Below are 288,358 nucleotides of genomic sequence, written 5' to 3'. Positions count from 1 at the left end.
TGGCTAACTAGGTAATTGGTCAAGAATTCACTTATGTGTATTGATATATGAGATAATGATCTAGTCTCAGTATATACGGACGGTCTTGACTCTGTGTAGCAGGACAAGATCTCCCTGGAACGTAAGAAACATTCAATTACCTTTTACGTAAATGTGGGCGCTTTTACACAAGAAGGTGGCGCCACATGTGCGACCATGTTCGAATCGAATCAGAGCTTTCGGCGTGATGTGGGAACGTTATGAACACTAGGCTAACCCATGACATAACCTTGAACAGAGCTTTTGGTATGAGTAGGATAAGTGGCCTACAACTGATACACGAGTGAACCTGATGAATCAATATCTGATGGTCCTAAGTATAACCTGTTCGTTACAGTTCACCTGGGGCATGAGGCCTTCATTATATTTGATCATGGTTTCTTTTCACCGTCAGTAAAATGTGTCTTGTCCAGAAGTTTATCTGATCTTCAGTAGAGGTCCACATTTGTTATGTGCAGCTCGTTAAAATTTGCAGCACACATTACATCATTCTATATTGAGTGGGGCGTTAGACTGCATTACAAAATGACTAAAGAATGTATCGATTTCATGTCATGCTTTAGTTCTCAGATCATTAGCTGGCATTATTAGAAAACTATACAGTGCAAACACCAGTATGCCCTACGTGAGGAACTCTCGATGATTCCCCTCAACGCGAAGGAAAATCACGTACAATAACGTTACATGGTCACACAAGACATTTAGACCGTTTTTCGTCATGACAATGCTTTTTCATTACATATATTTTTAATGATTCATGTTTTTTTATGATTTTTTGTAAATGTAGAATGGCTTGTGGGCACTCGAATCCGGATCTATTTGGGGGACTTGACCCAGAGAGTTGGGGTTTCACTGCATATCCATCTCGAGGGTTATTCTGGCCCTGATTCATCCAGGAATCACCGCAGAGACCCCAGTGCAGGTGTATATGGGGAAGGAGGGGGACATTAAGATGTGGCGGATAGGTTATTGACGACAAAAGGTCTGATAAATAACAATTTTCTGTTAAAAGACTTTGGAATTTTGAAAAAGTTTAGATTGAAAAATAGTATTTTGGTGCATTTCGCGGCATGTCAACATGATATAGGAAGAAAGCCAAGGTGATGAAGGCGGTAAAAGTTTAGTTATTACGTCTGGCAAACACAATTACCCGCACGGAGATGACAAATGTGATTAGAGTTCACTTTTGAAAACTATGAGAAAGTTTATGATACTCTTTGTGATAAGGGGTTTATTCATAGCTGAAAGTTAGGGAGCTTGATTGATTGATGGAAAAGTTCAGAGCCTTTTATAGAAGGAAGTTGTAAAAAGTGGGCGTTGCATTACATCACAGAGGCATGTCCTTAATGAAGTGGGCAAACCTTGTGACCAGTCAAGTAGGTGTCCATGGTCTCTGTAAAACAAGCAGACTTGAAGAATGTGCAGTGATGAATTAATTGCTGAAAAGGGGTTCCTCTGCTACTCAAATGTGTTGGACAGCAGCATGAAGGCGTGGAAGGGAGATCCTTAACGACGACCCTCGTACTGATCCAGAGACTCAGAATATATGACCGGCCCGCGATATTGCTAGTTCAGTGGGCATCTATCAGGGAAATTTGGCGGTGAAGGAAGTATTAGCACTTATAAAGCTTCAAGCATGTGATACGTGAATAAGACCCATATCTCGCGAGAATCCAATTCTGTTTCGAGCCCAACCAAAATGGTCTTTCCAACGACTTTCAGTGAAACCAACTATGAATTAACCCAAACAAGCTTCGAAACAGAGGAAGAATTTGACATTCTCACCGCCCCAAGAGGAATATAATGTCTGACATGTAGTACTATGTAGCCTCCTTGTTCTCGTATGCCCGGGATGTAAGGATGGTGCTGTTATCCTATCCTCCGAAAGAACAACAGTGAATATTTAGCTGAGTGTACATGATGCAATTATGAGGCTACGAAACGTGAGACACTGAGATAGGATTTTTTCTTTCACGATCCTCCACTGCAGAGGTTCCATTGATTTACCTAAATGAAATCGATATTGCGAAGACAAGTGAGATTGCCAATACTGTGTGTTATCTATGCACAGAAAACTCTCCACAGAGCTGTATGACAAAGGCAATGATTTCAACTTTGAAAGAGTTTACCTTACTTTCATGTCGAGGAATATTCAAACAACTCCAGCGTTTGGTATTTATATTTTACAATGCTTGAGGTACAATCGACCGTGCCGTTTTCACCAATGAATCAAAGAACTCCATACGACACTTGCATAGAAGGCGCACTATATATGATCAGGTTCAAGTTCACGAACTCAGTAAAGCTTCAGGACATCATATAATGATAGAACTAATGTCCGATATATAGCTGACCAGAAATGTTTGAGAATTCTAGGCATATGTTTAAATGGATTTCTAGTACAAACATCCTTGACAAGGCATCAAGTGGTTTCTTTCATTCAAGAGAGACAACTCCCTTAATTCCTTTTTCATTAGTTTGTGAAGAGTTATCCCCCATTGTTTACTTGCTAGGAGAGGACATTTTCGGCAATCCTCAGTATGTTTTGATTTAGAGAAAAGGAAATTGATTTTAGATTTTAGATTTTAGATTTTAGATTGATTATAACAAGGACGCCAGATCAGCTAAAGTGAACAGATAGAACAGACATCCGTTTCTCAACTGTTTATCGTGTCTTGAAAATTATTGCAAATGGATATGGCACTGAGCACCAGAGAGGCGGCTTGGTATTCTTCTTTCTAAAAAAATCGTAAGGATGGATGTGGTTGATAGAGGTTGTCAGTAAGAAGACAGTTAGAACTGAGCTGAATGCTGTGGGTTGGCAGAAAAGTCGAGGAATTCCATCGCCAATCATGAAAGCTGAACAAAAGGAGCGAAGACTGACCCGGTGCTTACAGCCCAGAAATTATAACTGGGAGAATATGATTTTCTCAGATGATAGTTCTGTGTGGCTGTTTCCTAATACACTGAAATACGGGACCCAAAAAATTTGAAAAATCTTTATATCAGGGCCACTCCGAAATTTATCGTGTGGGGTGGTATATCTGTGTCAGGGGCAACGCCACTACGTGTATTTGAAGGGTATCCAATAGAAAACGTTTGGTGACTTATAAAGGAATTCGCCGTTTCCATAGAGCTGGTATATTGCTGAGTGCTGCATCAAGCAACCAATCTACCTACCAACCAACCCACTAACCCACCGGTGTGATAACTAAACATACTCATCATGTTTTCAGAAAAGTGGCATCGACTCAGCTTTAAGCAAACATTTCTTACGGATGTGGAAAGAGCTTTATCGTTCCTATTTGGTAATAAGTCATCACATCCTGGTGTCATTGATCATTCTATCACTAACCGCTCTATTTGTCGATGCTTTGATGATTTTCGTAGTGGAGCTGTCATTTTTCAGATGTGTAGCAACAAGCACTTCACGTCTTGTGCGTGAAATTAGGAATCCTAATAATTATCTCGTTGACGTAACAACAAGCGTGAATGACACAATTCCGATCGAACGAGATGCCCTTTCCTGAGAGACATGCCATCCACAGACGCTCCGTTGAACGCCTTCTGAACATTTAGCCCAGTAGTGAAAAATTCACTCGTCGGGGTTTGATTCTACACATGGGTGCAATTTTGTAATCCTATTGTGTCCTTCGCCCTAAAATTGATGTAATACTGCTGAAAACAGCGTAAACATACCCTCAAAGCGTATTATATTTATTTACTCCATTTGGATATGAACGAGGTGCTCTGTACATAGAGAAATAATCAGATTTAATTCTTGTTACAAGGTGAGCGTGTATGTATATGTCCTTGCGTGCATGCGTTCGCGTGGTTGTGTGTTTGTCATATAACTGACCAAGACTCCACAGAATGTTACCTGGTATATAATCAATCTGGAGTAGATTATCAGATCATCAATAATATGGACAAGACGCACAATCTCGAAGCCATCACGTCACTCTTACGACTAGCATATACGGGATTTGGAATTTATCGTGGGAGTATTCCAATTAACCACATCTAAATGTAGAGATATTACGGAACTGACAACAGGTCGACGTTAACTAGAACTCCAATTTAGTAATCTATGTCCGGCTACATCGACCCAACTTCCCCATTCCACGTCAACACAACATACCTCTTTGAGGACTGTGTAAGGTCGGAGCTGTTGACGGTATGATTAACCTTCACACAAGACAGAGATGTGTCCAGTATTGTGTACCGATTACTTTGGATTCCTTGCCTCTTTCCTACTGCTTTGTCCAGTATCAATCAGTCTATAATTAAATCACAATTGGCAGTAAACATACAATATACAAACCCACACAAATCAATAGATTTGCGTCTGTGTTAAAAACAACACATCGTAGAATGAAACTGAAGATACTAGAAAAGACTTACTACTTTCCGATCGCTTGTAAGCGTTTGTAAGTCCATGTACACATTTCACAGTCCTCTCGGATGCGAGCATGTTAGTGTAATTGACCTGCTCAAAGCAGTGTCACCATATAAAATGTTCAGAACAAAAGTCGATGAAACAACTGACTGTTCCCTTTTTGAAAACTTATTGCTCTTTGACCATTGTTTGAAAAACTTGTTCTTCCAGTTTTTCATTTGGAGGAATCTGTTTCCTCACATACTCCATTTTCTGGATATACATTTAAATAGATTCAGTATAAAATAAAACCTAAAAGAAGGCTACTTTTACTTCGAGCTACTTTGAAACATAGGTCCATTGAAAAAATCATTTGAAGGAGTTCCATGACATAGTAAAGAAAAACTTAACACTGATAAACTAACGGAGCAAGAACGAGTATAATCAATAACAGAGTCCCTCGTCCGGTTGTTAAGCGAATGCCAATACATGATCATATAGTTGCCTGAATCTCAGAGAGACTGTTACTCCTGATACTGAATGTCAGTAGGATTCAGCGGGCGTCAACCAAACCATTATGCATCCCCTTCCAAACTGGTTAACCTCACGAACACAACACTATGTGTGATGTTACCTTCAAAATATCTGTGTGCTAGTGGAGGCTGTTGTCACAGATCTGTTGGAGAGATGACGTAACCTGATTTGCATGCCATCTTTGTGTGACATGCGACGCCCCAGGTCTTCGGTGATCTGCAACACTTATTACACCTGATTGTCTGACATTATGCCTATCCATTGCACGTTGTCGAGCTTACTTATTAATCATGCATTTTCATGCATGTTCCTTATTAGTAACGTCCGTGTGTTTGAATTCCAAAACGCACGTGCGACGACTCATGTGATCACACGATACATTACACGTAACGGGTGTGTTTCCAGCGTTTTTCAAGGTTGTCGGTAGTCAACACCATGTTTAAACAGGATACAAACGAGAGTGTCAGGACGTCAATTAGCTGACGGTATAAAATGACGTTGAGATAAAAGGGTTCAGCTGTGAAGACGGAAATTGCTATTATAATGTTTCTGTTAAAAAAAACAGGATTGTTTCTAAGTTTTAAGTGAATTAGACTTCGTGAGCGACCTTAAAAGTTTACACGAAAATAATACGTTAATCACCATTTAATGGAGCCGTTTTCTACACTGAAGATCAAAGCTCCTCCCGTTCAGTCTTGACATCCAATAACAGATTACCTGTCAATGTAATAACCTGATAATTGGAGATCAAATCCCAAGACGTGATTTGCATGCCAGACCATTATGTAACATTGCATTCCGAGTTGGCGCTCCGGCCAGACTGTCAGAGAAAGTGCACCCATTTCTGCTCTGACAGGAATCAGATTGGATAAAGTTCGTCTTATGATGGCATGAAATGGATAATTGACTGTTCTTTTCTGAACGAACTTTGAAAAAACCCTTCTCTGCGTTGAGGATAGTCCTTTGTTCGATTTAGACAATATCACAAGAATGCGTGTATGAAACACCAAGAAGTGAGTATACTACACACTGAATGAGTACTTTTACCCAGATTCTCTTTGAAATACTACTAGCCTCCACTATTTATTAGTTGTATGTTAAAACAAGGTACAGTATGTGGTGTCGAGATGGAGTGCACTGCTGTACCGTTTATATAAGAGACAGGGACATCTCCATTCGTCGTAAACCTCATCCTCTGGAACCACGAACCTGAAACTTTAGATGACAACACCTCATTTGGTGACAATCTCAGTGACTGGTAACGATATCTGAAGATCCACTTGATCTGATGAACGTCTCAGGTTTCTGGTGTTACCGTTAAAAATTTGCCAGATCATTTGTGGATCAGGCGTTGACGGAGATTGGCAGATATGTACTCCAGTTAATCATTATCCGTGTATTTCCGTGTCGACAACACGGCAACCAGCCATATATATATATATGATTCTGGAATGTTCGAGTTCATACGACCATCGCCATCAACGTAGACTTCTCTAGGCCAGCCTCGTGTTTACCTCATAAAATAATCAAAGGGAGGTAACTCTAATGAAGTACCCGAAACGTCTGCCGATAAAATACTAATACCACTGAACATTTATGATATGAAATGTGACCCATAATAGTTATCACAGAAAACACTAAACGCTGTGACCCAATAATAATGAATACTTAATTAATAATACAATGTACAGAAAACACTCTCTCGTAACACTAGAAGCAACTGATATTTGAAATAACAAAGTATTTTGTTAACTAGATCCATGTCTCTAAAACATGTTAACATTTCAGTTAATTAATTTCTGAAATTAAGCATAACTTTGACTTTTGAATGCGATCCGTCATAAATGGTATTTCGTTGAAAAACTTTGTTCATCTGGATTTCTTTCCGTAAATATCTTTGATATTTCATTACATGAGTTCTTGTTTTGATAATCATATTTTGATTTGGTAAAATGTATGGCATGATATTTACAAACCGTGATATTTATAGTCACCAGGATCGGCCCAATCGCCTGGTTCAGTTATTATGTATGCCGTCATATACTGTATCATGCACGGTATAGTCCAGAACAAGCACAAAGAGAAAAACATTAGTGCTGTGTACCATTCCTTGTAGACTCGTGACGCTTTATACTTCCGAGGTCGCTTTACGGTAGATAGACTGGACCATTGGACAATTTTGGATAGTTCTATATTGTGTCATTCTTATTGAATGCATGACCTGGCAAATAAAAAAAAAACGCCGTCTGAATGTGTAGTTTCATTGTTACATACATAGTTTAACCTTACACAACTGTACAATTTAACTATGATGCCGGAATGCCGAATCATACATTCTGTCTGATGAAAATTGTTGTGTAACCCAGATAGAGACATTTTAAAAAGAATTCCTTTGAAAATGGCCTTCCCATATTTATCCTTTACCTATTTATGAGCATGTTTTGAAAAAGGGTTACAGAAACCTCATTCTCTGATGTGAATATCAGTTATAATAGCCAAACATGATAAACGGTATGGTTCATTACAAACTGATTCCAAGTAATCAGATACTAATTAGTTTGTCAGAGTTATGGAAGCAATATGTTTCCATATTTATATCCCAAACTCTGACATGTTTAAATCAATCTAGATTTTCAATTTACACCAGAGGAAAACATGCACAAGAATGTACGCACGTTTTGCCCTAAACACAACACAGACATCAGGCTAGTAGTTTACCCCTGAAGCAGGCACTGAGATCCATTACTTGAAAGGACAGTCAGGATAACGTCGTAACTATAACATATAACCGATCATTGTGCAAAAAGAAGAGCTTTCCTCCTGTGCTGTCATAAAATATATGTCGTAAGGAGTGCCCCAGTGACTTTCAAGACATGTTATTGATCGTACTAGGATTATATTATAAACCATCAAAATCACACAATATACACACTTGAGACAACCCGGAGACACCTAAGTTTTTCTCCTAGAATATTTCTGCTATATTATATGTGAAACACTGTGACATGTTGCAATCATTGTTCGAGATATCTGTGATCACCATGGCAACACGTGCACCTCAGGGTTAGAATTGGTTTTCAGGAAGGTATGCTTGTCGTAAGAGGCAACTAACGCGATCAGGTGTAAACTCTCCGATTTCGTTGACACATGACATGGTATGTGTTTAAGATGATGTTCATGATGTCAGTCAATGGAATGGCTCTTTCAGCCACCATTAGCTACAGACCTTAGGCTACAGACCGAATCCTGAGTATGGCCTTAGAGAACAAACAAAAAAGTCTTGTATATTCTGCGAATGTATCCGTTCTCAGCTTCACTGCCTACTCACTTTGCATGACAGAATGTTGATTATAATAAACGTTTACCATGACCATATACATTTCCTGTTACCCTATTTAGTTTATATAATCTTCTTTACATAATGTTTCATAATGAAAATAAAAAAAATAAAACAGTCTTCTGGATTGGTCCGTGCTGTTTTAGAGAATTCGAGATGACCCAGGACTCCTTAAGATGTACCAACAGTGCACTGGTTCCTGCTGAATACTGACAGAAGTAATGTAATAGGTTAAACACTGATCGCTTAATGACTGGCCATGAGAGTACGTTTTCATTCCTAAATACTACGATGCATGAGAAGCGAAGTTTTAATGACAGTTCCAGTCCCTGTGTGATGAAACGGAGGGTTGCCTGATGGAAATGTTTCCTCGTCAATACAAGCATACAGAGCATACCAGGATGTAGAATCTGGAGTTTGGTTGACAGCAATAGATATAGAAACAACAATTAGTATATTTATCTAGATGAAGCTGGTCAAACCACGGACAGTCAGTGATCTATTCAAATATCTTTCACAGTTCGTTTGCCCTAAACGCCCAACTGAAATCTGTGTGTGGTTTAATCGAGGCCGGTTATTCTCCTTCATTGACGTTTTACATTTACTAGAATAGAAGGTAAGGACTGGGTCATCTCGATGGGGCTTCATCTAACAGTACTCTATCAAAAGTAGGTCGTCGCTATCCTGTGTGAAAGACTCTAACTAATGAAGCAATCTTCCAGATGCCACAAACAATTTCTTTAAATGGAAATGTTTCAGGTAAGGAATAAACTGGAACGGAATGAAAGCGATGTTAGACGTTTCTGTCCTTGCCATTTCTCTGTTTCGACCTCATTGATTCTATAAGGGGTTACACGCACAGACACCTACGACTTATCGTGGCTTACACCAACCCATAATATAAGTAGTTTGAGTAGTTATAAATGGAAATTGACTCAACAGAGCCTCGTGTTTTGATTGAGTTAGATCTAGCAGGACATCAAAGTCTGCTACATAATGTCATCCCGAACAGCCTTGCGTCATTAATTACCATATCCAACACATCAAAGTGCCCCTGTTCTATTTTCACAAAAGAGAAGAGTGTTTTGTCCTTAACATGTGGATAATTACAGACGAAAGAAAGCAGGGTGAAGGAGTTTCAAAAGTGACCCTGGAACTCCCAGTCTATAAGATGAAATCTTAATTACGTGATTCAGGACTGTTGTCTCCAGCAACTCCGTTGATATTGTGGTTGGATGTTGTGGAGGAGGCGAGCCTCTTCAACGTATCTTTTTATCTGCAAGCGTAGCGTTTGGAACTGCAGATATTGATATCCGATTGGATAATGAGAATGATATACATCAAGTGGTGCCTAATTAGATTATTGGTTAAGAATTCAGACAAGTGTATTGACGTATGAGATGATGAATTGGTCTCAGTATTTACGGACATGTAGCAAAACGAGATCTCCCAGTCAGCTACCTTTTACGTAATTGTGGGCGCTTTTACACTAGAAATCGGTGTCACTCGTTCTACCATGTACGAATCGTAACAGAGCTTTTGGCGTGATGTGGGAACGCTATGACCGTTAGTTTACCCCATGACCCCAAACTTGAGCAGATCTTTTGGTGTGAGTACGATATGTGGCCCACAACTGATACAGGAGTGAACCTGATGAATCAATATCTGATGACCCTAAGGTTAAGCTGTCCATTACAGTTGACCCGAGGCATGAGGCCTTCCTAATATTTGATCTTAGTGTCTTCCCACCATTTACAGGATGTGTTTTGTCCAGGAGTTGATCTGATCTTCAGTATTGGTGGGCGAGAACTTTACAATTGTCACTGCATGCACGCTGGTTATGTGCAGCTCGTTAAATTTGCAGCACACACTATGCCAGTCTATACTGAGTGGGGCGTTAGATTGCATTACAAAATGACTGAAGTACACATCGATTTCATGCCATGCTTTGGTTCTCAGATCATTAGCTGTCATTATTTGAAAACAATACAGTACGAGCACCAGCATGCTCTGCGTGGCGAACTCTCGCTGATTCTCCTAACGGGAAGAAAAATCAGATACACTGACGCTACAAGACATGTAGACAGTTTTTTGTGTCGACAAAAATTACTGATGCATTTGTCCACACATGAACATGAAGACCTATCGAGTAACCATTATTGCTTTTTCTTTGTGCGACTACTTCACACTTTATATCTCATAATTAATACATTCTTAGTAACAGTTAATTGCCCAGTCTGCCGAAGACCATTCACGGTGCTGACGGGCAAGTGGTCTAGAACTTCTCCCAAATTGGGAGTCGTGACAATGCTTCTCGAGCTACTGGTGCCTTCATTGCATATATTTTTAATGATTCATGGTTTTTTTTTTTGTTTTTTATGAGTTTTTATGAGTGGAGAATGGCTTGTGGGCAATCAAACCCGGATCTATTTGGGGGACTTGGGGAATACTTATACTGACCTAGCGAGTTGGGGTTTCACTGCCGTAGGAGTTATTATGTAACAAACCAAGACCAGATCGTCGGGTCCAAAGCCATCTTGTCAGCCAGGTCACACATCATTACGCTGGATAATGCCAGTAAACAGGCATGTGACAGTCGGAACAGATTTTGCATTGAATTTGGGGCAACAGCGTCTGGCTGCCCTAAATTATTTTCCTATGAAAATGCTCAGGGAGACATGCATTGGTATGAGTTTGAAGCTGTTCTGGCCCTGCTTCACCCAGGAATCACCGCAGAGACCGCAGTGTAGGTGTGTATGAGGAGGAGGGAGTAATCAAGATGTGGCGGATAGGTTATTGACGACTTAAAGTCTGATAAATAGCGTTCTGTTAAAAGATTTTGGAATTTTGAAAAACGTTTCGACTGAAAACGGTATACTGGTGCATTTTCACGGCATGTCAACATGATATATGAAGAAAGCCAAGGTGATGAATGCAGTAAAAGTTCAGGTATTATGTCTGGAAAATACAATTACGAGTACAGAGCTGACAAATGTGATGAGACTGAACTCACTTTTCAAAACTTCGCGAAAGTTTGTAATAGTCTTTGTGAGTATTTATAGCTGAAAGTTAGGGAGCTTGAGTGACTGAATGAAAAGATCCGAGCCTTTCATAGAAGGAAGTGGGTACACGAGGGCGTTACATGACGTCACAGAAGCTTATGTTTAATGACCGTCAAGTAGGTGTCCATGATCCTTGTAAAACAGGCAAACGTTAAGGTGGTGCAAAGATAAAATAGTTGCTGAAAAGGGGTTCCTCTCCTACTCGAATGGACAGCTGCATTAAGGCCTGGAATAGAGAACCTTCACGACGACTGTTACCATAACGTCAGCCTTACCGACAAAGATCCAGAGAAAATATGATGTAATAATGACCAGTTAGCGATGTATGAGAGTCATATTGTTAGTTCAGTAGGCAGGGATTAAGGAAATTGTGCTGTAAAGAAAGTATTAGCACTTGTAAAGCTTCAGGCATATGATCCGTGAATGAGCCATGTATCTCGTGAGAATCCAGTTCTGTTTGGAGCCTGAGGAAAAAGGTCTTTCTAACGATTTGAGAATTTCAGTGAAACCAACTATGAATTAATCCTAACAAACAGAGGAAACGTTTGGTATCCTAACCCCTCTAAAGAGTAAAGACTGGACGTCGTAAGGCAAACATACGGAGAAACTCCATCCAAGGGACATTTATAAATATGCGTAGTGATGAACGCAATCTGTTTTCTGGACAGCTTATCAAAAAATGGAATCAAATATCAGTTGACAGTAAGTGAGAAAACAACATGTAAAATGCGGAACCTTCTCATGAAGAACGTCTTCTTAAATAGTTCAGAGTAAAACATGAAGGAAGGAAGTAGGTTTCTCCATGGGCACCAGTTGTTGTGGATGTTTCTTTATTCATTTCAATAAATCGGGCAGGGTACGCCGTCCTTTTTGTGATGACTAGATGCCAAACAAACACATACGCATACGTTTTCAGAACTGTAGCATCGAATCAGCTTTAAGCCAAGAATTCTTATGGATGTTGAAAGGGCTGTGTGTCGTTAGATCCTGGTAATATTGATGATTCTATCAGTAACGGCTTTATTGAAGATCTCCACAGTGGAGCTGTCATTTTGCAGACTGATGTTTCAATCAAAAGGCACTTTAAGTCTTGTGTGTGAAATCAGGAATCTTAATATTGTTTTTCATTGACAAAACAACGAGCGTGAGTGACATATTTCTGACCAGAACGTGAAGCACATTCCTGAGAGACATGCTATGCAGAGAAGCTCGGAGAACATTTAACCTGGTGGTAACAATATATGCACGGGTTCGAATCCACATTTATGTACAGCTGTGTAATCCTATTCATTATGTCTCTTGTCCTGATATTCCTGGACTACTGCTGAAAATGTCGTAAACACATACTCACTCTCTACCATATTTCCCTTTCGAGCTGTGCAGAGCCCTTTAGTGTAATCAAAGCACATTCATACAGGCTTGACCGTTCCATTCGAGATGTCATGTTCATAGAGAACTAATCAGACTTTATTTCTGTTACAAAGATAGCTTCTATGTGTCCATGCGTGCGTCCGTCTGTTTGCATGTTGGTTATTTAACAGACCAATGCTCTAGTGTGTTAACTGGTATATGATCCAGTCTGGAGTAGATTACCAAATCATTAATACTGTGAACAGCGGTGCACAATCTCGGAGCCATCACGTCGCTCTTACGACTAGCATTTACGGGACTTGGAATTTATCGTGGGAGTATTTCAATTACATCCCCGCTATATGTAGGCATATTACGGAACTGACAACAGGTCGACGTTATCTAGAACTCCAATTTAGTAATCTATGTCCGACCACGTCGACCCAACTTCCCCCTCCCACGTCAACACAACATACTTCAGAAACAAGAGGTCAGAACTGCTGACGGTATGAGTTACCCTTCACACGAGACAGAGATGAGGTCAGTATTGTGTACCGATTACTTTGAATTCCTTGCCTTTTTCCTACTGTTTTTTCCATTATCAATCAGTCTGTAATTATATCACAGTAAACATACAATATACAAACCCACACAAATCAATAGATTTGCGTCTGTGTTAAAAACAACACATCTTAGAATGAAACTGAAGATACTAGAAAAGACTTACTACTTTCCGATCGCTTGTAAGCGTTTGTAAGTCCATGTACACATTTCACACCCCTCTGTTAGTGTAATTGACCTGATCAAAGCAATGTGACCATATAAAATTTTCAAAACAAAAGTCGATGAAACAACTGACTATTCCATTCTTGAAAACCATTCTTTGAAAAACGTGTTCTTCCATTTTTTTTCACTTGTGAAAAACTTGTTCTTCCAGTTTGTTGTTCCAGTTTTTTCACTTGTTGGAACCTGTTTCCTCACATACTCGGGCTACTTTTACTTCGAGCTACTTTGAAACACAGGTCCATTGAAAAAATCATTTGAAGGAGTTCCATGACATAGTAAAGAAAAATTCATCATTATCCGTGCATTTCCGTGTCGACAACACGGCAACCAGCCCTATATCTATTCAGTCACTGATTCATGAATGTTCGAGCTCACACGACCATAATCATCAACGTAGAATTATCCAGGCCAGCCCCTTGTTTACCTCATAAAATAATCAAAGGGAGGTAACTCTAATGAACTACCTGAAACGCCTGCCGATAAAATACTAATACCCCTGAGCATTTATGACACGAAATGTGACCCATAATAATTATCACTAAAAACACTAAACGTTGTGACCCAATAATAATAGTTCAGTATTGGGTACCAATTACTTTGAATTCCTTGCCTCTTTCCTACTGTTTCTGTACTGTATCCATCAGTCTATAATTACATCACGTCTGACGAGTTCCTGCATGGGCACCGAACAAGTACAACCGAACATGTTCCAGACATTTTTGCCAGGTGGTGACTGCCCGACACTGTTTCTATATAACAACTTTAAAAATGCCCTAGAGTCTAAGGTAACGACTGCTGACACATATGCTATTTTTCTCACTGACTTTTGAAAGTCTTTTTAACCTTTTCTGTTACAGTTTAGTGAGTTTGTCCACGGATCTATAAATAGATCCTTTCTTTGTTATGGCGGAGGACCTTACTCTTTATTATTAACGATTCGAATAGTCGGCTGTATCAATATCTATTTATTTCAAAAGTATTGCCAGAGTGTGCCACTTTTACTCTATATAAATGTACAAATTATGATTAATAGAATCTATCTATTTTAGATGTTTGTTCTACTGTGCCCCTGAAAATCATCAACACTATTTTTTAATAGATCCACTCAAAACTGATTGCTTGACCTGATGTTGGATGAGAAGTAACCCACCGAAGAGCTCACAACTGTACATACAGTGCCTGATTCAGCAGGAAGCACACATTTGCCTCCATGCCATGCATGTACAGTTGGATAGATCAGAGTCCTTCAACCAACAAGGAAAATAAGCTTTTCAAAAGTTCTGCTTATGCTTAATTCTTAACTATACATGATGGGACTTTTATGGTAAATATATTTTGAATAGTCGCAATAAAGCATAAAAATCTTCTGTTGATTAGGTAATTATTTTCATAGAAAGAGCTAAATGATCTTTTGACTCATTTAAGGTATTTTATTTATTTTCCCCCAGGTGCAATTGAATCATACACACCAATCACCAGTGACGATGATGGCTATGTCATGACGGAGACAGAGAAGGGCTGGATGTGCGAGGCTGGAACTCAGACAGATCTGACAATGTCAGACATTCGTGACATAAATTAGCAGGTCCTTGAAAGTAAAACTGAAAGGCTAGATTACAATCAAACTCTATTTAGGGTCTTGTCTCTGGAAACTATTGTTAAGCATGATGAACATATATGGTTTTATACACGGTCTCCATCTTGTACTGTCTTATTGAGTTTCTTTAACATACTCATATCTTTCGAACTAATGGAATGGCAATGTTGCCGCATGTGACATAACAACTAAACCTGAAGGTTAGGAAATATATGCCATGGTCTTTCAAGCAGGTATATCTTAGAACACGAACCATAATTGACTGTACAGAGTTCTTTTTCTCAAAACCTAGATCACCTTCAGCCCAAGCTGCTTTCCACTGTTCATACAAATCTAGAAATACTTTGAAACGCTTACAACTGGTACTCTCACGTTTGTGTCTGACGTGCATGGCAGTGATGGTTCTGCTTTTAGGCTTAATTGAAGCTGGATATGATATCATAGCAGATAGAGGTTTCAGTATTCGTGATTTATTGACTAGAAAGCGAGTTACCCAAAATATACCACCGTTTGCTCCAAAATGCACTTTGATGTGAGTGAATTTAAAAAGACAAGAAACATTATTGATTGATGTGCATCACAGCGCTCTCTATCAGTGAGTGATCTTAGTGTTACGTCTGTCGTAAGTGTTAGCATAGGTCCAAGATGGATAAAATAGGACTAAAATGTTTTCATCTTTTAAGTGAAACCACTTTTTAACAAAATGGTGTAAGCTCATGCCTCGTGCTCGTGCATTTTTGTAAGCACATGCCAAAACTGGTCAGAAAGTAACTCAATTCAAATACGTGTTGTTAAGCAACTAATTAGTTATTTTGACATTATTGTTTTTGTATTTTGATTTGGAAAGGTAGATGCAGTCAGTCGACCATATCGATACTTACACCAGTTTTGCCCCCCAGAAAGTGAATTAAGTTCTTCACAATCACTGTTTGTCATGTTAAACGTAGCATAGACAATGAAACTGTCAAAATGTTATATTCAAGGCCACTTTCAAGCGTAGTCTTTGGAAGTGGAAAGCTAACCTGACTATGATCGTTATCAAAGACTTCATTTGACAATCTTTGTCCTCAAATAATTCATGCAATGTATTCTGGACATCAAAACAACATTCATTATTTGGACGATAATTACTGATTCTATCTGTGTGGAGTAGTGAAGAAAAGTATTGATGTCGGCTAGTTTAAGTGATTAAGACTCCTTCCCAGCATTGTCCCAAGCACACTTGGCATCAGGGCAGGCCACTGAGCTGAAGACTAGGGCTTGCTAACAAGCACCATCATCCTTGAAACGTACGGAATTTTTTTAGTCTCGTTATCTCCTACGTAGGACTTACTACTTAGTATCTCGTATGTAGGACTTAGTATCTGCTACGTAGGACTTAGTAACGAGTACGTAGAAGATATAGAGATGAAGCCGTATCATCGGGAGTCGTTAGCACTGGTAAACCAAGTTCAACTGCCCTTTTCTCAAACTCACACAGTTGTGCCATAGTGTAATTTGACACAGTCATGCCCATTGCTATTAGAAGCGATCATAATTCAAGTTTCAATATCGAATTGATTCATTTTGAAATACCCGCCATTGCGACACTAACAATTGCCCCACCTTCCGGTTTGTTTCGCAACCTAATTGCGCCTCCCCTCGCAGAAGAGTGACATCTCGAAACTTCCGCATTAGGAATAAGCGCAACACAATAACCCACATAAATCAACACATTTCCATCCGTAACAATGGGACAAAGACAACACATGGTATTGGGGTGATAAGATTTATTGTCACGGTCTAAGATTGGTGAATAAACAACCAAGCAATCCACTGTGTTTTCGCATAATCGAACATAATCAAATCAATTTAGGAACACTTATTTATATTAACAATATTTTTCACAAGGTTGATTTTGTCTGTGTAATTTACATATAATAAACACTACAAGCTCACATTTATTTTAATACACATTAGTAATCCTTTAAAGATGTGAAATTTGCAAATTTCTTTTTGTGCATTTCGCTGGTGTTATTACGCTGTGAACGTGTCTCGATTATCAGTCGTTCTTTGCTTCCTGTTTAAATCTAATGAAAATGATTTGCAAACAGCTAGTAAATAAGAAATGCCATAAAGAAATGTAGCTGAAGTGCAATTGTAGTTTAGTTATATTTTCACAATCGTACAAAATGAAGTCTACAGGTAAACAGAATTTGTTGAGATGATTTTACACACAAGCAGGACCAAGGCGGAACTGATTAACGCCATGGTATCCACTCTCCTACCCAGAGTTCCATGCAGCAATCCAGCATAGTATCTCTGCCACAGGCCAGATATTCGTCACATCTTTTACTGAGTTCAGTCAATATAATGTACACATTTCATAACAATTATATTTTTGTTGAGTCTACACATCCAATTAAACATCTTTGTTAACATGGTTCAGTTTTACTGAGAAATTGTCCTGAAACGTGTAACACTGTTTCGATTTGCGTAGCGACCCTTTGTTTACATGGTTCAGTTTTACTGAGAAATTTCCTAAAACGTGTAACACTGTTTCGATTTGCGTAGCGACCCTTTGTTTACATGGTTCAGTTTTACTGAGAAATTGTCCTAAAACGTGTAACACTGTTTCGATTTGCGTAGCGACCCTTTGTTTACATGGTTCAGTTTTACTGAGAAATTGTCCTAAAACGTGTAACACTGTTTCGATTTCCGTAGCGACCCTTTGTTTACATAGTTCAGTTTTACTGAGAAATTGTCCTAAAACGTGTAACACTGTTTCGATTTGCGTAGCGACCCTTTGTTTACATGGTTCAGTTTTACTGAGAAACTTCCTAAAACGTGTAACACTGTTTCGATTTGCGTAGCGACCCTTTGTTTACATGGTTCAGTTTTACTGAGAAATTGTCCTAAAACGTGTAACACTGTTTCGATTTGCGTAGCGACCCTTTGTTTACATGGTTCAGTTTTACTGAGAAATTGTCCTAAAACGTGTAACACTGTTTCGATTTGCGTAGCGACCCTTTGTTTACATGGTTCAGTTTTACTGAGAAATTGTCCTAAAACGTGTAACACTGTTTCGATTTGCGTAGCGACCCTTTGTTTACATGGTCCAGTTTTACTGAGAAATTGTCCTAAAACGTGTAACACTGTTTCGATTTGCGTAGCGACCCTTTGTTTACATGGTTCAGTTTTACTGAGAAATTGTCCTAAAACGTGTAACACTGTTTCGATTTGCGTAGCGACCCTTTGTTTACATGGTCCAGTTTTACTGAGAAATTGTCCTAAAACGTGTAACACTGTTTCGATTTGCGTAGCGACCCTTTGTTTACATGGTTCAGTTTTACTGAGAAATTGTCCTAAAACGTGTAACACTGTTTCAATTTGCGTAGCGACCCTTTGTTTACATGGTTCAGTTTTACTGAGAAATTGTCCTAAAACGTGTAACACTGTTTCGATTTGCGTAGCGACCCTTTGTTTACATGGTTCAGTTTTACGGAGAAATTGTCCTAAAACGTGTAACACTGTTTCGATTTGCGTAGCGACCCTTTGTTTACATGGTTCAGTTTTACTGAGAAATTGTCCTAAAACGTGTAACACTGTTTCGATTTGCGTAGCGACCCTTTGTTTACATGGTTCAGTTTTACTGAGAATTTGTCCTAAAACGTGTAACACTGTTTCAATTTGCGTAGCGACCCTTTGTTTACATGGTTCAGTTTTACTGAGAAATTGTCCTAAAACGTGTAACACTGTTTCGATTTGCGTAGCGACCCTTTGTTTACATGGTTCAGTTTTACTGAGAAATTGTCCTAAAACGTGTAACACTGTTTCGATTTGCGTAGCGACCCTTTGTTTACATGGTTCAGTTTTACTGAGAAATTGTCCTAAAACGTGTAACACTGTTTCGATTTGCGTAGCGACCCTTTGTTTACATGGTCCAGTTTTACTGAGAAATTGTCCTAAAACGTGTAACACTGTTTCGATTTGCGTAGCGACCCTTTGTTTACATGGTTCAGTTTTACTGAGAAATTGTCCTAAAACGTGTAACACTGTTTCGATTTGCAAGCGAAGTCATCGCTGCGCTGGAGTGGGCATGGTATCTTGACACTGAAACCAGATTAGATGCACAGGTAGTCTTTGTCGTGCCTAATGAGCCAGTGATCTGGTCGTCCTGAATCTTGCTGACATAAATTACAGGTTGACAGCATGACGTATGACTTTTTATGGACTGATGATAATTAACTAAGTAAATTCACAAGAAACCCCAATTCATGATGATTGAACACGCTTCCACTACCCATTACCACATACCAGTATTCTCTAAACAACAAAGTAAGGGATCGTGGTATTTTGGTGATGTTTTCTTATGAAACTGTGTGTCCAGTCTTCACTAGAAAAGATATTACGAAAATTAATGATGATCTTTAACTTTTTTTCCCGCATGCAATCCTACCATCAACGATAGATTTGGATCCTCGTGGGAGTGCTGTAGTTAACGCCTGATGCTGACATACCCACTGTCCGCAACTGTCAGGCCCTGGCCTGTTTATTTGCTGGTAACTGCAATAGAGGAGGCGTGCTATAATACGTGGCTTTTCTTATGCTCCCTCTTATACTCTTACATAGATGTCCGATATGGAAAGCCCTTGAGATCTGCTCTTTGATTTTCAATGTTGACGGAGAAATCGTGACGTACTAGGAATCCGAATGAACCTTAGGAGTCTCTGTTAATTCTCAGATGGTTTTTAATTTATTTCTTCTTCCCGTTGACACATGCAACACCCATTGCGTGTTGGTATCTTGTTAACGCTTATCTGTATTTAGCACTGAAATAGATTTCGTTTCGGATGTTTTTCAAACATGAAATTATTATTATCACGTTTGTTAATTTTTTTGTCTTAATTCGACTGTGAGGGTTATTTGGTATTTGTTAAACCAAATGCGAGGTCATGCACTTTTAGTTAAGTTAATAAAAATGCGAATAGTTATTTACCTGTGCTAGTTTCCATTCAGCTAACTCCAGTGTGTGATTGTTTAGTTTTAGTTTCATTGACATTCCATTTAAGGTTGTTCCCATGTGTAAGGTGTGCTGGTTTTATTTAGCTTGTGGCCTTATGCATGGTTACGAGTGTGTATTTCCTATATATTTTTGTTATTAATTCAGTAATAATTATTATTGGGACACAATGTTTAGTGTTTTTGAATATTAAATATTATGGGTCACTTTTCGTTTTAATATCTGATCAACACTTTTAGCATTCTGGTATTCCGGAATTTATCTGTTCCTAGATTTCGATGCTCAGTTCTGGGATACTGTTTCGAGACCATTCTATAGTGCTGACGACGTTCGTTTGTGCCCGATCTTTCGGGAAATGACTTTGTAAACATATATACACTGACATTCATTCATATTTGCTGCCAACACGCTTGAAATCCTGTCAACGCCTGATTCTACATTATCTGCTGTCTTTACATTTTGTCATAGCTGTTCCCTCTCACACCAAGACTTTGGTGAGTTGGCTATATTGTATTTTGTGACCCACTGACTTAGATTTTGTCTCTCTTGAATTGTACCTGAAATCTGCATTCATTTGTTATATTGACTTGTGACTTTGTATACCTTGCTCTCGTGGTATAATAATAACAGAATTTAAACGTAAACACCTTGTCGTTGTTCTGTTTTGCTGGTTCACAGGGGATTTCTTACATCGTTTGTCACGGTAAATTCTTAACCGTAACAGCGTATGTCCAACTCGATGTAGTGACGTTTCAGATTGTTATCTATTTCTCAGTTTAGATGGGTAATTAACAACTCTCCATTCCCGTATCCGTCTGTCTCTAATTTCCTGACTTCTCAACTAGTTTGATAGCATTTACATACACTTGTTACAGTTGAAAATTTGCCGTGACAAAAGGTGTAAGAAGTCCCCTCAGAACCGGCAAAATATATAACACTGAGAAGTTTGAAAATTTCAAAATTTTTATATTCAGCAAACAAAGACATAAATATACAGATTTCACAGGAGAGCTTTCATATACAATGCAAATGAGTCAATTTTATAATGTCAACTCACCGAAGTCTTGATATGAGAGTGAGAAACAGTTGTGCAGAATGTAACACGGCGAGCGGCCAGGCAGCGATTATGAAGATCAAGCGTTGACGAAGGCAGGAAGATATATACTCCACTTGTCTGTGTATATTTCCGTGTATTTGCTGTCGACAACTAGCCTTTATATATCCATTCAGTCATGTCCTAAAATGTCAGCACATACGACCATCGTCACTAACGCGGAATGCCCGAGAAGTCTCCCGGAAGTATGCACGTAATCGAAACATAAAATCAAGAGGAAGTAACTCTGCATTTCCGGAAAGCCTGCTGCCAAAAAACGAATACCGCTGAACATTTATGATACGAAATTTGACCCATAATAATTATTATTCTAAACAGTACACATTGTGACCTAAATAATAATTATTACTTAATTATTAACACGATTCACTCTCGTAACACAATAGACACGAAAGGATTGTTTGCAGCGGAAATGTTAGTAGACAGTTGTAAGTATTCAGAATGGATATTTGCCAAAAGGGTAAGCACGTGATACCCTTCCAGAGGCGCCTGCCATTCACAAATTGTGCCTAGATATGACTGCTCGTGATATTGTCGGAACCGTAGTCTGGAGATTGTTGTTGTGAACTTGGAAAGGGTTTTCTCCTTCCAGTTACATTATGTATGAGAACTGACGATACTATTGTCTTAGTTGATCAACACACGTACAACCCGTATTATAGATTTTCTCTAAATATTCCTCAGGGAACAACACAGTATGTGCATCGCTTGCAATTGTTTTTCATCCATAAACGCAAACATATTTCTATTCTTTCTACGCATATGTATGTGTACGTCTCTCACGCTCGTTCCACAGAGATCTCTCTCATGCATTATGGGTCAAATGGACTTCTATAAATGTTCAAATGTGTAGTTATGGTAAGGGCATCTGCAATGCCACTTGTAAATATACTGACGCCTGAATGATAATGCTGCTGTTTAATGCACATCAATTGAGATAATCGTATTATTGGTGGTGAAGTTTGAATTAAAGTATCTATAATTCCGTGTCGGGTGATGTACATTTATGAGATCACCCCACGGGGACACCGTACCTTGGAAGACAGTGAAGGAAGTTTTACGACGTTGGCAGAAATACAACGTTCACACAGTCAGTTTGAAATTTTTCTACAAACAATATTTTTAGACGTTTTCACATTGTCAATATTTTGACAATCTGTGCAGATTGTAATATGTATTTTGTTTAACGTCTATTATGCGCCCAAACCGTCCAGTTCATCGAGTTATTTTATTGATAGTGAGCAATTACCACAGAAATAGTTCACTGTACTTGTAATTGAGTCATTCAGTTAATTTAAGACACTTGTGAAACCACAGTTGCCATGTCATGTCCGATCCTCTACAAACCACCCGATCCTCTCTAGGCCCTATGGACATATATAGGCCACCTTATCATATTTAGGCTATGGAATCCTCTTTAGATCACACGGGCATAATTAGACCACCCGATCCTCTTTATGTCATCCGATCCTCTTTGAGTCAATCTCTCGCTCGTCGAAGGGGCTACATTTATGCGTGATATTGTTTCAATTTAGCTGAAAGCGGCATGAAACTTAACTCACTTACTCTCTCATTTTTGGCGATCAGTTGCTCTTTTGACCCATCAAACATGATATTGTTCAAGCCAATAACTGACCTTTGGTCCACACGAACGTCAGAACGTGTCATACGGTCTGCGATATGATATATCAGACCTAGTCTTTTCGAAATGCCATACGGAAACGTTGTGTTAGACATGTTGGATCCCTCCAACACTTAGACACAGGAGGAGTGGTTTGAGACAGCTGTTTTCAATGAGAGCTCTCGTGACAATCCGTCATGAACTTCAATCCGGTTACAACACATTCATGTGAAACTGTTCTTTGAATGGTCGTAAAAGGGAAAGTCCATTAGGTCCTTACATTATCCTCGCATTATCATGGTTTACGTGTTCTAGGTAAAACAAATTAAGTCATTAATCGCCATGGATTACCTGCAACTTAGTACAGACGATTATACTTTCCAGACAATATAACGGTAGTGTACAGTTGTAGTCAGTTGACTTATCTTTGACAGAGTAAATCATCGCTATTTCATTTTATATTATGAACAATAACGTACCACGTACAGACCGCATTTATCAAACACTTGGAGATACTGGGAGATTCTCCGTCATATCGACGCCGACAGAACACCAGTGAAACTAGCGAGAAGCTTTAAGTTTAAAGATAGATTGCCACAAAGCCTGTTCACGCACGCAACATCGCCGATTGAGGGCATTGCTTGAACCCTAGAGTACGTCATCAGTGAGGTATTACCAGACGTGGCCGCAGTCATTTAATCGCATTAATATCCGAGCTGGTGTTGGGTCAAAACATCCTCAGACTTGTTATCAGTTTATACGTTAGAATGCTGACGCCCCACCGGTCTCAGTGTCCAAACACTGAGCCTGGCTCCACCGGTTTTGGACGTACCTGAAGTAGTGATTGGAAAGGTTACTGTTTATGGGACTTTCATCACTGGCAATACATACTACAACTCCCACGTATGTCTTTATTACTTGGTATGTCTAACTTCTCAAGGATTAGGTTCACGGATTCCCCAGTTCCCCAGTTTATATCATTTCATGGTGAGATAATCTTGAATTGGTCTTGGCTTGAGTAAACTCATTCCAGCAAACCAATTATGTTCGGAGTAATGTTGGGAACAGCATGTTCATATTTTCCCCTGAATGTAGTTTAAACTGTAGCTACCTAATATGATGGTATAATTGTGCTTTAATGCTTTTAATGCAAAGCCTAACCCAGATACATTTCTCTGCTATTTCATTCCATTGTGATTGTTAATGTTAAGCTGTGTGTAGGATGTTCTTGAAAATTGTTTGTTAAAAGACAGATGTCCTTAAGTAGACACATTCAAGTCACCTTTGGAATACAGCATCACAAACTTTAAAGGCACGTCATAATACTATTTTACGTAATTGCAGGAGATTTTGTTTTTTAAAAGCGCGTTCTTGAAACCATGCCCTATGACGCCGGCATAGCAGCAAGGTCGTCAAGCTCAGCGAGTGCGGATAAGTTTCGCTCACTGATGTTTCATCTCTACCAGCCAAGTCATTGCAGACGCTGGTCACATTTTTCCATATTCTATAATTCGTAATATTGGTCAATTTAAATGTTCGAAATATATTTTATTTTTCGGTTTCAAAAGTAACTATTTGGATCAAATGAATTATAAATGTAAACTAATATACATATACATCTTTGTCATTCAGTAATTTGCACCATTACACTGAAATGGAGTTTATTCGTATTTATTTTTCGAAACGGTTAGAATGAATTACACTGGACGCGTCAGCCATGTTCGTGCCAGTTCGGTCAACGTATTTTATTCATCAGAATTATTTCAAGGGTTTAGAGTTTAGGAGTTAGGGTAAGGGACCTAATCCAGTATAGCAGGTAGATGCATTTGTTTTCCTTTTGCATTTTAATACGTTGTCCACAGAAAAAACGGGAGACCAAAAACGTCAAAAGTTAAATATACGATGAAATGTTTTAATGTAGAAATGTTGAGCTGATGGAACTCGGCCTCGAACTTGCGTTCCAGCCACTTTCACCTCTAGATATTTTCAGAAACGATTCGAAGTCTAACTCACCCTCATGCCGTCACCAGACTGCAAGACATGCCCATGTTTCACTTATTCCTTAGCGCGATCCACATTATCCTTACTGTGTTCCCTACAACACTTTTCTGTCACGAAAGCACCCAATGATTTTTTTATACAAGCACACCATTCATGCATGCACCGAGAAACCGACGTCTGACGCCTGACGTCAACAAGCGTGTTCAGGTCGAACCATATCGGGTCATTCCACACAACGTGGTATCTTGTAGATTACGGAATAGGACGATTGTGCCAAATGGTATCGGGGCCATTCGGTTAGCTGTCGGGTTAACAATCCTAAGGGCGCGGGTTAGCGCCCGACGGGTTCTCACAAACTGGTTGCCTGTCTGTGTGACATGTGACCTACGGCTGAGAACGTCTCCACGAGAGAATGTAGTGCTGAATTCTACAGATGCTCCTGATGATGATGTATTGGTGGCAATAACGTCGAAGCATACAGGTGGTACTTTGTTGTTGCCTTGTCTGTCATGTATTATTAAGAGGATAAAGAGGGCTCATTGGCCTCGGAGACAGTGCACTGTGTTCGAGCCTGAAGTCCATGTTAAACTCCAGCACTTTGTGTCTGATACAATAAAACCAACGTTATTCCGGGTAAGGGTCCAGACATGCACGTACATAGACACAGACACATGTACACGCATGCATGTCACTATATAAGTGCAGTGAATGATCTGCAACTTCATGTTCAAACCATTTCGTCACAGTACTGTTACAGACATTGTTACGTGGTCAATCCTTGAAGACGAATACTAGGTCTCTTTAACAGAAAGCACCATTACTATGTGTTCATCAGGTCTACAGAGTACGTGAGCGTCATTGGGACTGTGTAATCGCCTAGCGCTAAAAGCATCAGTGTATGATTTCCTTGTACAAGAAACAGCCATGAGGCAGTTTGCTTTACCTTGGTCGATATATTTCCTTATGTTCTGTAATTGTGTGAAGAGATATTTAAAGGAAAGTTGACATTTGGCCAAATACCCAATGGTTACTGAATTATTACCTTAAATTCAAATAAACGTCCGTAGTGTGTGACATCAATAAACATTGCTCTCTCGCAATTAGGTTCGTGTGCCAAATAATGCTGGTAAATACCCTGAGACAAAGTGAGGGAGAGAGTTTTGTTTTACGCCGCACTCAACAATCTTCCAGCTATATGGTGGCGGTTTGTAAATAATCGGGGCTGGACCAGACAACTCAGTGATCAACAGCATGGGCATCGATCTGCGCAACTGAGAATTGATGACATGTATCAACCAAGTCAGCTAGCCTAACCGCCCAATCCTGTTAGTCGCCTCTTACCACAAGCATAGTCACCTTTGATGGCAAGCATGGATTGCCGAAGGCTTACTCTACCCAGTACCTTTACGGGTCACGGGACAAAGAGAAAATACTTGATTGATTTCTAATCGTTCCTGGTTTTGTGGCTCTCCGAAAAGAACGGTATTAATCGTTCAGAAAGTAGCAGGCAAAATAGCATACAGTTGGAAGTTAACACTTCACTCTGTTCACAGTAGGGTCAAATTATGAGTCTGTATTTCTTGAGACGACAAATGCTGTAATATAATCATTGATATGATGCATGCAGTATCGCCCCATATCGCTCACCATCGAATAATCATGTCTTGTATGTTTCAGCTTTCGACACACGACACGTTTGTCTACCTTCGTATGCCCTGCAGACCCAACATAAAATGATTCTTACATAAAAACAGCGCAGCTTCGTCTTAATAATAAAAATGATCCACGGCCAGCCTTGTCATGTCATTAAGTATGGAACTGAGAATCAGTAAACTTTTGTGTGAGATTTATAAGAACATAAACAGCAGATAGTCAGGAATTGTAATGACTGTGATGAAGTAGAAGCGAGAACTGCCACTTTGTCCGAGTCCAGCCTCCAGGAAAATTGTTCCATGTGACCAAACAATGGACCAAGAGGATGATATGCGCTATTGCCATCGACGTCTTGTCTGAGTGTGTCCACTAATATATACCCATTAGGATTTCCAGAAATGCTGTCAGAATGTTGTTTACAAACATTAGCAACTCTATAGCACCAGGGCTTGTCAGTCTTGTGATTCCGAATGCAATTATTATAAATTCAACTATTCCATCTCGAAACGTAACCGTGTTATTGCTCTAAACATCCAATTTTGACTACAGACGCTGACCAGTATAGGTAAAATCTTAATAACTAATAGCACAACAAACCATATGTTAAAGAGACACAGACATACCACTATGCAACAATTTGAACCCTGAGCACTGCGTGAGTTACTGCAAACAGATTATCTTTCAATGGAACCATTTGTCCGACACTTAAAAGCGCATTCGCTGATTATTGTCATTACTGAAAGAAACATTGCATTCCATAATAGCTACGTTCAGTGCGATTATTCAGAAGAATGTAGAGCTGTTGCCTCTGTCACTGACAAACATTTGACTACGGCAAGAGCATATCATCAAATGATTGATTTTAGTCAAATTATCAAAGTGATAACATTAGGCGTTATAGTGTTCTTGAAATTAGGTTAATATATGTATACGAGTTCAAAATGCATGTTGGGATTGTGCTAGTTTGGGGAGATATTTTATGTTTTCATCCCTTATATTTTTTATTTCAATTATTCATTTAAAAGCTTTTCCCGTTGAGTGTTTTTCAATAGTGCGTGAGGTCAAAAGTGTATTAGCCCTCGTTTCCTGAAATATTTTGCTTTTATTCATATCAAATCATCCGTTGTACTAAACGGCGCCGTTCTATCCTCCGTGGCACCAGGTTTATAGGATTTCCAATGAGGAGTAATTGCTTCAGTTGGATGGTTTAATAACATTTCCGGGAACATCAGCCAGCGTGTCAGTGATTCCAGTGTTACAGGTGCATTTGATAATCTATTGTTCGAATCATCATATTCTACGTTAGAGTACACAGTGTCATGGGCCGTCTTAACTAACCTGTACAAGAAAATAGAAGGTCTAGTTTGATGTCATTTACGAAAGGACATGCGTGTTACGTTTTGTTCTTACTGTCCTTTATATGGACAATAATGAAGGACACAATGTGTTGACGCATTCCATCACACGTTCATACTCAGCTTGTACACAACTTTTGTGATGTCATTCCTGGAAGGCTATAATATATTTTGGATGTCCCTTTTAGGGCTAATTTTCCAGGAGCGGGGGTGTTCATAATCAACACAAGATATTTCTATACCTCATCAGAACCTATCAGTGTATATCCAAGAGTATTAGAATGACAATAATAATTGCAAAATAACTTTAGGAACGTAGATCAGGAGCTTTTGATTTGCCTTCATGAACGAATGTTTAAGGTCGCAGTTGAATAATTAATATGTGCAGCTTAATATCACCGAAGCTAGATACACAACAGTAGAACAACGTGAACCATCCCTAAGTCTGATAAGGCTGTCAGGTTGTGTGTCATTTAAGTCCTTTTTCATCCACGCAATACATGCACTTGCTGAAAGTCAGCGAGGAAGGCGCGTCATTTAAGACAGCTGACAGCTTGGAAATCACTTGGTAAAGTACTCCACGTATTTGCACCCAACCCCCGTTGACTTACAGGTTGCACCCTCTGACATATTTGACTATTGAATGGACCTCGATCTTAACCCTTTGGAGCATATTTGGGACATGACTGGTTGTCGTATGCCGCAAAGAGATCCTTCTGTACAGCTGCAGAACCTGGTCCAACTAGAAGATGTATTATTCGAGGATTGCCCCTTCAGAGGACCAGGGGCTTGACAGGGGGTGCTAGCTATCATACAGACACATGGAGGTAAAAAACTCGGTATCGACCTTGAATCATGTAAGACGCGCAAAATGACAGTTTGAATGTTAACATTCACCAGCACCCTCAAGGGGGTTAAAGTAACATAAAATCATTGTTCCCCTGAGAGGGTAAGTAAGTCCCAAAACTTTCAATGTGAAGTTTAAACTGACCAATTGTTTAAACGTAGTATTTTTGTCATTTTAAATTTCGGCTACCTTTTCCTACAATCACCAGCGGCTGAGGGGATGGTGTAAATCCAGCTAGGGTCCATGCAGGTAGCAAAAGTAATGTAAATCCCCTTGGTCCCTAGTATGGTGATCTACCTTCGGTTGTTGGTGATCTATAGCCTATTTTTATATTATGTATAGTCCAAATAATGCAGTTAGTTTTAACTTCATATACTAGTTTTAAATTCGAATTGTGATACTCTGGTCATTTTACCGTACTTTGACGACGGGTATTATAACATATACATATTCTTGATACTCATGATTGTTCTCGTCACGATATGGCTGAAATATTGCCGATGTGACGTTAAATTATCACTCACGAACTCACATTCACCAATAAATTTAACATAAAACATTTCAGGGCCATACATGTAGAGATATGGTTTTGATCAAAATCAGCTTTGTTGTTTTACTTCTGAGCAATTATCACCATAAAATGAACATGGATTCAAATAAGTTTTAGGAGTCGAAGGATCATACAGGTCAGAAAAGCTCATGTTTGTCCATGGTGGCCACCACGACAAGTTTTATGCTCGTGTTGAAATGATTGCGGAAAAATAGGGATGTTTAATTATGTTCTCTGTGTATATGTTCACTAATTAACAATATATTTCAAAATACATAAAGTTGGCCTTTTGAACGAATGTTAAGGATCGAGAGGGTTTCTGAATGCTTTTAAGCAAGTTAGATATCAGTCAATTGCAAATTGACACAATTCGCACGAAGGACATGCTACTTCAACATATTTATGGGTACATATTCTTGCACATATAGTTATTGAATGTGTAGGGATATTTTCATGGGGACACACCTTCATTTCATAGCGAAAGCAAAAAATATATTGCCTTTGCACAAACTCTTTAATTTTCACTTGGGTACCTTCAGTATTACGTACATTCTTTATTATTTCAACCTATAAGAAATATAATCTTTAAGAGTATTGTAGTTTGCCAGATATAGGTACTAATAACTTTTTATCCACGTAATACGTTCCGCTGTTAAATTTCAGCGCGGAGGAGTGTCCAGTAAACTTACAGCTAGTTTGGAATTTTGGTTGGTAATTTAGTCCAGAAAGTATATCCAACACCTGTTGAGTTACTGGTTGTAAGATACCTTCATTAATGGTAATATATGTTCAATAATTAACAAAGCACAATTGTTGACTATACAATCCAGAATTGTTTACCTTTGGATGTGAGTTGCAAATATGTGTTTTGAAATTTGTTCATTCTAGTTTGAAGTTTTACTCAAACACTTTCACCAAAAACAGTCAAACGGTGGCACCCATCACTCATCATTTATCACCGGTCTATCAATATCAATCGACTAAATGCACAAATCGAAACAAGGTATTGTGTGCAAAACTGAATGTTCCAATAACTATTGTCTGAGAAACAAGGTTCTGTGTGCTAGAGTGTGGGTGATAGTCATCGTTCAGGTAACTTTAAGGTTGAATCATTGTTCTATACGTGTTCCATCTTCCGTTCTATACTTCTGGATTGAAATGCGTATCTTTTGATGCCTTGATTGGATATTGTATATGATTGACATGACACCCAAATGTGTTTCTTTGAAGTGAGGTTCTTGCAAGAAGCATGCTTTTCATTAACACGCATGCGTAGGTTTAATTGTTATTTTAATGAAAATCCTAACGTGACACGCATTTACAGAACGCTGTCGTGGGATTTGTTTATTCGTGTTTTACAATACTTCAGGGGTTCTTTGATGTTTTCCTTCACAGATTTCCAATCGTCTGTTCATTCATTTCCCCTCGAGGTTGTTTTCATCAATGCGTCACTTCGATTGTTTCATATTCATATTATACGATTTCTCATTTGAAGTATGATCGTGAATTCAGAACCACTGAACAGTACTATCAAACTGCACCAAGGAAACCCATCAGAGCTCTGCATGGAGTCTGAAGGCTTTTCAGTCTAGCAGTAATCCCTTCTGTACTATTATCAATGACACGTGTGAAAGGTTCATCAGATCACGTGTTAGTCCCTCCTGTGTGGGTGAGTGCCTGACACAACCTAGTAACAAACGACATTGGTATAATTCATTATATCAAATCAGTAAGCTCAAAACTATCATTAGTGTGTTAGTTCGATCATTCCATATTCACGTAGAGACTCACATTCCCTGAAGGATTATCTTTAGTTCAGAACCATTGACCACTCCTATCAAACGGCACGAAAGCAAATCAGAGCTTGGGATCGAGTTTGTAGGTTTTTCAGTTTAGCAGTGAATCGTTAGAAGGATTTTGCAAGACGGTTTTGGTAGGTTAATCAGATCGTCCTATGCCAACATTACGTATTACTACACAGTAAAGAAGTTTCTCAACTACAACATACATCAGACCATTCTACTATACACTCACCAACAGGTGAGGGATCAAAGTATATATTTGGAGGATATTTCTCTATGAAATTGTGTATGAAGTCTTCACTACAATGATATATCCCGAATAATGTTGAAGATCCTTAAATTGTTGTTTTCAGTAAACAATCGGTTATTGTGAACGGCTATTTTCACGCCTTGATTTAAGACGCCGTTTTGAAGCGGATCCTCCTTGGAGTGCTGTAGTTAATGCCTTATGCTGACATACCCACAGCACGCAACTCTCACGCCCTGGCCAGTTGATAGCTGGAATTGCAGCAGAGGAGATGTACTATAACACGTGGCATTTCCTATACTCCCTCTTATATTCTTACATAGATTTCCGATATGGAAAGCATTTGAGATCTGCTCTTTGATGTTCAGTGTTGACGGATAAAGGAGAAATTCGAATGAACCTGAGAAATGTCCGGCAGTTCTCAGAAGGAAGTTTAAATAATTTCGTCCTCCCGTTGACACATGCAACACACATAGCGTGTTGATATCTTGTTAAGAATCATCCCTATTTAGCATTTTGAAAAAGTTAACAAATGGATAATTTTGAAACACGAAATAACCACGTGTGCTTGTTTCATTTCTTAAAATTCAGCTGTGATGTTATTTACATGTGTTAATTTGTGTAAATGTAAATGGGAGGCTGCTTACATCATACATCAGTTTATTTTGTACATGTAATTCCTTTCGCTTGTGCCCTTCTGCATACTTCAAATTGTTTTACATATCGTTATACTTTTCCTAATTCAATCGAGTAATTTGCACTTGCCGATTAAGTATCTGTTTCAGGCTGTCCAGCCTCTGAATCCATACAACTCGTGATGATCCGGGTTAGAATTTATCTTCAGTAACCCATGTTTGTCGTAAGAGGCAATCGTACGGCAAGGATCGGATGGTCACGCTGCCTAACTTGCTCACATACTTTGTATGACGTATTATTACGTATGCACATACTCACGAGGAGAAGGTTTGTTTGTGTCGGAACTGCCAGCTGAGTCAGTTGTTAGTATTCAGAATGGATCACAGAAACCTGTGATGACCCCAGGTGTTTGCGAAAAGACTACCATCCGAGTAGTGCCTGCCATTCACCAACTGCGCCTAAATATGACTACACGTGATATTCTCATAATCGTCCTCTAGAGATATGTTGTTGTGAACGGTTTTCTCCCTCCAACACCTTTATGCATGGGAACTGAGGGTGATAATGTGTTAACTGGACTGTAGAAATATAACCTAGAATACCGATATTCTGTAAATATTCCACATGGAACATCAGAGTAAGTATATTGCTCCTAATGTTTATTCATCCATTAACGTTGTCATGTTTCTATTCAGTCTACATACGTGTATGTGTACGTCCGTCATGCTAATGCTGAAACGAATACCATAGACACTTCTCTCATGCTTTATGGGCCACACGTGAACTATATAGGTATGGTAAGGGCACACACACAATGCCCCTTGTAGATATATACGGCAGATTGAAGAGGGTTTGGTGCTGTTTTTGAATGCATGTCAACTGACATAATCGTATTATGGGTAGTGGATTGTGAATTAAGATAACTATTTCGGATAGGGACCATGCACATATGTAATAAGACCCCACGTGGACACTGTTACCTGGAAGACAACTCAGTTAGATTTATCCAAAGGTGGCACAGTGAGTTTGAAATTTAAAGAAAACATCTTAAGAAAGTAGCTTTAGGTGACAAAGGCGTTTTCACTATTCTGACAAGCATTGTAGAATGTAAAAAATAATTTGGATATCGTATTTTGCGTCCAAACCATACCAAACATAATCACTGGTATGTGCTTGCCATGGAAACATTCAACACACAATTGATTGATTCAGACCATTTTAACTAAACCCACTTACTCATTCAAGACAAAGGCAATGTGGACATATTTCGATCTCCTGATCTTATTTAGGTTATGAGATCTTCTACAGAACATCCAATAAGTTCAGGTTATCGGATGCTCTATAGGTCAACCCTTCGCTCGTCGTGTTGACGATCCAGATTCCATTCCCTTGTCGGTATATTTCTGGTGTCCCCGACCGTGGTGTTGCTTGACTATTGCTAAAAGCGGCTGATAACTAAACTCACTTACACACTCAATGTAAGCTATCGATTCGTCTTTAGACGATTCAAGCATATTCATGCCAATAACTCATCTTTGGACAACACGAACATCTGAAGACGAGTCGTATGACATGCATGAAGTACCAAGTCTTTTCGAATTGCACATGTGTACACAGATACGTTATGCGAGATAGAAAAAAACACGATAGTAATATTACTTCTTTTGGATACACTTGCAGTGGTTAGTCACAAAGCTATTTTCAGTGAGAGCTCTCGTGATAATCCATCATGAACATCAATCCGGTTACAACACATTCATGTAGAACTATTGATTGAATGGGTGTGAAGGGGAAAGTCCACTATGTCCTAACATTATCCTTACATTATCGTCTTTTAAGTGAACAAGGTCGAACAACTGAGTCCTTAAGCTCAAGGGATTACACGCAAACGAAATCAGACGATTGAACTTACCAGACACAATATATCGGTAGTGTGCGATTGCATCAAATCGTCAGTGGACCTGTCTGCCTGGTGTATTTGAACGAGTACATTGTTGTCATTTCATTTTATATTATGAACAATAACGTTCCACATACAGACCACGCATACAGACACCAACACATGCACTCGCATGCACGTCGCTATATAAGTGCGATTAATTATCTGCAACTTAATGGTCAAACCATTTCGTCACACTGTTACAGATATTTACAGATATTGTGTTTGAGCCTGAAGTCCATGTTAAACTCCAGCACCTTGTGTCTGACATAATGAAACCAACGTTATTCCGGGTAAGGGTCCAGACATGCACGTACACAGACACAGACACATGCACACGCATGCATGTCACTATATAAGCGCAGTGAATGATCTGCAACTTCATGTTCAAACCATTTCGTCACACTGTTACAGATGTTGTTACGTGGTCAATCCTTGAAGACGAATACTTTGTTGCTTTAACACAAAGCAACATTACTAAGCGTTCATCAGGTCTGCTGAGTACGTGAGCGTCATGTGGATTGTGTAATGGTCTGGCACTAAAAACTACACAGTATGATTTCCTTACACAAGAAAGAGTCAAGAGGCAGTTTGTTTTACCTTGGTTGATTTCCTGTATTTTCTGTAACTGTGTGAAAAGATATTTAAAGGAAAGTTGACATTTGGCCAAATATCCACGGTTTTCTATTTATTACCTTAAATTCAAATAAACGTACGTATTTTGTGACATCAGTAACCCTTACTCTATCGCAATTAGGTTCGTGTATCAAATAGTGTTACAATACTGCTGAATCCCCCGAGACAAAGTGAATGAGTGAGTTTTGTTTTACGCCACACTCAGCAATATTCCAGCTATATGATAGCGGTTTGTAAATAATCGAGTCTTGACCAGACAATCCAGTGATCAACAACATGGGTATCGATTTGTGCAATTGGGAATCAATGACATGTGTGAACCAAGTAAGCGAGTCTGATCCCGTTAGTCGCCTCTTACAGGAAGCATAGTCACCTTTGATGGCAACCATGGGTTGCCGTAGGCCTATTCTATTCTATTCTAAAAACGGTGCAGTGTATCTATGTGTTATTAGTGAAAATGATCCACGACCGCTTTTGTTATGCCATAAACTATGGAAACAGTCACTCAGTGGTAGTCATTAAATGTTTGTGTGACATTTATAAGAACATAAACAACAGACAAACAAGGAGGGATTTCAATAACTGTGATTACAAACTTGCTGCAGCTGTCCGAGTCCAGCCTCCAGGTAAACTGTTTTATGTGTTCAAACAAATTCAGGAGTATCAAATGAGTTATTGCCATCGACGTCTTGTCTGAGTGTGTCCACTAATACATAGCCATTAGGATTTCCAGAAATCATCTGGTAAAGTGACACAGACATACCACTATGTAACAATTTGAACCTTGAGCACCAAGGTAATTACTACAAACAGACAGGTAATATGTTTGATGATCTTTTAATGGGACACTTAAAAACGCATTCGTTGACTATGGTCATTACTGAACAAAACATTTCCTTTCCATAATAGCTATGTTCAGTGCGATTATTGAGAAGAATGTCGAGCTGTTGCCTATGCTACTGACATACATTTGACTACGACAGGAACATATTATCAAGTGATTGATTTCAACCAAATCATCAAAGTGCTAACATGAAGGGTTATAGTGTTCTTTAGGTTAGGTTTATACACGTATATACGTGTTCAAAATGCATGTTAGGAAGGTGCTAGTTTGGGGAGATATTTTATGTTTTCATTCCTTTGTTATTTATTTAAAAGCTTTTCCCGTTGAGTGTTTTTCAACAGTGCGTGAGTTCAAAAGTGCATTAGCCCTCATTTCCTGAAATATTTTACTTTTATTGATATGAGATCATCCGTTCCACTAAACGGCGCCGTTCCCGGCTCCGTGGCAGCGGGGGTGTTAATCCTGTTCTCCTTGTAATTTGTACGAGCCGGGCTCTGTTCGTTTAGCCATAACATTGCATTACAACTACTGCCAAGCGGGAATCGTCGCGACTTCGGGCTTCCCGGCCAAACCCTTAATGCACAGTGACATAATGTAGCTATATGATGACACTATAGATGACTCTTACATCTCTAAGACCTGGTGCTGTCACTGCAGAAAGAGGGAAGAGGCTGTTTAATTAGTCAAACCAAAAGACGTCAAGAAGGTATGACAGAGAAGAAAGTTTGATCTCTCCACGTTTCAATGGACAAGCACTATACTCGTACATACGTCCGGGTGGGTATGTGCAGTTTGCCGTAACTTGGAACGGTAAGCTAGCACAGGACTTCGAGTAACTGCTAGTTTAAACGTGGTCGACCTGCTAGTGTTTGTCTTCTGGTGATAGTTCCTGGAAACCTGGATGTAGATAGTGAAAGAAATCAATCTTCTGTACTGGTGGTCTATTTGCTTCTCTAACAGTTCCCTAATATAAGCAATATAACAATAAAATCTTTGACTTTAGTCTTCATGTTAACGACCCAGTCGGCTGCGGTTTTCTGCAGATGTGATGATGCGAATTGTCTACCTGTAGTCATAGGGTGATGGATATTGTACTTTTAAATAGACTGCAAATGTAGTTAGAATAATGAGCTTGACCAAATAGTTTTCGGTAGAAATGGGAATCCATCTTCGATCGGGTTCACCGACCATTGTTGGGTGAGTATAGCCCAGTCATGACACTTTCGACTCCACGATTCCTACACTGGTAATAGTAGATACGATCAAATAAATGCCCTCTAAAGTAAGCACTCAGCCTTTCTGTTTTCAATGAATAACGGAGGCAAATTCATGATCAACACAAGATATTTCTATATCTCATCAGAACCTATCAGTGAATTTCTGAGAGTATTAGATTCACAATAATAATTTCAAAATAGCTTTAGGAATATAGATCAGGATTTTTAGATTTGCCTTCATGAACGAATGTTTAAGGTCGCAGTTGAATAATTAATATGTGCAGCTTAATATCACCGAAGCTAGATAAACAACAGTAGAACAACGTGAACCATCCCTAAGTCTGATAAGGCTGTCAGGTTGTGTGTCATTTAAGGCCTTTTTCATCCACGCAATACATGTACTTGCTGAAAGTCAGCGAGGAAGGCGCGTCATTTAAGACAGCTGATAGCTTGAAAATTCATTTGGTAAAATCCTCCCAAACCCCGTTGACATACAGATTGCAGACTACGTTCATTTGTGAAAATATATAACCTTAATTAAGCTCCCTCTGACATATTTCACCATTGAATGGACTTCGATCTTAACCCTTAAGACGCACAAAGTGACTATTTTAAATGTTCACATTCACCAATAAATTTAACATAAAACATTCCAGGGCCATGTACAGATATGGTTTTGATCAAAATCAGCTCTGTTGTTTTACAATTGAACAATTATCATTATAAAGTCAGCATATATTCAAATTATCGTTAGGAGTCGAAGGATCATACAGGCCAGAAAAACTCATGTTTGCCACCACGACAAGTTTTATGCTCGTATTGAAATGATTGCGGAACAATAGGGATGCTTAATTAGGTTCTCTGTGTATATGTTCATTTTCTAACAATGCGCACTTACCTTTAACAATATATGTTAAAATATATAACGTTGGTCTTTTGAACGAATGTTAAAGATCGAGAGGGTCTCTGAATGCTTTTAAGCAAGTTAGACATCAGTGATCAGTCTTTTTATCCACGTAATACGTGCTGCTGTTAAATGTCAACGCAGAGGAGGTGTCCAGTAAGCCTACAGCTAGTTTGGAATTTTGGTTGGTAATTTAGTCCAGAAAGTGTATCCAACACCTGTTGAGTTACTGGTTGTAAGATACCTTCATAAATGGAAATATATGTTCAATAATTAACAAAGCACAATTGTTGACTATACAATCCAGAATTGTTTACTTTTGGATGTGAGTTGGAAATATGTGTTTTGAAATTTGTTCATTCTAGTTTGAAGTTTTACTCAATCACTTTCAAACAAGCAGGTTAAACTCTATTCTGGCCAAACGGTGGCACCCATCACTCATCATTTATCACATGTCTATCAATATCAATCGACTAAATGCACAAATCGAAACAAGGTATTGTGTGCAAAACTGAATGTTCCAATAACTATTATTGTCTAAGAAACAAGGTTCTGTGTGTTAGTGTGTGGGTTATAGTCATTGCTCAGGTAACTTTAAGGTTGAATCATTGTTCTATACGTGTTCCATCTTCCGTTCTATACTTCTGGATTGAAATCTATTGATGCCTTGATTGGATATTGTATCTGACTGACATGACACCCAAATGTGTTTCTTTGAAGTGAGGTTCTTGCAAGAAGCATGCTTTTCATCAACACGCATGCGTAGGTTTAATTGCCATTTTAATAAAAATCCTAACGTGACACGCATTTATAGAACGCTGTCGTGGGATTTGTTTATTCGTGTTTTACAATACTTCAGGGGTTCTTTGATGTTTTCCTTCACAGATTTCCAATCGTCTGTTCATTCATTTCCCCTCGAGGTTGTTTTCATCAATGCGTCACTTCGATTGTTTCATATTCATATTATACGATTTCTCATTTGAAGTATGATCGTGAATTCAGAACCACTGAACAGTGCTATTAAAACTGCACCAAGGAAACCCGTCAGAGCTCTGCATGGAGTCTGAAGGCTTTTCAGTCGAGCAGTAATCCCTTCTGTACTATTATCAATGACACGTGTGAAAGGTTCATCAGATCACGTGTTAGTCCCTCCTGTGTGGGTGAGTGCACGACACAACCTAGTAACAAACGACATTGGCGTAACGCATTCTATCAAATCACTAAGTTCAAAACTATCATTAGTGTGTTAGTTCGATCATTCCATATTCACATTCCCTGAAGGATTATCTTTAGTTCAGAACCACTGACCACTCCTATCAAACGACACGAGAGGTAATCCGAGATTGGGATCGAGTTTGCAGGTTTTTCAGTTTAGCAGTGAATCGTTAGTAGGATTTTACAAGACGGTTTTGGTAGGTTAATCAGATGACATTTTAGTTCGTCTTATGCTAACACTACGTATTACTACACAGGAAAGGAAAGTTTCTCAACAACAACATACATCACAACATTCTACTATACACTCACCAACAGGCAAGAGATTAAATTATATATTTGGAGGATATTTCTCCTTGACATTGTGCATGAAGTTTTCACTACAATAATATGTCCCGAATAATGCTGAAAATCCTTAAATTATTGCTTTCACTACACAATCCTACCATTAATGATTGACCAGGACTGCACGGCTATTTTCACGCCTTGATTTAAGACGCCATTTTGAAGGCGATCCTCCTGGGAGTGCTGTAGTTAATGTACCTGATGCTGGGCTACCCACAGCACGCAACTCTCACGCCCTGGCCAGTAGGTTCCTGAAATTGCAGTAGAGGAGATGTATACTATAACACGTGTCGTTTCCTTTACTCCCTATTATACTCTAAGAGATGAATTAGGATATGGAAAGCATTTGAGATCTGCTCTTTGATGTTCAGTGTAGACGGGTAAAGGAGAAATGCGAACGAACCTGAGAAATCTCTGGCAGTTCTCAGAAGGAAGTTTAAATTATTTCGTCTTCCCGTTGACACATGCAACATACATTGCGTGTTGACATCTTGTTGTGATTTATCCCTATTTAGCATTTTGAAAAAGTTAACTGATGGATTATTTCGAAACACGAGATAACCACGTGTGCTAGTTTCATTTTTTAAAATTCAGCTGTGATGTTATTTACATGTGTTAATTTGTGTAAATGTAAATGGGAGGCTACTTACATCATACATCAGTTTATTTTGTACATGTAATTCATTTCGCTTGTGCCCTTCTGCATACTTCAAATTATGTTTTTACATATCGTTATACTTTTCCTAATTCAATCGAGTAATTTGCACTTGTCCATTATGCATCTGTTTCAGGCTGTCCAACCTCTGAATCCATACAACCCGTGATGATCCAGGATAGAATTTATCTTCAGTAACCCATTTTCTTCGTAAGATTCAATCGTACGGCAAGGATCGGATGGTCACGCTGCCTAACTTGCTCACATACTTTGTATGACGTATTATTACGTATGCACATACTGAAGGAGAGAAGGTTTGTTTGTGTCGGAACTGCCAGCTGAGTCAGTTGTTAGTAGCGCCTGCCATTCACCAACTGTGCCTAAATATGACTGCTCGTGATATTCTCATACTTGTCCTCTAGAGATATGTTTTGACGAATATAGAAACGGTTTTCTCCTTCCAACGACTTCATGTATGGGAACTGACGATGTTATTGTGTTAAATGGGCTGTAGAAATAAAACCCAGGATACCGATACTCTGTAAGTATTCAACTGGGAACAACACAGTAAGCATATTGCTTCTAATATATTTATCCATTAACGTTATCATGTTTCTATTCACTCTACATACATGCATGTGTACGTCCGTCATGCTAATGCTGAAACGAATACCATAGACACTTCTCTCATGCTTTATGGGCCACACGTGAACTATATAGGTATGGTAAGGGCACACACAATGCCCCTTGTAGATATACCGACGGCAGATTGAAGAGGGTTTGGCGCTGTTGTTTAATGCATATCAATTATCGTATTACGGGTAGTGGATTGTGAATTAAGATAATTATTTCGGAGTAGGACCATGTACATATGTAATAAGACCCCACGTGGACACTATATCCTGGAAGACAACGCAGGAACAGTTATCCAAAGGTGGCACAGTGAGTTTGAAATTTAAAGAAAAAATCTTAAGAAAATAGCTTCAAGTGACAAAGACGTTTTAACTATTCTGACAAGCATTGTAGAATGTAAAAGTATTTTGGTCCAAACCATACCAAACATAATCATTGGTACTGAGTCATGTGCTTGCCATGGAAACATTTAACACACAATTGATTGATTCAGGCCATTTAAACTAAACCCACTCACTCACTCAAGACAAAGGTGTCTAAGAGTGTGAACCTCAGTTGAGCCGGGTCTGACCATTCGATCCTCTATAGGCCACGCGATTTGTTTTCGGCAGTGTGGTCATATTTCGGTCTCCCGATACTATATAGGTTGTGAGATCCTCTACAGAACATCCAATACGTTTAGGCTATCGGACACTCTATAGGTCAACCCTTCGCTCGTCACGTTGAATATCCAGGTTCCACTCCCATTTGGCTACATGTCTGGTTTCCCCGACAGTGGCGTTGCTTGAATATTGCTAAAAGAGGCTTAAAACTAAATTCACTCACTCAGTTTATGCTATCGATTCGTCTGTAGATCATTGAACAATATTCAAGCCATTAACTCATCTTTGGACAACACGAACATCTGAAGGTAAGTCGTATGACATGCATGAGGTACCACGTCTTTTCGAATTGAACATGGATACGTTATGGCAGATAGAAAAACACAAGATAGTAATATTACTTATTTGACTACAGGTGTAGTGGTTAGGGAGAGAGATATTTTCAGTAAAAGCTCTCGTGATAATCCATCACGAAAATTAGTCCTGTTACACATTCATGTAGAACTATTGATTGAATGGGTGTGAAAGGGAAGGTTCATTATGTCCTTACATTATCCTTGCATTATCGTCTTTTAAGTGTACAAGGTCGAACAACTGAGTCCTTAAGGTCAAGGGACTACATGAAACGAAATCAGACGATTGAACTTACCATACACAATATATCGGTAGTGTGCGATTGCATCAAATCGTCAGTAGATTTGTCTGCCTGGTATATTTGAAATAGTAAATCGTTGTCATTTCATTTTATGTAATGAACAATGACGTACCACGTACAGACCACACTTATCAAATATTAGGAGATTCGCCGTCATATCGACGCCGACAGAACACCAGTGAAACTACGAGAAGCTTTAAGTTTCAAGATAGATTGCCACAAAGCCTGTTCACGCACGCAGCACCGCAGATTGAGGGCATTGCTTGAACCCTAGAGTACGTCATTATTGAGGCATTACGAGACTTGGCCGCAGTCATTTAATAGCATTAATATCCGAGCTGGTCATGATGTTGTTACTGGGTCAAAACATCCTACTGACTTGTTCTCAATTTATAAGTTTGAAAGCTGACGCCTCACCGATGTGAGTGTCTAAACACCGGTTTTGGACCTTCTTGAAGTAGTGATTGGAAAGGTTACTGTTTATGGAACTTTCATCATTGGCAATGCCATACTACAACTCCCATGTATGTCTATATTACTTGGTATATTTAACTTATCAAGGAACATGTTCTCGTAATCCCCGGTTCATGGAAAATTTCATTCACTTGGATAAGATAATCTGGAATTGGTCCTGGCTTGAGTAAACTCATTCCAACAAACCAATTAAGTTCAGAATAATATTGGCAACGTCTTGTAGATATTTTCAAGCCAGTTTAAACTGTAGCTTACTAATATGATGGTTTAATTATGCTTCATAAAAAGCCAGATACATTTCATTGCTATTTCATTCCATTGTGATTGTTAGTGTTCAGCCGTGTTCTTAAAATTTGTTAAAAGACAAATATCCGTAAGTAACACATTCAAGTCATGATGTTGACTTACTGGCGGCAATAACGTCGACGCATACAGGTGGTACTTTGTCGTTGCCTTGCGTGTCATGTATTATTAAGACGATGAAGAGGGCTCGTTGGCCTCGGAGACAGTGCACTGTGTTCGAGCCTGAAGTCCATGTTAAACTGCAGCACCTTGTGTCTGATACAGTAAAACCAACGTTATTCCGGGTAAGGGTCCAGACATGCACGCACATAGACACAGACACATGTACACGCATGCACGTCGCTATATAGCTGCGATTACTTATCTGCAACTTAATGTTCAAACCCTTTCCTCTCACTGTTACAGGTATTGTTACGTGGTCAATCCGTGAAGACAAATACTAGGTTTCTTTAACAGAAAGCACCATTACTATGTGTTCATCAGGTCTACAGAGTACGTGAGCGTCATTGGGACTGTGTAATCGCCGAGCGCTAAAAGCATCACTGTATGATTTCCTTGTTCTCTCGCAACTAGGTTCGTGTAATGTTACAATGCTGTTAAATACCCTGAGACAAGGTGAGTGAATGAGTTCAGTTTTACGCCAAACTCAGCAGTATTCCAGCTATATGGTGGAATATTTGAAAATATTCGAGGCTGAACCAGACAATCCAGTTATCAAGAGCAAGGGTATAGATCTGCTATATTAATCTTTCAGAACGTGACAGACACAAGAAAAATAATATACACTTGGAAATTAACACTTCACTCTATTTATGGTATGGTGAAATTATGAGTCTGTATTTCGTAAGACATCAAATGCTGTAATATAACCATTGATATGATACAAGCAATATCGCTCCATATCGCTCACCATCGAATACCCATTTCTTGTATGTTTCAGCTTTCGACACACGACACGTTTGTCTACCTTCGTATGCCCTGCAGATTCAAAGTTCATATGAAATATTCCAACATAAAAACAGCACAGCGCATCTATGTGCTATTAGTGAAAATGATCCACGAACGCTCTTGGTACGTCATAAACTATGGAATCAGTCTTCGAGCGGCTCTCATTAAATGTTTGTGTGACATTTATAAGAACATAAACAACAGACAAACAAGAAGGGATTTCAATGACTGTGATGAAACTTGCTACAACTGCCACTTCGTCCGAGTCCAGCCTCCGGGTAAATTGTTTTATTAGACCAAACAAAGGCAAGAGGATCAAATGAACTAACGCCATGAGCTAACGTCGACGTGTTGTCTGAGTGTGTGGGCTTATATTAGATTATTGGAATGTCCAGAAATGCACTCAGAATCTCGTTCACAAAACATTAACGTCTATGACACATTTTTGGCCTTTTCAAATGTCACGGGTGAGGCTAAAAACAGCAATATGAAAAGTTGGGGGAAATCTCCTGTTTAAGGTTGAGAAATGAATGTAAATGTCGAACAGCACTGAACAATGCCATTCTAACATTCCATATCCTAATGTTGACGGATTATTGTTGTGACAATAGTTGCTGCCTCGTTGAGATAACATTTTACTGAATATTAGCACAAGAAAACATCTGCTAAAATGACACACAGGCATCTCGTTTTCTGATTGGCTGAGCGCTCTTCTATTTTTACAGCATACCCTGCTTACAAGCGAGCAACATTTCGCATGTGCTCAGTTGGCAATGTCGAACTCGTTTGGTACTTTGTTGTACTAATTCTTACTCTCGAATATCATTGAATCATTGAATACGACTGAGAAGAATGTTGAGTTATTGCCTGTGTCATTGTTATACATTTCACGACGACGAATGCATATCATCAAACAACAGGTTCCTGTCAAGATGAAAATACTGGGCTCCTTGGCACCAAGTTTGTAATTGCTCCAGATGGATGGACCGTGGCACTTCCGAGAGCAACATCAGACATTGTATTGACGATTCCAGTGTACAGGTGCATTTGATAACCTTAACGAGTTAACTTGAAAGCAACAGGGCCAAATCCGCATCTCCTTGTAATGACCAGAAACTGACCAGGAAGGTTTCTCGTTTGAAATGAAACATGATGAAACACGAGTCGAAGAATATGGTCATGAAGTTTTATACCGTGGCGGGCCGTTGTCTCACCTTTTGGAAGGTAATCAATATACACGACCCAAGATGATGCCTGGTGCGTTGACAGGGATTAACAGGAAATGACAGATGACATCATTAACATTTCATACTTGTACGAACACCCCCATGTGTATATAATGCTCACAGGGGTACGTGCGTACACCTGAACGTGGCTTAAATCGTTAATTGTCATTTCTCCTAACCTTTCTTGTAACATGTCTGGATTGATATCGGCGATTCGATCATCCGAATTTATAGATTCCATTGAGTATAAACTGCAGAAGTGGTAAAGACAATAGGAACTGACCACTGACAAACGATGTTATATTCTGCTCAATTACTGAGATTGACTGATACCCAGGCTCAAAAAGACGAACGCCACTTCAAAGCGCCTTGCAGCATTAAAACACTGCTACATTGTAGAGAATAGGTCCTAAATGTGATTTGTTTAGATACGGATTGTGCTAAATAGATGAAAGTATTAAGGGTCTAAGATTATTCAACAACTACATGTACGTGTGTACAAGCCTGCAGCCAAGAATAATCCAGGGTACATAGCACACAGCACGCTCGGCTGAATACACAGCACACTTCAATAGCGTTGTGTTACGGTTAAGAATTTACTGTGACAAACAATGTAAGAAAAACCCATGTGAACCATCAAAACAGAACAAAGACAAGTCATAAACGTTCAAATTGCACTGTACTGCTCTCATTCTGAGGATACTGAATAGTGGTATGTTCTGCGTGAGGCCTGGCATTATCTTGCCGGAACAACTCTCTCTGGTGATCAATGACAGGAACCATGTGAATCTCTAAGATTTCGTCTGTGTGCTGAATTGATAAGCACAGAGAGCAAGGTATAGAAAGTCATAAGTCAATATAACAATACCGACTTCAAATACAATACAAGTGAGACAATATGTAAGGCAATGGGTCACAAAATATATAGTAAAGCAAACTCACCAAAGTCTTAGTGTGAGAGAGAAACAGTCATGCAGAATGTAACACGGCGAGCGGTCTGACAGCAGTAGATGAAGCGTTGGCAGAGGCAGAATGATAAGCTCCAGCGAATAAATATGAATGTGAACGTCCCTCTCTCGCTCACAACACGGCCACTTGCCTTTATATATACTTGCAGTCGTTTCCCGAAAGTACGAGCACTTACTGCCATCACCAACACTGTAGAATGCACTCGAAAACAGTCTCCCGGAAGTAAACAAACAGGAAGTCAAGGGCAGATGATTCCCGGACAAGCCTGCTGCCAAAATCCTAAAAATGAAGATCGTCTATCATACGAAATGCGACCCACCATATTTATTGAACACTAAACCAAATAATGTGAGTGAGTGAGTTTTAGTTTTACGCCGCACTCAGCAATATTCCAGCTATATGGCGGCGGTCTGTAAATAATCGAGTCTGGACCAGACAATCCAGTGATCAACAACATGAGCATCGATCTGCGTACTTGGGAACCGATGACATGTGTCAACCAAGTCAGCTAGCCTGACCACCCGATCCCGTTAGTCGCCTCTTACGACAAGCATAGTCGCCTTTAATAGGAAGCATGGGTTGCTGAAGGCCTATTCTACCCCGGAACCTTCACGGGTCCTAAACCAAATAATAATTATTACTGAATTGATAACAAAATATACAGAAAATACACACTCGTAACAGGCCCTGCACATACGGTGGCATATGCCTGAGCATAAGAACAAGTGGGTGAGTATTGTCCTCCTCCCTTTTCAGTGGTGTTCCTGTCATATCACAACGAACGACACTAGAAATGGACTTCACACATTATACCTAGGCGGGGATTTCAAGCCTCAGGTGACGAATATAGAGGTTTTGTATTGTTTACAACAAATGTGTTGTTTACAGCAAATGTTTTCACAATACTGTGTCAAAACAATTACCAGTATAAACTGGAAACCAAATGTAATATTGACAACAACTTGAAATAAATGTAACCGTCAAACCTTTGATGAGGTACACCTATCATTATTGTATGATCATGAGAATTGTGACAGTCCACAATTTATCTTTGTATTCTTCATATTTGAATATTTTTGCATTTATGTATTTGTATGTATTTGCCACATATATATTTTTCTGTATGTATGTATGTATGTATGTATGTATGTATGTATGTATGTATGTATGTATGTATGTATGTATGTATGTATGTATGTATGTATGTATGTATGTATGTATGTTGTATATATTTGCCTGAAAGTTCACATTCATTTTGAAGAGTTGCTAATATTGAAATGTCACTTTAATTAGCCTTCACGTCATGGCTCAAACTGATGTAACGCACCTGGCAAGGATAATTAACACAGGTCATATACCACTGAACATGTCAAGTTAAAACTCAAGCTATTGTTTATTACACAAGCAACTGTCTTTATGACCACTGTATAGACATCGCAACGACTTAACCTTCCAATCCATTTCTCCATGATGCCAATACTTTATCCTATTAGACGTTTTTAACACAGCCAATTCATGAACAAAACAACATATTTTTATGTCTCAGTCGACCATCCAAAAGTATATTTATTACAAAAAATATTAAAATTGTTAAAATAGCTTTAGGCTAAAACGTCATATAAACTTGTATTTTGAACGAATATTTTAGGTCGAGAGTTTGTTTTCTACAATGTACTTAGACATTAGGAGTGTTTCACAATTGGCACTTGAATCACCAGTTTGCTTTAAAAATCCTTCCCGTCGAGCCTTTCTCACAGTTGTCGCCATTGATATCAAGACAACTGACATGAAACTATAATACTGTCATCTGCAAATAACGTCATTAAAACATCAGTCGTGAAGTACATGCTCACATCACTAGTGTTCATCTGAAAGATTGTACATTCTTGTACACCTAGGTATCAAATCATGCATTCATTTACATGGGGATACTAACTCCAGTCACGCTGAAAGCTACTTTGATATTTGATGTGCAAAAATACCTTAATGACTCAATGACCGTTCATGTGGGCGCATTGAACAGTTAGTTTCAATGAAAACAGAAAACATTCTGAGGCGACAATAACAGCAAAAAACATTCTGAAATTTACTGATAATAACTCGCTGGGTAATATCACTGAAGCGACATGTACATTCTCCAGACTTGATTCTGTCAACCGGATATATAACATCATCAGTAGAGGCCATATGGAACTTCTTTAAGTCTAATATTAGATGTCAGACATTGTTCGACCGGTACCTTTTGGTTACTAATACATGTAATTGTTACAATTTAGTGAGGAAGAGTTGTCCTGTAAGCCTACTTTCAGTTTGGACATTCCACAAAATTGTAACTAACCTCTGTTGAATTCCTACTTGTGAGATGCGTGCATTTACAAGAATATATGTAAGTTCACTAACTGATAACGCACAATTGTTCACGATACAATCAGTAACCTCCTATAGTGTCACTCACTGTTATAACTTTCCCTTTGACTTAAAGTGGATATCCTACTATTTGAAGTTTAGTCATTTTGGCTTCACTATGAAACATTGAGGATCAGCCGAGTTTGCGATAGGTGGCGCGTATTCTGACAATCGGCGACACCCATCACGTCACTGGTCCAGCAAACCTAATTGACACCATTTGATGATACATTTTGTACAAAACCGAACTTTCAAATAACCATCGTTCGACACAAGGGTTTGTGTGCACACGTGTGCCCAACGATAGTTACTGTGCACGTTACTGCCAGGTTGACTCATTGTTATGTATGAGCTCATTATATAGATAAACATCTTTAGTTTCAAGGATTTCTCTCTTGTAGTTTTATTCCCCTGATTGGGACACGTATTTTTCATGTACTAATTGGATATCGTTATCTGAGAAAAAGATACATGTCATCCAAATGTGTTTCTTTAATGTGATCTTTTCGTATTTTAATGGTATTTTAAAAATAAGAAACAGACAAACAAAACCCACGCATTTATAGAACGCTGTCTTGAGATTTGTTTATTGTGTTTCATGTTACATAAGGGGCCTTGGATTCTTTTTGCTTTGAAGATTTCCTGTCAGTTAAAAGTTGAAAAGTTGCCCCGCGGGGTTGTTTTCGTCAGTGCGTCAGATCGATCGTTCTATATTCATCTACACACTCACATTTAATTAAGCAATTTCATTAATATCGAACCACTCGATTGTGCTATCGAACGGCACTGGGTCAACACAAAGAGTATAAACTTTGCTCCCCGACATAGCAGTAATCCCTTGGGAGGGATTCTCAATGACACTTCCGGTAGATATAGGACTTCCTGTGTGGGTAGGTACACGACATCACCCAGCAAGAGACAATATTGCTGTAGTTGCATTTCACCGCTCCAAACATGTGGTGGTTTTCGCTGGTTACACAGTGTTTGAGCTATCACACGTTGCGTTTCCCGCTTGAGCTACCTGAGGGAAGTTGACCTGTATCATAAATGATGAAAAACTAAAGTCAGAAGATCCTTGGCACAGATATAATTTATATCTGTTAATATCTTCATGCTCATTATTTGCACATGATGCTCATTAACACAGATATTACATCCCCAGCACCCTACCGATACCATATGAGCGACCAGATATACTGTGACCAGATATAATGTGACCACATATATTGACTGCTCTTCAGTCTTTGGTCTGAAACCAATCACAGGTTTGTCGGAGCGAGACAAGTAGAATTCGTGACAACAGGATTCCACGCTAGAACATTGCACGTAATCATTTCGACTCGCATGCCATCATGTTCCATATCAAACAAAAAAGGCTCATGGTTAGTCTTCATTAATCCTTGCAAGAAAATGGGGCGCCCAATGTGATGGCACCCGTGGCAAGCCACCTCGTCGTGGTGGGTGCTGGGTAACGCTAAGTGCTTGCCAATCCCCCGTTGTGGACCCGGAGGAATATTTGGTCCACCAACCTGTTGGCCGTGGGTTGCGCCCCTGTTTCGGTGGAGGAAGGGATCCTGGTGATTGAGGACACTTGGACTAGGACCCTATGTTCCTGGTGCCTAACACACCACTTTGACCCTTACTTCACCTAGACGGGTGGTAGAACTGGCCCGGTTCTATCAATCGGCTGGTCACGCCATGCCCTGTGCGTAGCATAATTTTTGCACTTATATTGATGGGTATTGGTCCTTTTGATATTTAGCAAACAAATTTGATACATTTAATTGCCTATAGTCTTATGCCAGAAAGCGGTGGCTCATGGGCCAATCTGGATATATAGACCTCTTTTAACTGTGTCACAGGCAGAACCAGCTTGCCACATTTTCTTTAAGATACCGTGGCTTTTCAAGTCTGTATTTTCTGGAGTATAACAACCCTGTAGCCCTGGTACTGCAGTCTGGTTTCCACTGTATTACCGTCTTTGTTGACACTCGATGACGGGTGGGGGGCAGAGTTGCCGAATTATATTTATCTACCATGGCTACTAACACTCCATCTGGTTCCGTCAAAACATCAAAACGCAGACATATGTCTTCTTCGTCTGATGAAGAGATATCTTCATTTGCCAAGGATTCCTCGCCAAAGTTTTTAGTGATAGAAAGTGCTGATAGGAGTCCTTTAAACATCAACTCTTTTGTCATCTCCAAGGGTATTCAAGGTATCTGCGGAGAGGGTAAAATGTCACACGTCTCAGGAGTGGTTCTCTCTTGATAGAATGTGTACGGAGGCAGCAATCAGTCAATCTGCTGGGACTAAAACATTGTGTGAACAAACAGGTTGTTGTCTCGAAAACCCTGAACTCTTGCAGAGGAATTGTTAGAGACAGGGCCCGCTGTCTCTCAGATATGACTGCAGAAGAAATTGTGGATGAATTGAAAGAGCAAGGAGTTACTGCTGTAAAACGTTTTATCAAGAAACAGGAATCAAATATTATATAAAAACCAACACATATCTGTTTTCGTTTGGTCTGACTAATCTCCCAAAGTTCATTAAAGCCGGTTATTGCAATATCGGAGTGGAGATATATGTTCCAAATCCACTCCGGTGTTACAACTGCCAGAAGTTTGGACATGGTGAGAGGTCCTGCACTGGTAAGTCAGTGTGCTCACGCTGTAGTGGTACTCATGAGAGTACCGAATGTACCAATGCCATAAAATGTACAAACTGCAGTGGTGAGCATCTGGCGTCGCCCGAGTCCTGCCCAAAATTCGAGTATGAAAGTAAAATCCTCAAACTGAAATGTACCCATAATATTTCATACTTTGAAGCTAAGAAATTAGTTCCTGTTCCAACAAGACCAAATACCAGCATAACGTTTTCAGCAACAGTTTCTTCTCCTACACCAACTTCTGTTGTTAAAAACACTTCTTCGGTTTCTTGTCAGACTGTGATATCTTGGGTCAGTGAAGCTCAGATAATGTTGGATGGCACAACTCAGACGTCACAAACATGTCAGCGCTCCTCAGCATCCCAGACTGAAGAGATACAGTCAGAAAAACTACCCGCGACTGTGTCAACTCCAGCTATTCAGGGTGTTGCTCAACTAACGAGTAAAGAAAAGAAAACGTTAAAAAAGAAGACTAGGTCTCTTCAACAGATAGAAGAGCCAGTGTCGGTTCAAAATGTATTTGAATCGCTTGCCATGGAGATCATTCCTTCACACACAGGGTGTAGGAGTAGTGCTTCCGCGCACTCACTTTCTACTGTTGAACATCCATAAATAATTTTATGAACATAATACAATGGAATTGCAGGGGTCTTAGGAACAGTTTTAATGATCTTTAATTACTGTCACAGGATTTCAAACAATCAGCCTTTTCGTTACAAGAGACATATCTCAGAAATGAGGATAAATTGGATATACGTCAGTACAACTTACATCACTCGTTTTCACCTCCGGGAAACAAAGCTACAGGTGGCGCATCCATTTCGGTGAGACAGGGTGTCATTCATAGCCCTGTGCCTCTAAAATGCAACCTGCAAGCCGTCGCAGTTAGTCTTTCTTTACATATAACTTTCACTCTTTGCTCCTTGTACATCTCCCAATCTTCTCTCGCACAACAGTCCGATCTTCAAAATTTGTTTGACCAGCTCCCGAGACCCTGTATCCATCATGGGGGATCTAAATGGGCATAACCCTCTATGGGGAAGTAATACTGTCAATGCCAGGGGGAAAATCCTAGAAGACTTTATTGCAGATAATAATTTATGCATATTTAATGATGGATCAGCCACATATTTGCATCCTGGTACAGGAACGTATTCTGAACTTGATTTGTCGCTCCGTGACCCAAATATTTATACTGAATTTGAATGGTCGGTCCATGACGATCTTTGTGGAAGTGCCCATTTCCCCACAGTTCTCCCTGCTATAAATCCGACTGATGATCCACCGGCAACTAGGTAGAATTTTGCGAAGGCTAACTGGAATTTATTTAAGACACTTTGTACTGACGAATTAAAATCTGATTGATAATGACCCTATTCAGTTGTTCTCTGATAAACTGAATCAAATAGTTGATGAAACTATTCCTAAGTCCTCTGCGACACCACACATTCGTAAACCATGGTTTACCGACAATTGGAAACAGGCCAGGAAGTGTAGGCAGTGAAATACTTTCCTACCCTTCACAATTTAAATAATGTAAAAATAAATAGTGCCAAGGCTAGACGTACGTTTAAGCAAAATAGGCGACAGTCTTGGAAGAACTTTGTTTCAAAGGTCAATTCATGTACGCCTATGACGAGGGTGTGGAACATGATACAGAAAATTAAGGGTAAAGGTTCCAAATCTAGTGTTCATCATCTGAAAGATGGCTCCAATATAATAACCAATAAATCTGACATTGCAAATAAGTTGGGCGAACTTGAGCTGCCCATTCTTCATCATCTAATTATAATCCTCAATTTAAAAAATGTAAAAATCAACAAGAAAAATTGAAACTTAATTTTGATTCTGACAATGGTGAAGATTATAATGGAGTATTTTCACTACATGAGTTTGATACTGCTTTAGCACAAGCTCATGATACAGCAACAGGAGCTGATAATATCCACTGTCAGCTTTTAAAACATTTACCCAACTCATGTCTTGAAACACTTTTAAATATTTGTGATAATATTTGGACAGCTGGACTGTTTCCTCCATCGTGGCGTAATGCCATTGTTCTTCCCATACCTACGTCTGCCCGGGATCATACTGATCCATCAAACTATAGGCCTATTTCATTGATGAGTTGCGTTTGTAAAACCATGGAACGCATGGTCAATAATCGACTTTAGAAACGAATAATCTTATCACGAACATTCAGTGTGGTTTTCGAAAAAATAGAAGTACTATTGATCATTTGTTTCGGTTGGAATCATTCGTTAAAAATTCCGTTGCAAATAACCAATATGCTGCATCAATCTTTTTTGACCTGGAAAAGACTTACGATACAACATGGAAACACGGTATTTTAAAAGATTTGCATGACTTTGGGTTGAGGGGCCATTTACATAATTATATATTTCAGTTTTTAGCAGACAGGCAATTTCAGGTTCGAGTGGGTTCTACCCTGTCTGATCTTTACAATCAGGACCAGGGTGTTCCATAAGGCAGTATTTTGTCTGTCACTCTTTTTAGCATCAAGATCAACAGTTTATCTAAAGTTTTAAACAATTGATGGATCGTTATTTGTGGATGATTTTAATATTTCTTACTTTAGTATATCTTATTCTTATCGTCTAAGACTTTGTCTCGGGTCGTTCAGAACTTCACCTATTGACAGTCTTTACGTTGAGGCCGATGAAGCATCTCTTGCACAACGCCGTATCAAATTATCGTTACAATATATCACAAAACTATACTCTAACGAATCTAACCCTGCATATAACTGTGTCTTCAATCCTCTTTATGAGGATTTATATATCAAAAAGTCTTCTCTTGTTCCACCTCTTGGGCTCAGAATAAAGCTGTTTATTGCTGCTGCTGGTATTGAGCTGGACAGTATAGCTCCCTTCAGTCTTCTTTCCTCTCCCCCTTGGCAGTTGGTTAGACCACAGGTTGACCTAACATTAACTACATTTAAAAAATCAGAAACGAATTAATTACAGTATAAACAAGAATATAATCTATTGAAACATAAATATAACAATTATAAATCCTTATTTACAGATGAGTCCAAGGACGGTGGCGCAGTTGCTTGTGCTACTGTCATTGGATCCAGAACAATATCTTCTAGATTACCAGATAATAGTTCTATTTTTACAGCAGACGCTAACGCCATATTAACAGTTCTTATATATATTCAAAGACACCCTAAACGTAAACAATATATAATCTATTCAGACTCTCTTTCTTGTCTTCAGGCAATTAAGAATTTATCATTGTAAACATCCACTTTTAATTGGCATTATTGAATTGTATACTAATCTTGCTACTGGCCAATACGACATCGTCTTCTGTTGGTTACCCAGCCATGTAGGCACTTCAGGGAACACACTGGCCGATCTTGCTGCCAAGGCAGCACTCAACAAATCTGTGACACCACTTCTTATTCCATACTCAGATTACAGATCGAACATTAGAACTTATATCCGTGATCTGATGCAAAAGAAGTGGGACACCCAAGTAGGTGTAAATAAATTACATGAAATAAATCCGTATATTGGTTACACCTACTTGGGCTGTCAGACCAGATTTGAAGAGGTCATTATGCGGCGATGTCGTATTGGTCACACCAGATATACGCATAAATACCTTTTGAAAGGTGAGGATCCTCCATTTTGTATCCCTTGTGATGAAAGAATCACGGGACCCGTGAAGGTCCCGGGGTAGAACAGGCCTTCAGCAACCCATGCTTGCCATAAAAGGTGACTATGCTTGTCGTAAGAGGCGACTAACGGGATCGGGTGGGTCAGACTAGCTGACTTGGTTGACACATGTCATCGGTTCCCCATTGCGCAGATCGATGCTCATGTTGTTGATCACTGGATTGTCTGGTCCAGACTCGATTATTTACAGACCGTCGCCATATAGCTGGAATATTGCTAAGTGCGACGTAAAACTAAACTCACTCACTCACTCAAAGAATCACGGTCAAGCATGTCTTGCTTGACTGCGTGGAATATTCCATCACAAGGGATACCTATTTTAAATCACGTAGTATGAAGGACCTTTTTACTAATATCAGTTCTCATTTAATTATTGGATTTTTAAAAGAATTAGATTTATTAAATGAATTGTAAATAGATATTTTTTTATTATCAGAAGTTTAAATTGGTAACTGTGCTTGTTTGTGACTGTATCCTCAAAGGGGGTTGAAGTACTGTAAAACTATTGTCCTCCTGAGAGAGTACGTAAGTCCACAAACATTCTAAGTAAATTCAAACTTTCCCTGTTTTAATCGTAGAATAAGTGTCTTTTTACTGAATGGCTAGATTTCCCGAATTGCTGACGCCTGAGGGGATGATGTAAATCCAGCTAGGGTCCATGCAGGTAGCAAAGGTACTGTAAGTCCCCATGGTCCCTAATATGGTGATCTACCTTCAGTTGTTAGCAATCTTTAGCCCATTTTTATATTGTATTGTCCTCTATAGATAAATTGTTTTAGGTATAGTTACTAGTTTTATATTCTACTCTGTGATATTCTAGCTGTTTTACTGTCCTTCGTTAACAGGTTTTATAATAGGCGTATATTTCATTTCAGTATTAAATGTTCTCGTCACGATATGGCTGAGATACTGCCGATGTGACGTTAAATGTTAACTCACTCACTCACTCACTCACTCACTCACTCTTCTCATCCTTGGCAGTTGGTTAGACCAGAAGTTGATCTAACACTGGCAAAATTTAAAACATCAGAAACAAATGACTTACAATATAAACAGAATTATAATCAACTAAAAAGTAAACAAAGCAATTACAAATCCTTATTTACAAATGGGTCCAAGGACGGTGGCATATTAGCTTGTGCCACTGTCATTGGATCAAGAACTTTTAGATTACCAGGCAACAGCATTATTTTTACAGCTGACGCTAACGCCATATTAACAGCTCTTAAATATATTGAAAGACACCCGAAACGTAAACAGTATATAATCTATTCAGATTCTCTTTCTTGCCTTCAGGCTATTAAAAGTATTTCTTGCAAACATATACTTTTGATTGAAATCAATAAATTGTATAATGACCTTGCTACTGGCCAGTACGACATCGTCTTCTGTTGGTTACCCAGCCATGTCGGAATTTCAGGTAACACGATGGCCGATCTTGCTGCCAAGGCAGCACTCAACGAATATGTGACACCACTTCTTATTCCATACTCAGATTATAAAATCCCTATTGGGTCTTTTATCCGTGATCTGATGCAGAAGAAGTGGGACACCCAAATTGGCATAAATAAATTACATGCAATTAAACCTTAAGTTGGTTATACCTACTTGGGTTGTCAGTCCAGATTTGAGGAGGTCATCAAGCGACGATGTCGCATTGGCCCCACAAGGTATACTCATGAATACCTATTGAAAAAGGTGAGGATCCTCCGTTTTGTATCCCTTGTGATGAAAGAATTACAGTCAAGCATATTTTGCTTGACTGTGTTGAATATTCCATAACAAGGGATAACTATTTTAAATCACGAACTATTGTTAAGTGATTTGTAATTTTATGATTGGAAGTTTGAATTAGTAACTAAGATTGTTAGTGGCTGTGTCCTCAAGGGGTGGTGTGTGTGTGTGTGTGTGTGTGTGTGTGTGTGTGTGTTAAAGTACTGTAAAAGTAAATTTGAACTTACTAGGATAATTAGACGTAGTATTCCTGTATTTTAATTGTGGCTAGCGTTTCTTACAATCGCCAACAGCTGAAGGGATGGTGTAAGTCCAACTATGGTCCATGTAGGTAGCAGAAGTACTGTAAGTCCACATGGTCCCTAGTTTGGTGATCTACCTTAGGTTGTTGGTGATCTTTAGCCTGTTTATATATATATTAGTTTTATAGCTATTAGTTTTAACGTTCCACGCTAGTTTTATTTCAAATTGTGATAATCTAGTTGTTTTACTGTCCTTCGTTGACAGGTTTTTATAATATACATATAGTCCTGTTCATTGTTAACTGTTCACGTCACGATATGGCTGCAATATTGCCAAGGTGACCTTAAATACTCACTCACTCACTCACTCACTCACTCACCGACTCACTCACTCACCCAGTGTGATGCCATTTGCGAACGGGGATGCGGATTAGGCTCCATTGTTACTGTCCTCTATTTCGACAATAGGTAAGGACACAATGCATTTAGACAGTACCAGACATCATGTATTTGTCTACATCAAAGAGCAATGCGCTTGAAGGAAATGCCAAGAGGTGTCTGTCTGAGAGACGAATTGTTAAATATTTTGAATGCTTCTTGAACATTATGTACCTAGTTCCAAAAGAAACGCGACATTCATGTTTGTTTTTGAAATTTGATAATGGCACAGACAGCAGATGTAAAATCCCAGAAAATACAAGAGTGAGTGAGTTAATATTTAACGCCCCATCGGCAATATTGCAGCCATATCGTGACGAGAACATCCTTGAAAAAAGGAATTTATGTATATGGTGAAAAACCTGTCGATGAAGGACAGTAAAACAACTAGAGTATCACAATAAGAATTAAAGCTAGCGTGAAAAGTCACTATTCAGACAATGCAATACTAAAAATAATTGTTGAAATAATTGTCCCTTGTGATGGAATATTCAACACAGTCAAGCAAGACATGCTTCACCGTGATTATTTCATCACAAGGGATGCAGAACGGAGGATGCCCGCCTTTCAAAAGATATTCATGCTTATACCTGGTGTGGCCAATACGACATCGTCGCATAATGCCTTAGAAGCAAGGTCAGCCATAGTGTTACCAGAGATTCCAACATGGCTGGGTAACCAACAGAAGACGATGTCGTATTGGCCAGTCATCACAAGATCATTATAAAGTTCAATAATTTTTGTTAAAAGTGGATATTTACATGACAGGTTTTTATGTATTGTTTATTGGAATATATTTAAGAGCCGTAAATATGGCGTTTGCGTCTGCAGTAAAAATAGAGCTGTTGTCCGGTATTCTAGGACAGATATTTTTGCGCCACCATCCATCCATGGACCCATCTGCAAATAAGAATTTGTATGCATTATATTTGTGATTTAATTGAATAAATTCTTGTTTATATTGTAATTCATTAGTGTCTGATTTTTTTAAACTCCGTCAGTATCAGGTCAACTTGTGGCCTCACCACTTGGCAAGGAGGAGAAGGAAAGAGCCGTGAAGGAGAAATATTTTTCAGCTCAATGTCAACAGCAGAAATGAATTGTTGGATTCTTATCCCAAGAGGTAGAACAAGTGAAGTTCTTTTATTATACACATCCTCTTAAAGAGGATTAAAAACGCAGTTATGAGCAGGATTGGATAAATTAAAATATAACTTTGTGATATATTATAAAGACAATTTGATACGGCGAAGTTTTAAAGATGGCTCATCGGCCTCAACATAGATACTGTCAATGGGAGATGTTCTGAAAGATCCAAGGCAAAATCTCAGATCTTGGTGGTGAATCGAATCGAATAGTTCTAGGTTGCTTTTGCAGGCCTCACCATATACTATGGAGCCACAATCCGGTTTGGACCGGATGAGAGATCTGTATAAATGAAGGAGTGTAGTTTGATCACTTTGAACTGGACACAACTTTTCATAGATCTAATGGCTGCAGGCATTTAGTCGATAGATACTTAATATGAGGTAAAAAAGTCAAATGTTTGTCGAAAATCAGTCCCAGAAACTTGGCTTCCTTTACAACGTAGAGAGCCATCCAAGAACAGTTCGTGATCTTTATGTGGCTTATATTTCCGACAAAAATGTATACATTTGGTCTCTGTCTGTAAAAATTTAAAGTCATTCTCAAGTGACCTTTTATGAATTTTATTTAAACACACCTGTAATTGCCTTTAAGTAGATATCTCTTCATCGGATGAAGAAGACATATGACGACGTTTGCTCGTTTTAGATGAACCAGCGTTTTTAGCCATCGTGTATTAGTGTAATTCAACAACCCTGCCCCCCACTCGCCATGGAGTGACAACAACGATACCGCATTCTAAACCAGACTGCAACACCAGGGTTACAGGGATGTTATAATCCAGAAAATACAGACTTGAAAAGCCATGGTATCTTAAAGAATACGTGTCAGACTGGATCGGCCCATGTCACTGTTCTTATATTTAAGAACACGGAATTCAGAGGTCTATATAACCAGATTGACCTATGAGCCACCTCCTTCTGGCATAGGACTCTAGGTAAATAGGCAAATAAATGTATCTTTTTAAAATGACCAATACACAAAAATGTACGTGCAAAATGTAAGCCATTTCTATGCACAGGGGGCATGGCGTGACCAGCCGATTGGTTGAATCGGGCCTATTCAACCTCCCGTCTAGGTGAAGTCAAGGCCAAAGTGGTGTGTTGAGCAACAGGAACACGGTCACAGAGCCCTGTTACCCTTAACCACCAGGATCTCTTCCTCCACCGACACAGGGCCGCAACCCACGGCTAACGGGTTGTTGGACCAAATTTGCCCCTTACAGCGACGCTTGCAGGATTAGGACGGGTTAGTGCGACTGTTTTCCTAGTGTTCAAAGGCTAAAAGAATTCATTGATGAATGGGTACAATTGACACTTGATGACAACAGATTGTAAGAGTTTGGAACATTGATTTTGCAGATCTACCATGCCAGAATGCGGTCAAAGAAACCAAACTGAATGGTCAAGACTATGCTAGACGAAGGTATTATAGGAGAAGTTCTTCCTACAAAGGAACGTTATGAGAGGACTGTGTTTCTAGTGCCAAATTCAGATGGCACTTATGAACCCATCCTGAATTTGATGAACAGATGTAACACATTTAAATCACCCCTTTGTCTCATTTCCCCTGTCTGTTTTATAGGCTCTATTGAGCCTATTATGGTGTCACTATTGCAGGGGAGGGTAGGAACTATTTGTGTTTTATTTGGAGAGGTACAGCCTATCAGTATCAGTGTCTTCCCTTTGGATTGACATCAGCTCATCACATATTCGCCAAAGGTTTGAAACTTATATTCAGTACTTTGAGGGACACGGGTTACTTACCTATCAGTTATCTACATTGATGACACTTATCTACAGGGAGAAACACTGGCATTATGCAAGGGGAATACGAAATATCATAAAATGGCTGAGCGGGCTAGGCGGCTGACTTTGTGTGCTGGCGATTAGGTGCCTGACTCAGAGGGTGCGGGTTCGAATCCCGGATGGGACTCAACCGAAAAAAGTACTAGAATTTGTACTTTACTAAGAAAGTGAAATCTCAAATATGGCATATGTTGCATTTGACCACTTTCTAAATGGCATCGTGTAATCAGAGACTGATATGTTTACAGGACAGCACACGGGCGTCTTTTACCAGTGCAGCTCACAGTGCGTGTTTGTCTATGCAGACTATTACGATGAGTGCAGCGGGCTGGCCTATTGCGGGTGTGTACAAGCCTGTGGACACTCAGCTGTCTTTTGTCGAAGCATCACTCACATCCACTGAGTGACATTTGCTCCCTATGTAGAACACTACTCCTGATATTAAACCCCAAAGTTACATATTTCATGACAGGTTTTGCACTGATGTTTCTTTTTTTCTCTCGATCGTGATTATTATACATGGAAACCATACATATTACATCATTTGTATTACTGAGCCAATTGATTTAATTTAGAAGTCAGTATACCTTGTGTGTATTTCTTTGCTCAGAAGAACTGCTTTGAATTCTCATGGGAGGTCACGTGACCTGATGCTGAAGGCGAATTGAAAAATTACCTGTAAGTTGAAGTTTCATAGAGATTCTCCGGGGCATCAGGGAATAAGTGAGTTCACATACCGCTCCCACTCTCCCTGTATATACTGCATGGTTTCTAGTTTCCCTGCATATGCTGTGTGGCTTCTAGTTTCCCTGTATATACAGGTTGGTTTCTAGTTTCCCTGTATACACTTTGTGGTTTCTAGTGTCCCTGTATATGCTGTGTGGTTTCTAGTTTCCCTGTATATACTGTTTATTTTCTAGTTTCCCTGTGTATACTGTGGGGTTTCTAGTTTCCCTGTAAACAATGTAAACGCTAACCTTGGAAAAATTGTGGTTAAAAAAATATTTCACGTACACCATTGTCAGAGTATGGAAAATGATCCAAAAATGTCAAAGGAAAGGGACCAAAATCATGCACTCGGCATCTTAGAGACGGGAACCAGATTTGACAAATGAATCTGACAATGCTAACAAACATTTTTTTGAAACTTTCGGGAAACACTCTTCCTGATCTAATTTTGTGCCTAAATTCCAAAAGTACAAAAAAGCAAGTCAGAAATGCTATTAATTTCAATTCAGATAATGCAGAAGATTATAACAAGCTTAAGCTATTTCTATTCATGAGATCCATACCACTCTTGACCAAGCAACGATACCACCATAGGAGCTGACAAAATATATTATCAACTCTTGAAGCACATAGCACAATCTTGTTATATCTTTTTGATTATATTTGGACATCTGGTACATTCCCATCTTCATGGTGTGAAGCCATAAATATCCCTATTCCTAAACATGGACGTGATCATACTGATCAATCCATTAGTATCTGCCTTTGCAAAACCATGGAACACATAATCAATAAACGTCTTGTTTGGTACTTGAAGACTAGCAATCTTCTCACTAATATCCAACGTGGATTCCGTATAAACCGCAGCACCATTGATCATTTGGTACATTTAGAATACTTTGTTAAAAATACCGTAATCAATAAGCAAATGCAGTGTCGACCTTTTCGATCTGGAAAGAGGTTATGATGCTATATGGAAACATCGTATCTCAGTTTGAAAATGAAAGACAATTCCAAGACCACGTGTGATCTATTTTCAGGCTTTGGCGATTTATAGCCCGTGTTTTGTATTCTTTAATTGCAGTGTTTAAGTTTTACATGGCTAGTTTTATGGGCATATCTGTGATACTCTTGTATGTTTACTGTCCATCGTCAACAGGTTTATATCTTTACAATGTTTTCCTTTTTGTATTGTATGAATTGTTTTCGTAACGGTATGGCTGATGTGATGTTAGATATTTAACTCACTCACTTCAAGAAAAACGAGAGAGCCCTTTGAAGATGTACGGTTTCTGTTCTGAATGATTTTGAGAACAATATGCCACGTGTGAGCAATGGAGCACGCCAGCATGCTCTTCGGATGATTGATGCTGGTTCCAGTGTTGTCAACGTCGCACAGAATATGGGGGTGCATCTAACGACGATTTACCGACTGACTGACCTAGAAATGGAAGGCCACGAGTGACGGCACGCAGGCAAGACGATTATATCGTAACGTCACATCTTGGCGACCGTTTTCTGAGAGCTACCGTTACAGCCCGTCAGACAATTGGGATTCACAACAGACCAGTTTCAGGACACAGTGTGCACGCCGGCTACATTATAGATCCTGTATTGGACCTATTCTGACCGCACGACACCGTCCTCTGCGCCTAGCATTGGCTCGCCAACATCACCATTGGAGATGTGCAAAGTGGCAGAACGTTGTTTTCCGTGTCCAGTTTGCAGATGGGAGAGTGAGAGTATGGCGTCGACGAGAACGTTTCAGAACTTTTCCCTGGGGAAGGCATGTGCCACCAGCAATTTTCTAAAACAACTATCAAGGTCGTGGTAGGGGTGTAACTGCACGACGCTACATCGACGAAGTCTTAAGGCCTCCTGTTGTCACGTTCTTAAGACCCAGACCACAGCTGCAGTTACCGCGTTCATACCACCAGGACAATTCCAGGTCAATCTTCACATCCAGACAATGGTTTCACCACCCCACAGTCCCCATTTAAAGCCAGTGGAACATCTCTGGGACGAGTTGGACCGATGCCTTCTTCAAAGACCGATTCCTCCACAAAATCGGCGCAGTGTTGGCTGAGTACAATAACACTCCCCGTGCTTTCAGTTGACATATGTTTGTTGGTGCACTCCCTATGCTTTCAGTCGGCGTATGTTTATGTTTGTTCGTGGTCATACCAGCTACCGATAACATCGGTTATCAGCACAATACACATTTCATCAGATCTTAAATTCACTGTCGTTGCTGTTGTGTGTCTTTCTTTTGTACGTTTTGCATAAAGCATATGGTGGCTGAAACGTGTATGTGGGATAACAGTTCTTATTTCACATGGTCATGTCGCGTTTCTTTTAGGACTAAGCATATTTAATCCCATAATTTTCGAGCTGGTTCAGTACTGATTTAGATCAAACAAACTGTTTGCAGATGTAACAACAAGTATTCCTGTTCCCTTTGATTAGTAGAATGTTATGTACATCGGTGGTTCAATAGGTTGAAGAGACCTGAGGCGTCTGACTGACCGACAAATTTTGACATGCCTTGTTTATGTGATGTCTTTCCTTAAAATATAATCTTGGCACAATCAATTAATTAAGCACCTATGGGCATTCGGTGATATATGAGACGGAGCCCAGTTGGGAATTCCAGAAGAGTGCAATCAACGTTATGACAGTTTTATATCAAATGGAGGCAAAAAGGTAAACCCAATTACTGCGTTTCATTTCCCTAGCATTTAATGCTTGATCATGAGAGTTGGAGAATAATGTGTTAATCTCAAGGGATTGCTTGAGACTTAAAAACGAGCCTCACACTTGACACTCTCGAAGCGATCGTACGACCTCCTGTCAGTATTCGATAGCCTGTTACCGTTTGACAATTACCTTTGACATTAATCTACTTTCGTTTGGTGTTCATTCAATAGCATAAACAATCGTGTTACCAATCTGTCACCAAATGTATGCTTAAATGAATTGTATCGCTAAGTTCTGGAGTATATTTGTCAGTAATGTTCAGCTCTGTATCGGTGGATGACATCATGCATACCGTACAAAGTATTTTCTAATAGGTATTGTCTAATACTCGGAGAGTAATCTTTTTAATGCGTTGTGTTCGGGGTTTTAACGTAGAACAGAAGAACCTAAATGGCTTTAACACTGCAATCCTAATCAATAGACGTAGACACAGTAACGGAAGTCTATCTCGGATCTGCCAAATACATCACCTTCACTTCCTTAATACGATAAATAGTTTACTTCATACAAACGGTGTGCGTTTTCACATGATCTACTTCGCTGCATCCTGAAGTTGTATTTCAGAGTTAGCTTAAGGTTAAAATGATCAAAAGGTGTCAATGCCATCATACACACCATAGCTGTGGAAGTGTAAATAAAAGTGTTTATGCTTTTACCTGTCACGTTAAAACTGTTGATATATTGTGGAAACGATTACTTGAGCTAACCGCCGTCTAACCAAAGGGACTAGATGTTGTCAAAAGAGGACAGCAGACACGAGAAGTACGTCTGTCCGCTCTAGTAACAAAAGCTGCATGTAATTTGAGAAAGTTGTTTACTTTAATTCGTAAAGGGAAAAGACATATTTCTGCTGAATGTCAATATTCTCTGCCCCAACATGGTTTGTTTAAACCTGATAATTTAGGTGTTCCAGAAAAATAGATTTTCAAAAATTCCAAATGAAAAAGGTTCTTTTAGTTACTGAAAAAAATCAAGTCATCTGGACAGCCGTTGTAGAAACCCATACCCGATGTTAATGCATGGGATCCATACTGAATCGAATGTGGTTATAAGGCACCTACCCACCGGAAACTGTGGTAAATGATATATGACAGTGCTTTCCTTTCGTTCTGTGTTTACATTAACTTAGGAGTTTTCATAATGAAAACGCTCACTGTATGTGTTATTACGCTCCAACACTGCTTCTATGGGAAAATAGCGCCATGATTCACAGAGATACTGGATGACATTGCAGGGGTAAGTCAACAACTTTGCTGCAACATCCTTGAAACAGTGTTTCATTTATGTCACGACGTGTCAACTTCATGTAGAGGATAGGTCCAAGTTCGCACGTGCCTCAGATGTGTAATTCTTTACCGATAGTACTAATATTCCATAGTGTAAAATGTGTTGAGATGAGCTGAAAATTGACATGGATTACCGGAGAAACATCACATGGGTGCAGTGAAAATATGTCATTAGGGACGCAACCTTGCACCGTGTCCCTAACAGTGGTAAAGGTTTGGAGTAGTTTCATGTGTTCCAAGAGGATGAGTACAAAGATCGTTTTTGAATTGGAAATAATTATAAGAAAATCAGGTTTGGAAACAAATGCGTTTTTCAAAGAACCGTAGAGGTTTACAAGGTGTTGATGTCAGCTCTAATAACGCGATATGTATTGGACCGACCACTTATGACAACAAGCGCATGGGAGTGTTGAGAAAAACAGAATGTTCCCAAATTAAACATCTGTGGAGAAAGAAATTACTGAAAAGACAACAAAGGCGACGGGCTTGAATTTGTAAGATTGTGGGACAATTTATGCCCAGGACACTTGTAGTGAAAGTCAGTAACGCAGTAAACGGGAAATAATTAATCTCATTATTGCATTCGGGCAATTTCCGTCTTTACGGAGAAGGTAAAATGGAATGATATTAGGTCGTTTTTAGGTAGCAAAGAACACAGTCATTGACAACAAGTACTGAAAATCTATAATTACTCTGATTTTATTCAATGTCAAAAGAGTTGTTTCTCTCGTCGTGCGTATTCTGTTTGAATAACACTCGCGGAAGAAATGCTTCCACTCAGATTGGTTTTGAATTTCCTTCAACTAGTTGAGATGTTTACTTTTGTAACCCATCAATGATGCACCAATGCATCATGTGAATCCTCACTAATGCTGCCCGACAGGCTTGCAGATATTACCTTGGTGGTCAAAATACCAAGCAATTATTTTAAAGACACCTTAACACAAGTTGCAATCGTGGGCCTTTGCACAGTTCTGGATCAAGTGATGTCCACTCTGAATGATTTGTTTGTTTCCCACACGCAGCTATGTGTAAGCTATATGTTCCAGTTGCTAGTGTATAAATACATTATCTACCAGATACATGTCAGTACTGGCGGATTAAAGTATGTTAACAATCATAATTATGATTATAATGTTTGGATTATGCGTGTTTTGTGTTTTAAATTCAAAGTCAAGCTATATGACTAGATTGAAATGATGCATTTCATATCTGGACGAGGAAGATAAGAAGAACATCTTAGCAAAGAAAACATTATACAAACCTATGTTGTGAACGTGGATAAAACAGAAATGGGTTTTGGTGGGTGTGTATTTGATACAGGAATCCAAGGCAACATTACATGCGGTATATTACCGAGTGCGTAACATGTCAACTGAGGAAGAGTTTGATACATTTCAAAATGTGTTGGTCAAATCATTTATTAGTGCATCTTTTACCTTCCTCAGTAGTTCCCAGCAGTTCTCAGGAGTTCTCAAACCTGTTCTTGACTAGGAGGAATGTGCTGACTATTTGGTTCTGGAAATATCAGTAGTTAGGGTATCCACATGTAGACGTTTCCAATAATTTGTAACATTATTATAGATAAATGTTCCCGTCTCCCATTATTATAGATAAATGTTCCCGTCTCCATCTGGTAAAGTATTCATGGACAATAGCTATAATACTATTGAAAATGACTGTATCTGAGAACATTCACATTTTGAAGTTGGGTCGGTGTGAATCAGGATTTATCGTTTCTTCTATCCCATTCATTCGGGGGAGGACACCTGGTGTTCGGGCCTATTCTCGCCGATTGGTACCACCCGTCAGACATATAGCGAACCGAGTATGTCGTGAAATGCGACATCATATTTCGACTGGTAATACCTGGGTAAATCACTGTCGTTTGACATTCATAGTTTTGTATAGCAATGTGGAGGAGGACGTCAAAGCAACGTAACTGTAAGGGTTCTTCCAATAATGTACACGTTCATCAACAGTTTCAGTTTCCAGCTGTTTTCTTTCTTTTAATACTATGCCACTGATTGCAACACGAATTTACAGTGTTCTATTCAGCCTGCTTTCCCTATACAAACATGCATAGTTTCTTGAATATTGTGGGTTTATCATATAAGAGAACATAAATTGTGCATCACTGGTGTGGGATTTGTTTATTCGTGCTTCAAAGCGCATGAAAGGACCTTTGTTTTTCTTCTTCTTCTTTTTTTTTTGATTTCCGGCGGTCTGTCAGTCCATTTGAAAGGTTTCTCTTCCAGATTGTTTTCCACAATGCTTGATCAAACTCTCACTTCCCTAACAATTTCCTTTAATGCGGAACCGCTCACAATTACCATCAAACAGTCTGATCTTTGCAGCATTAATTTTGTAGGCTTTCCAATGTACCAGTAATCAGTTTAGTAGGATGAGACAAGACACTTCCGGCATTCCCAGCTGATAATGTGTTAGTGTTTCCTGTGTGTTTTGGTACGTTACCTACTTACAAACTTATTGATAACATTGATTTTGTCGAATCGATAACGCAAAACTACTGATGTTTTTCCATACTAAAGTGTTTTAGTTATGTCGTGCTATTGTGAAAATCTGTTGCTGTTTTCTTATTTATTTTGTTGGATCAAATTTGTATATTTTGATAGATATCCTATAATATTGACAAATATAGGATATATACTGTTGAAAAACAGGGATGATAGTCATCGCTAATTAGAATCAACGACTATCAGATCATCGTACTGCTTTAGGTATCACTGTTTTACATTATACGTGTGTTGTAAAGTAAAACTAATTGTTACCTCCCTTCTATGTAAGACGACCCAAGCATTTATAGAACATGTTACCTTACGCGATCGCCCACCTAATATACATATTTCGGTTCCATTACAAAGACTGAAATATTAATACGTATAAAATATCACAGTGTTCCAGCTCTCCTCTAACAAAATGATGTCTTTCATGTGAAATAATTAGAACATATGATATATAACAAAGAAGCGATAGTAACCTTTACTGCTGAATATCGAAGAAAACCTGACACAACAACATTGTTCTCGTAGAACAGTAGTCATATTGAAGCAGTAAAACTGTTTGTGAATATTAGTTGCACATGAATGCCTAAAATTCAGTCCATTAGAATACAAAACTCAAAATTCACCCAATGCAACTCAAATATGAAAACATGTTTGGTACATGATCTGTAACCTTGTTGTCATGTAGATATCTATATGTAGAATAGACTTCAACTCTTCCATGCTTCAAAGAAAGGCTGTATCATATGTCGCTATATATTTCCTCAAAGGGATTCGGTATTGGCTCACAAGCATCCCACTGTCGCCACACCACAGAGCTAAGGCATATGGTTAGGTGGCTTGGTTGACTTCCTGCCAGACATTGGTTCATAAAACCAATCACTGATTTGTCCGAGCTAGACAACTGTGATTTTATGTCTTGACAACAGATGCTCGCAGCATAACAATGAGTTTATATAGTCATTTATCCACTCATGTATTGTCTTATCATATATCCAACAAGAAATAGTCTTAACGAACATATAACTGAAACCAAATGGGCCTCGATTTCGTTTGCATAAGAGGATAGTGAACTAATTTCTCCTGTTGTTTTTCTTCAGTTTACTGACAAAATCAATGGATACGTCTGGGCAGTGCCAGGAGTAACAAATCAGATGGTCCTGTTCGATTTTGTACCTAAACAGACTCCACTGGTAATGGAAGGTCAAATAATTGTGGAAAACATATGACTGAATCACTTCAAATGCGTGATGACACATGAACTTGATGCAAAGGGTTGACATTTCCTGCTTTGAAGAGCAGGGCGCTTTAATAAAATCTCAGAATGCAATTTCAGTTATTATTTCATCATAAACAGTCTCATCATTGTTTGTTCTTCAACAATAAAACATGTGTGCCAGTGAGTATCGCTTGACGTTACTTTGAACTGTATATATTATTGCTCTGAAAGGACGACCCATTACCATACACGCTTCAATCATGTACCACAATCGAGCGTTTGTTCATCACATAGCAATTGCTTCACTTATGTAATTTGTAATAAGTATGGACCAGCTAACTCGGTGACTAACGCCATGAGCATTGATCTAGGCAATTGGTAATCCATAACATATGGAACAGTTAAGTCAGAGAACCTGACCACCCGGACGCTATGGTTGTCCGTCGCCTCTTGGTTGCTGAAGACTCACTCAGATCTTCAGGGTCTGAGCATATATCGACGCTATGGGGTTAGACCCAGTAACTGTGAAGACTCATGTAATACCTCCATGACCATGAACTTATTACCATAAACGTTAACGAGTTCCTTTCAAGCATGTTTAGACGAAACACTTGGAGTTCACACACTTTCTCCAGTAATGAGCCACAGAACACGTTTGGTCAGTTGTTTTACTGGATGAAAAATAGAAGCAGATAAAAAAAGGCTTCTTGAAAAGCATTTGTGTCTGCTTCTACAAGTGTTGGATCATACTATTGTCAGCTTTAATGCGCCCATTGACAAAGCTTACATTAGTTTAACAAGGATAACCCACTCAGGCAGAATAAGATTTCATTCCCTTAATGTTCGGGAAGGTCCGAGAAGGTCCAAAACATTTGAATTGAATTTGAATTTCGTTTACACTGCTTTTGAATTGCTAATATGTGAGGGATTAGTTGAGTTATGTTCTTTCATTTGAACTGCCTAGTAAAGAAATATCAAATGCACCTGTTTTTATGCTGGAAATGTTCCTTTTATAGTGATATGTTTGATTCAGGTTTCCGAGGCGACCTAACATGCGTTATATTATTTGTGTTCCGTATATGCCAGCTGACGAACAATGTGTTGGTCAAATCAGCTGTTCATGTGTATACTTGACCTTCCACAACAGTTTATAAAACAAGAAAGTAAACAACAACCTACACCTCCACACATGACATCACAACTAAAGTCTGTGCTGGCACATGGCATCTTTTCCCATTCGTGCGGGAATACATCCTAATTAAAGTTATCGTTTTAGGATTGTAACCTTTCAAATGAACCGTCGATGGTTTCCTGATATGGCATAGTTATCAATTTGTGGCGTCCCAACAATGCCACAATGTACGCATGCCACGCCCCTCATACAGCCAGACTGTATCGCATGATTAACAACCTACATGCTGAGCATGCAATACATGTTGAGACAGACCATGTATTGATGTTACAAGTAATAACGTAAGGCATGAGTGTACAACTAGGTTCAGAATCATATAGAATGTTTGTCTTCATCAAAGGACAAAAGGTTTGAAGGTGTTCCTGTTGCCTAATACACCACTTTGGCCCTGACTTCACTTAGACGGGTGGTTGAATGGGCCCGGTTCAAACAATCGGCTGGTCATGCCAAGCCCTGAGCATTCTCATTGCTTTTGCTCAATTTGACTATTTCAAATGTTTGTAAATGGGCCTTTGTCCTGTATAGCTTGTAGACCAGTAATACATATTGATATATTGATGCCACATTAACCAAACTGTCATTACATAGAGTCCAATGCCCAGAAGGCGATGGCTCATGGGTCAATCTGGTGGATTTATTGACCTTGAATTGATACTTCTGCTGGAGTATATCATCCCAGTATCCTTGGTGCTGTCAGCATTGTCTTTATGATACTCCTCGGTGGGTGGGGAGCTGGGATGATGAAGTTCTATGACTTTACCATGATACCCCCAAAACAACTCAAACGTACCTTAGAGGATAGTTCATCTTCTGATGATGACACCGTCCCCAAAGGCAAATCTGACCATTGGTCTCGTTATTTAGTGATTTCTTCTTCGGATGATGGTCCGATGAAACTGAATCCGTTTGCTCTGTTAAAAGGCATTGCGATTTATGGCATTGCTGGTGTTGTGTCAATCGAAAAGATGCGGTCTGGTCTTATATTACTTGAATGCAAATCAGCATTTCGATTATCTACACTCTTAGCTGTTAAGCATTTCGTGACCGTACCTGTTACCGTGTCCCCACACAAAACTCTCAACAGTTCTAAGCGCATTGTCAGAGACAGAGAACGTTGTCTGTTAGACATGTCTGAAGATGAGATAGCGTTTGAACTAAAAGACCAGGGTGTAACAGGTGTAAAACGTTTTACAAGTCGGCAAAATGGTCAGGTTGTAAAGTTAAACACGTATCTGCTCAACATTTCTGTTTCTGTTCCACCGTCATCCATCAAAGCAGGCTACTGCAATATCAATGTTGATAAGTCCATACCGAACCCGCTTTGGTGTTACTCATGTCAAAAGTTTGGTCATGGTGCTAAATCTTGTACCAGCAGCATATAAATGTCATCGCTGTGGAGAACTTGCTCATGACACGTTAGATTGTCCAAACAACCCTAAATGCGTTAGTTGCTCTGGCGATCATGCTGCCTCATCTAAATCTTGCCCTGTCTGGCAACAGCAACATCAGATTGTGAAACTTCAACATGAAAAAAATATTACTTTTGCAGAGGCTAAACGTTTGGTTGCACATGATAACACTCCAACTGCATCTGTGTCATACACTGCAGCAGTTACCCGTCAACCTACTAAGACCGTTAAATCAGTTGAATGCCAGACTGAAATCACTTGGGTGAATACTGAGACTTATTCTACGTGTGAAATGCAAACTGTTGCTTCCACGCAAACAGCATCGCAATCCCGTCCACAATCTCGTTCACCATAACCTGTTATAGTGAATGCTAGCAAGACAGTGAACTATTAACAAAAGTTAGATCGGGTTCCAAAGAGTCAACGGAATCAGGTACAAATATTTAAGAAATATCAATTTCGGTGTGCGCCAGAATGTCATTCGCCACGGTCTAGGAACAGATCGCCTGTGATACCAGTGGAGTTGCAGAGGCCTTAGGACCAACTGAAATGAAATACAATTATTAGTACAAGATTTTCAGCCATCAGTTTTCTGTCTCCAGGAAACATATCTTAAGCAGACGGATAAATTTGACTTATGTCAGTACAGCTCTCACCATTCCCTTTCACCTTTGGGTGACAAAGCCACCGGAGGCTCCTCTATCTTGGTGAGGCAGGGTATAATACACAGCCCTGTTGATCTTACTAATAACCTTCAAGCTGTTGCAGTTCGGGTGTCGTTACACATTGCGTGTACGTTATGCTCTGTGTATATCAAACCTCCAGAAATCTGACCTTCAAGCTCTGTATGATCAGCTTCCTCATCCCTGCATACTCATGGGGGATTTGAATGGACATAATCCTTTATGGGGAAGTAATTTTATCAATACCAAGGGAAAAATAATAGAAGATTTTATTTCTGACAACAGTCTCTGCATATTTAATGATGGTACACACACATATTTACACCCTGCTACAGGTAGCTATTCTGCCTTGGACGTTACACTCACAGATGCAGATCTTCTGAATGAATTTTCATGGTCAGTTCATGATGATTTATGTGGAAGTGACCATTTCTCAACACTTCTCTCAGTCAATAACCCGTCTGATGTTCCACCCTCATCAAGGTGGAATTTTTCAAAGGCTAACTGGTCTAAATTCACATCATTGTGTACTGAGAAACTCAAACATGAAACGTTCCAAAATATTGCTGACCCCATTCAATTGTTTTCAGATGCACTGCATACTATAGTTACCGAAACAATTCCTAAGTCCTCTGTAAATCCACACATTCGTAAGCCATGGTGTGATGGCGATTGCAAACAGGTTAGGAAAAACAGGAAGAAGGCGGAAAAATATTTTCGCAAACATCCAACTGTACATAATTTGAATAATGTTAAAGTAACCAGAGCTAAAGCTCGACGTACATTCAAGCAAAATAAACGTAAGTCATGGAGAACCTATGTCTCCAAGATTAACCCCCGCATACCTATATCAAAGGTGTGGAATGTGGTACAAAGGATCAGGGGCAAGGGTTCCAAAACAAGCGTTAAACACCTTAAAGACGGAGATCACATTTTGGACGATGCTTCAGATATTGCAAACAAACTCGGTGAAATATTAGCTAAACATTCGTCTTGCATCAAACTATCTTCCTGAATTCCAGAGGTACCAGACGTTAGAAGAAAAGAAAATCATTAATTTCAACTCTGACAATGGTGAAGACTACAACGAAGTATTTTCCCTACATGAACTTCAAACTGCTCTCGTGCAAGCTCATGATACAGCAACAGGGGCTGATAATATTCACTATCAGCTCTTGAAGCATTTGCCTGATTAATGTCTTGAGGAACTTTTAGACATATTTGATGAAATTTGGACTTCAGGAACACTCCCTCCCTCTTGGCGGAATGCTATTGTGGTTCCTATACCTAAGCCTGGTAAACACCTATACCATTAACTAGCTGCGTTTGCAAAACTATGGAACGAATGGTAAATAATCGTTTAGTGTGGTAGTTGGAGACCAATAATCTGATTTCTAACATTCAGTGTGGTTTCCGTAAAAATAGAAGCACTATTGACCATTTGGTTCGATTGGAATCTTTCATTAAGAATTCTATTGTTAATAACCAGCATGCTGTATCTATATTTTTCGACCTTGAAAAGGCTTAAGATGCCACATGGAAACATGGTATTTTAAAAGATTTACATGAATATGGTTTAAGAGGTCGTTTGCCTCATTTCATGTCACAGTTTTTAACGGGTAGACAATGTCAAGTCCGAGTGGGGTCTACCCTCTCTGATCATTACCAACAGGACCAGGGTGTTCCACAAGGCAGTATTTTGTCTGTGACTTTATTTAGTATTAAAATAAATAGTCTTTCAAACGTTTTAACAGATTCAATCAATGGTTCTGTTTTCGTGGATGACTTTAATATATCTTGTCGTGGCAAAAACATGCGAACCATGGAGGGACAGTTACAAATCTGTGTCAACAAAATTCATAAATGGTGCCTTGAGAACTGGTTTAATTTTTCTCAATCTAAAACAAACTGCGTTCACTTCTGCCGAAAATACAAACCTCATAAAGACCCTGACTTATTTTTAAATGATGCACCCATCAAAGTTATCAAGGAAGCTAAGTTCCTTGGTCTCATCTTTGACTCACACTTAAGCTTTCTGCCACATATTAAATACCTAAAAACCAAATGCCAGAAGGCGCTCGATTTGTTGAAAGTCGTTTCAAATACAAAGTGGGGAGGCGACCAAACAACCCTCCTACATTTATGCAGGTCACTCATCAGATCTAAACTGGATTACGGCTCCATTGTCTGTGGTGGAGCCTGTAAAAGTAACCTCAAAATACTTGATTCTATCCATCACCAAGGTCTTAGACTTTGTCTTGGATCATTCCGAACTTCTTCTGTTGACAGTCTATACGTTGAAGCAGACGAACCTTCTCTTGACCACCGTCGTATTAAATTATCTTTACAGTATCTCACTAAACTGTATTCAAATAAGTCCAACCCTGCATATAACTGTGTCTTCAATCCCCCGTATGGGGATTTGTAGAATAAGAAGTCTTCTCTTGTTCCGACTCTTGGACTAAGAGTAAAACCTTTTCTTTCTGCTGCTGGCATTGAGCTAGATAATATAGCTCCTTCTCGCTTGTTTTCTTCTCCTCCTTGGCAACTGGTTAGACGTTCCATTTTTACAGCAGAAGCATATGCCATATTAACAAACCTAAACTATATTATTAAAAAACACTCTAGATATAAACAATATATCATTTATTCAGACTCTCTTTCATGCCTCCAGGCTATTAAATATGTATCTTCTCAACATCCACTTTTAGCTGATATTGTTGAATTGTATAATGATCTTGCTACTGGCCAATTTGACATCGTCTTTTGCTGGTTACCCAGCCATGTTGGAATCTCTGGTAACACAATGGCCGATCATGCTGCCAAGACGGCACTCAACAAATCTGTGACACCACTTCTCATCCCCTATTCTGATTATAATGCCGTCATAAGATCATATATCCGAGATCTAATGCAAAAGAAGTGGGACACCCAAGTAGGTATCAATAAAGTATATGGAATAAAGCCCTATATCGGTTATACCCACTTGGGTTTTCAGTCCAGATTTGAAGAGGTTGTTATACGACGATGTCGCATTGGCCATACGCGATATACTCACGAACACTTGCTAAAAGGTGAGGATCCTCCGTTTTGATTACACGATGCCATTTAGAAAGTGGTCAAATGCAACATATGTCATATTTGGGATTTCACTTTCTTAGTAAAGTACAAATTCTAGTACTTATTTCGGTTGAGTCCCATCCGGGATTCGAACCCGCACCCTCAGAGTCAGGCACCTAATCGCCAGCACACAAAGTCTGTCGCCTAGCCCGCTCTGGGGCTGAGCGGGCTAGGCGACTGTGGAAGTCGCGGTGGCTGAGCGGGCTAGGCGGCTGACTTTGTGTGCTGGCGATTAGGTGCCTGACTCTGAGGGTGCGGGTTCGAATCCCGGATGGGACTCAACCGAAATAAGTACTAGAATTTGTACTTTACTAAGAAAGTGAAATCCCAAATATGACACATGTTGCATCCTCCGTTTTGTATCCCTTGTGATGAGAGAATCACTGTTAAGCATGTCCTGTTTGATTGTGTTGATTTTGCCATCACAAGGGATAACTATTTCAATGTGAAAACTGTAAAGGATCTTTTTTATAACGTTGATCATCATTTAATACTTGAATTTTTAAAGGAAATAGAATTGCTACATAAATTCTGAATATGTTTTGTACATAGATAATGTATCTTTTAAGCATGGTATTGTAAATCAGCAACTGCGATCGTTAGTGGCTGTGCCCTCGAGGGAGGTTGAAGTAGCGTAAAATTAGTGTCCTCCCAAGAGGGTACGTAAGTCCCAAAAACTTTCAAAGTCAATTTTGCTGAACCATACTTTTTAGTCGTAGTGTGTTTGTTGTTTTAAATTCTGGCTAAATCTTCCTATCATCACCAGTGTCTGAAGCTATGGTGTAAATCCAGCCAGGGTCCATGCAGGTAGCAAAGGTACTGTAAGTCCCTATAGACCCTGGCATGGTGATCTACCTTCAGCTGCTGGTGATGTATATAGCCCGTGTTTTATCTTGTCTTGTCCAAATAGTTCTATCAGTTTTACTTTTCCACATTAGTTTTATCCGTAACTGTGATATTCTAGTTGTTTTACTGTCCTTTGACGACAGTTTTTTTATAGTATGCACATTTCCCATTTCAATTTCCAATCTGTTCTCGTCACGATATGGCTGAAATATTGCCGATGTGACGTGAAATATTAACTCACTCACTCACTCATTGAAGGAAATGCCTGGATGAGCCTGTCTGACCAACAAATTCTTACATTCCTTTTTGGGTTCTTCAGCATAATCTTTTGGAAATATTCTGCGCACACTCATTTTGTTAAAACACCAATAGGCACCCATGAACGTTTCTGCAAATGGCATTCGATGTCAAACGAAAATCTTTTACAGTGTCATTTATGTACCGTAGTAAAAGGTTATTCAATACACATATTAGGGGCGGTGATATTTCATACTGGCGCCGCAGTCGTGTTTTCACGTACACTTGTATATTTGCAGGCGGGTTAGAGGGAAAAAGGGGAGAAGCCATTACCGCATTACATTTCCCTTCCATTACTGTTAAATCATCAGTGTTTCTAGAATAATATGTTAATCTCAGGAGATTGCTTGACTAAAACCAGCCCCAGACTTGAAGCGACCGTACGGTCAATAGTCAATAGCCTGTTACTGGATCGCAATTACCATCTGACGTGTTACCAATGTACGACATGTATGGTGCAATCAACTGAATCACTATACCTGTGGGTATGTTTGTCAGTATGGTTGCCAGTTATTTGTTCAGATTCTGTGTGAATATAGCGCAATGACTCATGAAGAGACTGGGTGGTATATTTTGTACTGAGCACTGACAAAATTTAAATAACGATAAGAAAATGACTCTGAGTGATGTTTCATATATATCACAGCAAGCCATCTCTATGAGGAATATAAGCCCCAACTGTCACAGGAGTGACATTTGCCTTATGATTCCATGGTGTAAAAGGTGCTAAGGTGGGCTGGAAAATGACATTGATCATCGAAAAGTTATAGAATCATGATACGGACGCAATGAAGTAATAGAATTTCATGACTCTTTAAGGTGGTAACTCTGTACCATGCACACAACAATTTTGCATTACTTCCATCTGTTCCAAGACGATGAATACAGAGATCGGTATTCATTTGGAAATAATTATAAGAAAATCAAGTTTCGGAACAAATGTGTTTGTGAAAGACCCATAAAGGCTGACAAGGTGTTGATGTCAACTCTAGTAACGCAATATGTATTGGGTCGTCCACTTATGACGACAAGAGCACAAGTGCGTTGAGAAAGGAATTATTGTTCCCAAATTAAACTTGTGTGGTGAAAGAGATGACTGAAAAGACAACAAAGGCGTCTAGAGTTGGAGGGTGGTGCGGTAATTTATCCTCAGGACACATTTATTGAAAGCCAGTAACGCAGTAAACGGGAAAACATCCATCTCACTGTTGCCGTCGGGACACAATTTGTCTTTCCTGAACAAGTGAAATCGAATGATATTAGCTTGTTCTGAGACAGCAAAGAACACAGACACTGACGGGAAGTAGTGAAATCTATAATTACTGTGTATTTTATTCAACGTCAAGCGCCTTCTGTTTAAATAACACTCACAGTGAAAATGTTGAATTATTAACGTTTTGACCCATCAACGATGCTTCTAGCTTTGTAATAAATATAACCTCACACTGATGCTGCGCGGAAGTCTTGTTAAAATACAAAGCAATTATTGTGAAGACATTTCGTTTTTTGCAAGTTGTAGTCGCGGGTCTTTACACAGCCTTGGATCAAGTGACGTGTACTCTGAATGACTTCTTTCTTTCAGTGTTTGTAGGACTGCCTGCTGTACACAGCTAAGTGCAAGCTATATCTTTCAGTTGCCACTGTATGAATACATTGTCTACAGAAACATGTATGTGCTGGTGGCTTAAAGTATGTTAACGATCATGTACATAGCAAAGTGCAAGCTATATCTTTCAGTTGCCACTGTATGAATACCTTGTCTACAGAAACATGTAAGTGCTGGCGGATTAAAGTATGTTAACGATCATAATCCGTGGATTATGCAAAACTGTATTTCAATCAGAGGTCAATCAACGATATTTTGAGGAGAGACAATCAAGGAAGAATTGGGATTCAGACTTCCAAGCCACAAATACCATATGTATCTGTCACGGTATTACAGTACGTTAAGGGAAACATTGCTACAGTCAAGATATACGTGGGGTTCGCCCAGTTGGAGGCAAAGTCATATTCCATATAGGTTCAGAGGAGGGTCAGGATAACTGCTTAGAGGTTTCTACGATGGCCAGTTACTTGACCAAAATATTCATAAAACAATGTTACAATGCTTTGTTTCAATTGCGCAAATACGCGTTTGTAAAATAAGACACCATGTGCATATATTGTTTTACCTGATATTAAGTTCATAATGCTACGTTGTCCCAAAAGTGTCGTATACAGTAATGTCTCTCAAATATCTCTCAGTGTGACACAACACCATTTTCAATCACAACAACTATGAATGATACAAACATTGTGTCTTCATTCCTTTGAATGGCGCACATATTCATTGAACCAGCGTGACACACCAGTTGAATCAGTCAGTTAGCCCTGTAATGTTTCAGCAAGATTCATACCCGGCACTTGCTAAAGCTGCTTGCACACTCAGAATGTCAGAAGTACACTCTGGAGGTCGGAGGTTTCATTAGAAGAGTGATCGCATAACGACGACTGCACATTGCGCTTACACACTCTTTAAACATGAAAGACGGATAAAAGCGTCGCTACAAAAAAGAAACCAGACTCACTGACTCAAATCCCATTCAGTAGGTTTCACAATGTGGTATAGCTACTCTCAGTTCTACAATTATGTGATTACACATCCACACACAACATGTGTACGCTTGTGTACATTCCTGTATCACAGCACATCTCGTGTTCGTGTTTTAACGTTCTTGTTTAGACTGAGACAAGGAACAACCAATGATAAATGTTGAACTAAATCATTACGCACATTAGGACATCTATACGTTTTAAAACAAGCTTATAATGAAGCCATTTGTGACTGGAATTCTTTATCTCAAAATATTACTTCTAGTTCTAGCTTCGAAAAACATTCAGGTTTACAGAAGAGATTACCCTAATTATCTGTCTGCTTATTATGTTATAACATTATCTATAGTTGACCTTTGAAAAGGTTAATAGGTTTGGTCATAGGAAACTTCCTCCAGCATAAAACCCACTATGACCAACCTCGCACACAAATGTTTTGACTCGAAGTACTTGACCTAAGTCGTACATAACTCACACCCACCAAATTTCCACTTGGTTTCAGAATGTTTACAGAGCATCCATTTTTATTTACAGAGATGTCCAAATACCTTGGCATACATGCGAACGTAATTTAGACTTCTTGTTTGATACTACTTTCCTGAGGAGATGTGTATTCAGACCTCCTTTCACTTGTCATTACAGTGACGGAAAAACGGCAATCACATTCTCAGACACAGTATTGCACAATGCATCAAATGCCTAGATAATGTTTATATGTGGCAAATAAGTCACCTCAAAACCTTGACTAAGGCTTTTAAAGCATGGGTTGGAGCCCCGACAGTTCTTGACAATCAATGTACATTCTGTTATCTGTTATCTGTGTCAGTAGGTTTGACAGTGGAATAAAGGTGGAGTAAGCAGCTTCAAAGTACATCGTGCTCATTATTAGAAAATTTAAATTATCTTATCAACTATGAAGTATGCGCCGATAGAAACGCCATCTAGATGGAAACAGGGATTCTAAAATGTGCTGTCTTACAGTTCTAACATAAAGTATGGCTTATTTTACTCCTAATTCCCATCATATTTGAGAAAAAATGCGGCAGAGTATTTACCAGTTCTGCATTCAGGCATTTGAAAAGATTGTTTGAGATATAATTGAATAAATACTCGATAAAGTTGATGTAACGTAGATTGTAGTTTGAAGATGACGTTCTACCGAATGTCAGTTAAATATTAGGACTCATCAGTCACTGTAAGATCCGCGTGTTACAGAGAAAACCTTTTCATCTCCTACCATCTGTGATGACAAGAAACTATATTTGACAAGTAATGTAAGAAGATACACATCTTAGCACAGAAAAGATTGTATACACCTATGTTGTGAAGGTGGCCAACAATAGAAATGGGTTTTGCTGGTGACGTATTTGATATAGGATTTACAGGCAACATCACATGCTGCAGACTACTGAGTGTGTGTTACATGTCAACCTAGGAATAGGTTGATAACTTTCAAAATGTGTATCATTTTGCAAGGCAATCTTTACCTCGATCATCAGTTCTGAAATTCTGAACTGTTAGTGCAATATCCAAAACCCTCACACATTAAGCAACACGTGAAGTGTGTACTGGCACTTGAGACCACTTCCTCTTGATGTGTGAACGCTTCCTTCTGAAAGTATCATTTTGGTTTTATTAGCGTTTGATGTGAGTTGTGAATGTCGTCCAGATAATTGCATAATCATATTGTACAAACACCGCAACAAACATCTGTGTGCTATGTACGTTTAACGAGAATGCCTCGAGGCGTTACGGGACCAACAAGTTGTTACAATCCTTGTTTGTTTTTATCCCCCGGCATGCAATGTAGTGGGAAATAGAGTCGTCGCCTCGTCTGTCTGTCCGTCCGTCCGTCCCTCCGTAATCATTTTGTTTCCGGAGCGTAACTCAAAAACCGTTCAATATTTTTAGACCAAGATTGGTAGATATAACAAACTGACCCTAAGGTTGTGCCTTTTGCCATTTAGAGGTATTTGGCATTTTTATATTTCTTTGTTTCCATGGAAACATTTTGTACATAGTCTATTGGGAAGGATGGACGTCGCATAATTCAAACACCGTTCAATATTTTTGTTTCTGGAGCACAGCTTGAAAACCATTTCATATCTTTCAACAGAACATGGCAGGTATGCGAGGCAGTCCACAAAGTGGTGCCTTTTGCTATTTGCAAATGTTTAACACTTTTTTTTATTTTCTGGGTTTCCATGGAAACGATCTGGACTAAGTCTCAAAATGGAGGGATGGCTTCCATTTCCTTAGCACAACATAAAACCATTGGCAGATATGTGAGGCAATCCCCCAAGTGGTGCCTTTTGCTATTTACAGATACAGATGTGTAGCATTTCTTATTTTGTGGATTTCCATGGTAACGATTTTGACTTAGGGAAGGACTTCGTTTCCTGAGTACAACTCGAAAACTATTTGATATATCTTCCAACAGGACTTGGAAAACATATGAGACAGATCTTGAAGTGGTGCCTTTTGCTCTCTACAGATATTTGGCTTTTATATTTTTCAAGATTTCCATGAAAACGATTCGAACGTAGTCTAAAAATACATCAATTAACTGTCAGATGATATGTTCTTTCAAATATGTGGGTGGAGAGGGGACATGTCGTCGTCTGATGACTCTTGTTTAACCTGCTATTAAAGGATATTCTGGGCGCACTCGATTACTAACAATCCAACAAACACCTAGGTGTTATGTGCGTTTAATCAATGCTTGTGGGGACTTAACTGAGTGGCTGTCTAACCACGGATACCAGATGAGTAAACACTAGAAGAATGGCTCGATGAATCTGCAGGTGGAGGTATAAATAATGTCCAACATAATACTAATAAGTGCATTAATTTGAGTTCAAGGGAGAGAGATAATTGTGTTTGAAGTCTCTCGTGCGTGCGTCGCACATGACAAAATGTTTCGTGGTCAGTCTAACTGACCTTTGCAAGAAAATGAGAGACCCGGTTTGACGCCATTTGTGTAAGGGCGCAAGTATTAGCCTTCTACTTTGCAGTCCTTTATGCTGAAAATAGTGGAGGATACAATGATCAAAAATAGTCATCAGACGCCAAGACAAACTATGGCACATTAAACTGAATAAAGGGTCAAACGTACCTTTGGTCTTTGAAGAAATTGTGCAGTGTCTCAAAATGTTTTTTGAATCCTTGGTGTGAGTACAGACAATCTCTGGCGTGGACTGAGGTATTCGTCTCTCGCATTTCAACTGGACACTGAAACAATCTGCAACTTGAACATGTGGACCTGTTCACGTTTGATATAAATTGCGATGGTAAATTGTTAGGATAAACACAAACAACTTAATTCAGTTACTTTCCCCCTGCTAATATCGTAGACGGACATGAATTGTTGGGAAAGAGAATACGCTTCACACTCTGAGCTTGCCGAGACGATTTTTTTCATCGCAAATGTAACTCATTTTCACTCGCCAAACCAAATATATTAAAAATAAAATAAAACACGTATAACTTTTAACTTTCCTTTTTAAATATGAGTCACAAAGTACGACTAACAGAATTCATCAGCAACGGTCTCAATAAAGAACGTTTCGCCTTCGCCGGGTGTAACAATGTTGTGATTAGTCACCTCCTCCTAAATTGAGAAATTATATTATATATTGCCTACGTGAATCAAGGCTAAAACAAAATGAAGTGGAGTGATTCTGTTGGCTGCGGCAGGCTGCTACAGGCTGCTACAGGCTGCTACAGACTGCTACAACAAATTAGTAAAAACAAATACAGGATCAGGCCATCACCTTGTTGGAGTGAGTGAGTGATTTAAAGTTAATATTTAACGTCACATCGGTAATATTTCAGCCGTGTCGTGACGGGACCTTGTTGGAAAAATGTATCCATCAGTGTCCACAAAAAAGGAACGACATGCCGCCAAGTGTAATATAGATGCCACATTGTGTGAGATGTGTGTCTTTTTAACCACAATACATGCAGTTGTTATAAGTCATCAAGCATGGTGTTGCCATGGGTTTGAGATGCAGATCTATATATTGGATTTTAGTAGGTGTGAATCGGGATTCATCGTTTCTTTCATTAGTTTCAGGCAGTGAGGATAACTGGTACAGTAAAATACTTTTATAACGAACTACAAGGGACCACTGTAATTAGTTCGTTATATCCGTGGTTCGCTATTCACGAAAATCCATTGAAAGAACATTAAAACACACTATACAGTACAACACACTATACAGTACAACACACTATACAGTACAACACATTCCTACTCAGTTTATTCGTACATTCATTCATATTACGTTCTTTCCATTACAAAGTCAGTAATCTTACACAGGTTACTCGTCACTACGCACTCGTCATTGAATATATCGTATTTTATGAGTTTCACGAGTATCAAAAGCTTTCGTCCACATTTCCGATGTGTGTGGGAGGCATATACACACAGGCCTTTTGAGGGGATGCACTTGTTTTCTACTACGTCGGCAGAGACCGAGTTGCTGTGCCGGAAGTATACAAAACTAGGTCGTCAACGACGGCCTTTATGGCCTCCGGCAATCCGATTGGTTAATAATGCAAACTACAACTTCACATGGCTGTAAAAACTGGAGTGTTTTGCACACAAAAGTGTTAACCATTGACGTCTAACTTATTGGTCAGATTTCAAAGTGATCGCCGCTAATGTATTTGCAAAAGATCGAGTCCATTTTTGCCCACCAGTACCACTCGTCACCCATGTACAGAGCTGATCAAGCTGAGAAATGCGATATCATGTGTTGTTTATTAATGCACGGTTGAGTCACTGTCATCGAACTAAGACGTTATGTATAAGTGTGGTGGGGACATAACTGTAGACATAACCATTTCATCACCCTGTTAAAAAGTTACAGTTCCATGCTGTTGTCTGATTATATTTTTCCCTTATTGAAACACGTGTATTTTCATGTCGTCAGTGGATATCATATCTGCAGAGAATGACTTTCTACACAAATATGAGTCTTTGAAGAATTAACGACCCTCTATTACGTGTACTTTGAAAGTTGTGATTCGTTATATTACAGGACATACATTCATGGAACTCTGACCTGGGATTTGTTTAATTGTGTTTAAAAGGACATGAAAGGACGTTTCAGTTTTCGTCGTTTTAGATTTCCGGCGGTAAGGCCATCCATTTGAAAGGTTTCCCCGTCAAATTATTTCACACAATATGCTTAGTTCGATCGTTCCATATTCATATTCGAATTCTCATTTCCTAATGAATCTTCTTAAATGCGGAACCATCAAACAGTCTGAGATTTGCGGCATCAAGTTTGTCGGCTTTCCAATTTAGCAGTAATGAGTTTAGAACGATGGAACAAAACACTTCCGGCAAGCCCAACACATACTATGTCAGTGTTTGCTATGTGATTAGGTACGCGATTTAACCTACTTTCAAACGCCATTGCTAAAAGTAATTTTATCGAATCAATAAACGCAACACTGCTGATGTTTTGTCTGATTAAACATTACCAGGTTTGTGAGGGATTGTTAAGTCTGATTTCATATAAACTGCCCACCTGAGAACGCACCTTTTTTCTACGCTGGCAAAACACGACGAAATAGATATTTCTGCATTTGATTTAGGATTCATGCGGAATTGTATTAATTACTGTCCTTCGTATGACAGCTGAGGTTGGGTGCATTGGTCAGTTACTCGTCAAGTGTATACCGGACATTGTACAGCAGTATATATTATCACGAAAGGACAAAGCACCCAAACCCCCACACACGAAATCTGTTCTGGCACACGAATCAGCTTCCCTTTCTTGTGCGAAAACTTCCTTCCAAAGGTATCGTTTCAGGATTGATAGCGTTCGAAATGATCTATCAGTGACTACCGATTGAGGCATGGCTATCATTTTGCGTCATCCCTACTCCCTACTCCAATACACCTGATTGCCAAACTCTAATTGTGACAGGTCCCCCATACAGCTACAACCAGACAGTCATATGACATTGCTCCAGGTAACACATCTTAAAATACATTCTTGGGACAGTCAGTTCGTTAAAACACCAATAGACTCCCATGGAAATCTGTTCACAAATGACAAAGAAGCAAACGTTGTTAAACAAAGACCTCTTGCTGTGTAGTTTATGTAACATAGTATAAGGTTATTCAATATACGTGAGGGCGGTGATATTTCATGCTGGAGCCACAGAAGGGAAAGTCGTACATGCACACAGTCGTGTACATTGTTCCGTCAATAATTGGATGAAATGGGGGAAATCCATTAGATGCCGCGCTATATTTCCCTTGCATTAATCTTTTAAATCATAGGAGCTGGAAAATAATGTGAAAATCTCAAGGGGTTGCTTGAGACTGAATAAAGAAACTTAGTCGTGACACACTCCTAGTGATCGTATGACCTCCTGTCAATATCCAACAGCCTGTCACCCACTGGCAATTACCTTTGGACAAAGTACCAATGTATGACAAATATATGATTCAATTAACTGAATTGTAATGGCAGAACATGGATTGTCAGTTATTTGCCTAGTTTCTATGTGACTAAAGCTCAATGGCTCACAGAGAAAAATTTGTGATATTGGTGTGCAAATCTGAGCACTGGCTGAATGACTTTGGTGCAAGATATCTTGGTTTATATGACAGAGTGTTATTTTTTATGTTGGCGATACGCCCCAACTGACACAGGTCTCAACCGTTTCCCGTTGTGTCACTCAGTATCAGTATAATAGAGTGGTAGTGTGTAGATAGTTGTGTGGCACCGTATAACGCCAACACTGACAGAGTGGTATTGTTCAGATAGTTGTGTGAGGCAGTGTAACCCCGTGGCAGACAGAGTGGTATTGTATAGATAGTTGTGTCACACAGTATATCCCCATGACAGAGAGAATGGTATTGTATAGATAGTTGTGTCACACAGTATAACCCCATGACAGAGAGAATGGTATTGTATAGATAGTTGTGTGACGCAGTGTAGCCCTATGACAGACAGAGTGGTATTGTAAAGATGGTTGTGTGACGCAGTGTAACTCCATGACAGAGTGGTATTGCATAGATAGTTGTGTCACACAGTATAACCCCATGACAGACAGAGTGGTATTGTCTAGATAGTTGTGTCACGCAGTCTAACCCCATGACAGTTAGAGTAGCATTGTCTAGATAGTTGTTTCACACACTATATCCCCATGACAGAGTGGTAGTGTATAGATAGTTGTGTCACACAGTATAACCCCATGACAGACAGAGTGGTAGTGTATAGATAGTCGTGTCACACAGTATAACCCCATGACAGAATGGTATTGTACAGATAGTTGTGTGACGCAGTGTTACCCCATGACAGACAGAGTGGTATTGTCTAGATAGTTGTGTCAAGCAGTATAGCCCCATGACAGACTGAGTATCATTGCATAAATAATTGTGTCAAGCAGTATATCCCCATGACAGACAGAGTGGTAGTGTATAGATAGTTGTGTCACACAGTATAACCCCATGACAGACAGAGTGGTATTGTATAGATAGTTGCGTGACGCAGTGTAACCCCATGACTGACAGAGTGGTATTGTATAGATATATATATGGATCGCTGAAAAACTGAAACAAAAATATGGGCAAATTGAAACCTACGATCACATGAGTACATCACTCTTTGGGGATGCAACTCTGTGCCGTGCCGTTAACGTTGGTGATCAAATGACTGTGCAATAGTTGTATCTGTTCTAATAAACCGAGAACAGAAATGAGATCGGTAAATATTCAGTTGGAAATACATGTAATCAGCTATCGAAATAAAATGGTTTCCATATAGCCTCGCAAGGTGTTCATGGCAACTCCAATCATACAATATGAACTGAAAGAGGACTGGAGTGCGCTGAGAAAGGCGTCGATCCCAAATTAAACGTTTGTGACGAAAGACATTGGTGAAAAAAACAAAACAAAGGCGACTTGCTTGAATTAGTAGGATGGCGATACAATGTATCCCCATGACGCTTGTATTGAAAGCCAGTAGCAGTAAACGGCAATAAATTCATCTCACTGTTGCCGTCGGGACATAATGGGTCTTTTTGGAGAAAGTGAAACGGAATGATATTAGCTCCTTTCAGGTAGCAAAGGACACAGGCGTTGACAAGAAGTATTAAACATTTATAAATACTGTGAAGTTTATTCAATAATGTTTCTCTGTGCGGCTTCTGTTTAAACAACACCAACGGAAGAACTGATTTCACTCACATTGGCTTTTAAATTACCGTTGACAAGTTAAGGTATTAACTTTAAATCCATCAACAATGCTCACCAGCTTTGAAGTAAATATAACCTCACACTGATGCTGCCCGAAAAGCTGACATTAGTTTAGGTTTACGAGTGGAACATAACAACTTTGTCGGACCACCCGATGAAATATACGTGGTATTTGACAAATTGTTCTAATTATTATATTTGATCATTGTTTATAAATGAGCGAGAGATCGAGTAAATCTGCAGTTTATTACGCAAGCCAACTACAGTGTAGTCCTTGACCAATGTTGCAGCCCTACCAAATAATCTTCATCCTAGAATAATTATTCTCATGTTTCTGCTTTTTGTATCATATTTCATGAACAGTAAATGTAGAACCTTGATGAGAAATATAATTCAGTATTTGTCTGGAGGTGCGTTTATTAATACGTACAAAGCGAAGCGAGGAATTATCTCGACAAAAACATCTAAATAGCAACTTTGAAGCAAGAAACAACGAACATAGCACATGGAAATCAGTCTGTTATCCCTTTGAGTAAGTCTATTATATTTAGTGATGCTGGTCACTTTTGTCCAATGTCATATTGCTCTCACTGGATACAACGGCTTGTAGCCCAACACGCTTGATTGACTGCGTAGGGACACTGCGTTAGCTGATGTGACATCTCTGATTGTTGATGGTAATGTTGCCATAAATGTTAATTCCACAGAATATGATGGGAAATGTTGGCAACTGCTGTCGTGATAGTATTTTGGAGGTAAACGTAGCTGGGACAGGCGGCTTGGCAGCCTGGCTGTCATTGACAGATACTTGATTATTGGACGGGTGGAACTAATCGCGTCACTCTCGTCAGCTGATGTAACGGTAGCACTGGCAGTAGCAGAGGACGATTTCTCGGATTGGAGGTGACATAAATATTTCTGCTGATTTAACTCTGATTTAATAGTTGTTTGTTGAGATGACATTGCGATGTCCAAAAAGTAAAAACAATTTTAGTCATCTACAATGGAATACTTTGTCCTTTGTTGTTGCACTGACAGAGGTTGCATTTACCATTTTTATTAGGGCTATTAATCTAAAGCAAAGATATTCTAGACAAATAATTATTAACCATTTTTAATTATGCAACGGATATTTTTATGCTTGATATTGATATTTTATTTATCAAGTAATAATGTTACATTGCATAGTCTATATGTGTTAACATTTTCATCCACAGTAGCTGATACTTTGATTATCTGGTTGGTAGGGAATCCTTCATCTGTGAGAGCCTACCCCAGGTGTTTCCTGCCACTAGCAAAAACAAAAACATGACGTTAATCTGATTGTAGAATGGTGAAAACCTACACTGAACAGGATCAGTATAAATTTAATTTCTTTATTATTAAATTTGAATCTAAAATTAAAAAGTGATACGAGGGGATGTCAATAAGTTTTGAGCCTTGAGCATTTTTCATACCCAGGTGTCACAGCCTATGGTACGACATTGAACCTTGCAGTGTAGCTGTTGTGATGTTTTAGTATCCTACTCTCAGAGGTTATTGAACAGCTCACATTGACAGAAAGAGACCCCCCTCACGGCAGTGAAAATGAATAAAATTGAGTATAGAGCAGTGATTAAGTTTTTAGTTCTTGAAGGAAACTCGGCGAAGGACATTGAAGAAAGCCTTTCAGCAGTTATGGGAAGTCTTCCCCTTCATCTGCTACCATCAAACGATGGGTCAATGAATTTAAGCATGGTAGAGAGAGTCCTGAAGATGACCCCCGTCCAGGTCGCCCAACAACAAGCACTAATCAGGAAAACATTGACAGAGTGCACAGACTTGTGCTGGAAAATCGTCGAATCACACTCCACGAGTTAGGGGAGACCACAGGCATTTCACACGGATCCATCGATACAATTCTTCATGAACATCTCGTCATGTCTAAGGTGTGCGCAAGGTGGGTGCCAAGAATGCTTACAGATGAAATGAAGCAAACAAGGGTCACCATATGCAACTCCATGCTAACCAGACACAACAAGAATCCACTTTTTTTTTCACTTTCGGCTAGTAACCTGTGATGAAACCTGGATCCACCACTATGATCCTGAGAGCAAACAAGAATCCACGGAATGGAAACATGTCACTGCTCCCAGGACCAAATCGTTCAAAGCCTCCAGATCAGTGCAGAAGGTATTGGCGCTATTGCTGCTACTGAGGCTTGGTTTGAGGACCAAAATGGCGCTTTCTACAGAGATGGCATCGGCGCCTGGAAGAGAAGATGGAACAAGTGTCTTGACTCACAAGGGAATTATGTTGAAAAATAAATGTGGTTCATACCAATATTTTGTGTTTTTCTATGCAAGGCTCAAAACGTATTGACACCCCCTCGTATGTTTTATGAATTTATGTTAAGAACTTGATACCTAATTTGCAAGTTATTATTCAGATCTGTTTTATTTCAGCGTTGTCACTTCTGTCAATGTTTCTATATATTTTTTTGTACAAAGAACTGATCCCGAGTGGACATTTTTTGTATCAAGGTGTACCTTGTTTATAGTTGGTATTAACCGCAGGAAAGAATGGATTGTCAGTTTTAGCCAGCCGGTGAGACTCTACTCCGAAAATAATCGGCATTGTACAACACGGTTCGACTGACTACCATCTCTTTAGCATGTTTTCACTCATTCTCGTCTTTGTTTGGCGTTCCTGTGTTTTATTGAGATGTACTGTGCTCCTTCTTCAGTAATGAGTTTCACATCTCCCAATCGAGGATTATGGGACACTGTGCCTGGACCTGCAAATCATTCACACAGAATTCTGTAGGGTAGTGGGATTTGAACAACCTAGAGTTTGTTACATATATTTAGAAAGTCATTTCCCGGAAGTTCGGGCACAAACGAACATCGTCAACACTGTAGAGTGCCCTAGAATAAGTCTCCCGGAAGTAAACATCGAAAACTAGGAGCAGACAAATTCCGGAAAACCAGAATTCTGTAGGGTAGTGGGATTTGAACAACCTAGAGTTTGGACCTGGTAAATTTCGTCAATGTTTTTGTTTAGCTTTCAGTGTTTCCCTTGCCATTTTAATAGTATCATCTCTCAGAATGTTCATGCCAGTTTCCTTCTATTTCATATACAGGTCCAGTGATGGTATCTACGAACTGAGGATTGAGGGCTCATATTTGCTGGTTTCGCCCTGAACTGCCACAGAAAGGAGCAGGTGTATTCATTCAGCTTGGATCTCATCTGGTAATCTGAAATCTCCAACTGAAAACAGATACTGGCAAAACACCTCCACACCAGTCTCTGTTTTTGTTTCCTTTGTATTCACATGCTCTTGCTTATCACGGAATTGATCCACACCTTCCCAACTGACTGAATAAAATCGTTTGTTACCTCGTCTGCCTTCTTGTAATACATCAAAGTCCGTACCCTGAGCTACTTCTGCAATTTCTTCCTATGTAATGCCAACCAATTTGCCTTTGCCCAATTCAACCATGTTTCTCGCAGGCGAATAGAGGGACGTAAATCTGTTGCAGGAGAGGTAAATCAGAAGGTAGTTCCAGGCAAAAGTGATATTCTTGTTCTTGTTATTCCCAAATGTTACTGTATTACAGTACAGTACGTTAAGGGAAACATTGCTACAGTCAAAATGTAAATGGGGTTTGCCCAGTTGAAGGCAAAGTCATATTTCATTTAGGTTCAGTGGAGGGTCAGTATTAATATTTTGAGGTTTGTACGATAGCCAGTAACTTCAACAAAACATTCATAAAGCAAGATGTTGTTTACATTCGCCCCTGCTTTGTTTCAAATGTGCAACCACAAGTGACATCTTGTGCATACATTCCATTGCCTGATTGCTTAATGCTTTATGTATCGAAAGTATCATATACAGTAATGTGTCTGAGATGATTCTTAGTGTGAAACAACACAACTAATTAAAAGTTTTGAATCTTTTCAATTGCAACAACTATGGATGATAAGCCTGATTCCACATTGGCACCGGAGTGCCAGTTAGAATGTCAGAAATTCGCATTGAAGGTCGCACGTTTCATTACAAGGGTGAACGCAAAGGGACAGCGGAACCACATAGAACTAACACACTTCTTTAAATGTGAAAAACAGGTAAAAGCGTCGGTACAAAATGAAGCCAGGCTCACTGACTAGAACCCTACTCACCATATCGTAGATCATCTGTGCAATGATAGGATTACACATCCACACAGATGTGGCCTTGTGTAGTTTCCTGTTTCACAACACTTCGTTTTCGTGTTTTGAATTGCTTGGTGTTAGATTCTGATAGTCAACAAATGACTTGTAAACTGACAAATGTTGCAATCAATCATTACAAAAATGAAAAAAGAAACCCAAATCGATGAACTTGCCCTGTGACCTACATTGTAAATAAATCCTACTCACCAGCACAACATGCACAGAACGACCACTCACTCACTCTGACATCTTATCATACAAGTGGACGTAATTAACATTTCGCGTGTGATACTACTTTACTGAGGCGAGGCCAATACAGGCTTATCACCTTCTCCAGTATCACGGTATTGCACAATGCAACAAATGCCAGGATATTGCTATGTAACTACTTGTCTTCTCGACACCTATATTAAGGCTGGAGATATACACTACTGAAGTAGTGTTAGCAGTTAGCAGTTAGTAGAGATTAATTAATCATGAAGAATTTGTCAATGAGAAACACCACAAGGATAGTGATAGTGATTCTAACCTGTTCATCCCATTCAGTTTTACACAAAAATGAGGAAAGATGTTGCTGAGTATTTACCATGTTTGAAGAAAATGTTCAAATATGACGCTACTTCTTCTTAGAGTGTGAACGCTTCCTTCATAAAGTATTAGTTTAGTTTTAATAGTGTTTGAAGTGAGCTGTCGATGGCGTCCAGATAATGGCAAAATAATGCTGTACTAACACCACAATAAAACACATCTGTGTGCTATGTCTTTTTAACGAGAATGCCTGGAGGTGTTACCAGATCCACAAGTTGTTACACATCTTGTTTGCTTTTAGCTGAGTATGATATTGAGGTAGTTAAAACACCCATGGGCACTTTTCAGTGATGACGTTCATTATCAAGCAGAGAAACTTTATAGTTTCATTTATGTCAAACAGAAAATGTTATTTAACTTGCTCGAGTACACAACGCGTTATGAAACTTCTGTATTGCTCATAGTTAACGGTACGTAGAAACGTGGCATCCCAGTGGAATAAAGTTATCATCCATAAAAAAAATAATTCCTTGCATGTTGTTCATCATCCATCAAAACTTTAATCAAACAGATCTATATTGTTCTCTTAATTAGGTGGATGGAAAAAGGAAAAACAACAACAAAGCAACATTATCGCTTAACTGCTCCACAGCATTGATTAATGTTAGACATGGCACCAATAATTTAGTTCTGAAGTCTTCCGTACGCGTGCCAAAAATATTTCCTGGTCACTCTTAACCGATCTTAACAAAAAGAAAAAAAAGTTGAAGGCCACAATGATCTTACATAGTCATCAGACGGCAAGACTAATCACTGCCACGTTAAAACCAGGGGATTACTAGAGGGGCAAACATACCGTTTGTCTTTGAAGAACTTGTGCAGGTACCTAAAATGGTTTTCAAAACGTGGCGTCAGTACAGACATTCTCTGGCGTGGACTGAAGTACAGGTCGTCCGACCAGACCACCAACGTTATTGGCAGGAATCCATATCTCAGAATTGTTGACTTGGTTGCGACTTCTGCAGGCATTTTTTTTGCTCAGTAATATTTCCAACCAGCATTACAACAACAACAAAAAAATGAAACCATTTTGACGTTCAACTTTATCTGAAAGTATTTATTATTTTCAATGTTTTTCAATGTTTCATAAAAAGTACCCCTGTTTTAAGTGAATTTATTAGATAGTTGCAATAATTATCTGAACATTTTATAATAAAACATAATGAAGTGGAATGATCCTGTCGAATGCTACAACAAATGAATACAAACAAAATACAGACTAAGCAATGATATTTTTTCCATTACCGCATTTTAAAGAATAAATACAGAAACAAATGAAGAATTATTTCCTTAAGGTTTGCAGTTGACTCATATCTAGATACATTGTCGAGGCTCTGTGTACCACGTACATCTAAGACCAATATTGGTATACATTACACGGCGCGGATACGATGTAAGGAGCTTGCAATGGAACGACCACCGAGATCAGAAGTCGGTAACATTTACGTTGCCATATCATCGCTGTTGTTTGCGAAATCGAAATTCATCAAAATGCTACTGACAAAGACCATTCCAGTATTACACGTATAGTGAGATAATGACTTAGGTTTAGTAATATACCATTTAGTAGCTGACATTCGTAAACAGAAGTGACACATCCACATCCATGAGCCAAATCTCTGCTGTAAGAAGTGCCGACTGTACAGTTCGCCAGCGAGTATTGCGTTCTTTGCATGCGTCGGTGGGTTAACCAACCTTATGGTTAAAGCCCTCGTTCGTCACGCCGAAGACCCTGGTTAGATTCCCCACTGTGTGAAGCTTATTTTTGTGGTCAAAATATGGCATTAGGTCTTGAACCAGGCTATTGATATTCTAGAAAATCAAACCTATTTCGACAACCATTAAGCTTTGTCGACTAAACAAAATGAAATTCTAATGTTTCATGGGTTGCCCAGATTCCACAGCCGCACTCTCAGGGACTTTTCCCTTTCAAGTGTGTTTCCCATCAAAGCTAGAAACAAACGGTTACTACATGATTATACACGGTGTGTGGTTGTTTGTTATCTTTTGATAAACTCACAACGGGTATAACATTTCTAATTCAGTAAGAATTTTGCAGACATCTGTTTGATCACTATCGACATGAATTGTGTTTGCTTTGAAATGAAATGTGATTACTGAACTGGGAAGGGGTTAGATTTGGTTTTTACCAACTTATGCTTGTCGGAACAGGAATCTAATGGGATAGGTTGGTCAAGGTTCGCTAACGTAGTTGATACAAAACATCGTATTTCAGTTGCGTAGATTGTTATTCATGACACCAATCACTAGATCATCTGGTCCAGCACTGCAGGTGGAATATGTTGTGTGAGGCTTTGGAAGACGAAAAAAAAAACCAAAAAAGAAAACAAAACAAAAGAAAAGAAAACAAAACCAACAAAAACAAAAACAAACAAAAAAAAAACAAAAAAAAAACAAAAAAAACAAAACAAAACAACAACAAAAAAACAAAACAAAACAAAACAGAAAATAATCCCCAAAACCGACTACAAATGTCCTTCGCACATATACATGAAACTGTAATTAAACAGTAAGCTATATATAGTTATAATTGATTACGTGGACAAACGTAGGAGTCTTATGCACACATGCCCTGGTGCCTTTCTTGAGTGTGTCAGGAACTTTAAAAGCTGGTCACGTTCGCAGTGTTAATACAATTCACTCTAATCACTCAAACCTGCACACAATGCATGACAAATGTTGAATCTGTTACATGCGTCACATCTTTAGACAGTAAACAAAATAACAATACAAGAGAGAAATTTCTCAAACCCACAGGTTGAGGTACGAGGAGAGACTGGTGTCTTTATTGAGTATATTAGGACTTTTAAAAGCTGGTCACATTCGAAGTGTTAATACAATTCAGCCAGGTCACTCAAATTAGCACAAAATGCAAAACAAATAATGTTGAATCTGTTACATGCTTGACATCTTTAGACCGTCGACCTCTGATAATCACAATTACAATAAAAACCTTCAAAGAGAGGAAATTCTCCAAACTCACAAAATGAATTGAAAAAAGTGACCACGCTAATTTCACTCTGAAAGTATTTGACAAGGAAAGTTCACTAAGTCATACAGTGTTACCTTTAGACTTTCTAGCCTTCGTATAACCCACTCATTTGTTTCGTTATGGAACGGAATGATACCAGTCGCTGTCTTCTGTGTCGTCCTCTGCGTGGAGCCGTTAAATGCTCCATTAATATTCCCTACTGTCAATATTGTTTACACAGCTTGAGATTTTCCTAACCGAACTGTAGTCTCTCTTATGTCTGTTGGCCCCGCTTCACAACTAGTGTTTCAAGGTCTCCACATTCACAAGTATTTCTTATTATTGAGTCTTGGTTGAAATCAGTAATCCAATGAAATGTCTTTAAACCTGTGGGTGAATGTCATAATGCCATCCTACCATTCGAAGGTGCTAAATAAACAGAGGACATGGACAATGGGTAACTGCGTGTGAAGATGTGGGATTTCTTATTGGGAAATTAGTTGTGAATAAACAGAATATTTTACATGAAATGTGCAAGGCTTTTACCGTTGACAGGTTGAGGAGTTAACGTTTTAACCCGTCAATAATGCTTCTTGCTTTGACGTAAATATAACCTCACACTGACGCTGCCCGAAAGGCTGGGAGACATTATGTTAGCTGGGCAAAATGCAAAGCAATTATTTTAGAGACATTTGGCTTTTGCAAGCAGTTGTCGTGGGTCTTTATACAGCTTTGGATCAAGTGATGTCTACTCTGAATGATTTGTTTCCTTCGGTATTTATGTGTTTGCCGCTTTCAGCTATGCTCTAGCTATAACACTCACACTATAATTGTCTCAGTATGAATAGATTGTCTCACAGAAACATGGCAGTGACGGCAGATTAAAACAACGGATAAAAAAGTTAACAACTTGAGTCTGTCGGGCGGATGCTGTTAAACGGTCTCTTCAATCAAGTCAAGGAATGGTATTTGGCGAGAAGCTGTTGATAAGACAAGCTAGGAAGAATGGGGATTCTGCTTTAAGAAAAACATGATGGCCAACCATGCTCACTATAAACGTTAGGAAGAATGGGGATTCTGCGATAAGAAAAACATGTTGGCCAACCATTCTCACTATAAACGTTAGGAAGAATTGGGATTCTGCATTAAGAGAGACATGATGGCCAACCATGCTCACTATAAACGTTAGGAAGAATGGGGATTCTGCGATAAGAAAAACATGTTGGCCAACCATTCTCACTATAAACGTTAGGAAGAATTGGGATTCTGCATTAAGAGAGACATGATGGCCAACCATGCTCACTATAAACGTTAGGAAGAATGGGGATTCTGCGATAAGAAAAACATGTTGGCCAACCATTCTCACTATAAACGTTAGGAAGAATTGGGATTCTGCATTAAGAGAGACATGATGGCCACCCACGCTCACTATAAACGTTTTGACTTGAGTGAATGAGTTGGGTGTTACCCACGGGTTGGCGTTCAGACAATTCTTGACCAATCATATATGTGTCAAAATGTTGGGCAGTGGGAGGTAGTGTCAATGCTAAGTATACTGATTTAAGAGAACTCGTGCTTGTTATTAGAAAATATTTTCTAATTTTAATTATGAAGTGTTTGTCTTTGAAAACGCCATTAGGATAGTGATAGTCTTATAAGAATGTACGTTTTTCAATTTTAGCACGAAGTATGCTAATTCTTAATTCCCACAAATATTTGAGAAAGGGTGTAGCGGAGTATTTACCAGTGCATTCATACATTTGAATAACGATTGTTTGAAACGACGTGATGAAAATACTCTATATAGCCCATCCAAATAAGACTGTACTTTGACAAAACATCGAGGTAGTCTCATACAGAATGTAAGTTAAATGTTAGGTTTCACCAGCCACTGAAGGCTATGTGTATTACAAAGAAACTTCATCCTCTACCATTTGAAATAGCTGTAAAGTAGCGCAGCAATCTATGAAAACTGGAAAAAATGAAATCATTCCTATTTATGCTTTTGACAAGATATTTAAGAAGATACACCTCTTTAAAATGTTTTCTGAACAAACTGGGCGAATTAATTTGCATAATATATCATCTTATCAAGCGTCATATGATGGAGTGTTTGAGATCTTTTTGTCAATTTCCGGAGCCTTCATAAACATATGTAAAGACAAACCAAAATTGAAAACTGAGTACATCAACATATTTTCTTGAGCAAATATTTGAGCATCTGATACTTTTGAAATACTTCGTAGACAGAGCGATTTCGACTGAAGCTCAAGCGTTGAGGGATGAAGACACCTGCCAGAATATCGCTCGAAACTGAAGCAATCCATTTTATCATGGAGTTTCAAAGATATTGTCAACTATCCCTCGATAAAAAAGTGGGCGTCCCCTCAGCAGATTCAGACGGTGTATAATCTGCAAACGTTTCAGGCGTTCTACATTTACAGGTATACAGAACATGACACTAGGCGCCACCTGTCTGACGTTAAAAGTATTAGCTTCCTAACAATGGCTTACGAATATAGATCATGACATATAACAAAATATACATGACACTTAGCTTCGTGAGATATAACAAAACACATGAGACTTAGCTTCGCGTCACGTTACATGATAGTCGTAGATTAAATGTTGAAACCCTAGGTAGGTGGTTTAACCGCCTTTCGGAGCACGTGTCTGCAACTACAGTAAGATATTACATATTCAGTTGATGAATGCTTAAGTATGTAACTTTTTGCCATACATTTGACAATATTCAAGAATATGGAAGGGTCAGAGAATGTGGCCGATTGGATACCACATGCAGTCTGAAGTATCCTCAAGACCCAAACCTATATGCATTTGGATGGACAAAATAAAGTATACTACACAAGAAAAAAGAAAAACAAAGAAAGGCATAGCTGTAAGTTGTTATCAATTTATACACTTGAGGTTCAGTAATACAGGACAGTCATGAAGAAAACCCGAATACACATTAACAGTCCAATACTGCAAGAAACTGTACGTCACAAATGACAAGTGTTCCAATGTCAAGGTCGCAGAGCAGTCATTATCTTGTGTGGTCACCATTAACATCAATGGTTGCTTGGCATCGGCATCCCATAGACTGGACCAGATTCCGGGTGAACAGCTTGGGAATGAGTAGGTGCTCTTCCCTTAGGGCCACAAACAGAGCAGATAACGTGTGCGGCTGAGGATCACGCTGTCGCACACAATTCAACGATCCAATTCGTCCCACAAATGTTAAGTAGGGTTAAGATCCGGCGATCGTGAGGCCCAAGAACCTTTCTGGGCAAGGAAATCCCTGGTTATTCTTGCAGTATGCAACCGAGCGTTATCATACTGAAAAATGACGTTTGGCGGTTCATGAAAGGAAGGACATGAGGCCTGATGATTTCATCACGGTAACGTCGAGCTGTCAAATTGCCCTGGACCTGAATGAGATTTGTCCTGCCACTGTATGAGATTGGAGCCCAAACCATGACACTTCCACCACCAAATCTGTTCACTTCCTTTACACAATTTGCAGCGTAGCGTTCGTTACGACGTCGATATACACGCTCTCTTCCGTCGGGACGTTACAGCATGTAACGCGACTCATCACTGAAGATTACAGTTCTCCACCTTTGCAATGGCCATGGGATATGTTGGCAACATCACTGTCCTTGCAATGGTCTTCTGGAACGAATACCAGCCTCACGTAAGCGGTTCCTCACAGTCTGATCAGAAATTATTCTGTGTTCTGGTACTACCGATGTTGTGGAGGCTGCTATGGTGAACCCGTTCCGCAAATGTCGAATCTGAATAAACCTGTCCTGAGCGGGCGTGGTCACACGAGGTCGGCCTGACATGGGGTCGACCTGATCACATGATGACCTCTGCTGGTAGCGATGCCAAAGTCTTGCTATGGTACTCTGTGACACATTCACTTGCCTTGCAATCGCAGACTGAAGCTCCCCAGCTCAAAATGACCAATCACGTTGTTGCGCTGAGCCTGAGTAAGTTAAGGCATGACTTTAACACCAAATGTAAGATTGTCAACTGTCGCAAGAGCATTGAAAATCCACGACTTTTATTTTCTTTTTAGCATGGAATGTATGTGCATGAAGGAAAGGCATGAATTTATTGAGGAAAAGAGATTTTGGTGCGTTTTGGCAAGTTGTCCTCAATGACAATGCATTCAAACTCGGAAATGTTTGCAGACAGCGTTCACCATAGAAACACTGATTACATGGACACCAATGATTCAAAGTTACATGGAAAAAAACAACCTATGCGTTTCTTTTTTGAGTAGTTTATTTGGGTTACCATACATCATGATCACATGTACCACTGTTGGATTATAACATGAAGATTGGGTGTAGTATGATATTGTCATTGATAATTTATTTGCCCTCCCCAATCGTCCAATTCATTTCTAGATGATCTGAAGAAGGTGTTCATTTATTTTATTTAAGATGGCAAGAAGGATAAAATAATTAATGAAATCTTAGAGAGAGAAGGGAGGAAGGATTGATATTTAAAACATTACCAATGCTTTAAAGCTTGACACTTGAATATATTAGGAACAACACTCATATATGCCTAAGTGAAACATCTGCCAACCATGTTTCTATTGTGAGTGCTGTTACGGTTAAGAATTTACCGTGACAACAGTTTAGGAAATCCCCTTGTAAACCAGCAAAACAGAACAATGACATGCTGTTTACGTTCAAATTTTGTTATTATGCAACGAGAGCAAGGTATACAAAGTCACAAGTCAATATAACAATGCAGGTTTCATGTACAATTCAGGAGAGACAAAATCTAAGTCAATGGGTCACAAAATACAATATAGCAAACTCACCAAAGTCTTGGTGTGAGAGAGAACAGCTATGGCAGAATGTCAACACAGCGATCGGTGCGACAGCAGATAATGCAGATTCAGGCGTTGAACGGGATTTCGAGTGTTGGCATAACTCCAGCAAATATGAATGAATGTCAGTGTGAGTGTCGCCCTCAACCAGCAGCCAGCCTTTACATATATTTACTAGGTCATTTCCCGAAAGTTCGGGCACAAACGAACATCGTCAACACTGTAGAATGCCCTAGAATAAGTCTCCCGGAAGTAAACATCGAAAACTAGGAGCAGATAAATTCCGGAAAACCAGAATGCTAAACGTGTTGACCAGCTATTAAAACGAAATGTGACCCATCATATTAAATATTCAAAACACTAAATGTTGTGACCCAGTAATAATTATTAGTGAATTAATAACAAAAATATACAGAAAATACACACTTGTAACAGTACAAACTTTTCTGAACACATTCATATAAAACATCCTGCCATTCCTGTACAGATGACTTCATTGATTTTGGTCAGTTCTTAAATATAATAGAATGATTTTAAACACACAAAGGCATGGAGAGACATCAACAATCAAAGGCGTAAAAGCAAACTAGAAAATGTTACGATAAACTCACTGTTGTCTAGCTTACTAGTTGACACAAAAGGTTCTAAATTTTACAAAGAAACCTTCCCAGCATGTTTTAAATGGCAGAGGGCATTAACGTTTGATATTGGAACATGGACTTTACTGTAGAGAATGTACAACAGACACAAAGCTTGAGGATTTCCAGTGTAGATTGATTCACAGAATTGTTCACACAAAGCATGAGTTGCTTTCAGTTACGCCTGTGGCTAGTAATGGTAGTTTCTGCAATGTAGGATATGTTCCATGTATATGTTGATTGTCGTTGTGTCGATAATTTCTGGACAAAGCATGAAGCAATATGTTAAACCAGTATGTACACAAAGGCCTCAATGACAATGCAAACCATATTATCTGACTTCCAAGCACATAAATTATCATGACTTCTCTGAGTAGCAGTACAAAATAGAGCAAGCGTGTGGATTTCAACAGTTTACTTCTTTTATTCGTGAATGCTATGTTTCGATACAGATTCTTGTACTGTTGTCATACTTGATGACGATACAAGAATTTGTATCGAAACGTCTCATTCACGTATAAAAGAAGTTGTTATCCGAAAGTTTGTCCTTAATTATCGTGAATCAAATCATTTTCATTACCTCTGGAAAAATTGAAATCTCTAAAGACATTTTCAACACAGAAATATTTTCCCCCAAATCACAGACGTTTAACTGCTTCTAGAGAAAATGGATGCCTCCAGCGCACATGCTTGACACAACCATAGTAATAATGCTATCTGAATGTGTACAATTGTTACCAATATATCAACATGTACTATATTTGATTTGTTTACATGTATTTACCAATGGATGAAAGAAAAGATTATTTGGGATGTTTTACAGATCTTATTGATAACTTGACTGATAGCAAACACGATGCTTTACTTGTCCCGTTTTGTTTTTGTTTTGTTTTGTTTTCTTTTTAATTCTGTACATCATCAAAGAGACAGAACAAATTCCATTATCCGAAGTTATTTCCGCCAATTGCGACTGTACCACCCACAGAGGTTCCTCTCATATCGTGATGATAGAGTGAGTGGGTATGGTATCACAGCAGTGCCACGATGTGTGACATCGCAAAAAATGGACTTCACGCATTGTATCCATGTAGGAAATCGAACCCGTGTCCTTGGCTACTTTAACCTCTCGGCAACCTCACCGCCCCTCGATTAGAAAGCACCGACACTGGTGAATTGTGTTGGGGTCTCTCAGGGACAAGGAGCAAAGGCACGGCTCTTCAGGGATTTACAGACCGTAAACATTTCAACAAAGACATCTGCCTCCAGTAACAGGATGGGGAAATCATTGACAGCAACATTTGCATCATTTTCAAATTTAGTAATACATATCTGGTTATATTACGAAGGCAACCTGGAGGTATTTCTCGGACGTAAATGCGAGCATGAGAAAATGGGTTGTGTGATATGACAAAGATCGGCAGGTGCAGTTCTCTCTTTCCCGTAGCATTGAAAATCCGGATTTTTAACTGCAGGCACCATAGTAATAGCAATAGCAGAAATAGTAAATTTGAAATTTTAATCTCAGAACAATATCTACCACAGAAGTCCTTCACTGGATGTCCTTCTCTCTGGTGCTAGCTAATACTCTCCAGGTTTCTTGTAATGATTTAAAAGAAAACCATGTAATGTCTAATTATTATTATTTTTATATTTTCAGATTTCCGTTCGTGCATCTTTAAAGGTGTAGGAGGTGCCAGGTTTCGATTTGTTTTAATGATTCTACACAATTGTTTTTCACAACAGATATATTTCACGAGATTTCACGCATATATCACGAGATTTCACGCATATATCACGAGATTCGTGTAACAAGGGAATATCAGCTGTTCGTGAGGGTATGTTGGACGGTAAAGAGTGACATTTGAAACCCTCGCGGAATGCAAATAATGAAACAAACATATCTTATACATTCTTCGAAATGACATTTCATGATAATAGTTCTCCTATCCCAATCCACTCACTTCACCTGTATTGCTGTGACAGGATCTTTGTAACTCATTTTTACATGTCATAATTTCTAATGAGTGCAAGCATACATACTCCCGAATATTTTGTGTCTGCTCTATATTTCACCAGTCGCTGATAAATGAATTTGGATATTACGACTTACATATCTCGACATTAAACTTGTAAGGCTGCTCCTTCATACAAACACTGCATGTCAAAGCATGAAGATTGTTATCCACGGTGTGAATGCATATGTCGTTATTGTCGAATTGTCTTCATGTTTCTTTTCCAAATCCTACTATGTTTCTATCACTACTCAGTGGTAACACATGGTGGTCCGGATTAGACTTGATCTTCAGTAACAAATGCTTGTCTTAAGAGGTGACTAACGGGATCTTGTGGTCAGGTCCACTGACTTTGTTGACACGTGTTATCGGTTCCCAAATGCGTTCACCGATGCTCGTGCTGTGGATCAGTGGATTGTCTAGTTCAAACTCGATTATTTACAGACCATAATAGCTGGAATACTGCAGAATACGTTGCAAACCTAAACGCCCTGCTCACACTTGTTCGTAAGACAAAACATCCCAACATTCTAAACCACTTATGACATACACATGCAAACATGCAAAGGTAACTTGAAACAGTTGAAACAGCGTCGCTAGATAGCTACAAAATTTCTAGAGTAATATGAAAATGTGCACACTTCCTGTGACATTTTGTGAGTGCCTTTTGGTCGCCATTAATTGCTTAATTCCATAACACAATAATCAACTTAACACGATATGAGAAGTACGAGAAGCACGAGTAAATGACAGAATACAGAAGGACATTCTGAAGGACAGACGCATAACTAGCAAGTCATTTCACGAACACCCGCTGTCATTCCTAAATATGTGGAGCAAACGGTTCCTGATGTACGTCTTAGACAGTTACCACGTTTGTGAAGCTCTAGCCTTGCTCCAAAACTGTACCAAACAAGCGCGTAGCAAAACATTTGTTTTTAGATAGTATCGAGGGCTTGCCCAGCTTAATTTTTTTATGAGGCTTAAAGTTTTATCGTTTGACGTTCGATGATTTCAATAACTTCAAAATGTTGTTATCGTATCAATCTTTTGAAATCAAAAGTGTTCTGATAACGTTTTTGAGGGTAGTCTTTCTGGCAAGAATTCGAAAAAAAATTTGTTTTGCCAAAGTGATGTGAAAACTCGGGTTTTGTTTATAACGGTAGCTACCGCCTGCTAAAGGTTAAGCCGACAGATGTATCCCTTAAGAGGCAAGTCTAGATAAGCGGATAATACATCTAAGGACGCCAAGAGAGATATTAATATATTTTAGAAATTACCATTTAAACTATTAATTGTTACCTTAGAGACTTAGAAACTAGTGAAGCTCTAGGGCAGCCCGGGTGTGATGTTGAAACATCTAGTAAAACAATCATTACGAATCTTAGATATGGAGCAATAGATCGAGTTACAAGAAAGGGACGAATATATTAAGTACACATCTGGGACTCGCAAGACCTCTAAAATACATTTTAAGGACGTCTGACAGGTCGCCTTTAACACCAGATCAAGCAGCAACAACATTGAATGAATAGAAAACCTAACAGAATGTCAAAAATAGATTACATGATCTGCTCCTCTTGATATCTTTTATACTCCACAAAATCCACATGCAAAAGACAAATCTATTGAACACGCTGGTTTCAGACCCTCTGAAAATGTGCAGCATTGACACGCGTGTTTCCTCGGTTAAACGGGGACAGATGCGAGTGTTATCATATAAAATATTTATTCACTCAAGTACAAGGCCAGTGTATTATCGGTTATGGAATGTTCTTCGTGTTATGTCCATAACAGAATAGTGCATCATTGGAATCCTATTGACAGGCCCATTAGATAGCCCAGAGGTTGTACAGCACACGATAGTGATAATATAACAGCCGGTCAAAGGACGCCGCACACCAATGTTTCATGATAGGTGAATGTGAAACAATACAGAAATGAAGTGATTATTCGACTGTGAGGTGTTTAGTCATGTGTCGAATATCCATTATGTGTTTTCGATGTACGTTTCGTAAGTAACATTTTGAAAGCATATAAATGAATATAAACAAACGTATTAAAATAATAACGGTTGAAGGTCACTTTGATCACATATTCTATTCCCATGTATCTGCTTTGATATTTAGATGGGTCAAGTGGTTATAACTACGATTAACGAAACTCTGTGACTTTCAAAACTTTTCCAAATATGTTATGGTAGACATAAAGAAGTTTGTGAAAAGCGAACGCTCTAATCTCTTCGTCCCAGTGCCTCATTCGGAAAGAGAGGGTGACATAGGAATCATGGCAACTGACTAGACGTACCCTCGAGTCTCCACCAGCACATCGTGGAACCGGAATAGTACTGTAATGTAATTTACCTCCTCCTTTGTAGTTGTTCTTGTGAGTACGAATATCACTAACACGATGATAAATTTCCAAATATCTGCCCTCGTAAGTACATTACGGAAGGATGAAAACATACATATATCTTTTGATGTCTAACTGATGAAGCAGCGTGTTGATAGACAGGAAAAACTGTTATTCAATTATGCTGTGTCTACACCGCCATTACGACGGCGGTTTGTTGAGTTTTGTTCATGAATCTGACACCTAATTGTTTGAAGTTGGATATGAATATGTTCCATGGATCATGGAAAAGAGGACACGATATCTGCAAAACAACTTTCTAAATTCTTAATCGCCCATTACATTGCTTAATCATGAAGCTCCAACTTTTTGCACGTGTCCTCGCCATTGCGTCGCCACTCTGGTCATTGCATGCTCAGCTTGAGCATGAGGGCTGCGTGAGTTCAGTGAGGGGCCAGGGCTCCAGAGTCTGACCTGCAACACGAAAGATGATCGACCATTCCCCGCCACGCGGTGTTTACTGCCTAAATACAATCATACTTCGTATTTGTTAAATCATCACACAATCACACGTCTTATGTATTAAATCATTACACAATCACACCTAGTTGTTAAATCACTACACAGTCACCCTTCTTAGGTGTTACATCATTACGCTGCTGTACTTTGTCTGTGTTAAATTTGGATACTTCCATTCCACCTATAATTTAATTCACACGACAGTGAAATACGTACACTGTTTGTGTAAAATAATCATACCATCGTACTTCCTATGTGTTAAATCACCATACTGTTATACCTCCTGCGTGAAAAATCATCTTAATGTCATACCTCCTGTATGTTAAATCATCATAATATCATACCTCCTATGTGTTAAATCATCATAATGTCATACCACCTACGTGTTAAATCATCACTATGTCATACCTCCTATGTGTTAAATCATCATTCTTCCTATGTCTAACCAGTAAACGGGACTAATGTATATCAGCTGAGATATACTCCATTTCATGACAAGTATGCTGAGCATATGACTGCTTTATGTCACACTCTGTGACTGCCAGCACATGTAACTCGATGAAAGCGGACAGGATTGTGGTGGAGCCCTATGTGAGAATACCATGTCGTGTGTGAGTTCAGTATCACTGAATGGGATGTGTATGTGATATGAATTGATTTTAATAATTACTCATGTGACATATGTTTTATTCAACATTTCAAGTGCCACCCGTGGTATTCAGACCGTTTTCGCCTTCATTACCCATGCCAGCTTCCGGTGGAACGGAGTGGCGGAACAAGACTAAGCAGAAATTAAAACGAAATACCATATTGCCTAATTTTATCATGAGTCTGTTGGAATTTATATGTCTTATTTGCCGCCTCTGTTGTTAGAAATTTCGTAACATTTATTCTACATAAAACTACGTGTGGTGTAATGGGCAAAAGAAGCAGGGGAGGTAACTGTATGTATTCCATATGGAATAATACCCTCCTTTTTCTTCACTCCGTTGAACCGGAAGCTGGAAGGGGGAATGGAGGCGAAGAACGGTCTGATATACCATGACTAGCGCTTAAAATGTTGAACAAAAAATACTTCACTTGATTGTTCAACATGGGGTTGAAGATGTGAGAGCAAAACCCAATGAAGAATTGGTGTATCCCTTTGATGGTGGCGATATTTTGTTTTGACATGAAAAATATTTTTCGAACCGATGCGAAGAAAGTACGTTGCCTACCTTTGCTCGCTTCGCTCGCATATAAGAAGACTGGTCATTTCCTCTATGCTGCGCAACCTGTGTGTAACAATAGGGTTGCGTTTGTGACGTCATCACGCTTTGACGTCATAGTTAGAAACAATAGCGGTGAAAATGTATGCATTATGGTTTCAGTGCGCAAATACATACTGAGTTACATTAAGAAAGATAAAAAATACTTTAAAATTAAGCTTAGGTTTAAACAGCCTTATGCACATTTGGTCTTTTCCCATCCCTTATTGTTTATCATTGTCAAAGAAATAAGAAAATTAATTTCCGCATTCATCAATGTGTTTGCTTACATCTGCAGATAGCACACTATGATCTCAAATTTGCTGTGTTCAGTTGCATTCCAGTTTATCCAATATAATATTCGCCACATCCCGCACATGTTAAAACATATACCACAGTTTTGTTGCGGCAATTCATGTTGACTTTGATAGTAAATAGTTTGTCTTCACAGAGGGTATATTTACAGCCTTCAGTTAGAAATGAATTAGTCCCACATCGAAGTGTGTGGCATTTTACACCGACACTTTTTTGTACCTTGTGAATATTTAGATGGACACAGGATTCGTTTTAGATTTTTAGGCTGCCTGTTGCTATATGTAAATTTAGTCTTGAATAAACCTTTTTTCATAGTATCAATTTTATTTAAAAATGGAAGATTTCCTTTCCTAATTGGCATAATTGTACAGTTATTAGGACAGTAAGTATTTGTTTCTTTTGTTTTCAAAGTGCCTCTCTTGGAGTTTTTCTGCTTTATGAACAGCATTTTCAACAACCCCACGTGAATATCCTTGTCGTTGAAGATATGTGGTCAATTTTCTAATCTTACATTGCTTGTGTCCACATTCGAAGCAACAGTACACACTCTCCTTGTCACTGTGACGTCACAAGTGTAACATCATGCTCATGATGACGACATATCTATTGCGCCACTTAGATTTCACTGAAGAACTGTTGAACGTGAGTCGGAGGAGAAGGCACATAGTTCTCAACGGCTCCCTCAAGTGTGCCGCGGCTGTTCTGTTACCGGAACATACAAACGACGACTGTTACGAAAAATATGTCAATATTTATTAACACGAAGTATTACAGACGATGACACATCTATAGTTGTTACAGTGAGGGGATGCTGGTCTGGTTTTGAATTTACTGGTACGTATCAACAATTGTTCAGCACCACGTGGGGCAGCGTTTATTTGGTCACAAATAAACATCACCACGGGTTTTACTTCTGCATTAAGCTGACACAACTGGAACAATGTCCAAAACGCCATGGAACCAAACCCACTCACTCTCATGTGGAGACAGTTTAATACCAACAGTTTATGAAAGTCTGATTTAAACAGAAACTAAGTGCTTTTTCTGTAGACCAGCAGATATCCTAAGACAATATCTCCTGTACGCTATTCCTGAAATCACGAGTCTATGAGAATATCCACATCTTGATACAAACACATGACAAGGACTTACACAGGAGATTCGATTTACAAGTGGTGACAAAAGCAAAATGTTGTCAAAATCACAATCAGTACATTTAAGATTGACAAGTGAGGATTGTATGATAATGATAATGATAATAAATGCCAGCGACAGTTTCTCATCTTCTGTTTGTTGCGTCTATTATCCTGGTTATGCACCGGACGGTGAGTCAATTGTTTGAGGCACCGTAATTCTCATCTTAATTACATAGTTCAGATTCTGGGGAATTTTCATGATACTACATGATCCTACATGTCATAATGAATTCCTTTGGTTGTTTACAAGTCAAACCACACTCCGGAGTGTAACTACCATTACTGTTTCATTATACCGGGCACCAAGATGAAAGAAGCAAATGTTGCAAATGTCACTTGGCTAGGGAGGCATTTGCACTGCAATGTGGGCTAGGACTGGATCCCTAGTCATGTGACTGTCATCCGCCCAACTGTCGGCAAAATTTACCTTCCTTTGATGCCGGGATTAGCTCTGTGAGAATCAATATTTATTTCCTGATAACTATGTAGGGTCTATTTTAATTTAGATTCCGGCTTCACTCCCTTCCATATAATAAACGTCGATAAAAAAATGAAACTCCGTTAAGTCGACTGCATACCTAACTAACTTATGCTCTATGAGTATGCCTCATCGCTCTCTTGAAACCTACCCACAGTTCCGCTTTAACCTTGAGGCCCTTATTGGATAACGACCAACGTGAATACTTCGACACAGCAACTGGTTACAAGTTGAGGAATACGCAGGGACGAAACAATCACTTCACGACAACCGTTAGTTTGAGATTTGTAAGTCTGACACAGCTGTGCTTGACTACACAAGAGTGAAGAACGATTCAGTATGCACGTAGGTGAGTGAAAGGGGGCTGAAGCACATGGCATGAGGAAACAAGAACAGCACAAGGCATCGGAAGAGGGCAATGTTATGTGGAGAGTCGTATTATACTGAACAGCAAAAGAAACACAACTCTGGATTTTTGTCCAGTTTTCCAAAGGACGTAACATGAAAACTTTATGAGATTTATACTTTTTCGAAACTTGCGTTTCTTTCCACATGTAATGACTGAAGTTCTGTGGTACTGCACTGCATTTTAGCTATTTTCGTCTGTTTCGTCCAACTGAATCTGGAGATGTCCGCTTGTGTTAGTTAATATCCAGTTGTTGACCATCAACACAGCGGTGTATGTGGCACCGTTTAATTATTCCAAGTCAGACCGTGTCGATAAAGTTAAATATTACGTTGTCCTAAGTGAGATATGTTCCCTCTGCTGGCAGGGCGACATTTAATGTAATCAATAACAAGTGGTGATTTCATCAAGCCTGCAAGAAATCGCAGTCTGCGCGAGGGTACATACAGATACACATGTAACACAGCTACCCTTAAAGTACAACTTATTGGCGTGAGGATGGTGGATCACCCTACACATTCAACTGTGACAATGTAATATGACGACTATGTCGACAGTGCTTGTGATAATCGTCACAACACAACATAAACGTCAAAAATAGAAAAGCACCATATTATGATTTTGCGCGATCAAATGTGAACACGTCACTGAGCAGTTAGAACAAATATTTCCATGCCTAAATGTGAACACGTCACTGAGCAGTTAGAGCAAATATTTCCATGCCTAAATGTGACATATGACCTCCGGCATGATCAGTGTAATGCGCGCATGCTGAAACTATATACAGGTTCCTCGGAACTGGTTTGGATGCGCAGTGGTGACATAACACTGCTTTTATTACATGTGTATACTGGTTTCAGTCTACATATGGGTAGCGCAATGGTTCATATTGGTTCAACGATAACTTTACGCTGGCATTGGGTATGAAATGAATGCTCCATTTCACTTACTTTTGTCCGATCTCTATCTACATAATTATGTTTCTTAGATTTCTGATAGTTCCGAGAAGGGTTTTCCCAATTATATCCAATAACTGCCGCAATAACAAACAGCGAAGGCGTTCACGAATTAACACCTACAAAGGCTAGAAGTTCATGATTCAACAATCTGATTCTTTGTCTTGATTTGCAGTAAATGGTCACATGAGGTTATGTTTCTGTACATATGAGTAAGACATTAATTCATGGTCTGGAGTTTTCACAATGGATATCCTTGAAATGATTCTTTTTCTGCAATACTCTTTGGTTTTTCCGGAAGGGACTCACAAGGCATGAACTGTTACCCATGTATTCCAACCCTTGTCTCAACACTGTATGAACTGGACGCTGTCTGTGTTAGTTGTTATCCGAACTGGGATTCATCATGCATTGCATCTCCGCGACCTCCTGAAACAAACAACACAACAATGATATAGTAGAGGACGGTTTCCATGCAACAACGCTTGAAAAACAATAAGCATTTGAGCAATAAATTCATAATTGCTATCATTTTATGCCCCGAATGATCCACAGACATGCATCGTCGACTGTAAAATTCAGAAATATTATATACCTACCAAGTTGTGCTGAGTACGAATAGTGTTATCACATGCATTATTTCACATGTTAATACCGACATTTTCTATGAATATTTTACGTCTACTGTAAACATTAATAACTGTGTTGTGCCTGAAGAGATTTCTGTTTTTATTACTAACGGATTCGGTTTAACATTACCATGGCGGTTGACACAAGACACATACTTAATAAGTCTTAGGTAACATGAATCCAGCAATACAGTGAGAACAACAAGATTACCGAACCGCAGACATTTGTATTTGAACAGACCAAAACAATTGAGATCAACCACTGACTATTGAAGGCAGTAAGGACAGCTACATCATTCAGTGTAGAATATTATGTGGTGATGATCAGGAATGCTAAAAGCTGCTAGAGGCTGCGAGAGGTACTAGTTGAGGATTGTGCACAAACACTACTTGTGGTTAAAGCGGAACGATAGTGAATGAGCTGCATGCTGTCAGCTCTTCAGGCGGAGCAATAGATTGAACCATAGCCATACAGTCGAGATGTGTGTAGAGTCATGATTGCAATATAAGCCAATCAATTCAACTTTAGGTATAAACAATTAGAGAAACACGTAAGGTGTCGGTGGCTGAGTGGGTTAGATGGCTGATCACTTTGATCACTTTGTACATGATTTATTCAAGACAAGATAATTGTTCCACGTGTGTCGGTAACGTTTTCCTACGTCTTGTTCCACTGTTACACAAACAGCAGTAGTCGGTAACAATGATCTTGTAGCGGTAACAACAATCAGTAATAAGAATGTTTCAACGGTAACAACATTCAATTATATAACAACAGTGTTCCTATTCTAGCATTACCAGGTAATAACAGTGTTTCACCAACAGCCACAGACGATAGATAATACTGACGTTCTACCTGTAACAACAGTTGGTGCTAATGATTCTCCACAGAAGCAGTGTTCTAATGACAGCAACGGTGGTTAATTGCATATCAGAACAGAAAACCATAATACATTTGTGATGCTACGGTTTTTAACATAATTATGATTCAGCGAAGTTTCAAAACCTTTCATTTGTAATCGACATTTGAAGGCTATTGTAGAATTTGACGCCTGTGTGACGAAAATGATGTCCAATGTTATTCCCTGTGTTTGAAGTGGTAAATACTGACTTGCCTTTGAATGTGTTTGTGACCAAGTGCCACTACAGGGACAGTGTTCTCTCTCTATTTCAAACATGGTGGCAGCCTGTTTGGAGGTGTTTACAATTATATGTCTTTGATGAAACCCAAACCGTACAATAAGACATGTTTCACTTATTTAGAGCACTGGTTCTGTCTACTTCTCATTATGTATGTATTTGGGTTTTCTATTTTGGGTGGGCATGCTCAAAGGAGGTAATTAACTTTGCACAAATTAACCTGTGACTTAGTGGCATAGTGCCTTGAGGAGGAACGGCCACTACCGTTTTTGATCAGTGGCGGCATGGCGACTGTGCTTTCCTCCCACGGTACCGCTGTGGTGTTAGTGAGACTGCGTCGTCTCTCCGAGTAGCCTGGATCATAGTTATGGCGTACCTGATTCCACTTCCGGCGCAGCACCGTCATCACCTAGAAAGTTCGGAGCATTATTAGCAACACATGCCACAAAATGACAGCCCACTGTTTCACTTCATGCCATATTTCGAGGCCATTGTCTGCTCTTGGTAACAAAAACAGGGTGCAGCAAAGTATATTAAAAATTATTGAAGAAATCTTGAGATTGTCCTGAACATACCATTGAATGTTAAGAGGAATCATAAACAGCAAACGTACTTATTGTAATGCAAGAGTTTGTAAAATGCTTTATTAACCCAGTGAGAGAAGACGAAGCAGAAATACAGGACAAACGAGAAGCTAACGTTTGTATACATTACCTCCCCATTGAAGAAGCAGAATATGAGCGATACAAAGACGCCCTGTGGAGGGAAAATGGCATATTGGTAAATCTCATCCCTGTGCATAATTCAAGTGTGAAACATTCTAACATAAAGATTGCCAACAAATCAAGCCTTAACCTTATACCATTATGAAATGAAGACTCATTAAAACGAAGACAGTATAAACTATACTGTCCGGACATTGTCAAAATAACACAAAGTTATTGGACACTATTATTGGAAGCGTTGTGAACTTCCGTCTCCGGTGATGTATGTTGTTCAGGTGGATGTCAGGTAACACTGGCCTTGTTGAAACCTTGGCAAGTACAATGGAAAGATCCATGTTTATTTAATTATGGGTAATTGTAAGATGAAGTTAAACGTATGTTTTGTTCTTCATTCCATGAGAATTGTGCCTGTGGCATTACCTCGGAGATATGGGTTTGTCTGTACCTGAAATGATATGAGGAAGGCGGAGATCATATTGAAGATGTAGAGGGGCCTTGGACCGCTGCTGGGCCTGAAGGGGATGACAAGATACTGAAGCCCCAGTAGTGGGATGAGGATCAGGATGGCTCTTACAGCACGTCTGTGGACAAACACCAGGAACATTTCTGTGTTATTTGCATCTGTGAATCAATAAATCTGACTTCCAGTTGTGTCTTAAATCCATTCAACTTAAATTTCGGGATCCCGTTCCTCAAAGCGATCGTAACGAGTTCCGATGATCGTAAATCCCATACTTTAACATAGACTTACGACAGTCGTGACTCCCATACTTTAACATAGACTTACGACAGTCGTGACTCCCATACTTTAACATAGACTTACGACAGTCGTGACTCCCATACTACAACATAGACTTACGATAGTCGTGACTCCCATACTTTAACATAGACTTACGACAATTGTAAGTCCCATACTTTAACATAGACTTACGACAGTCGCGACTCCCATACTATAACATAGACTTAAGACAGTCGTAACTCCCATACTTTAACATAGACTTACGACAGTCGTGACTCCCATACTTTAACATAGACTTACGACAATTGTAAGTCCCATACTTTAACATAGACTTACGACAGTCGCGACTCCCATACTATAACATAGACTTAAGACAGTCGTAACTCCCATACTTTAACATAGACTTACGACAGTCGTGACTCCCATACTTTAACATAGACTTACGACAGTCGTAACTCCCATACTTTAACATAGAGTTACGACAGTCGTGACTCCCATACTTTAACATAGACTTACGACAGTCGTAACTCCCATACTTTAACATAGACTTACGACAGTCGTGACTCCCATACTTTTACGTAGACTTACGACAGTTGTGACTCCCATACTTTAACATAGACTTACGACAGTCGTGAGTCCCATACTTTAACATAGACTTAAGACAGTCGTAACTCCCATACCTTAACATAGACTTACGATAGTCGTGACTCCCATACTTTAACATAGACTTACGACAGTTGTAAGTCCCATACTTTAACATACACCTACGACAGTCGTGACTCCCATACTTTTACGTAGACGTACGACAGTCGTGACTCCCATACTTTAACATAGACTTACGACAGTCGTGACTCCCATACTTTAACATAGACTTACGACAATTGTAAGTCCCATACTTTAACATAGACTTACGACAGTCGCGACTCCCATACTATAACATAGACTTAAGACAGTCGTAACTCCAATACTTTAACATAGACTTACGACAGTCGTGACTCCCATACTTTAACATAGACTTACGACAGTCGTGACTCCCATACTTTAACATAGACTTACGATAGTCGTAACTCCCATACTTTAACATAGACTTACGCCAGTTGTAAGTCCCATACTTTAACATACACCTACGACAGTCGTGACTCCCATACTTTAACATAGACTTACGACAGTCGTGACTCCCATACTTTAACATAGACTTACGACAGTCGTGACTCCCATACTTTAACATAGACTTACGACAGTCGTGACTCCCATACTTTAACATAGACTTACGACAGTCGTGACTCCCATACCTTAACATAGACTTACGACAGTCGTGACTCCTATACTATAACATAGACTTAAGACAGTCGTGACTCCCATACTTTAACATAGACTTACGACAATCGTGACTCCCATACTTTAACATAGACTTACGACAGTCGTGACTCCCATACTTTAACATAGACTTACGACAGTCGTGACTCCCATACTTTAACATAGACCTACGACAGTCGTGACTCCCATACTTTAACATAGACTTACGACAGTCGTGACTCCCATACCTTAACATAGACTTACGACAGTCGTGACTCCCATACTTTAACATAGACTTACGACAGTCGTGACTCCCATACTTTAACATAGACTTACGACAGTCGTGACTCCCATACTTTAACATAGACTTACGACAGTCGTGACTCCCATACTTTAACATAGACTTAAGACAGTCGTAACTCCCATACTTTAACATAGACTTACGACAGTCGTGACTCCCATACTTTAACATAGACTTACGACAGTCGTGACTCCCATACTTTAACATAGACTTACGACAGTCGTGACTCCCATACTATAACATAGACTTAAGACAGTCGTAACTCCCATACTTTAACATAGACTTACGACAGTCGTGACTCCCATACTTTAACATAGACTTACGACAGTCGTGACTCCCATACTTTAACATAGACTTACGACAGTCGTGACTCCCATACTTTAACATAGACTTACGACAGTCGTGACTCCCATACTATAACATAGACTTAAGACAGTCGTAACTCCCATACTTTAACATAGACTTACGACAGTCGTGACTCCCATACTTTAACATAGACTTACGACAATTGTAAGTCCCATACTTTAACATAGACTTACGACAGTCGTGACTCCCATACTTTAACATAGACTTACGACAGTCGTGACTCCCATACTTTAACATAGACTTACGACAGTCGTGACTCCCATACTATAGCATAGACTTAAGACAGTCGTAACTCCCATACTTTAACATCGACTTACGACAGTCGTGACTCCCATACTTTAACATAGACTTACGACAGTCGTGACTCCCATACTTTAACACAGACTTACGACAATTGTAAGTCCCATACTTTAACACAGACTTATGACAGTCGTGAGTCCCATACTTTAACACAGACTTACGACAGTCGTGACTCCTATACTTTAACATAGACGTACGACTGTCGTAACGATACAATCGCTTTGAGGAACGCCGTCCAGGATCTGATATCGTAGAATAACTTTGAAGCAGCCAATGCCTGATCTGATTTCCTTGCCTTACAAAGTAACAAAAGTTCGTGACAAAAAGTCTCCTGTGGTTTTGAAACAAGAGGAATCAATGTAATTTCAGTTTCCAAGACCACTCTTTGGTGAACACATCTGGCAACCATTTATACAATTACCTATTTTGTTTTAAATATGCCATAATGTGTTTACGTCTAGTCATTCGTGAATGTACGGCATTGTTTAATATTCGCCTACCTGAATCACCTGACACATGATTGTAGTCTAAAATAGCTTGCAACTCATCTGTAAATCATCATAACAGAGACAAAGAGCTTCGGCGACCGCGCGCACTGGCACACAAGACAGAAAGATTACGATTCCTCATGATTACATGTTCTGGTAGTTTTGACTCTGAAAAAACTGCAGCGACCGAGTGTCTGATGTCGTGTCGGTGGAATGGATCAGGCGATAAACTCTCATCATTCTCGTATATGGTTGCTCAGATAAACCATAAAAGCGCTCCATTGATTAGAAAAAACTACTTTGAGTTTGGCATCAGCGAGTTAAAAAGTATTAAGTGGTTTTAACACAGCATTGAAAGGACATGTTTTTATTGTGTTGAACTATGCATCAGAACTGTGCCTTGTGCGTTGCCATGCTTGTGTTTTGGGGATCATTTCCCCCGCCCCCCTAGTCGGTCCAATCAGGAATGACTCGAGAGTTTGAGATGGTTGGTTGGTTATTCAACGCCGCACTCAGCAATATTCCCCTGTATGCCAACGGTCTGTAAATAATAGCATCTGGACCAGACAATCCAGTGATCAACAGCATGAGTATCCATCTACGCAAATTGGATACGATGACGTGTGTCAACCAAGTCAGCAAAACCAACCACCCCATCTTGTTAGTTGTCTCTACGGCAAGCATAGATTGCTGAAAATCACGGATTTCTCATGAAATCAATACCCGGTACCATATTTCAATGGACGTGGTCGGTACATCGTTCATATTTTTCAACACACGTTGACTGACAGCGAGTGAAATGTTATGTTTATTGTGAGCAAAACGTTGTAACAAACTCTTATACGTTTGGATAAAGTATACATGAATGCCAAATCTCTTTCGTTACTCGTTAATACACATACATGTATATAACGTCTATCTGAGATAATGACTGGGCTTGATTATCCAATATACATTCTATTTAGCATAAAACGCAATACGTCATCATACGATTGGAAGATGAAGCTGACACGAGACTTTCGCGACGCAGTAGCCTGTACCCGTGACCCCTGACCCCCGCCATATTGCGGGAGCATTGTTGACGAGAGTGTAAACAAAGACAGTTGAAAACAAACCGAACCTACCAAATTAACAGTCCAGACTGTTTGAAATGGTATTTTGAGGGTTCGAAAAAACACACAAACAAAATAAAAAAATAACAAAAATAACAAAAACAAAATAACAAAAAAAACCAACCCCCCATCCCCCCAAAAAAAACCCAAAAAAAACAAACAAACCCCAAACAACAACAACAACAACAACAACAAAATCAATATTGAAGGAAATGAGAACCTTGGAATAAGGTAAATACATTGCAGTGCGACATACCTATTCTGATGGTTTTCGCTGGAGTTGAAGGCACGTAGTTTTGAACAAAGAATGCGTAGAATATTCACCACAAATGAAAGGTTGACCTGAAATGAGATCGATATCAAATTATAATCCTTGTATCAGTTTCACGTTCGTGGTCTATGAAAATGTTTAAGTAATAACTAAATTTATGATGGATAAGCTTTAAACATACAGAATTTAAATGGATGTTGTCCCTTTTTTGACAACAGGAGAAGATAATCCATTAGTGAGAATATATGACCACAAAGTTATTTGGCTTACATTTTTGTTGGATAAAAGAAACTATTCAAATCTGTTTCAAACTTTGCTTTGAAATTGAAATAACAACACTATTCCAAGGACATTACCTAATGAGCTTACAGATTTGTGAAATATATAAAACATTTAAGAAGACTCATCACGCAACTCCCGATATCTGAGGCGTCAGAGTTTGAGAGCTGTAACCTTATCTCATCGAGATAAATTCAATTTTCAATTTTAATTTTTCTGTAATTCTGTTATATTGGTTAGAACCGAGGCCACAGTATCCATGACAGCGAAACCAAATCCCTCATGTCATCCACAGGGGATTAGTAACGGCAAGTTCAAAACGGCAACATAAACCTACATCTCCCAGAGGAAATGTAATCAGCATTACCTCAGTAGTTAATTAGATATCTTTGTGAAATGTCTCTGTTGTTTTGATTCCTTCTGGTGAGTTAGTGAAGAAGTTGCTCTGCTGTAATGCCAGCTTGATCGTTGTGATTCAGTCCACCAATAAGTGTTGTATTGATCTGGAGCTCCGGGATGGGAACGAGCATGCGGAGATTTGATGTTTGTGATGTTTCTGTTTGCTAACCAGCTGAAGCATTGCGGAATACCGAAATACCGGATTGTAAATACCTGGTTGTAAATACCTGATTGTAAATGCCAACAGAAGGAAAGGTTTCTCATCTGAATAGATTTATAGGAAATCATGATCCCTTTCTCACCTCTAGGTCGACTTCGGTCTGTTTATTCATTCTTTCAATGAAAATGTCTACCTCATACTAACCTGTGTATATTATGCACGTATGTATGTCATATATATACAAAACAGCAAAAGAAGTTTCGAAAAAAAATGATTCCTCATAAAATAATAACAAGCGTTCATGTTTGTCTTCTATTAAAAACTTGACAAAAACAGAGTTTTTTCTTGTTCAGCATATAAAACAGTGAGTAAAAACAACGAGAAAGTGATTGTATGTTTCGTGTGTACGTTGAGCATGTGCCTAAGAATCAAGTGATCCAGCGGTTGTTCCACTCACAAGAAAACCGCAAGGGCAAGCCATTGGATAATCTGTGATTGACATTAATGACCTATGACGAGAGACATTTGGAGATGAGCGCATCTACAATACGCTGTCTTTGAACTTCTGGCGTCCAGATCAATATTATGAACGGCTCTGCTACAGGGCAGAACGACATGGCCTCACTATTGCGATATTCGAGACTGGAAGAGATAATCTAGCTATTCGATATTATGCGAATCGCAACAGGGATACAATGATATGTCTAACCCAATATCCCCCGATCCCGTTAATCGCCTCTTACAACAACTATGGGCGGCTGAATACTAGTTTCACCCTGATCACAAGAGTGTCCTCCCTACAGAGCGTAATGAGCACGTGAGAGTGAGTTTGTGCATAGTGCAAGGTATCAACATTATATTTAAGCAATATCCGAAGTGATACAAGTCATTCGTCTCTACTGTTTGGTTTTCTTTTAAATGAGCGCCGGTAAAGTGCACACAAACAAACAATCTGTGAGTTAATACCGCGATCACAAGACTCTTGCGGATCAAAGGGACGCAACTCTCCCCGACGAGTCCTTAAAACACTCCTGCAGGTTACTGCAGAGTGTAAACGAGTCAGTGAGTGAGAGAGTGAGTGAGTTTAGTTTTACGTCGCACACACCAATATTCCAATTATATGGCGGCGGTCTGTACATCATAGAATCTGTACCAGACAATCCAGTGATCAACAACATTAATATCGATCTGCGCAAATGGGAACCAATGACATGACGTGTCAACCAAGTCAGCGAGTCTGGCCACCCGATCCCTTTAGTCGTCTCTTACGACAAGCATGTGTTACTGAAGGCCAGTGTTCTAACCCAGACCTTCAGGTTACAGCCAAAAGCAGACTGATACATGTACCCGGCTGTACATGATTAGAACATCATACTCCCAGGTGGTGTCCTCATGGTCCGCACCATTCTCTCCCGACAGTGGTTACTTGTCACACCTTCCTACGTAACCTCTGCTCTAATACCATCCTTTCATAGTGCGAGTGTTCAAGACTCGTGATTGGAGGCAATCAGATTTAGTAGTGCAATCAGAGACCTTGTTTCAAAAGTGATCGTTCGAAAGACCTCGGTAATTTCCGGACACATCGTGAAAACTAGAACCTCTTCCCGAGCGCGATACTCAAATGTTTCTTCTAGACAGAACTCTGTCATGCCATTTTTGTTTCTCCACATTGCTTGCATTTGTCAAGTTGAATCTAAGTCAATGTAACACGTGTTCTGATTAGACAGAAGAAAGGGAGATAAATATGCTGCCATTTTTGCCGCTAGGGGATTTTTTGAGAACCCCGAAATATGGCCGTATTAGAACAGAGGTTCGTAGGAGGATATGACAAGTAACCTCTTTGGGAAGAGAATGGGTCCGCACTGAAACTTATGGATGGTTTCTCGCAGCGTGTTGTAAGGTTTCTTGCCACAACGTGATTTGGGGGGAAGAGACAAGTGGAATTGATCCTCAACATGTGTTTTCGTTCAATATCAATGACTGTCGTATGGATTCAGTTACGATGGCAACTTCAGTTCACGCCTCTGTGTGTCAGGAAAGTGCCCCTATCACGAAACTCAGCCCACTGAAGGGCATACATTTCAAAACGTAAGTTGACAGTAACCGCTTCAAAGTGAGAAAAACAAGACGCAAGGGTTATTGTACGTGTAACTAAAGCCAATTTAACACTAAGATGAATGGATGCGTTTATAGAGCATACCCACCACTAAGATGAATGGATGCGTTTATACAGCATACTCATCACTAAGATGAATGGATGCGTTTATACAACATACCCATCACTAAGATGAATGGATGCGTTTATACAGCATACCCATAACTAAGATGAATGGATACGTTTATACAGCATACCCATCACTAAGATAAATGGATGCGTTTATACAGCAACCCCATCACTAAGATGAATGCATGCGTTTATACAACATACCCATCACTAAGATGAATGGATACGTTTATACAGCATACCCATAACTAAGATGACCGTAGACCTATACACAACATACCCATCACTAAGATGAATGGATACGTTTATACAGCATACCCATAACTAAGATGACCGTAGACCTATACACAACATACCCATCACTAAGATAAATGGATGCATTTATACAGCATACCCATCACTAAGATGAATGGATGCGTTTATACAGCATTCCCACCACTAAGATGAATGGATGCGTTTATACAGCATACCCATCACTAAGATGAATGGATACGTTTATACAGCATACCCAACACTAAGATGAATGGATGCGTTTATACAGCAACCCCATCACTAAGATGAATGCATGCGTTTATACAACATACCCATCACTAAGATGAATGTAGACGTTTATACAGCATACCCATCACTAAGATAAATGGATGCGTTTATACAACATACCCATCACTAAGATGAATGGATGTGTTTATACAGCATACCCATCACTAAGATGAATGGATGCGTTTATACAGCATACCCATCACTAAGATGACTGTAGACCTATACACAACATACCCATCACTAAGATAAATGGATGCATTTATACAGCATACCCATCACTAAGATGAATGGAGACGTATATATATCATACCCATCACTAAGGTGAATGTAGACGGATATATAGGATACCTCCTACTAAGATGACTGTACACAGATATACGTCATACCCACCACTAATCTGAATGGAAGTGTATATACAGTATACCCACCACTATTGAGAGCACAACTGGACCAATGACAACCCACATCATAGAGGACTCGTACACCCAGCATCTGTAAATGAAAGTTATGTTATCACACTGATGACGTTGAAATGCTATAGTCGTTCTACAGTAATATTATCAATCACGTGTTTGTCTGACCGTCACAGGTCACATGATATTGCTGGAATAACGGTTAGCGTCGTATCTTTCACGCAGTAGTGATTTCTACCAGAGTTGTTGGACATTTGCTCAAATGCTGTTTTGAAAAGTTGCTTTGTGGAAGTCGTGTGGAAGACACTTCCTTATTTGACATATAAGTAAATCAAATTATGATCCGACGCAATTCACAATTTGAAACAAATGGCTTGACATTGCATGTGTTTGCGCCTCTGGCACGGCCGTGTTGCCATAGCTTTATATCGGACACGTGACTTCAGTACATAATAGAGTTTTTTTAACACATTTTCTGAACAGATATTTGGGTATCGTCACTTGGGGCGAAGAAGTATTACAATTTTAGCATCATTGATGCAGTTCATTTAGTTCCTTAAGAGAAATGTGTACATTAACTTTTATTACAGTCTAGTTAGTGGAGAACAGTCACGTGCGGGGTATGAGTCGTCGTGGGGGGTCTTCTGTAGTGACATCACTGAAGAGAATAAATGGGGGATGATCCACTTACTTAACGTTGTCAGTTTCATTGGTTCCACGAAGGCACGCATACAATAACGTTGGAAACACTGGGAAAACTGAAATAAAAGGATTTGAAAGCATTCGATAAATCATTTTAATAGCGACAGCTATCAATATGTTTTAGTTGCGTGTAGAAATATGTACAGTAACGTGTGTGCATCAATATCAATAAAGGGATATCGCAAAAGAATTTGTTTTGCGGGTGTCTTATAGTATTGCGAAACAGAATGAATATCCCTTTTCAAAACAATAGAAAGGAAAACCGTTAACCATGTGCGAGGACGCGTCTGTAGAAAATGTACAGTGCATTTCCGACGTATACGTAAAAGGTCATACTAGTAACACTAAACAATACCTGCATTGACCTGAAGGTATTGTTAACAAGTAATTGTCATTCAAATGTTCGAATATTACATCTCGTTTCTTTTATTTCACGTGAATTAGTTCAAAAACACCCTAACGCAGGTTGAAATAATCAAAATGGTATTTTAGATACGTTGCATGTGCACAATGTCTGCTGTGATTGTCATTTCGTCAGCTGCACTGGTAATTTATTTAACTATTTGTGTCCACAAAATATTTTATATTAAGTGGTTATGCAGTTCTTGTTTGGATAGCTTTATTGTATACTCTTGACTACGCCAAAGGCGCCAAAGATTCCAATAAGGATTCCAAAGTGGTACACGCCTGAGACCCGAATCATTTCGGGCTTTCTCTCCAATAGAAAGCTGAAACCCTGTGCAAAATTGGAATATTGATCTACTCACTCACTCACTCACTCACTCACTCACTCACTCACTGAGTTCCCTATGTGACCTACCCCAGCCAAATATTATGCAGATCCACAGCAGTTTCTTCTCCTTGGTGAAGGCGAGGGCGATGAGAGTGTGAAGATAGAAGCCCTCGCAGAGCATCCAGACGTAGTTACACGTTGTTATGTACTGCGTTAGTACGTGCAACACTCGACACCACACCTGGAGGTAGTACAGGTGACATTCATGTACACGTGTTCTGTTCATCTAAACCTCAACTTCCACTTTCACAAAAACACTGCTTCTTGATGTTCAGCTGCTTATTGCTTTTGTTTATTCAACACCTTATATTTTACAAGGAAAATGCACCAGAGAGCAATGGACATTTTAATGCAAATACAATATTTGAAATAACGGAACATTCTGACTTTCTACATTTCACTTTGCTCAGTTAAATATGCACATTTCATACCATTTAAATGATACAAGAATGTTCACATGATCTTCAAACATGGTGATATTGACTGATTGTCCTTTGCCAAGACTTGTTAAGACTTGAGTGCTGTTGGCACTGTTCTACACCTCGGCACAAACTGAATAACTCTACGGAGTTCAGTGGAGTCTTCCTCCATTCCTCCTGCAAAGTGCGGACCAGCATGACAAAACTGTTGACTGATGTTTCACCTGTCATTGTCTGTGACATTTTCATCAACAATTTGCACAATTCTACTTTTTAAATCTCAGTTACATTTCGTACAATTTTATATTGAGTTTAAGCCGGTAGCGTTTGTTGTCTGTATCTATTTACAAACATGTGACATATTTCAATGAACGATGTTGCTTAGGAAACAAACCGTCGTTTTCATTATGTTTTATGGGTTTCCTTAAGCTGTAGAGAAATAGGTGTTATGATTTGTTCTTGGTTTTACCGATCTTTACTCAATCGTGTTTATTAAAAAATGAACACTATTTCGAGGACTACCTTCTCAGGACTCGTAACCTTAAGAAAATAGCATGTGGGTATGCCTGTAGAGCGCAACCCTTGAAACGCAGGTGACACGGGGCTGACATAGGATGTACACTCATGGATTCATCGAGACTACAGTTCCCTCAAATCTCACAAATGAAGCTGTGTATACATTACTGAGCGAAGGGAATATTAATGGAGCACAGGAAGGTACCCCATGATTTAGGAGGACGCAGGGGACACCACCCCACGCCTTTCAGAAACAAATGTGTGGCAGGAAAGCTTAACGTGATTAATGTATGACTTAGTGTACTTTCCAAATACTTTCAAGGAAAATTAATGTGATCACGTTTTTCACTGGTCTTGATCCTGTGAGTTTGGGGAGTTTCCCTCTCTTTGAAGATCTTTATTGTAATTGTGGTTAACCGAGATCGACGGTCTAAAGATGTCAAGGATGTAACAGATTCAACATGTCTTTATTTGCTTTGCATTTTAGTTCCGAGTGTTCCGAGTGATATGGGTGAATTGTATCGACAACAGTGTGACCAGCTTTTGAAAGTCATAAAAACGCAATAAAGGCAACAGTACATCCAGGCGGCTGCCAGAACATGTGTACATAACAACACCAGGTACTGTTCTGTTTATCCAATTAATATATTATAACTATGTCATGGTTACTGTTGATTTTGACTTTTGATATACATGTATTAAGGACAAAATTACTTGTTGGTTTTTGTTCAACCGCAGTGGCTGGTGTCATGAACATCGATATGCGCAATTGGAATACAATGACATGTACAAAGCACGTTAGAGAACCTGCCCAAGTATTCCATTAGATTCCTGTTGCGACAAGCATGGGTTGCTGAAAAGCAATTCAAACCCCTTTTCATTTTAATAATCACTTTTTGTAAAGTACACACATTTCCTGTTCACGGTGATCATACAAATGGCTGCGAAATTCTTACTAAATTAGAAAAGCCATACCCGTTGTGAATTCATCAAAGGATACAAATTACACAACGTGTATGATCATGTAGTGATCGTCTGTTTCTAGCTTTGATACGAAACACATTCTAAACGAAAAGGTCTTTTCCCAGCCCCTGGGATGTACGACTGTACAATCTGGGCAAACCATTAAACGTTACAATTTCATTTTGTTGTGCCGTCAAAGCTTGATCTTAGTCGACATATTTTTGAATTTCTGGAAAGGCACCTGCTTTGTTAAAACTAGTGACATAAAGATTTCGAAGGCTGCTTCTGGTTTCTCTTTGTTACTAATCATTGACCACACGGTGTTCGGAAAGGTCCTTCTTACGTGACGTGTAATGGAATGTCGTGAGGTAGTTGCGCACTCTTTGTTGAGTGTGGACATTGGAGGTCATCCACCTGGGGGTCTTTCTGGTCCAATTGCGGATACGGTAGCTTGACTTACCGAGTTTTCTTGGATGACGTCTCGTTTCATGGTCACCTCGGTGTAGTAGAGGATCCACAACAGCCCGGTCAGGATGTAGGACACAAACAGATGCTGGTGGAGGGTCACTCGGTTGCACTTCAGCTGTCTGTAAGGATGGTACATTTGGGTTAATGGGTTTCGTCATTTGGTGTCACAGTTGTGTTGAGTTTTACGTACATCGGCAATGTTTAAGCCAAAGCGCGACAAGGTTGTCACAGGGCTGATGGGGAGACCCAAGTAGACTGGGTCACTGACGGTCACCTCGTTCGTAATGACGGGGACGGTAGGCACAGGTTGGGTTGATACTTTGGTTGACAGTTAGCAGATCCTGAAAGCTCTACCGACACCGACATCGCGTTTAGCAAACTTCCAGCAATATGACGACGGAGGACACCAGAAACGTGATTTACATTGCACTAATTTGGGATCTTCGACGTGATAAAGTTACACCCAGCGCCTCTGAAACTTTGCAAAACTGAAATGTGAATTGTGGTATCGACAGTGTTTACATCCAAAATGTGTTATGTGTGTGGAAAGAGGTTTCTCGCTTCTATTCACGAATATGAAGTGCAAAATGCAACTTGTATTTTGGTACGAGACGTCACGAAGAACGTACTCTACTTTGATGAATTTCGATTCCTCAAACAACGATGCTGATATGGCAACGTATATGTCACCCACTTCTGATATAGATGTTCATTCCAAATATGACTCATTACTTCGTAACCGCGCCGCGTAATGCATGTTAATATTGATCTTAGAAGTATGTGATACGCAACGTCTGAAGATAAAACAAATGTATCTGGCAATACTTTACTTGAGTAACATTTCGAGAATAATTTTTCGCTTGTTTTTAAATGCGGTAAATGATGAGTAACAATTTCTGCCCATTCCTTGGAGAAACGATATGATATATGATAATGAGTTTTCGAGCGTACGTCATACTGTATTTCCTTCATTATAAGTCTAAAACCTAGATATGCCAAGCTATAGTAAAATATAGCCGAGCCAAGCTGAAGCTCTCCTGGACAGATTGAAGACGACAATGCTGATAACAGAGGGGCTACAAAGACATATAGTCGAGTTAAGCTGAAGCTCTCCTGAACAGATTGAAGACGACAATGCTATTAACAGAGAAAATGTAACATATCGCCCAATCAAGCTGAAGCTCACCCGAACACGTTAAAGACGGCAATCATGATAACAGAGGGATTATAGTAAGATAATGTCGAATCAAACTGAAGCTCACCTGAACACGTTGAAGACGACAATGCTGATGAGGCAGAGGATGAGGGAGGCTGCATAACCCGAGATGTAGAGCAGTATCACACCAAGCTCATTCTGGGGGAAAAACAGAAACAAATATTCACATGAATCCTGATATAGACGCGATATTGGTTTAAGGCAGAGTTACAGAGAATAACGTGGCCCCGCCGTACAAAATAGCATAATAGCTACGACTTAAAATTGATTGCAAGGTGTTGGAAGCTAGTAGGAATCGTCACTCTGAAGATCCGGGTTCGAGTCTCTACATGGGAACAATGTGTGAAGCCCACTTCTGGTGTCCCTTTCAGTCATGTTGCTGGAATATTGCTGAAAGCGGCGTGAAACACGCACTCATTATTTTCTAGAAGCAACAACAACCTTGCCTCTCACCGAGTGGCATGTTTTACAAGCTGCATTGACTTGTCCAACTGTCTGAGAACAGCTCAGCTCGTACAATTCGCCACATTCCGCCAGCGAGAACTGATATTTATCATCCAAACCTGTGTTCCACAAAAGATATCGCTTGTGTGCAATCAGACGATATCTCCTAGGAGATATCGCTTTGGCAGCATATTTTGCTCAATGCCCTTGACAATGCTATGACGTCATGAACTTGATGACGTCACAATGCTATGACATCGCAGCACTGCAAGTCTAATGCCAGTGGTGTGTTCCGAGATGTACATTTAGGAGATAAACATCATGTGTTGGCCAATTTATTGAGTATTTGAAGCACGGGAATGCGTTTGGAGCCGACGGTGTGAGCCGGAGGTTTCAAATGAAATATCCCCGTGCTTCAAATACCCAATAACACCCGGAAATTGGCCAACACATGGTGTTTATCGACATTGTAAACAAAAGAGTAAACCAAAGGGGTTTTAGTGTCTGCACTCGTTTACATCGAGTAGGGGTACAGCAGTGAAGTGTCATCAGCTGGCCGTTTTAGCTGGTTCCCATGGTAGCATCTGGAGTTGCTCATTTGTGACGTCATTCTAACTTTACGTCACAATATGATTTGAATGACGTCACCACTGTTGATGACACAACAAAACAATTGTCTACGTGTCAATACCCAGTGAATAGTCTTGCAGTTTCCTGGAATCTAATACCATTTGATCATGTTTTTCAACCAATCAGATTAAAGAACACAGTAACGTTTGGTTTACAATTTTCATTGAAAACTAATGAAGAATGATTTTGGATGATAAGTAAAATCCCAGCCTCGTGTTTGCTGATATGAATTATATCAACACTCGTTGATAAAGGTAAACATATTTATATTTGTTACTTTATCAATTCGTGTCGATGTATCTGATATCAAAAGACTGAGATTCTCTATATCATCACGACTTCAGAAGGTACAAACAGATGCATGTTATGTTATATCTTGTGTGTGACATTCAGACATACATTGCAACAACTGTTCGTCTTTCATGATGGTAACACGAAATGCAAACGTTAAATTATGACGCAACTGTCGAATGACGTCACATGAACCTGCGCCACATTATTACAGTCATACAAGCTGCCAGGTGAAAGTCCAAAGAGATGTCTGTATTCCGTTTTGATTGCTGACAATACATCCAATCAGAGCTAGAGGGTCCAACATGCGTGACAAGAACTGGTTAAACATCTAATACCAATTTCATGTTTTGAATATGTCAATACAAATGTCACAAGCAATTCACCATCAAACCCGTGAGGATATGAGTTGGAATTGATCTTCAGTAACCCATGCCTGTCGTAAAAGGCGACTAACGGGATCGGGTGGAAAGGCTCGCTGACTTCGTTGACACATGTCATCGGTTCCCAATTGCGTTGATCGACTGTGAAGCTGTTGATCACTGGATTTTCTGGTCCAGACTCGATTAGTTACAGATCGCCGCCATATAACTGGAATAATGCTGAGTGCGGTGTAAAACTATTTTCACTCACTCATGATTCGCTATAACATCGAGATATATGATAAGAAATTAACTCAAAGTTTAAAAGTGACATCTAGTGTCATCACATATGAGGCTGTCCGCAAACGGTGTAAAAGTGCACGTTTCTCCAGTCTAGATATGGCATATGACTAATTGTTTTCATTGTAAAATAGGTCCCTCGACAGGGGATCGCGTTAAAAGTCAAAGCTTGAAAATTTTCAATATCAAAGAAAATATTTTGATGACTGACATTTGTCTGTATCCCCGAGGCTTCCACCTGAGTTGTGTTTACGTATCAATGACAGCAAGCGAAATACATAGTTTAAATTATGAACACTACTGAAGATCAAATGGCTTTTGATTAAAAACGTCGCAGACAAGAAGGTGGGCAATATCGCGGAGTAGATGTAGCATATTTACATATTTTTCGACATTTGAACATTACATGACAGCTTTAACAGAATTATAGTCAGTTTTTTTCACATGTACGAGTGTGAAGCTCATTTCTGATGTCCTGATATTGCTAGACTATTCCCCAAGACGGCATAAAGCCATACTCATTTACTCACTCGTGATCATTTCCACACTCACTCACTCACTTCCACGTGTAAGATGGGTTGGGGTTCGCATGTGTGTGGGCGGCGTGATGCACCATTAAAATATGCCTTGCAACGTTCATGCTGAAATGTGTCCGCACTTTGTGGAATATTATCTAATAACAGGGCTTCTGTTTTCCCCCTCTGCGCCAAATGAGCGACGCGAACACACATAACTAATACACGTATAGCGGTTGTGCTTGTTTGTGGAGATATCATACCACTTTAACATGGATGCCATGCCATGGATGTCTTTACTTTATGTTACCTTTACGTTATGTTACCTTTACGTTACCTCCAGTGCCATCTTTTTAACTTCATTTGGTATGGAACGAGCGGTGACAGAAATACCGACAATTTGTTGTCCGGGCGTACGTTCTATCACTAGGCCATCGAGACAGTCTTAGGACAGATACCTTCACACTGGATACTAATAACATCATGATACGAGTGAGTGAGTGAGTTATGTTTTACGCTGCTTTAGGTTTCACACGCTAGACCAATGTAGGGATCGAACAACCCGGCCCATCGGTATGGCGAGCGAACACCTTAACATCTAGGCTACCCCACTGCCCCCATGGTATGAGGGGTCATATATTTTCTTGAATAATGTTATGTTTATTGTTGCATATTATGTTTATTATATATTTTTGTCTCACTCATACGCAACGGAAATACAGTGCCCCTGATATTGATAAAGTATTGCTAAACGCGACGTAAACAATACTCACTCACCATTAAACACTGACAACTGTGACTCTAACATGTCAACAAGACCGACTTTCAGGGAACAGCTCAGCTTGTTTAAACCACCACACCACAGAAGTACAGTGTTGTTGGTGACGCAACAGTAAAGGTCACCATATATGGCTTCTAACGTGCGAGGACTGAACATTTTTATCACTGTTCTACCCAACGTACCTGCCCAAGTGGACACGCCCTGTAGTCGGTCCACGTCGCCCCGGTGTCAGGGTGTACGTACCATCTCCCGTCCTCCATGCAGTATTTACGTCCGAATGCTGGGAAATGAATGCAGTGATTGTTAATTTCACAGAAAAAAAACAATACTTTATTGTTATAGATGCTGTCACGTTTTAGAGTTGTTCTATTTTTAGAACATCACCAGCTCTGATCGGAAACTAGTTTTTTTTCAAGCTGCAACTGAGATCAATACAGTGATCGTGACAAATTTCTCTTAGGGACCAAACCAGATAATTTTTCAACATGTATGAAAAATTGGCATTTTCGCTGATTTTGAAAATAACTCACCAATACAATAGCGTCTTACTAACCCAATCAACTTCCAATGAAGAATTTAACACACTTTTGCACTAGTTGATGACGGACGTGCCATCGCAGAAAGAAAACAACTTGTAGTCAATCAAATGTCCAATAAAGTTCATAGCTTTATTTCTGAGGATTTTCGCACTTACAAACTTTCACATGTTCAGGCCTAATGGATCTTTCGAATCACGCCTTGATCCCGAAGATTTACAAGTTTGTATGTGATCAGTCCATAAGTCACTAATTCATGCTCTCCTTGCCATGGCAACTACTTTGATTCCAAGCTGATCTGAATATAAACACTTTAACGTCAACAGTGGACAAAAAGCTTTGACGTATCTCGTGTGGAAAGGACAATTCAATAAAAGTCAACCTAAAGTCTGACTCTAATCATTACCGACATAATTGCCGTTTAATTGTATTTAATCAGTGTGTCTAGACGTGATATTGTTGGACGCATTGTTGTTGTTTACGGAGGCGTTAAACACGTTAAGTGATATTTTTCAGATGACAATTCGGACACTTCACATTGTGTGCACAGCCCTGGCTTTCATGTGTTTCGTTTGTTATGTTCTGCGTTAGTCGATGATACCGTTTTATGGTATTTTGTGGTTGTTGTCTAAAGACGCGGTCACCAATGTTTCATTTATATGAGGCAGCTTGTAAATAATCGAGTGTGAGCCAAACAAACCTGTGATTGCCATCACGAGCATCGATCTACGCGATTCGGATACGATGATAGGTGCCAACCAACTTAACCAACATAGCCAGTCTGACCACCAGATTCGATAAGCGTAGCTTGGTAAAAACATCAGTTCTAACACGAATCTTCGCCTGTTCAACACGGATATCTCCTTGTTGGTTAAGCGTGATGTTGCTCTGGGTTTACACATGTAGCGTGGGGTTTCTGTACGGTTGTACGGGTACACATCTGTCATATCTACTATTGCTGTCATGGAAAGTCTTTAACTCCATACGCCTGCAATGCACCACTGTAATCCGACTCAAGTTACAGAACCTCGTTTCCTCACCACCGTTTTCTATGTCAAAGAAATATAATCTCATGACATGACCATCAACAGAAAACTAATGGGTCATTTACAAAATGATTCTCCAAGGAAAGAAACAATCTCCGAGGTAATTACCCCGTCACGACAACTAAAGAGTGGATGTCTGTGGTGTTTCAATGTTTGACCCGCAACGATGCAGGAATGAGGTGACAGTGGAGATTGATGGAGAATGAAATTCATCAACCACTGTGTCAATTATACCAGTGAAAAGTGAGTATTAACTCAATATATCGAAATGATATCCATTCAATTAATCATTTCAGTGATTGAATATGTATGAAGATGAATTTGTAAATTTCTTATTTCTCTAACTTGATAAAGTCATTTCTTTCTAAAGCGTTGAGGGAAATTGGATTTACAATCCTCAATTATCTGCAGCTATTCTTGCCCTCGGGGCCATTTAACCCTATTCGTTAGAAACATCCACATAGGTTGCAAGTTGAAAATGTTAAACCTATTAATTGTAAATAACCTGATTAGTTGTAATGCAGGCTATTAACATTTTTATCATACGGCGTGCTAATGAGATAATTCATAGACATGAAAATGAATGTGTCGGGGAACAGACAACTGGTGAACACAGACTTTGTCTTATACTGAAATGATTTCATTTGAAGCATATTGACTGGATTTCTTTAGACGTACGTGTATATTGAAATGATTTCATTTGAAGCATATTAATAGGATTTCCTTTTAAAGTACATGTTTATTGAAATCATGTCATTTGAAGCATATTGATTGGATTACTTTTGAGGTACATGTATACTGAAATGATTTCATTTGAAGTAAACTTGGAAGTCTGCATTTCGCGTTGACGGGAAGAAACAACCCCCAAATAACCAGACGAGAGTACCTGTCCCTTTGTTGATGATCGAACATACTAAGCATATGGATGCGTTCTTTAAGAGCTACCACTGTCCATGCTATAAGCTTGATAATATGTTGAGATAACACATAGCAGAGGATATTATGCGACCATCTGTACAACGTTTAAGACATGCGTTAGCTCGGGGCGGGGCGACTAAGGAAGGGTGCTAATTAATACAGTAGTTTCGTTTAGTTTCAGATTATGTCAGTTGCTTGTGTAAGATCTGTTCGATATGTTAGAATGATTGTAATGAAAACTAAAGATGAATGGGTGTTTTCACTCCCCGAGACATGACATGTCCTAAGTAAACCTCACTCAGACGCATCTGCAAATGATGTTAAAAGCCATGGCTGCTACAAGATCGACAGACAGCTGATTTGCGACATCACCAGGAATTATAGTGTCAAAGCGCATACATGTACTCGACGCGCCAGGAATAACTCACATGCATAGACCACATGATGTAACTTTTATTATACAGTGTTGTATAACTCCATTAAATCATCTGTTTACCAATATTCATTATCCGCTGGACCCCGTAAGAAACTACCAACGCCTATCATCTGAACAGAAGACGTCAATGTCTCAATGCATCTAATCGAAGGAAGCGTGACAACTACACGAGAAACAACTGGAATAGTGGTAACGACATCGACAGTGACATCATACCGGGGACATGGACAAACTGTCCTGTTGAACCTGAGAATCTTATAAAGGAACGTACTTTTCTAAATTTAAGATATAAAATACACAAACGTGTTTCTTGTTCATGTCATAGTGGCAGAATGTTCTGGACATTCTGCAGAATTGTCTTTGTGTAGATGTTTAGGTCTTCGAAGTTAGTAATGCAAAACATAGGAATACTGGAGTTGGTGCTGATAAACCAAGGTACTGAAGGTGAAACAGGATTTGAACCCATGATTTTTGGATCATTTCCCACTTACAGGAAGCCAAGAGAAACCATCTGCCAAACGGATCAACCACCTGAGTCCACAGATGTATAAACATGTTAAGCCGAACAAACAGAAGGTCATGCATTTGAAGTAAATTGCAGAAGAATACAACAGAAGTCAAAGTTTGTGTAACTTCAGTGTAAATTGCTCCTTGTGTAAACTGAATCAAGGTTCGCGGTACACTGATTGAGTCCTACGGTGACCACTTTTATTGAGAGACCTATCGGTGATCGATGAGTGTATTGATCGACCTATAAAATACTCCTATCAGGTGATCAATTATTGCTATACAATGGTCCTTGTAGTCCTTGTTGACTGGTCGCTGTTAACACAAAGCCGTTCAAGCGAAACGTACACACCACATATATTTTAAAATTTTTGAGCTATTTATATTGAACCGGATCTAAAAGCTTTAAAGTACACTCACTATATTGTACTGACAGCTAATAGTGCCATGCCTGTTGTAATGTACAAGGTCCAATGCAAATGCAACGTTGAATGACGGAGGTATGCACGCTGAGCAGGACAGAAAAGGCATCGCAATGTAGATGTGCATACATTAGATTCAGGATGATTTACAACGTCATGAAATCCACCAGAAGAGGGACAATGGTGTAGTCTAGTGTTTAAAGCCTTTGCTCTTCACACTGAAGATCCGAGTTCGATTCCCACCTGGGCACAATGTGTGAAACCCCTTCTCATATCCCTCAGCCTGTGCTTGATCCGCGCTGGAAGCACCTTGGTTGAAAAATCATACTCACGTACTCACTGAAGTCCTGCCAATCAGGGACGGTAGGGAAGCCTAGTGGTCAAAACGCTCGCTCGTTACGCCGCAGACCCGGGTTCGATTCTCTACATGGTTAAAATGTATGAAGCACATTTCTGGTGTTCCCCGCCGTGATATTGCTGGAATATTGCTAAAGCAGTTTAAAACTAACATATCATTCATCAGGAAGTACGTCTCTAAATCACACCGACAAAACATTTCTATGATCATATCGACGATTAAAGCACAAACGCGCTTATGAATCAGTATGAAATAGTGACGCCAAATGACGTTTGCGAACAGATGAGCGCGTCTTGTCCAAAATGAGTCGCAGGTCACAAACCCATGCAGACCAAGTCAATCAGCTACACCAAATACTTGACGAAACTCATAACCATTCAACCCATTATGGATGAGGCGGTTCAAAAAGCATGCAGCAACATTATTTCGTAAATTGCTGCAAGTCTTATTTTATAGCCTTTTTTATGTGTTTTGTTTCTTGTGTCACTGTTTTGTGTGTTTTTGTATTCAGGAGTTATTATTCATATAAATAGTGTGAGCGAAATCACAGAATCAGTTACAAATGTGTGGCCATGAAAAGATTTATAAGAAGTGATCAAAAAACAGAACATCAGTCATGATGTACTTGACTGTAAAATGACGACACTCTTCAACGTCCTTGGCTGCAAAATAGTTGTTTATGATGACACAGAGGACAATTGCGATCTGTACTTATGTTATACATTTCACTGATGCTGTATTACTTGAAATGAGACAGCTGCTGGAACTAAGACCAGAATTATGTCCAAATATGCTCCTTTGTCATCTGAAGCCAGTCCATCTCGATCTGAGAAAGTGCTCATTGTCCTTGTCTGTACAGATGTTGGTATATATTTTACTTAACTGTATCGGTTCTTGATAAGCTGCTGCGACCATGAGATGACTCAGTGTACCAGTGTTTGGCGGAATATATAATTAACTTCCGATTTCAGACCAGAACAGGCCTTGTCTGATCTACAACACTGTCACATGCACCGCTGTACAGTCACTTGATAGACCAGTGCAGGCACGCGAAATATTTTGCTTGAAAATGGTTGTTTATTAAATACCATGTTAATATATACCGGATATAAAAGTTTCTGTCGTCAAGATATAAATAATCTGGTGTTATGCACAAGGCGGCTGACGTAGCAGCCCTGTGGATACAGCATAATCGTCGGCTATGCCCACGTGGGTATAATGTGTGAAGCCCATTTCTAGTGTCCCCCGCCGTGATATTGCTGGAATATAGCTGAAAGAAGTAGGAGAGTACCGAGACCGCCCTCGTCCAACCACATGATAATGTGGAATGGTGAATGAAAGGTGCACTAAAAATCCCCATGTACATTAAGTGCAAGTCTCTGCAATCGACAGTTTTACTAAAGTTTCAGTCTCTTTTGATCACTAGCACTAATATCGTTACCTGATTTATGTCTTAATCGCATTAATGTGTAATTCAACGTTTATTTTCTTTAGCGCAATACACGGCATGCAACAGAGGTCCTGATTCCTTGTACTGTGGTGGCAATACGAGACAATAACTGCAGTATTTGTGTGTGTTTGTGTGTGTTGTCTGTGCATGTGCGTGCGTGCGGGAGTGTGCGTGCGCGCGCGTCTTTGTGTGTGTGTTGTCTATGTTGCCACAGGCTGTTAGTCTAGTGAATAAAACGAGTAGTATCTTCTTGTATGACATATTATGATGACGTTGAAGACCAGGCGACCTTCAGTACACATATCACAGCAGGATGGTCAACGAAGCGAACTTATCAGTAGTTAACCCCAACAACAGGCCATTGAAGCCCATTGGTAATACTACCGTCCATTTCCGATTCAGCATGCATGAGCACTATAATATACATGTGGAACATTTGTGTCAGATAACGAGACATGATAAATATACCAGCTGCCACGTAAACCTCGTTATCATACAGAAATGTCCGCCGTCTGTAACATATAGCTGGCGCTACTACGTGGTTTATCACGACTACGTCAACCTACATTTGTGCCAATACTGTTCAGAGGTAACTATAAACATGTACAGGATAAGGAATAATATCTCAGTCTATATATATATTTCGACTGATATAAAATTAGTGCGGAAAATATAGACGCAAACCTTCAGGATTGAAACCCGGTTGGATTTTGACCGGACACGGCTTGTAAACGGTCTCCCCGGCCGGGGTGTAGTCAAAGCACAGCCATCCATCAAACGTGGAGTTACAGTACAGGCGGCCTGAAGATACAGAACAACTTCAATCAGTTTAATATGAAATTAAAACTTTGATGTATTTCGTATCGGTCTGAAAGGTAATCTGCAAGAAGGATGAAAATCGTCAAAGCATAAATTATATTCATCATGCAAGCAAATTGTTTTGAACAGGGTGGCAAAGTCGAAGCCATAACGCCCGTGAAGTGAAGTTCAAGGCCACAGTTGAGTAGAACGTCAACGACGTGGCGTTAGTGACAGACAGTAGATGTTTCCTCAGTGTTTACTTGGAGGGTGTCTCCTTGGGCTGTTAATACATGTGTGTGACATCAGCCAGTGGCATTACTGTCACCGAGGCAAACCAGTGATTTATTTCAATTCTTAAGGTACGTTGTTGAGGGTGTAACACATATTTGTTGCTCCAGAAATAAAGCTAATTCCGTCAACAATGGCATACGGGTTTCATGCAAACTCTGCAAAAAGATGCTACCAGGATACATGAGCTAAACAGTGAACGTTGAGCTAAACTTCTTCCTAACTAATCAATCACGTCGCCCACAGACCAGGTACACGTTGTTTAACGAATATTCATCTCAAACGATTTCACAATGCTCTGTATAGCCAAAACGTCAGCCAGATATACCTTGTTTTTGCTGAAAGAAGGCATATAGTACAGTCATGGAGCCTCCTAAGAAAACATCATGTGAAATTCTGGTCTTCCTCGGTGATGGCATCGGTGTGAAAAGTCGGCATAAAAGATACGAGAAAGGAGTGATCATCCCCATGGGCACCAACTGTGTTCCGATTCTTTGTGGAAGGGTCTTTTATGCTTTTTTAAGACTGCTTGTTCAACCATTTTAGAAAAAGAAGAGAATTGGAGAGGATTTGACTGTTTTTTTCAGTGATGGTCAACAGCTATTTCACTCAAATTGGTTAGTAAAACGACCTGAATTAGAAATGGAGGAATGCATTAGAGACCAATGAAACCACCTTGAATATGAGCGGTGAATGATAGACTTTTAAGTAATAACAATTACCGCTTATATACCGCTCATATCTAGGCACATTACCTGCTCACGGCGCTGCGTACATTACTATCCCCCGCGGTAGGACACTCTCGTTACGATACTATGCGATCATTTTCAACTCCCTGCGGATCATGCAGCCATGCTGTCCGTTTGTCGCAATGAACTAAACGCACAGATTGCTAGCACATACCCACGATTCCCCATTTTATAGCTGGATGAACTGACACGATGTAAATCTAAATATCTTGTTCATGGATATCTTGTGCCCATCTCGTGACCCGAACCTAGGCTGGACCTTCCGCGTGATAGGCAAACGCCTTAACCACTGCACCGTGCCACTACAATAATGGTGTGTTCAATTCACGCTTGTAAAGATACAACCGAGCACACTCATAAAGCAATGACTTAAAGAGCATCGTGCATCCCTTGGTCATATGCTGTTTGATAATGGTTGGCAGATCAAAGGCATCACTTCAGCTTCCAAAAAGTTTTTTATGATCGACAGAGGGGCGGTATTTCCGATTTGTGGCGGGAATGATGTCTGATGCAATTCCTTTTGACAGTGATAATCTGTTATTTTATCTTGCACCAGGCCAGTGTGGATCCTTGTCTACATCCAAAATGCATGTGTCAATTTGTGTACATTTACGATAGATCTCGAACTCATTTATATCTTTCCCATGTCTGTGTGTGTCACATGTGTGTGCTGTAATATACGTGTGTTTAACCCCGAGAGTGTCCATGTGACAACTGCAGCGATCCATTCAGCGAAACCGGAAATATTTGGCACTAAAATAGCCATGATGATCGATATTGAACACGGAAGTAGATTAATTTCCTGTCAGTGGATTAATGGTAGCATCAGTGGAGTACACATTCTCGACAGTATTAACCTTTCACGGGGAATAAGGGACATTTGATAGTACAAATTGAAGAAACTGGTTACGTAGTCACCCCGTCATGTCTCTGGTAAGATGTAAGTGTCGAACATTTAATTACAGCTCTGGGAGATAAGAACACTTCGTGATGTACAGCATATGAGCTCATCAGACCGATCTTAATGAGGTTTTTGAGGCTGTGTCTCAGCTGCTGATTAGTTACTGGTATATATCTGAATACATAAAGATCGAGTAGCAACTATATGCCTGTGTGCTTGCGTGTGTGTGTACGTGTGTGCGTGCGTGTGCCTGAGAGAGAGAGAGAGTACGTGTCCAGCCAACCCTGTAGTGTTGGAATAGTGCACCAAATATTCTTATGAATGTGGGTAGGGTGTTATTATTTTTCATAAATGACGGAAGTTGTCAAATATTTGCATATCAGGCTATATCGGTTCCCAATATTTCATATTGGAAACGATGCATTACGAATTAAAGGTATGATTAATCGTTTAACGCGTTCTATTGGGTAAGGTATTCCACCGAAATCATAGTATTACTAATCCTGAAGCATTACTTAACCATTATCAAGGCTCCAGTTCTTTGATCGAGTTAAAAGGTAGTTTCAGTGATTACACAGCTTTATGTCCGATCGACTTGTGAACTTCATGTCGTTAACTCTTGTATGCATTGCAATAGCCGAGACGTGACTAATTCAGCGAGAGCTTAGATAACAAAGGCTGTGGATTTTTGTTTTTTGATTGCTTGATCGTATACTGATCCGTCATTAGAATGCATGATGAAGGAGTAAGCATTAACTCCGAAACGTTGTGTTCTCTCATAAAGAAGTTGATATCCATAAAAATCTTCATTCTTATGTATTTTCACTTCTAAATGACATTCAAAGACCTGATCCGTCATTGTGCCTCATTGAGATGTCATAGAAGCTGTGCCTGAGATACGAAACGTCAAAGCTTGAAATAATCATCCTCTGGCAACAGAGCGGTGAACATTTTATGAACGGATCACTGAATTCTGTCACGACACCAGGTGCTCGTGAAAATGGCAAGCTTGTCTTACATAACGACGTAAACTATGTTACGTTATGTGCAGGTACTAGTGATAGTTAGCTATGAGGTTCAGACGTGCACTCACCAATCCCACCCGAACATCACTTTAGTTTTCCCACCAGATTGTTTGGTTTCGTTTCAATAAATGTTACATCTTCACATTCACAGTATCTGTTGTGTAACAGTATTTCCAGTCTTCAAGATTATAATAAATTTTAAAACAACGCTGTGCAGGTCTGTCTTTTGACTTCTTCCCAACGACGACTTTGAAACGGCGGCAATGATTATATGTCACAGTGGAACATGCGCTATTTCTCCGACTCTGTCCCGACCAGCTAAGTCACGAAATGTGAACTATGGGAACGCTCCTACAGGCCAGTCAAGGCACCGTAAACACAGGTTTTATTACGACACTGTTTGCACTCTGCGTTTTCCTTTTCATCTACTGACTTTTTCAGCTGAAGGCAGTTACGTTAACCCCAGATTAGGTGAAACTGAAATTGGATCTTAAATTGATTAGTTCCCAAACATTTCCTGAACATAAAAACTTCACATAGGACAAGCACCTTAATGAAATAGGGTAAAGTACGGCTCCCGGGAGTGAACATAATTTTTCCTACGGAGATATCTACGGGAAGTAATTCTCGTAAATCGCGATTCGTTGTGAGGAAAGTAGTTAGTTCACATTTAGCGCAGTGTAATCGACTGAAAGCTAAATCTTTCTACAGACAGGTAATTTATTGATGCAATCCCATTTTCCCCCTCCCATCCCTTTCACGGTTGACTTCCCGCTTGTTATGCAAAGATAGTACATCAATTCCATCCTTGGATGAGTATTGATCATTTGTGGTAACGGACGCGTAACTCCGTTGTGGAATCGTCCGTGCTTTTCAGTCTCGGAACACCCATCCATGCAACAGATTGCGTTTTTGAGCTTTGGTGTTACATTTACCGAAGGCTGATGGAGATATGTCAATATTAAACTATGGTAATCAATCGTGTCCACTGTCTCGCTTATGCTGCATACAAAAATGTTTAAATCGTTATTCTTCAATATGTTCGTTCTATAACTTTAAAAATAAGCACGGAGATACATAGACTGTTAAATGGAGTTACAGAACAAAGATAGTTATTTCTACAAAAATGGGATGTTCCTAACTTCTTTTGAGTAATATAAAGAATATCAACTGTTAATAATTTGCCAGGACAAAAGGAATAAGAAATCCCCTCTGAACCAGCAAAATATAACACAGACAAGTTTAAAGTATTCAGTAATAATGGAGTTACAGTTAGCAAGTTACAACGATTCACAATAGAGGTTTCTAGTACAATGCAAAATTAATGATTCCAATAAATAATACTGGGTCACAAGTATGATATCAACTCTCCAAAGAGTTATACTAAATGTTGCACAGCGAGCTGTCTTGAGTGTAGGTGAGGCGTTGACAATCAGATGAAGAGGCAGACAGATGTAGGTAGGCCGACTGACGGTCAGAACTCCCGTTATTCCAAGTGTAACTCCGTGAGTGTGTGTGTATCCCGTCTACAGAACATCCAGCCTTTATATACACAGTCACCGATTCTTGAGCATTCCGGCAAAGTATGGAACCTTCGCGATCGGCCTCGTGTTTGCGAGCAGTCAAAACACATACTCATATACGGAAGAGTGCCTAAAGGGTGACAAGTCTAAAGCGCTACCTTAAAAGCTGGGCCGCTCAAACACCAGTGCCACTGAATATTTACGATACCAAATGTGACCCATGATAACAATCACTGAAAACTCTGAACGTTGTGGCCCCATGATAACAATCACTGAAAACTCTGAACGTTGTGGCCCCATGATAACAATCACTGAAAACTCTGAACGTTGTGGCCCCATGATAACAATCACTGAAAACTCTGAACGTTGTGGCTCCATGATAACTATCACTGAAAACTCTGAACGTTGTGGCTCCATGATAACAATCACTGAAAACTCTGAACGTTGTGGCTCCATGATAACAATCACTGAAAACTCTGAACGTTGTGGCCCCATAATAACAATCACTGAAAACTCTGAACGTTGTGGCCCCATGATAACAATCACTGAAAACTCTGAACGTTGTGGCCCCATGATAACTATCACTGAAAACTCTGAACGTTGTGGCCCCATGATAACAATCACTGAAAACTCTGAACGTTGTGGCCCCATGATAACAATCACTGAAAACTCTGAACGTTGTGGCCCCATGATAACAATCACTGAAAACTCTGAACGTTGTGGCCCCATGATAACTATCACTGAAAACTCTGAACGTTGTGGCCCCATGATAACAATCACTGAAAACTCTGAACGTTGTGGCCCCATGATAACAATCACTGAAAACTCTGAACGTTGTGGCCCCATGATAACAATCACTGAAAACTCTGAACGTTGTGGCCCCATGATAACAATCACTGAAAACTCTGAACGTTGTGGCCCCATGATTACAATCACTGAAAACTCTGAACGTTGTGGCCCCATGATAACTATCACTGAAAACTCTGAACGTTGTGGCCCCATGATAACTATCACTGAAAACTCTGAACGTTGTGGCCCCATGATTACTATCACTGAAAACTCTGAACGTTGTGGCCCCATGATAACTATCACTGAAAACTCTGAACGTTGTGGCCCCATGATAACAATCACTGAAAACTCTGAACGTTGTGGCTCCATGATAACAATCACTGAAAACTCTGAACGTTGTGGCCCCATGATAACTATCACTGAAAACTCTGAACGTTGTGGCCCCATGATAACAATCACTGAAAACTCTGAACGTTGTGGCCCCATGATAACTATCACTGAAAACTCTGAACGTTGTGGCCCCATGATAACTATCACTGAAAACTCTGAACGTTGTGGCCCCATGATAACTATCACTGAAAACTCTGAACGTTGTGGCCCCATAATAACAATCACTGAAAACTCTGAACGTTGTGGCCCCATGATAACTATCACTGAAAACTCTGAACGTTGTGGCCCTATGATAACTATCACTGAAAACTCTGAACGTTGTGGCCCCATGATAACAATCACTGAAAACTCTGAACGTTGTGGCCCCATGATAACAATCACTGAAAACTCTGAACGTTGTGGCCCCATGATAACTATCACTGAAAACTCTGAACGTTGTGGCCCCATGATAACAATCACTGAAAACTCTGAACGTTGTGGCCCCATGATAACTATCACTGAAAACTCTGAACGTTGTGGCCCCATGATAACTATCACTGAAAACTCTGAACGTTGTGGCCCCATGATAACTATCACTGAAAACTCTGAACGTTGTGGCCCCATGATAACAATCACTGAAAACTCTGAACGTTGTGGCCCCATGATAACTATCACTGAAAACTCTGAACGTTATGGCCCCATGATAACAATCACTGAAAACTCTGAACGTTGTGGCCCCATGATAAATATCACAATATTAATCCATGATTATACAAATTACTGTCAATACTCTCAGATGTACAGATTGAGCTGAGTTTAGATTTATCTTTGAAAAGGATCTTCTATACACCAGATTAACAATGATCTTAATAATGACGTTTTAAAGCACTTATGTAATTAGTGAAATAGGAAGGAAACTGTAACAGTTACTGAACGCAAGTTTTCTTCATATAACCACAAGTAGGCGCTATTATGACATATTGTCTCCAAATAGTACCGCATATACCAAACTTCATGATGTAAATCACACGCCCTTGTATCTTATGTCTTTGCTATATTTCCTTAACAAAACATACAATTATTTTATCATAAATCATAACCTATAGCTAACTGGGGACCTATAATTATTTTCAGTATATGTTATCATCACAACATATGTATGTTGCTAAACAATAAGACGAACAACTGTTGTGAACCTTCTTGACATGACTGCATAGACACTAAACACTGCACTCAATATTGTTTATGTGATCATTTTAGGCATTCTTGTCAATACCTGGTCTCCTCACAGTTATACCAGTGGGTTAGCGCTAAGACATTACCAGCTTGACTTCATGATACTTTGTGCATTCGTGTTAACGAGATGTAATAAATCTAGCGACTAATGTCATAAAAATATTGATAAACACACCCGGATCAGCATGGACTGCTCGTCCTGTTGACAGAAGGAATATACGCCCATGCAAAAGCACGATTAGTCCGTGCAGTACATGGTAATCGGTTTATTGTGAAAACAAAGTGTCAATCAAAGGGTTGTCTTATCTTGACACTACGTTTTGCACGTGACTGTTTACATGATAGTTGACATGTTGTTTGCCTGAATGGTGTAATCTAGTACTGGATCGACACACAACACGAGTCTTCATTAGATTGAGCTTATTGCAGCGAGTTTCAGAATTCATTTAAAACTACTTGCCTCTTTCCGTACCTTGCGTCACAATTCCCCGCTTAGGGTTTACCATGTCCCGTAAGGCAAATTGAAGAATACAGTGCCTTGTTTAAGTAGGCTGTTCTGACTGCGCTAATTTTTACAGGGTGCCTTGTGATAGCTTGTATGAAAGGTCAGAAACTACACTGCACTGCAACTCTTTTGAATTCACAATGTGCACATGGAATTCACACCTGTCTTCCATGACTCGATTCCATGTTCAAAGCTGTTTAGCGTGTTTCGGTTCGAAACTTCCAGTGAGCACTGTTGACATGAACGCAGCAAAATTGAAATGGTCTATCCAGGCCGTTAGATAATGTGACTAGTCGCAGGTTGCTCGGCATGCAACAGGAGAACAACCTACGACCGACATGTTAATAATGGTGGATTGGCAGATAGCAATGAAGGTACCAATATTTTCAGTAACTATTTTGTCTGTTTCTCTCTCGCCCGCAAACGAAACCGCACACAGGTTACGTAACTCAGTCGCCAGAGTCCTACAGTGACGTCATAGAAGGAACGATTTTCAGTTAAATCTATAGAAAATGTGTAGGAAGCTCGTCATTTTGCTGATTTCTCGAGGTCACCAAAGACATGCCGAATTGTGTTGCCGTCAATTGTTCCTTGAGGTCGGGTGATGGTGTCACTATGCACAGATTTCCACCAGACTCAGTAGTTTGTGCTTAAATTGGTTCTTAGTGTGTGCGAAGTGAGCGTTGTGGAAGCCTGTGGTATTTACTGAATCGGGTGATTCGCCGCCTACCACGCTTCCAGGATAGAAACTGGAGTTGAGGTTTCATCGAGTTTATAAAATGAAGACTGCTTACTATACATTGCTGATCTAAAGGATTTTGCATGGATATAACGCTTTCTTCCTAGGAAAACGAAGTTGTGGTCGAAGTGACAATATTATCGTAAGTAATATTATATTGACCCCTTATTTTGACCGATTCCAAGACTGAAATTGTTATGTTATGTCATAAGTAATGTCATGTAAAATCCTTATGTCCGTCAATAAAATACATATTTTACTACCTGTGAAAAGTAATTTTGATTTTGTCAGTCGACGAAAAACAAACTTAAATAGCATTCATCCTCAGACAGGGCGCCGCCATTTTTGAAAATCGTCAAGTCATGGGCTAAAGTCCGTTAGAATTACTGAGATTATGATTTGTTCTCATCAGGTTAGAAAATCAAAACTACTTTTTACTGGTAGTTAAATATGCATTTAAATCATGTCCAAAAGGATTTTGCATGACACAACTTTTAACATAAGGACTTCTTCCAAGGAAGCAAGGTGGGGGTCGAAGTGACATTTATACATTGTATTGCAGGCAATATAATATTGACCTCCACCTCACTTCAAAGAGTGAAATTGTTATGTAATAAGCAATGTCATGCAAAATCCTAATGTCCATCAATAAAATACATATTTTACTACCAGTAGAAAGTAATTGTCCTTTTGTACGTCGGTGAAAACAAACTTAAATAGCATTTATCCCAAGACAGGGCGCCGCCATTTTTTAAAATCGTGAAGTCAAATCCATTTGAACTAATGAGATAATGGTTTGTTTTCATCAAGTTAGAAAATAAAAACTACGTAAATATGTATTTGAATCATTACCAAAAGGATTTTGCATGACACAACCTGTAACATAACCTAACGGAGGCCGGGGTCGAAGTGAAAATACTGCGCGATAAATTTCTTCACTTGCTAAAATTACTTGGTTTGTAACGTTCACTCACCAGTATGTAGACACTTGTCGGTATAAGTCTTTATACTTGGTCTCATAATCCTAATTACTTTATAATCATACTTGTATGCATTTTGAAACTTAATAAAAAGAAGCGATCTGCGAATGTATAACAGGAATGTAATATGTAGACATTTCATAGTTTGCCTATATGAATCACAAATCGCACGCGTATGTCGTCTGCATCATTACACTTCACGATGACAACAATGATTCTGTTGAAAGCTACGACAACAAAACAAAATAAAATGCAAATATTAAAATTAAAGTTATAGGAGCAATGTCAGGCTATTACCTTGTTCGAGGAATGTATCCATCACTATCCACAAAAACGAGTGATATATAATTCATCCGCAGATTTTAACAGTCTAATATACGAAAACGTGATGTACCGTTTCAGGTTTTTCACATTGCTGTATAGTTTCATTGGTTACCCAAGACAGCACACCTGGCAACTAATTGCATAGTGTGCATCATTCTTTTTATTTATTTAGCCAATAATCAGCAGTCAATCAAAAGTACTGGCGGTTAATCCTTTGAAAGAAGGGTGTTGTTGTTACATAGACACAGGCCCGACAGAGTGTATTCAGTATAGATTAGTAAATGTACATACATAAACACTACCTTTTGACAAATCCCCCATTTAAATCCGCATAAAACTAATTAATCAATCAGCGTGCTATCGGTTAATCCTTTGATCGATCCAGACACAATAAATGCCAAATGGGGGCCTTTGTAGGGTAATCTAAGTGGCGTTACCACTAATTATACCTGTTATAAATTCATTAACTGAGCATCAAGTGAATGACGACAAATAACGTGTAGGTTTATACCACCTAACACGGATTACAACCTAGCGACACCAAGTGATTTTGACAGAATCGTCCATGAAAACAAGGGTTGTAACTCGAAAACTAGGCAAAGCAGGAGACAAAACTAAATGATAGTAGATTGTGAGAACATATAGCTTTCATTTTTCTCAACAGCTTTCGCGACTTTAGGTTTGTACAATATATAATATACGTGAGAACTGCAAAACCCAGATCTCCACACATGTCTAGTCCACGCCAATATGTGTGTGTGTGTGTGGATTTCGCAATCACTATTTTGTTCATGATTCATATATGAAATCGACTTCTGCTCGTAGCATTTCTTTTTTGAAGGACGTGAAAAATGTCTTTTTCATTTTATCCTTTATCCCGCAGAGGGTATTGTCGCACCTGTAATGTTCTTTATGATATGGTACTGCATGGCCGCCTACTGTTTAGATGAGACTAAACATGTTTAAATAAACATTATATGTCACTACCATAACCGAATTGCACCTCTATTTTCATAAAGTTACACGTCTGTAAGGGTCGAGCCATCAGTAAATGTGACAGTTCATTGTGGCGGTTATGACCGTCATGTTTAATATCGGACTATGGAAACACTATTTCTGAGATTGTCAGTGCAACGTCAATAGCTTCATGTATCTTGCTGGATTGGTTGTATAGAAATGCAAAAACAAGAAATGTGGGTGTCCGTGAATTTCAAAGGTCGTAAAACACACTTCGCCAAATGCAATATCATCCATACGCCAAAATTCCATATTGGTGCATACAAATAAGGTCTAAAAATAGCAAAAAGATGCCACTAGTAATATAGTCGGTATTGTTGTGAGGGGATTTGAATTCTTCAGGTACGTTTTAGAGACACCATCATTTTCATCCAAAGTTTCAGCTTCAAAGACACGACAACTTCAAAGGAAAAGTCCAATATTGCAAACGTTATCTAACGAACAAAGATGCACGACACGGGATCACTTGTCTGGGAAGCCATGTATTTATATCAGCAGTCTTGTATTAAATTAGATTATGCCCACAACTTGAAAAGAGTATGTGACATTATTATAAATGATGATCAAAAAGGTTTTGACCTTTTCGCAAAAATCTGGTATTATTACTAATTGATAATGGTTCCTAAATATGAAAAGCCAACTCTCAGAACAACCGGAGTCAATAATCTGAGATTCCTGAGGGTGTAAAGGTGAAACTAACGGTGAGAAGGATATGCTATGATCTCTGACAACTGATGGCATCAAGTAGTCTCGGCAATGATAATAAAAAAGTTTATAGGAGAATTATGTGATTATGGAAATATTTTGTTGCTGTTATATATATTTTTCAGGGATGCACCAGCGTGAAACCTTCAAAATGGCATATAACTTTCACAATGAAAATGAATATTGTGTCTGGATAAATGGGGTTGGGTCAGATTTATTCATCATTTTAATGACGTTTCCAGCCCAGAGCTCCTTCTTCTATGCACATGTTGTACCTTATATAAGCCTAGAAATGTGACCAGGAGTATCACTCATGTCGAATAAGAATATAGTATACCAAATATCTGTTGCCATTACTCGTACGTCACAGCGCATTTCCATTGGCGTTGAACGTGGCCAATAAGCAAACACAGTGCAATGTGTTTCGGTTTTCGAGCGTCAATAGCAGTTGGTTTGAGACAAGGCCCATGATAATCGGTTTTACATAATTAGGTAAAGACACAACTTCAACATGTCATGTGGAAATTTGATCAAATGAAATGTTTCGGAGGTCGGTGTATGATTCCGACTGTGGGATAGGCATTGCATAGAAAATAGGTAAACCTGCAGCCTTTCCAGTCTTGCTCACACGATCATCACAAGTGACTGGACTTGATTCATCACTTCACTCATCCAGTCACGCAATGTCCACCTCTAGTTTGCATTTACGACCAGCGGAATCTGTTACTGGATATATTCGTGTTTCTCTGATACGAATGCAGATGCTATAGACACGAATCACTATAAATATAACCTGATTTGAATTGATTATAGTAAACCATTGATTATAATAAATGCGAATATGGATCTAGATGAGGAACAACTCCAATGTCACGTGATGATAGCTTGTCATGAAAAGTGTCTAACAAATACACTATCACATTGGATTAAGGTAAGCTAGCTGAGTTGAGTTGAGTTGAGTTGGGTTGAGTTGAGTTCTGGTGCACGTCACATCGGCATTATTCCAGCCGGATCAAGTTTCCATTTATTAACTTAAATCCATGTTAAAGTCCATGTTTCAAAAATATTTCAAACATAATATATATTTTTTCATTTTTCACTACCATTTTAGAAAACAGAAAATATAGCATCAAATACAAAAGCAAGCAAGTCGTTATTCTCTTTGCAAAACTACGATTTATGATACAAGTAAACTTCCCCCAGGTAACATACGATCAGATGTTCTCATGGGAAAACAGATCTTTCAGATTTCTCGCAACTAGGGAAAACTGATTGTCAGTTGCTATATATTAATAAAATCATTAAACGTGCACTATTGTATCATGCAACATTAACGTTCGATTATAGTAACCAGGTTTCTCTGTTAATGAACAGTCATTAATCAATGTTTATCGCCAGTGTAGGACTGAATGACAATGGTTTCAGACTTCACCAGGTTTTAACATCAATATCCAGATCTGTGTTATATTGGGTATAGTTGCCGGTGACATTAGCAACTGGGGGCGTGGCAAGTAATCCATGGCAATAACAATTTGTATAGCAATTTGATCAATACGACTGTTATCATACTGGATGATCAATGATAACCAGGGTCAAAGTAATGGTTATGTAACTAAAAACCCTCGTGTTACTCTCCTGTAGTAGGGGCGGTAGGGTAGCCTAGCGGTTGAAACGTTCGCTCGTCATGCCGAAGATCCGGGTTCGATTCTCCATATAGGTACAATGTGTGAAGCCCATTTGTGGTGTCCCCCGCCGTGACATTGCCGGAATATTGTTAAAAGCGTCGGAAAACTAAACTCACTCACGAATGTAGCAGGTGTAATGTTTAGATGATCTCATGACAGAGATACCCAACGTCGTAAGAAAGATAAACCAGTAGTAGTACTGCATGAAGTAAGACAGTGGGTAAGGGGAAAATGACCGCCGTGTATCTAGTAAGAAGAGGTTCTAAAATTCTAACAGGAAGTGATGCCTGTGTCAATAGTAGCATCCTTGCGAGTCTGGCAAGAAGCTGAGAGGCTGCTTCCGCTCCGCGTCAACATCGTAACGGAACACTTTCAGCGAACAACACTTGAATCGAGTTCACTTATAGTCAGTTCTCCGTAGAAAAATGGTACAGCTGAAAACGAGTGTACTTCACTCAACAACAATCGATAACAATCTCATATTTAGGAGAGACTTGGGAAATATACACCTCTACAGGAAGCATTTGATGCAGGCGGAAATAACTCAGAGTCTGTAGATGTCGTTTTCAGTGATGTGTGTTACTCACCTGGACCATATCCACTGGGAAACATATTCTCCACATAATATATTATGAACCAGAACGCAGCTACTTTTCTGAATAATATGATCTAGAACATGATCTCCCCAGTATATTCACTCCTGAGGAGATCACTCAGATACACACCCGATACTGGAGAAATTATTTTCAAGTTCAAATATCTTACAAGCGAGATCATTTTCATGTTCAAACACGGTACTGGGAAGATGATGATTTTCAGCCTCAAACACAATACTGGAAGATCAGTTTCAGGTTTAAACACGGTACTGGGAAGGTCAGTTTCAGGTTCAAACACGGTACGGGGGAGATCATGTTCAGATACACAGTCGATACTGGGGAGATCGTACTACGTCACATGATCTTGATTTTGGCAGATTCCGGTATGTATCTGACCAATACATATCCCTGTATTTACTGATCATGATCTGCCTTGGTTGCCTTGTGTATGGGACCAGGATTATCTACTGAGTATCTGGCAGACTGTTTGTGGGGAAGATATGGACTGCTAGACGGTTGCGATGATGGAGTATCCTCAGAACAGAAAGTCCATACCATTCCTTCAAGATGTTTGTGTGTGATAGGAGATGTTTACACTGCGGATGAGTCAGGGTCGTGAGAGTATGTATCTTACTGGCCCCTATATTTATGTTTTGCACTGTTATATATACACAACACCCAAAGTAACGCCAACGCTGTGTATTCATCGATCACTAATAATAGTTATTGATAATGACAAAATTGACCAAGTGGCTTTTCAGATTGATAAGCTGTCTAACAGTTACCGCCACAAAACTTATCAAAGCAGGCCAGAGTGGCTAGATATTGATGCGATGTTTGACTGAGGCACAGTCAAGGTCACCTCAACTCGACCTTGGCAGTTCAATATACGCACAATGACAATACACTAGCAGTACATTCTTACTAGCGACCATTTGGGAGTCAGGCTCAATGTCATGCCACTGACACATGTGATCGTTGCCACTGACACATGTGATCGTTACCCGACTCGATTCTCCTGCTGCTGATCACTGGATTGTCTGTCTCTTTGAGTGTCCAACGAATTGGACATTCACAACCCATGCTTGTCACAAGAAACGACGTCTTCGATCAGGTGGTAAAGCTCGCTGATTTGGTTGACACGTAGTGTCGTCGTATCCCCATTGCGCAGATCGCTGCTCAGGCAGATGATCACTAATTTGTCTGATCCAGACTCGATTATTTACACACCGTCGTTGAGTTCGATGCTAACCAACAAACCAACCAACATCATTCAATAATGGCACCTGGTGTCCCAACCACTGACACCCACCACAAAGCTGTTGTGGCTGCAATATAACACAACTTAGTGTCAGATGGTAGGCCCTGTCGTGGAGCATACGTGTTGTTAACATCGTCAGGAATGGACCCGAGCCATTCAGGAGATACCACATCCTAGGCGAGCTCTTACAGGCGTATGCTGCTCTGTTGCATGAATAGACGTAATTGACGAGGTTGAAATACCCATCGGAGACATATTTTAAATTAAATAACGCCAGACGGAAACTAATTTCGTGGCAAGACCCAATCTCCAGGCTTTGTGTTGTGGATATTTCTGTGTTGTGTACAGACACTCCTCTGTATTCTAATCCCACGCGTCGTGATGCCCAGTAAGCGTGTGACGGATGTAACACAGAAACAGCAAAAACTACTTCCCTAACACCCTCCACTGACATATTACTCGGCCTTAAATGACAGGCGACGCTTCAGGATAGGCCGATAAAGCACTCAACCCACCACTAATACACCTGCGACGAAAATCAAGATAAAACATCAGTGCTTATCCCCAGATACAATTTCCGTTTGGAATAAAGGGAAAAACAGCTGGTAAATTATATGAATGGATCACGGAAAATCAGCGATGACACCAGGTGTTAGGCCTAGTATGTCCTGCCCTACCGGTAGCACCTGACGATCACTTTATACTTTATTATTTATAAGGGTGATTGATAACCTGCCTTTGACGTATAATGTACGCCCCAAAGTTTCACTGTTAGATGTTGTAATTCTGTCGTGCTTTAGACGAAGATGCAAGCTGTCTGTTCCGGAACAGAACATGAGGAGTGATTTTATACTTTGCGAGGAACGCCGGGAGAAGGAAATGTAAATATGTATCATGTCGCTATAAAGTGCCTAACTATTTTTTTGCCTTTCATTTTGGTGTTAATACCTGACAATCTAGACGTAACAGGTACACATGAAACTATTGTACTATAACCTATATGGATATTGACATCAGTTTGGGAATTTATGATTGAACACGTGTTAGTAAACCCAAAACAGTCCATATATCAGTATGGACAGGTGCATTGTGACATCGTGTTTTAACTGGAGGGGTTCAGGTGTGTCACTGTGACCCGATCTGGTTTGTACACGTCGCTTAGTGTAAATGGATAAGTTTCTTGTTTGCCTTGGGTTGAATACATAGACTCATATAGAGAAGCCAGGGGAAATTGAATTGGAATATAGAACATGTTTATAGTTCACTATAGTAGTACGATTGTCAGAATCTTAAAGAGAACTAAGTTGGTGATATCACAGATCTGTGTCGACTGCAATGTTATACCTGAGCGATGAGTGTTGGTGATAGCACAGGTCTTTGTCAACTGTAATGTTAACCCTGAGCGATGTGTGTTGGTGATATCACAGATTTGTGTTGACTGCAATGTTATCCCTGAGCAATGTGACTTGGTGATATGACAGGTCAGTGTCTACTGCAATGTTATCCTTGAGCGACGAGTGTTGGTGATATCACATATCTCTGTCAACTGTAATGTTATCCCTGAGCGACTGGTGTTGGTAATGTCACAGATCTGTGTCTACTGCAATGGTATCCCTGAGCGATGTATCTTGGTAATATCACAGATCTGTGTGGACTGTAATGTTGTACCCGAGTCATGAGTGTTGGTGATATCACAGATCTGTTTTTACTGCAGTGTTATCCCTGAGCGATGAGTACAGATCTGTGTCTGTTGCAATGTTATCTCTGTGTGATGAGTGTTGGTGATATCACAGATCTGTGTCAACTGTAATGTTATAATACTTGATGATTTTATAATTTATGAACTGTACCGATAAAGTCCGTTAGCTAATATCCACATGCTTGCTAGTATATCAAAAAGTCAATAGTTACTGTAAATATGTTTGATAATTATCATGAAAAATGACGTATTCATCAACATTTAATGTATCTATTTCATAAATGTATCCACGTGTGACTGACGCCAGATGTTCCTTCCATTCCAGTGGTTTCAATGCTTCCATCAGAGTCCAGTACTGTTTTACAGTGACGTTTGGGTTGATTTTAAGGACATGGGTGCGGTGTTAATAAATGGAATTTAGGGGAAGACATGTAAAGAGCAGCTGACACGGACTTAAACGATGTTAATTATAGAACGTATGATCAAAACTGAAGCGAAGCACCGAAATGTCTCACACTCGTAAAGAACCAGAAATACTGCGCAATCGTAACCGTCAGGCTGACCCGGTTCATGAATTTAGACATAGATGGTATTTTTTGTGTCATCGGATTACAACCAGTGATTACTCTATATGAATATAAATGACATATTAAAATGAAATACCAGTGCCGCTCCGTTACAGTCAACTGAACGAGGGCGCGTACTCAATATCAAACATGCACATAGATACTGCTGGTTTTCATCTGAAATTCCAGAAATAAACTGGTTTTTCTTTACGATCGTCTGGACAGACATACAATAGCCGCTGTGTGTTTACTGTTTTCCGTTGGGAACGGACTGACGCCGCACCGCTAGTATAAATAAAAACCTATCTATTTGTTCATCAAATATTTCCCGTTCTGGAACTACTGTCAGTAGGATTTCCTAGTCATAAAACACAGAATGTCGATATCAGCAGCAAAATAACTCCAGGCTTCAAATATGCCCCATTTCATCATTGCTCCTTTCGAAATCACGTAGCCTTCGATTGACCATCAGAAGTTGGTACGAAAATAAAACGTCAACATTTTAGCTGGCAACTCACTAAGATTGGCTATCAAGCATCTTTTGCTATGAAACCCTACAATTTGTAATAAAATTAATATTATTGTTATGCTATGTAAAGGGTGGTTTGAGTGATGTTGTTAAGGTTCATGTTTACTGGTGCTGATTGAAATGTCGCGTGTTATGTGCTCTAATGAAGTTGAATCTGAAATAACCACCGGTAAAGCCAAGTGATATCATCAACGATGCGGTGTTAAATAGCAACAGAAAGTGAGACTGGTTCCTTTTTTACTACAGTATTGACAATGTGCGGCACGCTGGGTATCATCAGGCCTCCATTCATTAACATTTCGCCATTAGCGTGTCCTTCACATGGATAGGAAACACATACTGGTTGTTCTCTGGAATAGTATACAGAATGATGTTACGGGATCGCAAAGCAAAATCCATAAAAAAAATATGTATTTTACATAGGGATTTCCAAAAAGGAGAATTGCAGCTGCATTTGATTCTTTGAAGACTCTCTTTGTCTTCGGATACTTTTGGACCAAACCCCAAGACAGATATATGGAAAACAAAATGTAATCCAGTACAGATAAACGACTGTCGAAGTAGAACCACCAGTGAAAGTTCACCCCAATTTGGGACATGCAGGTACACAGGCAGAGAACAATGCCAGGAACCAAGTTATTGCCTGAGGCCTATGCTGAGATGCTGTCGGGTCGGATCATTTGTGTGTCTCTTTGGGAAACAAAGAAGAAATACCACATATCACAAACCTGCTACACGTGAATTCGGGCAATCCCGACACAGCCAAAGACTTAGAGACCTGGCAGGAGAAGTGTTCCCATGTCTTGCTCTCCGACCGAGAGGAACAAATCCTGGACTGATCAGGCCTCACCTTCTGCAAGTGCTAGCGAGTTCATCTACATCTACCCATCCAATCAGTTTGGACCAGCAGCGAGTAAACTCCAAGCACAGACACAACCACTACATGGACCTGCCATATCGGAACTCGGATGCAGACAACTCGACCTGGAAGTGCAGTGCCATCAACAATTACATTGGCAGAAACAAATGTGTTCTGTGGTGAAACAACGACAGGGACTACACATCCCCAAAACGCCTCCTGCTAGAGATTCTGCAAATTGAGATTGATGGCTGTGTATCAAATATAGAGAACCTGTCCAATGATGACTGCCTCCGGTGGTGAATTTGACACAAACTCCTCCTCAACAGATTGGCGGACAAATGTCCATGCAAGCTGAAAGATCCTTGTACCTTCTGGCATCTGACAGGGAAAGCAGAGCCACCCAATTGATATCAGAACAGCATTCAGCACACACCAAGGCCCAACTACGATATCGATGGGCCCAAGGACATGGAAGTGGCAGCCCCTGTGTGGAATGAACACCCAAAAAAGTCGCAGACGTTCTGGAGGGAACCTACACTTGCAAAAAGTTTTCTGTAGCCAGATACGAAGGGAAGAACCGACTGTTGCTGTTACTTGATTCACTGATTATCATTGAAGAAATGATCGTGGCATATGGCTACCAGATACGCTGGTGGGATAGAACACCTCTGACTGGTAGGTGGACTGTTAGTGTGCAGGCTCAGCAAAATCTACCACTTGCCCATATCAAACAGGAAAGATGAACCAGACAATCTGGTGGGGGTGTCTGGGTTTAGGTGCATGTTTGGGCACTGGGCTGTCTTCTCGCCTACTTTTCGTTTGTCTGGTATGTAGGCCGATGTGCTGTGGTGGCTCATTTGGCCAGCTTCCATAGAAGCAAGGTAGCCATCAAAATGTAGACCAATCTTTGCGTCACTTCTACCATTTTCCCCACCCTCTGGATTTTGAAATGACTCTCTTCTTCCTCCTCATCATCGTTGATGTCCGTGTCAACACGCGACTGTGAATTGTCTGCAAAACAAACAAAAATAGGCTAGTGTGTGTAGTATATGGCTAGAAACAAATAGTTCCACCACAGAATAGAATACCTCCTCGTATCCAGCGATATACATTCTGCTACGATTTGCAAAATGTTTCTGTATCTTCACCAAAGTGGCCTAGAATATGAGCAGGTTGGTCTATTGGGCCTTCCCAACCATTTCTCACAGCTTTTCATCCACAGAAGAATACTCCAAGGGCTCCTGTATGACGCCTCTGGTTTGTCGAATGCCTCGTATGGGAAGCATGGTGGATTTCCTCTGTTGTATACAATATGCATGCGCCTGATGTAAAATGTATATACAGTACAATATATATTACCAATTGCATACATACACTATTTTTCTACTCCATATGGTGTGGGTCCCCGTGGTGGACCGTGGAAACTAGTTTGGACATTGTTGTCTTGGTTCCTGGCATTGTTCTATGCCTATGTACCTGCATGTCTCTATTGGGGTGAACTTTCACTGGTGGTTTTCCTAGGACAGTTGTTTTTCTGCACTGGATTCCATTTTGTTTCCCATATACCTGTCTTGGGGTTGGGTTCCAAAGTATCCGAAGACAAGATTGTCTCTAAGATTTACTCAAATGCAACTGCATCTGTTCGTTTTTGGAAATCCCTATGTAAAATAGGTAGGTATTTTGCTTTGCGGTCCGTACCGTCATTCTGTATACTACTTTTGGTGTTGTACTCCTCTTAAAGGTTGAAGAAAACATTTTTCATATTACATGGTGTTTCCGTCATAACTTGTCACAAACTACTACTAACCTATAAAAACACGACATAAACTTACAGTGTGTAAATTTATCCATATCATATGCACGAAAAGTCTAGATGCTACTCCACCTTTAACAGAAAAGTATCAACACCCTTTGGTATTTCTGTACATACCTCTATAGTAGGAGGTGCTTTATTCAACGGTATTTCACAAGGAGGACCTTTCGTGAAGGAACCCTCACTGAGGTTAACCTTAACTCCCATTCTTTAACACTAGGCTTACCTTAGTGACTTACGATCACCTTAGTGCTGAGGAAAGGGGATCCAGCACTAAAGGTAAAGCATTAACCCTTTATTTTTTGTTGTTGGAAAGTATTCATCATTGTCATTTAACAGATATTTCATACCTATCTTACAAAGCTTTAAATGCGTAGAGGTTGGCATCCGATCTACCGTGTTATACACATTGTTGGTATACCCGTACAAAACTAGGATGAAAGCAAAGCAACCTTGGATTAAGAATGTATGATGGAAGACCGCAGTCCTCACCCACCAGCCTCCAGGGGAAGGTTCAGTTTCAATTTATCTACTTGATTTTTTGTGACATGTGCAGCATCAGCAGGGAATGAAAATGCTTCAGACATCAAATAAAGCCTCTATAGAAACGATTATTAGTGCAGTGGCCCGCAAAGAACAACGCGCACTTAATGAAACGTCGGTATCGGCGTCTAAGTGTTTTATAATAGGCTTCCTCTGGCGATGTCGTTATGACAGTACATCATCGGTAGGCTGACAGCTTCATATCTGCCATGGTAATATGCACAAATCCGTCAGACATTTTCAGATGATCGGATCGGATGCATCTCATGTATAGTGTTCTGAATACCAGGTGTATTTCACAACCTGGCCACGTCGACCATAGCGCAGTTAGGGCGATCAGGTGAGTGTCAGCTGAACAGTGTATTACAACATTGCTGATCTGATTATACAGTTTAAAAAATACGAGAGATTCCAAAGAGACACATTATTGACACAGCAAGGATCGTAATGTTATGATATTAAGAAAAGCATCTCTGCAACAAACCCATTATTGAGAATTGCAGTTATTTCGTGATAAAATGGATACTATCGCTGCTTTGTAGTAAATCAAGAGATAATAGCATCATACTCATGAGTAACTGAATGCATAAGACTCTTAAGGTATTGGTTAGCGGTGAATCACCAGTGAGGATTTGGCCGTAAATCTCCACCGACGAGGCCGAATCAGAAGGAAGTTTTGAGACATGTAACTAAAGCGATAAGGCTCGAACACTTTAACAAGATACCCTGGATCAATGGACCGAGGCGACTAGGCACTTCACCTTGGTTCCCTCTGTGTGATGAACCTATCCTGTATTGTGTTGCAGTTGCAGTAAGAAAGGTTGATTGAGGCAATAACCGCCCAACGCCGGTTGTTATTGCATCGGGCCGGCAGTTTCAAATATCAGCAGGCCCTTGTGGCCTTCAGTAAACTAACTGTCTTTCTACAACTGGAATCTTTCCCTTGTACTCTTATTTCCGTTAATTGACGTTTGGGAATCATCCATGATCCATCATGTTGCAATAACGTGCTTTCACTTCTGGTATTTCAGCGCCTAGGAATGTCAACGCCAGTCCTTTACAAATACAAATTTCTATCTGTGCCATGGGCTTCTCTAACTGATTTTGTAGCAAAAATGTGAAACTATGTACAGTGTAGCCTCTTTTGTTTTTATTGGTTTTACTTTACAAAATGGGTCTACAGATTTCATTCAGGGCCTGTAGATTTTGAAGCCTCCAGGCGGCATTAGGCCCTGATGGCCAACTGGCAAATTACAGTATCGCAAACACTGGGTGGCACAGTAAACCAGTGGGTGCATAGACCCTGATATTGACTTCATCACTGCATGGTCGTTCTCCACTGAACGTGTGTCATGTGGCTCGTTACGAGTTGCAGTTGTCTGACCCCTCACTCCTTAACTATGCTACCAGGCGAGTGTCCGGGCTTTTATCATCCGGACGACATGGAATCTGTTATTGTAGGTATCTGTTGTTGGCTCGCTCACGCCCGAAAACAGATTTCACAATAACAAGGGAGATAATTAAACATTTCGTATGTACGCCGTTAAGAAGTGGTCACACAGTTTGGTATACCCAGGTCTTAGAAAAGTTCACATTCTAGTAGTTTTGTTTGCTACAAAGCATTAACACTAATTAACACATTTCTGAAGGGGCTTTGTGTATAATTATGCTTTGGAAATGGTAGCCGTGAAAATTTATCGAGCACAATTTACACGAAGTAAGATTTCATGTTTACAGAAGCTTAAGTTAGATAGCTGACTTTGTGTGGGCTGGAATGTGTGTGCGTCGAGTCGACATTTGTATATTGCCGTATGACAGAAGGAGTCCTGAATTCAGCAGATGAGTGGAAAGGTGTGAGGATGCTGAATGGGATCATAAGGAATAATTTCTGGATGGGTATATCCATACGCCAGCCAATGACAGGTGTGTTGGAAGTAATGTGAAAAATAAAGTTGTTGCATGTCACGCTATCAACAGTACGGCGGCCCGTCAGTGTTGACTTTTAACTTGTCCTTGGAAAGTAATGGATTGTGACGGTCACCTTGTATATGCCTATGTGTTATCATAACATCCAGACTGAAGACACTGGACAACAAACAACCTCCATCCGTGTCTTCAGACGTATTGCTCTCTGATACGCCTTCCTCAAGAACCCGATCGATCAGGACCGCTTTCTCTTCAGTGATCTATTCTGTATCAACTCTGACACCAAGCAGTTTTCCTGACGGATTTAACTTGGAGATGAAGACAAACCACCTTTGTCTTAAAAATAGATTCCTACCAATCCACCATCGATATTGTTCCACCCTTGTATGATACAACATATACTGTATCATGAAATACTACCCAATTCACTTGATCTCATATTGGCTAATCCTGTCGGAATGAACGACCACATTCTATTCTTTCATCAGCGCCTATGGCTCGACAACCGATGTTGTCCTTGAACAAATGGGTAGTCACTTCAAGCATGTTTAGAAATTAACTTGCGGGCGTACATGATCATCCTTGAGATGATGGACTGCGGGGATTATCTGCTACGTGCGGGCACTTGTCCACTAAATTCTAAAGGATCGCGTTGACAACAATCTACGGGGATATCCATTCTCGCCAAAGCCCAATACATAAGACCAAAATAATCGCAGTTCAGCTCGGATGCGTTATTGATGTTCACAGCGATTCTGTAGATGGGAGCCTACATTGTTGGTTGAAGAAACATGCGCGCTATTTACAGCATTCACTTCATGAAAGTCGAAAATGGTGTTTGGAGAAAGAGATTAAACCTGTCTACAATAAAACAATGAAGAGGTTAGCATTACTTCTAGCCAAGGCTATCACTTTAAAAATAATTTGAGACAGGGCTCATGGACGGAGATCCTACTCAGTGTTCTGCTGTCACATGTTAAGCCTATGTCTAAAAGGAGTGAGTGTGGTCTTTCGACTTTTTTACGAATTTCCCATTAATATCATTCCTGGGGACACCATAACTGAGTTTAATACCATTTACCTTCTGGACTACACCTGCGTCATCTATATATGTCTAAACACTAAATATTACATTGCGTGGAATTCACTTGTATCTGAAGTGGTATACAGAAGAAAATATGGGAATTGCAATTATATTTTGATCAATATCAGTCATAGATTTAGCAATTCCATACTCTGTGAGGATCTAGTAAATTAGACCGGCGTTTGATTCATATGAAACCACACTTACTGAAAATGCCTATATGAATCTTGTAATAATACAAAAAATACTAATGAACATTTATTTATAATGCGCCTCTTTCCACGCACTTGTGCATGCAGATGGCGCTGCAATAAACGAGATGAAAAGACTCAATAAATATACATTTTGTTTTTGAAGGGTTGGTAACAGGTGCTCTGGAAAAAGCAGGCTTTTAAGCAAGATTTGAAACCTGTGAGAGAATCATAAAGTTTGATGTTCAACTACATTTAATGATGGGTATTATCTGACATATATGTGCCTAATGCTGCGAATTACGGACCTTGGGCAAGTGTCGTCTTTGCAATATTCAGATACGTAATTTACAGACATTATCAAGAAGCTCTCTTTTCCTAAGAGCGATCGAACGCTGCGGGTCATAACTCGACATGAATGTCAAGCCCAACTTTCGGTTAACCTAGAAAGTATTCCAAGAATTCCCTGTAATAACCGGTGTAATCGTGTGCAATCCTTGAATTTGATGAGGATGATCAAAGGATAGATGTACTCACTGTCATCTTCAGCTGTGTAGATTTGTATTTTGAAAGTGTAAGAGCATATTGAACCGTCATCAATTATTTCTGAAATGCATGCATGTACATTGCCAGCGAAAAAAACTGTCGCGTTGACATTAAGATCAGAATAATGACTCCGAATGATGTTACAAAGTCGCTCGAGGAAATGACTACAAATTCTTGAAATTGATTTATATCTGTTTAATTCAAAATAAATCTATTCTGAAGTTTGAAAATTCACCTTTCCACACATGCTTATGTTGTAATTCTCAATTTGAACGTGCATACACTGGACATAAAACTGGGATATGTATGTTCGCAGCGGGAGCCGCTTTTTAATGTGTCCAGCACACAATGATTGTGAAGTGATTACTGCTTGTGACTTTGTTTCTAGATTCAGTGGCAGCGTGATGAGATGGACCACCTCCCACCATTCCTAGATGCCACTGGGAATCCAAGGAAATGACGCTACCATAGCGAATATCTTCAGCAGGGCACTGGATACTGTCATGTCAACTCGATAACCACGTTCGGTTGGTGGATCTACGGAATCCATACCAAAGTGACACATGAACAGCACCGAATGCTTCATTGTGACCAGTTAGTGACTGACCCACATGTATCCCGACTTACAGCAAAAACCGGCGTCCACGTCCACATCTGACTCGCGTAACTTGGTGTAGACTGCATGTGAGGTCCGGAGAACAGAAGCTCACCAGTATACCGTTCACAGATGACTCCAGGTTCGAAATCATTTTCCACCCTTTGTACAAAGGAGGTTTGCAACATCACGTTACACCAGAATGATGCCCGCCTACATATTTTAGTATGAGAGACATTTAGGGCAGATTAACATGGTTGTACTGACATTGCCATCTGTTTTGTCAGACCGCGACTCCTTCCTCAAGCAGTCCACGTTGAGGATGAGATGGATCGACACCTACGGAAGGTTGCGGAACTAGAAGTTAACGCTCAGTTCAGCTAACCCAGTTTTGCTACATATTTGAACACAGCATTCCAAGGCTGTGTTTAGTCAACTGATGACGTCAACGCACCGCCTATGTCTCGCCTGTATAAAGGCCTGGTATTGATCATGACTGTGTTAGCTTAGATTTAATACCGCTCCTACCTCCGGTCGTGACCACCTGCCGCTTGTTACGAGGCATAGTTTTTGTCATTTGTTTTTTTTTACCCTGGAACTTGATGGGACGAATGTTCAAATATAACGGTATCATTTTTAATAGCAGTATATTTGATGAAATGCGCGGATGCTTTTGCACATTGTAACAGAGTTTAGTGAAAAAATTAAGAAATTTGTGACTGCCATCTACTAATATGCAGACATTGATGTCTACACAGCTGAGGAGAATCTGAATGGGGCGAAAACCAAAATGAATCCAAGAAGATCAACATGACTGTGACTTTTCATTGGGTCGTGGCACATCTGATATAGGATATACAAACGACACCCCAACGACACAAATGTGTCAGTGCTTCCCGCTCTACCACTGGCTATCGTACGCGTGTTATTTCACTACAGCTGTTTGCACACACATGGTCTGGTAATGTCGCCTACTGGTACTACCCGGGGAGGTCCGTTTTAGCATTGGTCAAAGTGGCGCTTACGTAAGCACTAATTGGTAACACACATGTCAAATTACATCACCCCACATTAAAAACAGGTAACACTGTTGCAACTGGTTGATCACTGGGTGAATACGGAAGAAGCCTTACCGTCATCGGGGTATGGCTTCTGGAGCACTGTCTCATTACATTGTCGCCATGCGTCGTAGTCGATCTTGAACAGTGCTTTACTTGGACCCTGGGTTGTCAGTTGGTGTGACGTTCCAGTGATATTCATTTCCTGCAACAAAACATCCAGCTGAGATGAAAGTGTGTGAAGGTAATCAGGCTCTGCAATCCCTAAACCTATACAAGCGTCATGGTAGCATATACTTGCACTGTATGTGTATTAATGAAGGAACCTAAAAAATGTGCATGATGAAAATATGTAATTAAAAAAAGAAAAAAAAAACAACCAGTAATAATTATGTGATGTAAATGAGATGAAAAAAAATGAAAAAAGGAACACGAACATTAAAACTTTTGTAGGTAATACCGTCCATATGTGACAACAGAATGGGACACTGAACTTTTACGGGAGACAGTGAGGGAGTGATCACCCGTTACGTTATCAGAACGTTATCAGCTTTGCGTCGTGTCCTTGTCCTGTAGTTCGCTGTGTCTCAATTGCCCCCTACTTTGCGGGTGATCTCCTATTTATTCGCGCCCCCTACATTTAGTTCGCTGTCCCCTTTTTACTCGTGTCACTTACATGTGGTTGGTTGTGTCCCTTATTTAGTTGCGTTCCCTATTTAGCTGTGTGCTTGTGGTGTTCCCTAGTTAGTTTTGTTCCCAGTGTCATGGAATTCCCTATTTACTTGAGTCCCCTATTGAGATATCGTCTTGGTTCGACGTGTCCCCTATTTAGTCGTGTCCCCTTTTTAGTTGTGTCCCCAGTTGGTAGTGCCCCATAGGTCGTGGCGTCACAATACTTCCCTCATATTTCGTATTGCTTTAGTTCGTTTTGGTCCGTTGACACCTCTCGTGGTGTCCTTAGTTCGTGGTGTCCCAACAGTTCGTGCTGCCCCCAGTTCGTGGTGTCCCAATAGTTCGTGCTGCCCCCAGTTCGCGGTGTCCCAATAGTTCGTTCTGCCCCCAGTTCGTGGTGTCCCAATAGTTCGTGCTGCCCCCAGTTCGTGGTGTCCCAATAGTTCGCGGGGTTCCCTGTTTCGTGGTGTACCCTAGCTCGTCGGTGTAACTGATTGTGTTATTTACTGACAATACCAAGTGAACGTGTCGAACGTCTCCATAGACGTAAGACTGTAAACATAACACATTAGAGTCATGGCGAAAACGTATCATCCCCGCGATATGCATTACCAAATATAATAAATAAACATGCAACCTGACACACATCTACATCATTCAATTCATTCATGAGAAGGGGCTTCCAGCTACACATGGCAATAACCCACATCATAGCGTAAACAACATATCGTAAGTATCATATCACAAGTTATCCATATGCAAATAAATATGCATTTAATTAAATGTCAAAAATTAACAGCTGACGCAGTAGCACAATAGTCAATGGAATCCCATTTTTAATCTTTTCTCGCTTTCCCTGCTTTCCAAGTTAAACATGAACATAGAACTGGGCAAACACTTTCACTTGATCAATGGTAACCTTAAATATTTACACTACACCAGCGATCCATTTGTGTGCATTGTTTAAAAATATTAGCCTGAAGCTGTGTCGGAATGCAAACAGTTGTACGTGCCTTTTCTTCCAAAGATCGGATGATATTTCAATGAAGCGTTATGACTTTAAAACTGGTACATGCTCACATGGTGCCTCGTCAGATGAGTGATAATCAAAGCGTTATCGGAATAGGAAATTGTGACAATCAATGCACAACAATGATGAACAACAGAGAAAAAGATTGTGTAAAATGCCAACGGCCATGCTACCAAAAGACCAACTTGGATAACTATTATTTCCATACAGAAAAGAAGAATGGAGTACTGTTTTGACTGGATCGCGAGCAAGTGTTTATGGGCCACTGTCAAACTCGATGATACCAAGTGGTAGCTAAAGGTGCGCGTATCCTGTCCAGTCGCTTGCACCCATATACACATACAGACGCTAGTCAATAATTTCACCCGCAGAACTACAGGAAAATATAGTACAAAGAGGAATTGCGTCCGTCGTCATTCTGGTCAACGATGCAGGGACTGACAAATCTCATTGTCCGACGCCCGGGACAAGTCAGTCAATCATTTCGGTCAATCAGATAGTCGTATTTTATCTGACCGTCGGATACTAGACAATTTCGGCTACCGGTTTCAAACATCGATTAAAAACTGTATTTGCTATATACTAGTATCACTTCTCAATAATAGTCCAGTAAATGTTAACGCAAGTACCACGTTGATCTACTCTTTCATATTTACATCAAAATAATTATGTCATTATGATGTCAGGGCAAGTGGAAAACTAGTCAGGACAAGTTACTTTGTAAACGTCACCTGTGGCAAGTGGCTTTGAAAAGTTGAAACCCTGCCGATGGGTCATACTTGAGAATACCGTTCACGTGTCTACCTTCAAACGTTTTGAAATCTTGATTGAAGAATCGAGTGTTTTAATCCTATCGTCAAACCGTGAGTCGTGAGACAGAGTACACTCGATTCCATCCTATATAAACACTAAAGGCTGAGGCTGTTGGAATATTGTTTGACAGACAGACAGACAGGTGTTATTCAGTAGTTACAACCCAGTGGCCCAGTGTACAATTGAAGATGCTCTATTAAAACTATTGGTCACGTGAAATTATGGTTTTACATGTGATTTACGGATGGACATCATATGTTTTATGAAAATGGCAACAGATTTAATAATATCAGGACATTATATTATGTTTATGGGGCATCATTAGAGCATACATACATACATACATACATACATACATACATACATACATACATACATACATACATACATACATACATACATACATACATACATACATACATACATACATACATACATACGAAAACCCGCATGATAATAACATATTTGTCACATCTGAAGCCCACGAATACTTTCAACGTTTATCCAGTATAATAATTATTGTTAACTTTGGTGGGGGAAGCAATAATCAGGAATTAATTCTTATACGTTTAATCCAGTATCTAACAGCTCTTATTTGAATATAGCTTGAGACAAAGGTCAACATGCTAAACATTCCTTGGTGTAGGGTTTCTGTTATCGAAACGTTCTATATAAGTTATTAATACGCCATGTATACGTCTAATACGCCATGTATACGTCTAATACGCCATGTATACGTCCATCTCGTTATGAATACATTATGCTTACGCCCAACACTGAAGGGAATATCAATAGCTCAGTGTATACCAGGGTATAAGAGAGACTGATACGGCAACATACACCGGCTAAATCGTCAAAGTGTGACAGGACTTCGGTGTCGATAACAGAACGAAACCACATGTACATGAACACAGGAAATAAGCTCCTGGTAGATTATTTTATGATGTGAGCTGGAATTTTCTATTGTTTTTATTTCAAAATCAGTGTAGGCAGACACGAATAGGTATCCTGTCTTGAACATTTCTCCCTCTCATGTATTGGTATTTACAATGGTTGCTAACGGTAACATCACGTCCATCCATGTCATAACAGTAGATTGAACAGGGTACACATTTTGTATATCGGGTCACTGTCTCCCTGACAGAATTACGTATATACTGCTATTATTACATTGGAAGATTTCACGTCAAGGGGACTGTTTGCATTGTGTACAATTGTGTGCTGGTATGTTTGGATATTACGAGTCCACCGTATATCCGCCAGCACTATTGTTGGAAGTGATGTAAAGGTAGCAATCGAGTGAAATTTGAAGACTAGAAGGCACGTCTCACGTGGTCTGACAAGTTTCCCTTCTCTACACCACTGAACTAGTATGTATATATTCAACCTCCCCTCCCCTACAAAAAAGATAAAGATACATATTCAATATTTAAGCATTATCTGGATCATGGTATTGGATCATAACTCAATACATGAACATATAATACTTAATTATCGAAAATTAGGGTGACCCTTATCATTTGTTGAACATATATAAAATCTCAGTGACATTAAAATATAAGTCTTGTTGCAGAGATGAAGCAGCGTTTGGAGGGAACAGTCGATGGCAACGTTGAAGGAGATTGAACTGCTAAGTATGTTACACTTTTCGATTTGAATAATGTCCACTTTGGTATTGGGGTCACATATCAGCATCTAAAGCTGATGTGTGCGTGCGTGCGTGTGTGTGTGCGTACGTGCGTGCGCGTGGGTGATGGCCTGGGGTCTATGTAAATGTTCGTCTACTGTGACATCTGCTACTCCGAGCCTGCGTTACAACCGCTTAACATGAATCACTTCAACGATATCGCTAAACACTGATGAGAACAGCTGGTCAGGACAACAGGCCACATTGATCTCGTTTTACAATTCACTGTCAAACGGAAACTAGGCAGGTATTATGGTTGTATGCGAGATATACAGGATAGCTCCCTAATTCAATAAATATATAACATATGTGCAATAATAAGGCTGCTTACCGCCACTACTGATTCCGATGGGCATAGAATACGCAAAGGAGAGACGTCTGTCGTGGGAAAATAAAACCGAGACCAAGAGCTGTAGAAGTCGGTATAAGTCTCATATTGATGTACGTTCTCAACATATATCAGTTCAACGTTACTTCTCAGTTATACATACATATATGAGTGATGAGTGATATATATATATATATATATATATATATATATATATATATATATATATATATAGAGAGAGAGAGAGAGAGAGAGAGAGAGAGAGAGAGAGAGAGAGAATATGTTTGCAGTTGTAGATATATAAGAAGTAGTTTCCGAAATAATAACACAACACAGATCTTCTCCTACATGTTTCAATCGTGTAGCTACAGGGACAAGTGATTTCAGTTAAACAGACTGTTATGACGTCACTTCTGTCTTGACGTCACAGTTGTATTGTATTTTATATAATATTATAAAATCATATGCATGTACATCCTTGACCCAGGGTAAACAGCTTTTGGATAAAGGAGGGGTGCAAGGTATAGAGAGGGGGTGGTGTGGTGCACAGTTCGTTTTCACGAGACTTCTGTGATCATTTACTACATTATAAGGACAAATGTGGAGAGTGCGCACCACCTGCACCCCTCTTAAACCCGACTATAAGCTACCCAATGTCAAAACTGTAGCTGGCACAAGACATGGGACTCATGTGTGGAATTAAGGCATGAGGGGCTGACAGTATACGAGCTGAGCTATCAAATATTAGTACACGCTGTTGTCGGGGCAGATTCCAACCCAGCACATTTCAATAAAATTAATCAAAATGAACGTAAACAGTGCTGATGTATCTAACCATGCATAAACAGATGCTAATGATGCAGTTGGTATCGTATGCTTTACCTCACTACTTTGTACTTTGTAGCAAGCATGGGCGAATGAGTATCCTATTTACAGACAAACAGCTTGTCAATATCAAAACGATGTTGGTAATAGTTACCACATATGTTGCACTTACATTTATGCCAAATGTTGCACGTATTATATTTGTATAAACTTGAGTGCACATTATATGGCAACTAAATATTGCTTTGATTTTTCATATTTCCTTTGCTTGTGCGAAAAAATGAAACAAATTTTGAAACGTCTTTTGAGTTGTATACAAGTGCATGTTCATTTGTTATCTTAACGTCAAATATCGAAAACTTCAAGGTTACAATAAAACCTCGTACGCTCGCGAAATCCATATTGGTATTATTCTTATTATCTGGCAATGTCGAATACATAATTTCTTGCCTCGAATGTATACATACCAACGAAACTTGATATGTAAGCATTAAAAGTACTTCTTGACTATAGCTTGAAACTTAGCGCTATTACGAGGATAATTCCCATACACAATTGTCAGATCTTTGACAGTAATCAGTTATCATCACGCAACAGAAAGTGTCCCCCCCGCCCTTCAAAATCTTACCTTAGTTGTGAATACCATGTATACTCCGGTGATTTACTTGTCTCCAGTACCGACAGACACCACGCAACGATCGCTGTCAATAGTATCATCTGTGTCTCACCTGCCGTTTATATTGATGGACGCTGAAGCTGTTGAGTGAGTGGTAACGTGACAGTGTGTGCTGCCTGGGTTTACGCCATGAACGACATTAGGCGCCTACAGCTGGCGAAGTTGCACAGTTAGCCTATGTGTTGTCAAGGACTGGTGTTGTTTTGTCTCAAGTCTACAGAATCAGCAGGGGGTAATGATGTAGCCCAGTAGAATGGCTTCAACACATCATATTCAACATTGATGCACGTGTGGAACGAGGTGCATACAGGTCAGTGTTTGGCTGATGGTGTTTGCCACAACTATATACAGATATATACTGTTAACCCAGATACCATATATAGCCTGCAGAAAAATGGGTACCCGGTGGGATAAATCATGTGACTATTATATTTTATCGCCTATCAGGCAGCATGGGTTCTCGGGGATAATAATGCACTGTACTATCCACTGTTAGCAGATATGCTCTGGAGGTGGGCGTTATATAATTGATAGTTTATTATCATAGAACAAATAACAAACTCTACATGGACTGATGCCTTGTCCAGACAGGGAAACACGAAATATCCAAAATTAACGGCCGTTTTGAAATTAGGTGACCAGGGAATAGAACCCCTATTACCTGCTGATCTCCGAGCAGACTATGTGTCCTTTTGGCCTCCTAAGTTGGGATTCAATATCGACATTGTTATTGTTCCAAGCTTATTAATTTTCTCATATTTGATATTGGTAAACGAATCTCGGTTATTGATGTCTCAGTCGTGACATTTCTTTCAACAGACATCAAAAGATAATAAAATGCCGCTACTTTTTGACATACATTCCATTCCGCGAGCAATTACTTCGGTTGAATGTATTAGAGGAAAAATAACTGGTAGTACTAGCCAGTAATCTAAATACTACACATACGTAAAGAGATCGAAACGATGTCACTTAATATCATTAACGAATTTTTATACATAGTGTTTTTCTTCTAGTTGTGAAGCATCGTACTTACAAAGGCTAAACACGTTATCTCCTCAACGGTTGCGACATACATGAACGTAAACGTGGTTAACAGCTGGTGACCTGAAATGAACATGATGCATTACATGCATGCACACTAGCTGATATAGATTGCTGTGAGTTGCAGTATATGAACTATACTCACACACAAGCTCAAATAGATAGCCTCAAAGATCCAATACACGACTTCGGAGGATCACGAACAGTCGTGCTATACATTTACATTCAGATATTTATCTTGAGAGTTTCAGTAATACATTTATATCCTTACTGCAGAAGATAGCCAGAGAACATTTAACAGAGAATTGAAATACATCTACAGATGCTTCGCGGCAAGTCGCTAAAGATAGATACCACTCAACATCTGATACTAGGGGTAGACTAACATTACAACCGGACTATTCCTATGAAGTTGAGAGGTACATTTTCCTGTTTCCAATTTGATTTGAGAATGGCACTCTTTTACACCGGTACTACGAAGAATATAATATTGCTGGAGGTTCGGCATATGTACCGCCCCATTTCGGGTTCACTGAGTAACCTTACACAATAATGATGCGTTATAACCAATAAATACCCACATGAATTTAAATTGTCGACACGGAAGCAGCGTGACGTCATATTGGTCAGGAAGTATTTCGGCTTGCTCATAGACATCGGATGCGGTTAAGACATGTAAGCTACCTTAACTGTCTCTTTAAAATTAGTTACAATGTGTGTGGTATGAGATATACTCAGAAGTCTTCTAATCCTGTGATGTTCTGACAAAAACAATTACTACTGGATCGCAGGTCACTGGAGATATGTTTGCCCACAACCCATTTGAGACAATTAATGAACAAAGGTACCAGAAATGTGGTATAACAAACGATGCCTTAAAGACGTACATGTGTCATGGTGTGTTAGCTTAAAGGAGAGGGAAATCGTACCTGGTGACTAGCAGTATTCCTCCACACAAAAGGAAGTAAGTCAACACAGGAAACTGTGGTGCCATCTGCTTTTCGGCAACCCATGTCACCTTCAAGAGGGGTAACAGCCATATTTGAACGAGATCCAAAAGCAAGAACAATCATCAATCAGCGGCAATCCGCTGAACGGGTGTTCGCATTTGTCAGTGACCATGTGACCCCTAGACAAATACAACCAACATCAGTAATTACAGGTTACGAAGTGGAACCCAGGGCATTAGCCCCGCCGATCACATATCTATAGTGTACTAACACGAGCTGGTCCGCTCCTAGCATATTACTGACTATTTACTGACATTGCTCCGGGGGGACGGGGGACACATATATGACTAGACAAATCGTTAATGGGGATTCGGCTGGGATCGCCTTCATTTGACCTTCGCTTCTGGGGCGATATTTCTTATCTGTATTGCGGTAAAAATATAATCCTTTGGGAGTTGGGCTGTGAGAAAAGATGGTGTGATTCATGATGTCAATTTGCGAACGCGTGTCTCACATCACACAGTTTATATGTGTTGGTTTATCCAGACCCCATCTTCCTGATCACTGTAATGTCTTGCTCTTAGGTCAGAAGATCCGGGTTAGAATTGATCTTCAGTTATTCACGCTTGTCGTAAGAGGCGACTAATGGGATGGAGTTGTTAGGCTAGCTGACTCTGTGGACACATGTTTTCGTAACCTAATTGCACAGAATGATGTTCACTGGATTGTCTGGTCAAGACTCGCTCGATTATTTACAGACCACCACAGCTCACTCACTCACTAACGTAGGGCAACAGCCTCATTCACGTTATCTATAAACAGGAACCTCGTGATTAAACTCCCCCAGAGCATATTAATCCGGATTAATCGCCAATGTTCCTTTCCATAAATGTAGATGTTCCCATTGTAGATATTTATGAACACTGATAACAATGAGTATAAATGAAATCAGTATATATAAACAAGCAAACTTTGATAGAAATATTGTTAATTAATGTACTAAAAGTAAGGAACTAGTACTTCCATTAGACAATATACAACTGCATGGTGTATTCAATCTGTGACTGAATGTTGCCAGTGTTATCTGAAAAGCAGCATGTCAAATCAATGCACCAGTACCCTGTGAACGTCATCAAAGAAATACTTGTGTCTCCATCTGTTGTTGGGGTGTTGGAATAGCCTAATTGTTAAAGCGTCCGTTCGCTATGCTGAAGTCACCGAATGTGTGAGGTCTGTGTCTGGTGTCCCCCGCCGTAATATTGCTACAGGAAACGTAACACCATACTCATTCTCTCCTTCTGGTGTTCATTCATGCACACTTCATCTGGACATGTGGCTTGTACCAAGGGTACACAGCAATACTGTGAATATCATGAACCTATTGTCTATATACATTCAATCACACATCAACTACTTACACACCTGTGTCGCCACACTTCACAGCATTACACTCCTTTAATACATATAATAAGATATTACCTATGTACAATGTACTAGATAGAAAACTTATCATTGACAGTTCCGTTTATCAAAACGTAAAGCGAAATGTATTAGATACGTTTTAGTTCATATGAAGCGACAAACGCCGCTGGTTCTTTAGTTGTATGAAAGTGATGGTAGATGTCCGGACGTGGTTCAAGCATCTAGACTACGGACCAACGTGTATTCGAGACTAGCCCTGATGCTGCCGCTATGCAATACTCTATACTGGACAAAAGTAGTAGGTGACATAGGTAAAATTTGAAATTATGAACAATGGTGTACTTTTTCATTCATATACTGATAAATTATCACTCATACAAATACCAATATAACATTTTTGTCCAGTATGTTTCGTGTGGCATATAGGCAACTGTAAGACTAATGCAGCTGAGTGCGGCACTGTACTACCAAGTAACAAACAAAGTATTTCAATTTATGCTGTCCATTCTTTTTGTTTTCTTTTGTGTGTGTGTGTGTGTGTGTGTGTGTGTGTGTGTGTGTGTGTGTGTGTGTGTGTGTGTGTGTGTGTGTGTGTGTGTGTGTGTGTAATATTAATATAGGTTCGCTATTTGACAGGATACATACCTGAGCCGGATTCGCTACAATTCGATCAATGACGAGTCAGTGGCTCACTGTGTTTGATTCCACTGCGCATTTTGGAGGCATGAATCAGTGGATGAAATAAGTCAAAACCACAGACTTCAAATGTTTACCAGTCCTAATGGATTCAACCAGTCCAGAAACCAAGATATGGCGAATTTACTCAGATGTGTGGAAGTTTCTTCACCAGACCACTGGAATGGCAAGCTGTAAATTTAGAACGTCCGTCAGATATCTTGCCGGTCTCGGATGTTCGGGCCGGCCTTATTTGATACACTGCACGAATGGGAATAACAGTATTACTATTTAAGCCGTATTGATACACGTCCTTAAAGAACACTCATGGGAAATCGTATACGCGCTTGTATGTGTTTAGACGTTCGAGAAAAATGTATTTACTCTGAAATAATATATGAAGACATCTTGATTGTACAGTGATTGAGTAAGTTTAGTTTTGTCCTTGAAACCGCGGACAGGGAATTAGATTTTTACTGTCGTGTAAAGATCTTGTTGCATGATCTGCAAACATGCATTGGTTCTCATACCTCAGTATTCTTTAGAATGAAGATCAGGAGAGGCTTGGGACTTGGGGAGTGAGTTTGGTCTTACGCCGGTTTTAGTAATACTACAGCCATATCAAGGCACAGGACACCAGAAATAGGCTTCTCACAGCGTTATGCTTTAACCACTAGGCTATACCATAGAACCCTAGTTTTAAGGTCTTGATTGACATGTTGCACATGTTTGATTTCATTACGCCTAAACTGGGTGTGTCGGCATCATGATACTCACAATCGCACAATCGTCATCTACAGCAGAGGTGTGCGCTATCACATTAACAAGACGACAGGCGTCTACGGAATCGATAGAAAACTACCTCGTTAATAGCTCGGACATTCGCTGGGTTGCCCGTTAAGAGTAGAAGGCTGTTTACATGCTGTCATTAGAGGTACTCAGAAGCAGTGTCAAGCAACAAATACCTTTCGCTATTGTCCAGTGAGTGAGTAACTCTAGTTTTACGCCGCTTCTTCACGCAACATTCCAGCAATATGACTTTACACATTATCTTGCCTCACACATGTATGTCCTTTTCTGATCAGAAGTGTGGTCTTCTGTTATTTTGGATGTAGCCCGCTGGGAATGCCGAACTCATTTGGTATTATTTCCTTATCTCGGATACCATTGAATTACATATGATGTACCGAAATTACCGATGTTTTGCGAATGCAAATCGATGAAAGGGAGAGAACTCTAAATCTAAATCCGTTTTTCTTCTCTCCAAAATCTAATCATGGCTAAAAGAAATTGTACCCGTGCTTCAAACGATTCAAATTGAGGTGTTTGGTAAGAACACTGGTCCTTCGAGGCCCATGAGTTGATGTTTCCTCGATGTTATTTATGTTCCCCTTCGAGCCCATCGAACATAAACAAACATTGAGGGTACATGAACCTATGTTATCCTCGTGACCAGTGAACAAATCATATTGTATAGATGTGGGGAATCGAACCCGAGTCTCGGGTCTTCAGCGTGACGAACGTACGTTATCACCAGTGCGCTGCCCCAGCTCGAGCTATGACATATTGTGAAAGTAGCGGTGATATCTTAGAAACTGCTTCCAAACATATCGGATCCTAACTGATTTCTTATTCATATAAAATCAATTCACATAAAATCATTTTGCATTGAGCGTCGCATGGACTCAGATAACAGCGGCTGGATATTCTCTGATGGTCGACGTTAAATATATAATTTAGAATGATTTAATCAGCATGCCTAGCTTTGTCTCCACGTGCTAGCTGAATGTGGGTGGAGACGCCACAGTCATACAACGTCTCACCGTTTACTGCTCGTGGAACTGGTGAAACCTTGGAGCACCATTATAGTACCGTTGAAGTAATGATATTCACATAAATAATAATACCTCGGGCTTTGCAAATATTGCATATGGCATGAAATCTCCAATCTGACGGAGCTGTCTGGTAGATATTGACTTAGTAAGTTTGACATCCGACAAATATACAAGACTTTACACATGATCGACAAACATTCTGCCCTGGTCATACTAACAGGGGCATGTGGTCACCTCATTACCACTCGAAGTACCAGATTTGCTTCCATGGTCAGATAATGGACACTCGTGGTCAGACAGGTCACAGACACGACAGACACCTTTTTCGAAAGTCGAAAAGATCAATACATATTTGATTATTTGTGCCACAGTTCAGTGACTGCTATATCTGGACATCGGCGAGCATCAGTCATCTTGTCAAGTCAAGACGACAAGATTACTTGATTATATCATTCTGACAGCAAACTGTGGACGTAGATACGTGAAAGTAGCTGTCGCGGAGATTTACAATAATGTATGTAATCGCGGAGATTTACAATAATGTATGTAATCGCGGAGATTTACAATAATGTATGTAATCGCGGAGATTTACAATAATGTATGTAATCGCGGAGATTTACAATAATGTATGTAATCGCGGAGATTTACAATAATGTATGTAAGCGCAACATCTAATCGCATAACATCCATAAACAGCCTTAAAGCGCTTGTACACTAAAGCCTAAGTACGTGCGCCCGCAGTCACGAACATAAACCCCCGCTCAACAGTTTTTGAAACAAGGCCTATGTGAACGTACAAAATGCCTCACCAAAGCTTCTATACAGTTACAACACCACCAAAATCCTAACATGACCGAATATATGGCTTGAAATCAGATGTGCAGCCTTTTGCCTGTGGGACAAGTACCGATGAAAAAGAAGAGATCGCAATGAAACCTGGACATGCAGGCCTAAAGATGAGACCTTGACATTTTCGCTTCCTAACACAATTTGCTCGAGGCAATATATTTCAATCTGCTGTAAGAGGGAAGCGAATGTTAACATCTACCTTTAAATCCGGCTCACTGAACCAGTGTGAGGGGAAGGCGACTTGTAAAGGTTGAGACTCTTTACGTTTATCTTGGGCGGCAAACAGTGGAGTAAGCTTGGCAATACTAGTAGAATGAAGGATTTTCCTCCAATTCACAAATGGTAGAAAATGTTGTTAGCCACGTCGCGGCGACTGCTATGTCAACGCGACAAATGTTGACATTGATAGCGGTGTGGGGTTCCGTAGTACCGTGGTGCAACACAAACTTTGAGATTCAGTTCCTGGTAATGGACAGATGATTGGCCAGTCATGTGGTGATGGCATTTGACACCCGTGCTTGTTATATATATGCTCTAGACCTGACATGAACTGCAAGATGACAATGTCAGACTACATCGTGCACAGGTCCCCACCGGTCATCAAGGTTCGTCATTTTGGACTGGACTCCCCAGACATGTCTTAATAAAGAATCTGACGTTTTCGGTAGTTGATCGCACGCGAGGCGAAGCGTGCCACACAGTGAGATTGCTACATCAGCGGCCATCATGAAATAATGAAAATCTATATTGTCTCTGCTTCTGAATATCTTACTAAAACCGGTACAATATTTACACCCAATGTCCATGTTTTTTACTGTGGAATCTATAGACGCTCTGTCATTATTGCATCGTCAACGGAAGGTTTGACAATGTTCAGTTCACTGATGAAATTAATTTATCTCTCAGTTCCTGAGGACATAAAGGGGTATTACGGAGGTAGTTCTTGGCGATCGTATTACAACATCCAAACGAAACGCATTTCCTTGAAAGTCTCAAAATCAGGCTACTGGAATGTACACCACTAAATGAAATAACAGTCTGTGTATTGTCCCGATCTGCTGGAGGCGTTTAGGAGTTTATTAGGTTTGATTTTTTTCTCGGTTTATTTTTTGCTTCTTTTTTCTTTGCATGGTGTGCTTCGTGTACCAATGTCTGTGGTGGGATGCTCCCGAGTATCTCCGTGACTGCATCGTATCATATATCCCGGCTCCACCTCTGAGATCAGAGTGCAAACATTTGCTGACTATCCCAGTTGCCCAAACAGTTTCCTATGCACCTAGATCCTTTTCATGTGCAGCTGCGACTGAGTGGAATCAGTTACCGCCATACATTAAAGACTGTGACACTTTCTCTCTGTTTAAATCCAGACTCAAAACATATCTGTATAAGCAAGCATTCTGTGATGAGTCAGTGAACCCTTGGACTCTGCGCTAAGAGCATGAAATATCCATGGAGTTATGCGCAGTAATGATGAACTATTATTTATTATTATATCCGACTAAATGACACCCGTGTGTAACACTGATCCCTATCTTCACTATCAGGAATTGCTGGAATTGCTGGAATTGCACGACGATGATTGCAGAAACTCAAGATGGTACTGCTCAGTCGTGGACCAAATTAGCAATGGCATTTAATTAATGTTCTAGTTAGCAATGGTATTCAAATAATAATTTAATTGACATTTTACTTATATTGTAATTAGTCGCTACACACTTAATATTCTCATTAGAAATAACACATGACTACCAGTAGTGTTCTAATTAGCTAGGAAAAGAAAAACTTACATTCTTTTCGTCCTTCACTTGGTCTGGTCTACACTCGATTATTATCATATATAGCTTGCTGATTGCAACGTAAAACTAAAGTCACACAGTCCCTTCCGTTTGATGCTGCTCTTATCTGTTTTAAACATTTTAAAAATTCGTCTGGCTATCTCGCTCCTCGCATAGCTTTCGGACACTAAGCTAAAATTTCACCTTTATTACTTTATTAACGTGTTGTTAATGTCTATTCATTGAATTAATACCCAATATGAATATCATCATATGTACAACTGATTTAAAACATTAAATGAAACGACATTGACTTTATACAGACAGCTGTATTTTCCCATTACACCTATCTCAGAAGTTTCACTTTTTAAATGAATGAATTATGCGTGCTAGTTAATGCAAACTGACCTATATAAGTAGAATGCAATTCCTCTGTACGTCTACGCTTGTTTGTGCCACTCCGTTATTAACATATCAAGTTACATAGTACCCCGGAGTTATTCACCACCCTCTGGTTGATAGTCAACCCACAAGAATGACCCAATATCTAATTTAGCATAAGCAGAACGGATCTAAATCAGCTGATCATTCTCATTCAGTGTTGTTAGAGGGCGCCATTTGCTGCCATGCCCTTCAGTCAGTTTTGAAGAAACACTGTCACGATAATGACTCGGAGAGGTCTACCTTGCCACGACTGTCTAAACTACAGGTTCACTACAGAAAGAGTCTGTGATAGAAATGAAAAGTTCCTGTAGCGATGAGGAAATAAGGCAATGCTGTCTAAATACAAAACGCTGTCTCATAATTATCCCTGTTAATGGACTCTCAGGAAGCATGACTCTGTGCGCAGAATCACGAACACGACGCGACGAAAGGCCATCTCGCTGAGTTTAGTCTGTTGTGAAAGGGTAGTGACAATGTATACAACCAAACGTGTCTTGATATTAAGGAATAAAGCAACTCATGCCCAGGGGCTACTCTCGTGGTAGTGGCAAAGTCAGGTACACTCACAAATTACTTTCAGTTACCGCCTGGCTCGGCAAATGCTGAAACGTGGAGGATGATCATGGCATCTGCCAAAGATCATTGTATATATGTCTTCAAGGAGTAACGTCATTACAATGGCTTTGTAGACGCCAGCTCTGAGTGTTCACTATCGTAATGCGGGTCTTTGTAATTCGCAGCTCAATTATCTAATGTTCCATTAGCTATAATCATATGACATGAGAGAAACTATTCATTAGGACATAACATTGAAGTACCCTCGTTATTGACATGGTATTGATGAAAGATCCATTACAAAACCTATGATCCAGTATATGCTCATCAGAAGTATTTAAAATGGCCTGACCGATTTCAGCCCAGTGTCATGGTCATTGCGCAGTCATTCCAACACAAAAGAAGATGGATGACAGATCGGGATGTGCCACATTTAATGGACTCGTCTACCTGAAAGTAGTTAGCGAACATTGTTAATCCGGCCACACCTCTGTCTGGGGCGTCTCGATACATTGTGGAAAGGCCTCACCTAGGCTGTCCTTATCTCTTCATCTGACAGGTTGTTCTTTAAACAGAAGTTGAATTACCGTCCGGATTCATGAGCTTCCATTTTACAGAATGTATTACACATTTTCGTATTTGTGAGTGCACTTATATATAGTACAAAGGGTTCATCCCCGCGTTCCTTAATCGTATGTTTGAAATTTGGTTCTTTAACAATTGTAGGTCTTCATCGTCCAGATTAAAGAGGTTTCATTTTTCACACTGTAGGACACTGTATCTGCGACTACGTACAGATAATGCGCAAAAGGTTCATAAAAGTTTTCTGAAATGTAGTTACGGCATCAAATGTTGGATGCCATCGTCCAGATTCAGTCTGGTTCACTACTGGTAGACACATGTTAGATGATCCTGCGCACTAAACGCATTTGTGACAAGAGAGGCGGTACAACGAATTGGGCGAGTACACTTGGCTGCTACAGGTAGCTTGACGATTATGCACGTGCAATACATGCTAACCGTGACATGAAATCATCACCGCATATTCCTTCGAATGATAAGACTGCAATTTCAGGCATAAGGTACTGATATTCGACGCTAACCTTTAGTTAAGACGAAGACAAATAGATGATTGGGGCATTGACAAGCATTTTAGATATTCAACAATTTTGTTAAAAAAAACCCAGAAAAATGTCATTTGCTTCGTGAAATGGATCGGTGGTCCTAAACATATTTGCTCAGTATATTGTGTTGATTCAATTCGTTGGGATTGTACCCAAATCGAGTGTGCTATAACAATTCATGCGTGAAACGCACGGGGAAAATGAACTCGATATTTATCAGACAACCTGTCTCCCTCTTGTTTCAAGTGGATCGTTCTGTGGGGCGTTCCAAAGTATGCAAATTGGGGTCATTTGTCAGGTCGTGGATCATCTTATATGTGTTTAGCAGTATTATGCACTAACGCTCACTTGCACTGAAAGTGTCACATATAAGCTAAGCAAACTAATTGTGTTGGCTCACCCTTTCGTTTACCTGAATGTGAGAGACAGTGACACGTAAGACGGTGCGCATCTGAAACGGCATCACATGAGTTACCATGACTGCAGTTTTATGTGTTTCCAGCATCTCTGACGTTTTACAACCGTCAACACAACGGGTATCACTAATCTCAAGTCGCGACACACATATAGAGTGCATTTGCTGACACTGGTACCAGGATCTATACCACAGCGTCGCCATTATTGTTATCCAGGTAGCTGTTAGCAAAAACACATTCGTCCATTCATTCATCACTTCAGAAATGCCTACTAAAAGAATAGATTTTTCACGAGTTTCATATTATTACCCTAAGCTTTCAGAACACGTATGGTATGTGGAATTATTCCGATCAATTAACATTCCTGAAATGATCAGAAATGATCATAAGAAACCATGCAGGAATGTCCTGTCATGGTATAATTGCAATATAATTGTGATGATAAACCAGTATACGCTCTAGTAAATACCGACAGACACAAACGTCAGCTTGTAATGAAAATGTTCCCGTCAAAACGTCATCTGCATAAAGGTAGTAATGTATTGAAACATTGGCTTCATTCGTCACAAACATATGCCTTGTCATGTCAGTTGTTCTCAAGAAAGCACTTTCTACACGAATGAGACGGATCAAAAGTACCATGATAACGAAATCATACGTTGCCAATCCCTGAGAAACTTTTTTGACAGGTAACTAGGTAACAAACCCTTTAATGTTCTGTAAACTTTGTACAACAGTATTGTAGTGACAGAGGCAGTCAGACAGCCTAGTGGTGAATTAGTTCGCTCGCCACACGAAGACACGGTTTTGATTTCCCACACGGGCACAATTTGAGAAGTCCAGTTTTGGTTTGCCCTGTCGTGATATTGCTGGAATGCTAAATGAGGCTTACAACTAAGGTCACTCTCTCATTAGTGACATGTGGTTACTCATGTAATGACATTCACAAAACATAGACGCACCATTAACGACACCATCTTCTCCTGGATAGGAAACTGATGATGTGACAACTCCTTGTACACAGAATTGTCAGTCAGTGCAACTGAACGTTTTCTCTTTATCAATGTTTGCTTGTTTACCTTCACCTTCAAAAAGTGTAAATGTATCGGTGCATGGAAAGCAACTCTGGAATTATATATTAGACACTACATCTAGTGCTAGCGCTGTCAAAGCAATGAAAAATGTATCAAGGCCTGCGCTGGAAGCTTTCTGAGATCACGCGAGAGGCTGAGGCTGATAATATGACTGTGATTGGTTGAAACCAAGAAGCTGTTTGAGATCGGGAGGCGCGCGTTTCTGGCAGAGGAAAGCAAACTTAATAGATTTAAATTTGCATAAGGTTGTACAATCAGATTTTGTTTAACGGTATAGGTGAAGTAAAATGGCACGTGACATTCAGCTTCACTGAGTCTTTACTTGGGCTGGGTTTCATGTCAGTTATCAAAAGAGACTAATACTGCTTTGTGTTTATTTAATATAAACTATACAATTCATTTACAGTACAATTACAGTAGTTGGATGCAACAGACTATCGCAATAGTTAGTTCCCCTCAAACGTCACCTCAAACGATTACGGATGGCAAAAAGACACGATTTACGTATTCTATAATTTACCATTATAGTCAACGTTGAGTTAAATATCCACATGATCTCCGTCAAGCCAGCTAGGTCTAATTTGCCATATGTAATACTTCGCAGACAATTTTCAGCGAATAGTTTCATACATGGTCACACCGGCGAGCTAAACCCATGTCACTTGGTACTATGTTAATCCTGATCATTCATGCACTTATGGACATCAATCGCGGATAAAACTCTATGTCTGGGGGCCGTTACGTAACTGAATGCTGTATTCGTACATGTGTTACTTAAGAAACCATACACAGATAATCGCAGGACAGATATGTCCAGGGGGTTGTGTAGGTCTTTACCGAGCATCGACCTAAGATCAGTTCACCGAGGACCTGAGGGAATGCGCATGCATACGAGGAAAGGATTCACATCTTAAGAAACTTGCACGTTTGTTTTGAACGTTTTATTGTAACGTATCATGATATACTCAGCGGGACGTTGACGTTTGTAACGTATCATGATATAGTCATCAGGACGTTGACGTTTGTAACCTATCATGATATACTCAGCAGGACGTTGACGTTTGTAACGCATCATGATATACTCAGCGGGACGTTGACGTTTGTAACGTATCATGATATAGTCATCAGGACGTTGACGTTTGTAACGTATCATGATATACTCAGCAGGACGTTGACGTTTGTAACGTATCCTGATATACTCAGCAGGACGTTGACGTTTGTAACGTATCGTGATATACTCAGCAGGACGTTGACGTTTGTAACGTATCATGATATACTCAACAGAACGTTGACGTTTGTAACGTATCGAGATATACTCAGCAGGAAGTTGGCGTTTGTAACGTATCGTGATATGCTCAGCAGGACGTTGACGTTTGTAACGTATCGTGATATACTCAGCGGGACGTTGACGTTTGTAACGTATCCTGATATACTCAGCAGGACGTTGACGTTTGTAACGTATCCTGATATACTCAGCAGGACGTTGACGTTTGTAACGTATCGTGATATACTCAGCAGAACGTTGATGTTTGTAACGTATCGTGATATACTCAGCAGGACGTTGACGTTTGTAACGTATCGTGATATACTCAGCAGGACGTTGACGTTTGTAACGTATCGTGATATACTCAGCAGAACGTTGATGTTTGTAACGTATCTTAGTATACTCAGCAGGAAGTTGGCGTTTGTAACGCATCATGATATACCCAACAGGACGTTGACGTTTGTAACGTATCCTGATATACTCAGCAGAACGTTGATGTTTGTAACGTATCTTAATATACTCAGCAGGACGTTGACGTTTGTAACGTATCGTGATATACTCAGCAGAACGTTGATGTTTGTAACGCATCTTAATATACTCAGCAGGAAGTTGGCGTTTGTAACGTCTCATGAAATACCCAACAGGACGTTGACGTTTGTAACGTATCGTGATATACTCAGCAGAACGTTGATGTTTGTAACGTATCTTAATATACTCAGCAGAACGTTGACGTTTGTAACGTATCGTGATATACTCAGCAGGACGTTGACGTTTGTAACGCATCGTGACATACTCAGCAGGACGTTGATGTTTGTAACGTATCGTGACATACTCAACAGAACGTTGACGTTTGTAACATATCGAGATATACTCAGCAGGACGTTGACGTTTGTAACGTATCGTGATATGCTCAGCAGGACGTTGACGTTTGTAACGTATCGTGATATACTCAGCAGAACGTTGATGTTTGTAACGTATCTTAGTATATTCAGCAGGAAGTTGGCGTTTGTAACGTATCGTGATATACTCAGCAGGACGTTGACGTTCGTAACGTATCATGACATACTCAGCAGGACGTTGACGTTTGTAACGTATCGTGATATGCTCAGCAGGACGTTGACGTTTGTAACGTATCCTGATATACTCAGCAGAACGTTGATGTTTGTAACGTATCTTAGTATACTCAGCAGGAAGTTGGCGTTTGTAACGTATCGTGATATACTCAGCAGAACGTTGATGTTTGTAACGTATCTTAATATACTCAGCAGGAAGTTGGCGTTTGTAACGTATCATGATATACCCAACAGGACGTTGACGTTTGTAACGTATCGTGATATACTCAGCAGAACGTTGACGTTTGTAACGTATCTTAATATACTCAGCAGGACGTTGACGTTTGTAACGTATCGTGATATACTCAGCAGGACGTTGACGTTTGTAACGCATCGTGATATACTCAGCAGGACGTTGATGTTTGTAACGCATCGTGACATACTCAACAGAACGTTGACGTTTGTAACGTATCGAGATATACTCAGCAGGACGTTAACGTTTGTAACGTATCGTGATATGCTCAGCAGGACGTTGACGTTTGTAACGTATCGTGATATACTCAGGAGAACGTTGATGTTTGTAACGTATCTTAGTATACTCAGCAGGAAGTTGGCGTTTGTAACGTATCGTGATATACTCAGCAGGACGTTGACGTTTGTAACGTATCATGACATACTCAGCAGGACGTTGACGTTTGTAACGTATCGTGATATGCTCAGCAGGACGTTGACGTTTGTAACGTATCCTGATATACTCAGCAGAACGTTGATGTTTGTAACGTATCTTAGTATACTCAGCAGGAAGTTGGCGTTTGTAACGTATCATGATATACTCAGCAGGACGTTGGCGTTTGCAACGTATCGTGATATACTCAGCAGGACGTTGACGTTTGTAACGTATCCTGATATACTCAGCAGGACGTTGACGTTTGTAACGTATCCTGATATACTCAGCAGGACGTTGACGTTTGTAACGTATCCTGATATACTCAGCAGGACGTTGACGTTTGTAACGTATCATGATATACTCAGCAGAACGTTGACGTTTGTAACGTGTCGTGATATACTCAGCAGGACGTTGACGTTTGTAACGTATCGTGATATACTCAGCAGAACGTTGACGTTTGTAACGTATCGTGATATACTCAGCAGAACGTTGATGTTTGTAACGTATCTTAATATACTCAGCAGGAAGTTGGCGTTTGTAACGTATCATGATATACCCAACAGGACGTTGACGTTTGTAACGTATCGTGATATACTCAGCAGGACGTTGACGTTTGTAACGTATCGTGATATACTCAGCAGGACGTTGATGTTTGTAACGTATCGTGACATACTCAACAGAACGTTGACGTTTGTAACGTATCGAGATATACTCAGCAGGACGTTGACGTTTGTAACGTATCGTGATATGCTCAGCAGGACGTTGACGTTTGCAACGTGTCGTGATATACTCAGCAGAACGTTGATTTTTGTAACGTATCTTAGTATACTCAGCAGGAAGTTGGCGTTTGTAACGTATCGTGATATGCTCAGCAGGACGTTGACGTTTGTAACATATCCTGATATACTCAGCAGAACGTTGATGTTTGTAACGTATCTTAGTATACTCAGCAGGAAGTTGGCGTTTGTAACGTATCGTGATATGCTCAGCAGGACGTTGACGTTTGTAATGGATCGTGATATGCTCAGCAGAACGTTGACGTTTGTAACGTATCGTGATATACTCAGCAGAACGTTAATGTTCCCCTGGATATTCAGTGTTAAAATTTCACTGTTATAAGAAATGTTTAAGATTGTTTATTTTCTTCTGACATACTTGCAACCTTTGAAAGACATATTTTGCAAGCTTGCAACATAATTATAATGATCATCTAATAATGATCATCTTCACATTTAATGACTGATAGCATGAAATGACTCGATTTATTACACAGTCCACAGCAAATTTTGTGTTTGGTCGCAAGATTTTTACGAATTTCCATAAAAATATTCTGGAGGAATAAAAAACTCAAGAAAAACAGTTTTTTTAAAAAAAAAAATGTGAAAGGGGAATTAATATGATTCAGATACTGAGTGTACAGAATGTTCATGCTGGATGAGCGGGTCAGTGCTGTTGCGAGTGTGCACCTCACGACCCACCGTAAACAGGATCACGATCTTCCTCCGCTCTTTCCCTCATTTAGTTTTTGCTTGGGTTTCGAAGTCGTGCTTTCACTCTCAACAATGTTATCTCTACTGGTGACAATATTCAACGTGCATTGGAGTTGGGTTTTTGAGACGCTTTTATTAATATTACAGCAATATCTCGGCGACGGACACACGAAATAGGCTTCACATAATGTACCCATCTGGGAAATCGAACTCTGGCCGGCGGACGCTTTAACCACATATCACTTGGCTACCCCAATTTTGGGGTGAAACGCAAAAAACGACTGACGTATAATGGAACATAAAATGAACCTAGAGACTTGCCACTGACTGTCGAGTTGTTTGATTATGCACACAAAGATGTCAGTGATATTTTTTTGCATTTCATTACCTAGTGCCCGCACGTCCACTGACATCTAAATTTATCTATCTTTATCTATTTGTAATGTATTTCCCTTAATGTTCCTCCTTTGCCCCTTGTCTGGACAATCTCAAACACATGCTGGCTTCTCGAAAATTGCTCTGAAGTAATGACTCCTCGTCCGTCCAGTTTTCTAGTGAATAAAGTCAATCAAGTCGAACAGTCTGATTTCCCAGCTTTTACAACATTTTAGCAAGCACTACAGACTAAGACCTTCAAACAGTCAACTGCATTTAGAAATAACCCGGGCCACTGACATTTTGAACAGCAGTATTACAAGCTCTGACTATAAATCAGGTTAACACCAAGGTAGCATTTCATGTGTGACACATTTGCTTGTCCATGGACTATTTAAACCACATGTAGATGTGAGGACCTTTGATAACCGATGTTGCGTGCACAGGTTCGCGGACATAATAACTAAAAAATATCGAGCCCAAAACATACGATGTCAAACAAGCACATCCTCATTATGTCACATATTTACACACTGCTTTAAGCAGCAATTTCTAACCAAAGTGGAAAAAGTTTCGTCGTTGCTATTTACTGAAAGAACTCGTGACAACAGTACCATGTACCAAGCCAGCAACCATATATCATATCTGAAGGCCATGAATTACTGGTCAATTTTGTCAGTGTGGTTCCTGCAAGCTTCATCCACGTCCAAGAAAGTGGAAACTTGATTAATGATACTGCTGATGAACTCTCTTCACAACACTGTGAGACATGCAAGTAATTATCGTCCCATTTTGCTCCTTTGTAACCTCAATTTCCATTTGATGAAGAAGATCAGCATGTGATTTCACTCTCTGTAAAGAGCCAGTAGCGTGGTAGAAGGGAGCTAATAGTGAAACAGTGGTAACGTTGCCTTTCCATCACACGTTGGTCGTAGACTGCCGACTCGTCTTGTGTGTGTACATTCAAATGAAGTCGGGCTTGCCGCGGTTGTGTTTCCACACTTTGCTGCACACATGGACATTAATCTCCCCAACGTTGATTGAACGGGTTGGTGTCAACGACAGTGTTACCACAATGCATTCTGCTGCAGACAATGAATATTTAAAGGACAACTAATAGATTGCCTGTCCCGGCTGAATTATTATTGGACTTCGGTTATTAACAAGGGAATACCAGAAGGAATTATAAGTGAAGTAATATATATAGATTTCACTTCTTGTTGTTTCAAGAAAGCAAATACGGTCGTTCCTGCAAAGTGCGTCGTTTTATAAGAAAGGGGAATGGTGCGACCTCATTCTTTTTTTATGACTGTGTGAGACGAAAACTGATTCTTTGAAAAGACGAAACACGTGTTTGATACCTTCTTGGAGTGGCATTTAGGAGTCTGTGTGATGAGCAACAAGGGGAGTTCTAACACCGTTATCATCACTTGATAACGGTGTTAGAAGCTACACCGAAACGTCTCACGTATTATATCAAAGACGTTGTAAATCCATAGGACGCTCATTGCCATTCACGTGTTTGAACAAGACAGGTTTCTTGCTTAGCCTTTTAAAAACATGCTACCACTGCACAGTTCATGGGGATTGAAAAACCTGTATGTATCTGAACGACTTTTAACGCCAAACCTGAATATATGCTTTCTCAAGGAGCAATAAATACTTAGGGATGGATTATAAATATCCAACGCAAAAATAATCAGTTTGGGTTCTCTGAAGAAACATATGTTATTTGACGTGAATGGAAAATAGGTGATAAGGTTATATAATAAACCAGTTAAAATCAGTGATGACAACGGGTATTCCCATCATGTGTATAGCTGTTCCTGCGCAGTAGTTGTGAAATGTATATAAAAGGTTCGCTGAAAATCAGCAATGGCGTGTAACATTTAAGCATGTCCTGCCCTACTGCTCGCCCGTCCACTCAGGTGGCACCATACATCTATGCAATGTTTTATATCTCCATGAAGGAGGAAAGGGAAAAAAGCAATAACTGCTGTGTTGGCTCATGACAAACTCATGACAAAAAGGAACGTGTAATGCGTTTTAAAGTAGACTTTTTACTTTAAGAATGCATACATTTGGTACAAGATGAATAAAGAAACTTTGAAATGTTTCCTCACGTCACAACAGTCCCGACTATTTCTCGTCGATATATTTGTCCTTCGACAGAGGACCTGTTGTCTTGAACACGGAAAAAGAGCGGCGAGGTATGCCAAAGTATATTAGATACGAGGTTAAAAGTAAGTGCACCTTCTGAGTGATTCACAATGTATGTATCTCTCACAGCATGTCCCTATCTACCCTTCAAGTCATGTACAAGTACTGTTGAAGTAACCACGTTTTGTTGAACACTCTAACTGTATCCATGGTGTCTCGGCAGGTGATACATCTTTAACAAGTAGGAATACCATATTTGCTCTCTTTTGTTACTTTGGAAAGCAAACCTTGTATCACATGCAGTATACATTATATCACGTGCAATATACTGGAATCATAATATTATGCTCTATGCAGCAGGTCAAGTGCAGTGTGTGCGGGCGAGCTCCAGACCGGGCCATGTCACACATAGCTTAGCCATCTCCCCTGGCCAAACACCTCAAGGTGGGATGTAACTGGCCACTGGTCAGGCGGCGTGCACTAGAGACTGCAGTCTTACTCTGTGGTCTTAAAAGGTCTCAAATGTGGTGCTCCTGAGTGCAGCGTGGTCTTGTCATATTACCATTATCTAAGGACCAGAGACAGTGTTAGTATGTAGTCATGTTCCTGAACACGCAACTAGGAGCTGGGAGCTGGCACAAAGTTCTAAGTAATACGCTCACAACAAGACGTTGTGGAACTTTACACAGACTTGTGTTGTTAACCTGAGAAACATCCATCAACATCAGGAACAACATAGTGCTAGACACTACAATGACGGATATACGGTCTGCTTGCTCAAGGCAGTCCTTTGGTACTGTGAGTGTTGTTCAATTTGCGTTGCATGCTGGTGGACACAAGTTGACCGTTTCGTTGTAAAGACTCCGAAACTAACATTTCTGTATCTTGCAAAAATATTTATTCATATTTTAGATAAAGTAATTCTTTCTTATGATATTTTGTGTGACATTTATGGATGAGACAATTGGGCAAGAAACAGGCATTCCCATGGGCATAAACGTGCTCGTGTCGGTGCTCGCGAATGTCTATATGCTCATGCCTACTCTTTGCTGACAGAGAAACTTGCCAAACAAAATGATAAGATGTTCAACTTGACCTATATCGACTTGGTATCGTTCATTGCATGTGAAACAGACTTCCACCGACAGTCATGTCAGCTTTGTACCATATGCATCCTTGTTTCATGATCAAGTAAAAAAGTCACGAGCCTCTGCGTGTGTTTATGACGACTGCCACCGACGGACCAGGATACGCTTACCGTTTCTCGGCAGATTGATATCATCCTTATTGTTTTCATCTTTCTCAGAAATTGTTTAATGAAAGATACACCAGTCATGGTATCGCTGAATCGTTCTCGGTAGACGGTCGTATTTTGACTTGCACCATATTTTCTCGTGATCTTGTCGTCAACTGAATTTAGCATGACACGGCGTGTGTCTGTGACGGCTACTTTCAGCGTTTAACAAACACAGGATAACACCTCTAATTAATACTGACTCATAATAGCAGGAATATGATACAGTCGGCTCCAACCACATGATTTCAAATTGTGACTTCTGGTTCATCTTTTGTAGCCGACGTGTTATCGTTATGGTCGGCCATAACTATAGCAGCTTTACCAGGAGACTGTCTTGAAGCGACTTCTTCCACGATATCATAATACAGAACATACTAACAATCCCACTTTCGGGAAATATATTGACAATACTTGCTCTTTCATTGCATTTTGTTCTTTTTAGTTAAAATGGAATAGAGGCATATTTTCATAAGCTTCAGAGTTCATATTTCCTCTGCTGTTGCTTGTACATATCTTGTTGCTCATATCCGCCTCTGGAAGCATATTCGTGACATTATGGGTTATATTGATTGATACGAGCCTTCCATGAAGAGAAATAACTTTCAAATGTAGAACAGATGACACACGCAACGTGCCTTCATTATCCCCGGATTGGATATAAATTAGTTATCGACATTTCGCTTGAAATCTCTTTCTCTTTTATTTTCATATCCCTTTGTACTTGCTGCAGGTATCCTGGTAGATAAATACAGCTGCATTGAGTCTAACGCCAGGTAAATTTACATGGGACCTACTCAGCACTGGACTGTATGTGCCTGTTAACTATTTCTTTACTTACTGAGGTATGTGTAATGGATTCAATTCCGGTTCGACAAATCTCAGTAAACAAAGCTCGACAGGGTGCATGAAATCTTCAACATAAAACGTGCATTAGGACAAATTGAAATTAAACGTTATTCGATTTTATATTAGAAGTCGATCGCAAACAACTTCCAAGGTGTCAAGTAAATAATTCCCACTTTTTACTCATATGTTCTTCATAGGAATAAAAAAAATATGTGTGTGCTCATAGCGGTTTCTTAATTCAAAGGCGTTTGGGTAGATGATTGGTTAAGGCGTTCGCTTGTCAAGCCAAAGGCTGCTTTTGATTAAAACGTCAATATAGTGTTTACAGACACTTTCTAAAGTTAGTAGTATTACCGTAAAGTAGTATTGCCGTAGTAAGGCTGGAATGATACATGCGGCGACAATGACCCTAGTCACTTGTACGTAACACTGGACTGTTCATACGCTTACTTGAGAGTCAAAATCCCCGTGACACTTGCTGAAGGTATACGCTTGTTTGTCATGGTGTCCTGAGGGTTGGGGATTGTAGCTCATAGTGTTGAACACTGCGTAGTTTCACTTATTGTTTAGAAACAGCAATCTACCAGATTGGTAATATTGTCAGGGGCCGATACACCTTCCTGAGGAAAAAGGAGGGTGGGGTGCTGTGATCGCTTTGACCCGATTGAAGTTTTAATGGTAATATGATAAAAACTTTCTGGACAAAGAGTGGGGTAGAAACCCCCCAAATGCCTCTTGATCTGCCTAGGACTATGTGTACATTTCCTAATACAACACAGACGAGTTATTTACTTTAGCAAATTCCCTTACCAATTCGGATTTGTTATAAATAACAATTTGTTATGTATGAAAGTGACAAAACCATCAGGTGGCACGTTTGCGAATGTGTCATGCGTAAGTGTTAATGGAATACTATAAAAATCGATTATATTCCGAAGTGATGACCATGCGACACCTACCTGTCATAAACACAAACAAAGGAAGGTATAACCGTTTGTCTAAAAACCAACATACGTTCTACAAGTCAAAAGAGATAATTGCGCTGGACAATGCGTCCAACTTGGAAACAATTTGATCTGATGATAGTATGTTCCTTATAGCCACTACACGGAACATATTGCAGATGATTAAACAATAACATTATTACACTTACCTCTCTTTAAATTTTCTCTCTTTTTTGGTACATTGGGCTTCAAAATGATGTGAATATTATGACGCTATTGTTTGTTGGAGTGGTCGTTTTCGTATCATTGCTGTAACTACTGTTCACTCGCATTAAGTTGCTTGCAGGATGAGAAAAGTACGGCATCAGACAAACCCATGATACAGATGTTTAGTAAATTTCGAATTTCGCCAGATAACAAAGTAGTAACTTAGAGGAATTCCACGTTTTATATAAGGGTAACAAATATCACACAATAACAGCAACTTTCTTTCCTTCTTCAGTAGCGACTATAAAGGCGATCATATCACAACATAGACATAATATTGTTTCAGTAACACGAAACATGTTTTAATATTAGACAAAGAAGGCGTAATTTGTGTACGTACTCTAAGAACATATTCCCATTTAGTGTCAGTGTTTGGTGTCTGTCTGCTTTTCTTTTGAGCTGAAGGCCGTTAGTCCGTTAGTTAAAACCTATCATGACATTTCCTCAACGTCCTACTATAATGTGTGGAAGCCTCTCTTGTTCACAGATGATTGCATTAAATAGGCCATATTCAGCTATGAGGGAAAATTTAATAATCGAGATGTGTATTTATGAAAGCTCTATTTAACGGCGTTAGTCTTAACCTTTCATCAAAACATTAATTATCTGAAAGTGGGTCGCCCGTGCGAGGGCAACTCTTCGTCTCGAAGTGATGACATTTACACAACAATTTGTCATTGTTCAAACTGTGTTCGAGACACGTTTCTTAGTTGCTGTAACTTTTTGTGTGAAGTAAGCGTGGGTACTTAACGTTAATACACAAATCAAATCCCAATTTTTTGGCATCGAGGGAATGGTACTCTGTTAGCCGGACATATTCAGAGCACTACAACAACATTTGAAAATTCCATTATCACTGAGACGTGTTAAGTTATGATTAACACATCAAGTACTACGGTTACCAAAACCATTTAAAAAAATGAAAACACACATCAAATGTCCGATCTTGTTTTCATTTTATCAGTGGTGAACGTTTTACTTTCAAAAATAAAATACATGTATGTGGACACATCGAACAGACTTTTTAAAACACGTGGCTAGAAGAAGAATGACACCTCACAATATTAGTTCTTCACAGAAGGGTTCACTTGAGATTTGCCAACTGACCTTACTACATGCGCTATATATGGAATTATCATAGCCACCTGTGACATTGACATTGGTATAAGTCACATTTATATCACTGACATATGTATTACGGACACATGTATCATTGACATTTGTATAAGGGACACTTGCATCACTTACGTTTGTATAAAGGACACTTGTATCACTGACAGTTGTATGAGGGACACTTGTATCACTGACATTTGTACTGTATCACCGTCATTTGTGTAAGGGACACCTGTATCACCGATACTGGAACACGGGACAACTGTATCAATGGCTTTTGTATAGCTATAGGGGACATCTGTATCACTGACATTTGTTGAAGGGACACATGTGACACTGATATTGGTACAAGGGACATTTGTATCATTGCCATTGAATAAGGGGAACCCCTGCATACATGACATCTATATCACTGACATTTGTTGAAGGGACACATGTGATATTGATATTGGTAGAAGGGACATTTGTATCATTGCCATTGTATAAGGGGAACCCCTGCATACATGACATCTATGTCACTGACATTTGTACAAGGGACATCTATGTCGCCAATGTCTTTTTAAGGGACACTTGTATCACTGACATTACACATTTGTATCACTGACATTTGTACAAGTGACATCTGTAACACTGGCATTTTATAAGGGACACCTTTATCATTGGCATTTGTATACTTGAGCTATGTGTCACTGACATTTGTGTGAGGGACATCTGTATCCCTGAAATTGGAACAAGGGATGCCCGTATCACTGACATTTGTATAGAACACCTATATCTGTGACATTGGAACAAAGGCCACCTGCATCACTGACATTTATTTAAGGGACACCTGTGAAAATGACACCTTTTATGAATACACAGCCACCTATGTTAGCGACAACTGTATCACCGACGGAGGTAGCCAGTCTGGGCTAACATAACAGAAGTTTAGTTAGTATTCTTGTTTGGCAATGGTTTTCTTCATGACGGTAAAGCATTATATTATATATCTATATGTTTTATTTGCAGGTCACATGTTACATGTTGTAATCGACAAAATGGTAGGTAACAATTGCATGGTCTTAATATTTCCAAGAGAGTATACAGGCCTGAATTCAACGATTGCTATTCTGCTTGCACCAGGTGTAGCCTATGATAAGGACCCAGCTGCACCAGCTAAATTCCAAAACTTCAGCTGTAGAGTAGTGTGTAAAACATCAGAGGTTTCGGTGTATATAAACTTGATGTAGTTACCATGAAACCATGGCAACATGAAGACAAAGCTCATCCCTGTTTACATGTATTGTCATAGCCGAGAAGTGTCCATGAACACCATTGTTTCATTATATCAAATTTGAGCTTGAAGATGTTTCTCACAACAAAGACTATTCCGCATGTGACAGAGAGGCACACGTTTACTCTACAGGAAGTAGATGGCACCGCTTTCAGCAGTGGTTTGAACATATCACAGCGTTAAGCCCATATGGGAGAGCTCGTGTATGGCGTTGGCGCTTCCTCGAATCCAGGAATGGGAACGGGTGGATCTATGGCCAGTTCATAGCCTCATATGCAATAAGCTGCCAACGAGCGTGGTTAGGTGTGACTACAAGACATACTATGTCCTAGACCCATATCAGAACACACCAACTGGTGAGTGAACGCTTTTTGCACCATAACTTTCTTCACATGTTAAACACCAATATTGTGTTTAATATTTGAAAGGAAGCTGATAATTAGCAACCAAAAAAACCTTTCTCGTGTTCGTCACGAAATGCCCTTTAAAGAACACATCATATGTGTGGTCTCTGATATGTACTATGTATGCAAATATAATTCCGGGCAGTTCTGCATGGCTTCATTTTGAATGTGTTACAACTGGTGTGAATTCGGTAATGTAGAATTTCACTAACTTCGAAGAATTGAGCTTGAACACTAATAAAGCGACTTCTGAAGAGAATTCATTTGATTATTGAAACGTGTGTGTTGCATGTATACCACACATCAAACGTTTGGAATCACTAGTGTAAAAAAGCCACTTACTTCTGTCTGCTCTAAGACTTCTAAACTAGGTTTTCCTAAATATTCCATACTGTTTCGAGGCAGTGTTTATACATGAAATGAGGCATTATAAAAATTGGAAACGCTGCAAACATTAATTTCATGACTTCAATAAATCATGAAACTCAGTGAAAACTGGCGAATTCTTGACAAAACTTTACACAAAACGCATGTGTGCAAAAGCACGATATTTGTAAATGGTCTTTAGTAATTTGATACATGACCTTAGTGCAATTCGTCTGCGAAATGTTTGCACTAGGTTCCCTTAGGGACAAGTAGAAATTCATCTTCAGTGGAACTCTAACACCGAGTGAGTGCTTTAAGTGAGTCTTACCTTTTTACAGGTAGTATAAATAATTAGAAGCAAACTCTCTCCCTACACCTATTGCATGCCTTGAAGCCGAGGAAGGACATCTTCTGGCGTCTGTCTATGTCGTGGCATTAACCACTAGTATGCACGTTCACACAACGTCCGCCGCCGTCTGGTTTCAGATTCATTATAAACAATCAGTGCCATTATTAGGCACGCGCCCTCGATTAGAAAGTACTTCACTATTTAGCAAGGCGAAACGATCTGTCCACAGGGCTCAAATATCACATGTGAAGTGTGGATATGTCGTTAGTACAGAAGCATCTGGTGGCCGATATCGTCACAAGAGTGGCGTTACCGAAAACAGACGTTGATCGTCATGGAAATGTCCTTGAATATGAAGCAGCCCAAAGTAGTTCGGTCAAGGGATATGTACACCACTAACACGGGTATCAAGTCTCAGTGGTTTGTCAGATACGTCCTTAGCACGGATAGCAAAATGTTTGCGTAATCACTAATTCCGAGGGATTCTCGGATGTAATTTTCAGTTGAACTATTTTCTTTGACCCTTTTCTCTACACTTAAACAATTGGACCCATTCGCTGGCACCAAGCAGAACGAATTGAAATTTCCTTGTACGTTTCAAGAAAATGTTGAAGTGATATGTTTGTCTACAAAAAGTACATCTGATGATCTTAAGCCACACAAAGGACGTGCTTGTGTTGAAACAGCGACTAAAAGAAATAATATCCTGCTCTGATCAAATTTCCTGAACGGATAGTCTGATAGCTGGTAATAGTTAACTACAGGAAGAATACATTTTCGTCGGTTCCACGAAATATGTTCTCTTTAGTACTCCCTTAAGATGGTAAGCTGAACTTTGTCAACCAATCTTTGATCTTGATGTATCAAACACATTAGACTGATAATTTTCCTATTAAGGTTACTTGTCTGTCGAGACAAAATGATGGCTTTTTGTACATACTTTTTCTGCCGTCTGTAATGTACATACATCAAGGTTGCCATCGGGAAGACGATCTGGAAAATTGGGAGCGTGTGTGTCTTCTTCGGGGACTCCTTGAGAAACTCAATAGGATCAAGTTGTCTGGGGTTAATGGGAACTAATTGCCACACTGTGAATTGGAGCCATCATGAAAATGACCGTCTGTTGGTGAAATCCCAGATGACCACATGTCCTGCAGTGGGTCAAGGTCATATTTCCTCTTTGAAGGGCATTTAGAAGTGGAATGAATGAGAATCAAGATTTGTGGATGACAACTTCTTTATTGTGTATAACCCGACGTTCCGGAGCGTATACTTGTTCCTTCATCAAGGGAATGGTAGGAATATCAGATGGGTATATACACATACATGAGACAATACAGATTATGACATCCATAAGCCTCATGTATGTATGTATGTATGTATGTATGTATGTATGTATGTATGTATGTATGTATGAATGTATGTATGTATGTATGTATGTATGTATGTATGTATGTATGTATGTATGTATGAATGTATGTATGTATGTATGTATGTATGTATGTATGTATGTATGTATGTATGTATGTATGTATGTATGTATGTATGTATGTATGTATGAATGTATGTATGTATGTATGTATGTATGTATGTATGTATGTATGAATGTATGTATGTATGTATGTATGTATGTATGAATGTGTGTGTGTGTGTGTGTATGTATGTATGTATGTATGTATGTATGTATGTATGTATGTATGAATGTATGTATGTATGTATGTATGTATGCATGCATGTATGTATGAATGTATGTATGTATGTATGTATGTATGCATGCATGCATGTATGTATGTCACTTTGATACCAACTATCACTCACCTGATGAAGAAGCAAGTATACGCTCCGAAACGTCGTGTAATTCACAATAACGAAGTTGGCATTTATATATCTTGCTTTTCTTGCCATATTCCTGCTACCCATTGCAGTGTCCTCGAATGTATAAATGACAACGATGAATGTTTGTTACATAATGTTTGTTAAGGCTCCCTTCCCGTGGGGAACTGGTGATCAACGAGTCCAGGCCCAGTTGCTATGGGGCCACAAAAGACCCATTAGTAGAAGGCCCACAAATACGGTAGTAATGCCCCTTACCAATGTCAGGATCCGTTGGTTGTGACTTCCAATCTGATTATGTTGCTGGTTATATCAGAATCAAACAATTGTATAGCAAAGTGTTTGTAAAGGTTTCCCGGCTGTGACCCTATGGAACATCCTCACACAATACAAATCAAAGACAAATCTACACTTGAACACTGCTGTAAAGACGGCTTTTTTCCGCATATACGCTTTGTCGTATCGATGTCAAGTCGAAAGTCATTTTGGCTTTTGACAATATAAATATTGACGGTTACAGCCACAATGGGCTCACCTAAAACGTATATAATACGATACCTCAACGCCATGGAATTTAACGCTGAATTCATTTTCATACCCGGCGTAAGCGACTAAGCAGCAGAGAAAACATTTTGAATGGATAACTTAATATCATTGGTGACTCCAGGCACATAATGCTGTGAGAAGTTACGAGATTCCTGGTCTCGTCCACATGGAAGGTTTGAATGAGAGTTGAAATTTGTACTTTCGTCTTTCTAAATACGTCGTAAAAACGTTTCTTAAACTTTTTGATCCTCTATAGTTCATGACTGTTACTTGTGCAGTAGAAACATCAAGACGTTACAAATACGTAACGGAAATATCTTCTACATTAATGCTTTCTTTAATTCCCTACATTGTCATATAAACACACGTTCCCTTTTGGAAACATTGGCAACTATAACAAATGCAAACTATATGAAGAACCCGGGCAAAGACGGTAAATACTTGTGACAAACACCTGCTACATCCAAACAGGAATTTCTTCCTTACGAGGAGTTCATCCAGCAACTCACACTGCACCAAGAGTGTGTGAATGTCCAACAGTGGTGAAGCAAGCAGTAAGGAAGTACATGTAATTCTATGTGTACACACATGCGGTTCACATCATGAGATCAACAGAAACAGAGACAATGATTAACATGACAACAAAAGCCGCAGATCAGATACATAAATTGTAAATGGAAACGACAAAACCCTCTCCACATTCATAAGACATCTCTGTCGAAAACAGAGACGATTGTAGACTCTGTCATGAGCTGATACTTATTTTCAGTAGAATCACAAGGGTTTGGGAAACAAATCTAGTCTGGACCAGACAATCCTGTGATTGTCACCATGCGATACGATGAAAGAGCATGTGTTTATGAATCACGATGATGATGCCAGGTGTGAGCGGGAAGGTGAGCGTATCTTGCTACATCGGTGGCACTCGCCTTAAACATATGTTAAGTTTGGTCATTTTTCAACTCAAATTATTTGCGAACGTATGGTATATGTCAAAATATGGAATTGCATCGAACATCACTTTTTGTCGTTGGTGCATCAAGTTTGGAAATTTCCTCCCCATGTCTACCATAAATCTTCTTGAAAGCTTTACTGAAGCCTTGAATGTTTTTCTCATATAGATGAAACAGCTTCTGAGCAAGAGCGGTACGGCGCTCTTTGAAATCCTGATAAAAAGACCACGCTCGATTGTACGTCAAAAGTTGTGATAAGTAAACACCAGAGGCTGGAGCTGTTGGAATACTGGTCGACATGAAAGGGAAGTTGGCTATTGGAAAGATGAAACCATCCCTTTTGTCACAAAGCTTTGTAGGGATATTTTTGTTAATGTGAATCTTTATTCATAGATTTACATGCGTTGAGTCGGTCTCAACTGCACTCTCCTGAATTTCAAGTTCAGGTGAGTAAATCAGCGGAAGGCAATTGGCAGTTTGATGGTTATTGAACGATACTGAGTTGTCGATGTACCGAGAGCTTACGTTAAACGTCAAATGACCTTATTATGATTTTGCCAGCCCATGCAGAAATTCTGATTCAAATGCACTAAAAAACAGATCTGCAAAGAGGGAAGATCAGCTGGTGCCTATAGGAATGCCCACTTCTTGGCAAAATGTTTTACCCCAAAATTTCACAAGGACCTTATCAGTGAGAAAGTCCAGAATTGCTTTCATTTTTTGACAAAATATCCTGAACCTCTCAAGATAAAGAATTAGAAACATCTTTATCCACCACGTTCAAAACGTAATCGACCTCGGTTTCTCTTTCGGAAAATAGTTGTGCTGCATGAGCAAAACCTGATGTGCTTCATCACCAAATTAAAACAAGATACGACTTATAGAATGATTGACCTTCATGACATTCAGAGAGCAGATGTTTAATAGGCATTAGAAGTTGGCAGAGTAATACAAGACACCTGTTAATGTACATAAGTATTTCCTTTTACATTGGTGTTTACCTAAACATGCTGTGCATCACAGTCGCCTATTATTGTACATCCAAATTTCTATCACTGTATACTTTACTGGCTTCATGTATGGTCATTTACTCTACGTAAACATGTTGTAAAAATAATATATATGTACTCTCTATGTTGTAACTTAATTGCTTTCCTAATCTAGTATAAAAACAGTTCTTCCTGTATACACTAGGTATTAACCCAGAAACGGCGTGTGTAAATAATAGAAAAGTTGCACATTCATAACAAGTGTCTTGTCTTTTTCAGAAAATGGTGTGTATCACTGAGAATGGACGTAGCCATAAATGCTAAATACTGCTTACCTACAGCTAATACTATTTCAAAAGCCCTTCGTCTGACATTATGGGATACTTCTTGCGTATTTCAACCTCCTTCTGCAAATGTTCATATCATTGAGAATGTGAGTTAACTCTTTGTGTTTGAGGATGTTGGGGCAATGCTTGTCATGCCACGTATCTGCTTCTTACGTCCGTCCTTATAATTATAGATGCACTGAACAGAGACCATCATTTATGTGAGCTTTTATTTGATGATCCTAAACATGAAATGTTCGGACATGAACAGAAGAAAAAACACAATGGACAAGGAACTATACACGGAAGATGAAACTTACATATCATCAATGTAAGTAGTAATTAGAAATCAGAAATTAAGGGTGTTTTCGTGTTGGGTTTGCTTGGAAATATATTTGGCAGGTTTCCATTTTACCTATTTCCACCGTTAGCACGTGGAACATATTACTCTACTTATAGGTGCTGACGATTCTTGGCGCTTCAAGCTTTGATACTGGATCCTCAAGACATAGACGACAAAGGTTGCTCTGACTCATGTTAGACACTCTTGCACGGGTAGAACAGGTAAACAAGTGCACCACACAGAACAAGGTGTAGAAATGTGAGCCAGAGGTGATGCTAAAGACAAGAGTATCCGTTACAGAAGAGCCGAGTGAGGAGACAGATATGGACCTGAGTGATCCATCTCAGATCGTCGGTTGTATGAGGTAACTACCACTTACACACAAGATCCATTTACTTTCATATGTCATAAATGTTGGGAATGAGGTTCTTTCATAAACGCATCAATGTTTCAAGGCGACATTTTCTCTAAATGAAAGCATACATAACTGACCGGAAGTACTCTGCGTGTTAATTGCTGAATTCCATTTACGCGTTATTTGATGAATTCCATTTGAGCCTTGAAACGACTAATGGCTCTCGAAGTAGAAGTGTTTGTGCTTTTAGGAAGGGAATTAAGGGGTAAGTAGTCCAATGGATGCATTGATAGGTCTATAGTCCAGTGTGTGGATTGATGAGATTTTACTCTAGAGTATGGATCAGCGGGGTTTTACTGTAGTGTATGGAAGAATGGAGATATTCCTGTGTCTGAATCATTGGGGTCATAGTCCAGTCTATGGACACAATGATGTTGTAATCCAATGGACTAATGGATGTATTTCCTATTGTATATATCAAGAGGGTTATTGTTAAATTTTGTGAACCAACATGAGTTTTGTCAACCTTCAGGGATCAGTGGAATTTATAGTAAATCAGTGGAGTTGTGCTCCAGTTTTATGGATCAATAGGATGACAGTCCCGTTAAGGATCAGTTTGTTCACCATCCAGCTTTATGGTCCAGTATGTCAATAATGAGGTTATGGTCCATGAGCTACGGTTCAGTTATACTCCAGTATAAATGGTATTGGATTATCGTGTATGATTCAGTGGAGCTCCACTTTCGGGATGAACTGGGCAAAACTCCGTGTCAATAGATCTGTATTCCAGTATGTGGATAGATGAGGGATTTTCAATTGTTGTTGAACATGTCCAGAACAATCAGTAAAAAACATTCCTAAAAACACATCGTAATGTGTCAAGTGAACGTGAATAGCACATTCAAGGGCAGACGGATGCGTACCGCTGGCACGGATAACGCTTCCCTGCGTAGTGTAAACCTGGATAACACAATGACGTATACACTGCACAAGGATAAGCATTTTAGGTGCACAGTAGGCGCAGATAACACTTTTCTGCATAGTGTTAACCCGGACAACACATTTTCGTGCACACCGCACAAGAATAAGCCTTACAGGTGTTCAGTAGACACAGATACCGATTTCATGTGTGGTGTGAACATGGGTAACACAGTCATGTGTACGCAGGTAGCAGATTCACATTTGTTTTACATGTATTCGGCTGTGTCGTCCGTCAGTATACATTGATAATGTGCCAGCAGGATTATGGAGTAGCAATGTGAATGTTAAAAGGTTTTATTCTCGCGCGTTTAATTCTTACGTGGGTACTTTTTTTAGTTTACAGTTTATCGATATACATTTTGTATTTCACCAAATTTTATCATTTCATGATTTATTTATATTCCAGACAAAATGGAATTCACAAAATGCTCCCATGTTTAGAATCGAACAAGGTTTACGACTTCTTGACTAGGTCAGTAGCATGGGCTCAACAAACGCGCACGTAAGCTTGACTTACAGCCAAGGTTACAGGCGACATCTTTGGAAATGATGCAGATGGATGATCAATGTCTATTGCGTTTTAGAAGTTTACCGGAATGATTCGGTTTTTGTACAAACCGAGAAGATTCTTTCCCGTCAACGTGAAAGGAAATCTGTTAGTCATATCTCTCAGACATCACAGCAACATTCTCCTTTCAGTTGGTCTCGTCACTGTTCGATCACGTTGAAAAAAATTGAAGCGAGGATTGTTCGGGAATATGACACACAGGTATACTCTTGTCCAAGTATATTAAACAGCATGTAGTCAATCACTCAGTGTCCGCATCATACGTTCATACGGAACGGAAGACCAATAACGAACGAGGAGACGCCATTGGACACTTCGTATGTTCTTCTACACTGCTGTGTGTACCTTTGTAAACAAAAATAAGTATGTTCTCAAAATATGTCAAGATGTGAATATTTGAAAAGGCAACTTCACATGTATACACCAAATATTGTTTAACCACTTCCACTTGTATAATTATGTGAGTCAGTGGAAACTACACGATCTTTACACATTCACTGTTATATGTCATAGTTTATTGCTTACATCAGATGGAATAGTGAGCTTTTGGCACTATGGAATCAATATACTCTGTGGCGAAATAAAACAATAAACTCGCTAGTCTTCGTCACCCTGAACGCTTTGTTTGTCTAACACATCTAGTCGATGTGTGTCAAAACGTACCTCGCAACACCGCCGGAGCAGCGAGCTTCAGATAGGTAACACAAAAATACTCTACGTTAACTAGTGAACTATAAAACGATATTTATACACGTGTGTACGCGTGCCCACCCCCACCCCTCTATCTCTCCCTCTCTCTTTCTGTGTGTGTGTGAATGCGAGAGTGTGTGTGTAAGTGTGTGCGACTGTGTGAGTGTATTTATGAATGTAAGTTTGTACATGTACATGTGTATATTTGTGTACAAGTGTGTGCTTGTGAGTTCGTGTGTGTAGATGTGAGAGTGTGTGTATGAGTATGTGTGTATTTGTTTGTTTGTGCGTGCGTGTGTGTGTCTTACTTTGGACTAATGCAGATTTACAGCCCCACACAGTTTAACATGGATTCCCGGCTCGGTGAAGTAACTTACACGGACCTATAAGGCCGTGTTTTATCCCCGCATTTCCAACGAAGGGGCAAACAAGACAAATGTTGTGCGATTTGAGCAGTATTAGCACATCGTTTTCTCGCCCCCCATATCACCATTCAACTGGCAATTGCAACATGTTGTACATGGTCTGTCCCGTCTGTGTCAGTATGTATCTATTGAGACTGAAACATAGATCATTTCTTTACCATCATTAAATCCGCGTGTCTCCCATGCAAGCAAACGAACAAGTCTATTGAACAGAAAATACTCCAGACTGATGCCTGGTCAAATGACAGAAGTAGGTCTAACGGCTAATTGATGTGAATGTTCACACAAAAAAAGTTCAAAACATACTGGTTCAAAACATATCACTGTGTTTGTCTACAGGTCAAGACATACGTGGTTTGTCTGCAGTTGAGGACATACGATGTTTTTCTGTAGTTCAAGATATACAAAATTTCAGTTTGTAGTTCAAGACAAGCTATGTTTGCTTACAGTTCAAGGCATACAATGTTTGTCTGCAGTTGAAGGCGTACGGAATTTCAGTTTGTTGTTCAAGACATGCTATGCTTGTATGCAGTTCAAGATATACGATATTTGTCTGCAGTTCAAGATATACGATGTTTGTCTGCAGTTCAAGACATACTGTTTTTCTCTGCACTTCCTGATAAAAACAGTTTTCCTCTGAAGCAGACAGATATTTCGGGAGACCCATTATTTACCAGAATTTCAAGCCTCTTGTGAAAGAATGGTACACATGTAGATATCAAATGAGGAATGCGGCATGATTTATAGCGAGTATAAAGCCAGCCATACATAACTGTGAACGAGGAGACAGGCCATTTGTTACCCGCTCAAATGCGTTTGTTTATTGTTTGGCAATCAGCCACTTCACAGCTTTATTGCGGCGGTCTGTAAATAACCAGGCAAGCCAGTGATCAACAACATGACAGTCGATGTAAGCAACTGGCATACGATGAGATGTGGCAACCACGTCACCGAGCATGACCACCTAACCCTGTTAGTCACCTCTTACAAACTTGGTTTTCTGAAGTCGGGTCCCAACAAATACGTTTCTGACATGTCATGTCCATTTTCTGCACAGATGTTTTTAACTCGGAATATCTAAGTCATACTACAAATGTTTCCATAGAAATACATGTTGAAAGCGGTGAAGAGTTCTAAACCATTTCAGTCCAGTGTATCATGTGTTTACGAGTAATTAGGGCCGTGCAGGACATCAACACATGCATACATGTAACATTCAAAACAGATTTGCCTAATTGAACTATCGTCGGGTTTCCCCTTGAGTCAACTAAATCAATCGATGTTACACATCCGTTAGAAGTGTTCAATAAACCATACCTCAGTGTAAACGGTGCTTATGAAAATAGCATGTGGACCCAGTGACACTCCCGATTTACACAACAGGATCTTTTTTTACAGCACGAAATGCTGCAATTATTGACGATAGGTCTGTCTGAGCGTGAAGTGAGAGGGTTTTTTTCACAACGCAATCTCCTATATAACAACCACTTCACACCGACCTGTAAATATTACACACGTGAGGAGATAATACACATTTCATTCATTTGTCCTGTAGTGCAGTCTATCTAGTGTAAATAGCAATGGTTTTAGTTCATGTTCCATGCACGAAACATTTACATACGTGTGTCAACGGACACTATGTAATGGGACGGATGCGATAAGCTTTAAGTTTCCTACAGAAACGTAAAACATTGTATGAACGGTTTGTGAAGGCTCGTTTCCTTTTGTCTCGTACATTGCCTGTATAGACTGCTGGCGTGATCAAGCCCATAGGTGTATATGATGCAAAATAGAGGAAACGGCCGCAATTCATTAACTTTACTATTGGTTGAAGTCTCGTCCTTCTGTTAATTCTCGGGTTTCTTCTTTCAGTCTCAGTGTCAGTCGACCAAGGGTTTGGTGCCAGTAAATCTGTTATGGTGGTTTTCCTATTTGGCTCTTACAGTAATTTGACAGTTGTTTCCCATTTTTTCTGATATACGGTAACTCTGCCTGATTTTCCCTGTTTGACTCTTACGCACAGTAACTGTTAGTCTGTTTCGCTGGTTGTTCGACGTCAGTTATGCTCCAGCAAAGTTGTTGTTTTTGATTTACATAGCAAATATTTCCCGTTGAAAATACGCGATACTTATTTGTTACCAAGACTCTGTACTAATTTAGTTTCTATGTAAGAAGAAACTTAGCTAGCTTCAAATGCATGGTCATGTTCAGACGGAAGGTCGTTTCGTTCATGCTTCCACTATGACACACATTAGGTTCGTATATTGTGTTGAAAACCCAAAACATACAACAGTTCAGAGTATTATTCTCATTCCATTGGAAGGCATCCAACACGTTTTAGAAATGCTATAGTTACCATTTCCCTACGGTGCTATTCGTTTCGGCGTCTTGATGAATTTCTTTTTTACTGTTGAGTAGATTCACGGTTTGTTGCAGAAATACTGCGAAGACGCAGAGCCTTTAGTATGGTAGCATAATAGGGCCATCTGTTTCACGAAATTTCATGTTACTTCTCGAAATGTGATGAAAAAAAGAAATATAGACGCCCTTTTATGGCACCGCAGTTTATGGTCGTTCATTTCTCATTTTTGTCATGAAATATCAAAATATTATCCTGAAATTTCAAGATCATAACTTTAAATTTCAAACTATCATTTTGAAAATTCTAGATCATTGTCTGGAAATTTCAAACTTTTCTGTATTCTTTGAATTTCATGATTAGAACGTCAAATTTCAAGAAATAAAATATACTGCTCCAAAAAAGAAACGCATAGCTGAAAACTGTTATCAATTTATTCACTTAAGGTTCAGTAATACAGGGCAGTGATGAAGAAAATCTGAATGAACATTAACGGTCCAATGCTGCAAAAAAAACCTGTACGTCACAAATGACAAGTGTTCCAAGGTCAAGGTCGTACGGCAGTCAGTATCTTGTGTGGCCACCATTAGCATCGAAACTCAGTGGTACTCTGTGACACATTCAATTGCCTTGCCATCGCAGACTGAGACTCCCCAACCTCCAAATAGCGCTGAGCCTCAGTAAGTCTAGGCACTGCCCCCCCCCCCCCCCCCCCCCCAACCCCCCCACTCCCGACTTTTATTGGAAATGATGCACGGAATGTGCGTACAAAACAAAAGGAAGCGCATGAATTTTGTCTCGTAAACAATTTATTGCTCTTATTGCACAGATTTTGATGCGTTTTGGCGAGTTCTCCTCAATGACAATGGATTCAAACTCGGAAATGTTTGCTGACAGCGTTCACCATGGATATAGTGATTACATAGACATACATTGTTTGAGTGGTTTATTAACATGGCTTCCATAGATGTGACTTGTCTTACCCTTTCCCAGCCCAACTGCACGTCCCATTACACAAAACTGTTTTCGATATTGATACACTGATCTTTGCAGATTGTATTACCTCATTCGGTGTTACGATGAAAAACTCACCATTTACCATATCGACAGAATGCGTGTGGCACATTTCGTGATATTCAAAGTTTAATCACATTCTCCCATTCTCATTAAGTTTTACGATATCTGGAGACTGCTACACGTATGTGACTAGTGTGGGATACGGATGATGTAGACTTGGATTACATCTGGACACCATGTGGTACTCATCTCATATTACTCATGTTTTTCATTGTCTTCACTCATTAGCGATCTTCCGTCTCATCACGCTGTGTGGGTGATGAGCATGTGAAGACGCCGGTTACCCAAGTCTCTATTTGTACAGGAGTGGTTTCAATATATCCTATTCGATTCTTTGTTTTACACTCGATAAATGAAATGCTATTTTTGCACATGATTCTAATCAAGTACGTCAAATACGCATGTTCATATATTTTGGTTTGGTTAGGTGAAATAAACATGAATCAACTTACAACTGAGTCTTATATTTTCGAACATTACTGGTCTGATCACGTACATGTGACGCCATGCCAGTCCAAGGAGCGCTGGAGTAGACTAGTAGTTTAAGCGTTCGCTTGTCACACAAAAGTCCTGGGTGCTATTCCCCAAATGGGTACAATGTGTGAAGCCAATTGCCGGTGTCCCCTGTCGTGGTATTGCTGTAATATTGCTAAAAGCGGCGTAAGACCTGACTCTCACCATGCCAGTCCCAAGCCTCTGTTGATCTTCATTCTAAAGAATAATGGAGTATGAGAGCCAATTCTTCTTTGCAGATCATGTGACAAGATCTTTACATTACAATACAAACATAATTCATTGTCCGCGGTTTCCAGCACATGCTGAAGAGTTGTGACATTCGTTTTGATTGCGTTACCTTCATTAAGTGTTTGATTCCATTTTCCGGTGTTCTGAACCATTCCATAAATAGCGTATGTAGGAATTATGCATCTGGAAAGAACGCAGTTCACCCATCTATGCACTCATGGGTAGTCAGTGAAAACGGCTGCATATTTCAGCACTCAAGCATATGATTTATTAAATAAATATAACTGTTGAACCATTTATGCTAATAATTTAATCGTGATACGTTTTAATTGCTATCTGAATGTGCTATCACATGTTATATTTTTTACGAAGTCGTTTTATTAACTGGTAATATCAAGACATTTCACGACTACATCGACGACGGAGGACGCAGTGATGTGATCGATACTACTAACGAACATACTTCTAATGCGGCATTTAAAATGTCAGCAAATACCCAACAAACCAGCATCACTTCCCAGTGAGACGTGGAGACGTGCAAACCAGCGGAAGACTCACGAACAACATGACGGTGGTGAGGGCACGAAGCAACAGGATACCCGCAGTGAGCACAGACACAACATGACACCCGTGGTGATCGCACGAGGTAGATGGACACCGGCAGTGACTAGACGAAGCAACAGGATACCCGCAGTGAGCACAGACACAACATGACACCCGTGGTGATCGCACGAGGTAGATGGACACCGGCAGTGACTAGACGAAGCAACAGGATACCCGCAGTGAGCACAGACACAACATGACACCCGTGGTGATCGCACGAGGTAGATGGACACCGGCAGTGACTAGACGAAGCAACAGGATACCCGCAGTGAGCACAGACACAACATGACACCCGTGGTGATCGCACGAGGTAGATGGACACCGGCAGTGACTAGACGAAGCAACAGGATACCCGCAGTGAGCACAGACACAACATGACACCCGTGGTGATCGCACGAGGTAGATGGACACCGGCAGTGACTAGACGAAGCAACAGGATACCCGCAGTGAGCACAGACACAACATGACACCCGTGGTGATCGCACGAGGTAGATGGACACCGGCAGTGACTAGACTAAGCAACAGGATACCCGCAGTGAGCACAGACACAACATGACACCCGTGGTGATCGCACGAGGTAGATGGACACCGGCAGTGACTAGACGAAGCAACAGGATACCCGCAGTGAGCACAGACACAACATGACACCCGTGGTGATCGCACGAGGTAGATGGACACCGGCAGTGACTAGACGAAGCAACAGGATACCCGCAGTGAGCACAGACACAACATGACACCCGTGGTGATCACACGAGGTAGATGGACACCGGCAGTGACTAGACGAAGCAACAGGGCATCCGCTGTGAACTACGAACTACATGACACCCGCGGTGATCACACGAGGGAGCAGGACACCCGCAGTAAGCACACACACAACATGACACCCGCGGTGATCACACGAGGGAGCAGGACACCCGCAGTAAGCACACACACAACATGACACCCGCGGTGATCGCACGAGGTAGATGGACACCGGCAGTGACTAGACGAAGCAACAGGATACCCGCAGTGAGCACACACACAACATGACACCCGTGGTGATCACACGAGGTAGATGGACACCGGCAGTGACTAGACGAAGCAACAGGATACCCGCAGTGAGCACAGACACAACATGACACCCGTGGTGATCGCACGAGGTAGATGGACACCGGCAGTGACTAGACGAAGCAACAGGATACCCGCAGTGAGCACAGACACAACATGACACCCGTGGTGATCGCACGAGGTAGATGGACACCGGCAGTGACTAGACGAAGCAACAGGATACCCGCAGTGAGCACAGACACAACATGACACCCGTGGTGATCGCACGAGGTAGATGGACACCGGCAGTGACTAGACGAAGCAACAGGATACCCGCAGTGAGCACAGACACAACATGACACCCGTGGTGATCACACGAGGTAGATGGACACCGGCAGTGACTAGACGAAGCAACAGGATACCCGCAGTGAGCACAGACACAACATGACACCCGTGGTGATCGCACGAGGTAGATGGACACCGGCAGTGACTAGACGAAGCAACAGGATACCCGCAGTGAGCACAGACACAACATGACACCCGTGGTGATCACACGAGGTAGATGGACACCGGCAGTGACTAGACGAAGCAACAGGGCATCCGCTGTGAACTACGAACTACATGACACCCGCGGTGATCACACGAGGGAGCAGGACACCCGCAGTAAGCACACACACAACATGACACCCGCGGTGATCACACGAGGGAGCAGGACACCCGCAGTAAGCACACACACAACATGACACCCGCGGTGATCACACGAGGTAGATGGACACCGGCAGTGACTAGACGAAGCAACAGGATACCCGCAGTGAGCACACACACAACATGACACCCGTGGTGATCACACGAGGTAGATGGACACCGGCAGTGACTAGACGAAGCAACAGGGCATCCGCTGTGAACTACGAACTACATGACACCCGCGGTGATCACACGAGGGAGCAGGACACCCGCAGTAAGCACACACACAACATGACACCCGCGGTGATCACACGAGGGAGCAGGACACCCGCAGTAAGCACAACGTGCAAAGGACACCCATTGAGAGCACACGAAGTAATAACACGGGTGATTATCACAAAGTAGCGGGACACCGGCGGTGAGCACACGAAACAGTAACACACCTGTGGCAAGCACACGATATAGCAGGACACCCATGGTGTAGGAGAACAGCCATAATCTTATTGGCATGAACCTGATGTATGAGCACGGCCTGCGATAGAGGGGTGCATGATTCAAACGTTTCATAACGCTTTAATTATGAACAAGTACTGAATAATGGTTAAAATATGGATTTTCCGAACCTGGTGGGTTTTTTTCACATATGCCATAATGACAAATCAATTCAATTTCGTGTAACAGTCTCCCCAAAGTATTTAACAGGCTGTATTAATAATTACGCAATGTAAGCCTTAAAAAAAATGGTTCATGCGTTCAAACGAGTTCACTTATGCAAATCTGGACATCCAAATCAAGTACTGCCGTGTTTACACAGGCAGTAATCACGTGCACCTAGTAATGATGCAGGTTTTTAGTATACACTAATACAAAACATGGATGACACCAGGTTTTATAATCATTATTATCTGTTAAAATAGCAATCTTTTGATACACTCCTAATCTGTGAACTCTTGACCATCTAACTTACTATAATGCACATGTGTTCTAATGTCAGTAACTGTCTGAGTATATTGATCCAAAAGAAGAGTTCCAGTGCATTTCCTATTTCGCTGGTTCGCCTGGAAATGTTGGCTAGTTCATTGTTGATTATACCGATTGGTGAATCACCTCAAACATTTTGGAACACAGAAAGAACTGTTTTAAAGGAAGCATTTCTAGACTTACTGCAAGAAGCGATGCGATTGTCGATTAATGTGACGGTAGAATGCTGATTGAAGTGCAAAAGCAGCATCATGCACTGTGCAAAATAGCCGCACACTACAACACGGACCATCCAGCCATCACAAATGATCATAGATGAACATGCGAGCGGTACATGTGTTCCGTAATGCGATGGTAGATAGATATGTATTCATGTGTGTTCCGTGATGCGATGGTAGATAGATATGTATTCATGTGTGTTCCGTGATGCGATGGTAGATAGGTATGTATTCATGTGTGTTCCGTAATGCGATGGTAGATAGATATGTATTCATGTGTGTTCCGTGATGCGATGGTAGATAGATATGTATTCATGTGTGTTCCGTGATGCGATGGTAGATAGATATGTATTCATGTGTGTTCCGTGATGCGATGGTAGATAGATATGTATTCATGTGTGTTCCGTAATGCGATGGTAGATAGATATGTATTCATGTGTGTTCCGTGATGCGATGGTAGATAGATATGTATTCATGTGTGTTCCGTGATGCGATGGTAGATAGATATGTATTCATGTGTGTTCCGTGATGCGATGGTAGATAGATATGTATTCATGTGTGTTCCGTGATGCGATGGTAGATAGATATGTATTCATGTGTGTTCCGTGATGCGATGGTAGATAGATATGTATTCATGTGTGTTCCGTGATGCGATGGTAGATAGATATGTATTCATGTGTGTTCCGTGATGCGATGGTAGATAGATATGTATTCATGTGTGTTCCGTGATGCGATGGTAGATAGATATGTATTCATGTGTGTTCCGTAATGCGATGGTAGATAGATATGTATTCATGTGTGTTCCGTGATGCGATGGTAGATAGATATGTATTCATGTGTGTTCCGTGATGCGATGGTAGATAGATATGTATTCATGTGTGTTCCGTGATGCGATGGTAGATAGATATGTATTCATGTGTGTTCCGTCATGCGATGGTAGATAGATATGTATTCATGTGTGTTCCGTGATGCGATGGTAGATAGATATGTATTCATGTGTGTTCCGTGATGCGATGGTAGATAGATATGTATTCATGTGTGTTCCGTGATGCGATGGTAGATAGATATGTATTCATGTGTGTTCCGTGATGCGATGGTAGATAGATATGTATTCATGTGTGTTCCGTGATGCGATGGTAGATAGATATGTATTCATGTGTGTTCCGTGATGCGATGGTAGATAGATATGTATTCATGTGTGTTCCGTGATGCGATGGTAGATAGATATGTATTCATGTGTGTTCCGTGATGCGATGGTAGATAGATATGTATTCATGTGTGTTCCGTGATGCGATGGTAGATAGATATGTATTCATGTGTGTTCCGTAATGCGATGGTAGATAGATATGTATTCATGTGTGTTCCGTGATGCGATGGTAGATAGATATGTATTCATGTGTGTTCCGTGATGCGATGGTAGATAGATATGTATTCATGTGTGTTCCGTGATGCGATGGTAGATAGATATGTATTCATGTGTGTTCCGTGATGCGATGGTAGATAGATATGTATTCATGTGTGTTCCGTGATGCGATGGTAGATAGATATGTATTCATGTGTGTTCCGTGATGCGATGGTAGATAGATATGTATTCATGTGTGTTCCGTGATGCGATGGTAGATAGATATGTATTCATGTGTGTTCCGTGATGCGATGGTAGATAGATATGTATTCATGTGTGTTCCGTGATGCGATGGTAGATAGATATGTATTCATGTGTGTTCCGTGATGCGATGGTAGATAGATATGTATTCATGTGTGTTCCGTGATGCGATGGTAGATAGATATGTATTCATGTGTGTTCCGTGATGCGATGGTAGATAGATATGTATTCATGTGTGTTCCGTGATGCGATGGTAGATAGATATGTATTCATGTGTGTTCCGTGATGCGATGGTAGATAGATATGTATTCATGTGTGTTCCGTGATGCGATGGTAGATAGATATGTATTCATGTGTGTTCCGTGATGCGATGGTAGATAGATATGTATTCATGTGTGTTCCGTGATGCGATGGTAGATAGATATGTATTCATGTGTGTTCCGTAATGCGATGGTAGATAGATATGTATTCATGTGTGTTCCGTGATGGTAGATGTGTATTCCTGTATAGCTTGTGATATGATGATAGATAGATATGTATTCATATATAACCTGTGATGTGATAGTAGATAGATATGTATTCTTATATAGCTTGTGATGTGAAGGCAGATAGATATTTTTCCTCTATGGTCCCGATGTGATGCTAGATAAACATTTCTACCATCTATACAATGACCCAAGTTGTTTGTACCCGAACATTTATATAACTGATTATAACTGAGTCTGATTATAACTGAGTCTGGTAACATGCATACAGAAAAACAGGTGTCCTCAACTAGTATGCTCAGCCTGGAAAGTAAAACAGTAGTTATAGTGATATATGTGCAGACAGAGGTATGCCTGCACTGACAGTGTGCATACATAACATAAAAAATTTGACTTTCCCATTCAAATATAATTGTAATTTTCTACGCGTGTCTCGTTAAAAACAATGTCATGGCATTGTAATTCCTGAATATATTGTTGCAGTTTCATTTGAAATGCATTGATCCAGTTGTCCTATTAAGATGTACTTGGAAGAGGAAAAACGAACACGTGAAACAGTGAAAGCTGTAGTTGCTCTCGGAATTGAAACAACGTAATAGGAGACTTTTGAAAAATGATCATTCTCGTACAGTTATTGTTCAGCTGTTGTATTATTTCAGAACAGAAGGATATTTTTTTAGAAAAAGAATTCCAACTTTCATTTCAAAATTGTTTTAGATAATGTGTTATACAACGAAGGCCTTTGACAGGTTCTAATTTGAAGCCGTGGTGAAAATCCAAGCTCTTATGACAAACCGACAAGCGGATACTAACGGTAACTGGAAACGCGTTCAAGAAACAACTGACAGTTTTGCCTTTGGCAACCTCACATTGTTTGTTCTTTCCAATTTTGACGGAAAATGCTTCTCAAGTTGCGAAATAATTGTTACAAGTGTGACTAAAAGTAGCTTGTGACACTTCAGCATTTAAATAGTTTTTAGTCAATAATTTTAATGTCTGAAAATTGGTAGGTGTTGTGATTACATAGAATCTGCTCACTACATTGTGTTTGTTTCAGATTTTGAATTACGCAATGTACCATAAAGAAGAGAATACCATTTAAGCTGTGCTTGAGACAGCTCGAAGGCCACACAATATTGCGGCATAAGGGCATGACAGACAAGATTTAGCCAAAGATTACATGACTTGCAGAAGTATCAATATACATGCAGATATCAATACCTGCTGAATCTATTGCCTTTCCATCACCTTTCAATGTATAGTTCAACTGTGACTGGTCTGATGACACCGTCCTTGAAGACAGATCTACTTTTCTAGAAGACAGATCTAAACACACCTTCCTACACGTCAGATGGAATGACACCATCCTGCAAGACAGATGGAATGACACCTTCCTTGAACACAGATCTAAACATTCCTCACTGGAAGACACCTTCCTACAAAACACCTCGAATGACACCTTCCCACAAGACACATCTATGGACACCTGCCTACATGTAAGATCGAATGACACCTTTCTTGAAGACAGATCCAGTGGCACATTCCTTGAAGACAGGTGCAATAGCACCTACCCTGACTTTCCAATTAATACCTTCTTTCACATCTGACCTACTCATACCCGTCTGTTTTATTAATAGGATCTACTGATGTCATCCTAGGACACATACATTAGGCAGAACACAGAGTAATGATGCATGGAAGATTCTTGTGCACACTTTCTCCTTTTCGGAACTTTCTAATGATGCTACAAGTGATATCCCTCAGGTATAGCTCACTTCTCATGAATATATTCTTATTAATAGTACAGTGTGCGGCGCTAATTTGTGACGAGCACTTTGCACACAGGTGATATGCTCACAGTCCATTGTCCGGGCATTTTGAGCACATAACTAGTCAATTAAACAGCAATGTTCCAGTCCAGATGAAGAACTGTATTATTGAATCGAACAAATGAGTTTTCACAATTTTGGAACTGTCCGAGGTCATCCTGTCCGAAGTCGTCAGTTTGGTCTATTCCTGATGACGGCAAAGTGGCTGATCTACCGATATCACTCCACTTACAGTTAGAAGTGTTCAACAGTCGTAGCTCTAGTCACACAAGAGACCCAGAAAAGTTTTTCCTAACGTAGTACCATGATTACACGCCGCCCCTAAGTAGATCAATAAAGTCGTAGTTAACAGATCGGTTGATGGCATATAGTATTTTATGTGAAAACATATGTGTCAACTGTTATAGTCCTTACATCATTTTGGAATCCTGTTGAAGCCAGACCCTGATGTTTCCAAGGGGAGCGTAAATTCCAAAAACCAATCTCCACTCAACTCACATCCCTGAAGACATTCCCAGTTTGGCAATAGAAATCACAAAACAAGAGCGATCACAACACATCATGGTCTCCATCAAAGGCATTTACATGGTTTGAAGTGCAGAAAAAATATCAAAATAAGAAACCCCACAGGCCTAGAATAACTTCAGTAAAGTTTAACCTATAAGACGTATTTAAGTGTACATAAGTCGATTACGTTTGTAAATAGATGCAGGAAACTCGACACATGGATGAACACATGTATGGTTGCCACTGACAGCATTAATTCGGTTCACTCACACCACGTGTGTGGACACAAAGGGGCGTTCAGGTCAGTAGGTGACGCCAAATCTCTGCAACCGTTGATGATTGACACCACCCTGGAAGGAATTGCACACGTGGACGGATGTTGATGGTGACGTTTTCAAACGTGGCAATCAAGTTCGTCCCAAAAATGCTCGATCGGGTTCAAATCAGGCGATTTGGAGGAGGTAAGGTGGCAAGATTTGGTCGATATAAAGATTTGTTGTATGATTGCCTTGACCTACCCGTGTGGGATCTACTTGCGTCGGACATGACTCCCCACATCATAGCGACCATTGAACCAAATCTGCCCACCCTTTGGGTCCTTGCTCCCGCCCCATCGTTGCAGTAGGAAACGTAATTCATCTCTTAAACCAAATGCGTCTCCAGTTCCATGCCTGTGCCCTGTTGTACCTTTGAACACGTTGTTGTCGTTGTAGTCTCGTCAGGACCGGTCCAACCTTTGATCTATGTGCTAGAAATCACATTTCTTTTTGGCGATTCTTTATGGTTCGGTCGTAAGTTTTTCACAGACCAGGCACCTGTCCTGCAGTGCTCGTTTCTGAAGTTCTGAAGCATACTGGTGACGTTGATCGAATGAATCAGTCCTTTGCAGGAGTGGTCACTCTTGGTTTTCCACCTCTGGGACGATCTTGGGTCGAAATGATATCGATGCAATAATGGAGATATGGTGTTGTGATGACGTTTAAGTGTCTTGCCACGCCAGATTGGGACTAAAACTTTCAAAGGTTCAATGGTGATATTTCGATCTGCAGCATTTTATCTCATTTAATATCTTCGTTTAATTCGTAAATCTCCTTGTGAAAATTAATGATGACTTTGGTTTGGCCTTTGATAGTAGATTACTCTTGTTTCGGACACGTTGCACGTGCATTACCTGGAAAACGTTTTCTGCATGCACTATTCATGTATCGTTTTCAGTTTTGATGGCAAATGTTTACAAACACATTCTGGGATGCGATTATGCACAATGTACACCAACCACGACATGGTAAACGGGATTCAAACATAAGAGTGGTCTCAATAACGACTGGGTTTCCTTTTTTAAAAAGATATCTGGTGGATGTTCGACACTGATTGTTCTCTCGTGTTGATGTTTCATACTCAATACGAATCGATTATATTTCACATCATCAATCATTTTTCAGCAAATCAAACGTACGTTGTAAATCTTTTAATGATTTTTTTTCGACATCTGTGTGTACAATTTTATGTAGGAATTCACAAGGATCGATACCAGCCGTTTTATGACCACAGCAGAAGAATGTTAATATTCTCGATTTAGACGATAATGCCTTGCAAATATGCAAAATCGTTTTTCAGACACATTAATCTTACAAATCTTACTAAGTCTAATTAAGCCTACACATAATTAAGCTACAATGAATGCTCTCACATCAGCTTTTGAATCTCATTTTTTCAGTCAGTGTTTGCTGTTATGTGACGGCAAAACGGCCGATGTTTTATCAAAGAGCTATTCTCGGTGTTTGATCGATGGTTCACCGACGCCTCGTTAACAGGTTTTATTTCAACCTCTGTATCCAGCTGATATTTAATTAACCTTTTATTACGAATCAAAAGACAAATATTTCTAATAGTGTTTCCGTACAGTTTGTTATAAAATGAAGTGGAATATATATACATATATCTCTGTTACACGCGCTGATTTGAAGAAAAGAAAACGTTTTAAACGTCATTTGTTTCCGAACGGTATGAAGCATATCCTTTTTGTATGCAGATCATTGTGGTGTATCATTTTTTCATTTCACCACAAAACATCTTCCTGTTTCACGCAATATTAATTACCCCAAGAGAAGAAGTAGAGATACATCGTTGGTAGGAAGAGGGACGCCGAGTGACGTCACATAGCACTCGCTTGTATTTATACTCTCTATGCATTACTGTCTAACCCAGCCATCCGTTTAACCCATGCACGTGAATAACATGCATAACCTCAATCCAAAGTTTAACATATCAGTACATTACAGTTATGTCTTAATATAACTTTATGGTCGTATATGTGTAATAACCCATGTGGAGAACATCATTCTGTTGATGTGTTATTTATCATATCAGGGTAAGTTTCTCGACGCGATGGAACTAACAGATCTCAGAAATATGTAATTGCCCAAGGTCAGTTAGGTACGCCAAACAATCATGGCGTCCTTCGTGTCTGTTAGGTCGAAAATGCATATTGGCGGTATGACAAATTACTTGGATGATTGTTGTAATTATTGTAATTGTCAAAATAATAGTCCGACTGATTAAGACAAATGTCCCATTTGAGAGGATGTGTAGTTGAGATCTATGCGGTTCATGAACTATGGACGGACTGTAGATAGATGAAGTGGATGGGATCTATTAGATACATAAACTACGGAAGGGCCGTCGGTACACGGAGCAGCTGAAATATATTTGATACATATACTATGGAAGGATCTTAAGTACATAAAGTAGCTGAGATATATTAGATACATAAACTATGGAAGGACTGTAGGTACAGGGTGTAGCTGAGATCTATTAGATAATTTAACTGTGGAAGGACCAGATAGGGACAAACTTTATGAATGAGAAATGTGAATCGACGTTTCATACCTGCTTGACAACGATACAAGAAGCTGCATCGAAACGTCGCTCCACCTCATTAAAGAACTTGCTCATCCATAACGTTTGTCCCTATCTGATTAACCAACTTCTAAACATGTCACTCAAAGAAGATGTGGAAGGACCGTAGATACACAAAGTGACAAGTCTGCAGCGGTGTAAAAAGAATTTGACTCAGTAGTTAGAAGTCCAAAGTAATTATTGTCATCATTTTGTCGGTATGTAGGACAAACAGGAATTCTAATATTTGCAGCAATCAAAAATTATTTTGTAAATAGACATGGCGTGGTATAGGCAAGAGTAGTACTCCTTTGATCAAGGGCGACTACTCGCGCAACCGGATTCTGGACTGGCGAGGAACAAAGAACAACCTCGTTTTACAAAATACCTTAAGAAAATATTTAAATGTTGCCCATATGACAGTTTCGATCCTAATTTAATCTTACGTGTTGTCACTATCCAGATATATCCAGGGTGATGATCTACTAAAATGATGCAATTCTATAACATTCTCGGGTCACAATGTACAATTGTCGCATTACTGCTAGACACATATTAGATGATCCTGCGCACTAAACGCATTTGTGACAAGAGAGGCGGTACAACGAATTACACTTGGCTGCTACAGGTAGCTTGACGATTATGCACATGCAATACATGCTAACCGTGACATGAAATCAACACCGCATATTCCTTCGAATGATAAGACTGCAATTTCAGGCATAAGATACTGATATTCCACGCTAACCTTTAGTTCAGACGAAGACAAATAGGGGCATTGACAAGCATTTTAGATATTCAACAATTTTGTTAAAAAAAACAGGAAAATGTCATTTGCTTCGTGAAATGGATCGGTGGTCCTAAACATATTTGCTCAGTATATTGTGTTGATTCAATTCGTTGGGATTGTACCCAAATCGAGTGTGCTATAACAATTCATGCGTGAAACGCACGGGGAAAAGGAACTTCACGATATTTATCAGACAACCTGTCTCCCGCTTGTTTCAAGTGAATCGTTCTGTGGGGCGTTCCCAAGTATGCAAATTGGGGTCATATGTCAGGTCGTGGATCATCTTATATGTGTTTACCAGTAGGTTGTACTGAACTGACGTCACTGCGCCATTTTATGCTGCATCCTTGCAATCAATCTCCATCACAAGGGATAAATATTTCAATGCCAAAACTCTTAAGGATCTTTATACCACTGTTAGTTCTCATTTAATTATTGGTTTTTTTTAAAGAAATTGATTCCATGACTGAATTTTGAGTGTTCTGTTCTGTAGATAGATGTATTTTAATGATTGGTAGTTTAGATTCGGAACTTCAATTGTTAGTGGCTGCACCCTCAAAGCTGGTTGAAGTATTGTAAAATTATTGTCGTCCTGAGAGGGTACGTAAGTCCCAAAACGTTCGAAGTCAATGGCAATTTACCAGGATTTTTAAACGTAGTACTTGTGTGATTTTAATTTTGGCTAAAATTTCTTAGATCGCCAGCAACTGAGGGGATGGTGTATATCCAGCTAGGGTCCATGCAGATAGCAAAGGAACTGTAAGTCCCCATGGTCCCTACTATGGTGATCTACCTTCAGTTGCTGGCGATCTACAGCCATTTTTTTCTGTTGTGTTGTCCCTTATAGCTAAACTGTTTCAGACTCAGTTACTAGTTTTACATTTACATCTGTGATATTCTAGTTATTTTACTGTCCTTCGATGGCAGGATAGTGTAATCTTTTATTATTGTTACTCTATATATTGTTTTAGTCACGACATGGCTGAAATATTGCCAAAGTGACTTAAATATTAACTCACACTCTCCTTGCAATCAAACGTACTCTTGGTCACACTCTGTTGTCAATTCTAAAATGCAAAATGGTGAAAATGATCGAAGTTGTTTCTCGTTTCATGAACCCTATTCCGTAGGTTGCCTTTGCTTTTGGTGGCTAGCATCACTGGCAGAAGCATATCGTTTAACTTTTTCGAACCGGACTCACATTTAAACAGGGAAACGGCTCTGTCCGATAACTAGGTCCGTGCCCAGTCCCACAATGCATCCGTGGAATGTCACGTGACTTATTCTTGATCTTTGCTGATCTAATCTAGTGTTGGAAGACATTTATATTATCCCTTGTGGTTTACGATAATTACAAATTTAATTGAAATGTTAAAAGAAGATGCCTAACCAGAATGTAAACCGTCTTGAACGTTTTATCACTTGTTTTGTTGATAACGTGCATCTTAAGATAGGATAAGCACATCAGAAGAATAGCAGGTCAGTTACCTCAGAACAGTTTTTATTGGTCACTGACTTGTTTGCAAAAATTTCTTACGTACCTTAGTTATTCGTCCGTAGGCAATACATTTAGCATCTTAGAAAAACATTCAGTTCGCTGTGCCAGCTGTGTAGTGTATTAAAGCACAGTCTTTCCCTGAACCATTATTTTTAAATTACGAAGACACATGCGTGCATTAACAGATACTTTAGGGTTTTACCCTAAGGATACAGCGAACTGCATTTAATAATTAATGAGGTAACATTTCAGTAAGTACTTTAACAGCGATACGAATATTTTTTGTCAAACTGTTAAAGGTTTTTAACGATTCTTTTCCCCTTTACCAAGTATGTTCTTCGTACAGTTTCCAAATGTTACTTGACGTTTAATTTGGAATTGGTGTTTTGAGCTCGGTCCCTTTTTCGGAGAGACAAGAAATTGGTGAACGAACGATTTCCAGTTTGCAGGATCAGTTATGACATCTGCCAGTGATGTTAGCCACCAGTAGTAAAAGCAACCCACGGAATGGGGTTCATGGAACGACAAACAACTTCATGTAATATTCCAGTGTCAATACTGACAACGCGAATGAAATACTGCTGCGTTTAAGATCAAACCTCCACCCGTTTAAGATTTGCTATGCCGCTGAAAATATGACTCGCTATGTAAGCCTGACATGTGAAGGTAGGAAACATGACGTGGATGCCGAGGGACTGAATCAGAGTGTTGGGTTATTGTATGATGTAATACATCTATTTCGTGAAGCGTCTTAATTGCACCTTCGGTTTATCGTGTCCGGAATATCGCTAACTTGGGCGTTGGACATACTGATTTACTTGATCATGAATAGTTTCGTTACACTACTACATTTGCCTTCAGCCAGGACAGAAAAAATATCGCTCCTATTAATTCCGATTTCTGCCATGACTTCAGTAAATACTGGAATGTGACTGGTCAATCAAAGTCATTCAGAGGTGTATAATCACGTTATATACCTCCGATTTTCCAATACCATGTGATTTTATTAAAACTAAACTCTGTTATGACAGAGTGGAGATAAAATCAGAGGAATATACGCGTTCGGTTATTAATCAAATTTAGAGCTACTATAATCTCGCAATATACCTCTGGTTATCCAACACTGTATGTTTATCGCCTAATAATGTATTGCGCCTAATATCACCAAAATATCTAATCAAGTACGAGCATGCCGTTGTGTCCTGAAAAAGGGGGATATTTGTTTGAAAGCAAATTTAGTCGCACACATCTGGCAGTAATCGATATTTAAAGTGGCTGTAGGCGAATTGTATCCTCAGGACAAGTTCAATTAAATGACTTAAAATGATTCGAATGATTTTTTATTCTGAATAGAGTTATATGACCCTGCTTCTTCCAGGTCAAGGTTACGGCAACCATGACCTCGATAGAGCTTTCAAAACACCGTAAGGTGAACATGTGAATAATGACCAGTGACAGCCGCTGCAATTCAGTATTTTGACATATGTTGCCAAGCATCATTTTAAGTGAACAACTAGCGTGCTGTTTTGAACGTGTTAGTGACAGGTACCTCAGGTGTGACAGGTGTCACCCTTTCCCGCACACCTGCTATCATCGCTATTTAGTTCTTCCATATTCTGTTCTCTCTTATTCAGACATCCAAGAAAGCAGCAATCTGACAATCCATCTTACTCCATGCGGATAGTTGCATAGATAGTCCAACAGAAAATGCGTAATACTCGATTGAGTAAATACGAAATACATGCATTCAAATATGAAACAGAATACAAATACAAACTCAGCTTAACTATCACTGCCAGAGAAAACCAATCTTCAATCATTACAGGAATAGTTCCGGTGGGAGTAAGAGGCAAATAGCTGTAACAACTGAAAACTGTGTTTCGAAACGTGTCGCAAAGAACGTGCATCACATCACCGTTGTGGAGTCATGCAGCTGAGGACGTCAACACATAATAGAAAATAACGCAACTTCAGTGGGTGACCTGTGTGTAACGAGTTTTCTAACAATGCTCAAGTTATAGCATGGCGTATCAGATTAATACACGAGGGCCAAAACGTTCACCACTCTTGTGAAATCTTCCAATACGGGGTATAGTGTGACAAACGGGAAAGATGATCCTGCTAAACTGAATTCGAACTCACATTTCATTCGTGCATAGCAGCGCTATATACCGACCGCATAGCGCATTGTCGTTTTATGCTGAATGTTATGAAGAATCAATATATAACTCAGATTCTTACTTGGCATAAGTTAAGGGCTTCCTGGGACAATTCGACGTGGCGCAGTTAAATGACGATGCTGTGTGAGGTGTTTATCTTGCACGTGTTATTTAGACAAGTATACGTCAAACCACGGAAAACTAAGGTTTAAGCAGTAATCAGGGTATATCATTTCACTTCGAAATATCATTGCGATATATCACTGCGAGTCTGGAAACATTGGGGGAAGAAATTGGCACGATGATCATTGGCGCCTGTAGAAAGAAGTAATGCATTAATATCACTGCTAATGTGATGACGAGTGATTAAAGACAACTATAGTGAAGAGCGGAGGCAAACTAACGATCGCCAGATCCATATGCCGTCATCCCCCCCATATAGTTTGCCAGTCACCTCTCTGTCATACACCGCTGATGCATGTTATACACCTCTATAATAATAAGCACACAGTCATGTGTCAGTATATAGAAATATCTAATTATAGTTCTTTGCATGACACGAAAGCAGACCTCTGGAAAGTATCGTACATATTATTACAAGCCCGCGGACGTGTTTCTGAGACTTTCAGAAATATGAAATGAAACTCCCCATGACTGCTGCAGGGAAGTGACTCACGGAGCAAGGTAATACAAAGTAACTGGCAGGTGAAACCAGAGTACATGTGCCTGATTAACAGGTGTTCCCTTACATCGCCTACGTCCTGGGAACAAATTAACCCTGCAATGTGACCTATGTATATTACTCAACGTTGGTCAGGACAATCGATTAAACGTCGTAATATATTACATATATGTAAAAATATCTTTAAAAACAGAAGTAACAGTCTCGCACATCCAACAGATTCCAGTAATGAAACCCAGATTGTCACGCCAGATAAACATTAAACCCATTGTGTGGCAGATATGCGGACATTCGGAATATTAATAGGTCAGCGATTTGTGCGGTATCTTTCAATAACCGTAACCAAGAATACTGCCATTGTGTTGTGGGCAGTTTTACACGCATGTCCTTTCTAAGTCTCCATCTTTGTGGCATTGTGTATCAGCAAATGCCCAAAATACCGCTTTGTTATCTGCTCAACCAATCAATTGATCCTACTGTTATTTGATTTGGGTACTCCACGACCAAACCAATATGATTTACGCTATGGTAAGATATTGTTTCCGTGTAGTGCTGTGTATCATCATCAATACCTGCCATCATTACAACATACACAGTACCGAGAACAGCTAGTCAACACAGAGGCGCTCACAATACTTTTTAGTTAAAAGCAGGATCCTACTTTTAATATCTACATGGAAGCTTAAATGTCGTTGAAAATCCGTTTCTTTTCGTTAAATATAAGTTTTAAAGGTAAACGCAAGTGATATTTTCAAATATGAGCGACATCAATAATATGCGACGCTGTTCCGAAATATGGCGTCCCTGACATGGGTCTCTTTCCATAGGAGGGAGGAGGTTTGGATGGAGACAAGGGGTAGTATTGGTCTGAATCGTGCTGAGATGTGCCTTTCATAAAAACATTCTTAAGATAAAACAGAGCGTTTTGTTGTGGTTCTGGTGAACCACGGTCTGATGTTTCAAATCCGTCGGTAAATCTTTTGTTGAAAAAGTATGTCCCGTTGTCTGTACCCGTTTAACAGGTATAACGGTACAACTGTGTCGAGTCAGCCTGTAAATACGGACATTATGAAAACAGAGGGAACTGTCAGTAAGTCGGGACATGATGACACTTTCCGAACACCTGGTGTCATAGATGATTTACATTAGTATACTCACTAAATGATCACAACTATTTCTTTCAACGCTAGAGCTGACATGTCACGGTCACAAGTTATGTTTATTTCGTCCACTGACGAGGTATGTACACTGTACCACTACTCAATAACTGTACGTTTCTAGTATAGTATAACTGACGTATCCTAACCAAAAAATGAGCAGTATGTCTTTCCATTTCTTCCCACAATCTACCACGAAATATATTCCTATTTGATAAACAGGCTATGTCTACACATGAAACAGGCAAATACTATTAGTATGCATAAGCTTTCAATTAGCCCCCGTGACAGGATGGAGTGTTTCACGATGCGTCCATTGCTTACACAAACAAAACTAATGTGAAATAGTCGTCCGGTAAACAGTACATATACACGCACAAAAACGGACTCAAACACATTGATAACTGTCATGTACATGGTATATTAATGCGGATAACTGCTACTGCCCTCTATATGACAAATGATGTTGTAGTAAGCATTCATGAGGGGTGTATTTAGCGTAATTGCATTGAATCTCAATGTTTCACTACAATATGGTAAACAAGAAGGGCCATTATCTCACTGGCGCATCGTCGCCCTTACAAACACAAGCAGTGACCATTGTCCCATTCTCGCGCTCTGTCTGGAATGTTTTTTTTGTTATTCTACCAGAGGACGACAATGCAACAACGCGTCATATATTAACACCGAAAACTAACGGGCCAAAATATCACATTGTCGCATTGTTACGGGGAAAAAAATTATTAGACATCCGTGGGTAAATATATATTGATAAAATCTCATCAGAATTCCGAATAGCCCTAAAAGGTTTCCGTACATTTATCGCGCTTTAGTTATTGTTTTTATTTTTGTAAATGCGACAATGCGAAAAAGCGAAAATGTCCCTGCATTATTTGAATAAAATGTCGGGAGCTTTAAACACTTTACTTCATTTTTCGCTTTTGGAATGTTAAGTTTAAAAAAACACTGTAGAACACCCTATTATTCCACGTATCTTTATTTAGGACCAAGTGATGACACCAGGTGTTCGCAATAAGGTTTGCGTATCCTGTCCCAAATGTCACAAAAATATGTATTAACAAGACAGTCTATCAGTAGCATATGGTACACGTCAACATCAGGAACGGCATCCGTCGTCAGTACTGTCGCTGATGGTCAAACTAGGAAACGTCCCCCGTGTATCTTTGATAACTGTGTTCACATCCATACCTGATGCCAGATGTCTGAGCCACGGTTTGATTTTAGCACAGACAAAACAGTTTGCCTTTATTTCTATATTAACACGGATGTACGTGAGGTAGCAGGCCAGATTAGAATTGCTCTGATAACCTATTAGTGTATAAATAACTGCGAAAGCGGCTTTAGTTACATGCAACAGGCACTGATGTAATACTGCCGTCATGCAACAGGTTATAATTATGGTGTAATTCTGTCTTCTCGTACGTGTTTGAGAAGAATGTAGACTCAAGCTGTAGAACCAGAAATTATCAGAAGATAGACATAATGTATACTGTCAGTATAATAAAATAATCGGCACTAATATTGTTAACAAAATAGTCGACACTAAAATTGTTCATCAGTTCCTTTATGAAACTAACTCAAGTAGACATTCTAACCAAATTCAAGGAATATTTATGATTTCTAATGTAAAGTCGCGTTTTGGTACTGTTCAAAAATAAATAATCTACACATCGTATAAAGTCTATTCGAAAGTCCGGTATGGCGGACGCCTTAACTACAGGACTACTCAAGCTTCCTTCTGTCTCTATTTGTATTGTGGCAAATTATTTAGCAAGTTTACACTACCACTCCGCTATCAGAGGAGCGACCAAATCACCCGAAGATAAACAACTGATCACTGATATCTGTGTATATACAGGTGGGTGGTATCTATTATAGATAATAGAAATGTAAGGTTTGATAGAAGTTTTTGAAGCTACTCTGGATGCTGATAGAAAGTGAGGGTACTCACACTCACTGCCGCTGCTATCATCCCGACAGTATCAACACTCCGCGAGTGAGATCCTCACTACGATGTCAGTGATGCCACACTACGCCAGCGAAACGACGGACTGTGTAAATCAATGCGGGAACTCACGCTGTCACCGCTGACAAGGCGTGTCACTGAAGCGCCGTATTGGCTGTAGGTGGGGAAGGAGGGGATGTCGAGTTGTGAGAGTGATACGGGAGATCGGGGGTCGGGGGTCGGGGGTCACGAGGTGGTTTGGGGGTAATATCCACGGTGACACGTGAACGGACAGGACCGTCACCAAAGGATGAGAATTCATGATTCGTGCACGGATTGCACTGGAATCATGCTGTAGGCCATTTCTTCCCGCTGCAAGCAAATTGTGTTTATCATGTTCAGTAGATACGTTATAGTTAACCGTGAAGATCCGGGTTAGAATTGGTCTTCAGCATAAACGCTGATAACGGAATCAGGTGGTCAGGTGGTCAAACTCGCTGATATGGCTTACACATGTAATTGCATAAATCGATGCTCATACTGTTGATCACTGGATTGTTCGGTGAAGACTCGATTATATACAGAGTCGACCTTATAGCCGGAATAGTGACGAATGCTGCGTTAAATGACAAACCGATCATGCCAACCTAATAAGAACCATTCACACTTTGTATACGGGACAAACAGTCTAAGATGTTGTCCAACCATGAAGAATTATTTTGAGTTATGTTCGCTTAGTTAAAGGGGTAGCATCCAATACCACAACTGATCTACTGGCCAGTCTGTTATGACGTCTCGTACGCTGACTTGAGACAAGACCACGTCTATTCACACAAAGTTCTCTTCTGGATGTAAGTGCACGACTTGCAATCATCTGGTCTAGTCTGAATTACGCTGATAAAAGTTTGTAGAAATTCGATTCCCCGTTGAGTTCGATTTCGGACCAGGCGATCCCGTACTCTTGCAACTAACATGAGGTCCCCTGAACGGAGTTACGAGTTAGGGCATTGCTGGTTCATTTACCCTGGTCTGTTCATCCCAGACTGTGAAACATTAAACGTTTAGACCATTGCACTCTGACCTCTGCCTGTTTCTAGCAGGCCATTAAGACAGGAGGCGTTTCATGAGTTGCAGACGCCACTTGTTCGGATACAAACGCTAAATGAAATCCAACCCATCCAACTGAGTGATAAACAGAATCAACACGACAGACAGGAATGTCTGTTTACAATGCCTTGTACCCTACGTACGGGAAAGGTTATACTACGTGCTCCAAACCGTACAGGGTGTGAGTGCATAGGCGTCAGTTGCACTGTGCAAGACAGAACATCTAATCTCACAGCTTTCCGATTGTCGTCAGAATACTGTGCCACAGTGGAATCCGTGTTGTAATACTAGATGGTAAGGCTATCTCACAGACTAGCACCATATGACCGATATGTCGCCAGATTTGGGGGCAATGTGTGGCTTTGTGGTTTCAACGTTTGTTCGTCATGACCCGGGTTCGACTCCCCACATGGGTGCAATGTTTGAAACCCATTTCTGATATCCTTCGACATGATATTGCGGTAATATTGGTAAAAGCGATGTAAAAACATACTCAGACGCTCTCCGGGTTGGTACAAACTTTCTCAGGTTAAGCGACGTTAAAAACCATTTCATCTCACCTGACTTCATCTCACCTTATTTCACCTCACCTGACGTCATCTCACCTAGATAGATGACAGGGAAGATGCTCAAGTGCTTCTATGACAATCATCCTTGTTATGGAAATACGAATCAGCGACTCCCACCACAATTGAAAACATGCAGATTAACCGTCGCTCTGGTTTTCCGCCTGTCATCCCTGCACAATAGCATAGTGCCACTAGAGCAGAAAATATAACCCTGACAATATGTCAGAGGGCTGTCTTTACAATATCACAGATGATTACTTCCGACCGATTTGTATTCCTTGACATGCATTCTGTTGTATGTGTGGAGAGAGACCCAAGCAGATCCCTCTTGCTGGAGTAATCAATGTAGGCAGAACGTTTAGAATTGCCATGGTTACTAATGGAAATTTAACTGCACCCCATCATAAATGAAGGAAAGGCTTTGTTCCAACGTCTTGCATGTTCAAACTGAATTGAACATGACCTTCCGTTTTATATATTTTCAGCTGATTCATGTATTGTACATTCAAATACAAGATTCAGATAGTGCATAAACATATTGGCTGATGAACTATCGTAATTATTAGTTAATCCATAATTCGTTTGTCTGTCCTCAATTCAGGAATTTGGTACGCGTTGCTGCTTTTGTATGTGGAGATGGTGTTTCAGACTGTTCAGGACATGCCTATATTTTTTTCTCAATCACCAGGTGTCCTCACTGATTTTCAGTGGCCCATTCCTGAAATACTCTGAATATTTTGTCTTTTACGGCCAGTGGATGGAATTCAACTATAACCTGGACGTTGTGGAATTTTCGTTACGTCCTGGCACGATGCGCGTAGGCTGTTTAATCACCACTTGCCTCCAACTACAGAAGTGCTTTAGTTGTAGTCAGCAGGACTTCAGATTAGCAAGGTTTGATTTACTCACACCTACACGCTAGATCAGTTTTAGATATCTTTCCTGTGTATTTCCACTCCAAACAGTCATGCCTCAATATGATTCCTGTTTTGTCCTTTCTTATGAACCTCATTTGATTCTGCACTTGCTCTAACTGAAACACACATGGGGATGAACAGTGGTCTGCGAATCTGTCCATGTCACGGGTATTTAAAGACATTTTGCTTCCTCGGCTTTTAACATAAAATCTGATTAAGTCCTTGTTGACATATACAATGTATTTCTATCAACAGTTTAACACAGATTAGGTGGATCCAGATGTAGTGAGACTCACATTGTGATTGACAGAGTAGATTGTTTTAGCGTTGACCTGAACGCTATTAGTGTATATCAGTTTAGGGAGGTCATACGTAGTCTATTTTGGGACAGTGTACAGGAACCCGTTTTCCAAGCAAATGCGTGACTGTTGCGGATTTCATACGTGTCTCCAAATCTGATTCTCTTTTCTGATCAGCGTTCCCTGGCTTACCGTGAATTTTATGAGCGAATGAGTTTATCTTTATGCCGCTATTAGTAATATCACGCCAGGGAACACCGGAAATGGGCTCCACACATTGCACCCACTTTTAGCAATATTCCCGCAATATCACGGGGGAGAATACCAGAGATGGGTTTCTCACATTGTACCCATGTTGGGAATCGAACTCTGGTCTCCGCCTTGACGAGCGAAAGCTTTAACCACTGGGCTACCCCACCGTCCTGTAAATTTCATGTCTATGTAAAGACCGACGAACCCAACAGAGTCCTGCTCACCAAACACTGAATCCAGCGAGAATACTACATTAAAACGTTTCTTGTGTCAAAAGATATGTAATTTGACGGAAGCACAAAAATGCGTCAGTTGTAATATTTAATCATACTTGTAAACGCTGGGCACAAAAAGATTGCTTATTAATTTTGTATTAAGACCAAACCGACACTGTCCTAGTGTTGGCTCCGCACGCTACATACACAGCAGACAGTCAATAAACTGCTTACATTCATGATGTGGAAGAGTTTTAACACGATTCGCACCGCATTGTCGGAAAGAAAAATTGAATATATCATGACATGACATGACATGTTGACAGCACGGAGGGGATGTAAGCTGCCTGGATGAGGAAGTGAAACGTGGGTGACTGGATGTCAGTTCGCCAAAGTCAGATCTGCTGCTTAGATGAAAGAAATACGATTGTGGTGAAAGAAAAACTAAACACGATGATTACATTTAGAAGCTGAAACTGATCGATTATTTGGTAGCCTTTGTGTGGTGAATTTGTGTTTATGCGCAGCAGGCACTGTCGTTAAAATCAATGTTGGAATCGAACCAAGGACGAGTGCCTTGCCCTATACGTTCACCGTTGTCAGCCCAACTGAAAACGGCCGCACATCCGTATATCAAAACACAAGCATACAAAACCCGTACACAGCATACCAACACGCCCATACGCTCACCCGCCCGCCCGTCCATACACCAACACACCCATGTACAACGAATCCGTACGTCAACACACCAACACACCCATATACAAGCACACCAGCATATCTTCACACCAACACACATGCACACCAGCACATCCGTACATCTGCACAGCAACACACCCTTGTTCAAGCACCCACGTATACAAATACGCCCGTATACAAGCTCACCATTACACAAGCTCACCATTATACAGCACATCCGTACACCAATACATATGCACACTATCACACCAAGACAGCTGTACAACAACGCACCCGTATACAAACTCACCAATATACAAGGAACCCTTATACAAGTACACCCATATACGTGCACATCTGTATAAAAGCACACCAGCACATCCGTACACTCAGCCACATGCACTGTAGCACACCCGGATAACTGTACAACAACAACAACAACCCGTATAGAATCTCCGCATACAAATTGATCCGTATTCAAGCACATCTCCGTACAAGCACACCATCCTCACACCAATACACATGAGCACCAGCACACCCGGACGTGTGTACAGCTAAACATCCGCAAAACAGCACACCCGTATACAACCACACATCCGTATAACATCCGTACAATACCCATGCACATCAGCACATCGCTATACAAGTACATCCTTACATCAATACACTTGCACACCAGTATACCCGGTCCTGGGTGAGATAGTGGTGTGCTATATGTCAGGGGTAGATGAACGGGACGTGTACATATGGGTAGAGCCTAGTGGTTGGTTCGTTGTACTCAAGTACGGTTCTCTCATTAATACACGTTGTCATCATGAACTGTGATATGATCTGTGATGGTTAGAATGTAAGTGATATGAAACTCGTTGACGTGGTCCCTGTCATCACTGGATTAGCTCCCCTGAGGCAAGTATTCATCTACCGTGTTCAGTTCTGATTTCGGAAGTGATAACCTGTATGATCAGTAGATGCGAGCAAGATACTCCCTGGTGTATCACATATACACACTCAACAGAACCAATTGCTATTTAAATGGTAAACGACACTAAAATATTTGTAATTGTTTCTACTTAACTAAGTTACTTTGTCATCAGCACACTGATCGTATATCAGGACAGCGATATACTGTGCCCTGGGACGCGTGTCTAATGCAAGGTTGCCTATAATATTCAGCATTTGATTAATGAGATTAATTCCCACACTGGCGAATAGTTCTCGAATACGAGTCTAAACCAGAACGGGTTCGAACGCTGCTCTGAGGGATATTGGCCGAGATTAATTGGCAGAACAATACGCAAAGAACGGAGAGAGACCAAATGAAGCTGATCGCGAAGGAATGACGACTATGTCAAGGGTATACCAACTAGTGATTATATTAAATCTCACAGGTTCAAAAGTGCAAGCATGTCTGGCTCAACGAATCTATCGGTAGTTTACACTGTAGCAACTGTTTTGAATGTAAACGCATGCAAACGCGTTTAGTGTTTGAACGTAAACTCAAATCGCATTTGATGCGTTCAAGACACAACTCATGTCGTGGATCTTGGCATCTCTAAGCATGCTCACAAAGAGTGTTTGTTTCATCCTGACAATCTTTTCATACTAAGCATTTATAAAATGTTCAGATAACATGAGCATAACGTCGATAACGTGGATAACTAGCTACAGAATAACATGAATTAAAGTTGGACGTGCAATCAAACAGCCACCTGAACCAACCCGCCCTATGAATGGCGTTGTTCAACAGTACTCCACAACACTAGGAGAACACAGAGCTTACCTGCGGGTAATAAAAGATGGGAACAAAGTCTTCTTAGACCAGGACTTCGAGTGAGTGAGTGAGTGAATGAGTGAGTGAGGCAATAAATACCTATCAACACAGGACAGTTAAGTAACTTAACTTTCACAGATTTACTTCAGTTCGGAACCATAAAAAAGGTTTTACCTTGAACAACAATACAATATGAGAACGGACTACACGTATACATCCCCGGCAACTGAAGGAAGATCACCATGTCAGAGACCACGGGGTGAAACACTACATACCAACAAGGAACACGCTCATATACTGGCGAGGTTTCAAAAGAGCTGTTTCCATAAGTGAGTATCTACGGTATGACTACACATTAGGAACCCCCAGTGTTTTGAAGTAAACCCTCCCCAAATTTCCATAAACCCTATGAAATGCTAACAAACAGACATACAGGATGCTTCCTTTTTCAACAGCAGATACCACGGAATTCTGGGACGTGGGGTGTCTAAATTCATGTCCTGCAGCACATAGAAGGAAGTGTGCCTATGAATGAATGAGAACATACAGAGTACCTTACGAGACAATGTAAGCTTGGGATTCGGTACACGAAGTGTAACAGTGCTATATATGTCTATGTCGGATGACAGTTATATTTCTGCCGCGCATATATTAACCCTGATAACGTGACCACAGATGTCCCTGTAACTAATATCTTTTATGAGGTTCTTTGAAGCGAAACACCATGCCACGGAGCTGCATGAGACATTGTACATGTGTTCGATATTCCAAACTGAACGATCTGGGTTAGCCGAGGTTCCCACTTTACCATCATCAAGTTGAGGAAAACCGTAAAGAAGGCACTGTGTGAAAGGAGGGGGTAGACCACGACATCTAGGTGAAAAGACGGCTATGAGAGGTGTTGCGGTGCAATTATCCATTTCTATCTGGACGTAATAAAGCACGTGCATCCATGGATCATGTTACCAATTCATATGCACGTGCATTCATGGATGAAAGTTACTCATGCAGATACCACGTACATCAATGTATAAACGTCATTGTTATCCATGCATATATCAAGTGCATCCATGGATAAAGTTCATTGTTATCCATACATGCATCACCTGCATCCATGGATGAATGTCAGCGGTACCTACACATACACACCGTGCGTCTATAGATGAAAATCAGTGTTACCGCATATCACGAGTGTCCATGGATGAAAGTCAATGTCCATATGTTTCGCGCTGCACTGCTGTCTACATGTGTGTCCAACCACGAGCCCTGAACACCGTCCACATGCGAAATGCATTATGCAAATGATAGTTTGCATTTTTTGCCAAGACGTTAATCTCATTATAAGTGAAACGCCATTTCTTATGTAGAGACATGAAAACACTTCATGAGGTAAAGCAATGATTTGCCTTTCTGTCTGAAAATTGCAAGAACAAAATTCTTTGTACTACGTCGTAATAAAGTGTGTATACAATTCACTTACAGACTATACTGAATCATTGCCAATTTCTGCACTGAATCAGTGTACACCAGTGTAGAGAGTGAGACCAAGGTTTAGCTTATGCCTGGAAGTTACTGATCGTAAAAAACACATTTTTAACCGAATTACGTCACAATAAAAAGTATATAATTCACTTACAGCTCACATATCCCTTGGGATTTTAATCGTGTCAAATACGATGGTCATGTGCAATCTTGAAAAAAAGTCGATAACCGCAAATTTAATTACCGACGTTGAGATTATCGTTATTTAGTTATTCGATAAATGTGCTTGCACGTCTTACACTTTAAATGATATTTAATTCGAGTACGAGTTAAGTTCATGGTCACCAAATTGCATAGTTCAGCTTGGTATTTTTGTCAATCCCGGACAGGCTCACAGATAATCTAGAGTATAGGTGGATAGGTACTTCAGTTCGAGACATCAAGTCTAACCCAAGCGGTATCCTGGGATATTAGATGCAGTACAATGCATGGGAATCCGCACTGTTACAAGGGGCTGCCGATGTATAGTCATACTCGACACACGCTGTGTGACATGTAACAGACTACAAAATAATTTGGACAAGGTTGCATGAATAGAACGTGTATCTGTCAAATCAACTGCATAGGTGTCAAGGTGTCCTCTTGAGGCTGGCCCATTCATTAGTCGATATATGTTTCACATCTACTATTTTTTTGTTTTCATTAGCAGGCTGGTATAGTTCAATCATCGCACGTACGGCAAGCCAGGTGTTAACATTTGTGCACATCGGTGAATCGTTTGATGGCATTTAATTTATCTGCTGATTACACCATAGAGTATTTGGCCTTGCAGGTTTGGCTTTGGTGGCTTGACGGCGTAATGTGCTATCTTTTGCTTATTGCACAGAACTGAAACCATGCAATCAGTTTTAAGTTATCATTGGACTATTATATTTTTTACATATGTATATATATATGTATATGTATGTGTATATATATATATATATATATATATATATATATATATATATATATATATATATGTATATGTATGTGTATATATATATATATATATATATATATATATATATATATATATATATATATCGGTGTGTGTGTGTGTGTGTGTGTATATATATATACATACATACACACACATAGAGAGAGAGAGAGAGATAGATATAGATATATAATTATATAGATATATATAATTGTTTCATGATCAGTATCATATCGGAGAGGATTGATTTGTGACATTATGACATTTCTGTGAATAACAATCACCATAAATGGGAAAGTTCCATTATTTTTATGCATCTTTTCTTACTATTTTACGAGAACTGCTATTCATGCAGTATAGGATGGGTTTGGGGTCAATATCTTTACAGCATGACAAGGAAAAACTATTTGACATACACAAATCCCAATCATCTATCCAAAGTGAGGTTTATCATACATTTTCTGTGAAAGTTTCAAACCAACAAACAATGTATTTTTTGTATATTTGAGTAATTCTGTCACCTGGATTTGCCAACAGACATCCTTCAGACATGACAGAGAGTAACATCATGTTTTAAGCCTAGCAAAAGTGTATCTTTACAACCAATTTATGTTAATGCCTCACGTATTTATGCACATGCATGTTACACATGTCACCACTGATAATTTTAATTAAAATGTTCCTAACAAATGTGAATATCAGTACGCAGAAAAATAGTTTTTAATTTGAAACAGTTACTGAAAACATTGTTGCAGACTAATAATGTATTTAGAAAATAAATAATAATATAACCAAACAGATATATAATTTAGAAATTAGATAGATTAAGTCAAAATGGAAATGACTGAGTCAGTCACACATGTGAAAACAACATCGCCTATGTAAAGTTTGTAACATGTTTCGCATTAACCATGTAATTGATCTTTTCCAACTATACTGGACAAAAACAGTTAGGGATATTTGTAAATTTTGAAACTATGAACAATAATATGTATATATTCAATGACACGCTCATAAAATATCAGTGAAAAAATACCAGTATCCTTATCTTGTTTTGTCCAATATATATTTGTTTGTCACGTAAATACTGCATACTGCAAAATTAACAAGTTTGGCGATAGAGTTGCACTGATTGTGAAAAATATTTTACAGATAAGGAAAAGTACTCATACGTTTTCAGTGTTCTCGGCTGTCAGCAAGGAACCAGTAATTCATGAAGTAAAGATATATATTTTATCGTCCCCAAATTAGCCACTATTTATGACTTTCAACGGATGTGACCTTCAAGCACAGTTGAACACTTGGTCCGGTCTAGTAAAGCCATATTTTGCAGTCGCGGAATTTAGAACCAGAACTGGCTCTTGAATATATGCTTTTCACCGGAAATCTGGTACCGGAAGTAGTGCCTCACGAGATTACGGACCGTATTACGCGAACGTAAAGTATAACTTCACAAGACTGCGCCAGGTGTATTACTAGGTTTAGTTGCACAGATGTTAACAGATATACACGTACCAGTCATGCAACATGGTGGGGGTGTTTTTTGTAGCTGGTTGCGTGTCATTGTCACAGACAGTGTGTCGAGTATGACACCAGGTCATACCTATGGTGACAGTGCTATCGCCATTGCCGTAAACGTTGCCACCGGAAGTATTAAAGTCTCGCACATTGACGTGACCTACTTATGGGTCCAATGGACATCGCGTTATGGATACACGTGCTGTAAAAGCAAACTTCAAATCACATATCACAGATGTTAACTTGATGTCAAGGCATGCTCACCTTACTTGCAGCAATAGGTGTAATTTGCTGCCTCTGCAGTTCGCCCTAAACAAGATGGCTATCCCGTCGCAATCTCTATTACGGCTTTCTTCAATAACCGTCAAGTATAGATCCCAGGGGGTAGATTTATGTTTGCTATCGATCTCCCACACACTGACCAGCAGTTGAACCGTTAAACCGCCTGTCGTTTAGTATTTAGTGCTATCGGAGTAGACTTTGTATCTTCTATACACTGATGTCATAATTGATAACGCGTGTGACAGTATGCCAGTCTCTTGTTTCTATCTATGGTTTATTGATAATGAAATGTACACCAAGTGATATTCTATATTATTAAATAACCTACTTTATGCGTTCAGTAAGTGTGTGGCTGAGTATTTCTAGGATGGCGAGTCATCTTAATGAGTTCTACTAAACGATGGTGAATCAGATAAAGCAACAACGTCGACATTTCCACTGCCTCCCATTTCTGGGAGACCTCTGAGGAAGGGTAAGTTGGGCTTAACGCCGATATTAAATGGATTACAGTTTTATCACTGTGCGTCATCTGTAGAGAAAAACCCGGAATGATGCAGGTCTCATGTTCTTAAAACTCACGAGCACGTATAGGCTGCTGACAGGCGGAATTCCAACCACTATCACAGGCACGCCATTCTGGGCTACCTTCACACAGATGAGAGAACACTCTGCAAGGTTCGTCTCTGTGCGAGTCGGAGTTTTGCCGCATTTAGCGATACTAACAACATCACTGCTTACACAACAGGCTTTCACGCAACAGGGTCTCCTTTCACAAAGCACTAAGGTCATCGTAAGTCACTAAGATGAACGTAGTGTAATGCTAAAGAATGGGAGCTAAGGTCAATATTAGAAAACGCTGTTTAATGAAAGGTATTTATCCAAGTGGTTAATCAAACCTAGGCCTTCGGTATGACGTATAACTCACAGCAATACTCGTCTGGTGCATTTCTGCATATGGTTTATAAACTTCACCATATATCAGTCAACCCATGTCCTCCCCATCGGATCCCCACTTTAACCGTAAATCAAAGAGATATTTATGAGCGACCTTGACGCAAGAACCTGGCACCACCCTACTGCTAGTATTGCAAAGTATTTGCCACCTTTTTGACACCAAAACTCTAGTAGCCCACCTCAGCTGCCAAATCCATGAATCAGTTCACCGTAGAGTCTGCGTTATTGTCATACAGATGCCTAAACCCCAGACCACTATGTACAGCAAACCAACCCACATGGACCAGTACCTTCATTACTCCTCTTGGAATCATCATCGTGTTTTACGAACATCAGCAAAAAAACCGCCAATTCTCTATTTTAGGGTTTCTTTCTGGCAGAGTATATGTACACATCCTAAACATAGGCATAAATATATGTAGGTAAACTCTAGGTTATTTAACCTGGTCCCTTATATGAATACTATTAGTAACTTGTCGCCGTAAATACTAAATTCTGTATCCATTACACTACCACTGTTTCCTTGGCATATATCATATATCATCCTGTTAATTGTAACCTTTCATTATATCATTTTCGTATATTTCACCAATATCGGATGATATATTCACATAAGTTGCAATGATAAACGAAGTTATTCGACACTGGAATAAAAGATATATTCAACATAAACAGTCATTTAATAACCCCTGAGAGCACACGCATCAGCTTTCTCTTTCATAAAAAGACCACACGTTAAATAATTCAGTTATCCAAGAACGAAGAGTAACCGCAAGTGACAGATAGGATGATATTTCTTACGTGTCTAGACCTAGGAAAAATATAGCTTCTGTTATACATGTATAACGTTTTAACTGACAAAACACCACGGTTATTGGATTCCTGCCTATCTACTCAGACAGGCGATCTGAAAACTTTGCCATCAATCAAGATTTAATTACCGTTAATAGAACAAGGGGGATGGGAAAGCCATGAAGTCCTTGAACACTAGATTCAACTGAAGTATTCCCAGTGGACTTGCCTTGGCCAGTGTTGTCGATAGCATCAGACCCGACCTGATAGAAATAAGATTTCTGTGATGTAATATCAGTGTCCGAATACCGGCATCAACTCGTTTAGAGTAGACTGGGCCAAACCTTACGTGTGCCTGGCCATACAAGTATATGTTGTGTTTCGGTACATGGTATTACGTGTGTAAAGCTGAAACTCTCGCAATCGTTTCCCTCGACGTTGGATATATTGTTTGTCACGCCTATGTAACCAGCGTTAAGCAAATCACTGTTGACTGAGTCAGTGTCTCCTCTCGCTAAAACCTCTACACCATGAGGTTGATTATAACACACATAATAAACACAAATACACACACTCCCTCTATCTTGCACACGTACACACAGAGCATAAGATGTTGAACACACCTGCCCTTATGACGTTCACCTGCCGTCATCTCTGACTGGGGGCGGGGTTAGCCTCGCGCTTAAAGCGTTCGCCGAAGACCAGGGTTTGACTCCCCGCATGGGTACAATGTATGAAGCCCATTTCTCGTGTGATCAGTCGTGATATTGTTATTATTACTGCTAAAAGCGGGGTTAAACCAAACTCACTCACTCACTCATCACCATGCTTGTATGAGGTGACGAACGGGATCGAGTGGTCAGGTTCGCTGACTTGGTTGACACATGTCATCGGTTTCCAGTTGAGCAGATCGATGCTCATGCTACTCATCACTGGATTGTCTGTTCCAGTGTACAGATTGTCTGGTCCTGGTTTACAGATTTCTCTGTACACTGGATACAGAGCGAGAATCGAGACCTGCTTGGCGTTGACATTTGATAGTCCAGTAAAAAAGGAAAAATGTTCATTCAAGAGCTTACAGATTTATTTAGTCGTAACGTCATTTTTCACCAGTTCATGCTTGTTCCAAATACAATTATAGTAATTTTAGCATTTAGTTTTGTAAATTTCACAAATAACAAAGAAAAACCAAAAATGCTCAGTGGGTAAAGTGTTGGCTGGTTAGGATGTGTTGGTTAGTTCGAATTTCATGCGGGTGATGTTGAAGTCATACCTACCACGTTAATTGGAGAGAAACGTGTCGGACGCATCATGCCGTCTCACCTAACGGCGGAATATGTACAAAGTAACACGATAAATGATCATCACCTCCAAAATGATGCTTTTTCAAAGAGTATGACAATGCGCTTAACGCCGTTCTGAACAAAAGTCTGCTTACATCACGACGTGTCGGCTTGGTGTCGGATGAGAGTCAGACCTGATATAAGACTCAGATGCTATACATTGGTGAAATCCATGAACATATGGATGATACTTTGCTCGTAAGATGTTTTCCGACACACACAAAAATATTCCAGATATATGGCGGTGGTATATAAATAACAGGGTCGGGGCCAGTCAATCCTGTGGTTGACATCACGAGGAATGATATACGTAATTGGGATACGATGCCATATGCCATATGCCATATATCATACCAGCGAGCCTGACCACCCGATCCTGTCAGTCGACTCTTACAAGCATGGGTTGCTGAAGGCCGGACCTTCAGGGGTTGACTGATATACCCAGCCGTGTCCAGTTACAGAGTGAATGGAGGGGCTTAACTTGAACCTTAAAATACAAAAAAAGTGAAAGTCTCCCGCGTGGATCCCTCAGGACAACTGCAGGTCCGGCCAGCCACTACTTATAATGAGGATCAAAGGATCCTCGCTTGCCAAATACTCAAGTAAACACAGGGAATTGCTTCGTTTCAGACGACATGGTCAGCTGCACACACCATGGGAAGCCACATCAGTAAGGATTAGTACAAATCCTATTAAGGATTAAAGGCTATAACACCGTTAAGCAACGCCAAGCAGGAAAAGGCTCGAGTACCATTGAAGCGCACTTTTCACACAAAGCCCTAACCATCATATTCCTACACGTCTAGATCCACCTGGAAATTGGCTGGTTTAGATCAGCCCATCCCTGATACTTTCATCTTGGAGATCATTGCCATTCGAACAGAGATACACATTTAAGATTATATTTCTGTGTTGTACGTCCCAAAGCAGATATTACGCCATAAACATTTCCAATCTGTTTGCAGCAGCAACAGAGCATTTGCCATTCCAACGAAGCCGATGCCCCGAAGCCATGTCTGTTGTATATCTTAGCCTTTACGCCATAAAGTCGACACAATCCGAGAGGTAGACTGCATTATGTTCTAATAAAACTATACGTCTTGTTGATACTCCTTAATACGCAGACCGTCTATAGGATACCAACACTTTACTTATGGTAAACTCATGGGATTTGTTTATGTGAGACGAAGACCAGAAGTTGCAGCTTGCGTGGAGTTGTGCAAGTTTTATCACCCCATCTATCACAGACATAAAAGGAGAAAGGCGTAAAGATGGTGTCGAAAAGAATGACTGAAATCAAACTATGAGGCATGCTAATCTCGGCATGTTATAAACGTAAAAAAACATGAGATAATTGAGGGAATCACCATATCTGTACACATGAAACTTCAGAGTCAGAGAATGGTTTTCCATCAGATGCCATAACAGACTCCCTTGATGATGAAACAGACTCAAAAACACATGACGAGGAATCCCGACACCATCCTATCGACTTTTTTGCAAACTGTAATGAGATAGGATATCTGTTTCAATCTAAGCAATTCTATCAGTCTTCTACTAAAATATAGGGTCACTCTCCCTGAATGTAGACATGTTATCAATGCTCTACTAAAGTATGAAGTCAATCTCTGATCATTATGACATGCTGTCAGCCTTCAACTAAAGTATGAAGTCTTTTTCTGAAGATATTGACATGTTGTTAACCATCTGCTAAATGTCATCATGATGTCAATCAGTATATTTAAAAAACTCACTTATGAAATATGCGGTCAGTAGTCATTATAAAATATGTTACAACTTTTCTCTCTGATAAATCTTGCGATCCATCGATTCGCTGTATGTGTAATTCATTATCATTATCAATCTCATAACTTTCAGGATATGCCGGCAACCTCATTAAAACGTTGTAATTATCGTCCACTTAAAACATAAAGTTAGATATTTCAGTCTCCTTAATGTAACACCTTCACAAACGCTGCCTTATATTCAAATAGAAGCGAGATAATATGTATGAAAACCATTCTCAGCTAAAATCAGAAATTGCATAAAAACATTTTGGCAACCTTCCTGCCCAGCTTATTGTCGTGTGTAGCATACTGCGCATGTGTATGACATGCTGTCTACACATTTATATACATTATTTCAATTTCTCTTTCGGAATATATATGTCGCCAGTTTTCCTGCGTGTTAGACATGATTGCACCCCTCTCACTTCTACATGATTCGTATTTCAAAGAGTGATCGAGTTTTATGCCGCACTCAGCGACATTGAAGCCATATGACGGCAGTCTGTATATAATCGAGTCTCGACCAGACAAACTGATCAACAATATGAGCATCGATGATTGATGTTCAGTGAGCAGTTAATTTCATTTCCAAAGTCTGTTAGGCCTTAAGCTCACTGGACTCGGTTTTGCGATTAATCGAAATTGGTTGTTCTCTGGCAATGAAGTTTAGAAGATAAAATGTGTGTTAATAATGTCGTTAGGTTTTGCCATATTTTCTGCACATATATTGAGAGGAATAGCCAACTGTACGCGATAATTAGTTGAACTGACTCACCTTTTGAACGTGAACACAAATAATTATGTTTAATCCAGATACAGATACAACAGAAATTGTACAACAAATCCTCGCCAATCCCTATATTCCGGTTAATTAATGTCAGTCCATTATGGACTCATATTTACAGAGGATTACAGACACAATACTGAAAATGTGGCTGTTTGTTCAATAATGCTTATTACTAGAACTGCCCTGGAAGCGACCGATCCTAGCCAGATCCCTATTCAGAAGGAGGAATAGAGAAACAGGGACATCATTCCGTTGTCTTTGTCATCAACTATCAGGAGCAGATCTGTTTCACACTGTCAGCCCAATGTCCGGAAGCGAAGAAGATTTGTTAGTTGACAGGCCGAAAATAGCCTGCCGTTATTGTCGCCCGTCCTGAGGTCTATATGGCGGAGGTAATCCTTCAGTGACGTACTGGATTGTTCCCAGAGCGTGGCTGAATGTTCACTGTGTAGGCCTTACTCAACGACACTGAAGCCATACATAAAGCTCCTAATTGTCCTTTATTCGGTGGATTCTTTCACATGGATTGCTTGGATAGCCAAAGTGGCAACTGTGTTATAATTGGAGCGTTATGGAGTCGGTTTGTATTGGCTGGATGGAGTTTAACACCAAGCTAGATGAGTTCAACCGGATACTGATGCATGTGTAGGCCCTAAACGGTGCTGTAGTTTGCTACACTGGTTTTAACTGTTGCTGCTCCTTATAGGTTGTTTAATATGTGCCTAAATACCTTCATATGGACCTTATGATATGTTCGGTCCCCTATGTATCATATAACAGTGAGTGAGTGAGTTTAGTTTTACGCCGCACTCAGCAATGTTCCAGCTATATGGCGGCGGTCTGTAAATAATCAAGTATGGACCAGACAATCCAGTGATCAACAACATGAGCATCGGTCTGCGAAATTGGGAACCGATGACACGTGTCAACCAAGTCAGCGAGCCTGACCACCCGATCCCGTTAGTCGCCTCTTACGACAAGCATAGTCGCCATTTATGGCAAGCATGGGTTGCTGAAGGCCTATTCTACCCCGGGACCTTCACGGGTCTCATATAACATCGTAACGTGATCGAAGACAATAAATTTTACGAATTTTAACTGGTTTGTGAGGTAACATTTCTCTGGCGTCTTATTCCAATGTTTTAACAGAGGCATGCTTAGTCGGAGTTTTGTTTCCATTTAAACTTTTCAAATATTTCATATTTATATTTCCAATCTGCGACCAATGAAATCTGTTTGGCAGATTAACCTCTGGTGTTGGCATTTCATACGTATGATTAGGGAGAGGTGTTTGTGGCTTATTCCTATATCATCTTAACAGAAGATTAATACCCATCGAAAATTTGTACAACAAACACTGGAGTAAGTTGTGTTAGTTCTTTATGGCCACGCATCGGTCGTTGGGTGAGTTTGAAACAAAAAACCAACAGGAAACAAATGGCAATGTAAATGGTAAACGGTGTCTGTGCTTGACGAAAGTTTGTGCCACAGACGTCGGCCTTAGACGGCTCAATCCCAAGTAGACGTTAACATGACCTCTAAGTTTATTGTCCCTCAATATAACATTCGTCCCTCGGGACTGGGGTCCTTGATTGAGTCTACATGTTGTCTGTGCAGAATGGGAATAGGACATGCAATGCTCATTATCTTAACGCCGCGTTATTGCGACAGGAGGATCATATTCTAAACTTTTAGGTTAAGCTGGAATAATCAATAGTGCAGTTCCTAATTGTCCCGCTTTTACTAGTTTCTTCCACATCGATCCCCCGAAAGCTAAAATGAACACTGTGTTATCAATAACGTGTTATGGGAGCTGTTAGTATGGACTGGATAGAGTTCAGCACTTGGCTATACTAAAGGTGAAGTCCTTTATTGCTGCATATTGGGCCTGGATATTACCGTTTCCGTTATCGAAAAAACGTTTGGCAGACACATGATGCTGTACAAATGAACCTTTTCACAAGTGAGTGTATTCTTAAATGAGCGTATTCACAAATTCTACAAAATGAGCTGCAATCACCAGTGGTATAGCTACAATTTCGATTTTTTTCCTATTGCGCATGGATTTCATGTTAAATATCACACCTAAAACATGAATGACTTTTTCGCTGAATTGTATTTCCAAGTTGGTACCAGAAAAGACGCAATCACAACGGCTAAATATACACAGTCAAATCCAGAATCTAGTCAATAGCATAGCTTTTTCACAGTGAGTTCGATAGTAACAGAACCTGACAAACCTACAATATCTAATTGAGGCGAAGTGTCCATCTCCAACATGTAAAAGATTTAATAGAAGCTGTCTGGTGTATTTTTCCGAAATTCTTGCAATGACGCTTTCTCAGTGCCTGGCGGAAAATGAAAAGTGTGGATACCATGAGTGGTACAATCACACATCATGTGCATGAATCAAGCCATACACGGTGGAACGGAGATATGAAATCACCGTCACCGTTGAATGTGCAAATCGGATAACTGCGTAATGGTAAATTACTTTATCACTGATGGCTGGGTTCTATTTTGATTCTCTTCATTTGACCGCGTCTGTGGAAAGATTGCCTGTTTATCAGGCTGTCGGAACATAAACAGGTTCACAGTGGCATTTAGGGCAAGGTCCAAAGCAATTTTTGCATTGGAAAATATTATTTGAACAAACACTTAATCAACATCATTTCTAACACCACTATCCCACTATCCCACTATCCTATCTTTCCCTGATCCATGAAGTAAGATCCATTCAACGTATTTTTATCAAAGACATTTTATCATTTTTATCATCAGAGGTTCTCTAGTATTTGTAATGAATAAAATAATCTGATGTTTACTGAACAAACAATATCGACTGTTCTTCCATATACATGAGGTATATGTACAATTTGTGGACAGGACATTTCCAGAAGAAGATGACACCTCCACAGAAAGAATCTCTCATGTGCTCATCTTTCAGGATGATTCGTTGTAGACGATAGTCAGAAACTGTTTTCGGACAGGAAATATCAACTTAAGATAGTATGGGATTAGGTGACAACAAATGATACCCAGAAGCCAGAGTTTCAATCAAGCAAGCAGGTTTTACAAAAGTTTGAAAGAGCTGCGAACAACTCAAGCTCTAAAGTTGATTTAGAGCGATGCAAAATGCATTTGAGAAAATTTATTTTTACAGGTGAACAATTTCATTTTCATTTTCATGAGACTACTGCCTGTGAGGCACACATGATGATGACGACATAGTCAGAACGAACGTTTTTCGACAATGAGCGTTCACACTTTCAGTTTCACTCTACTGATTTACCAACTTGCGTTCTTAATAGAACCAGTTGAACTGCCTCATGCATTTCGTATTGAGCTCTATTGTTACCTGTGTGTATTTTCTGCATGTTTTGTTATTAATTAAGTAATAATTGTTATTGGGTCACAACATTTAGTGTTTTGAATAATAATTATAATGGGTCACATTTCGTATAATAGATAATCCGCATTTTTAGGATTTTGGCAGCAGGCTTGTCCGGGAATTATCTGCCCTTGACTTCCTGTTTGTTTACTTCCGGGTGACTGTTTCGAGGGCATTCTACGGTGTTGGCGATGGTAGTAAGTGCACGTACTTTCGGGAAACGACTGCAAGTATGTATAAAAAGTCTGGTTGGCGTGTTGCGACACGGACATTCACTGGAGTTACATATCAACAACATATCCGTCAACGTCTGAAACTGCTGTCAGATCGCTGTGTTTTCATTCTACATAACTGTTTCTCCCTCGTACTTTGACTTTGGTGAGTTTGCTGTATTAGATTTTGTGACCCATTGCCTTAGATTTTGTCTCACTTGTATTGTATTTGAAATCTGTATTGTGAAATTAACTTGTGACTTGGTATAACTTGCTCTCTCGTTGCATAAAAATACAGAATTTGAATGTTTCAGACTTGTCTTTGTTCTGTTTTAGTGGTTCACAGGGGATATCTTACATCGTTTGTCACGGTAAATTCTTAACCGTAACACTATGTGTAAGGAGTCAGAGTCACAAAAACTAGTAAACCAACCCCACCACACACACCCACGCCTCCCCATCCCACCCCACTCCACCCACCCATGGACATTAGGAAACGAAACGGCGCCTCAAAAAGGGTACACCACCAGATGAACAGAGGGAAAAATCAATGCTCGTCAGTAGGATCTTCCATCTCTATGATTGGTGAGATAAACATGAAGTTTCTTTAATAAGATTTATATCTGCATTATTAGTGGGATAAACGTGAAGGTTCTTCAGTAAGATATACATCTGCATGATTAGTCGGATAAACATGAAGGGTATTCAATGAGATCTACATCTGCATGATTAGTGGGATAAACATGAAGGTTCTTCAATGAGATCCACATCTGCATGATTAGTGGGATAAACATGAAGGTTCTTCAGTGAGATCAACATCTGCAAGATTAGTGGGATAAACACGAAGGGTTTTCAGTGAGATCTACATCTGCATGATTAGTGGGATAAACGTGAAGGTTCTTCAGTGAGATCTATATCTGCATTATTAGTGGGATAAACATAAAGGTTAGTCAGTAAGATCTATATATGCATGATTAGTGAGATAAACCTGATGGTTCTTAAATAAAATCTACATCTGCATGATAAGTGGCATAAACATGAAGGTTCTTCAGTAAGAACTACATCTGCATGATTAGTGGAATAAACATGAAGGTTCTTCGGTAAGATCTACATCTGCATGATTAGTGGGATAAACATGAAGGTTCTTCAGTAAGAACTACATCTGCATGATTAGTGGGATAAACATAAAGGTTCTTCAGTGAGATCTATATCTGCATTATTAGTGGGATAAACATAAAGGTTAGTCAGTAAGATCTATATCTGCATGATTAGTGAGATAAACCTGATGGTTCTTCAGTAAGAACTACATCTGCATGATTAGTGGAATAAACATGAAGGTTCTTCAGTAAGATCTACATCTGCATGATTGGTGGGATAAACATAAAGGTTCTTCGGTAAGAACTACATCTGCATCATTAGTGGGATAAACATGAAGGTTCTTCAGTAAGATCTACATCTGCATGATTAGTGGGATAAACATGAAGGTTCTTCAGTGAGATCTATATCTGCATGATTAGTGGGATAAACGTGAAGGTTTTTCAGTAAGATCTACATCTGCATGATTAGTGGGATAAACATGAAGGTTCTTCAGTGAGATCTATATCTGCATGATTAGTGGGATAAACGTGAAGGTTTTTCAGTGAGATCTACATCTGCATGATTAGTGGGATAAACATGAAGGTTCTTACATCTACATGAAAGTTGAATCAACAGGAAAGTTCTTCAGTGAGATCTACATCTGCATGAATGGTGTGATAGACACGAGTGGCCGTCAGTAGCATGTACAGTTGAATGAAAAGTGAGACAAATCAAGGCTCCTTAAAAAGGTTCGTAACTCAATGAATAACGAAATAAGACGAGGCTCCTCAAAAAGGTTCGCTTTTCCGTAACTAGTGGCACAGATCACCTCCTTCAGTAGTTCATGAATACAGAGATACAACTTCACAATCAACCGTGTATTTCAAGACAGTGAAAACCATGTCATGTGTGTGTATTACCACTGAATGTCTCTGAACTGCAGGTTGTCTGAAATACGGTCTGATGGCACAAACGAGTTTCTATCTCATCCATATTCATCAATATTGTGCTTGGACATACCTTTCCTTACGAGATGTCTGCCTAAAGCGATGCTATTCACCTGGTAAAAGAATTTGATTTCAGACTGGTTTGGATAGGGTTATTGATTATTTGCTAATATGTACTTTCATCTGCGCAGACAATGGCGTCAGAACACCACGTTTTATGTCCACGGAGTTGAAATGAAGGTTTTTAAGGTCGTTTTTATGAGAGTTGGAAAATGACAAATGTTTATTGCCATTTTCCGGTTGAGAAAGATTCCTTATTAAGAATTCCATTTTCAGTAACCTACTTTCACTTACTCCGTAATACTGAAATATACCGAAAATCTGTGGTCTAGATGTATCTGTATTACATATTATGGGCAGTTTGGTTGTCCAGTCAATAATGTATCAAATTAAATTCTAGAGATTGTTGCAATATGAAATTGTATGCAATCGATAAAGTAATCACAGATCTGCTCTGCTATTGACCTTAAGTTCGGTTCGACGTCAGTTTCCAGACGAAAAGGCATTAAATAGCGTTTCAAATATCAGGTGAAACATATTTTACAAGTGTAACTTTAAATTTGTCGTGTAACTTACAAAAAGCTATTCGTAAGCAGCATTCGAGGATTGCAAAATTCTACTTAGAGAATCACTTGAAGACCACATATGTGTCATTCTACTCTCCCTTGGATGTTTTCTCAGACATGCGAAACAAGATGATTATTCACAGGTAGAACTACATGTATTAACTTTTCGCGGAGGCGGGGAGGGCAGAGGAATTTCAATATTATTTGATATACCGTATTAAACATTCAGTTTATCTTATCCATATGTATTATTTGAAAACATTAAGTCAATATAGCTGTCACGGTAGTTATGTACCAGCAATTAAAACAAAATGTATATTGTTCCAAATTAAGATGAACATAATGGGTATTTGTGCATCTGAGCAAACAACTTAAACAATATTATTCTCGAAAAACGAGTGTCGATACATGATTAGCTTGCTTATAGAGGGAGAATTACTCGGTTTGGTTTCACAGGATCAATAGTCAAGTGTTGCCTTTTCTCCATAGCGCCACCTATTGACTTTCGCCCGCACAGTGTCATCAAAATGGTCAAAGCTCTGTTTAATCATTTAATCCCATCTCCAACAGCTTGCTGGCGCATGGGTATGCATGAGGCGCCATTCAGTGAGCTGCGTCTACACAGTACAAATTCCCTGCTACACCGTCTCTCTCGATAGATCCGACAGGTCTCTAAGGCGCTTCCCTGCATAGTAAACTGTGTTCGACGTGTATCGTGAAACTAGATCTGAAAACTGGAGATCATTCAAGGTCCTTCTGAAAATGTCACGAAATATATTTTGACAGAAGCAATATTTCCTGAAAACTTTTGCCTCACACTTGCCAACATGGATCCAATTTAATAACGCTATATGCAATTTGGTTAAGAGTTTTACCAGTCTAAGGACAGGCATTTAGGCGTAGTTAAACTTACTCATTCATTCATTCAAATAATGAGTTCACCATTGTCTGATTGCAACACACAACAGCATTCTTAAACTGATGTCATTTTGTTGAAAGGTGATCATTAACTGCAATGGCACTTTTTTATCGAGTCTTGACATGGTGCCTTTGAGACGAACCGGAATAGCTGTGAAAGACCTCGATATGGACCGACTCGTTACAGTTAGACAGAAAACTCGAAGCTTTAGAACACGGGATACTCTTTACGACTTACAATTGTTGAACAATATCCTCGGCCTAACCGTTTCAAACCTTACATGTTACGAAGTGTAGCAAAATTTGAAATGGATACTTTCAAGGTTGATATAGCAGTTACGTTTCTGTGAGAAACATAAAACAACACTCGCTCATTTACGTCAAGTCTTAAACTACACCGGATAACACAGCTTCACTTGGCCAGAGTGGTCATCCGACTACTCCGACCGAGATCGATGTGACCCAACAATCTCCCACAGAACCGCGGAGTGTACCTGTGTAATAATCCGAAAAGTAGTCAATGCAGATCTGTCATGAGGTTCATCGATACGTCAATAGCTACTGGCACCAGGCACACTTGACACACGATGCTGAAGTCAAGGGAGCGCTGTCTCGCCATGGTACCAGGGTCAACAGCGTACAGTCCAATCTCAGTCCGCAGAAACAGACCGGAATCACTTAGAAGTAGGAATTATGGCACATCGGTTATTATAGAGGGGACATCACAAAGCCATTAAATAGGCATCACAACCGATACATCATAATCTACATATATATAAGCTTGAACAAATGTACTGGAAACTTCAGTATGGATCAAATGGGTTTACCCGTTTCGCGAACATCTGGTATGACCAATGGTGATTGATGTTCAATTGTAAATTCAAGTAACTAACGGTGGACAACGAAGTCTATTTGGGTAGGCAATAGGTTGGCTTGTGATGTTACATATTCATAGTAAAAAGTTTTAATAGTCAGATCTTTTCCTGTGTCCTGTATTTCATGACAAGCATATAGTTGTTGTTCTCAGAGCCGTCAGAATGATTATGAGTAGTTCCAGCAGAGTAAGCCTGTCTTCATTCCTCAGAGTGAGCAATCGCTTACTGTTCATGAATCTTTATTAAAATTACAAGTCAATTGAGCAAATTTTCTTTACAGTAAAAGGCAGCATAGTTATGAAAATATTATGAACGTATCACTGAAAGTGTCTTCCAATACGCCTATTTCCAGACGAAGGCGGAAGGTGAACACTTCCCTAAATACAATCGATTTCTCACGCGAAAACTGGGTGTAAGTCTTAAAGAATGTTTTATAGGAAGAATGTCATGAGAAAATGTCACCCGTTGCAAAAGTGGTTCTTGTGTACTTGTGCATTTGTCCACAGTGAGTGTATTAACATTTATAGTCACATCGGCACAAATTGAGCCATATCGTGACTTTACAAATGGTAAAAGTCATTTTAATAAATGCAATTAAAATATATAATATTAAACAAAACCTTTCGACGACAAAGGGCATCAAAATTATATTATTATCAAGATTATAATAGAAAGCGAATTAAAACTAGCATGTAAAAGTAATCAAAGTTTATGAACGATACAATTTATACAAACGGACTCGAGATCATAAACAGGTCACCATAACAGAGACTATGGGGACTAATAGTACCTTTGCTACATGCATGGACCGTGGTTCTTCAAGTAAAGAATAAGCTGGCGTAGACCTTTAACTCCAAGGAACAATGTAAACGCGATGTCATTTGTGGGAGTGCTTCTGGAAATTCTGGAAGCATTTTTTTATATATATATATATAATCGAGTATTCACAGAGCTACTAATTTCGTAACGAACATGCGCCACTTACTTAACTTATATGGTGCCAACAATGTCAGTAAATATACGATTTGTGGGGAATCCGAGCAAGGTTGCAGTTGTAACGTGCAGTTCTTGTTAGAGTAGGTTACTTGTCTTCGAAGCTATGTTTTGATTCGTGAATATTCGGTGATGTCCTGTAATGCCAGGGAGATACGACTACGGGTCTGGTCCCCGACACGTCTCGATATTCTGGCATTGATTTGCTCGTATGGCAAGGTAATAGGTTTAGACGCGGGGTAGGATTCGGTGTCTTTCTGAGTCGTCTTTGCTCAGGATTAACACACACTGTCGTGGTCACTGACATTAACGCTATTAAGAAATGAGATAGGTCCTCTCTGTGGAGTTCATATCGAGCTTCCTGGACACCTATGTTAGTTTATCCCATAACAGGAACTCCACGAGGACGGGGTCTTCACGTAACTCTGGACAGTGATTAACACAAAGGGACAAAGCTGGATGCTAAAGTCTAGACACATCCACACTCCCCTGACCAAGACAATCTAGTTCCGACTGATACAGTTAAAGTCGAGACACATCCACACTCCCCTGACCAAGACAATCTAGTTCCGACTGATACAGCTACAAGAACAGCTGAAACCGAAACCTCACAAAGTGATCGAACGGACTGATCCGCAATATTCGCACCGATCTTTTCAGAGACAGTTGTTTACTACTGACCAACAGCCAAGCACACATTATAACTATATTACATGTTTTCCATTGCTTACAAACAAATCATCTGAATATTTTAACAACGTAACACGTGGATTCGTACTGACCAAACTGTGGCAGAGTCTCAAACTTATGCTGAAGCAGATCGATTTGTGACAATCGCAACATCGTTATAGGTGTAAGATGAAATGTAAATGGACATCTTTTCTCAGTGATGCGTCAGCTTTGTGAGACATGTTTTGAATGCTATGCCTTTCAGAACATGTTAATTAATAAGAATCGCATGTGCTCTTTGATTTTGTCTCTGACATAATGGTATCTCAAAATGAAGACACTAAAGATTGAATCTGATGGAATACCTATGGAAGAAGATAGGGAGGTTGACTCTACCTCGTCCAGTGGTCCATTTACGGTCTGAAATTTTACACATACATCTAAATATTTAATAGATGAAGACGTTTCATCGGCCTCCCATTCCTAGTTTAGATGAGTAAATGCGATCAAGAGAACTGGCTATATTACAGCTTTTTAATCTCCTTGTCATTCCGACCGATACAAGCAAAGAAACAGATCAGAAATATCCCGTTCATTGTTAATAACCATGGACTGTCCGGGCACGTTCCAAACGTCATATTCACGAACTCCTCACAAACATTATCACAATCGGGATGGCTCTAAAAGACTTTATTTCAGATGTTTGCAAAGTACGACTCAATGACAATAGCCACTTTTATCAGCGATATTGTAGACAGGGTATAATGAATTACAGGTTTCAAGCGGAAAGGAGCTTTTGGCATTACGGAATAGTACCAGTTAGTACAATGTATGAATACAAGCAGATTTACTTTCTGAGTATAATGGTTTGCCACGTTGTCATGTTCACCTGCGGCATACACCACAATATCAGAAGTTGAAACACTTTTATCCCAACACTGCGGTGTAATTTACGGGCGTGATGAAATGCCAGATAACGTAGAAATGCTTTAACAGATAAATGGTACGTTTTGTAAAACCACTTGTAATAACAATGTTTATGCAGAGATGATGCTGGAGATTTAGCCAGGAATGCCCCGAGGACGCTCCCAGAACAACTCCATCTTCCTCCACGGCAACATCAGAGTCATCCCTGGTTCTAAGTTGACGCCATGTACTACGTTGACCACAATCAAGTGACTGTTCGTGACGGTGCATGGGAATTGATTTTCACTTTCTCTCCTCCATAAGAGATATGCCCGGATATTGACAGATATATCTGACAAAGGATTATCAGTTGTACAAAATGGCCTCGTTGAGGGTGAGAGTTCTGGGGGCACACACTTTTGCAGTCTAGTGTAATTACTGTATACAGCCGAATGACTGGTTGCAACACAGTAAAACCTCTCACCTTACACAGTCAAATCAATTACAAGTTTGAAAGTAACGGTTTTAGTCACGCAGGGACCGATGAAGTCCCGAGGTCAGCACATTTACCACATTCCAACGAACAATTAAACTTTAACTGAAAAAAAACTTTAAGGCATAGCAGTCGGTCCTTAAACCACAAAACAGAGCACATCTTGATTTAATTGAGGAATCTGTCAGACACGGGGGCCGAGTTATCGATACATGCCCTTTAACACGCTTACCCTGTGGCAGTGTCTCTTTGATTACTGTCACTTCAAGTAGAGTTGTTAGTGGGCTATGTCGATGTGTTAGTTTGCTCCAGGCTGCAGTGTTTAATTCCCAGCATGTCTGAACACATATGTCTGACGGATGGCAGTAGATCAAGTACTTGGGAGATAAGGGCTATTGTGTGTCGGTCTAATTCTGCCCTTGGTGTCCATAAAAATCTGAAGGATTTCACACGACGCTTATCGTGCAGGTCACTAATAGGACTGGAGTCAAGACACCTAACCCGACTGACCATCAAGCTATGTGCACCTATAATAAAACCTGTAAAACTTTTACAGTAAAGTTACTGAACATGGTGTTATATGTGAGTTTGAGTATTCCGCCTTTGTGCTGTATAAACAAGGACGCAGCTGTTCCGTCATAAATATGCATAAACGTGGTTTTCACCCGATGTCGTGTGGACATTGACACAACATGTCGTGGGCGATGTGTCTAGTTACCCTATAATTGGGGCGTCATAACTAATTGTCATTCACTCTGGGGGGTATTTGTTTCCTAAAATAAGTGGATTTGTAATTGCGCGAGTGAGTTTGTAGCTGTTGTACTTTACTCCCATTTACAATGTAAACGTCGCCGCCACAAGACGACCACCTTCAAATATTCAAGTCTAAGATACACAATCGTCTTTGTGCCAGCGTATATAACTGATTATTTGCATTTTCACGTGACAGGAAATGGAATAGAAGTGGCTGTTTGTTTGTTTTTTTCGTACGGGCTGCATTATGTCTCATGTCTTTGAAAACGCAAACGTACTGTAACTGTGTACTGAAGCACAACGTAGAACAAAGTTATTGAAGTTAGAATTAATGCTGCTTTTTCAGTTATCGCTCCATTCGGTCCATTACCACTTTTGTGAAACCCATGAGCAATGCCTGACTACATGACAAATTGGACGAATGTGGATAGGACTCCAACATCCTCCGACACCACCAAGTTTCCCAACTCCCACAGCGCAGGGCGACGACTTCAATACTGGTGTTCCACTATACGTATGGTAGTACATAATGACAACAGGACGTAGGTGGTTAGTTTTCAACATTAAAGGGTTGTTTTACTGATAAAGACATAAATGTGTCTGACAAGGTCTGACATTTAGGTGTCTTTACGAAGGAAAAGGTTAAATGCTTTGTGTAGAGAAGAGTGTTGTTAAAACACGTTGGACGGACGAGGAACTCCTGTTACTGACTGTGTGTATTGAGCGTCGCCCTAGGTCTGCCCCAGATTACGTTAACAGTTATATCCAACAAGACTCTCTTGCAGACAAGAACAAACCTGGAAGACGGACTCGCAGTTTATACATCAATGATGCAGAGCTTTGATGTAGATTAAGACCCGTTTCCTTTCACACGTTCCTGAAAGGGTCGGGTGGTGACGAACGGCTTCAGGGAGTTCCGAGGGTATAATACATATTTTCTTTCTCTCGTTATGATGTTTTCCATTTCTGATGAAAAAACTTCGTTCACTTACTCCAGCAGATAATTTAGTTATGTGGCAGTGTTATTCTGTTTGCCACAGTGTTCCAAGTGTAATACGTTTTACCAGTTGACATTCAGTAGGGAGCAGTGGCAAACTGATACACTTGAACTATATTTAGATCGAGTTCTGGAAGGTACAACAGAGTTCCACAAAACTATGGGCCTGCCCGCTATATGCTGATCCAAATGCAAAACAGTCAGGAGACTTTTACTAGGGTATTTAAGAGGAGTTAATTCATACCTCTTAGGTCACATCACATCTCAATTTACAAGAAGGACTACAGTTGTTTGACGGTCATTCCCTACCTTGAATACTCAATAGTTTGGAAACTTCACTCATTGTTACATAGTTTTGAATTGACACTGACACTACTATAGCTTTGTAGCGATTTGTAGTACTGTTTAACCATTGCTAATTTTAGAATACGTTTGACATTATAGCATATTTCTTGAAAGGTTGTTGGTTTTACGCCACGTTCTTACCAGTTACCCCTCAACCCAAATTGAGGGCATGCATCACTGAGTGATAGTCATGGCTACCACCCAAAAGAACAGGTGTAGTGTTATCAAACCTACATACGTTCAGGGTGCACTGTGACTCGAATTCCTCAGGCTCCAGTCAACTGGAACAACACCAAAATGTTTCAACATACTGTCAGACAGTGGATTACACAGCAGCCTCACAATGTGACTTTTGGAATGCCAATAATAATTATCTTCTTGTAACATTTTATTTGTGTCTTGATGACAGCGGCAACACAACGAGGATGACCATTCATACTTACAAGTTGGTTTCAAATAACAACAAAGAGAGTAATATACAATAGCGGTACGAGATCACTTTTGACAAAACTTTCTTTAAAGCTTTTTTAATTAAAAGTACAGCTTTTATCAGACCAGTATCTCTTTCCGCTAGTGTGTATATAACATTGGCTCATCTGCCGACTTCCTGGTCATTATGACCGCAAGCCAACATTTTCCTGGTCACTCGATTGTGTTAATTTCAGCAAAACATATTAAATGTCAGTGTATAGTTTTGTATTAAATGTCGACTTTTGAAATTCTTATCGCGTGTAATTTCACTTTCATCTCGCTATGTTTCGTGTGTATTGGATAATATTTCATTATAAAAATCATTTGTTATATAATGAAATGGAGTGCAACGAACTGCTCGAACAAATGGTGGCTGATGATAAATGCGACGACAAGCGAGATAGACTGATGGCGTTGGCGGTGGGCGGCAATACTTTGGTGGGAACCATCACACTGTAGATACAATTCAGAAAATACCCACCGATGAGATCGGTTATCGAGAACGCAGAATGGTCAGGACTATCAGGGTTGGTACTACCTTTTCGCATGTTTTCACCGGCAAAAGTAGTACAAAATTTCAATTTAGAGATTTGATAGTTCCGATATATAGCTAGATACCACTCCAAGAAATATCCAGAACTACCACAGAAGGAGTATTTTTTTTTTTTTTTTTTTTTTTTTTTTTGGTTTTCTATAATAAGAATGGTTCATGAAAGTAGAACCTTTCAATTTTTGGTTCAAAATGGTTTCCAAAGAATATGAAATAAAAGTCTTCACTTTAGTTATTTATTGCCTGGTGCATTTTAATAATGTTCCATGAACGTTTAACGTCAAAATACAACTCCCGCGTCGACCACAACGGCCTCAGAGGAAACATGAATGCCAAGGACGAATGTGAAAGTATTCCCATGATATTCACCCTTCAGCCTAATGGAACCTGAGAAATGAAAGACAGCTTTCGGACTGTGTCATCACACGAGGTGAACTGACAATCTATGTGAAAGCTTGCTACTTAAGACTGGGAACTTGATTAAGACACATGTCAATTACACTGGATTTCTCTTCTTTTAAATAAATCACTTTCACAAAATATAACTTTAACAATCGCCTAACAAAATGTAAAAACGAAGAAAAATAAACTATTGCTTAAAAAGTGGTAAAACAGGTTTTGTGCATTAAGAACACACTACGGAACAGGAAAGGCATAACGCGTCATCTAAACTCGGGGCCACCTTATCTTTTCTTTACTGATATAAAACGCATAGTCTATTGGTGGTGGCACCCTGACTGTATTCAGAACGAGTGTTTCATCTCTGTTCAAGACGTCAAACCTGCGTTTTAAAATACATTTTAATGATATGAAATTTATCCAAACAAATCGCGTTTTTTTCCAAAGAGCGTTAGAACTGGAAATAACACGCTTTGATCAATACATGTTCTAGATTATCAACCAATCAATCTCTATCGACTACACACAATCTCTATCGACTACACACAATCTCTATCGACTACACACAATCTCTATCGACTACACACAATCTCTATCGACTACACACAATCTCTATCGACTACACACAATCTCTATCGACTACACACAATCTCTATCGACTACACACAATCTCTATCGACTACACACAATCTCTATCGACTACACACAATCTCTATCGACTACACACAATCTCTATCGACTACACACAATCCCTATCGACTACACACAATCTCTATCGACTACACACAATCTCTATCGACTACACACAATCTCTATCGACTACACACAATCTCTATCGACTACACACAATCTCTATCGACTACACACAATCTCTATCGACTACACACAATCTCTATCGACTACACACAATCTCTATCGACTACACACAATCTCTATCGACTACACACAATCTCTATCGACTACACACAATCTCTATCGACTACACACAATCTCTATCGACTACACACAATCTCTATCGACTAGACACAATCTCTATCGACTACACACAATCTCTATCGACTACACACAATCTCTATCGACTACACACAATCTCTATCGACTACACACAATCTCTATCGACTACACACAATCTCTATCGACTAGAGACTTGAAGAAATCCTCAATGATGAAGACGTTTACCACTCTGTTGGAGCCTGGAACTCGACATGATATAGATTGACCAAAACCATAATCGTGGACAGCATGGGACGAACAACCATTGTCGCTGACCTAGAAAGGTAGTTTGTACTTTGTAGGGGGTAGGCTGACTGACACCCTCACTAACTACTGCAATTAATGTAAACAAAGTCCTGAATTACCTTTTTTATCAGGATTTACAACAATGATGCTGCATGCAACCTGCAGTTGTGCTCAATGTCAGTCAGTAAAGTTGGACATTGTCTCACCAAATAAATCTGTTGACCGCTGCCCACTTAAGTCGAAATGACAGTTGGGTCCAACATGACCTAGTTGCCCGTTGTCTCCCAAACTACGGACAGCCCGACATATATCCAAGGTTATCTTACCAAGATTCCGGCAATATCAGGGTTTAGGACACCAGCAACAGGCCTCAAGCATTACACTCATGTGGGGTATCGAACCTGGGTCTTGATGACAGGAGAGGAATAAGAACATACTTTTGCCTCATGTTTACTTGCTTGTTGGATATGTCGTATTTCCTGGAATAAATAGTCTATCTGAGAGAAAAAATAAAATGTTTGAAGCAGTGACCTAAACATTCTCTTCGAACATGTACCTATCAGATGACCTACTGAACTAACGAATCCGACGAATTTCCTTAGCAACATATCCTCTAAGCATTACAATAACGATGTGCTGTTATATAATGTAACACACAGAGTAGAACCTGGTTTGGAAAGATTTCGAGAATAGCCATCTAAAGACGCGAAGATATTCACTGCAACAATGAGTCCCAGTTCACCAGTGGAGTATTTGTTGGCTCTTCAGGCCTAACACAATAGGTCATTAGTAGCCCAGTCCTTCCTCCGTCCGCCCCAATACGGTATGATATTTTCATGATCTTTGTCAGGTTGTTAGTGTAAATATTGCCACGACAATACCCAGAATAGTGTTGCCGCCTACGTGCGCAGGGGGAATGCCAACGTCAATGTCAGTGGTATACCTTCACGTTATTTAAGGACGCCTCAGAGGGAGAACATTCGATTATACGAGCTATTTCGAAAAACACCATAGATTATATTTTGCAGAAACAGACAAAAACCTCTCCCCTCTAGTCGCCCCCAGCACACATACACATACCACCTTGCACATGAGTTACATACGCACACAAACATGCACATTTCACCCCTCACTTATATTGCCATACTGTTTCATAAATACATAGGCGTATAGAGAGCACAAACAAACACCCAGATAAGAACATCTACACTGAACATTCCACGTTATGACAGTCTGGATATCTGGCCTGGGTTAATTTTGGAGAGTTTCTGCCAGGAGAATATAATGATCACTGACTCTGTTGTTGTCAACACTGCTGTTACATTATATTGTGCCATTCTAATGGTACAATCACTGAACTTGTACTGTCACACTTGACGTAATGCCATTGTAACTTGTGATAATGTATATTGTACAGGGGGTGCACACTTAATTTCACGAGAGTTTCAATGGTTATGTAATAATATTATCTTTCAGGAACCATTCTTTTTCATCCGCCTGTGGAACTATACCAACACACTGGAGTGTATGGCTGATTCTTGGATCAAATCAGTTATTGGAAAGTTATTCTGCTATACTACTGCGATGTCTTGGTCTCATAGATAAGGGTAATACCTGTCAGACCCACTCAGCTGATCATATCTTCATCCTGATGCCAATGACGATCATAATCTCGTCTGTGTCAGCTATGGTCGGTACTAATTAACCGATGTATCGAATACCTTTCAGTTGCCATTTGCGTCGTACATCACGCCAAGACATCTGGTGTCGGTGATGCAGGAGGACACACCATAAAGTCCTGACATCATTATACCCTCGATGGACCAGCACCGCTCTGAATGGTTTCCGGGCCTGTTACCGGAGAACCCTCAGTTGGCAACACCGTTGTCTCCTGACACGGAGGGGAAAGTGCATTAGCCAGAACCACCGCCTCACAAAATGGAACCATTATACATACATGCGAAATGTGATAGTGTAAACAACACTCAGATAACAGGTAGAAGTTCTTTCCCATGTAACTGTCAGTAGCTCTTCGTGTAATGATGATCTTGTTATGAATCAATCACTGAAAATAATGTCTTCCGCACTTCCTGTTTCAGACGCCTGGTCGAGACAGGATAGTTATCAGACTGCCAAAGTGAAGTTTCCACCCTTGCAGAACTTAGCTGAAATTAGCTATGTATAAGTATAAAAAATATGTCGGGTTTACACGACTCATTCTTTTCAGATCAGCAAGTCAACCGAAATTTGCACAGAAGTCGCCATATTGATTACGACCGTCGATGTTTGCTTTTTTGAATGGCCTAAACCCACTCATTGTTCAAACAACAACACAAGGTTCTAATAGGAGCGAAGGTATCCAAGGATACTAGTGTTTATAGGTTGTTAACTCCTTGGCTTCCGGAGGGGGGGGGGGGGGGGGAATCTGCTTAAGACAACGGAAAATATGTGACGTTTGTCGCTTTTGGTATCGTGACGATCCGGTTTAGTATTGGCTATTATTGGTCAGTAATCCATGCTTGTCTTAAGAGGCGACTAAAAGGATCGGGTGGATGGGCATGTCATACTATCCCAGTTGCGTAGATAAATGTGCATGCTGTTCATATCTGGATTGTGTCATACAGAGTCGATTATTTATAGTAATGTAGCTGAAATATTGCCGTATGCGGCGCTAAACAACATACAGTAATGGTCTTTCGGGTACTTAAACGAGTACACTTGAAGCTGGTGTGATTTGTGTTGTGATGTACGTCCACAACGTATAGTAACTGGTGTCACATACGCACATCTCGCGGCTATTTACACAACTGAACGACCATTACCACGCAAGGCGAAGAACAAGAACACTATTGAAACACAAAGGGATTATGTATTCCACGCGATACTGCACTATCTTAGGCAACGATACAGGCTCCCTACTATATTAAGTAAACATGTGAGTGACGTTCGTGATCGTTTACGTGACAGATGAAGTCATTACGGTGCAGACAGTATCACGTGACAACAGAGCCTTCCTCACAAGATCCCACACCTTCCCATTGCTTCCTTTCTCCTTTCGTCCTGCTCAGATATGGGGCCCTCGTTGATGTTATTACAATAACTGACTTCAACTTATTTCTGGAGAGAAAACAACGATAGAACTCCTCCATAATCATAAACATAATTTAAGAAATTTGAAAACACAAAGTTGATACAAAACTCGCGGAATCACAGTTAAACTGTTGGCATAATTTGTTTGATTCAAATACGATCAGAGTTATTATATTGCCGTTCGACTGGTACACCCCCTATGCACTTAATTACGACAAGAAAGTGAAAAAAACATTTGTCTCCTTTCACTGGCAGTTTATTGCTATGATATGAGCTTTGTTAATATGTTGTAGGTTCGGTTGGCTGGTTGGCTTGGTTGATGCTGTGTTCAGTCATAAATCTGACAGCAAGTCTGGACGGGACAATCACTCACTTATCGTTGTTTTTATGTTGTTTTTCATGTTGGTCAGAAATCCGGCGAACGAACATGTGAGCATAATCTCTCACTACGAGCATGCGTTGACCAATTATAAACCTCATCTTCGCGGGACTGTACGTTTCTAAATCATATCAAAGACACATTTACTTTTAATTTCCTGTCAAGATTCGTGACTGCATTGAGGGATATCTTATACCACTCAACATTTGTTAAGAATATGTGGGGACTTACTGATACTGGTTGTTTGTCATACACGGAGTAGTATGTCAACAAATCTTCAGTCAGAATATCCGTTAAACTAAGTCAGATATCAGTGGCCTTATCCAAATTTGAGAAGCGTATAAGGAATCAGTCACCTGGAAGATTCCTCCAGCATTGCTTAAAGCCCATTGGCATTATGAGACCACGGCCTGTTCATCAGTGTACAATCTGAAGCTTTCGTCACATATCAGATGACCAAATCTTTATGTGAAACTCATTTATGCTGCTGACATTTTGATTACGATAATTCTTTCCTCGCCAATTACTGTCAGTGGTGAGGTTGGGCTCTACTTCATGTCAAGCCCGGGAGGATGGTATCATTAGTGAATTTCCTTGCTCACAGGTTTCTGTCAACCGAAGACCAACGTGAATCCTTGATATATAACCTGTTGTAAGGAAAGTAATATATCATCATAGACGAGGCATTAAAAGATCATTTCCCTGTGGATTCTGCATCAGGATTTGGCAGCGGAAGGTGATTAGCGTGGTGAGATTGAGCGTTGCAGTGACACTATTGGGCATATACGTTACTTTGATAGTCTTTCCAGTACAGGTAGAGAGACATGGAAAGGAATGGCGCGGAACATGACGAAACGTTTGTTTTAATAGAAGGACATTTCAATATTCAGCTGAAAGTGATTCCCAGCGCCTAGGGATATCCAATAGCGATGGATGCATGAGACACTCGGCAGTGTTGCTCTCTTCAACACACTACTAATAAACCCGGTGCAGCTGCCGGAGACCACAACCCACACAAACATGAAAATATCCCAACATATCTCGTTTTAAAAAAATAAAAAGTCTACAGAGGTTCCGGATGATAAAATCCGGATCAAGCAACCTTGCAGCTTGGGTTGTACGACGTTATTTGAATCTTTTTCAAGTCAGAAGAACTTGACATACTAAAATCCCTTGCGTGGTGCGAAATAAATATTGGCACCCTATTAAGGGGCCGGGAATGTGCCTTTCGTTCGCAGAGGAATATGCAGCAGAGCTCCTTAGACTTGTTAGACTAGAAGATGACTTCTGCACCTTGTCAGTGGCGTTCCTCTTTGGCCAAGAGCACATCGGGTCACAAGATCGAGTGTCTGCATCCCGTCATGAAACTCCGAAAAGGTATGACAGCTGCATAACTGTGAAACAGATTGTCAACTGTGTAAGTCTGGCTTTTCGACCGTGATGTAACGATAATAGTTCCTCGGTATTCCTGAAGCTGAAGTTGAAACTTCTAGTCCGACGTCTCTTGGTTACCATCAACCAGCCCACGTTTTGATTCACATGGATTACAGGTCAGCAAGGGGTTGAACACATCCGATGAATATGTTGATGCAAAGTCTTAACCACACAAAGATGCTGTCATCGTGGAACACCAGCACCCCTCACACTATCCTCCCAGCACACGCAGCATCCACCTCCACTTACGACAGGTAATCCGTAGGAATTCACGCTCAATGACAAACGCTCAAAGTGCCTAGGAATGGAGGCCCCATTTCAAAAACACGAGAAGCATTTTTCATTCATCTGACATCAGTTCGAAAAGCTTCTGAGACGACCACGTAAAATGATGCGAACTGTCACCTTCTGTCGGCTTCTCGTGGACACAACCAATTTCCTAATAAATCGTTCAATAACTTTCAACGGAGCCTACTATATACAGTGACGTGTAAGCTAACATTAATATAATTGAGTCCAATTCAGAAGGTCCAGAACTTTGGTGTAGGGATAATGCGTGTAACTGCGGCATGTGCGTGGCTGTTGTCCGGATGTCTGGCATGTGCGTGGCTGTTCCGGTTTCCAGGTCTGGGCTACTGAGATACTATGTCGCAGTGTGAAAAGGGATGCCCACGTTTAATGTGCCAACAATTAATTTGGTAGTGATAGAGCAAAATATATATCTGATATCAAATATTGACTATGTTAGGCAATCGATAATGTATTAGGGAAAAGTCGGCGTAAACGTCTATTGTTAAACTGCCGGAAGTCTCGTGGCCACTAGAAAACCTGGGTCAGCAAGGTCCCTTCCCTGAGAACATTGTAGCCAATTATCTCGAAGTTTCTTTCCACGGAGTCCTCCTTCGGGGAGGCTTCAAAGTTTCCACTTATAATTCTCACTTTGAGGCCAACGTGGCCAGAAGCAATGACGGAGCAGCCTGCAAATGGCCTGCGCTTCCCACAATGTATCAATCTTTACCTTCACTCAAGATCTCGCCAGAAACGGGAGCAACGTCACGCGAAAACGTAAAGACAGCACGCTGTTCTTTGTTTGAGGCTGACGTGGGAAATCGGGTTTCGTTTGGACTTTTAGATTTCTTTTATCATCTTCATGTATCTTGTGAGCAACCAGAGAGTTCATTATAGACAATTGTATTATGTCAATGTCGCAAGATTGTTTTCCCGTGAGGTGTTAGGGACGGAATTGAACACGTTTTCACTCTTGATATGACGTTTGCATTGTAAATGAAGGTTTTCTTTGGAAAAAAATGGGATTCATTAGTGATTTTCTTTGAACCAAACTAGTCAGAACCACAACTTGATGTCTTAACGAAACTGAAAAAGATCCTACGTCATGCCATGTTTGTTTAAATGTTCATTTTAATCATCGGTCTAATCTGTTAATAGGTTTCAGGCATAAAGGATGCGATAAATAATTTTGTGTTGCTTGTTTGAGACACAGGTAACTCTGTGTACATAAATTGCTGAAAGGGTTTTCAGCAATCTATACAGCAATCTATATATTTGTCTCCATTTTAAACAGGATATGTATGTTCTCTCGGGGATGCTGATATTGTCCTCAGTACCAAACCTTACATTCGTCATGTAATTATCTGTGGCTGCCATGTTTGAAAGTTGGTGGAGGACACTAAGGTCAAGTACATTAGGAGATGACCCGGTGCCAATCAGAGACTGTCCAGGAAGGAACCCGTATAATTGAAATGCATTTCAGTTAAGTGCCCCACAGTTGACCGTCATTGTGCGCCAGCAAAGTGGGTACACACGTGCGTGCAGTCACCTTTACTGACAACGCACTTGGTCAACAGCGACTCCAGCGGACATGTTCCGTTTGAACTTAGAACTACATAACCTGCTATACACAACCATTACTATAAATTATTTGCGATCGCCGTGTGTATTTTTGGAGTGTGTGGGTTAGGGTTGATTGGATGGGGGTGGGGTGGGGTGGGATTGGGGGATCATTTCTTTACATACATTTGGGGCGGCAGGGTAAAGCAGTAGATAAAATTCGGTTAAGGCAGTCTCGGTTCCAATCTTCAGTGTGAGAAGGCCCCCTCTGGTGTGTCCTCCTTGATGCCGGTGTGTATAACCTAACGCACTGACGTACATATAGCTTCATTTGCGTTGATGTATATTTATCGTTGCTTCTTGTTAACTAGGATCTGTGGATCAGTGTTTCCATTGTATTAGACGACGAATATCAGGGTGTGATTCCTGCAGAGTGATATGCCAGAGCTACATCTTGTCGTCTAGATGAAGTTACTTTTTTGCACAGGGTGATGTAGCAATGTTTGAAATGAGTTGTTAGAGGCGCTTTGCCTTATTTGACATCACAAATGTTTAAAAGGTACAATGAAACTTGTTCCCATGTTCACGTATTCAGTTTGTCATAGCTGATCATGATGTGTTTCCAAAAGTAGCCATTACGGGTGGATATTCGGAAGTGATTATTTTCGAGATGTACATGTATTTTTTATGTATTTTACATGTACATCTAGAAATGACTTCGCAAGGAATGCATAATACATAAGTAACATGACAAGTTTCCCAACGATCGCAATATCACGTGTACATGTAGCGATGTTAGCTACGCCATTAAGAAAATGGACAGGGTGAATAATTCTAGTGTTTACGACACATTTTGACAAACAGTAATTACGCTAATGGTGTAATAAAACATCATCGATTATCGTAGGCTTTTATTTGAATACATTAATATCGACTGACAGTGATTGCTCTATGTTAACCTCCTGCGCTTCTCATTTAGAGTTAGTGTTAGAGTATAGCTGACACTTCAGACATGCTGCCTACATGCACCCGCTCAGATCTCTTGCCTGGGTCAATTCTTCATCATGTTTAATTCATAGCAGCAGTGATGACTTCTGGTGTCTATCAACAGAAAAACCTGTCATATATATCTGAAGAAAATTATCTCGTAATGTTCAAAGGTGATCCCTGCATATATCAATTTCTGAAGTGTATGTATCAACAGAGTTCTACCGTGTTTCCTGTCTGTCGTGTTTGTGGTTGCAATGCTTCATTCTGAGTAAATTCACTGAAGTTTATTTGTTCATTTCTAGAATTTGTCTGTGAACGTCGCAGGTGGTCTAATAGCATGGCAGATATGAAAGTTAATTCACACAGAGGCATGGATCTAAGAACGGGAGGAAACACTCGAGAATCTGATTACTAATATGATTCATTAAACGTCAATGAAAAAAACCCGAATAAATCTTATTTATTCATAGTTACCGTCTGGGACGTCTGTTTCTGATTAGAGGACATTAGCAACGCTTTGGTGATTTCACTGAAGGGTATATAATTGGACTGATACATTCCGACACAGCTATCTCATGATCTTTTACTTCACATTGTGATATCATGATATCGACCATTATGTTTACATTGAGTTAACGCCAAGCGCTAGTGAAGTCTGAATATACATACACATAATATAAACATACATATCTATTACGGAATGCTGAGTTATCTTAAAAGTAAAAACATCACGCAACACTAATTTATATTTATTTGTCAGACATCCAAACAAATTACTCACGCCATTTAGTTTACAAATGTAATACAGCATAAATGGTATTCGCACGTTATTACCCACATGGTCAACGTGTGGGTAGCTGCATACTAATCTCACGTCACACGAGTGTTATATAGCGTTGACCTGTGCCGTTACAAGTTCACCTGAGATTCTAACGATTTGACTGGATAACCGAAGACCTCTCAGTTATGTCACATTGTGATGGAACTGCGTTTCCATTCGTAACAAACACGAGAATTCATTCATTCTACAACCTATATGCATTGTAGGAATGTAAACATTGCGGACGTTGCCGTGTCACAGTTTAACTGTGAGTCGAACTGGGGCATTATATCGGTCTAAAAACATAAACGCAATTTTTCCACCAGTGATGTTAGCTGAGGAAGTAACTGCAATCCAAGAAACAGGGTGCTACAGAGAATTTTAGTTTCAGGCTGTCCTACGCGCTGACAGCTGACATGCATCGTGACGTCAGTTACCAAGGCTGCAGACGTAGTGACGTCATTACAGTGTGACGTCATGCTAAAAGTGTTCTACGGTATGTACACTTCTTTATAAAACTACTTCGGTTTGAAATCATAAAAATAACCCCAAAAATGCTATTTTGTCAATTTACTGCATGGCAGACGTGGGTAATAAATAAAATACCACACTCGGCCTCATTACATACGATTTATACGAAACTCATGACCTTCCCTCGCTTTCGGTCTGTCAGATGCCATAGAGAGGACACTCGTTTCGTACAATTCTTATGTAATGAGACCCCTTGTAGTACTCTCTGTTTAACATTCTTGAAAGAATCAACCTGAGGTCCGTGAATGCTGCAGGAGATCTACATTCATAACTTCACCCTGTTCTGAAGCATCTTTCTTTTGGCCAATTTGTATTCTATTCTATTTAAACTAGTCTTAAGGTTTACGGTTGGCGCGCTGGTACCTTGTTATCATATGTCCCAGCTTCGGTTCGCCCTGATCAAAGTTCGAAATTTATCAGCGCTCTATTTAAAGGATTAACAAAAGTTTCACGGTGTTAAGACTACATCTGTTTGAGCTCCGACATCAGACTGACTCATTGCTATGTAACTGGCACAGCGTCTTTAAACCCACCTCACGCCCTCACAATTTTGTTCCCACCTAACTTCTAACCACACTCGAAGCCACAATACGCTGTCAAAACCTGGCAGCCTTCTCCTGGATATGAACCGTTGGTGCCGAGAGCCGTTCAATACCGAATAGCTTTAGGGGTTCCCAAATGCGTGATTAGTCGTCGTCGTCGTCGTCGTCATCATCATCATCATCATCATCATCATCATCATCATCATCATCATCATCATCATCATCATCATCATCAAGGGTGGTACATGAGGATACATGATTGCCAGACACAAGATGGCTATATACATTGATTCTTGCGCACATATATATTAGTCGATTATTAATATAGAGTATATAAGAACTGTACATGCATACATGGTTACAATACATTAAACGAAAAGTCTTGATGGACATAATCAGCAAAGTTTTAAGATAACAGTGACAAATGTGGATGTCTTTCAGTTCTCTAAGACTTTTATAGGGCAGTCTTATAATTTTTATAAAATTTGGCCAGATACTAGTACATTACTAACTATTAATCAGCTGCAGCTACTGTTCGGAGAGAGTCTCGCACTTCAGTAAATACTGAAACTCGTCACCAACAGCAGGTGAGTTACAAAATAATTGACAGACACGTTCTTCCACATGAACTGCTAGATATCGGCCTGTTTTAATCTTAGGATTTTTAGTCTGAAACGTCAAATTGGTAAATAGTAGAATTGGTAGAATTGTAGTGTACACCTTTTGAACTTGCAATTATTTCTGAGAGTCATGATTGTTGAAATTAATTTGTTGTATCAACCACTGAAGCAAGCCATGATGTTGAGCAGATTGACGGGTTTTCAAAAACACACGAGACGCCACATGTATCGAGAATTGACTTGATAAAAGAAAACCAGGTATTATGTTTTACAGTATCTTAAATATTTAAAAGGTTTACGTGACTTCATGCTGCTTGCAAGTTTATGCCAGAAGGAAATAACTCTTTTATAAATAGCTATGTGCGTGCAATGGTCATCTTCCAAATTCAACGTAAAGCATGAGCGAAGGAAAACAGGTGTTGAGACCAGCCGAAATGTTTAAAAACTTTAGGTGAACCTTTTCAAGAGTAACAAGCTTTTCTTGACCCAATACCTCATAACCATACAATAGTATCTGGACAACCATAGCGTCGAAAGCTGATAACAGACAGTCAGTTGGTTAATTAACATTTCTAGCCTTTTGTAACAGAGAGAATATTGCTTTCATAGCACGTTCTGACAGACAGTTAATAGCTTTTTAAGCCTTCTGTTTATACAAAACGTTATTCCAAGATATGTGTAATCGTCTACTGTATTAAGATATCGATCTCCGAATTTGAATGACTTCTTTTGTATGTTTTGTGGAGCCACCACCAAATATCACAATTTTTGTTTTCGAGACAATCACATTTGGTTTCCTCTTCTTACTATAATCGATGAAACTGGTGAGAAACTGATGGGTTATCATTTAAAAGGACAGTATCATCAGCATACAACAATGATATGAAAGTGATGGAAAGGGGAACATTATCTGCGGTAACTGTTTGATTACATCAATCATCGTTCATAAACAACGAAAACAGCATTGGCGATCGAGTTTCTCCTTGCCTAACAATTGAGTTCTAAAGGAAGAATTCCTTTGATATAAGATATATCACTGTCGACGGAACGGCTGTTTTGAGCTGCTGACACATATTTTAACAAATCTCATAAATTGTCCGTTTATTTTAATTAGTTTCAAGCAGAGACCAGCTACCCCCAATACTGTCTGAAAAGCCTTTGTGAAATCAATAAATGCACAAAATAACTTTTTCTCAACTTTTCAGAATTTGATGTATTATGTGTCACACAAAAATATTATCAGTTGTTTAGAGGCCTTTGCGGAATCCAGCTTGGGATGAATTCACAATACAACTGACCTCCAGTTAATGAGTTAACCGTGTATTCATAATAATGGTGGTAACAGCTTGCCCAAACAGCTGAAGATAGTGATTGAGCGATAAGAGTTTACGCCTAGATGGTTGCCTTTCCCCTAGTATATTAGTTTGATAATACCATTTTAACATGAGTCCAGTAATACCCCTGAGTTTGGTATTAAATTGAAACATTTTTTCTAAAGCGGGGAGTAGTACGTCAGTTGGTTCAACTGTCAGAGCCAAGTGACTTAGTTCGCTTCTTGTTGAGGGCTGCAGTTGTCACCATTATTTCTATATCTGTCTTCATTTAGATCTTTATAATAGTGAAAATAAGTGTCAGTGGATGGTTTGGTACTGGGTTTAGCGCCCGGATTAGCTTAGCTTTCTTCTGAAATTTAATTCTGAATTGCCTGTTCATGTCATACATATGTTTTTCATATATTTGTTCATACAACGTTCATAGGCTTTCGATATCTGTCTCAGCTGAGATCCACGTATTTGTGACTGTGATTTTTTTGTAAACTTTCTTTTAGCTTTACGAAATTGGTTGCTCATTTTTGTACATTCTGGTCCAAACCATTGTTATATTTATTTGCATATTTAAATTTTCTAGGTCTGTTCTTGGGAACGGGTCTAACACCAAACGTTTCACGAGCTACATCAAGAAGTACCCGAGAGGGAGTTGACATGCTCTGGGTCGCAGTGACCTTCACGAGCTAACTGTACAAGCTCAGTCAGGGTGGTTAGCTTTCAGTTTGTTATTTCAGTTTGTTTGTTTCTTATTGTTTGACGAAATTTATCAATCTATCCTATCTCGCAACGTCTTGGTCTGTTGGTGTGATTACTATGGTTTACCTGATTTGAGGGCGAGATATCGGAAACTAGCAAGTGCGCGGACCCATTTCCCACACTGAAAAATATAGGACAATGAACATCGGAAAATAGAGGTTAGAATTTTTGTTGTTCAAAACCTTTGAAAAGGGAAGAACCAAAGTTGATGACATGAGATAGTCTTTAACTGAACTATCCTTACATGTGGTTTTGCGAACACATATATCTTTACTTATCCTACCATTTCACATGAACATATTCAGGATTGCCCATACAGCAATCATTTCAGATCCAAATTTGTTAATTTGTTTCTTTGTCTTCGGAGCTCCTTTCAGCAGGTAATCCAAGGTTGAAGTAATATCTGGCAAATCAATATTCATTTCCTCAACGATGTGCTCATCAAACTGACAGTGGTGACAGTTCTAACATTAAAATCACCCACGATACTTAAATAGTCCCTCATCGCTAAATAGTTCCTAACACATTCTTCTAACATATCAAATATATCATTAGAAACATATCTGGTACCTTCTGGGGGAATATAAATATTTCCATTATACATGTGATTGTCAATATCAAGAAGTGAGAGAATCCTTAATACAGATTAGATAGTCACTATTACCCCCAACAGGCACAACAGACTTAGCATATCTATCTCTTATTGCAACACCTCGCCCCCTGATTCCCTTACTGTTTTCTCTCTATGCTGGAAATACAAAGTGAATCCTTCAATATGTAAATCATCCAGGCTGTCAATGTTTGACTCCTCTATAGATCCAATGTCCGCGCACCTGCTAGTTTCCGATATCTCGCCATCAAATCTCCATTAATCAGTTCCAAACATCCATCACATTGTTGGCCTTTTCATCATCATCAGCAGCAGCAGCAGCAGCAGCAGCAGCAGCAGGAACACCACCACCACCACCATCATCATCATCATCGTCATCATGCCCTTCATTGACCACATCAGTTTCAACACTATTATCATGAACAATGTCGTTATCACTGTCAGCATAGTTAACAACGCTAGCATCATGATCAACAGCAGCATCAACGTCATTACCATCAACATAATTATCACCATTTACTGTCCTCCTTGACAACATTCCCACTCCGTAACCATATACCATAACAAACATCGTACATTGTTGCTTAAGGTCTTCTCATCAACTTAAGTTCGTAATGTAAATATCCCTTTCTCATGGTGACAATAACCTGTGCATTTATTTTGGGACACGTATTTATGTTAATTTCATATCACCCCAACGGATATGATGTCGGCGACGACAAATTGAACATTTTATTTTTGTTTAACGAGCTGTGTCCAGGTAGTGTAGAATACAGAAGAGCCTGTGACGCATACTGTGAAAATAAGGCTAGGATTAGTGACTTAAAGATTTCTCTCTCAACCATCTCATTAAATCGAGGCTTCAATTAAAACAATAGACAGACAGCAGCATTAGACTTGAAACTCGTTAGTCAGGACACCTCCCTTGTCAGTGTCACCGCGTTTGTAAAGACACCTCCCTAGTCAATTGAACCTCGTTAGTCTGGACATTTCCCTAGTCAATGGAACCTCGTTAGTCAGGGCAACACCCTTGTCAGTGGAACCTCGTTAGTCAGGACATTTCCATTGTGGAACCTCGGTAGTCAAACACCTCGATTGTCAATGTCACTTCATTAGTCAGAACACGTCTATATTCTGTGGAACCTCGTTAGTCAGGACAGTTCCCTTGTCAAAGTACACATCCCATGTCTGGGGAATCTCTTCAGTAAGGACACCTTCATTGTCAGTGGAACTTCATTAGTCAGGACACCTCCACTGTCAGTGAAATCTCGTTAGTCAGGACATCTCTATTGTCAGTGGAACTTCATTAGTCAGGACACCTCCATTGTCAGTGAAACTCCGTTAGACAGGACACCTCCCTACACTTTTGGACCACGTTAGTCAGGACACCTCCATTATCAGTCGAACTTCTTTAATCAGGACATCTCCATTATCACAGGGTCCTCGTTAGTCAGGACACCTCCAGTGTCAATGGAACCTCATTAGTCAGGACACCTCCATTGTCACTGGGGCTTCGTTAGTCAGGACACCTCCAGTGTCAATGGAACCCCATTAGTCAGGACACCTCCAATGTCACTGGGGCTTCGTTAGTCAGGACACTTCCATTGTCACTGGGACCTCGTTAGTCAGGACACCCATCGTCACTATTTAGGATATCTCGAGCTCCCTTGTTAGTGGAATCTCGTAAGTCGGGACACTTCGATTCCCTTGTTAGTTTGAATCTTGTCAGTTAGGACAAGTCACTTGTCAGCACGGAAGCTTGTTAGTCAGGACCTCTTCCTTATCCTGAAACCCGACTATAACACGTCTATTGGAAACACAGTGTAGAACTAACCGGACATTCCTCTGTATCCGACAATATTCAGTTTTATTCTAACTCTTGATGACTTACATAAGCCGATTTCGTCCACATTAACGAGGTTTCTCTCAACAACTATCAATCAGACACACGTGACTGACCAGGACCTGTGGTACAAGCATGGTCGGAATAACTGCACTTACCTCGTGTCTGTCGCTGTTGGTAGTTGCACAATTAAATTCCAGTGAAAACAGCCTCTTGTGTAGAAGTCTATATATCCACACGTAAATGATATGTATACAAGGGGCGTGGCGGTGTCGATGTCCAGGTACGCTGTGAGGAGAAACAAGAGAAGCAATGCTGTAGAGTTGGGAGACAAGTTTACTTAGGCTGGCAATGAGCATGCGCTTATCCACTGATCGCCAAGTACATGTCTGAGTCCCTGCATCGATCTGTTCATGGTGTCAGTTCTCGATACGGTTGTATGCCGGCTAGCTTGTAACTGAGGATGTTGTTATTGCTTACAAAATATTGGGTACAGAGCAATGGGATGTGCAATATTGAGGAAGGAAAGTTGATATATGGCTTGCGAACAAAAAATATAAGATCTATCGTAAATATAAAGATATTTAAATTAAATTGACGTGACAATTATATAGGACAAATTGTATGGATAACAACTTCTTTATTGTGTGATAGCGACGTTTCGGTGCAGATTCTTGTACCGCTGTCAAGTCCGTTTGGTTGTTGTTGACATCACAATCCTAGCCAACAACCAAACGGACTTCACCAAACGCAAACTCACCGAAGCCATTCACATCAAACGCCACAAGCCCACCATCAACCGTGACCAAGGATACTTCATTCCATCTGCTTATGATGCACTCCTCTACCAAGCCCAATCTATTGTATAAACATCTCATCCTCCTTCATTGTAACCCCCCTTTATTTGTACATGTCTGGCTTCCATTCACTATCCTTTGTCTACTACTGGCTTCCCCAGCTTTCTGTTTCCCCAATTATGGCATTATGTTGCTCCGGTTATCATGTGTGTTTCCTCTGTATACTATGTTATCCCATTGTTTGTATTAGTATATATATACAAGTTCTGGATTTTATGCATCATTCATGCTTGACAACGGTACAAGAATCTGCACCAAAACGTCGCTATCACACAATAAAGAAGTTGTTATCCATACAATTTGTCCTATTTGTACACCTCAACTTCTAAAATGCCACTCAAACAAGTGCCAATTATATGTTTGAAAGCTGGTTAAACTTAAATTTGTAACTACGCATAATAGCACTTTTACAACTAAAAGGACCCGTGAATGTCCCGGGATAGAATAGGGCTTCAGCAACTCATGCTTGCCATAAATGGCGACTGTGCTTGTCATAAGGGGCGACTAACGGGATGGGGTGGTCAGGCTCACTGACATGGTTGACACATGTCATCGGTTCGAAATTGCGCTGATCGATGCTCATGTTGTTGATCACTTGATTGTCTGGTCCGGACTCGATTATTTACAGACCGCCGCCATATAGCTAGAATATTGCTGAGTGCGGAGTAAAACTAAACTCACTCACTCACTCACTCATTACAACTAAAAGGGGTCAATGAAATGTCTGGTTACGTAGGGGCTGGTCAAGCTAATTAGTAGCCTAATGGTTAGAGTGTTCACTGATCACGGTGAAGACGGGTTCGATTCCCCAGTCGAGTAAACTGTGTGAAGCCTATTTCTGGTGTCCCGCGCCGTGATATTGCTGGAATATTACTAGAATCGGCCTAGACTAAACTCATTCACTCAAGTCGATGATCCAATGTCGTTTTATTTTTTAAGGGTTGTTAGGGATACCACTGCCTGACGTGCGGGTAAAAAGACAATTTAATGAAAATTTTATGAATGGTAATACCGGTGCAGCAGGGAACATTTTCCTTTTTCGCAAACACTTGATCCTATCACTGGTTTTGAGTTATTCCATTATACATAATGTTCACTCCGTATTGTCTTAAAAAGAGCGAGTAGGCTAGTGGTTAATGCGTTCGTTCGTCACGCCTAAGACCAGGGTTCGATTCCCCACATGAGAACAATAGAACAATATGTGAAGCCCATTTCTGGTGTAGCCTGCTGTGATATTTTTGGAATATTGCTAAAGGCGGTACATAAACAAACTCACTCACTTACAACGTTAGCGTTTAGGTTCTATTATTTTCCTGCAGTGTGAAGGACTGCGTGGTTTCTACAACCATGATGTTTGGAGAGAAACTCATATGAGAATACAACGCAGCTTTCAGGTTTCAGGAGGGTCTTCAAAGGCAAAGCTTCTCCATGTTTTCCCCAGTAAGAACAACTCGGATCTGAGTGCGTGAGACAATAAGCACTACGTTAGAGTTTCATGTTCGGTCCTGGCTCTGTCATCAGACAGAATACAGTTTTCAATTACTCACAGAAACAAAAACAGCAACCTGCCGCCATTGCTACAGGGCCTCAGAAATCATTATATCCCACTGCTCATCTCAACTGTGAAACCTTTTGTATTATACATGTATGCCTCTCACAACCTGATACCTGATCAAAGCACTTTCCTGCCAGCCATATCCATTTTTATTACATGACTTCACGTCTGACATCACATATATCCAAAGTGGAAGCGAATTAAGGAAGAAAATCCCGACAGCCACCTCAATAAGAACGTTACATGCAGTTCCGCAATTCAGACGAGTCCATCCCTACTTTTCGCTAAACAAAACAACGATGCCAACAAAGGGGAACGCTCAGTACGCCTGAAAAGCCTTTCGAGGGACGTTCGCCTACTGGCCATTAAACATTTCACCATTTCAAAGTTATCCTCCAATAAGGATTTTATTAGTAATTGCTACCGGGAGCTTATATACAGTATGGTTCAAAATTATTGAGAATAGCTAAAGCATTTCATATTATTAAACGAGAACAAATCAGATAAAATTGAATGTATTGTGAAAGTGAACTGACCTTTTCATGTTGTGTAGGTAACAATTTAATATTTTATCAAGTCTCCTTGAGCTTCACGGCACAGTCTAAGACGGGTAGGCATACTTCCTATCAGAGAGGTTAGTGTCTCGTGAGTTATGCTGTCCCAGTATCGGACCACTTCTCTCTTCATGTCTTCAATTTTTGTCAACCCCTTTTGATTCACACATTCCTTCATCATCCCCCAAATGTTCTCAATGGGATTTAAGTCAGGACTATATGCAGGAAATGGTAATGCAGTCACATTTTTCTCCTGAAACCACTGCTTGGCATGTTTTGCGATGTGTTTAGGATCATTATCTTGCTGCAAAATCCAGTCATTTCCATAAAACACATGTGCACTTGGAAGGAGAAAATTATCTAATATGTTAGTGTAGCGTTGACTTGTCAGATGTCCCTCAAACACACACAGCGGGGTCGTTCCTAATAAGGATATCCCTCCCCATACATGAAACTTTGGGCTGTACTTAGGTCGTTGATACAACGGTGCTGACGCAGACTTTGTCCATATTTTCACATTATTGGGATATACCCATATTGAGCTTTCATCAGTAAAAATCACATTTTCCCAGTCAAAGTTTGCATGTGCCAAACACCACTCAACACGCCTGTCTTTATGTTCTTGTTTCATGAGGGGAGAAGGAATTCCAGTCTTTTTCTCCCTTCCAACATCAATCAAATTTCTTCTAACTGTAGATTTTGATACAACTGTTGATCCCCTTTCTATCATTTCATACCTGATGTTGGAGATGCTTGCCCTTTGCTTTTTAGACGCTAAAATTCCCAACCGGACGCGATCTGAGAAGTCCAATTTTCTGGGCCTCCCTGCTCCTTTCTGGTGCCCAAAATCCTTTCCCTCTTTAAAATTCTTCCTAATCCTATACACAGTAGAAAGAGGAGTTCCTGTTCTCTCTGCCAATGTATTTACATCATCAATTCCTTGATTACACAACTCAAAAATCAACCTTCTTTTATCTTCAGCAGACATTATTGACAGTGCTGAGGAAAATGACGTCTGCTACAAATTCAGGGGAGGTAACTCTAATTGTACTATACTCAGTAGGCCAAGATGAGTTACCTCCTTTATACCATTACTTAGTTTTAAGTATCAGTGAATCAGTTGAGGTGTTAGGATAGCTCAAAGTAAGAAGAAAAATTCTCAATAATTATGAACCAGACTATATATTGTTTGATGAATGAATGCATTTTCACTGACGATTAATTTCAAAAGTCAATATCCGTTGCAAGTATTCTAACGAGAATATAGCAAACACTGCAAATGTCATGCCCAGAGAGGAAACTAAACGTAGTAACAATGCTTATTGCAAGTTGTCCCTTACGAAAACATGTTTTGTCGGAATTTGGACGCCTGCAATTTGCATGTGATTTGTTTTAGAGAACATTCTTCTAGGTCAACTTAAATTGCAATGAAAATTACGTTTGACATATCAAGTGAAAAGTGAGTGAAAGAGTTTAGTTATACACCGCATTCAGCAATATTCCAGCTTTGTGGCGGCGGACTGTGAATAATCCAGGTTAAACCAGACAATCCATTGATCAACAGCATGAGCATCAATCAGCGCAATTGGGAATCAGTAGGTGTCAAGCAAGTCAGCAACTCGGACTACCCGATCCGTTAGTCGCCTCTTACAACATGTACGGACTACTGAAGACGATTTCTAGTTAACAAGGGTCTTCACACATTCGGCATTTTGTAAAAAAAATAAATAAGACACGCGTGCGGTGGTGTTTACCATGACAGAACTCACATTAGATCACAACAATGAATTTCACACATGAGACATATATTACAATTTTGTGAAAATATTGTCTTCTCGAAATTAACGCATAGTCACCAGAGCAGCTCTAATTGACGTTTGAACTGTAGACAGTTCAAACTTCAGTCAGTGAAAATATTAACCTGCGTTGAAACGCAAATGTAATATGTACTACCTCATCGGGGATAAGAAGATAAATGCAGTTACAACCATCAGATGCTCGGTAAATAATTGCAAATTAACAAATGGTATTCACGAAAGCCCTATCTACCGAAAGTACGTCTCGATATTTAAGGTCAAGGTCACTTGCAGGCGGAGTCTAAACCAGCATCCCTGATTCAAAACCAGCGACACATTTTAAAAGTGACAAAGACCGCTAGAGAATGGAAATTATAGATTAGATCATTAACTTGTTCTGTTCTTTAATTTGTTTTTTCATTGTTTCATGCGCCTTTCCTGAATGAGGAAACCGTAGAAATTCTACCTCAAAAATGATATCCCACTACTGCCACCGTGGTATGATCGGCACATAACTAGGTTAGTGTGTTATACCCACGCCTCTAGGGCTCTGTACCCAGGTTTACCCCGTCTAAGAGAATGCCGTGTGGGACACGTAATGAGCAAAATAACATTCACCCACTTTCATCATAGAACAAATCCGATATAACCCGACACTGATAAAATATCATCGAATGTCTTGAACATAAAGACATTGCCCAGGACTGTCTGACCCCATCACAACAAAGTCTCGCCACATTTGTCACCAGTTCATGCATACCCTATGGCTACGGTCGGCCGGCTTTAGTACTTCACTTGCCGTCTGGTGTGGAAGAATTTAAAGACGACATTTGTTTTCCTTTTGTAGTAATATGTCTGTGAATTGTGTCCAACAAAACCCCTAAATGATTATTTTAGTTTTCGAAAGAAATATTTTATTTCATAAATTAAAGTAACGCAATTTTCAAAAGTAAGATAAACTGTTTGCATTTCTCTTGGACAGTCGCTATTGAACTAGCGCTACTCACGTCTGTGTAAATACTGTTCCTCGCATCAAACTACTAAATCACACCAGGTAGTTGAACTGTGTGGGCAGTGAATGGTATGGATCATCCTCATGAAAACTGATATAATTGTCATCTATGGACACTCGCCAGTATGTTTACCCATAGCTTGTGTTGATGTTCTGTCTTCGTGTTATGCATCTTCACGTTATGATATCCAGATGTAGGTGGACTACTCTCGCTTGCATGAGGTCGATTGAGCAGGCTAACAAATGAAGCGATAGCTCCTACTACCTTAGACTTGAGTTCGAATCGCATTGCTTAGCGGTATTCTTGCAGTATCACGACAGGGGACCCAACAAATGGGTTTAACACACTGTACCCATGTGGGGAACAGAACCCGGGCCTTTGGCGTGATGCACAAACTATGGTACACCCAGCTGTGGTGTGTAAGTACACAGTCGAATTATGTTGACTGGGTGGGGCTATTTCTTTGTTTCACTCTAAAACACACAACAAATACACTGCAGAATACTTCATTGCTCAGTAAATGGTCTTGATCAAATATTGTTCAAAGCATTTAGAACGTGGTGAATATATGAGACGAGTGTATGGATGGCAACTTCTTTATTGTATAAGATAACCTTTCTTGGCTGCTTGTTGCTTCCCGAAGAAGGAGCAAGGAGTAGCCAAGAAGCCCAGAAACGTCGTGTTAGACAATAAAGTTGGCATCCATATCGTCGTATTTGAAGATATCAACGTGCATGCGTGTAGGTAGCTACGTACAGCTGCCTACGTGCCTGTATTATAATGCCACTTAACTGCAGTACTGTGCCACAGCGTAACATGGTTAAGCGACACCGACACAGTACACTCAGTGGACTTTGAGCTGACCTGTCCCTCTTAATCCTCTTGAGACCAAGATCCACTCTGGGTCACAATAATATCAGTTAGGATGTGACAGAAAGGATTCAAACACCGACACCGTTTTCTCTGCAGACGCTCTACCAACTTGGCCACGTAGTGAGTGAGTTGTAATTTACGCCGCTCTTAGCAATATTCCAGCAATATCACTGCGGGGAACTCCAGAAATGAGCTTCATTCATTTTACCATGAGGGGAATCGAACCCGGACATTGGGTTTGACGAGCGAACGCTTTAACCACGAGGCTACCCCACCGTCCCTGACCTCGTAAGTGGTCCCATCTCAGACAATAACTGTCTGCTAAATTTAGACTAGTGATGATTATGCTGCGACACACAATGACCTAACAAACACGAGCGTGTGGCGGCACAGACCTGGACATAGTGACCTCATCATCTACTGCACCGCTCAGGCTATGATATTAGCACCCATAACAGGATGTATTAAAGCGATTGGGGCGTGACGAACCACCATTTAACGATGTGGCTTTCAGTAACTGAGAGATTTTCCCGATATCATCCCCGTAAGCTAGCAAATAACAACGTTCTTATGATGTGGCATGCACCCGGTTTGGGTAAGATTCAGTTACCCACCCCCCCCCCCCCTCCCCACACCGAATATTACCAACACCCCAAATACCAAACCCCATTCAAACCCTACCCGACATCAGAATGGTTACAATGACAAGCACGTTATCTCACTCTCTCTCTCTCTCTCTCTCTCTCTCCACGTGTCAGTTGTGGTAACTGACATATGGTAATGATAGACGCTTTGAAATAGACCAGCTCTACGTGCGCTACATGCATATTTCACTGCTAACACCAACTTTAGACAAAATATGCGTGTTTCGATAACTTACCCCCAACTTGTGACAGGTTTTACATCATGCCGACCTCCTTCTATTGTTAAAAGCAGATGCCAATGGACGGGTGTGCGATGTATATGTTACCCCTGTCACGAGCCTCGACAGCAGGAAACTTTAACACTTAGTGTTTTCTTGATTTTTCACGTTGACAAAGCTTGACCTAGTTTCCACTATGTAAGCCAGTGCACTCTGGCGATTCAGCACAAACGTGAAACCCGAGTGCATCCGTATGACACGCTGCAGTTAGCCCCCCGACCTCATCGTGGGGAAAACCCACGTAGCGAGTGGGTGAGTGAATGAGTTTTGTTCTACGTGGCAGTAGGCATGGCTCTAGCAATATCCTAGCGGGGGCTGGTAGGTCACCAGAGTGGGATTCCCACATAATGATTGTACCCATGTGGGACATCGAGTCTTGGTCTTTGGCGTGACGACCGAACGCTTTAACCACTAGGCTACCCCACCACGGTCAACAGGAAGAGAATTGAACCCAGGTCGTTGGTGATGGTTCATGTACTCCACTGACTACACTACCTTTACCTTGATGTTGAATATACATCAGGGAAGGTGTTTGTTCAAATTATTTGCTTTCGTTTCAATTTGCATTAATTTTCAAATGCGTTAATTTATTGCGTATAATTTCAACAGGAAAATAATATATACTTAACAGCAAAAGAAAGGCAAGTTTCGAAAAACTTCCATGTAAGCATCCAAGTTTATGTCTTCTATGTAAACACTTGACAAACCAGAGTTGCGTTTCTTTTACTGTTTAGCATATAGAACAATAATCATAATGCTACTATGAATGTCAATAGCCGATTCTTAATATTTATGCATGTGACCTTTGACCGATTCCAAAACGAGGTTATACCCGCAACGATGGCTGCTGACCATTGTTGTGTACCTCTGTGTACATCCGTTGCACGAAACGACGGTTCACTGTCATTTCACACGTTTCCAAAGCCCGAAGCTCTTCGAAAGAGGTGGAAAGTTGCTATTCGACGAGACGTAGGACCCTTCTTTACGGTAGGCTATAATTTTCATTCAGAATTTTCTGAATTAAATCTCGAGTTATTTGAGGCGCCAAATTCAAACTGCAATCAATCTATCGGAGGTGCAGCTGTCAAGCAGCGCATACAACAGAAAAATAATATTTATTCCTTAACAACATGTCATGGTGCCTAAACGATAAATTACGTTAATTAACAACACATGGTAACGATTGCTCAGTGTGGTGCTGTAATTGAAAAAGTTCAAAAAGTAGCAGATGGACCGCAAGAACAATGATTATATACTCAAAGAAGCAAGTGTGTTGCGTGCGCGAGGTTACAACTATTTATTGTAATCATTCGAAAAAAAGACTTGCTTCTTTTTAAAGCTTTGATTTAAATATTTATAATGGCAATGGGCTCATTTTAACTTCACTTGTATTTAGATAACAAGGAAGAGTGTTGTATGCTCCGGCCCGAGGACTACAAGTACACACCAGTAAGGAGGACCCTCAAGCAAGGATCTGTGCCATCCATATTTCCTTGGACCTTGGAAAATATGAAGTCGAGGAAAGCACCAGCCATCCGTCATCCATTTATGCCGAAAAATTCAAATTCATCAGAAAGGTCGGTTTAAAGTTAGAAACATGTTTGTAGATGAGAAAACATTCTTATTTTAAGCTCTACTTCAGTTCAAATGCTCTTCAAACCAAAGTCTGTTTTTTAGTAGCATTGTTTAATTTTAAAGCATTAAATCTGATTAGTATCTGCAACACCTCATTGATAATCATAATCATTGATTCCTTTGAAAGAAACATTAATCCGACGTCTGTGTTTCATGATATTCAGAAATGAGCAAACACATAAACATGCACACAGACATTTCTTGATTTCCACTGTAAGTAAAATTCTTTATTTTTCCAGTCCTACAAGCTCCCTGTTAGACTGTGACCCCCATGAAGAAGAGGAGGACAGTTTGTCAGCTCAGACCCAGACAGATGTCAGCCTGCCAGATACACAGCATCTTCTAAAAAGAATTCTGGAGCTGGAGAAGGAGAAAGATTTGTTAAAACAACAGCTCACCATTGAGAGATTTGGATTAGAAAGATTCGCTGGAAATGATGATCTCATCCAGTACTACACATCATTTCGTTCTTAAAAATTGTTCAGACAGTTTTTTGAATTTGTAAAGCCAAGTGCCTCCAATATGTGCAGTATGTATTACGCCATGTGCAAATGCCATTTCTCTTGCAGGTAGGCCAAGAAACATGGCCCTTTTTGATGAAATGTTCATGTTTTTTGTATGTCTGAGGCTTGGCTTACCAGAGCAGGATCTTGCTGTTCGTTTTAATTGCTACATTTCGACTGCTAGTTGAAAAATTATCACCTGGGCAAATTTTCTGTATTTTGTTCTAGGATCAATTCCTATCTGGCCCTCCAGAGTGCCAGTAGACAGATACATGCCTCCTGAGTTTCAGATAACATACCCATCTACTAGAGTCATTTTAGACAGTACGGAGCTCAGGATCCAAATTCCCTCAGCTTTGGTGTTAAATTCCATGTTTTATTCCCATTACAAAAGCTCCTGCACTCTGAAAGGCTTGATTGGCATTGCTCCAAATGGTGCTATTACCTTTGTATCTAATCTATACACAAGTGTCATGTCAGATGTTGAAATAACAAAATTGTCTGGCATTCTAGATTTGCTGGAGCCAGGGAACAGTGTTATGACTGACAAAGGTTTTACTATTGCCAGTATACTGAGTGAGAGAGGTGTTGGTCTTAACATTCCTCCATTTCTGTATTCCTCTGGGCAGTTCACACCTAGTGAAGTAGAGGAGACCCATTGCATCACTTAGGATTCATGTGGAAAGACTGATCAGAAGAGTTAAAGAGAATCACCTGTTTGATTCTACAGTATCTCTTGCAGAGCTGGGCAGCATCAGTCAGCTGTGGACTGTAGCTTGCATTACTTCAAGTTTTCAAGGACCATTGATAAAAAAGAAATGAATGAAAACTGATTGAGTGTTCATGTTCATTAATAGAAATGTGCAATTTATTTTTATGAGATCATAAAATATACATCATATTTACATTAATGCTATAAGAGAGTATTTATGTACAGTGTTAGTTTTCATCAGTCTGTAATAGATTCAGTGCACATAATGAAACTGTAGTGACAGTGGAAATTCTAAACAGAAATTTGTACTTACAGATGATATGCTGTGGTTTTTCATATCTTTTTTCAAACCTTAAAATATGTCATAATTACATTTCATTGAATCAGTGCTGCAGCAATATAAGAATTTTTTTTTGACAAATGGTGAAATATGTAATATTCATGAAATGTAAAATTTCTGAATATACAGATCTATTAAATTTTATAGGCTTATAGGTGTCGGTATTTTGTACTGGAAACAGAAGATGGTAAAAGTAAGGATTGCAACGGATACTCTAAGTGCTGAATATGACATGTATCACAACTATTTGGTAACAAATTATTATTCATGAATGCAATAATTTAGTTAAGCAGGGCTCTAGAAAACTTTTCGGTGTGTGTGTGTAATTACCCCTCATGCTGCAAGTGGAAGTGTACTGAGAGGTTTGAAAGAGTATTGGTATATTTTTGAGTCAGCAAGCCGGGGAAATAGTTTGTTATTTATAATATTAAACAACTTTTCATCTTAAACTTCATTAAACTTCATTTATGTTTGACGTAGAAAGGTATTTATGTGCATACATGATACGCTTGAAATCTTATATTATGTCGTATGTCATTGAGTTTTAGGCGTACATTACGCCTGTACGCTCCTTATCTGTAGCCCTGATTAAGTGATTAATGAATAATACGGAACCCCAATAGTAATAACCAGTGGTCTGACATAGTCCACAGTACTAAGTGCAACAACTGCAAACCAACATAACTTGCACTTCTGCAAGGCTAGTACATATTACATTTTTGCATATTTCACTTTGAAAATAGACATAAGGGCTCAAGTAACACATGCTCCATTAAAACAAATGTAAATCATTCATATTTGGTACTGGGGACTATATAATGAACTGAATTCATGAAAGGCTATGGTTCAATTCACCGGATATGCGAATGCATCATAACAGCTTCAGTAAAAATTCACAAAATTATTTCCTGGAACTGTGATTATCTCCCCTTAGCCCATACCATACTATTGTAAGGTTTTGTTTCAAAAAGGATAAATTACAATATAAATATGAAAAGGTAAAATGTCTTATGTATATGTGACATGCTTACCTCAATTAAACAATGAAAGAGGTTTACCTTTGTTGTATTTTTCTGAATGCATTAAATCTAATGATCTAATTTCATCTGTCTTGATGTTGAGAATAATGCTGATTATATAGGTAATTAAAATAGACAGAGAAATGACTGGTAACAGAGTGATAAAGACCCTAAGAGAGAATGTAATCAAAGTAGAATTTATCTGCCTTGTCTGCCACACTTTGCCAACTCTCAGGACAAAAGTCAATTCTCTCAAGATGGTGTTGCCTTTCAGACCATACAAACAAATCACACCACTTCAAACCAGTCACTGCCAGCTGCATCTGGATCTGATGATAGTAGTTTGATGTTATCTTAAGAGCAAGCTGGCCATTGTCTTTCCGGCTGAGGTAGGGCAGATCATGGAGGTCCTTATTCCGCAGGTCTGGACACTTCACCTCCAGTAGGCCAAAAGGAGGGTTGGACCTGGGGTCTAGCACCTTTCGGTCTGGAGAAGCAGCCATCCATGCTGCTCTGGGATAATTTAACTTGCGAGATGACAAAAACGGTTACAACGGTGCAAGGGCAGACCTAATGGGGTTGTAGAGGGTTGATTTCACAGGCCGGTCCTCTCCATCATTCTTGTAACCAGACACCTTTACCTCTGGTACTGACATATCGGCTATTTTATCCAGCCTAGGGATGTGCCATGTCTGTGGCATGGAGGTCTTGGCAACATCCCGTGGGATGGACTTCAGTCCTCGGTGCTTATAGTGGGCCATCAGGTATAAAACACCTGTGGAAGAAAAACATATTTTCAAACAATAGGAATGACAGAATCAGATCCTGAGTTAAAAATACCCAGACATATATTAATATTATACATAGAACACGAAAGGAAACAGGAGGACCTGATTTCCGTGGAAAATTGCCATCCCTAATAGAAATAGGCTCATGACATATCTGTCACATGACCACAGCACTGGCTCTGACCTGTAGCACAGTTCCAGCTGGTACTGACCACTCTGACCACTGGACTGATCTCTAAGGTGACCTGCATTTAATAGTACATGTACTTGTATGAAATGAATCAACTAGGCTCTAGGCTATCACAATTAATAAACACAATATATATTTTGTTTCCAGACAATATCATGTACCCAACTTACAGTTACTTTATGTGGCGATTCATTTTTCTTCATGGAACGGTGACAGCCAGCTGTTATTACACAAGATGTGTCATCACATGATGCTGCAAGGAAACGATTACAAGTGAAAAAAGATACAAGACAAGAAAATAGAAATTACTTGGAATAATTTTATATGAATTTAACATAATATGATCTGACAATTACTACCTTGATTATTGACATGCTTGAATGTAGGTCACAGTGACATGTAAACATTGTAAATGTCTGTCATTAATCTAACTAAAAGAAGTCACAAAAGAGCTTCTGCGTTGCACATCATAATAATTAGCGTGTCCCGTATTTATATGATAACATGTTATGTGAAAATAAAAACATCTTCAGTCATAAATCGGCAATGACATAATGACATTGACAGCCAGTGCGATAGTTACCATTTACAGATGGAAATTGATGAATGAAACTTACTTCGCAAATTGAAAATGAAACCTTCACTGTAATATTTGAAGCCTTTGTTCAGTTGGGAAGTACCGGCACTTCTGCTGTTCATCTGAATATAAGTCTCCACGAAGGAAAAAGTGAGAGACGGTACAGCTGTCAGATCGCTTCCAGATTTCGTCGCCATCACGATTCGCAGATTTCGCGGGTATAACCTCGTTTTGATATCGGTCAAAGGTCACATGCATAAAAATTAAGAATGGTCTATAAACATTGACTTTATGGCTTTACAGTGACCTCCTGATCTCTCATCCGTCCAGTCGTGGCCACTGACCACATCTCGACATGTATTGAAATCAGTAATGACAGCTGGCTAGATATGGTCGATGGCCACTATCTACTTTGCGCTCCATCACATATAAGCACTTAAAAAAGGAGGCAAACCCTTTCAATATTTATAGGATTTCTCTGTTAACAACAGAGTCGATTGTACTGTTCTGGACGAACGTGTTGTTTTTGACGCTTTCAGATATTAACAACAAAGGTCGCGATAGGTCGCGGAAGACCGTTAGGGAACTGCATATGACATCAACAGTGTAACTGTTCTTCAAGTCAAACACTGAAATGTCCTCACATATCTACCAGGAAGCAATTTGATATTTGATAGAGCCTAGTTAGAGCGAGAGTCAAACGGCCTTCGTGGAGATCTTTGTAGCAGGAAATTTGACACCAAACCCTCTCACTGGCTCAAACATGGAAGTCTCATAACTGGTCTTATGAAAGTTACATAAAGAATACATGTTGTCGAATTTCCCTTTTAGTGGAATCCACGGTCTCAGAGTCCGTTATATTGCAGACTCCCTGTGTTGGCGATTAGGTTCCTGACTCTGAGAGTGTGTGTTCGAATCCTGGATGGGTCTTAACCCCCAAAGTACAAACATCTGTACCTGTAATCCCATTTATCAGACAACTTTCTGAGTGGCTTTCTGCATTCATACTTGTACTATCTTCAAAACGAATGTTGAACGATAAAATGGCGGATACCTCCATGTTTCCTGGAATGGATCTCATCCAAAGTGACGTGGACATCCGGTGATCTGACACGTCCCTGCTACCAATACACCCAAGTCATGACCTGTCTATATCACACAGTACTGAATTCCCTCGAGTCGGTGACTACATGTTCCCAGCATTAGGAACTGCCAGACTGTCACACTGTAAACTTGATATGTCAATAAGACCCCCGTTCCAGCCCTGGTGCATGAGCTTCTAAGTTACGATTATCAGACACCAAGGACTCCATGCCGCCATACACTGGGTGCATCGTAAGCAGTGCATATGCACAGACTGGTAACCATGGCATCTATCATGAATAAAGTTTTCACTGTAAATGCAGTTTTGGGAAATGGGATTGTTGTTTCGTTCATCAAGTGAGAAACTTGGTTAAACGCATTTAGAATATTTACGTAACATCACGACCAGGATTGTACACAGTGTACACGCGTGGACTGGGTGAGACTAGTTTTACGCCACATTTAGTAATATTCAGTCCATCCAAGTGACCCATGTACCGCCTCAGTCTATCCAACTGACTTCTGTATCGCCTCACCCCATCAAACTGATCCCTGTACCACCTCACTTCAGTCAGCTGACCCCTGCATCGCCTCAGTCCATTCAACTGATCCCAGTAACGCCGTACTCCATCCAACTGATCCCTCTATCACCTCAGTCCCTCCATCTGACCCCTGCATCGCCTCAGTCCATCAAACTGATCCCAGTAACGCCTCACTCCATCCAACTGATCCCAGTAACGCCTCACTCCATCCAACTGATCCCAGTAACGCCTCACTCCATCCAACTGATCCCTCTATCACCCTAGTCCCTCCATCTGACCCCTGCATCGACTCAGTCCATCCAACTGATCCCAGTAACGCCTCACTCCATCCAACTGACCTATGTATCGCCTCACCCCATCAAACTGATCCCTGTACCACCTCACTTCAGTCAGCTGACCCCTGCATCGCCTCACTCCATCCAACTGATCCCAGTAACGCCTCACTCCATCCAACTGATCTCAGTAACGCCTCACTCCATCTAACTGAGCCCTGTACAGCCTCAGTCCATCCAGCTGATTTCTGAACCGCCTCATCCAACACAAAAACCAACCAAATCCTGCAAGTACTTGATACATCTGATGCATAAACGTATACAGTGTAGGTGTTTATCACTGTAGGCCTTAGGAGGCTCCGTCATGATCATGTTTCCTACAACACCATCTCTTCAGTAACCGAATACAAATACAAGCATCTCAAGTGTTGCGTGCTCGCCATAAAACATATCCTGTTCTGTTCTGTTCAGACGTCGTGTTATTCCGCCCTGATACACTTATTCATCGACACAGCAGTAACTGCACATGACCCACTGCAACCGAATACTGTGGACGGGATGTTGAATGCATATATGCGATACATGATTGTGTTTAGAGAGGGATCGTTTTAGCCGAATAGCACCATGATTGTGTTTAGAGAGGGATCTTTTTAGCCGAATAGCACCATGATTGTGTTTAGAGAGGGATCTTTTTAGCCGAATAGCACCATGATTGTGTTTAGAGAGGGATCTTTTTAGCCGAATAGCATCATGATTGTGTTAAGACAATGATCTTCATAGCCGAATAGCACCATGATTTTGTTAAGAGAGGGATCTTCATAGCCTAAATGCATCATGCTTGTGTTAAGAGAGAGGGATCTTCATAGCCGAATAGCATCATGCACCACTAATATGAAAATCGTCGATGAACTGATGTTCAGCTGTTCCACCAGACACACAGTCACATGTGTAACTTTCAATATTCTCCAGAGGAAGATTACAACTCATGATAGACAAAATATCGGGGATGTCACTGGGGGGATCTTGGGATTTTTACACTGAACTGAGGTGTAGATACTTGGTTGATGACTTGGACCACTATGCAGCAATAGTGCCATTTGAATATGTTTTTATTAAATTATTTTCCGGGAAAAGCACACAGTTTACACTACTGCGATTTGTTTTCAGGATAATGGACAAGCCGATGCTCCAAGACAACATATTTGGAAGGATGGGGATTTTGTTGTTGTTGTTGTTGTACATGAGTGTCTGTGCTGCACCCCTGGGGCATATGAGTCACGTCCTCTTTGCTAGCTCGAGTTACGTATATCGTACTCTCTGACCATACAATTAGATGTTTTCTTTATACCGATCGTTTTACTGAGGCTTGTCAGATGGCACAACCACAAACCAGATATTAATCAGATAGTCTGAAGGTAGCCCGCGGGGACACATTATGTTTATTCGAATTCTGTTCCCTACATCAGTTTGTGCATTCTATAAGAGGATATAAAATCTATTTATCTATCCAAAATAACTCTTTTCTTACCTTACAATGAAATTACCATAAAAGACGGTCGGTGTACAGTTGCAATCAGAGACTCATAAGGTTGTCGTGCCTCTGCTTCCGCCATTATTCCTAGCAATATGTATACCGGTACTGGTGATTGTTGCAAGTTTAGTTAGAGATTAAATTTAAACAAATATTTTGTGGTTAAAATGTAGGCAAATATATAGGCCTGTATCAGCTTATCTTACATGCCCTTTTGAAAAGGATGTTGATTTTACTCTACTTCAAT

The 288,358-nt window shown here is 39.9% G+C and overlaps 1 protein-coding gene and 1 pseudogene across 4 annotated transcripts; both read right to left on the bottom strand.

Annotated features, from left to right (window-relative positions):
- Nucleotides 1-106,949: 106,949 nt before the first annotated feature.
- On the bottom strand, nucleotides 106,950-279,100 carry LOC137256345 (calcitonin receptor-like). Of its 4 annotated transcripts, none has more exons than XM_067794125.1 (15): nucleotides 278,878-279,100; nucleotides 271,508-271,637; nucleotides 161,685-161,814; nucleotides 135,389-135,505; nucleotides 129,214-129,311; nucleotides 125,755-125,846; nucleotides 124,485-124,611; nucleotides 122,154-122,307; nucleotides 121,323-121,389; nucleotides 120,647-120,710; nucleotides 116,602-116,687; nucleotides 112,189-112,324; nucleotides 111,733-111,774; nucleotides 111,395-111,427; nucleotides 106,950-109,678 (listed from the first exon to the last, which is right to left on the bottom strand). In XM_067794125.1, exons 3-15 carry the CDS (start codon nucleotides 161,809-161,811, stop codon nucleotides 109,628-109,630), a joined length of 1,194 nt encoding a protein of 397 aa, XP_067650226.1. In that variant the 5' UTR covers nucleotides 161,812-161,814; nucleotides 271,508-271,637; nucleotides 278,878-279,100; the 3' UTR covers nucleotides 106,950-109,627. The 4 variants fall into 4 exon arrangements, with proteins under 4 accessions (XP_067650226.1, XP_067650223.1, XP_067650224.1 ...); XM_067794122.1 differs by having other exon boundaries at nucleotides 111,239-111,427; nucleotides 278,878-279,068; XM_067794123.1 differs by having other exon boundaries at nucleotides 111,283-111,427; nucleotides 278,878-278,998.
- A 4,576-nt stretch (nucleotides 279,101-283,676) lies between these two features.
- LOC137255558 (uncharacterized) lies at nucleotides 283,677-284,937 on the bottom strand (annotated as a pseudogene).
- Between the last annotated feature and the right edge of the window lie 3,421 nt (nucleotides 284,938-288,358).

This window comes from Haliotis asinina, chromosome 11 (assembly GCF_037392515.1).
Source record: "Haliotis asinina isolate JCU_RB_2024 chromosome 11, JCU_Hal_asi_v2, whole genome shotgun sequence".
Classification (NCBI taxonomy): Eukaryota; Metazoa; Mollusca; class Gastropoda; order Lepetellida; family Haliotidae; genus Haliotis; species Haliotis asinina.
Note: the sequence above shows the minus strand (reverse complement) of the source record. Positions and strands in the feature narration are given on the sequence as shown.

Coding starts and splice junctions, on each gene's coding strand:
- LOC137256345 (XM_067794122.1), bottom strand. CDS start 161,811: ATGAATATCACTGGAACGTCACACCAACTGACAACCCAGGGTCCAAGT. Junction 122,308..124,484: donor ACGTCATCCAAGAAAACTCG/GTAAGTCAAGCT, acceptor TACTACCTCCAG/GTGTGGTGTCGAGTGTTGCA. Junction 111,428..111,732: donor TCTGCTTCTTCAATGGGGAG/GTAATGTATACA, acceptor CGAACTTTCTAG/GTGATGACGGTGCTGCGCCG.